Here is a 288,358-nt window from a genome sequence, read left to right on the forward strand (position 1 = left end):
GAGGCCACTGCAGTTGTTCCCAGTAAAACCACATCACTGATGTTTTCAGGGCTTCAAAGTGCTTGTCTTACGCTTTGTTGAATCATCACAGCTGTGGTTTCTGGTGCCATCTCAGTTGATCCATTCTCCATGTTAATCACCCCTTTGTATTCTGCTCATTGCCATTGTGCTTTATCTTCTCGTTTGACCTTGTGTCTCTCAGCCTTAAAGCTTCTAAAATTCTGTGTAAGTTTACCACATTTCTTGATTGTCTCTTTTCTCTTGAATGCTCCCAGTACATAGGGAAGCACGAAAAAGGGTTACACTCCTGCATGCTGTGTATTAAAGCCTGACTCCTGCACATGAACTTGGGATGGATGGCAATGAAAATCCAGGTTTCAGATTCTCTGCCTTGAGTTACTTGACAATGCTGAGATAGAACTGCCATTCTACATGTCTCTGCTCAGGCAAGGAACTTTCCATCTTCCCCTTGGGTACAAAAAAAACACATATAAAAGTTCAGAGACCAAATTCATATCTCATTGCAGTCTATAGCTTCCTCATGAGGGGATGAGGAGGGGCAGGCACTGATCTCTCTGGTGACCAGTGAGATGACCCACATGAACGGCATGAAGCTGAGTCAAGGGAGTTTTAATTTGGATATTAGCAATAGGATCTTTACTTGGGGGGTCACTGGGTGCTGGGACTGGCTCCCCAGAGAAGTGGTCACAGCACCAAGAGCTCAAGAAGAATTTGGACAATGTTCTCAGACACAGTGTGTGATTCTTGGCATGTTCTGTGCCAGGCTGGGGGTTGGACTCGATGACCCTGATGGGACCCTTCCAACTCAGGATATTCTATCATTCTATGATCCAACTACCTGCCCCATGTAAGGCTCCTGTCCCCATTGTGTTCCCGTAAATACTAAGGAGAGGAGTAACTGGGGAATTGTCTGTTCTCACATAGGCAAAGCACCAGTGACCAGGTGTTTTGCTACACCTTGCCCCTCCACAAGGCCCTGGCTCCCAGGCTTTGTCTCCCAGATGCTCCCAGCTCTGTTGAGTTCACAACTCCTGCAGAAGCAGTGTCTCTGAGAGAGGCAGCAGATACAAGTCACAAATATTTTTATCCTGGAAAGTATTTTCTGCATTCATTTCCTGTTCACTTTTCATAAACATTTCATGTTTACTATTCACTAAATATTAATAGCATAGCTATTATTCAAACTTCTGTTTTGTTTCTGCATTTATTTTTAGAATAAATACTTTGGGCTGTGTCTACAAACATACTTTCCCAAAATAATTTGTTTTCAAAGACTCCTTGAATCTTTTCATTCTAGTTTTCAGTATCTTACTTATCTGTTCTGTTATTTTAAAATATGAATAATGCCTAAGAGTCACCCTTCTATTTCAGTAGTCTTTATAATATTTTTCCCTAACTGTATCTTTAGACATTTGTGGTTCAGAAATGAACTTCCAGCTCTGCAGACTATCTCTTACTTTGGGTAGCTGATAAACATTTGGCGCCAGGAAAATTAATGGAGTTCAGTGAAATACAAAATTCACTCAAATATGAATTGCTTGCTATCCATGTGGATTCTTCTCCTCATTCAACTCTTTCTACTTGTAGTCATGATCTGAAAAAAACACTTCATGAGGAGACAAAGAAGTACAGAACACATAGTTTAGTACTATGTATATTATATATACTGTATATTTTTATAATATATACTGTATATTTAATATACTATATAATATATACTGCATGTTTTTCATAATTTGAGTATTACCCTGCTGAGTTAAAATACCTGTTTGCTTTTTCCCTTGTTTGTAAGCTGCAAATTGCAGAATCTTCCCCCAGTTGTGACCTAATTAGTGAATCACAGTGAGAGGGTTTTGCCACCTTCTGTTTCTTGTTCCTGATTAATAGCTTCTTTATCTCCCAGAGTTTTATGTGGTTTGCATAGGCTTTTTAACAGTTTTCAGATGATCTTTTGATCATGCAGTTCCAGAAATGTTCTTTTTTCATGTCTAAATTCAGTTTGGATTCTAAAATATCTTGTCAGTGGCTTCAGAGGCCACAATGAGCATGATTAGATGGTACTTGCTATACATGTCTAGATGGCATTTACCTCTAAATTGCAGGGACAAGCAAGCTGTGCCTCTGGGGCTGTCCCTCCCTGTGCTCTGAGCCAGCTCACAGCCGTGCAAAATCCAGCAGGACAAAAAGCAGGATGCAGGAGCTCAGACTGGGGAGAATGTAACTACACTCCTGTGTCTCCCCTTTGACTGTGTGTGTGAGCAGGCTTCTCTAAAAGGCAATTTGAGCAGCTCCTTTATGACCCTGGTTCCTGTCCTGCCCCCCTGCCCAGCAAGCCTGTGATGTGATATGCCAACATCACTGACAGTTACCCTGGCAATGCAGGATGATAATTCCTATATAAAAACATGGATGCCCCTCCAATTCCCCAGGAAAATAGCTCTTAACAGTGGCCTGTACAACATATTCACACTTCACTTTGGAGATTTTGACTCCAATGCATTTGGCCATCCCTAAGATGCTGGTTAACTCCCAGACAATGTCCACTCATTCTCCAGAAGCTTAATTGCAAACTGTGTGCTATTTCTTGACAAGTAGCAAGTCTCTTAGTCAGCTCTGACAAAGCAGTAAATTGTGGCTTCCTTGCATAAGGCTTTAAGTGTGTCCAAGGATGACTTTCCCTGTTTGTATCACATTCAGACAACCAGTGTTAGCAGTAGTTAACTATGTGTCAGCTTTGAGGAGTGTGATTTGTGCCTTTCTTATGACATTCATTACACCTCTTACATTATATTCAATCTGACTGTAGCTACTGATCTCTCTTCTAACTGAGATGAGTTGTTAAAAAATTAGTGGCTCTCTGTATGTCCCCATACTGTACTCTGGAGCAAAAATTTACCAGTAGGTGAGTCTGAGTGTTACTCAGTGAAAATGAAAAGATCTTCCACTCAACAGTGGCTGTGACAGGGAATTGCAGTCTTCCTTCCCAATTTTTTTTTTTACAGGTTAGGAGGATTGAGTTGGGTTTGATTCATCCCAAAATCGCTTTGTTAGCCATTTACTCCTATTCTCAGAGGAACCGTTTTGCACAGTAACTCAACAGAGCATTTGGTGTTCACACTTTCAAAAACAAAACTACTGTATAGCTTGAACATGATACTCATTGCTGGTCTTTTATCTGAGCCTGTTTCCACAGCATGCACCTCTGTTCTTGCATAATGCAACTTTTCCCATCAACTTGTGGGCAGCTGAGGAGTCAGAGCTAAATAAAGCTCAGATAATTGCTATTATATATAATGTGGCAATTATAGATGTGAATGGCAATTCAATAGTGCCCTTGCATTTTTCTGTGCTGTATAGGGCTGTGAAAGCTGAATCTGGGAAAAGCTGTGCAGTGTTCACAACTAACAAGAAAGTCTTGAATTCAAACTTGGTGATTTATGTGGGTGCAAGTGGATGCCTCTGAGAAGGATGAAATAATTTGGTCTAATGGCAGCACAGTCTGATTTGGAGCATTTTAAGACTCAGATTTGAAACCACACAAATGCAAAGCAACATATGTTTCACCAGTAGATTAATAAAGTAAATTAAGGCTTAGCCAAAGATCTATATAAAATCCCAGGAATATTAATAGACATATTCTATAAGTATTACTTGAATTATATACTGAAACCACTGTTGAAAAATTAAAATGAGACCTGTACAGCTTTAAACTACTCTTAAAACATAACATCCTGTTACTGGATGTTTTACAGACAAATTATTGGACTCAATAGAGGGTAAATTCTTTTGCTTGTGTTATACAGGTCAGGTTTGATGATCGAATGGTCCCCTCTGGACTTAAAGGCCATGAATCTGCTCCTTTTCTGCAATGTTCACATAAAAGGTCATATTTCCAAGACTGGAATATTTCACTGGAGGACCAGAAGCTTTCTAAGATGTCTTTAAAATAATGAAAGGGGTAGAAAAGACATAAAATAAGGACAAGAGAAGGAATACAAAATAAACTAAACCAAGGAATTTCTGTTCTCAACCTACAAATGGGAATGAAATGTTAAATATCAGAACATCCCATGTGCTTCCTGAAGTACTTATGTGTCAGTGGACAACTATATCACACAGCTTAAGCTGCTCTGCTTATGGAAGACAATCTTCTAATAATCATAATCTCTCACCTAACTAGATGCTGAAATTTTTCTCAAAGAGGACAACTATTTTGTGATGTAAATGTGTACATGTCACCCCATGTAAATACATAAGCATAATTAAAGAGTTACAGTGACAGATACCCAGATCCAAAATAGCAACTAATTATATAATGATATTAGCACAGTCCAGTATTAGCATCCACCCTCCCATACTGTCCCCAGACTGAAATAAATACTGAACAACGTTTTCATTTTTGGAGTTCATGCTCTAATCTCAGTAGGAATTTCAATGTTCAGAGGGAGTCTCAATGAGGATCACTCTAAATAAATGGCATACATGCTCTTGAGGCACCCTTTTCAACTTGGTAACTTATTTCATAAAACGATATTATATGTTAAGAATAAATTTCTACAATTTTAACTTTAAACACTTATTTGGTGAGACTAAGGAGAAAAAACACACTCGAATGTAAACAGTACAAGCCTATATCTTCTAAGCAATTAATAATTTATGTTTCTCATAGATGACTTATCAAATACAAACAGAAACCAGCATTCATTTTCCTACATTTTGATGAGCTCAGCAACATTGCACCATTGACTCCTTTACAATGAAGGATTTCTCAACTGTAATAAAAAGGGATATATTAAAATAGTACACATGTTACTTATTAATTCACTCCATCAGTATGATCTGTATTTTGTGCCCCATTAACCTCCACCACCAGGCAAGGGTTTAACTTCTAATTTATTCAACTGCTTTCCTATCAGCCAGCTATCTGTGATGGCAGATAAGGCAAAAGTAGTAAGACATGATATTTGGAAGAAAAAATGCTGAGCTGGAGAGCACAGTGAGAGGTGTTTCATTTAGCTGACAGTCTTGCATATAACAATTCTTATCCAAAGACCCAAGAGCACTCAAATTTTATAGCCAATACGTTAGGTCTCTGTGTCCATTAATGAAATTCAGCTATGGCTGAAGAAAAAAATCCAAAATCCTTTGTGAATGCGCAACAAGATGACACAGAAGGTAGGAGTATAATAAGGAATCTTCATATCAGTGTAAAAAATATAGGAGCAATTAGTCAAGTGAAATTTCATCAAGATCCAAAATAATTATGGCTCTGTGCCACTTGAATATAGCTTTAGTAAATTTGCATCTTACTCAAAGGATAATATCTCTCAGAATTTCTGTAATAATACAATATTGTGCTTCTCTTTAATATAACATAATATATAACATAACATAACATAACATAACATAACATAACATAACATAACATAACATAACATAACATAACATAACATAACATAACATATTTTGTATTCTTATACATAATTATAATTATTAGTAACTAATTGCTGCAGAAAAAATCCCTGATGCTTGGGTCAGAGTTTTCCTTGCAGTACAATGATTTGTGAAGTTTTTTGAAGGGTTAAATTATTTCATTTCTAAACAGTAAAAGATAGAATTTCTGTGAACTGCTTTTCCTACTAAAGCAGTCCAAAACAATGCTGTCAATCTTCCTGTTTTCAAGGTACCTGAGCTAAATCCATTTCAGGTTTTATTATACAGAGTTTCAAAAATAAGACGAAGAATGGAACTCTTATTCCGTTTAAATGGAATTCTTTTTTTAGAAGTAGCTGTGATAACATCATAAAATTTCTTGCTGGGTTCCTTTCTGTAAAAACACAAAGCAGGTTTTATACAACTTCTCTTCCTTTACATGCAACCTCCCCCCCTCCCTCTCCTTCACACACCCATATTTAGGAAAGGGAAATTCTTGACAGCAAGCCCTCGGTGGCAATGACCATCTGGCTTTGTGCTCACTGGTAGGTGCTAATTGGCAGTGGTGAAAAGAGTGGTAATAAACGCTCAGCCCAGTGTAGCCAGCCCTGTTTGACACTGAAAAAGAAATTTCTTTGAACTTTACAGAATTTTTAACAAATAGAGCTTTTTTTTGGGTCGTAAATGCTTAGTTTTTTTACCAATATTAGGAACACACTGGCCTGACTCTCTGAGCAGTTTTATAGCAAAGGAAGAAGAATTTAAGTCGTGGTATAATTGCAGCCATTAACATAGACTTTCTTTTAATAACTGCTGCCCCAAGGGAGCAGGTTTGGTGTTTGTTTGCCAAGGGAGCAGGTTTGGTGTTTGTTTGCCTACAAGCAGAGTTATGTTTCAGAGAACAGAGTCTTGGGTGTACCCTACACCTTCACAGGATGCCCCAGTTTCATGGGAAGTGTCTCGAATGTCAAGGTTTAAGAGTAATATAGGAAAGTGAAAATCACAATGCTACTTCCTGCATGTGTTTTATATATGAACTGCACAATGTATCCACTCAATAGCACATTTCTTTCCCCAGATTTGAAATTTGTACCGCTGCGTCCACAAAGCCTACTCAGGGTAGGCTGAGTCTCATTCACTGTGTATGGTTCTGACTTAATAGATACATTTTTTTTTGTTTTCTCAGAAAATATAAAGGTACAAGGTCGTTTGAAGGAAAGGTTCTAATTTGCAAGTGGGTAAAGTTTGAATATTATTTATTTGAATTTCAGAAACTACTTTACTTGATTTTATTCAAAAAGTCACAAGTATCTTGAAATATGTGGATTTTGTCTAACTTGCAAGCTAATCTGACCCTTTTTAGCAAGAGTCCTACAAAATTAATTTTAAATTCCTCCAAAAATTATCTTCAATAAGAGTAGTATTTGTGCTGAAAATTCATAGCATGACTTTCTGGAAAAATATCAAAACTCTATTTATTTACATTTTATTTATTTATAGAATAGTTATTACTGCTGAATACTTAAGCAAATAAAAATATTTTAGAATTTAAAAAGAAATAGTGACTTCTTTTGAGAGCTGATTGTATGTGATTCTTAAGTGATCCCCATTTTGCTTATGACTGTTCAGCAGACACCATGGGATTTCAAGTTAGAAGTCTAACTTTCACATGGAAAAACAGAGGTGAGACAAAATTTATCTTTAGTTTCTATTTCCAGCAATGATGCTACTCCTCTGCCCTTAGTAAATCCTTTCCTGACTTATGCTTATCTTTCTCTATGCAAGTTCAAGCCATAAATAAGATAATAGATGTAAATTTGAAATGTGACCTTTTTCTTCATTCAGTTCTTTTGAAAATTTCAGAAATTACATGGAGAGTATTTCATATTTGCAGAACATGTTGAGAAGAACTACATCTTGGCTGCTAATTCCAGTTGCTACTGTTATCAAGAAAAGAGCATATATCCTTGATTTCTTATGCCATTATGGATCTGATCCATAGAATTGTCAGCTAAACCTTGGTTCTAGAAGACTAAGAGAAAGAAAATCAATTGCTAGCTTTATATATTTGCAAAGTGACACTTGCTAGTTGAGTTGTCAGAATCTTATGTTTCTCCAGTTGGAAGGTTTATAAAAGCTACTTCATCCATATTAAACTCTAAAGTGAAATAGATTTGTGTGGGAGAGAACTTAATCTCAGTTTAACATCAGTACAGCACCCCAAAGGATCATAGTTCATGCCTAATTGAGCTTCTGCAGCACAGTCACGATCACTTACATGAGGAGATAAAAAAGATGCCCTAACTTCAAAAGAGAAAATACTTTACTCTGTTCTGCTCTCTTTCCCTCTTGCTTCTCTTTCCACCCCATTCCACCCCCTTTAGAGCAATAAATGCACACTGCATTTTGCACATTCCCACAGCAGATAAACATAGACAAATTTTCCTAGAGATGACCTTGTTTGTCAATTCTTGAAAAACTTAAAACTATCTCTGGCCATAGTTGTATAATAAAAATGATCAGGTTTTTTGCAATTCCCGTTTAACTCTTCCTATAGAAAAGCCTCAGTTCTGGCAATTGGGAAAAGCAGTACAACACAGATTATTTGGATGGCCACCACTATGGCTCCCACTCTGTAGCTGTGTGCATGGCTTTCTGCAACTTTTAATGTGAAAATCAGCCACTTCTATTCAGCCCATAACACCCTCTTGTATTCTATATGAATCAGCAAAAGATGAGGATCAATACTCCAATTTCAAGAAGCCTATATTAGGAATAGTAGCTGACCAAGAACAAAAAAGGTTATTGTGGGAATTTTAGCGGTTTTTCTTTCCCTCTTGCACAGCTCAAAAGGAATATATTGCAATAAAATGAAGCACATATTATGCACTAACAGGATATGGTATAATGCTTTCCATGGCATTAATGGACACAGTGTTCTCACACTGTCTCTATCAGAAGTCCTGCCTTTTTTCACAGCACAATAATGCCTCTTGACCTCCTCACCTGTTCCCAGCTCCCTGCAGAAATGTGATTGTACCTGAAGCTGTCAAATGGAAATGATGGCTGTACACTGGAGGTAAGAAATGTTTTACAAATCCACTTATTCCAGACTAGAAAAGTTGATGTTACATGTTTTGCCCAAGAGGCCTTGCACTGAGTATCTGAAATGACTTGCTGGGTCTCTCTGAAATACAAGAAGAAAACACACTTGTTATTTCTCCTCATGTCCTGTCTTGTCTTGGAAAGAATGAATGTGTTGAATCAACCCAGTTGTTAGAGAATGATTGAAGAAGTTCAATCAGATAGCTTTTAAGGTAGGAACAATGAGGGATTAACACTGACAAACAAGAATCAGCGCCCAAAACCAAGAAGAGAGTCCAGATAAAGTCACACATTTTTGTCCGATGCAATGCAAAAAACACTTCCTTCCCAGATACTACATTTAATTTTCTTTGTAAATAGTTTTACAAAGAATAAATAAAAGGGGGTTATTATACAATTTTTATGAATCTTGGCTATCTATTTACTTTCATTTCCTTTTTGTCATTTAAAGATTATACCAGTACACAGTTTATATCTTCATGCACCAAGAACTTTAACAAGTTACTAGCTTGTTTATTAGTGAAGAACACAACTTGAGCCAACCCAGAAAGTAAATCTGTCTTAATGCTAAGCTGGTACTCATAGAACAAACTTTGAGTTTCTTAAATACTGAGTAAAATATTATCAGTTATCTAATAGCACAAGTCAAGTAACCTTAACCTTGACTGCAATTGCCACACTCCTATGTCAACACTTTAATAACTTCTTTGGCTCTAGTTTGTGGTGTCATACAAAGATTTTACCTAATGCTTTTAGTAGAGAATTTAAATGGGACAAATCCAAGACATCTAAATAAAAGAAGAAGGTGGCTGTGTGGCCCTGAATAGAGTGTTGCTGTAATGCTTTCCTCGTGAAACCTTCCTTCATGTCGGAAGCAATCAAACTGATGCTGAACAGGACATTGGGGAGCCTTCCACAGAGAGTGGCTGTGCACTGGTTTGATGGGACTTGGAGCAAATAGCAAGTGTCACAAAGGTTTTTATTCCCAAATTTTGAGGGAGCTTTTAGAAAGAAGAGAGCAGCATAGCTGCTTGAGAAAGGAAATAAGGAAAATCTGAAACACCCATGTACTTACAAGCGGAAAAATCTGCTGTCTTTCAACTGCCACAACACTGGTAACTTTGTGATTGATATTCAGCAAGCACAGTCCTAAAAATAAATCAATGCACATTTTGAATACTGTCTGTTTGGTTACACATCCTTGTACAGTCTTCTGGTTTTTAAGTCCCGATAATGAATCTCTGTTCTGATTTTACAATTAAAATGGGATTCAAAGCTTTAAAGTCATTAGGATTAACATCAGTAAAAACAATTAAGATCCATATTATGAATAAAATGAAAATTTTAAAAAAAAGAACTTGTCTGGGTTAGAGATGTGCCTTGAGTATGTAACATTTTTTTTCCTGTTTTCCATTGACTTACAGTCTATTATTACATGTTGCTGGTAGCAACCTTAAAGCCAAAGAATGGCTTTGTATTCCACAGTCCCTTTGGAAGTTAAGCTACTCAGAAGGTTAGCTGACTGTTACATAAATCAGATTTTACATAAGTCAATCTCAATAAAAGAACCACTATAACTGTGCTCTATTTGGGGCCATGCTATCCATTTGGAAAGAGATTTTTCCAGCCCCATGCAAGGAAGTGCCAGCCTGCCCTCAGTGCCTCCACAACTGTTTCTAGGGGATTTGATGGTTATAATGCATGATGCCTGCCAAGTGCACCAAACCTCCTGAAAAGTAGCTATAGCAATGAAAGATTATGTCAGATAAGCAAAAGTCAGCTGTCACTGCAAACATCAGGAACGCTGCGCTGCATAATGGTCTCTGTTAGACACAACAGAGCTTTAGCTGGAATCCTTTGTGGTGATGACGGAAGAAAAATCATATTTCATGGGCATCACATGGATGCAACATCCTGGAAAATACCTGGAGAACAGAAGGCCTGACACCAAACTCTGCATAAATCTCTCTCCAGCTTGATAAGTATGGGCATGTTCCTAGAAAAGGACAAATTTAAGATATATCAGACCCTGTTACAGGTCTCTGATGAGTATGTCATTGATAAATACCTTAAGTATCATTAACTCATATTTTTCAGTCTCTCTGAAAAATTCAGAGTACATCTAATTCAAGTGTAACTCAATATAAAAAATAAACTAGCTTTTCCTGCAGGAAAGATAATAATTCCATGTGAATACAGACCAGTTTTCAAAATTTGATTAGTTTCATTTTGGGGATTTACAAGTGGGGAATCCAATGCCCCCTCCTAGACTGTAACATGATTGTGTTAAGAAGAAATAGGAATTTATTACTTTTAAGAAGGAATTTTTTAAAGAAGGAATAAGAATTTATCAATTTTATTTGGATCCTCACTTAATTATTGACAGCAAGATTAAAGTGTTCTTGATATTTTTATTCCCATTTTGTAAAGGCTTAATAACAGCACAGGAAAAACTATTAATAAGCAGCATAATACACATTTTTGTTTTTACTCATTGCCTATGATGATATTAAAGAAATACACAAACATTACTCTTAACTTTGGGAGTGTCAGAGCAAACTCTGTGTTTCTCTCTCCTTGCAAGAGTAGCACTTGATTCAGTATTCACAGGATAGGCTGAAGAACTGAAGGAATTGTGTAGCCAATGGGACAAGTTCAGGATATGTGGTTTTTTACATAAAATATGTGGGATCTATGAATACCATTTCAGGCTCTCTTCAGTTGGATTTTGTTAAAAACTGATGAATGACTTTAAGCAGACTGAGTATCACCTGTGTCCAGGAATAGTCTCAGAGAAATTAATGGGACTTCTTATGAACTAAGGATCTAATTTAGGTCAGGGTGAGGTGACACAGTTTGATACTTACTTGGCTAGATTTAGTAGGCAATATATTTTTGGACTGCTTTTTTTTTCTTCTTCTTTTGAAAGTGAAAAAATTTCTGGGCAGTCTTGTCTAAGAGTGATCAACAGACCAGAATTGCCTAAGAATGTGATCTCATAGCCAAGAAAAGTCATTAATATAATCAAAATAAAGATCTTTCTTGCCATTACTCAACTGATCTTTTATCTTCTTCTGCTCTCTGAAACATGTCTGTCCTGATCTTGACAGAATATAAAAGCATCAATGCATTTGAACTATCAGAGACTGCACTATTAAGCTATCAGAGACTGCACTATTAAGCAAAAGCAATTTTAATATTTTGGATATAAGTAGCATAGACAGGATTACTAGTTTCTGACTGATTTTTCCACCTTGTTATGAGAATACATTCATCAAGGATTGTTGGTTGTTGTTGTTGTTATCATGGCTGGCAATTCTCATCAAACAAGGCAGAAGGGATAATGTTCTGTGAAAAGCTGCTCCATACTTCCTAACAGTTTCCTTCAATCCTCCTCTGAATTATCTGGTTCCCTCCACCACAGAGGAAAAAATTCTGGGCTTGACAACTGTGATCCACCATAAAAGTTTTGCTTTAGGAAACATATCAGTCATTGAAAAAAACCCAATGGTCTTTTGCAGCCACCCTCTTTCATTCTCTAAAAGTTCATTAAGTGTATATAAACTCAATATGCTGCTCAATCATTTTATTAGAATATTTCTGTTAGTAGATGGATTAGAATCACATCACTATATCCTCAAGGGGAAGTAATGTGATTTTGTCCTGGGCTATCTTTTTCATCAAAAGTTCACTTCTCACTTCTGTACAAATGATCTTGTTGACCTGAGTAATTTAGACATAGTCTGAGCATATTCTACTTCACTATGAGTAATTCAAAGAGCTGAATTTTTATATTCAAAAAGTCTAACAAGTGTCATTATAGAGTATACAGATCCTATTACTTTCCATTTCCATTCACTACACTGGAACCTATGGTCACCCCACACAAATTTTTTTCCTGTTTTTAGAGCAGCCACCTATGGATAGAAGTGAGACCATCAGTTAGTCTGCTGCTTCTAAGTCAAAAGGTGCTTATTCACTAAGGGAAGAAGAAATATCTTGACAAACCATGACTCCATTGCCTCTAAATATCCAATTGTTTCCAGCTGCAAATAGACATTGCTTCTCCTGCTTCTCCCCGTTCCCCGTTTAGCAACTCTGCAAAGTTCCAGGGAGGCTGGTTCAGAAGGTGGGGAGGGAATCTGCATCACAGAGGAAATGATTCCTCTCTTGGCAAGATCTGCTTGAAGCCACCCTCCTTTTCTGGTGCAGATTAAAACGCCAATTCACACAGAAAGAGGGAACGAAACAGGAAACGGTATTGCTGTTAGTATTTGTTACAGCATAAAAAGCAAAGAGCTGATCAAAGTTAAATGATGCTGATGAAGCAGAACCAGGAAATGATGTTAAATAAATAGCAGATTGTCATTTGTATATTAAAAAAGGATAATATATTCCATGTAACTTTAAATATACTTTTTTTGAAATAATAAAGTATTGGACTATGATTTCATATAAAAGTCAAGACAGAACACATGTAGACCAAAAATCTAAGCTAAAAGTCATGGTCCAGAAAGACAGAAATGAAACTCAGTATTCTGTTTCCAAAGGTCTTCAACCTGAAAGTTGAGAAATCTTGAAAAGCCATGTGGAAAATTTCTGCCTGTTTGGAAACTCGTGTTTTCAACTTTTTATGCATGAAAATGATCAGAAATACATGAAAGCTGTACAGTTTTTTACTGTAAACCAAGAAAAAAACCCTCTTTTTTTTGAACTTTTTTTCACACCCTGTTTTTCAGACTTTATTATTAATGTTGTGCATAATCCCATGGCAGAATGTGCCTACTTTGGCATGGTATAAGATAAGAGCATGTTCAGGATTATCACAAAACCCCGTTTGCAGCTGCACACTGCAGACTGTGTGAAAAGGACACAGCTTGGCCAAGCAGAGCTCTTGCTGTTTCCAAGAAGATTTCCAGTGAAATCCCACTGCCTCCAACTTAGCTACTGGGTCTGGCAGGATATCCTTACAAAATAGCCCAGCAGCAGGTAATTTGGAGAATTTAGGCCCCAACAGGTTATTGTGCTCTTTATATAAAGGATCTTCTCATGTGGCAGTTTCCTGTACAAAGAAATTTGTAAATACAATGTTAACTCGGTTACAGATTTTTAAATTTGTTAATTATTTTTCATTTTTAAATGGTCTGTCCATGTATTTAGGAAAAAGTGTGTTTCACATATACAAATGAAATAATAGATTTTGAAAATATTTACTTTGTTTTCTTTTTAATTACAAATCAAGCAATTTGAAACATGAAATTTCATATGTAAGTCTGTAGACTTTGATGGACTATTGTTTAAAGGGTCTGTATTTTGTCTCCTCACTTTAATGCTTTACAATTTCTATCAATGTCTAGTTTAAGCTGAATAAATATTTAAACTAAATATAAGTAATTCTCACCCAGAGAGAGAGAGCGTCTCCAATTTTGGAAAGCGAATTCAGTGGCAAATCAAAAGTAATATCATAAATTAAAAAGTTTGATGAGTTTGACTCAGGCATTTATTTGCTTTCATTTTTTACTCTGCATTTGTCAGAAAGTGGTTTGGTTTTCTGTGGAAATGAATTTAAAGAAAGACATACAAGTCCTGTGCTGTATTACATGGTCTTTTCCCCTTATTCTGTCATTCTATGTGGTTTTATTGTAGTTATTATTTTGATATATTTACACAATTTTAAATCTTGTAACAACCCCATAATAAGGGTCAAAATTTAATATAAAAATGAGTCAAAGTCAAATTTTTCACATGATTTTTAAAGAACTGCAAGAATGAAGGAGTGGCAAGCTGGGATCCAGTGTGTTGGCTTATAGAAGATGCTGGGAGAAAAAGAGCTGACACAATTTTATGTGAATACATTTGATATCTTGGGCATTCTGGATATAATTGAGTGCAAATAAAATAAGAATAAAACCCCTTCTATCTCCTGATATTTCAGCAGTTGAGGTTGGTGTCTCTAATATTAATTGACACTCAGGTGTGCTATAAAGTAAGTTCTGTCAAACAGCTGAGAAAGGAAAGGAAGGAAGGGGAGAAAAATGAGCTTTTCAGGTTATTTAGAGTCAGGGGAAGCCAGTGAAGCAGAACCACATCACACTGACTTGTTGGACTCTGTCACAATTTGTCACTGTTCTAGTGCAAACTCCATCCACTTTGCAACTCTGTAAAACCAGAAATCAATGCAACAGAAAGAGTCTTTTAGATAAAGAGAACTGAGAGACATAACTTACAGAGATTTCTCCTGTAACCATTTTTAAAGGAAAAGCAACATTCCTTCTTACTGAATATGATGTTAGGTTTAACACCTCTAATAAAAACAGCACATTGTAATTTTCTGGTTCACTTACAGTGCTACTGCACTTTTTTATGCTTTTACACGGTATGAGCATGGTCTGTATTTGATAATTAATAACATCTGCCTCCCTTACATGACAAATGATGTTTTCTAAATGGAAGTTTTTTCATTTCCACAAGTTTTGCATGAGTCTTTTAGGAAAAGTTTTCAAATCATTAGTTTTGTGTAATTTTTTAAAAAGTTTCAAACTTGTCGGAGACCAGGTTATCTTAGCTTTTGATTCTGAAAGAACATGGTTTATTTAAAATTCAACCTGCTTCACTTTCCACTTCTTAAGCAGGGAATATATGAATAAGAAGAATTAGTCTTACAGTGTGATGTGTAAAGTATTTTGAAGTATAAAATGTATGCATTTTTATAAGATGATTGACTGTCCCAAAGGTGTTTGTATTCCAGACTTGATATGTTTAGACTCCATAAATATTCAAAGGAATATCTTTGCTGCATACTTTTAACATGCAAAGTAACATCTCTTTTTTTTATTACAGGGAATCTCAGACACGAAGAAATTACATGACCTCAACAAACATCACAAAAGCAGAGACAGGAATTGAATCTGTATCTCCTGAATGTTAATTATTTGGTTTCATTTGCAGAATTAATCCTTTAATGTGTTGCTGTTCAGTATCATTCATTTGACATTCGTGCAGTTTTTTGGGCTCCCAGTAGAGCAGGTTTAGAAAACAGCAAGAAGCTGTGTATTCCTTTCAGCAATTGTGAAGGGAAGCGGCTAACTTGCTATTATTCAAGTAAATTCCATTTTTCTGGACCTTGAAACTTACTTTTTTCACTAGACAATGAAATAACAGAATAGATGTCCATGAACCGTGGTGCTGCGTCTGGCTGCTGATTGGAAGAAATGGGCTTGCAAGTAGGAATCAGATTTTCTGTTGAACAACACAATACATACAGTCAGTATTTTAGGAAAACTTACTAAAATTCTTCATTCTTCATAAAGCTAAGCAGCCCAGGTAGATTTTATCTCAGCCAAATTTAGCTGCTTAAATAAGTTCAGCCATTCAGAAGTTCTACAGAGCATCTAAAAGTTTGCTACAGTCTTTGACGTAGAAATAATAAATAAGAAGCCATGCGAAAAAGAGATACCTGTGTGGAGCAAAGAGATAAAAAAATGAAAAGGACAAATAGATTGAAGACATACTTGGCTTTGTATGTGTTAGTTCTATTTAAGAGGTAGTTATTTTAAAAACCTTGCTTCCCTGGAGAAAAAGACTGCTAAGGAATTTCACTTATCCTCTGAGAATTACGTAGCTGTTGTTCTGTCTATCTACCTGTTTGCATGTGTTCTTTTCTTCCTTGGATGCAAATTTTGGCTGTTATATAAAACCTGTTAACTCTTTTTCTGTCAGGTTAGAAAATTAGATCATGGAACAGTATTAGTGTTTGTACAATTCTCCCAGGTTTCTGAATGGAGTAAGTGGGGCTTTTTAGTAGTGTCCACAGTAAAATTTAAACACAGCTTTTGTTGCTGCCAGTCAAATTATGGCAAAATGATTTTTTTTATCTCACAATCTCCCCATCAAACATTCAAAATCATACAGAAACAATATCAATATAGAAAAAAAACTTTACAAATAAAATCCTTTTTTCAATTTTTGCTTTTAAATTTGATGATTATTTAACTGTAGAAATTATCTACATGAAGAAACATTACAGAAAAGGAAGAAATTGATGGGTGAGATCTGAGGGAGAATGAAATGCATGCCTAAAAACAAGTTGTGGATCACAAAAGGCAAATAATTATCAATTAGTTTGAACTTTGTACATTTTATTTTTATTATTTTGATGATGCAGGAATTTAATCTAAAATATCCAGACAGATTTGGAGTCCCATTTTACTATCTGGTGATATTAAAAATATTACCTTTAATAGACAGAAGTGAGATACCGAATGTTATGTGCTATTTATACGGTGGAAAGAAGTGAGGAATTCCAACCCTCAAAAAGTTGCATTTTCAGGCAATTTGGTCAATGGTCACCATTCTAAATGTTGCTATCAGCCTTTACAGTCGATTAAAGATCAGGAAATTTAAATGAGCTTTTGCTATCAAGGAGCAATTAAATAGGTAAGACTGTGAAGACCCCACAGGGATGAAGGGCTGCCCAAGTTAAGGAGGAGATCCAAACTAAAACTAGTTTTCAAAACTGTTATGTATTATTATTTTTTTATTCTTTCCAGATGCTTTGCATTCTCTATCTTGCAATTAACATAGAATAAATTCACAAATTTTTGGAGAATATAGTTCCAAAATTAATACTGTGTACAGAATATAATTTCTGATTTGAATTCACAACTTTCAGAGCACCAGCAGTTGTAGGGATTTGTTCCAGGCCAAATCCTGTCCAGAGCATTAGCAGCTACAACAGGCTGATTTCTAGTTTTATTGACCAGTGGTTAGTGTGACATGTTTGGGCCGAGTCCCATTTTCAGAGACCTTAAAATGAACATGTCATCTTGTCATAGCTTCAGTGAAAACAGGACAAATATAGATTTGATTGCAGAGAATCATGTGGTCTGTGTGGACAAGGTTGATGGTGTTTGGCTTTTTTTTTATCAACACTATTGTACACTTGAGAACAAAAATATATGTTCTCTCTCTCTCTCTCTCTTTCTCTCTCTTTCTCTGTTGTTTCTGAAATTAAATGCAGGGACATGAAAGCCCAACAGAACTGATCCCTTCTTGCACTGCTGTGGCTATGGAGGCAAACTGAAGGGATCCACAGACATGAACCACTTGTGTCCATCCTCCCATTGGGACCTTAATATCATGACAGACTCTGTTCTTCTTAGCTCCTTTGAAACCTTCTCTTGCAGTCTTACCTTCAATTTAGGATGTTTTCACAGCCTGTCCAAAAAACACAGTACCTGAAATAACATTTCTCAATTTCCAACATCATTGCTCTGTGTCGGCTCCTCTTTGACACATAGCTTGAAAATTGGTTTTGGCACTAAGGCACTCTCCTTCTTTTCTTTATCCAAAGGAATGTAGACCATTTTCTAGTGAATTCTATACGTATTTCTTGTTTCTTTCACACAGTGTAGTCCTCTTCATAACTATTATTTTCCCACCAAAAAAAACCCAAACCAAACCAAACCAAACCAAACCAAACCAAACCAAACCAACAAACAAACAAACAAAAAAAGACTGGGAAAGGTTATCATGGTGAATTATTTCTCAGTGAAAGACATTTTTCAGATCATGGGGCTTGGGAGTCCAGGTTGTGGGTCTTTTACAGAAATTAAAAGAAAATAATCATAAGGTACTGAGACATTAAAATCTGGGAGAAAATACCCATGGAAAAATTTACCCTAAGAGAAATTCCTGGGAATATTTCTGGAAAGAACCAGTTCAATGACACAAGCTTAGAATTAAGACTTTCCAAAAGTTAAGTGGCAGTGAAAGACATCTGTGAGTATGCAATTTTATTTTTAGGGAAATAATTTAAAGATATTTTAGAAACAGGATATAAGCTGTGGAAAATTACTGGCCCTTGAACTGAAATAAATAAAATATGACCTCTAGTACCAAATAATTCCTCCCATCTTACAGCTATTCAAACATAGAAGTCAATTGGTCATTTATTGGGTGTTCAGCCCACAGAGAAATAAACTCCCAGCTATGGCTGATCAAGATTTATGTGTTTATAAATATATAATTTTAGTTGGCAAGCTTTCTTGATCAAGCACACCCCTCTTTTAGAAGAAAATGGCACATTTCCATAAAAGTGACAAGTAATAGTAATCTTTCTCAGACAGGCTTCCATTTTGCTGAGTGTTTTAGTCTGAGGGTCTGAACATGGGAACTGTGTGCCAGATCTGGGGAGGTCCTGTGAAGAGTGTTATGTGAATAATTGTACTTCAGTACTTGAAAAGTGAAAATGAGCTTTGGGTACTTTAAAAATTAAAATAGAGTTTCAAGTTGAATAGAATGCAAAACTCTTTTTCTCCATTAAAATAAATGTTTTTGCAGAATGAAACATTACCTACATAGTGAACATCAGAGGAAATGTCCAAGCAGATCTGTGTCAGATAATCCTCTTGTCTGAGGTGGGAATGCAAAAATACTGGACCACAGATCAACCTTATGCACTGATATACTAAAGAAAATTAAGAAACAACAAAACCAAGAGGAGTTCATATTTATTAATTTAATGTTGACATAGTTCACAGTCAGATCTCTCAACAGTGAGTATCTAATCACTGATGGATTAGAATAGGGAAAATACACACTCTTGCTTTAAAAGTTTTATGAGCCTAATCACTTCCTAGCTTTTTTCCATGAAAATAGTTGCATCTGAAATCATTCAATGAATTCAATATGAATTTGCCAGCAGTCGGGAGACAGCAGTCACTGGGCCCAGTTTTTATAACATGAACAAGCCCTGACATCTATGACATCTATATGAATTTCAGGTGCTCAATTTTGGAATAGCTGTAATTTGATACCATGGACTGGTGCTCAGCAACATCAGGAGAATGTTGGGTACAGTATTCAAATGTATCTCCCAGTTTGGTTTCATCCCAAAGGAACCCACTTTCTATCTTCTCCCACTTCTGTGCAATTTAAACCAAGGTGTGGTGCATGGATCCGAAAATTCACTCAAAAGTCATAGTCTGGATCAGAAAAAAAGTGCTCATGTGGACAGATGCACGCTGAGTCTGCTATCCTGTTTCTCTCCAGGTAAAGTGTTAGTGCAGTCAAAACAGAGTATAAATTCCACAGGTTATACTGCTTACTTCCTTTCCTTCTCTAACAATTTGGTTTTTTTAATCATAACCATCACTTTAATACAGGCTACAGGTGAATCTTCTCAAACTTGAGCATGCTTTGACCTTGAGACCAGAAATTACCCAGAGTAAGTGTTGATTAGTCACTAAGTAACTCACCTGATGACAAGAAATCACAGAAACTTAATTTTGTTTCGTAAAATAGCCAAACTAGTGAAGTGTAACCCAGCCCTCAAGGCATTATCAGAGTTTGATACTGGTAAAATACAGATTATGACAATCACACCTCAGGACCTCAGGATTCTAGGGAAACCTTTGTTCCACACTTTCTGTAAGTGGATGTGACCAATCTCCTCTATGGTATGTTATCCCTAAGCTGTATGGACACAGGTTCTTATAGACAAAAAAACATCCCCCAGTTCCTTTAGCACTGGAGACATAATTCCCAATCTCACTTGCACCCCTGGCCTTCCTTTGCTTGTCCTCACATCTCTGGAACTGGTTCTGCCCAACCAACACCTCAGTTTTTCACTTTGGAACACTTTTTAATGTACACACGCAAAATCTGGATCTTTATCTGGAATCAGTTTCACAGAAATGATCATCTGTTTTGGGGAAATTCCCAAAACAGGATAAACAGGTCTAAAACTAAGAAACATGTTGGTCTTTTCTAAAGCTGGGAACAAAATTTTCGTGTTTCATTTCCCATTTTTCTGTTACTAAAAAAAAATACAAGATTTTCATGCCCAACCCAGCAAGTCACTGAACATTAACTTAAAGCACATGAATGCCACTGTTAAAATCAGTGGAACTGTTTGTAGTCAGAAGGGTAAATCTGTTGCCTTGGATTATTGGAACAGAAGAAATATATTTTATCTAAAGTGTTTTCATTTTTTCACAATAATGCTGCAATTAACTTGATGCAACCTGAAAAATTGTTTTGTGAATTTAAGACATAAAGTAGTGGTTTTTGAATGAATGTTAATACCATGTTCACACTTCTCATCAACAGTAATAATTTCAGGATATTTGGTGTTCCTAGCTGTCCCTATTAATAGAAATTGAATCAAGTCATGTTACACAAGCAGAGAATGAAGCCATCCTTTTTCTGGCCTTTCTGATGATGCAACAATTTGGCTCTGAATCCATAGGAAAATTTAACTGCAGGAATAAGAGCTACACAGACTGCAGGAGTGACACACAGGATCAAAAATGAGAGGGTTCCACATTTTACAGAGCGCTTCCATATTCCAGATGATTCAACAAATAATATTTTGATTATTTTTATATTTAAAACTTTATTAGAGCAACTACTATGGTAGTAATGCTGAGCATCTACTAGCACAGCAACACCAGCCTGTACAACTTGTGTATTGTAAATCAGGGATTCCCCCAGGCAGCCATAATTTGTCTGTCCTTCTGGTTTTGCCTACTTTAACTTTTCTATTTTGAGGATTAAACATGTGCTTTGTGTTAGAGTAGGGAAGCCATAGCAGACTAAACTACAACCTATGGTGACTTTGCCTTTTAGGTCGTGCCCTTCTCTGGTCTTGGAGGAAGATGGTCACATATAAAAACAAATTATGATTCAGAGAATCCCTACAGAGACATTAACCAGAGAAATGTGGTTTTCACTGTGCCTTCACCCAATACAGTCTGTCCCTGTAAAAATAGTCTTGTACTGGTGTAATTAATTGGCTCTCTAATCCTTGCCTTGCCCACTACATACAAAGTGGTTTTGTAAATTCAAAAGAGACATGGTCCTGAGCCACAACATTTATAAGATCATGGCATGCAGGGATGGAAAACAACTAATACATCATCCGGTCCACCTCCCAGCAGGGCAGGGCAGCCTAGTTAAAAATGCCTCAAATAACATGGCTTTGACCACATCCCGAGGCAGCCAGTGCTCTGCCTCATTCATCCTGCTGCCCTGGATTTCCTTGGTAGCTTGTGTCACAGCCTCTGCCTTTGAATTCAGCCCTGCTATGGAAAGGGAGCAAACCTCCCTTGCCTGAGGACAGCCTTACACATCCAGACAATTGCTCACCTCCTGCTTATGCTACTACCTCATTACTGTTCTTTTGAATTGGGGAAATTTGTTTAGATGAAATTTCTGTATCAGCCAACAGAGCCTCAGGATTAGATTTTTGATGTTTTTCTCACATTTTGCAATACTATTGCACTTTCACTACACAGCTACAGCACTGGATTTCTGAGTATTGTAATGACTGCAACCCTAGGTTTTGCTACTGGAACAATGTAATATGATTATGAAGAGGGCATAATCTCAGTAGATGAGGGTAATACTTGTACAGGCTTAATAATTATATCAATGAACCTTAACAGACAGATAACATATTTTCCTGAGATAAACAATTCACTTACCTAGTTGTAAAACAGACTGAAACTTCTCTTTCACTTCCTCAAGGTTGTAATTTATAGGATTTACTTAATGCTGTTTGATACCCTGTCGAGAGACTTGAAAGCTGAAGTTGCTGGCTCTTCAATAAAGAAAATTTATTAAAGCGCTTGGTTTTGGGGTCTTTTTGTTTCCTTTTTTTCTCTTTTTCTTTAAGTGAATGTGTGGTTGAAATAAATATCTGTCTAGACAGATGTCAAAAGCAAAATCCAATGATAAAGACTTTCTTCATGATAGTAATAATAAAGTAGATGAAAAAAAAAATTTTGTGGTGTAAAGAACACCCAAGTTCTGAATACAGAGCCAGGTCTTTTTGTTTCAGCTGTCACACAGCAATGGGCAGTCAGTCAGTCAGCCAGACCAGAAGTTCCCTTACACAGAGTGTGGCTTCAGGGAGGGTGTGTGAGTACAGTAAAGTGGTTAGAAACACAGCAATGGATTTTGTGGTTTTCTCCTTTGAAAGCTATTATCTGGTTAATGCAGGGATTTCTGACGGCCCCAAGGGAAATAGATTTTTCAGTTCTCACCACGCTGGGGGTTCTTTCCTTGGAGAGGTTCTGTACGGTCTGAAAGGTTCGGGAACTCCTTCCCAAAGCTCCGCATGGCTGCAGTGGGATCAGGCACTGCTGCTCACCAGGAACTGCTGCAAAACACTGGGGATTTGTATTGGTGCTTCAGTGCCATCCCAGCACCTGGGTGTTAGCTGCCTGACAGCTGTGCAGGGATTCGAAGCAGGATATACACCTAGGAACATCTTTAAGCCATGGGGAGAATTAATGCTCTAACCACGGTGACACAGAAGCGCATCTGCTAAGCTTCTTTGTGTGCTGAGGCTGAATACAGGCAGCTCACTTCCAAGCACACCCTCTGTCAAAAGCCAAAAGAATTTCTTTAGATTTACTTCTTTTATCCCCTCAGGTTTTGGACCCACGTTGCTGTCACAAGAATTCTAATACACTCCTGAAAGCGGATTATGTCCCACTGCTGCAAATGCCATAGCATACACCAGCTCTCTGTGTTTGGGATCTGTCATGGCATGTGTCTTCCACTTCTAGGAGTAAAAATGCAAATTAAGTGTAGCCCAGAACTTGTGTCCAGAACAGATGATGTCATCACCTTGCTCAAATAGGAATGTGGAATCTTTAAGTGGGCAATAAAACTGGTATTGATTTTTAAATATTCTGCATCAAAATGTATTTTTAGCACTAAAACCTGCAACTGATTTATAGTAAAAATGGTTAATTTTTCAACAAATGCTTTTCATTTCACCTTAAGATGATAATTGCAGTAAATGATGGTCACAGGCTTCAGACAGAAAATGTGTAGGTTATAGTTTTGCACGTCTGATCATGGAAAGAAAGATATTGTGTACAACCGTCTCCAACAATGGCCAAATCACTTATTCTCTGCACAGAAATTAATAGCTAGGAACTGAGGCCACTAAATGGCATCTTTAAGTCACTAAAAAAAATCATCCTTTCTTGACTAGTTATTTGTTTGTTGTTTTGTCTCCTTTTCAAATAATGAAGCACCAAGAAGGAATCAACTGGAAGCAAAATCATATAAAGGGAGAAGTAAATGGTATTCACATTGATAATTTGGGTTAAAAAGGTCATCATTAATCTTTAATAAAATATATCCCTCACTTTGAGTTAATAGGAAATATCTGATAGACATAACTAGTTTATATTAGACTTTTGACCGTTACATATTTATTTCCTGCTCAGTGATCAGGATAGGAAATATGTCAGGCCGCATTTCATCTTCAACAAACAGCTAACTGTTTCATTTATATTTTTTCTTTTGAGAGACTTCAATAATTATTTGGTAGCAAAAATGTCATCAAAAATAAATTCCTCTAGAGAAATCAGTAATTTGATTTTCATCCATAACTAACCATACAGATTGCTGTGACCCATGTACTAATGGTAAGTCAGGCACATGGAGTTGATTTCAGGAATAAGATACACTTATATGCCTGGTTTTTAGTCCAAGCTATAAAGAAATCTGTTAAGAGGTCTGAATTTGAAGAAAAAAAAAATTATTCCTGTTTTTTATAAGTTAGCCAAAATACCCAATCTATGTCCCAAGCAGTACTGACATTCACTTGTAATTACACATAGAAACGATGTTACTGCAAACAATAATGTTCCAAGGACAGCCTTTTTCTATATTTACCTGCCAAAACCCTGTCCTTCTGGAGCTGAGGAATGTAATTTAATTTGAGACACTTTTTCTTCTTCCAGAGCATTAATTTATCATGTAATTTTGTGGCTATTTTGAAGTACAGGTTCATGTTCAGCCAATCTCTTTTGCTTAATGAATATTGTCTAAATTTTATCTTGCATCAAAGTGAATGCACTGTGTATAAAACAACAGGAATAACACTTCCCTGTCCTGGAGCCATCTCCTACAAACACTTCTAGTTTCACACAGGGTTAGGTTCCAACTCCTGATGACAAAAGCATAGATTCAGAATACTTCTGGTCGGAAAATTCCACAGAGGACCAAGCCTTATTATTATTTACTGTTATTTCCTTGTAACAAGCAAGATCTGGCAGCATTCTTCTGCTATCAGTCAGCATATCCTCCTGAGGGCCAGTGGTCAGTGGGGTCATTGAAGTGGTGGCTCTGCTCCTTTTTCCTTGAGAGAGATTCTAGAAGATGCTATTGAGTGATTACTCACCTGTAGGATCAGCATTTCTGCTTTTTTGTTGTGTCTTGCCAGCACTCTTAACAAATATTAACAGAGTTTTTAGGGGTTTGCTGGGAGTTAGGATGCTGCAGTACCTGACAGTTTGGTGTAATCATTTTTCCCAGTACAGCTCACATGAGGCCAATTTGCAACAGAGACAGGAGCAGATATGAATTGCCACCTCAAAGGCAGAGAAAATGCAGAGAATTACATGTATATGATGTATTATAGATCTTTCCTTCAAATCCTACATGTGTTGTAAGAATTTTGTATGACAGAATTTAAAAGTCAACGTGTCAATATGAACTGCAATGCCCAGTAGATAAAGTATCATAAAAAGATTTAAATAACTAAAATAAGTTGTTATCTAAGCCTTTTAAATATTTTTGTATTAAATAAATGAAGATATCATTACCTGTGTGCTACATCTACTCCAGGTACTGTACTAATGCAAACACAGGTACCATTAACTTTGGTGAAGGCCACACAGCTCCTTTTGGAGTTGTTCACCTTCCTCAGATCTGCAGCCACAGTCAAGAGACAGAAAAAAGAGAGAATTCCTGCTTTGGTTCAGCGTATTGTCATCAGAAGAAAGAAGCAGTTTTGTAAATTCTAAACCTGGTTTAAACCATTTATGGTTACGGCAAATCTTGGACCACCCCTGCTTTAAATTTTCTAAACATTTCATTTTGCTTTATGGTTATAATGCAATTTGTTACCAGTACTAGTAGCTGCAGATCTACTTATTTATGTCGTGCTCCTGCGTTTACATTTCACTCTATCAGTTAAACCAGTTCACACAATATGTCAGAAGTGTTTTGTGTTAGAGTTCTTAGATTTACAGGCTCAACAATTTCATTATGATTGCTCTGGATCTGCAGCAGCTGTAGCAAATCAAACTATGGTTCACAGACTTCACATAGCAACTCTCAATTAATTTGTAGTTCTTTTAATGGACTCTTTTTACTGTACATAAAGACTGCATATGCACACAGCAACCTTTTTCTTCCCCCTTTTGAAAAAACTCATCATCTTCCTCTTTAGGATAGTGCAATTATAGGCATTCTACACTGGCAATCAAATACAGGGTTTGCATTTCAATTTTCAAATGCTCTTTACTTACAGGCATGTTTGCAGGCATGTTTTTTTAAACTTATCTGTCAGCATTTACTTAAACGGCAATTATATTACTGAAACAAACTCAGGTTTGACAGAGATCTGTTGCATTTGCCTTATTAAACAGAAAATAAGGAGTAAACCCACCTTGTTTACTCTTCAGAGATCCTTGTACTGTACTACATGAGGGCTCCATAGCCCTGGGGCTTTGTGTTTGTACTGATCTAAGCCTGAATCCTAATATTTGAACATCTGTGTTGCCATCCCTCTACCTACTATTTAAAACTGTGGAGGAAAAAGTCTAACCCCTTGGGGCAGGAGTGTGTACCTATTAAATTGAAAAGATGCTGAGGTACAGAGCTTGACTGCCTTGCCTGAGGCCACACATTTCTCTTGGGTTGAAATTGTGTGTACCTTTCCACCACTTGCTTTGCCACAAATCATGTTGTGTAAGGGTGCAAGGGCTTGCAATCCTCACACGGCAATTTGTGAATTATAAAGAGAAGATTCACCCTGCGAGAACACAAACTTAGGGGGAAAAAAATAAAATCTATCTTCTGCATGTACCTGTATGTGAAGTTTCCTTTCCTGTTGTTAGGTTACTTTGAGTGCAGGCATCTTTCCGCATGCCCAGCAGCCATTTCCAGATTTCTTGCTGACAGCCAAAGCCTGAACACTGAGCAGCAGCTCCAGCTCCTGCCTCCCTGCCTTTGCCCCAGCCCTTCCCTCTGCAGGCAGGCAAGGAGCCTGAGGCACCCACGCAGCCCACCCTGCTTGAGAATCAGATTTCAGACAAAAAAAAGCTTTGTCCTTGGGCACAAATATGAAAATCAGCTTGTTTGGGTATTTCTGACTCCTCTGGAGCTCCAGCCCTGGGTCACGTGTTTGCAGAGAGCCAAGCAGTTGTGTAATGGCTGGGATATGTGGGGCTGGAAATGCAAGTGAGTGCATGCAAGCTCAGGTTGGTGGGGGAATTGCCCTTATTTGTATGCATGTATTTGTTTGAATAGACCTGCTGCACCCCACATCTTATCTAAACACAAAACAAGGCCCACAGAGCTTCTAGCAGCTCCCTTGTGCTCCCTCCTCCAGCTCCTTTTCCCCTGCAGGAAAATGAAAACAGAACTTTATTGTTGGGGAAATTGTTTTGAATTTGCCACACTAACCTTTTTGGTACCATCTCAGGATAACCAAAGTGTACCTATTCAGCCTGTCAAGCATCTCAGATGCCAGCTGAAGCCCAGGAAAAGTAATAAATAACACCATATAGCAGCTTGGAGGGGAATTCTAGAGAGACAAGAGTTGACATATTGCACTAATATTTGCTTTACTCACTGAATATGGTTTTAGCTTTCATAGTGTTAGCTCACATTTGGATTTTTGTGCACTTTTTGAAAGTACACCTCATAACTAAAAAAAAGTATTAAATTTTCCACAACAAGATCTTTCAAAGAGAAAAATTCCATTTGGACTACCTCAGAATCAGAAACACTTACATTTTGCGAGCTTATGATGACAGAGAATGAGTATTTGAGAAATGTCTTAATTGTACATTTGTGGGGTGGTTTCGGTTTTCTTTTTTCTTTTAGGAAAAATGCAAATATTTCAGTAAGAACTCACGGTATCACAACCAAAGGGGAGTCTTCACTAACCTCAACAGGGACCAGATCATGCTGCCTTACAGCAGCCCTCAATGGCCAAAGGCAGAACACCTGTGTGCCTCAGCAGCACAGAAAGGTGCCAGCAGCAACAATCCCATCAGGTGGACACAAACCCATCCCTGCTGAGGGCTGTGCTTGCAGGCTGAGCCTGCATTGCCTTCTCCACTGACAATATCTCCAGTTCTCATGCTGAGCTGCTCCCAGACAGCTGGCACGTCAGCACAAAACCCACTGCAACCTGCAATTGTGTGCAAGAATTGGAGCAAATGGCTGTGAGTGATTTAGCTGGTGCTGCCGAGGTTCAAGTGCTGCTGGCACAGCTTCCAGCTGATTCAAAGCAAGCCCAGGGATGTGTACGTGACCCGCTCCTGGAGAAATAACAGGTACACATGACCTGCTCCCTGCTCCTGATTATACAGCAGCCTCCAGGAGTCCTTGGGCATTCTGAGGATTTACTTCTGTCCTTTCACCACAGCTGCGTTTTTTTTTCCTCTGTCCTAGTAGTTCACATATTTTATTCTTCTGGAACAGATCTGTCCTCTCCCATCCATGTATCCTGCTATTACATTTATTAGCATTTCATTATATTATTGTTCTGCCTTCTTTTCAGTTTGCTGGCATACAGACATGTCTTATTAAATCTTTCTCTCTAGATATTATTATCTCTGGTTGACTACCAATTTTGTTTGAGTGCATTATTGTCAAATGCATATATTAGTTTTCATTTTCCTTTCTTTGTGATTCTTTTTCTGTAAAAAACAATGAGAAGTATAAAGACTTAACGTGACTTTAATGCTTCATCCTATTAAAATAGTGCAATTGTTAATGTCTAAAATGCACCTTGCATAATCCTAAATGATTATATGCATGAGATCATAATTACAGAGAACTTTATTCCTTAATTAATGTATTCCAGACATCTGTAGTTTTGATGTATAAAAACCTAGTTCTTGCCATGGGTATATTTTAAGTCACACATGCAAAAAAGAGATGAAGTTTTCTGGTACTTGTTAGCAGTGTAAGAGGTAGCTGCTTGCACTTTTAAATCTGATGCTGTTAATCATCACAGTGCTTGGATCAGGCTTTTATTTTTTTTTTAAATACTGCCCAATCCTACAGGTATGTATTCAGATTTCAGATAAATAAATTTACTGACATATATAGATGACCTCAGGTTCCAGACTCAGAGACATTTAAAATGTAAAGGGAAGAAGCTACTGTGTAAAAGCACATAAGGGGGAAAAAATGTAAAAAAGCAGATCCTTTTTCTTTAAAGTGAGAAAGTGTATACAGCTAGACTCTTTTTACCCTGATCCACTTAGGAGCATGCTGTTTACCGACACTAAGTGACAATGTACTTAAATGGTTAACGCAAGGGTTGATCCTCCTCTAAAACTGAGCTGGGAACAAAAGCTGAAATGACTTTTTGAGAGGGAGGGACAGGAGGAATTCTGCCCCTTCTCCTGGCGTTCTACAACGCGAAGCCACGCAGCGATTGAGGAATCGGAGCACGGCACGTGGATTAAACGCTTCCTAGGAGCAGCCAGGACCGTGCAGTGCCCAAACCCTCGCTGAACTTTCCCGGTGAACGCAGCAGCCTGACAGCCCGGCTTCCCGCTGGGTGGATCCTGCAACTCCAGGAGGCAATGGCACTTCTTGCTTTTAATTAGCAGAGGTGAAAGGTGAATTAAAGCTAGCTGTTTGGCAAGTCAGAGCAAGGGGCTGAGTTCTGAGGAGCACCAAGGAGGAGGGTGCTTTCTCCTTTTTTCCGTGGATTTTTTTTTTTTTTCTCCTCTCCCTCCCTCCTTCTCTGAATGAATTGCCTTGCAGGAGGGACGGAAAATACAGCTTCTTCCTGAATCCACTGGCAGAGTTAGAGACAGCTCAAGACACAACACTGCAGAGTAACGCCTTGGAATGTCCTTGCCCTTTATAAACAATTGTCCTAGGGAGGGGAATATTTTTACATGACACTTGCACAGCTTGACAAATGGCTAGCTGAGGCTGTGCGCTGCTCTGATGAACGCTGAATTTCCCAGAGAGGCACCCCACAAACTGACCAAAGAGAGAGACAGAGAGAGATCTAACTGCACTGGCAAAGTGGAAGTTGGAGCCTTAAAAAACACCCCAGCAGAACAACAAACAAACAGCAGCACTGAGTGAAGAGAACAAGAAATTTATCCCGGGCAGGATGGCATCTGCTCAGGACCTTCTGATGCTGGCACTGTGCGGCTTGTTGCTGGGGCTCCCGGCTGGATGTCGCGCTGCAGATACGAGGCAGCCGAGGTTACGTCTGTCACACAAAGGTAGGTCAGTGTGCCAGGTTTTTAAAGACTTCGTACTCGGCAAGTTCACTGCCTTCACAGAATGCATTGCATCGGGATTAAATTTTGGTCCTTTGATAGATAAAGTGTTCCTGTTCAGTAATGTTGTGAATTGTTTCCTTGTGCTAAGCCGCATCCTAGATTAAGTTTACTAATTCTAGAGTACTTAAGGTACTTACAGTGATGATTTTAGACTACTGAAATATTCTTCTACCTGAAAGTGTGTTAGATTTGCATGTCATTCTCTCTTACTCTCCATGCTGTAAGAAGGCTTTCAGGTCTCTTATTAGGAGGGAAAGAAATGGAGAAGATAACCTGAAATTATTGCTGAATAAATGTGCATCATGTAACCCTTGAACAATTAAATGTCTGTTTCACTTTTAGAATTCTATCTGTCTACAAATATAGCTAAGGCAAAAGGACTGAATTCCTGTGCAACCATATGATTCATTTTCTAAACTAGCAAGTGTCATCCCACTATAATTAAAATGAGTACCTGCCAATGTAAGTCTGCTTGCTGTTTAACTGAGTTAGCCACAGGAAAAATGTTATTTTTTCTGACATTTTATAAGGAATACTTAGAACTTTTATTTTTGCTTAAAATTATTTAAGTCTCAGTTACCTGAAGGCTAAACCATTCTTCCTTAGCTCCTTCAATGTCTCTGTTCTGGATTGAATGTCATTTAAACTCTTCTCTATGATTTGGGTTAAATCCTGTATATATATAAAATACCTGTGCATAGCCATGGCATTTCAGTTCTCTGCAGCAGGGGATACATTTGTAGATTATATACTTAGACAGGTATGAGAGATGGTCATTGCAATAGGAGAAAGAAATGTAAATGTGCAAGATAAAGTGATGATTGGCCAATCAGTAATGTTTGGATATCACCTCTTAGGTACAGATGAAAACAAAATGCTTTTTTGCTGACATAGTTGGGAATGAGCAAATTCCAATTTACTCAAGAACATCTCAATGGTTATACAAGTGATAACTAAGCTGCATCAGTGTGAAGCACATTAGAATACCTATTTTAAGAATGGCTAAGTTTTAAGAATTAGCAGCATCTAGAGATCCATGTGTACACAGCTTTACTCCTAACAAGGTTTAATTGTGTTTTATATAGCAAGCTAAATTACCAATTATAAGGAAGGGAGAATCTGAATAGGATAATTGGTCTGAAAGTCTTGCTAGGAAGCTATAAGAAATGGGGCTTGCTTTTATAGGGCTATGAAATGGTTTAGAGAAAGAAGTATTTTTCATGGAAAGCTGTCTTGTAAGTAAACAATTAATTGCTCTGAATGAAATAAATTATATGACCCCTTTTAACATATAAACCACTTTTCTTTTAACCTATGGCTTCAGAGTACAGTAGGAATGAGTGCCAAATGCTGACTGTATAATCCTTTCACATCTCTTACTGTTGAAAATGTGCATTTGAATATTGATTTATTTCTAGATGTAACTGCTAGGGCTCTAATTGTTACTGACATTTGTTTGCTTCTGTTGGGGTTATGGGGATGAGAAAAGCACAGTAAATGAGACAAATAGACCAAGTGTTATGTTGGTTCAGGACTTTGACTTAGCTAAAAATTTTGGCAAGCTCCCCACTGTGGTGCTGTGACTATTAACTGCTTCTCTGCTCACTTGTAGTAGTAATTGCTGTCCAATGGTTGGAACTAGTGTACATTTCACTGCATACGACTTCTCTTTTCAGCAGTGGGCCAGTAATTTGGCCATAACACATCATAACTCTGGTATCTTCAAAGAGATCTTAAAACATCAATTTCTCACAGAGGACCAAACCTTACCTGCCTGATGGTAGTTCCCTCAGATCCAGCAACACAAAAAGATCTGTCCTCATAAATTCCCCACCACAGTCACACACATCACCATGTTATGTTTCACCTTGTACAATACCCCGTCGCATTTTTCACCCTTAGGAAATGAGACTGATTTTACAAGCAGCGTTGCAGCCTGACCACATATCTATCCCCAGGCAAGGGCTGGAAATGGCATACCTGCCTGCCACCCTGGGAACAGCCACTGCAGCCCACCCTGCCAGAAGAATGTAGCGACCCAGCAAGAAGACAGAGAGCAAATGTCACTGCTGTCCTCACTAATCAAACAGGAGCAGCAGGAGGGACCCTCATCTGAATTGCATTTGCTCCAGAGAAAGGCTGCTGTGGGTACCAGAGAGCTTGGGGAAGTCACAAAGATGTGGGTGTGCACCCTCTGTATGAAGGTGCTTCAGCCTGTGAGTTGCTGATGTGGCACAGAGGATGAAGCCCATATGTGCAAATTTTCAGTGTGGAGTAGGTGCAGCTCTGATAAAAAATTCACTGCAAAGATCCTGCAACATGGAAGTCAGCAGGCCTGCTCACTGCCTCCCTTTGGAACTGCAGATGTTGGTGGCTAATTGGGATTCAGGCCCTTGCAAGAAAGGTCAGTGCTGACTGGAAAGTTAAAAGCTTCTGTGATGAGTATGATGAGGTTATGGACATCAGATTTGTTGTTGTTGTTGTGGAAGAATAATTAAAACCAGTCCATTTTAAAGTCTTGTTTCCATTCAGTCAAGAGCACACTTGCACGAATTAGAGTGTCCTTTGATTTTTAACAATTCACAAATTATCTCTTTAAATCCCTTTTAAAGTGGTGCTCAGTGAAAGTGAGTTAGTGGCCTGACAGTGAAGGGGAACCTTTTGCTCTCCCAGCAAACCAGACCTTCACCTGCAGTGCACACGTGTCTCCAAACCCACAGCAGCAAGATCAGGTCCTAACCCTTGCAGAGGGGTCGCCTGATGGATTGGAATACCACAATCCCCCTGCCAATTAAGGGATGTATTGTGCAACCCCTGTTTGACTCCATGGCCATTTACTCTGCTTCAGTGGGAGTTAATGGAAGTCCTGCATTCATGAACTACTGCTAAACCTGTCAAGCCAATGCAAACTGTAGTGGTGATTTTTGCTAAGGCAGGTGATGGTCTCAATTCACAGTAAGCTCAAATGTGCATGTTGCCATTTCTTTATCAGACGTGACTTGATCCTATAATGACCTAGCAGTCATTTTATGGTTCTAACTTCATTTCTAGTAAGTTGAGATAGGTTTATATCCAGAACTTAAAGGTGTTTTCCTCAAACCATGATCTTGTGTCCATTACGAAATTTATACTGCAATCAGTACCACTTGTGGTATTAGTGTTATGCTTGCACTAAAGATCAGTGTTTGAAGATGACCAACCAAGATCTGTGTATTCCAATATCTTCACGTTGATTTTTAGAGATAAACATGTGTTATAGCATGTCAATATTACAGAGAAATAGATTTCTGCATTATTAAGTTATAGGTTGACAACTTCATTTAAAAATCATTAGCTCATTTTACATACAGTACAGACTCTGGCTAATGAGGTGTTAATGGAAGCCAAGCTTCAGCCCCTGTTCTTTATAGGCTGCTGGTGAAATTCTTTCCCAGTATCCCACAGTTTGAGTTCTAGCAATGGGAAATATATAATTAAGGTGAAATCAGTACACACTGGGTGTTAAAAAGAAACTATTTACATTACAGATTGAAATGGATTGGGTTTCCAGAGGACAGGAGGGATATATTTTTATAAGCCTAACAGAGCTACACTGGAAGCATGTGGTCATGAAAGGCACATGAAGGACATGATTGTCTAATTCAAGCATTATGCATGGTTTTATTTGTATTTCTAATTGGTTTGGGATGGGATTTTTTTCCTAGTTCATAATTATGGTAAAGAACAAAGGTAATACAGTATGAAAATGAGATGTTGAGCTTTAGAGTGGTCCGTACAGTTCTGTTGCAGTGATGGGGTCTGGTGCAGTTAAATGCAGCAATTTGCACATCTTGAGGGATCTGTTTTCTGTTTTACCCACTGCATTCTCTTTAGTGACTTGAGGGGTTTTGGCATTACCTGACACTCAGGTTGTGCAGCTATGCACTGGACACTGCTCTTGTCTGGAAAAGTTTGGCTAAGAACCAGCTGTGCCTGCCTTACCCTTTGAAATATGTCTTTTTACCTGTTGTTGGAATTGATTGCAACTTTCTGCAGTAGAGTCAAGCTGCAGAAGTAGCACACTGAACTTAGAAGGAAATCATCTGGGTTAAAAAAATGTATTCTCCAAGCACAAATCTTTCAAATAGTAACATGCTGCTAAGGAAGGGAGAGATGAAATGTTGCAGACAAAAACTGATACTCTCCATGCTCATAGTAATATTTTAATATATAAAATGTGTAATATAAAACATTTAATGTAGAAGAATTTCGTTTTTTTCAGGCTGACTAGTCGTCCTGGAGGGCTGCTGCGGTCTGTTACAGCAGAAAAAATGTTTCATTGCCATTTGCAGGAACTGGTTTCAGCATGCCTACTTTAACTTCCCTGATATTTTCAATTTAGAATTTATTGTAATTAAGAGTTTCACCATGTTTATCCATGATAACTTCCTCTGTTCTGTAGCTAGAGGGCAGTAAAATTTACTCAGGGACTAACAATTACATTGAGTAACAAAAATGTAGGGCACATTTAGACAGTCACTTCCGAATTCTAAAGTAGGCAAATATGTTTAATCAAAGTATAGTATTTTCAATTAGTAATCACCTGGCCGCTTAAATCCTGGCTAATTAATGACCAACCACATAACCCAAAGCTGAATCATGACTGGTTCAATTTCATACATGAAATTTTCAATTTCAAAACATGAAAATGTTTTCTATTTCTAACAGCTTTCACTGGTTTTGAATTAGGAAAGAGCAGATTTCCTACCAAAGCACATTCAAATCCAATAAAGATGTTAATTCATGCTTGATATAACTCACCTTGACTTTGTACCAAGATAAGGAACAGACTTGTGGTCTTTGTTTATATGTAGTCCAGAGAGGTCTGTGTACAAAAAAAGTAGAGGATATTGTGTATGTGTACACACACCCACACACATATATACATATAAATTATATATATATATTTATATATATGTATGTATGTATCTGTAAAATATGTGTATGTGTATATAACAGATTGAAGTTTTTGTATTTCTTACATTGAATTAAAAAGCAGTAAAATTCCAAGGGTTTAGAACCTAATGTTTTTTATTATAGCTTCACACATAAATGTGATAGGATATAAGGGCTGATAACCAGAATTAAAAGTGTTTGGAAAAAACATGTGATGAGTAATGTTCTATAATTCTCAGGGCCACATAGAACTCAATGTCAGCTTAGAAATATCTTAGGCAAAGATGCACAGGCATCTCTAGGCCACTTATGAGGCAGAGAGGAGAGCTTCTGCACCTCCCACTGGATAGGCAACTGATTGTCTACCAATGTTTAGGACAAAATTCAGGTTTATTATCTACCCATATCACAAGGGGTGACTGCTAGGAAGTTCTGGAGTGCTTACAAGTAACCTTAGAGTGCCTTGCTCACTGAGATGGGGATTTTTTGGCAGAGAATTTATGCTAGTTCCTTTCATAACTGCACTTTGTTGACAAAGGCTGCTGTAAGTATTGCTGTAGCAGAGCTCTGGGGCGATGAGTGCCACGCCAGGGATGCAAGGAGCAGACGGTTTGCAGCCTAACATCAATCACTCTCCTGCTCCTGCTTTAAAGCACTATCTGAAGGTGCAAGATCAGAATATCCTGCATGCTGCTGCTTCTCTGCAGCTAGCTCCCTGCTTTCAAAGTGATAACACCATCTGCTATTTTAAACTCTTCATCAGATATCGTACTCATCATTATTTCACTGAAAGCAGGCGTTATATTTTGCTTAAATGAAAAGAGGATTAATGCTATTTACGTGATTTGCAGATGGTGTGCAAGGGTGAGCATCTGTGTCAGGCCTTTTGAGGAACTTTTGATCAATAAATATACTAAAAGTGTGCAATGGAATTTTATATATTATTAAAACTCTTGCCCTGGTTTTCTTCTTGTAGCCAGGCAAATGTGATGAAGTTATAGCATGCAGACAGTGTAATTACAAAAATCATCATTTCTTGAAGAAATTCATAGCCTGTAGAAATAAAGATAACAATCTTTGTTTTACAGGGAAAAAAGCCCTCTTGAGTATACTATTTAAAATGTTTTGTGTTGGTTAGTTAATGTTTGGCATTTATTTAAATCAGTTAAGGATTCAGGATTAAGCATGAAAGAGCATGTTGAAAAAGAATGAAAATATTGTATTATAAACATATGCAGTACTTTAGCCATAATTTCAAACTCCTCTTAAGAAAGGACTTAAATAATTTTGAAGAAATAATATTTGAGAAGTTTTAAAAATAAACTCAATCTTTAAATTGGTGAAAATTTTGAAATGTCATCACCAAGATTCAGTTTGAGGAACTGACTTTACTGAGCATACTGTATATATTAAAACAAAGGAAACCATCATGATTCTCTCAGAGCCCAATTTCAAAACCAATGTGTTTATCTCACATTGACAAATTCCATTTTTCCCTTGATCTTGGTTCTTCTGATCACCCTCAAGGCTACAAATTCATGTTTTGGAAGAGAGATTTCTCCTTGTTAACGACTTCAATTGAAAGCTGACTTCAATGTGCATTTCCTCTAAGCATTTTCTTAGTTTAAGCTATAAATTGATATGCTTTCACTCATGCTGCATCCCTTTTGCAAACTATTTTATAGCAGTCTAAAGACTATTTTTTCCCCTTTCAAAACAATAGAAGGCAGGACTGTACCATTATGTATTCAGTTTTTTTCTTGCCCTGTGGTGATTTTCATACTTATAAAAAGCACCCAAGCAAAAGTATTTTAAGATAAGTTTAGTTTGGTGGGTTTTTTCATTTTTTAAGACACGATGTTATAAACAGAAGGAGTGGTTTCTCTGATTTGTCTCAGGGGTTCTTTGTGGCATTTTGATGCTAGACCTTGTCAAAGGGTTTGTAAATTGCAGCACATTACAATCAAGCATCCAAATGCACTTTTTAGCTGCACTGCTCTTGGTGAATGTATAATCTTAGTGATGAATCTTTGTTCCTCTTCTGGTCTACCCCTTCTTATTTTACCTGAAATTGAGAGGACCTCCAGAATGAAATGGCATGTCAAAGGTTCCTTTTACAGTTTCTGTGCAAGTATGTACAGGAGGTCTGCAACCACAGAGTTGTCAAAGGGATGCCTGCCAAACATCTTGGCCCTGGCGTGACACCGAGCCTGTGCGTGCAGCCAATAGCTGCAAAACTGGATTCGCTCATGTGGCTGCAAAATAATGTTTGATGAAATGAAAGTTGAATCTCATCTTTAAATTACTTTTTATTAGTCTCAGGTGAAAGCAGAGAATTGGCAGTTGTTTATGTCATGTCTTTCTGCCCCGTCTCGCTAGAGTACCTGGTGTGTTTTATTGCCTCTTCTGTCAATCAGAATCTGCTCAACTCTTATTAAAAGTCAACAAGAGTCCTCCAGTTACATGTAATGATCTGAGATTTGTTGCTGAATGCAGTGTTGTGTTTCAGACTGAAACTTCATTTGCCCTGTGGAAGTGCCAACCTTTTCCCTCATAAACTGCAGAAGAACAGAACCAATTCTGTGTACCAGGAAGCAGCAATAATCCATCATGTTGTCTTTGCTTTTCCATGGGGAAGCACAGTGCCACAGCACCCTCTGTAACTCACCTGCCTGCTGCTGATTGCCTCTTGGTACTTAGACCTCCAGTATCAAGGAATGGATTAAAAACTGGTTTTGTAAATTTCTGCACATTACAAAGTCAATACAAAAGAAACCTTCTAATGGTCAAATGGCAAAGCCTAGTTTGACATATACATTGTGTAACATTCAAAAATTATATTACCATTCTTGGTTGAATTTTCATTTCAGAAGTTCCTAATTGTGAAGGAAACTTTCTTGTCAAGGAAGATTATATGAGAAGCATGAGACTTGTCTGCTTTGTGGGATCTACTGCAATATAGTTCAAAGGATCTTAATGAATATTTAACGTGAAAAAATAGAAAAAAAATAAAGGCCAAAAAGTTCATTAATGAAAAATAAAAAAAAACCCCACCAACATAAACTCAACCAAAAAATGTCTAGTAGCCAAAAATGGGAGAAAGGCAAAAATATCACTGACAGCTTCTCCTATCCCTTTGGCCTGAGCAAAAGATGTTTGTTATTTATAAGAATTTGATGACAGGCAATATACAGTACTCTTCAGACTGTGATTTGGCAAGAATAGATATGAAAAAAGGTTGTTTATGGTCCTTGTGAAATCATGTTGCTAGCATTTTTACTACATCAGTAATGAAGAATTTCAGGTTTTAGGAGATTTGCTTGTTCAGCATTTGCGGTTTATCTTCCCTATTTCTTTTTTAAACCCCCAAAAATAAATTTATATGCAAACATAAATTCTCAACCCATGCTAGACTCCTCTAACATGATGATGGGTCTTTTTTTTTTTTCCCCAAAAATAATTCTCTAAACCAAGGGACCAGTGCTTGGAAGATAGGCATTCAGTGAAAGAAGATTTAACTCCTCTTCACATCCTTAATGTCTCTGTTCTCTACTTCTGTGTTTATTTTCATCTAAAGGATTCCTGGCTTCATACTGTGAAGCAATTGAAGCTTCTGTGGGGAGTCCAACAATGGGGTTTTTACTGTTGCTAAGTTTGCTTTATAAGCTCTTTCTTACAGCACATTTGTTTAATAGGCCTAGTAAAGTGGTGAATGCAGCTGTAAATATATCTTTTATTTGTTGATGTGCAATAAACATCACAAGGATTTTGGTCTTTTCTTATTCTGATCTTCCTGACACTGGTGAAAGGAAATGGTACAAAATGAATGAAAAGTGCCTTAAACTGATTGCAGAAAACAACAGACCCCACATACCTAAGGGTTAGTACCTTGTTTCTCTTTTAACAGATGGTTTCTCCCAGCAGTGTTACTAAAACTTAATAATAGCAAAATAATAGGTTTCTTGATGTGAGGGAACTATTCCAGATAGCACTATTCACTGGGGTCATCGCTGAAGGTCATTTTTCATCCAGAAAGCTGAAGGTTAGCAAGTGTTGCTCAATTCCATGAGTTCCTGCAACTCTTTATTTATGATTAAGCTAAGTGCTCTCCTGTGGGTGTGTGGTAAAAGCCAAGAGTAAAGGAAAATAAACCCATTCCTTTATATATTAAATATTTCATCCTAGTTGATTGAGAATGGTATGATGCAAAGCTTGAAAGTATGTGCTGTCTGGGAGCCCAGAAAGACATAAGCTCTCTTGGAGATCTTATTAATGTTGTTGCTGTGAAAATGTCTTGTCTTTACGTGCCCGTGTTTACGTGCAGTTAAGTCATTATTCTCTCTTCTCTGCTTATCTTAGGCATGGCCATGTCCTCCTGCATATTTTCAGGTTACACAAGCATCTGGGAGAGCAGTCATTTCTAAACACGCTGCTGAGAAGGTGCTAAAGTATTCAGCAGGTTCAGCACTTACTATAGCTCATAACCAGGCTGTAAACAGTCCCAAGCACTTTACTGATTCCGTAGTATTCCTTGTTGAGTGACTGCAGCTTCTGTAGTTTAACACTCAAGCTCTGCAGTAGTTATTTCATTTCTAGAAGAATTGAGTTTTTGTAAATAGAATGCTTCACGTTTAGAAGTCAGTAAAGAAGTGTTTCTCCAACAATGGCTCTGAATGCAGTACACTGTCCTTAAATTCTGCTGCTATATATGAAACCTTTATGGCAAAACCAGAATAATTGATACAAAAGTTGAACAGAGAGCTTATTTCACTAATTACAATAGCAAATCTCCCATAACCTTTGTGACTACAAAGTTGTCAGCATATTGCTTGCTCCTGACCTTACTCTCTGAAAGAGGCGATCCGTTTGGTGATTGTGTTTCACCTGGAGGTGTATTTCTGCCTCTGTTGAGTTTAGAGGGAGAATAGTGGTCAGCTTAAGCCAGAGTCCTTACATTTCAATAAAAGTAAGTAAGAAGAATTTGGGAAGAATGTCTGATGATAGGTCTAGCATGTTACACATGCCAGGATAAAACCCTTTGCCTGAGAATGACTTAGTGCAGAGTTTGCAAGCTGCAGTACTGTTGCCTTGATAAACTATAAGTAAAGATATTATTCCTAAGCAGTGTGTCTTTGACCTAATAATGGTCTGGAAGAAGAGGATGGAGATGTAGTCATTTGAGCAGTGTAAGTTGCTCCCAGAGCTGCTGGGCACAATTGTCTCTGCACCACAGTCATGACTGATGTGCTCTGCACCTGCTTCCATGCACAATGTGCTGATTTAGATTGAGCATGGCATGCTTAGGTTAAGCAGCTTTCAGAACAGTTTAAACTAAATTGATGTACTTTTGTGTGAAATAGGTGAGCCACTCACAGCTGTCTGCCATAGCTCAGCTACTCCTCAGCAAAGAAGCAGTAAAAATCTGCTGGAGGTTAGATACAAGCTAGGTTATTTCCACTGCACAAAAAGTGGCTTTAAAGACTGCATCCTAAAGCTATGGTTCTATAAGTATTTGATCTTATGTGTGTACTTTTAATTGTAAAAATTGCTTCTTTGATTGAAAGTTAAGTTGGGGTTTGTTTGCAAGATCAAAATCTATGGCATGGATTCTTTGAGGCTATCCCTGTAGTGTGATCCATTAAGATCAATGACAAAAGTTGCTCTATTTTGCCCATACCCCAGGCATTACAAAGCAACTTTAAACTTTGAAAATTCTGATTTATGTGTAAAATTTCACTTTCTATTTTATTCTCCAGTTAAACACTTACGGAAAATCTTGAGAATTACAACTTACTGCCCTCCTTTGTCATAAGGAAAATTGTATTTGCAGAAGATGATTCTTTCAGGCTTTTTAGAACACTGTAATATGTGTGGGTACATGTCATTTAGAATTGTGGAATAAATTTTATAAGTGCTATATGTGGTCTCTGTAATTTTCTTGACATGGAACAACCCCTTACTTTCTTAGAAAATGAAACAAGTTACTTCATAATATCAGGCTAATGGATTTTCTTTTTCTTTTTTGTGATTTCACATTTACTGCTTTAATGTGTAATAGCACTAAAATCCTTGAGCTGTAAAATTAGATGCCTGGGCTGTTGAAAACTCCTTGTACTTCTAATTTAAGAGTAAAACAAAGCAAAAAATTGCAGCATGGAGATTTGAAAATAATAATAACTAGTGTTTGTTCATTCTTGTGAAACAGTTCCTGAAGTGTGCTGTGAATTTGATAGCAGCGTAGAAATGCCTTACCTTGGGATTGTTGAAAGGTAACAGAGATATTGACATTTCCTGATATCTGATACCAGTGCCTGGGAGTGTTGCAGCACCCATGGGGAAAAGCTGAGAGTTAAACTTGTCATGTCTTAGCATGTTTTAGATTTTAAATGGTGTATACTATAAATTAACTGGTAGGTTTCTAACCTATGATGAAAAGGTGCTCCAGAGATTTCTGAATTAGTCATACATTATATGCAGGACTGCAGCCTGCCTTCAGCCTTGTTGGAGTGGCTTGGCCTCTGCCTTCAGCTGCTCACAACACGCTGATAAGTTTCTACAGGTGTTGATTTCTGTGTGAATTTTGTCTCACTGGTTTTGCTTTGTAAGTGTTTGGTCCTTCAGTCTTCAAGGTCTGCTGTTGCCAGGCATTTTAATTTTGATGGCAGAGGTTAGCTCTTACAGCATCGACCAGAGAACCATAATTATGGCTGCAAACACATCACAGCAGCGCAGGGAGAGAACAGGTTTCTGTTGGCATCTCGAGTCCTGCAGTTGGTTTCACAGGAGTTGTAACAATGCTGATGCTGCTTACTCACTACAGAATTGTTCACGGACTTTACAAAATGCATTTGAGAGCGCTAGAGTGTGGAGGTAGATCCAGAGAGCAGGTTCCGTAATTGCAATTTAAAGTTGTGTTGATCTTAATGCTGTTGATTGGACAAGACTTGCTTATAACCCGTCACTTCCTAACCTAAACATATACTGATTTTTAATCCTTAAAAGGACCTCACACCTGCTGAAAATATAGAGGATGAACCTAAATAAAGACCTCACAACTGATGGTTGGTGTCTGTCTTGGATGGTGAAGTCCAGACATCTGATATGATGCTTAAAGAAGTTATAGTACCTATGAAACTTGTCTTTAAACCAAATATTTTTATAATTAAGATATTTATTTTTTGGAAAGTCAAGGCCTTCTATTTCGCTGAGAGTTTTTTTTGTTGGGTTTATTCAATCACCAATAATATATGATCCCCAGTAATATTTTAGCAATATGCATTCATTTAATTTTATATGGAAAACTTTCAGCAAGCTCCTGTGATATATTTAAGTCTTGCTAAAGCTCATAATTTGCTTCCCAGTAGAATTATACAACCTACATGGAGACTAAAACTTCCTTCTAACTACCTTTTGTTTTATCTCAAGAGACTGAAATACCTTTGAGCAGTGTGACACTGGCAATAAGGAATATGAGCATGCCTCAGTAGCAGGCTATCGTTAAAGAAGATAAACTTGGAAAATGAAGGATGTATTCTGTACTCCCATATCCTTATATCACATGTGCCTTGGGTTTTCTTCTGTTCTTTCCTCTACTGAAGTACTCTGAGACGTTATTTTCTTTATTATTAGCTTTTTAAACATCTTCAATTTTATTCAATCACTTAATTCTTCCAAAGTCATACTCACTTTTCCTCATCCCTAGTGTTTTCCTACTGCAGATATAAGGGCATCCCAGGCACTGAGGTCTCCCTTATAGCAACCACATCCCTCCCATGGAACCTTCTGCAGTATTTCTTCAACCCTTTTTATTCATTAAACGCTTATTTGGCTCTCTAGGTGGGCCAAAAACAGCCGAGGTATGATTGTTTCTGTATGGGCTTGTTGACCAGTTAGTTTGCAAGTGCTAATTGACAGTTAATTGGCCTGCTAATTGTATTAGTTATCTAATGATTTTGTTCTCACTCTTTTCCCACAAAATTTGAAATTGGTCAGTGGGATCTCTTGTGTCATAGAGAACAAGGATTGTGTCACCAATTTGCAGAGTGTTCCAGAATGCCTGATTTTCTAAGGAAATTAGATCAAAAGGCAATTAAATAATTTTTACTGTGATAAATGATTCCTCTCTTTTGGCCCTTCCAAACTGATAAATTCTATAGAGAAGTCAGATAACTACTGACATTTCTGTGGCAACATAATTATCTTTTCCAATAGTTTCTATAGAAATTTCAGTCTCCTGTGTTGCAGGTAGCTGTTCCTGTGAAATCTACATGATATCTAATAATGATTTACCCTGAAGGTATTTTCTTGTTTAATGAATTAAAGGCACTAAATCTGTATTCTTAAGGATTAAGAGAATTAAAATAAGGATTAAGAGAATTAAAATTAACAGAAACATGGGGATTTGTTTTGAAGTTTTTTTGGCAGTGAATTGAAGACAGTGGAATAAATGAGTACTTGGAAGCTATTTTGGTTTCTACTCCTTGCTTTCAAATGGGTTAGAATTATTATCCTGGCACTTTCCTCTAGGATTTTGACATACTTCTATTCCCAGGGGAGTCTTGGGGATGTACATACATGTGGAGATTTCTGGAGCACGAATATTAAAGCCAGGAGCCAAGGAATGATGGAGGTGTCCCACATCAATATAAAGCTACAGGAAAAGAACATTTGGAATAAAAGACCACATAAATTCTATATGACTGAAAGATGAGAGTCCTCACTAGATAAACATTTGCACTGGATGTTTACAGAAGACCATGTAACTGAGGTAGTGAGATGGGGCTTCATTTAACCTAAAGCAAACCCACTATATCAGCACGGGCAATCTTTTCCCAAAAGACTTGCTAACATGAAAATTTCAAGAAAAGAAGGATCAGGCTGGCAATTGGAAAGTGCATTAGACAAGCAAGTTAAAAAATAATCTATGGTTATCTGAGCACATTCTGCTTTAGGAGTAATAACAAAAAGGCATTCTGTATTTACTTTGTATTATCTTAGATGGTGTCATTCTCAGCTCAGACTGGTAAACTAGTAATAAATTGTTATATGCTTTGCTAACAAGCAGGTTTTTTTAATCTGTAAACTCTAAAGTTTGTAAGTGATACATTTTATTTAAAGTGCTTTGAGATACTAAGTTAGATAAATTAACCTTTTTCCTTGTATTGATTGTGCTGTAAATGCATTCCAAAAATTCTAGTGTGCTGATGAAACCAAATTTTTCCTTACGCTGCTGCCATTTGTTCTTTTGTAATGTTTATCTAGATAGTGTTAATTAACTTCAATTTTGCAGATAGTTTAGGAATGCTAAAAGGAGCCTTGGCCTATTTCAGTTGTCAGAAACAGTAGCAATGCTTTGAAAAAGTAAATGGCTGTTGTCTTTCAGTTTTAGACTCCACAATAATGCTTAGTTTTGTTCACAGATAAGCATTTAATTCAGAAATTTCATATGAACTGATTTTGTGATGACTGCCATTTTAATAAATTGAGATACAGCATTTTTCTTTGAAGCTTAAGGTTTTGAAATGAGACGTTCTTAAGAATAAATCATTTTTGAAAATTATAGTGCTCAGAATTGCATAAAATTCTTTGAAACAATATCTTTTCAATGTTTCAAATATTGAAAAAAATGGACAGTAAATTGAAAGAGCTTTGCACTTATTTCTGGAAATATTACAAGCTTTTCTAGAAAATCTCATCTGCCATTATAAGAGATCCCAAGATGGCAAAATTCCTTTTTTTTTTGGATGAATGTGAATAAGCACTAAAAACTTAACACATTATCTGTGACTTTCAATGATGCTTTTTCTCTCGGACAGAGGTTTATCATCATTACTTGAAACAAGTCTTGAAAAGGATATTTCATTAAACTATTGTGATGAAGAGCAAAGCAAATGTTCATTTATTCTAAAGTAGCATTGGTGACATGGATCCTTCTGTAGACAGCTTCCCTGGTTTGGGGTTTTTCTACAGATTCTTCAGATTTGATGTGAACTTTGCAATTCACATATGCAGAGAAGAGTTTCCAGTGGTTTAACAAGTCATGTGGCATCTAAGTGCACATATACAGCCTACCGAAAATATAAATTAAACTAACTTCACAGCATTGTTGGTAATTTGAAGCTAAAATTTCTTGATTCAGAGGCATTCATGCTAACTTTTACCTCATCATAACTTGGTCAAGTATCAAATCCCCCTCAGTTCATGTTCATGGCTGATTCTCCTGTTGGCCTCAATGGGCTATTTGTTTATTTTGGAAAGGTTTCTGCTTAATGCAAAAAAAAGAGTCCAAGAATTTTTTGCTTTGCTAGTGGAGTTTTTAAAATTCGTTTTCCTGATTCTTCAAGGTCCAGAAATAGTTGTGATTAGTATCATGTGTTTATGCAGCTTCCAGCTAGTAATACAAGGATTTAAGTTAACTTCATATTATATGGGTCCAGTTATTTTTGGTATAAGTTTAATTTTTGTTTTGGTTTTAACAGTCTTCTGAAATGTCATATCTTAGGTTAATTTTTTTTAGTTTGTTATTTTATATTATTGCTGCTCTAAGAGATCTAAATTTAATTCTGGTTTGATCACTGTTACTGAATATCTCAAGTATATATTTTTTTTCTATTTTTGATTAAAACTTCCTTTTATATGTTCCAAAACAAGCCATTCCAAGAAGGAATCATTTAACATGCAAAATAAAATTTCTTTAGATGTTTTCTTTATTATGCCAGATAATTAACAAAAGAGATGTCCAAGATATGTTTTAATGTAATATTACTCTTTTCTATATCATCACTAATCTTGGCCAAGACCATGCCTGTAACATTCTTTCCAGTAGAAGTAGTACCATATCTTTGTGCCTCTCTCTGTGTACTCTACATTAATTTGAGAAATAAATGCACTTTTCATATTTTAGAATACGTGTACTTTTTTTCAACAGTTGCATTAGATATAGGTTCTTGTTTGTATACCCTGGAAGAATTTCCACCCATTCTTTTGTGGTGTATGCCTCTTTCTCAATTTTGGGAGCTCTGGATGAAGAAATGTTTAAAGATTTTTACAAAAAAGAGGAGGTTTTGTATTGCCTGTTGGTTTGGGGTTTTTTTTAAGTTGAAAAAACTACTGAAAATACAGAAAGCAATAGTTAAATTTTCAGGTCCAGGTATAGGATTTAGTTGTGCCAGGGGAGGTTTATGTTGGCTGTTAGGAAAAGGTTCTACACGGAAAGGGTTGTCAAGCATTGAATTAGGCTGCCTGGGGAAATGTGTAGTTGGAGTGTTTGCATTTAGGGGTGAGTTGACAGTGCTGGGTTCGTGGTTGGACTCAAGGATCTCAGGGGCCTTTTCCAACCTAAATGGTTCTATGATTCGGTGTTTTGTGATGTTTGAAAAGACACAAGTCTCCTGAACTTAGCCCAAGGTTTCTTGTGTGAATGAGAACCTAGGAAAAGCCCACATTAACATTAGTGAAGAAGCAGAAGAGGCATGAAGTGTGATCCTTTCAAATGTTACCTCTTTCTTTCTGTTCACAATTAACTATCTTGGAGGTGTTAGAAATATGCTGGCGAATTTCTGTTGTTTGGGAACTTAAGTTCCTTTTAGGCTCTGGTGGTTATTAATCATATTTGCGTAGAATATTCCATTTTAATTCATAAAATAGTATGATTAAGTAATTTTCCCAGATTTATATGCATCCACGCCCAGTTTTTGGTTGTTTATGATTCTTCAGTCCATTTGAACTGTTCCTATAGTGATTGGCCCTTAGGACTATTGCTGGACTTACAGGAGAAAAGGAATATTCTGTGAGCACCCTCTGAAAAATTTCAGTGGGGCAGGATGAAAGGAAAAGGAGAAAATTATTCCATCATGTTTCTTCTCCACCCCCCTAAAAAAAAAAACTGCTAACCAGGGAAATCACCTTTAAAAAACCACAGGAGTTGGCTTCAGGATGGTGCAGATTAATGTGCTGAAATTGGGTGAAGCTGTGACACACTTCCTCTGGCATGGGTTTATAATATTGCCTCATCAGGCCTGCCCTGACTGCCAGCACCCACATGCTACAACCAGAATGCTGATGGACATGTTATTCACAGGTTGTTGTGATAATCTGCAGCGTTCATATTATTTACAGGTCATGTCAACACAGTAGAAAGAGAGCAGAAATTTAAAGTTCTATCTAAACTAGTAATCTTCCTACTCTTGATCTGTGCATGCTGCATTTTTAAATGCTGTCCTCTGTTGCAGTTACAGACATATTTCCACTGAAGAAATGGGTGGTCCTCCTATTCTTCCAGATCTTCAATCAGTGGAACAGTTGGGGTATTTTCCTCATTAGGACACTCTTAATCTAACTGAAATGCTAATTGTCATGCTGTGAGATCACAATCCTACATCTGAGGGGGAGATGTAACATCTGAGCTACCTGCAGAAAAGATCTTGTGTCTGAAAACTCGTTGCTTTTTCCAAATGTTTTGGCATTAGAAGTTGTAGCCTCTGTTTTCCTTACCTACATTTTGGGAAAATCGCAACCAGACTCCATGAATAAAATGTGGGAAGTGACTGACTTATTTTAAAACCAGTTGTTAGCAAAGATTCACATAAGCCATACTCCAAAATGATAACTTTGTTGAAATGAAAAATAAAACAACGAACAGCAGTGTTCTAGGATATTAAATATTTAGATAGTTTATCTAAATATCTGTGCTATTTCCCTCATGCCTTGTTTTTATCCCTGTATTTATGACTAGGATCAGAAATGGAAATGTAACTATATTCTTAAGGAAGATAGAGAATTACAAAAAAATCCCTCAGATATGATTTTTTTTTGTACATTCATTCCATCTTAAAGAAGGGCAAGAACTCTGATTTTTGTTACATTGCTAGTTCTGTACTTGCCAATACAGTTCGGGTAGGCAATTTTAGGACAAATTGACTGTTTGGAACTGTTGGAATGGAATTCAATTCAGCCTTTCGACATCTATAGTTGGTGATCTCAGGCTGACTTACATGAGCACATTGAGAACAGATTTGAACTGAGGAATTATGTTGCATTAATTTGTATTATGGTTTACACCCATAACAACTTTAAATGCCAAGTTCTCACTTGTTATGATTAATAGAAGTTTTAAAGATTTCTTTTTTTCCCCTTTTTAAGCTGCCTTACATTTGTACAGGAGATATGGGCTTCTCTTTACTTGAATATCATCATATTCCATCCTGATTTGGAAGGATCATTAAATCCAGCTCCTGGCCCTGCACAGGACACGTCCAGAATCACACCCTGTGCCTGAGACCATTGTCCAAACTCTTCTTGAACTCTGGCAGGCTTGGGGATGTGACCATTTCTCTGGGGATGCTTTTCCAATATCCAGCCATCCTCTGGGGAAAAAATATTTTTTTTTCTGGATATCCAACATAAAACTCCCCTGGCTCATCTCCATGCCATTTCCTTGGGTCCTATCACTAATTATTATTATTAGTAGTAGTGTTTAAAACAATATCAATTGCTGCAGAAATTTTTAAATCTGATCCCAGATAGATGGAAGGTAGATGAAAAAGATTGTGTGTGTATCTCTGTATCTTTTATGTATCTCTGCCTTTTTTCTCCTTGTGAATACATTGCTCGGCCTGTGGAAAATAACAATGAACAGCAACAGAGTAGATTGCATGAACTTTTTGGATACTGTCTTGAAAAAGCTATATCCTTGCTCAAATGAATATACCCACTTTGTTGTAAGTTAATAATTCTTCTTTTTCAAAGATGTAATAAGGATAAATATAGGTATATTGTTGTAGAAACCATTCTCACTATTCACATTATGGGAATGATCTTCATAGATAAAGTCTATATATATTGCACAGGTCCTGAGTTCCTTGTTATTTATTATTTGGCTCTGGCAACGTTTTGGATTTAATTAGTTATGTAATTATCTTATGTTTTCTGTCGTATATTGTATTTTGAATTTGTTTCTTCTTATAAAGCATGATAGCTGTTTTCCTGTTCTTCTAAGTAGCTTTATAAATTGCTTATTGATTTTAGGACCATATTAAGAGATGTAAAACTCTGCTACAGGTAATACTTATATAGGTAAATACAATATTTCAATACCATGTCTCAGTGTTCAAAAAAGGTTTCCTTGTCATTTGAATACCTCTTGAAGTTCTAAAGACAGATTCCCTTATCCTGTGGGACTGTCTGAAAAACAGATAAATGTTACAATATGGAGGTTAGCATTTCTTGGCTCAGTAACTTTTGTACTGGCCAAGACTTCAAACTTTAAAAAGATGCTGGAGGCCAGTCCATGACTTAAGCAACAATTCTGTCTTCAAGGCTTGAGTTTGAATAGCCTGCAGGATGCTAAAATCTTGCACTCACAACATGTGATTGAGAATCAGTGATCCCTGGTGCTTCAGCTTGCTAGAGAGTAGATCCATGGAGTATAGGCAGTTTCCTGGTCAATTAATTAAGGAAAGGATAGAATTTTCTACTTCACTATGAATCAGTTAAACAGTTTATCATTCTTACAGATCCAAAAAAACACATCTGTCCACATCTTGTGGAACAATATTTTTTTCACCCTATATTTCAATAACATATGCCTTTCACCAGCAGGAATTCTTGTTATTCACCTGCAGTGGTCAGTAGCTGAACATATTCAGAGAGAACATAATGTTTACAGTTAAAAAAGGCTATTCACGGTTTACTTTCCTCCTACTCAGCCTATTCAGTTTGTTATAGATGAATTATTACAACAGTAATTTGAATTCCTGATGTCTCCAGCACAGCCATCCAAAAGTAGGATCATCAGAGCAGAAAACATCAATATTTGGAGTTTGTGTTGATGACTGCAAAACCTGGTTTGCAGAAGCAGTTGTTTCAATAAGAGTATGTCTTGTCTCAACTTGTACACCTTGAAGTGATTGATTGTAAACAGATGTTTGGGCAAGTGAGAAATAATAATGCCTGAGCAAATTTTGTCCACACCTGGCCATTTCTGTACTGTTTCTGAAGAGAAATCGGAAGAGTCTGAGGCAAATTGTATTAAGTATTGGTACAAACAGAGTTTCACAACTTCTGTGTGACAAATCAATGTAAAGTTTACAGTAGAAGAGGAGGTATTAGGCCTGATCATGACAATGATGATAGCTTTATTCCTTAATGAATGCTATTATGTAAAATGAGTCTAGTCTACACCTGGCATTTCAATCATCATACTTCAAACATCTTTTTTTTTCCGGAGTGACTACACACATATTCATGAAGCAAATATTTCAACAGCAGCAAAATTTTCTCCTCTATGAAAGAGTAGCTTTTCATTTTGAGATACTGAATAATCCAGGAATTAAAGTTTTCATTGTTTTATATGCTGCACGTGCATAAGTTTCTACTTGCACTTCCTCTGCTTATGCCAAATACTGGAGTTTCTCAGTATCCAGTTTTAATAGATTCACTTTCTTTGCCACTTAGTGCAAACCAGATTGCATTCAAATTCTAAATCCACTACAGTTTACATTGTAACTCAGTGTAAATCGATTTATCACCCAAAACTTCAGTGATATACACTGATTTCACTGCTCTTCACATCCAGTTTATCTACAGCTTTCTTAGGCTTGTGGAGATGTGATGGGTCAGCCCAGATGTGTAGTGGTGGATGGGAATTAAGTGGAAGTGGTAAGCATACAGGGCTGCTGCTCTGGATTAGCTAAATGAATTCAAATGAGGTTTTGCAGGAGCCAGTGGAGCCTTTGCTGTCTCTGGGATGTGGTTTATCACTAGTAACAACCTCTCCTAATGGCTGGGATCTGCTTGAGGTATCCAAACTATCTTGTACCAAAGCAATCAGCACACCTGGCTACCTGGTTCAGTGTTGTGCTTGTAATTTCCACTCAATATTTGGCCCTTCTCATTAATCCAACAGGGAGCAATTCTCATGAAACCAACTTTGTATGATTAATTTTCTACATTTACTTAAAATCAGTGCATTGAACTTCCTGGCCCATGTGTGCCAGGAAGTTCAGTGCACTGATTTTGCGCTGCCTTTGAGGTGTCTTTTGAGCAGATACCAGGGTGGTTGGTTCAGGTGGCCTTTAGCAAACACCCACAGCAGTGTCACCCATGTTATCCTGCCCCTTAATTCTTACCCATGAACTCAACTGGTTCTTCATCCCCCCCATGGCAGAACTCAATACATTCCTGTTGCTCTTCACATAAAGAGCCCAAAGAGATTATAGTTAGTTTCTGTTGGCTGATATGAGGACATCATTCTGTCTTTGGTCTCTCGTTATGTATATTTGGTTAAATAATATTATAACACGTGTATTATATATATATTTATTTTTAAAACAAATATAAAGGTTACTCAACAGACATATATGTATAAATACCAATATTTACTTAGCAACGCCTATAATATGGCATTTCCTATGATAATATCTCTGGTTCAAGAAAGGGTCTTTTCATATGTCTGAGTTTTGAAATACTGCTGCCTGTACTCTGCACACAGGGTCAGGGTAGATCTTTATAATCTTCTCTTCTATCCTTCCAATTTCTGGGACGTTTCTTATTTGGCATAATTCAGTCCAGCTCTCTTGAATGCAAAGGCATTTACAAACTTAATACAATTTTACTGTCAATAGGCTCCTAATTTATAAAGGCAGCTCTGATACTCTTTCATCATTTATGCTCAGTTTTGATCTGATGCACTTTTTTTTTCATTGGACTTCAGGCAAACATATGAAATATATCATTTTAGCTGCTACTGCATGCCTGAATTTAAAAAGAAAGGAAAAAAATTAGGAAGTTTTATCGTGTTTAACCACAGTATATTTTTTCCATCCTCAGGGAAAAAAGAAAGTAATTCTGGTTAAAAAGGATACCCTGTTATGTATAGAATAATGTTTTCTCTGACTCTAATGGATTTCACTGTTTTAGAAAGCATTGGAAATGGAAAAAATTACACACTGACAACAAAACTCACAGCACACCGGTTTTATTAAAAACAAAAAGCCTTTAGAAAAGAGACCAGAGAGAAGCATGGATTGAGCAGTATTCCTTTCTTTAAAAGATAGTGATTTCCACAATATATTTTCTTTAGAAACATATGTAAGCATGCCTAATTAAGATACTTAGAGATATTTAATAATGAGCAATTAGTTTGAAATTCAAAAAAGAAACTAGAATTTTAATAGTTTGGTTATATGTAGGAACAATGCAGACATTCAGTTTTCATGAAACATCAGTGTGACTTGATAATTGATGTAACAAGTGAAGAATTTTCTGTGATCCATCCCATTATGCTTTAATATTTTTAGCATAATTCCCAATTATGTTCTAAATTAAAGTCTTACATAAACAGAGGCATAATTGCTAATGCAGTGTTTAAGATGCCATGTCTGGAATATCACAGAATTTCAACTAGCAATTCCACTCAATCCATTTACATTACATTTATGATCCACTGATAACTCTGTTAGAGGGGTCATCCCTACTGATCTAAAGCTTCATATAAAGTAAATACTAATGTGAATTGATTTTGCAATTATTTATGGAAAGCATATTTTTTAATGGAAGTACCTGAGAAGTGGAATTCTTCATGGAAGTTTTTTACTTAATGAAAACTAATAAATATATTTTTCACAAAGCAACTAGAAGAGCTTGTTTCTTTTTAGGCAAATGTATCCTAAAAACAACATAAAGTTTTCTTTAACTCTGCCATTTTAATTTCAATTCAACACTAACCTTCTCCTCCTGTTGGTGACCTGCACTTTTAAAGAAGTCTCTGTTTGAATGCTCAGATTAGTGTGTGGTTCGAATAAGTTATAACTAAATACAATATAACCATAAATGAGTGACTGAAAGTTCTATGTGTGACTTTATCACTGAAAGGTTCACAGTGGCTGACATTTTCAATGAAGGTTGTGGGGTTTCAGTGACCAAGTCCTTATATAACCCCCTTTAAACCCTTTGAAAGTTCTAATATTAACTGTTAAATTCTCCTAATGAGGTATTTCTGACAGTACCCATGTATCTCTCAAATGGCACACAATAGACCACTTTGAAAGACTTCGAGAAGGAGAACAACAGGTGATTTTTCGGTGATATTTCTTCACTCTTCAAATAAAGTTGTGGGGTTTTTTTAATGCAGTATAATTCTAATTTCATGCTAGATGGGAGCTGTTTAACAACATATTTAATTATCTTCTTTTGAGAAAAGTACAAAAACATTATTGTAAAAAATATGAATTAATAAAAGGCTATAAACATTGCTGCACTTATATCTGGCAATATATTCCAGCACAGCTTCTATTTATCATTCTCCCTAAATGCTTTATGTAGTAAAATATATATACATTTTGTATCAAATATTCATAAACATACCAGTTTCAAGCACAACACAATGCTTTTCCAATATTACTTTAATAACAACAGTCTGGCATATCTATGTGTCTTTAGTTATTAATATTTTTGAATACATTATTGCCTTTATCTAGTATGAGTGTGAGTGAGATTAAGGTGACATTTATGTAAATCTGTAGGAAGATTGTTCTGTTTCCAGGGAGCACAGTTTGCCTTTTGTCTGAAAATATCTGTGGTATTAAACTCAGTTTTGGTTGCATATCCTTATACTGCCCCTTCTTACTGGAAAAATAAGCATTAAAGAAATTTACTACTATTCTGGCATCCTCCATAGGATTTAATGAGATGTCTCTCATTTTTCTGATCTTGTAATCTAGGGAAACCTTGCTTTATAATGTTATTCTTCTGAGAATTTAATTGAGTTTTTATATGCAAAGGTCAAATTCCTTACTCATATTGGCTTAATAATTCTGCAAAGCAGTTGAGTTGTCTGCAGCACATACTACTGCACAGACATGAGTGCTATGTAATATGATTTTATAGAGATAAAATAGGGTTTAAAATCTAGTTTCTGAATTTGAAATTGCACACCACAGAAGGGCAAACACAATCACATGTATGGGTGTCTGAAATTTCTTGGAGACAGCCATTTGACATCACCCACACTGACTTTTGAGTCATTCAATTTTTGCATAATGCCATGTTCTTTCTTTACCTTCATAATCAGATCTGAAAGTTACTCTTTCTATTTGATAGAAATAACAGTTAGGAACATGGAAAATAAAGAATGGAATAAGGCTTGTCTACTAATAAAAAATGTCTCAAGTTCTATTCCTTATATCTGAAAGAAACAACCTATTAAAATAGCAACAAGAGAGAAAAAATATTTTTAAAAGACTATTTACTGTGGTTAAAATCTATCTTGAATGGAAATACAGTTCATATGAAAAGTGAATATATAAAATGAAAGTGTAAAATTATACATAAGTGGCCTTATTCAAGCAAGAGAACGATTTGAAAATTTGATGCTGTCAAAATGACAGGAGTGCTTATGGTCAGAAGTAAAATCCAATATTTCATAGCACTACACTGTGGTCATTATTTGAGTGACAGTGGAGATTAAATTGATTTAAATTTTACTTCGCTATTATAGCTATTAATTCCTGTATCAATTATTTGTATTAAGACTTTGCTTTTCCCTTGGAGATGTCAGAGCACTGCAGAAGATGTACAGTGCTCTTTAAAGATATGGTTCTCATTAAATAAGCCATCTGCCCGGTTTACTCGTTTGGAAATCCAACATGTGTCTGCTAAAATTATTTATATAATTTTTAGTGCCCTCTTCAAGGCAGAGGTCAAGCAACAGCATGGTTGTGCCTGTGAAAAGTCAGTCAGTTTCAGCTGCCCATATACTGGTGCCACATCTCAAACATTTTGAGCCTCTAACTTCTGTAGACAAGTGACAAGAGCTTGAGAATCTTCTATCTCAGTCCCTTTCCCTTCTTGCTAAACAACTTTGAAGCCCATGAAATTTTCACCCAATATTGCCTCAACTCCATGGATCTCCCCAAGCTCCACAACTTTCACACACAATGAGTTAAGCCTGTATGTTTCTTATTACAGAAATATTTTCTAGCAGAGCATTTACATTCATTGATACAATTATTTCCAGTTTGAAAAATATACAGGCATTGCCAAGGAGGGCAGCTTTAGGAAATCTTTAAAAATATTGAAGAGAGACGTTTCATGGTGTCTCAGCCCAGTTTCAAGAGCTATAGCTCTCATTTCTTTGATGGCTTTCATATTAAATTTTATTTTTAAGTCAAAAAAGTGTTATTAAAAAAAAGTCCAAAATGCATCCTTGTTTCTTTGCAAATCTGCATAAAATCGGACATGGAAAATATTTGGTAGGGTTATATTCCATTTGTTGATTTCATGTGTTTATTTACCTTACTTGCCCATCAACTTTGAATAATAATCAGGAACAATTTGCAATCAACAAATGACAATTTGAGGAGAGATGAAATGTGAAGAAAATTTATCATAGTGAGCATAATCTTGGCAAGTAACTTGCTATAAAGAAATAAATTGAAAATATAATACAGTAAGGAGGAGTATCATTGAATAACTGTTAGGGTGAATTTTCTTTTGTCCAATCTATCCTTACTTTGATAAGCAGGGGTCTCATTAGGATGAGCAACAATTATGACCTTGATTTTAGGTGGTTTTTAGGCAAGTATGAGATAATATCAGAAAAATTAGGAAGTCAAATACTGTGTCTTGGTCACAATCTAAATGAAATAAAACTGGAATAAACCATGTCTACTGCTATCTCCCCAAGGTGAGATATGAGAGAATGAACCAGAAAGAGGAAGAAGGCATCTCAAGATATTGGCTGATTGAAGAAAAATTCAGGTGCTCCACTGCTTCACTGATACTCTTGTCCTCTGTGATGAGCACTAAGGGCCTGGGTCTCTCTTCAGTGTCCCCTACATCTGAAAGTTCTGTGTCGCAGCAGAGAGAGAACTGACAACTGCAAAGTATAATCTTTAAAGTCAGGAGCAAACTGAGGAGCTGCACTTTACCAGTTAGTAGGCAAAGGGGCAATGTTATAGTGGCAGTTGTCATGTAACAGAGAGTTTCAGATATCCACAAGACAGAACTATAAAACTTTTTAAAAGTAATCATCTGCTTTTGAAACAGGAGATGGGGTATCAATTTTTCTCACTTGATGTAACTTCATTCCTACCTAACTTAATATGCAGAACATTTTTTCTTTGAGAGGTAAGAGGTCTGAACTCAACTTCTGTCTTTGCTGGTGGCAATACAACTTTTTATCCTTCACCTTCAGTGGAGAATTTTCATATTGTGTTAGGATCCCTTGTCTGTCCTCCCACTGCAGCTCTCACTTTTATAGAAACATTTAAGACATTAAGGAGAGGATACAGGTGGGAGTAAGGCCAGCAAATGGCAACCTGAAAGCTACGGCAGTGTCCTGGATAAAGAAATTCTGGACATCCCAAAATCCTCCATATATTTAGGCAGTTGCCAGCATACTAATTTTGAGTGTTTCAAACAGGATTTCTAATTATTGCTTTAAATGTTATCTTCATCACAGAATTTTATTACACAGCTAATAAAAACTGCACTGTAGCACTGAATTTAGCTTTCTTTGAGACTGCTGCAACCCTGCCTTGCTTCTCACATCAATTTCTATTTTTAACTCTGAACAGGAGCCAAGTAATTTAAAAGTATGTGAGAAAGTTAATGTATTATAAGTGCTTCTAATAGTTTATTCTCAGAGCATTAAAAATCAGTATTTGCAGTGAAAATATGAGTCTGGGAGAGACAGATCCTACTCCTCTATAACTGATGCAGATTTGGTGATTTAGAAGTTCGATTTTAATTGCTTTGAAGGTTTTCAGCTTTCATAGGCCTGCTCCATTAAAGAAAGTTTGCTTTTGCTGACAAATGAGAAAACACAACAGATAAATGTATTAAATCAGACAATAGCTGGACCCTAAATTTTTTTTCCATCTGGAAGCCTATTTAGCCAATATGAGTCCCTAAGAGACTTGCTGCCAGTAGCTAGCTGTACTTGTTTATTTATATATCAGTAATGTTTTTACTTCTGGAATCACTGAAACCCGTGTGCAGTTTAGGGTTTCATCTAGGCTCTGGATCTCTGGTCTTAATGAGAATGGTTAGGTTCAGAGTAAGAGTGAAATGCCCACATAAAAGGGCTAACACAGAACAACCCACAAGTGCTTTGTAATCCTTCATGAGCCTCCCAGCCTGGCAGGGCTGCCTGGAGCTCTGCTGCCTGCCCAGCCTGGGGAACACCCTGGGACACAGGGAATTAACAGGGAATTCACATTGCCTTTGGCTCAGCTCTTCCACACGCTGGCCAGTGCAGCTGAGCTGGCATGGAGGTGGCACAGGCATTTATTTCTGGAAAAGACCACAAGCAAATGGAAAGGCTGAGGGTGAGGGGAGGAAGCAAGGGAGGAATTCTGACTCAGAGGGATGGTTGTCTGTGACTCCCAGTGTTTCCCTGGGTTACCCAGGAGTTACATGCTGCCTCCTACTTGGAGTTAAAATAAAGGAATAATCTATTTCAACAGCAAAGCGAGGACTGGAGTTTGGAGTTTACATGTCTGGTTTTGCAAAGAGCAGCTTCTTAATGATGTTTGTATTTTCATGTGCTTTCAGCTTGAATTGAGGGCATGTAAAGTAATTCTGATGAGGTAATTAGAAAATCTGAGATCATGATTCTGCTTCATTCCTTCCATTGCGTTCATCATGAATCTCACAGTGATAAATACAACAGAAACTGTACACATTACAGTAGAAATACAAAGGTGTGGTTCCTTACTCTAGAAGGCTTGCAGTTTTTACAGCTTCACTCTTGGATACCTGTCTGGTGAAACTCTTTTAAACACCCACTCAGTGGCAGTGCAGCTGGGTGATTCCAAGGAGCAGAAAAACTTCTTTCTACAGCTTTACTCCTCTCCAGTGAAGAATTTCACGTGTCCCTATATGTCAGGGTCTGTTGAAATGCATTCATGTTCCAATGTTATAATAAAGCTAAAATGTTAACATTCCTGTAAATATATCTATAGTGGAAATACTTTTTAGTCCCACAGTTATCCATGATAAATCCCTTCAGCTCAATATTAATCCATTCTTCCTTAGGATAGCAATTATGCTTAATTTGTGTTCTGAATAAGAATGTTCTTACAAATCAGAGTATACACCTACAAAAGACCAGTGGCAATCTTTTTATTTGCCTTGCTCAATAATTGCCTTGGTGAAAGAATCAAAATGCGTAAGAGTTTATGCCTTTTCATTCAAGTGTTTTTATCTCATAATATGAAAACCAGCTTACTCTTTTTGTGCACCTGTTCTGCTGCTTTACATCAACAGAAAAAGTGGTTTAGCTTTGCTCTCTCTCACTGTGATCACACTCTGGACAGCCACCACACTAAGAACTACTGGATGTAGCACTAAAACTTCAGTGGTTTGCGGAAAGATCCCTAAAGATTCAGAAGTGGTTTTAATAAAGGAATAGGAAAGTGTATCCTTAAACTGATACAATCCAGCATCAGATTAAAGTTTGTGCCCTTGAAATTCAATGAGAACTTTGCCAGCCCCAGTGTGGCACTGGGCTCCAGGTGAACCTTCTTAAGAACAGCAGCTTGGCATTTGAAAAAGGCGAACTAATTGGTAGCCTCATTTTCCAGTGATCATATATTCTTCTGATACAGTAAGATGACATTAATATTAGGATGAGGCAAGTTTGCATGTTTATATATAAAATGATGTAGTGTGTATATAGACACACACTTCTTTGATGTGTCTCTACACAGATATACATGTATATATGCATACACACATCTCCACACTTTCGGTTTATAAAGTTTCGTTCTTCTGAAAATACAGATGTCTCATAAACCACTTTCAGTAATTGTTCCTGTGCTTTAGGTTAGCACTGCATCATTTGCTCAGTTATAATCCCTTGCACAAGTTGTACAGAGATTTTCATTCACTAGTTAGTGCACAATAGGCATTCTGTATTTAGTTACCCTTTTTATCATTCATATGTTTGTACTTTAATAAAAAAAAAAAAAAACAAGAAACTAATGTGGTGAAATTATTCACACAAAGAACAGAAATTCAATGTCAATTATTTCTTTATGGACATTATTTTAAAGTATATATGTTTCCCATATATCAGACATTCATAGCAAGAAATTGACATTTCTACAAGGAAGTTTTCCATTAAAACATGGTTCTGTTCCCCAGCACTGAGGTTTCAGCCAGCTTTGCTTTGACTGCCCATACTCCTCCAAGGGAAAAAATTCCTCTCTTGGAGAAATGGAAAGGATAATACATGCATTCATAGACTAAATTCTGTGTAGTATGCTTCAAATGTAACATTCAGCTTCCTTAAGAAAGTAGAAAGAAGCTTCTGTTTGTGGTATTAATACACATGAAAATGTTTCCAAAAGAGAAGGTTTTCCACCCTTCCTGAAATCAGATCAGCTGTACTCCCCTTTATTTAGATATAGTTTCTGAAAGTCTTCTGTATTATGATTTACTAGGACAGAATCACCACAGAATCACCAAGTCTAGATTTTTCATTTATATTTGTGTAAAGATTAATTTTCATTAGCCTTCAAAGAATAAAAGGAAAGGAAACTATAATTCCATTTTTTTTTTTCTTTAGATGTAACAAAAAGTCCAACTCACACTGATGCTAATGGGTGAAAAGCATCAGTTATTCCATAAAATCTTTGTATCTCATCCCACATTTTGCTGTAGTGAGATTCCAGCTATAGTCAGTGTCCCAGTGGCCTGGGCTACACATGCCAGGGCTGCAAACTATTAAAACTTTTGAAAACCCTTTGTTTCAAGGAATTTTAATTATGGCTCACAAGGTCATTCATGTTGAGACTTTATATCACAGGCCAAACTTCAGATCTTCATGGGTAAGGCAAGAGGTTAGCATGTGTAACTCTATCCTCACTGTAGAGTTCATATGCTGCTGATTATGAGCTTGTAAACAAATCCTTCACATCTCTCCTGTCTGAAACTGCTTTATAAGGAGTTTATTTTTTAGAAAAATAAGAACAGGTGACAAGGACAAATTGTCATGAAGACTGTGCAAGAAAGTTAAACCCCCAGTTTCTGATGAAAAGGAGTATAAAATCAGAAATATCAGATCTCTTTAGACTATGTGGAGCGTACTTAGGTCATGTCACAGATGTGTTGTCAAGGAACACTAGTCCTTGGCTTCAGAAAAACACAGGATAACTTCCCTTTTCATTCTTCTCAGCATCTGTTTTCTTCTCTTTCCCTCTTTCTCCATGAAAACATGATTTTTATATGCTAGCCTTGAGCTGAAGGTGATCAAATCCCTGGCAAACCAATTTGTAAACTCCTTAACGTATTTGGCAACCTGAATGAGAAAATGTTTATAACTACTACCATCTCTTAAGGGACTTAAACAAAGTATATAAATATTTAATCCAGATTCCCCCTTAGGAAATTATTAATCTGTGTGAATCATGGTGATGATTCTGCTGTTTAGTCTATCCTTATATTTTAAGACATACCTGTGTTGAGTTTGTTTGGTCCATGCCGGAGTACTGTTTTATGGTGCTTTTTTACTTGAAAAGGCATAGTTCTTTTTTCTTCCTTTTCTTGAAATAAGCAATTCTGGCTTCTCTGCCTCTCACTTTATTTGACAAACACAACTTGTCTTCTGCCTTAAGAATCAATTTGGCTCACTTGTGTAATTTGCTCTTTTAGCCTGCTTTTGTCATCTTTGCTTCAGAGAACATTTATGTCTTCAACTAAATTGTGTTAATTAGGAAAATATCTAATGGCAGCTTGCCCATCACCATGCCTGAACGGCCACGTAAAGTTAAAATAAAAAAAAAGCAGTACTGTTTCCCTTGAGTTCATATGAAATCCTTCCAAAACTGCCATCACAGAGTAATTTATCTTTTTAAAACACAGACAATGTAACAGACAAAGGCATAGTAGGATAGATTTGGATAGGAAATTATGTTGACATTTTTTAAAATAATAATTAATTGTTAGGAGCATTTTCCAACCAAAGTGATGGAGCAGCAATAGCTGAGTGAGTTTTTCTCTAAATCATGTACTTAAGCTCATCAGGAATTTTTTAGGCTTGATACAGAAATTAATTCATTAAATTTTACACCCTGTGTAATGAAAGAGGTCAAAATAAACAGTCACAGAAAACATTTTTGGCCCTCAGTGGCAGGTGAAATTGTGGTCAAGTGAATCCTAATAGGATCTAAGACCTCTTGATTTCAATAAGAAAATGTTTTCACCCAATAAACTTAAAAAAAAGTCTTTTGCTTATGGTAGGTGAAGACAGAAAAAAAGTATTTTAGGTAATTTTTTTTTAATATATTGTGCTATGTAATCAAGTATTATGAAAAAGTGTGAAATATGGATACAGTGAGATGCCTATTTATGGTTTTGCTATGGTAATTGCAATTAATATTTTTTATTATTGTGTGCCTTTATTAAGGGACAGAAAAGATAAAAGTACCTTCTTTATCATGCTGAGAAAACAGCTGAATGTCCCTATGGAAATTTAGCATCTGTTCATCTGACTTTTCTTAGCTCATTATGACTAACACTACTGCCAATGAACCTGCTAAGATTTTACTTAATACTGGGATATAGTATTTACTATATTGAATATTATGATAGTGTGTATCTAAAGATATATATATATATATAAAATATGTACACATTATATATATTGTGTGTTGAGTAGCAGATCTTGATCTTTTTCTAGTCAATTAGAGACCCTTTTAACTTCCCTGAGACCCAGGTTTAAGTCCCTGCTGTTTTTTATTCTTTTGCAAGTTAATGCCTATATTTTTAGCTTCTTTATATAATATAGCAGAGAGACCCATGCAATCTAGAACAGAAAGCAGGTCAGCCTGCTGTTGTGCCCCCTAATTGCTTCTGTCTTAAAACATTTCAGTCATTCTATGACATGTAATTTCTTTTTTCTTTCCAGTGCACATGAAAAGGGATAATGTTAGCATTTTGCAGTTAATTCAATTACTTCCCACTTGTGAAAATGCTGACAGGATTTCCGACCACTGGAAGAGGTGCCCTGACTGTTAGATGTGATTGGCAGCCCAGACATAACTTATAAATTGCAGCTGAAATTAAAGCATTTTATCTTCACTCATATATATCCTTCATGACAAACCATTCAGCAATACTTCCAAGCCATTATTTCAGTGAATTGATTTTCAACAGCAATTAGTGACCAATTTGTGAGATAATGTTCTCAGTCAAATCACAGGCATGTCAGGATCTGTTTCAGTAATAGACAAGACTTTAATGCACTTGAGATCATAAATCTTAACTGTTGTTCTTTAAATACTGTAGATGAATTTTTTGCAGATTTACACTATCTGCAGTAATACTGTTATTAGAAAACTGTGCTCTGTGCATTTCATAAAAACAGGAAAATGTGAAAAAAGAAAGCTTATTCAAAAAGTGCCATTGTCTGTGTGTCGGAGAAGATAACTTCCCTTAATAAACCCATTATTTTTCAAAATGTTATTTAATGATAATAGTAAAAATTTGCCGATAGCATAATAAGAAAATAATTTAGAAAATAAAGCTTGTCAAAAGCAATTATAAAACACATAGAGGAAAAAAGGCCTACTTCAAAATATATTCAACTAAGGCTCATAATCATCACACCTAACTTTAAGTGTCCATTTAGTTCAGATTTTCTCTATGGCCTGTGGGAAAAAAATAAATGTTCCCAAAGCTAATTTATGTGAGAGTTGAGTTGAATTTCCTTCTCCAAGTGGCTTCCTGTTGTTATTAAATGTAGAGAAGTGGAAGATCCCTCTGTACCTGTTTAGACTTCACATCTAATTTTTAGACAACTAATACTAAGAGATATAAGCCTCTATTAACTCACCCTCTGATGACATTAGCAGGATTTTAACACCTAAAAATGCATAAGAACAGAGGTGAAAGTAGGAAGAGTGCAAAGTTTACTATGGTAACTCAATGACTTAATACCATAATGGAATTTGCACATAAATGCTTGAACCCTGTATTAAAAATTGGTAGAAAATATAATAGCCACATGGCATTTCGTGGTTTTCAGAAGCAGATTTCTCATTCTGTTCATCCTTCAGCTCTGTGGGGGAGAAATGAACGATTTCTTCTGGCAGCCAAGGGCTCTGTGTTGATTTCTTGTCCCTCCTTGAGGAGTAATGAGAGGGTCATGCATGTTCCCAATCTGGAAAGGCAGAGATGCAGTTGAGTTGTTATGCTCCTTGCCTTGACATGATATGGAATAGTAGTTTAAATACCTTAGAAATGCAGCACTGAACATCCAAGGCAGCCTATGGATTTGAAAAGAATGATGAAGTCATATTATATAGCTAATATTAGTCAACGCACATGCTTTTAATTTTTTTTTCTATAATAGAACTTCAGTTTTCTTCAAATTAAAGCTAACAAGAGATTTAAAGATGAAAAGTTATTAAGGAAAATTAAGGAAAAGATCTATGCTCATATGCAATTTAAACCTCCTTTGGTATCATGAAAAGATATTTTTGTAGTTTTAATCACATTTGCTTTACACTCTGCTTCAGTTTAATTAATTTTTTTTTCAGTTTCTCAACTTTCAGAATGCTAATTAAACATACAGAGTGGTTTATCCCTTTAGAAAAGGAGTCAATATGTTTCATTCCTTTGGGGAAACTCATTTATTAAAGACCCATTTGCAGTCCAATAGGCAGCTTGTTCTTTAGACACGAAGGCAAGCATTTGGTACAGTTTGCAATATCCACTTTAACTAGCAGACAGTTGCTAGGTATATGTTGTAATTGCTATTGTAATTTTAGTGCCTCAAGCAAAAAAAAACCCCATTTTTATAAATGTTTCTTTGTTATGTCTATACTTAATTAAGTTTAGGGATATGGTTTTCTCCATCATCATGTGCTTCTGATTACAGTGATACCTACAATAGCCTATATTTTGAAGGATTTAAATCTTAAATATTCACCATCTGTTGATAAGAGAGATTATCTCACAGCATTTTGCAACAGGTATAGACTAATTAGAACCAATTGGTATTTTTTGCATTCCTTTTTGTCATAAAGGAATTCTTCAATGCGGGAGTTACATGGTTAAAATTTATCTTTTGGCTGAGTGCAGTTTTATTGGATCATTACTTAATCCATCAAAGATGTTGATTATATCTTTTAATAACTGGAATAGTTGAGACCAGAAAAGAGATTGATTTAATGATATGGCAGTTTTAGCACAAAGCAGGCATTTCAAAACTAAGTGGTTGCCTGAAAGTGGAGAAATTGCCTGAAGGCTTTGGGGAAAGCATTCTGGTATTTCAGTGGCAGGTTTGCTCACTGCTCCTTCAGCACAGCTCCTTCACAGCTGGCTGCTTCTGTTTGTGCTTGCAGAGCCTCCCAAGGATTATGAGATTATTGGTCTTGACTAAATAAAATGAAGTGAAACTTGAGATTTCTGCACAGGCTTTGCACTATTAAAATGATATAAGTTTATTTCCATGAGTATGTCTATACCAGTAATTAGTGGAATCCACTGCCTCAGTGATTCCAGTTTTGAGATTAATGTGATAATAAAAGAGAAATTGTGAGGCAGCTGCAAAAATCCTTCTCTCTGAAGTAAATGCATTCTGACAAGAAGAACAATAAAATATCAATTTAAATCTTAATGATAAACTTATTTAGATAATTTATAGTTATTAATATCTTGGTCAGACCTACAAAATTAAAAAGGAATTAAGTCCAGTAAAAGAATCCTTCTCAAAAATAACTTGATGACTGGATATATTTTATGATCCGAAGAATCTTTTTGGTGTTTTAAACTAATATTGTGTTTGGTTCAAAATTACTACTACATTGAAGTGGGTTCTTGCAGAGTAGAATGACCTTGGCCATAAATCCAACAAGAATTGCCATGATACCATAAATATAGATTTATATTGATTTGAAAAATAAATGAAATAAATTTTTTTTCAGAGAGCTGGATCGTTAAAAGGAATGGTTGAAATTGATACTTTAACTTTTCTTATGTAATAATTGTAAATATTCTACATAAGAGGCCACAACATTTTAGATGAGAACATTTGTTGCTGGGCTTGATGTTCCTTGTTTCTTAAGATTCATTAGTTTATTTTTTTTCCTCACATAGATATCATTATTTTAAAAACCCACATGGATATATAGACTGCATCAGGATAGAAAATGCAGTTTGATCTGGAAATGTCTCATAGGCCAGTTTACAGGGTTTTATCAGGCCAGGTGAAAGGGAAGCCTTGTGAAAACCTCCAGCTGCTTCAGAAGCAATGGTTCTCATTCAGACTTTGCTAAGAACACTTTCATAGGTTGCCTAATTTTTGAAACCTTGGAAAATTGTAACCCAAGATCTGAAGGGCTGCATGAATTTGTGTGATTTGCTCCTCACCGATAATAGATTATTCACAGGCACTGAGGGAGACTGGGTTTTAACCAATTATTTTCCATAATCATCCAAACTTCCAACAGTTCCAATAACATCCCCTTTGCTGTATGTGAACCAGCCATGGGCAGACCTCAGGACACCATGTGGTTTCATCAGGAGCTGTGGCTGTGAGAGGAATTTCAGTGTCCACTGGGACATTGCTTATCATTGGCCTCAGTGATTCCTCTTACCCCTAGTGACTGCTGAACCAAGAGAATGTTTGTTTTTTTTTTTACTCTGATGAGATTTGAGACATTAAAGGTGATCTGAAAAGTCATCATGAATTGATGATTTACAGTATAAAGTCACCATGTATGTAATAATTATGTTCATTGTTAATCTGAATATTCTGTCAAGGGAATTTTGAAATACACTTTTTGGAAGATAGTCTGCAAGACCCTTTCAAATGCTTCCTTGGAAGATTATCCTACAACCAAAATAAGAGTTAAGAAATATTAAACAAAAAAGTTTCAAGCCCAGCTTTAAATTGGAGGCTGCCCTTCATATTGTTTTCTTGGATTAAAAACTTCAAACAATACTGCAAACTGAAGCATGAATGTGAAAGTTGCCTCCTAAAACTCTGTTTCTAATTCAGGCAGATTGATATTTATTATTCAATTTCAATCTTCATGTTTTCTGATCTTTTGATCTACAGATAACCTATTAAGCTAACTACTAGGAAAACATGGAAGTAAAACATTATTCTTAGACATACTGTGCCAAATGTTTTAACAAAGTAACTGAAAGGGATCTGGAGATTTTGTTTTAAGGAGATGGTAGTGAAGTTCAGCTATGCATGAAAAGGTGACAATGGGCATTTGGGTAAAACCCAAAATATAATCTATATGTGGCAGACCGCATACTTTTGTTTACTTATTACAGAATCATACTGGAAATTATTCAGATGCTTTGTAGCTTCTCTAAGTGTTGATTTGATAATGTAAGCAATCTGAGAGATCTGGAGAGGAAAACCAAAGTGTTTAACAGAGAGTGCTAAGGAGAAAAAAACATCAAATACCTACTCTGTGTACCAGAATGGCAATGATCCCATCAACAGGCTGGTAGCAGACTCTGAAATCCAAAGATCTTAAATACAGATGGATCATCATTATTAAATAAAGAGTCTTTAAAAATCAGTTTTTAACTTTGTAACTGCAAGTGAACTAGATCAATTGGGAAAAATGAAACCTATTTTATCAATAATATGCCTATAAATAGGATTAGAACATTCTTGTACCAACAGCTCTACTTGAATTTGTCTTGTGAGCATCCTTTAATACCAGTGAAGAGAAATAACCACCTCTAGAGCACAATTTGTGTCAGCAATGTTGGACTTGTACAATGGGGAGTTGAAAAGTTGTCTTCCTAGAAAGACTCACATTGTTGTAGATTAGAACATATCTAAATATCAGATTTCTGGAGTTGGATATGGTACCTTCAATGTTTTATAAGGTGTTAGCCATATATCTGCATCTTTGTGAAAAATAAGTTATGTTTCTGAGCTTGAATTTTCCAGGCTATTATGCAAGGACAATGCCATTAACTTGTCCTCTAAATGTGGCCCTGAGATCTTAATTTGAGTGTGTTAGGAATGATTTTATAGATGAGAAAGCAAAAGCAGAGCCCAGTCTTCTGACTTCTTTGACTGTGCCAGTATTGTGATTGCCTGTTTCCCTGGAAGCCTTAACTGCAACCCTAGCAGTTTCTAATGCACTTGACTGAAAACAATTGAAATTGCAAGTGAATTGCAATTGCTACAAAGCCTTGTCGCTGCAATTTCTGATGGCAATTTCCTTGGCATTTAGTGAGATTTTGAAAAGCAGTTAAATTGCAATTAATAGAAATAATAGTGTATCTGTAATTTTCTTTGGCCTGGGACCAAACCCTGATTGACATATATTCTAATAACATTGTCATGAATGTTAGCTGCAACTTTTTTTCTTTCTTTCTTTTTAAATGAAGTAAATAGGATTGAATATCTCTATTATTACAAGCCATGAAGCATGCAATTACTTGGCTAGCAAGTAAATAGTAACTGGCAAACTGTGTAGACAATCTGGAGCTCAGATATCTGGACCTTCCTGGTGGTCCCAGATTCTGCAGTGAAGACTCAATTGCACAGGGACTGAACTATTCTTGCAGCTGAGTAGGTGGTTCTCTGCAGTTCAGAGCTAAGACAAATAACTAGCAAAGGCAGGAAAATATTTACTGCCACTACCCACTACACATACTGCCACCATACATCATGTACCGGCATTGTGACTGAAAATAACTTTCCTGGCTCAAAGACTATCAAACTATCACATACTACACCAATAATGCAAGATGTTTGTAAATGAAACAGGATGGAAATGCCAGCATTTATAACATCCTAACCACATCTGTGTCACCACATTCATTGTAGGAGTCAAAGCATATGTTCATTTTATCTAAATTCAGGCACCTATAATGCTTTTATTAATATTTTGATCTTACTAAGCAGCTCATGCAGTCAATGCAAAAAGATGGGCCTTTCCAGAAGGCAAGGCTGATCTGCAGTAAGCTAAATTACTCTTTGGAGGATCATACTTGTCTCCATTAACTATTAGGAATTTCAGTTACTGGATTTGTACCTTGTGTGCCCCGAAGATTTTACTTGGGTGGAATGACTCCAAATCCATATGAATAAAAATATTGTTGAGGAGAGTATAAAGGAAATGATACATAAAGTATCTGAAGGACTGAATTTGGGCTTTTTTATTGTTCTTGGAGTTTCTCTGATATTCAGTCCAATATTAGTGTTGGGTATGGCAAACTTCACCCAGTTAACATTGCCGTGTTCAACCTGAAGCATTTGATTTGTCTTAGTAACTGAATTCTTGAATTTTACCATTAAAGAACCAGTTTTCTCATATGGGAAGTCACGTGTGAAATAATGCATAGTTTCTAATTTATAGAAACAACCAAGTTCAATCAATATTCAATTTACCTTCATTGTCTTCTCATTTGATGACAAGAAATCTCACTGAATGTAACAAGTCAGACAATAATGTTTATCCATTGCAGTTGTTTCACCTTTTAGAATGAGGCTCAGTGTACCTCAACTAGACATATGTTGGCCTTTGGAGACCTATAACTCATCTAAATTCCAAACAGAAAACTTGAGATGAGTGTATTCAATTGACCAAGAAATGTCATTGCATCCTATATCTCATGCCCTGAAAGACATGTATAATCTTCCTGGGAAACAGGAATCACAACCTTAGAGTCTTTCCTGCAAGATAATGAACTAACTGTTAGGCAGGAGTAAAATGCCTGTTTGCTCATTTGTCTGAACAAGCCCTGTCCCTCTTCCCTTTTTAGTCAACTGACTCGCACCTGCCTCAAAACTGACTTCACTGAAGTCTTATGATGGATTGTTAATGATAAATGCAGATGTCTGAATCCAAATAAAGCAAGTTCAGAGCTATATTTTAGGTGTGCGTGTCTCATTTTATGCATATATTAAAAACTAATAAAATTCTATAATTATAGGTATTTTTGATGAAGACCACTGCCAAAGGTTCCAAATCCCATACGCTGCAGCATCTGACTAGCTGTTACAGTTACTGATATTTAAGGACTTTGTGGTCTTCATTTTAAAGCACAAGTATGTATTTATGTATTTACACCCTTGAGCTAAACCATCAAAGGCATCTTTGTAAGCTACAATTTTTAGTAAAAATAAATTAAAATTGTTCTGAATGCTACTGAAATAACAAACTGGGGCAATCCATCTGGAATTCATTTTACTTCATATTACAGGCTTTGTGTCGCTGCTGTCCAATTTGACACCAAAAAGCACAAAAAATAACATTGACATAAGGATATAGTTATGTTTATAGCACAGAAGTAGATTTTTTTTCCATGTTATTTTCAGAGTAGTATCCTTAGAGCTGGCACCCTCAACTGGATTTCAGAAAAAAACTGTCTGGGGTGGTCATGTTAGAATGCAGCAGCAAAAGAATGAAGAGCTGTCAGTCCAGCTACTGTTCTTAGTCAAGTAATGCTGTTGTGCCCATTGCGGGAGGCTGTGGGGCTGGAGCTGGGAGCCAGGATTTTCCAGACATGCTTTGAGGAAATAGGTACAATACAAGTCTGCTGCCTACACCACTGCTTTTTTCTTATGGTCCATTAAGTCATGCCAATTAAAATCAATAGGATTTTTTTTCTTTAAAAAGCAGAATAAAATCTGATTTTTATTTTTTTTTCTTTTGTTTTCCCTGGCACCACATTCAATGTGCTTATGTAATGTATTTTTTAAAAACATCTAGAAATCTTAGTCTTTACTATGGCTGCAGTTGTAAGAACTTTATGTATCTGAAAGAGATAATAGGAAGGAGAAGACAATTAGATAACTCTTCAATAAGGGCAGAACTTAGGGATGATCTAAGAATGAGCCAAAACTAGATAAAAATTTGTTTTCAATGAGGGAAATAATGTCAAAATTGAAAATAACAAATGGATTTATAAAAGGGAAGTGTCTTTATTTGATTTAAATAAAAAGCTATAAGGGTTTTCACAACTTCAAGTCAGAAAATATAACCTTCTTCTTCAGCCCCAGCTATAGGCTGATTGAGCTATCTAAAAGTGTGGATGCTAATTCATTCAAGAGAGAAAATAGGTATCTCATTTAATTCCTAAGATGTCTGTGTACGTGTACGAGTGCTAATGTATGAAGTGATTTATTCTTCACATATGCTTACATCTTTCATTTGGAACCTAAAAGGCTACTTTACACCAGATGCCTACATTATGTTTTGCTAAATTTAGGTAGAATATTCCTTCAATTTAAAGGAAGAAACCCGTCCTTAAAACAGAATTAAACTGAAAGCAAGATGATACCGAAGACAGTTTCATCAAAGATAAATGCAATTACTTGTACTAATATATTTCTATTTAATATAGGATTAATTCCTTCAGACATGAAATGTAGTAGGGAAAATGTGTTTAGACTTCAATAAAACATTTAATATAGTGCTATAAGATGCTATTAGTCAGCCATGGGGTTGGGGTTGGACAGGTATTAGCACACACCTTACAAAACTAAAAAAAAAAAAAAAAAAAACCCAACAAAAAAAAGATAGACGCTCTATTTGAAGAGAGGTTTTTTCAGAATTCCACGAGGGTTATTCATGGAATGCATCATCTTTAATAGACTCATTTATAGGCTTGGCAGAAAACCAAGCAATTTGCTAAAGAAATTAGCAGATAATGAACAAAATAGATGACCTTAAGGAAGAAGCGTTAGACTGAAATAAACTAAATGAAATTTTAATAGTACTGAATGTTTGGATGTGAACACAAAGGTCCATAACAAATTACTCTGTTAAAAGCTGCAGCCAAGATTTTGGGGACCCAGAAGGAGGAAGAAAACGGAACTGTAAGAGCTGATTCCAGGGAGATTATTAGCTAAGCAGTGGGATTGGCCATGAAAAGAAAGAGAGGCTCCTAGAATCTGTTAAGCAAAGTGTTTTCCGTGGAATTGGGAAGTAGTGAATGAGGAATAGGTAAGACAGTCATAAAATCATAGATGCAACAGTTCTGTGAACTGAGAACCACTGTTGGAACGGCATGGGGAAGATGCAGACATCTGCCAGCCCAGCAGCAGTGAGGATGCTGAGCTCCACTCCCCCTATCAAGCCTCAGGAGAGTTCCTTTATCACCTCCCAGGACCAGGGACTGGGGCTCCCCAGTGAGGAGGTAGAAATCTTGTACAGCTCTGTAAAACCCCTCCAGCTTCCTCCTTCTGGTGCCAGAAGCCAGAGCAAAGCTCTGTGAACACATGGTGTCCCTGCTGCAGCTCAGGGGACTGAGTTACTTCATTATTTTACTCTGGAAAAAAGCTGAATGATCTGAAAGAGCTCTCAGGTTAGTGGTACAGATGGCTCATGGAATTCAGTATGAGTGTGTGGTGGGGTGTCCTTTCCTTTTCCTTCCACACAGATGATCTCCCACTCATCACAGCTCATGCCATAGGAAAATCCTATTTTGAGTTGAGTAGTAGTGTTGTAGCAAGATGGTAGTAAGTAGCTGCAAAACTGTAAATTTAGAAACATTACTCATCTAATAATCAGGAGAGGTAAAAAAAGTGAATTTTGGTAGACAAATAAAGTACTTTTGTATAAATGTATCCAGGGACAAGGCAAATAGTGAAGTTATGCAGCAAATATATTGTGTTGTCCCTAAATTGATGTTCCAGACATTTCCATGTGACATCAGCAGGCCTTGTAAAAGATACAGAATGATCATGCCACCAAAGTGTGACCAGATTGAAATGCAGCCACATTTCTGCTTATAGAACATACTTCCATCCAACAATGATGAGGTATAAACAGCAGGGACTCCTATCATATGCTTATCTAATCTGTGAGTAACTGTGCACTAATGAGCAGCAGATGAGATAGATTCTTTGTAGTCATTGTTTTCCTTTCTCCCCTCCCCATTTTTCTTCCTTTTCTTTCTTTCTTTTTTTTAATGTTTTGTTCTTTTTGTTGTTGCCTTTGCTGTTCTCTGTGGGTTTGTGTTTATTGTCTTTGACTTTTAGAGAGAATTCTCCTGTATATTTTTGCTTGTAAATGTAATAATTTTTCTTATATATCTCATCATTTTAAGTGTAATAAGTTTTACATATTTTAACATACTCTGTCCTAAATATCTACAGTTTCTCCTCTACCTCATGCAATTGCTTGAATGCATTCTTAGTGGGAAGTATTAGTGTAAAGAAAAGGAAAATATCTATATACAGAACCTTATATCTGTTTTTTTGTTTCCTTTATGCTTCAAACAAGGCAACAAATTTTAAAACAATGAAGGGTAAGTGAAGATAAGAAAAAGTATACATCAGACCTCTACAGAATACTACCTCATTTACATTGTTAATATTGTGTTTTTGCAATTAATTTCATTCATTTCTTCTCCTGGAGAACGATCTTCAAACATATTAAAGTAAATGAGAGAAACATGATTTAAGGTTTTTAGATTATGTATATTTCTTGAAAGAAATAACAATTGTTCAGCCTTCTAACAAACTTCTGAGCCATGGAACTATTGAAACACATGGAGATAATTTTATTTGTTTAATTATATTTACTTTTTTATTAAGTTCTTATCCAAAAATGTTCAACAATGAAAAAAATTAAATTCAGCATTTATAAATATCTTAAATGCTATATTAATATGCCTTGTCCATACAAATATATGTATTTATAGAAAAAAAAGTGTTAGACATGGAAAAAAATATGACAAAATTAAATGTAACACAACAGAGCTGAGGAAGAATTTAAAGTCTGAAATACTATGAGCAACTGAATATGAAGATAAATATACAATATTACTTAAAATAATATTCACATTATAAGGTGGAAGCACATTAAAAAGATTATGTGCTTTCAGCAGTCTAGAGAATGGATTGTTTTACTTATACAGCTGAATGTACTGATTGAATTAGCCATGAAATTTTAATGCTATTGACATACTTATTCACCAATGATAATAGCAATCCATTTTCATTTTTCTACATGTGTATTATATACCAGAAGACTCTGGGTGGGGTAACACATGTACTATGTCACCTGGTCAGTATTAGAATTACTCCAGTGTCATCAGATTTTTGCCAGAATCAGCATAAAATTGCTAGTCAATATCAGCAATTGAAATAATTTAGAATTAATCTTGCATTGTCTTTTCAGAATCAGAAAAATATTTCGAAATAATTATCTAAGTGGACTTGAGGCAGTGGAAAACATATCTGTAATCTTACTGTGGGGCTAAATGTCTCCTTCCTTTTGTGTTACTTTGATGTGGTTTTTTAGTTTAGACTGTTTAATTTTGGATTATGCAATTCAGCATGTCTACATTATAGAGCGGAAAATGTAGCACTGTGCCTACAGCAAAATGTGAGTGAGGAAATATTGGCACAGGAAGGTTGATCCCATAGTGCACTCAAGCTTATTATTCATCTCTTAAATGAGAAAAGCTGGCTTTTCATCACAAGATGGTGATTTATCACATAGTTGAAGTGAGAAGCCAAAGGTTAGTAGAGGCATATGAAAATGAAACTCTTTCATGCTTTAGTTGAGTAAGGAGCTGGCAGAGTTATAATATTTTGGTTTATAATATAGATTATATTCAAATATCCACATTAAAAAGAGGAAAGAGTGAAATTCTAAATAATATAATTATAATCATAGCAATCATTTGTAGATTACTTCTTAAGGAGACGTGGCAGACATCTCCCTGCCTATGCTGAGTAGCGTAGCTAAAGCTCTAAGGAGGAATTTCCATATCAGGAGCACATAGTCCTTACATGTCTGGATATGGAGACTCTGATGATCGAAAGAAAAAGAATTGAAGCAAAATTCTGACTAAAACCCTTAGATTCTGTTCTTGGCACTAGAACAAGTTGCAGTTGCTAAGTTACTTATAAAAACCAGCATTGTTCATGCAACTTCACTGTTTTCCCTAGAGAGAAGAGTTTGTGCCTAAGCGCAATATAATACGATTTATCAATACATATCTACTGTAGAACGTGTGTTTATCTGATGAGAAGACCATGCTGGGGAAAAGTGACCTGTCACTGTCTTCAATGTGATTACAATTTCCATAATTTGAAGCAATTATTTCACATATCATCCCTGTGAAATAGATTGCTGTGTTAGATCCTAGGACCTTTCCTGTGGTATGGGTTTCCTGGGGACTGGATATTTCCCTGTAATGACATTTGGATTATTTCAAATGAAATTTGAAATTCTTAAAATAATTTCTTATGTCTTAATTTTGCATTCCATACTCAAATGCTTCTTAGATTAAACAAGATTATTAATATTGAGCTATGCTGTAAACCTAAGTATGTTAAAGCAGCTTCTTAACTAGATTTTAATTAACAGATTTCAGATATGCTTTTCTTAAAATGTGGTTGATGATAGCTGAAGTTACCACTGCTCATCAGCATTACTGTGGTGACATGACTTATTCTCATTATTGCTCCTTGGCTTTGAGGTAGCATGTGAATATTTCCCTACTGTTTTGCCTAACTCAATGGCAAAGGACTGAGCCTTTATTGTACACATGTGAGGTGTGTGGTAGAACTGAAATTCTTCTCAGTTCTCCCAGCTCTGCTCTAATAGATCAGTTCAATAATAATTAATACATTTTGGAACAGAATAGACATGCCATAAAACAAAGAATTACCCAAATGGAAAGAAACCCATCAGAGTCGATTTAGAAAAGATTACATCTCATTTTAAAAGGTAAATCCAGAGCACAAGCACCACTGAAGCATTGAAATGTGATAATTCCTAGTATTTAAATTTTTGATGTTCTTCTTGGCAACTTTGAAAAACAGTACTCTTCCAAATAATACTTGGGCATGGTTCAGGAAACAATACAAGGGCTATTCTGCATTAGGAGGGTTGGATGACGTTATCTTGCTTGGAGATGAAGACAGTGGAACATTTTAGCTTTATGGATGTATGCCATGTGGCCTCTGAGAAATAAAATGGTTTTATTTAGTAATACCTCTGCAGCCAAGAAAACCATATTCTTTCACACTAGCAGGGCCTATTAAAGAATTGTTACTTTTCAAAAGAAGAGGTGGTTGAAGTTTCACACCTCTCCAGGTTGTGTTGTAGTTGCATCAGCTGCAGCTCTTTCGTGTTGATTTTATTTGTTATCTTATTTGAGGATAAAAGTGGCTGAATGCAATTAAGGTAATGTTGACAAGTATGAACTAAAATTCATTAGTTTTATTCATAAATCTGCTAATACACTGTTGTTCACTTTTCAGTACAAATAAATTTTAATTCTGCCTCTGAATTCCATCTCTTGGTTGAATTCATTTATGTTTCATAGTTGAATGGAATAAAGAATAAGGAAGACACTATTCAGAGTGACTTTCCCCCAAAAATTTTTTGTTAAATATCATAAAATTTGTTGCCAAGAAAATCAAAGTCATCCTTGAGACCAGACACTGAAATTTTTTATGCTATACTTTCCTGCAGTCATCAGCACGCTAGAGAAATAACACCGCCTTGAGGTTTTCATCACATGAAAACATTTGTCAAGCTGACAGTTTGGCTACTTCACATAAATATATAAAGTTCATCAACAGTGCATGAAAAAGTTGTAAAGTAAAGCTCTTTTTATTCCACTTCAAGATATGTGATTAATGGGATATAGCCTAGTTTGATTAATCTATGCAATCATAGTATCTCCCACTTGACTTTTGTAGATAGTTGCTTCTTTTACAAGAATTTTTTCTTACATTTTTATACAAAAGAGGATTAATCATCCTTCCAGTTAGTCACCTTTTTTGTCACTTACCCACCAAAAAGACTTGGCTTTTCAGAGAGTGTTTCCACTAAACACTTCTGCCATAATATTTGGTTTCTTCACCACACACTCAGTTTTCATCTCTCTTGGCCAAACTATTTTTCATTCTACAGCTTATATGGAGTGTGATGTTAGCAAGGTATTTGAACAGAAAAAGACATTGCTGGTCTATTTTCCATTTCATATGTAATGAAAACAATTTGAATTTGAGTTGACATGCAAGCACTAATAGTGTTAATTCAGGGGAAACAATAAATAATGACAAACATCAATAGTGGTGGAATCTTAAACTTGTATCTGACAAACAACCTCAGTGTCCAGCAATAGAGTATATGGCTTGAGTATAGGCCAGAAAAAAAAAAAAAAAAAAAGAAAATAAATCAGTTAAAGTACAATCAGTAGCCACTTAAGCAGAAGAAAAAATGTCATCTATGTCATCTTAAACCATTATTTCATTTAATCTCTCAAAGGAGAGATGAGAGATGCTCCAATCCTTTGAGCATCTTCATGGATTCCTCTGGACTTGCTCCAATGTGTCCATGTTCTTATGTTTGGGATCTCAGAGCTGGATGCAGCACTGCAGGTGGGGCCTCATGAGAGTGCAGTAGAGTGGCAGAATTACCCTCCAACCTGCTGCCTATGCTACTTTGGATGTAGCCCAGGATAGAGGTGTTTTTCTGGTATGTGAGCACACATTGCCAGGTCATGGCAAGTTTTGCATGCACCAAATTCCCCAAGTCCTTCTCCCCAGGGCTGTTCTCCATCCATTCTCCACCCATCCTCGTCTTGTGCTTGATATTGCCCTGGCCCATGTGCAATACCTTGCACTTGGCCTTGTTGAACTTGATGATATTTGTACATTCCCACCTCTCAGGCCTGTAAAGGTCCCTCTGGATGACATCTGTTCCCTCTAGAGTGTCACCCACACCACTGGGGTTGGTGTTGTCACCAAACCTGCTGAGGGTGCTCAATCCCACTGGCCACGTCACTGGTAAATGTGTTAAACCCTGCCAGCCCCAGTGCCAGCCCTTGAGAAACACCACTCATCATTTGTCTCCACATGGACACTGAGACACTGAATCTGCTCTGTGGTGTACAGTGAAAGAGGAAGGCCTGAGAGTTTTTCAAAATCTGTAATAGAACTTCATTGACAAAATTAATACAGCTCGCCAAGTAGTTCAGAGGAAGAGATCTTTACAGAAAGAGTAAGAAAATTAATTTAGTTTTAAGTTTCATGAGAAAAGACATTAAACTCTTCTGTGTTGTGGGGGAACAGCAAAGTATTTGTAAGTATAAGGAGAGCTCATTAAAAATCTGCCCCCAAATCTGTCTCCTAAAAGATGTCACCATATCTCTAAGTGAGGGTGCTCATTAGTTATAGCAGTTATTGCTCCCAGCACTAATAATTGATGCTTCCCAGTAGTCAGTTCTTTTTTAGACATAAAAAGTTTTGCTCAGTCTTCTTCTTGACTTGTTCCCCTTGCTTTTTCAAAGGCAAGTTGTTCTCCCTGCCTTGAAGCTCAGAGGCTCATATCTTTTGAACTTAGAGGTGAATAAAATACCTGGCAAGTAACCTGCCAACTGTAGGATCAGTTTCCTTTTCAAGACACACTTTTAAATAAGCTGGGATAATTTTCAGAGTTTGTTAGCTCACGAAGTCTAAATGTCAGATTTTTATGTGCTGAGCACTGTGTGGGCCTGTGTAATTATCGAGCACAGCAACCCTATTGTTGCTTTATAATTAATTGATTTTCAAGGCAATGCTTCTTCTGTTCATTTAAACATATTTCTGCTATTTAATTTGTCATAAATAAAGATTACCAAATATATCTCTTGGGTTTTTTTTTTGATGTTCCTTCTTCAAGTAAGCCAGCAAAGGACTGGAGATTCTAAGTAGTCTGAAAGTAAAACCTGACACTCTCCCAAATGCAGGCTGAAGTGCCATAATGTGAATAGCAAATTTAAATTCCTGGGTTTTTTCCTTCTCTGATATGCAGCTGAGTAGCCACTGTCCACACCTTTAGCAACTATATCATTCCCTGAGCACCCAGAACCAAACAAAACCCAATAAGCTCCTATTGACAGTAACAGCAAAGAGACCTTACTGAGACTATGGCAGTGCATATTTTAGTGCCATTATTGCATTTTTAATTGAAATTGGTCTCTGCTTAACAAGCCACACTTAACCTGGAGGTACAATATGCTGTACAAGAGTTTTGAGATTATCACACATTAAAGGTGTGTAGTTAGGCAGAAGGCCAAAGCAAAGTGCTCCTGGTTCCTCTGGAGAAGACTATCCCCCAAGGAATGCAAATATTTATATTTGGAAGGAATCCTTATCAGCAAGTGATTCAGCTTTCAACAATCTCCAATTCTTCAAAAGGAAGTAGATTATTTTATAAGGCTAATAAATGATCAGTATATTATTTCTGTGGATTTTTTGCATGAGCAAATAATAAGCACTCTAGCACCACCATCTTTCCTTCTTTATAATATATTTTTGCAGCATTAAACTGATACAAATCCTAGACCTTGATTACTTATTAGCTGATTTGTCCTAAAAAGCATATGATGTGTATAGATGGGTTTGTTCACCTAGTTACCATTTACAATAGTGATAAACAGGACAAAAATGTAAGTCCTTCTTTTCACACTTTCTATCAATGGTGGAAAGAACCACTAAATGTATTTTCTTTCAACCAGCTTCCAGATGTTTGCAGCCTCATATGCAATTGCTTCTGTCAGAAGCAAACTTTGCACATAACTAATCATGATATTAGAAGGTCTGTTGCTTCTGTCAAAATTTGTTCATGAGGAGAACAAAATCTAATACACAGTGTAACTAAGCACTAGCTAACCTAGATAGTCAAGGTCTAGTTTTATGGTAAAATTAAGATATCCTTTAGGTGTCTTAACAGACTGTGGTAAGGCTGTGGTTATTAAAAAAAAAGTTATATATAACCAGCTAAAAATATGTTTAAAGACACTTTTTGTTTATTTTAAGAACTTTGGCATTATAAATATTCCACTAGCCCTTCTAAAAGTTAAAATATAGATACTGTGTATCTGCCTGACATCTGGAGAATGGCTGTGAAACAGCAGAAATATTGTGATTTGAAAAGAAACCAAAGTACTGTCATGTCAATATAAACTATTTTGCTAATTTATATGTATTAGAAAAGTGTTGAAATAATAAAGAGTAAAACATTTAAATTCTGTTAAAACCCTTAGTCATAATTTAGTGCCATGCATTTAATATAAATATTTGTTAATTCTCTGACTAGAAATACTTAAAAGAGAAAAGTATTTTTGAATATTGATTCTCTTAAATTTTTCTTGTATGGAGAATACAAAGTTGTATATTAAATTAGAGGTGCTTAAAAGGAATGAGGATAAAGATATGTAAAAAACATTTGGAGGAAAACTTTTCACAAAAAGAATTTCACAGTACAGATGATAGTGCTAGTCAGCCAATACCTCTATTGAACCACTATATTGAGATACTGTTCGCAATTAACAGCACAAAGAAAAATCCCATTCAACTAGAACAGAAGAACTTTCCAATTAATGAGACATAAAGCAGGCATTGTCATGCTCTCAGCTCTGTGTGTCATTTCTAATAAAGATTGAATAATAGAAATGTGTGCTAAAATGAACATTTCTTTATAATAAGAAGGCTCTATAGAGCAGGAAAATAATATAAACTTTTTTGCTATAGCTGTTTCTCAATCAAAGGGGCATATCAGTTACTCTTTATTGCTGCAACATTCCAAGCATTAAATTAAATTATAGACAATAGAATCAAATACAGTTTACATCTGTGGAGCATTAAAAAATGAGGCACGTTCAGCAGCTTATTTATTCCCAGTAGAAATACTCCTGTTGAAACAGTGCTCTGAAAACATTCTTTCCTACCAGGCTTGGCTGTCTCAAATGCATTCCTCAGGCAATACACATATTTAGTTTTTAAATGTGACATGTAGAAATCAACCTTGATTTTCTTGGATGGCTGGACTTTCTTTGGTTGTGCTACAGTTTAGGTAACCTTATCACTCCCAAGCTCTAACCCTGCTACTGGACCTGTGCAAACAGCCTGAAGCACACTTATTCCACAGGGCTGCAAATAAGCACCAGAGGCCCACCTGTGTTAATATGTTTTGAAGGCTTCTGTCACTTATTACACAAGATCAATGTGTAAGGAGAGGCCAAATTCTGTGGAGACTGAACGTGCAATCTTTAGTCCAAATGCAAGGAACTGGAGCATCTGATCTGAAAGTTACACTGTTGGTGTAATACCATTACAGCTCCCTGCAGTCTTAATAGAAAGGGCTGCAAACATTACTAGTAGGCCTGGATGCACATTTTTAAATGCAGCCTAAAATTGTTTTAGAAGTCAAATGTATTTTGGATTTACCTAGTAGGCATCACATCTTCTTGTTTCTAGCACTGGATAATTCCTTCTGTAATTTAGATCAGCAGACTGTATAAATAATTCAGAAACAGCAATGGGGTGCATCAAGGACAAGATTCTACACAGGTATAAATAAGTGAAATGTCACTGATCAATTTACAGTGCTGCCTTTTGCAGAGTGGTCACTCCATCTTCTTTGGCTACTATGGTCTTTTTCTAGAGACACTAGAGCACATTTGAAATTGAATCATTACCTATGTTCAGTTCATCCATTGTATGATTTGCTACACCATTCTCTAAACACATATATTTCTATTTTTTTTTATTTTTTTCCCTCCAGAAAGAAAATGGTCAAGAAAAATTACCTGCATCTTCATAGAGTTTGTAGCTTGATATGAAATTGTGTGTTGTGTTGTGTGACTAAAAGCCCAAACTAGGTTGTATTGAAAAAAAAACAAAGGTGTTTAAGCAAAAATGAATCCAAATCTCTTAGAACTCTTGGGCAATAGAACTTCTGACTATTTACATTATTATTCTGTAGACTTGCCCTACTTGGATTCTTCATTTAAAGCTCTCTGACAAAAGAATGTGAAAAGGAGGTAAATATTTAATGTGAAGGGATTCCTTAGATGTCTTTAGTACAAGTTACTTGAAGCAGACGATGGCATTTCAAGACATGTAATTTGTGTTAAGGTGCTGATGCTTATATTTTTGGTATAAATGTAAGAACAGGGGCCGCTGACTTGGTGGAAGGCACAGCTGCCTTGACAAAATCAAGGCATATGCATAAACACCACAGCTCCAGTTTTCAACACAGACAGCATCCATACTGCTGCTTTACTGGAGCAGGACATGTAAATCCTTATCAGTAAACCACCAACAGATGCTCAGTGACAATAAATCCTTCTAAAGGACCTGTCTTCTGATCTTTATAAACCTTCTAAATAGAGCAACAAAGAAAACTGAAAATTCCACTGACTATCTGACCTATGAATCATCAAAATGCTAAATTCTACAGGGAAGAAAAAGTAATTGTTTCCAATACCTGTTTAGCATTTTTAAAGCTATTCAGGTAATGGTGATGGGCATAGACAAAAAAAATAACAACAGACAAAAATAGTTACTGTCAAGTGGCATTAATAGCAGCATCAGGCTAGACGTGCATAGGAATGTGTAGGTATAAATAAGCATTTTAACAAATGTTAGAGTAGAGCTTTATTTTTGTACTAGTATCTCTGAGACTTTTTTCAAAAGGAAAAAAAAAAAAACCCAAAAAACTAGAAGTTGAAACAGGAAAAGGAAAAGCCAAGGTTGCTTTTGGAAAGATAGATTCTCATTATAGCTATCATTTTTGGTACCTTTATTAGAATAATTTCAGATGCTGAGCTATGCTTTCTTAAAAAATGAGAGCTTTGTGTGAAATAGCATTTTGTGTATGCATATAAATGTACCTGCACACATGCACAAAAACACACATTCTATGGGGCACAGAATATTTTCCTTGGATGAGTATTTTATGAGGAGATTAATGTAAATATTTTTTTTAATTTTATTTTACTGTTGCATAGAAATATTTTACTTGCAAATGTGACACATCCAACTGCTGATCTGGTATCAACATCCTGTGCTAGTATAAAACTTTGTTCTTTAGTAAATTATATTATGAAAAATTAAGATGGGAAAATAACCTGGAAGATAGCTAATCCTTTCCCCACTAACCAGAACAGATTGTCAGTTGTTTCCTCCTATCTTTTTTGATTGGCTCATCTACTAGCAATTCCACCACTTGCCTTTGCAGATTATTCTGGAACTAATAGATCTGACTTTTACATTATTTATATCCCTATTGCTAAATTACCCACCACAATGCCTTGTCTTGTCCTTGCAGTATTTGCTGTTTACTTTTCCCTTTCTTTTTTTTAGAAAACAAATATATGTTATTGATCTGTGCTTTAACAACTTTGTCTTCAATTTCTTCCAGCAGTGGAAAATGGGTAGGGAATGTTTGATACTTATCATACACTAAATTTGGACAAGTGAATGAGATTGCAAAAGATGCAATGAAATTTTTTGGGGGGGCTTTCTTGTGCTATACCTACAGCACACATCATGTCCTGTGTGGTCTCTCAGTGGCTGCCAGATGAGATGTTGTTATTGAGAAATACATCCTTCTGCAGGAGAGCCTGTTGAAGTCAGAAACAAAGTAATAAGTATTTATGTGATTAACACTGGCAGAAACAAATCAGATATATTGCACTTTCATTTACATGTATGAGTATTTTCTAATGCTTTGCCTCCTTTCTTTCATCTTTGAAAGAAATGTCGCATTGTCTTCAGATCAAACACTATTTTATAATATTCTACAAGTGTCACAATATGACCCAATTCTTTAATTCTTAAACAGAGAAAATTCCCTTGAACTTTAGTTAAGCTTATGTAATGTGGCAGAACTACTTAAGTGTAACATTTTCCTCTAAAGTATTTATGAAAAATAATATAAACAGTTAAATAGCTCTCAGTTAAATAATATATATTTTGGACCTATTAATTCCTAGGTGTACTTACTTCTGAGAGTTTGAGAGTATTATTCTGTGACAAGTTATTTCATACAGTTCATTATGGTGTTTTTACATGTTTTGCCTAGTGTCAGGCATAGAAAATTGTATCCTGATGTATAAATACTAATGCAATAGGCAGCAGGTATTAAAAAATTAATTTGTCCTCAGATAGTCCCATGCCTGTAAATAATATGGAGATTATAAATCTCTGTTTCTATTTTATTCTAAGAAAGAACATTGCTGTCAGATTAGATATATAGCACTTGGGATCTATAGTTCTAATATAATATCTTCACATTTTTCATATTTTTATTGACAATTATTTTAGATGTAACCAGCATACCTCAAAAGCTGGTATTTAGAAATTGTCATGTAATTTTGTGAAAGGATTCTGAGTTTTGTCTTCTATATTAATTTTTCTCTACATCTTTCAATCTGTACACACTACTATGAAAAATCCATTGCAGTTTTTTCATAAGTTCTATAGCTTTTGGAGATAGCTAAATTTTATTAAGGATACACCTTCTTAGAGAAGGCATAATAAGAGATACTTTAAAGGTATGCAGAAGTTGTAGAAGTTCTTTGCTAGCTGTACAGATTCTAGTTTTGGTTTTTAATTTCGGTGGTTTTTTCCTCTGTGAAGCCTTATGAAATTACAGATATTTAATTCTTTTTCCATTGATTAATATTTTGGCAAAAAAAGGGACATTTGTGTGTTTTAAATTAAGACTTCTATTTTGTTTTAAGAACATTTAGTTTTGAAATGTTAGTTGACTTACTATAAAAACAGAGGACTGCATTGATCAAAATAAAATATGTAAAATTATCAAAATCATTCTATCCTTGGGAAAATGACTGGATTTTTTTTTGTTTGAAAATGCTCTGTATTTGAAGTTTTTACTCCAGTTTGGAATGGAAACGTTTTCCAAAATCTTTAAAAATCCTTTTAGAATCTGAAAAATGTTCTCTCCCAGTTCCAATATGTATTGTGTGTTCTGCTCCTTTTTTTCTGAGGGCAAATTCTCAGGACTTGAATTGTACTTGCATTCAAAATATGAACTGTCCAGCAGTTTTATGCAGACTTGCTGAGTGATCAGTGCAAATCATGTAGATTTTCACTGTAAATTCAAACCCACAAATTTTGTGAATATTGAAATTGTTATTTTTTCATGTTACCAAGCTGGTGGAAGCAGTGACAGTCCCTGGCTCTGGCAGGGGTTGTGGTAGATGATCTTTGAAGGCTCTTGCCAACCCAAAGCTCTCTCTGTATCTAGGATTTAATCCCTAGATCTCTATGAACTTCTGCACCACTCTTCAGTATACAAAAAATTAATCAGATGTATCAATCCTCCATTTTCATACTATGTCTATAATTCTAAACATCAATAGCCCTTGTGAGAAATAAAGGACATTAGTGAAATTTTCTCAGATTCTGCCTTCTGAAAAGCCAGCTATAAGTAAAAACGACAGATTGACCCCGAAACATCTGAAATTAGGCCCCAGTGTTAAATCAAGAATCAAGATGAAGGTGAATTTCTAAATTACAGTAAAGAAAGAACAAATGAAGGAACACCCATAAGTGTGTAGTATTTTTACATCCTGTGCAAAATGATTCAGGACAGAGTAATACTCAGACAACATTCCATTTTGAAGTGGGAGAGGTTTATGGGAGATTTTTTATGATTACCATCTAGTCAAGTAAGGATATAGAGATGTCACTTGTAATTTCAGGAGATTGTTTCTCTGTTGTATCATAGAATTCTCTTCACTGTAAGAGGGGCCTTTGTTATCATTGGGAATTTTTCTAAAATCACCTGAAAGGCTTAGGAGCACAAACAACAGCTGGAATTCAGTACAGTCTATTGTATGACTCCATTGGATAATCAAATGTGGCATGAGGAATGACAATGTTTACATCAAAGCACAATAAACTTCTAAACAAGCACTATCACTTTTCTGTCTTGCAAAACCCACCAGAAAAAAATGAATACTGTTGGGGGAAAGGGAAAGGGAGGATGGGTGGACATATCCATGAAGGTTTGAGGATAATATGCAACAGTAAATAGTACAGTTTATAATAGTTACCTGACCATTAATAGCTCCCTATTATTAACTTTTATTCTCCAGTTACACTATTTAAGATCAAGTGTGTTGAGTTCTACCAGCTCCAAGTCAAATGGCTGAAGAATGTTTTGTCTGTTAATTTTTGCAAAGCATTGCTGATTCTGAGAGGTTTCAAATATGTCCTAAACTATTGAAATAAAGCTTTTTTCTGTTTCTCTCTTCCAAGGCATTTACTTAACCAGAATTTTAAAGTAAATTAGGCATACTGGGGGGAGAAATGGAAGAGAAAACAAAGATAGATATTTCTATGTGATGCCCATTGCTGCAGTGATTAAAATTGCAAACACTGATAAAATACAGCCTTGGTTTAATTTATAGAATCCATTTTGGAGTGGAATTCATCCACTCTATTCGAAGTTCATTATGTATCTAAAATTTAGATTGCCTTCTTAAAATCTGAATTATAGAAATGACTGCTTCCAGATTATATTTTTTTGAATGCCCTTCTACAGGAATTTTAAAATGCAGTTTGGGAACACCTCTTTCTTTTTTCTGATAAAAAAAGACAGCTGGATAAATACCTTAAACTAGACACCTGACTTTGAGTAAAACAAAAGCTGAGTATGACATATCCAACCCTGCAATATATGAGGTTGAATTCATTCATAAAGCTCTGTGTCATAATTTTTTTAAAAAAGGTAATTAAAATAAAGACAAAAAGAAGATCTTTGGTGTATTCAGTTTTCATTAATATTTAAAAGTATTTGAGATGGATCAGGAAAAGCAGGGTCAAAGCATGGATGTATTAGTGCCAGTTAACTCACATGAGGTAGGCTTTCCAAAGACACTGATGTAGCAGCTGAATACATCTCCTTCCTTTGAGTTAAATCTTTCCAGAGAGGATATTCTGGTCAATTAAAAGAACAAACTTTGGACTAACCAAGTGTTTATTTCTAGAGAACTCTATTCACTCTGTTTATAGAGTTTCTATGCTCAGGGAAAATTGAGTTTATTTCAGAGTGTGAGCTGTAGCAAATCTTTCTAAACTCACCTGTGGAATACAGTCTTGAACTCTGCATATGCTGTGAGTAATTTATTTCACAGGAAAAAAATACCTTGAAAATTTCCTTTCATCTTTTTAGTTAATACCATTTCGACTTTCCCTCTGCCTTTTGCTTTTCTCACAATGCCTCCTTTCTCCTCAATTCTGTTTCTTTTCCTGTTGATGACTCCAGATAGCCTTACATACACTGTCAATCACATGCCATCCTGCCCAAGAGCATATGCTGCTGAAAATCACATGAGATAGCTCCTTTTAATCCATCTTTTACAGGGGAAATTCAATTTAACAGTCATTTTGAATAGCATAAACCCCTGACTCTTGGCATCTTCATTTTAAATGAAAGCACCAGATTCTCTTTCTGTCAAAACACAGGATCTCTCCATAGGAAGAATTCTCCTCTTCCCATACTGGTGTGGTAATAACCATGTAGTAAGTGGTACACCTTAATAAATCAGGTCCTCAAGAGACTGGACTGTCTGTGTTTCATCAGCAGAGGTCTGTGATTATTTGAACCATATGTACCTTCTAAAACTCAAGTTTTATAAATCAATTATTTCACTTGCTAACAATATTAAGATATTATACATAATGTAAAACATCTTCTGTGAGTAGAATTTTAAAAAGACTTTTCTTTTTGCGCTTACTTCCTTAGAGGTATATTGGATGAAGTGCATAAAGTTCACAAAGAATATTTAATGTATGCTTGTGTTTTCCATAGGTTGGAATAATTGCACAATAAAAAATTCCAGTTTATATTTCTGCTATTATTTTCTGTTAAAACATAGAAATGTGTTTTAATAGGAAAACACATTTCTGAACCTTTCTATCATACAGTCTACCATTCAAAAAGAAATTTATAATATTGATGAAGATATTATTATCCATAACTTTATCATATATTATCACCTTGTAAAATGCTTCACTAAAAAAGGATCATTAGGATTTGAAGTCACTAGAAAATTTTAGGCAGCCACATTATGCAGGTCACTGAGACCTGGGAGTTCATAATAGCCACAGTGTTATACCATTTTGCATAAGCAATTGTTTGATATTTTCTATCACAACCACATTTCTGAACTGTGTTGTCAGACAGCATTTTGGGGATGCATGTACCTTTTCCAATAAACATCCCACTGGTAAGCTAAACAAATGTTTTTATAATGGAGTATAATGGTATAATGAGTATGTCAATTTACCATAGCAAATTTGTTTGAATTAGTGCCAAAATTTGCTATCTAATACTGAAATGAATTAAAAAAAATCTTTGCCATTCTGCAAGCAATATCCCTCTAACAGGAAATAGATACTGAAAAAATATAGTAAGCTTAATTTAAAATATTTTAAATTGTTACTATTGTTGAAAATTAAATACCATCATCAAAAGCATAATGAATGGTAGGCATCATTTATATAGTAGTTTGACACTGAAATTATGAAAATTTCTTCTCATTCTGAGTGATTCTCTGTCTGCTGTTTCTCAGGTTCAGATAAAATGTAGAAGGAAAACTATTTTCCCTGTACTGCTCCACATCTATTTAATCTATACTGGTGTGATTACCTAGGTGAAAATTAATGAACTTAATTGGGAAAAATGGCAGATGAGCTCTGAATTAGGCCTGCTATGAGAAACCATCCAATCTTACTGCTGTAAAAAAACAACTGTAAAGTACAAAAATTGGTAGGGTCAAATGTGTTAACGTCAGAAAACAAACGTAACTTCAACATACATGACTGTTTAGCAGGTTCTGTAACTGCTTTCATTTGACTTAGCAAGAGGTTTTCTTCTAAAAAAATCTGTAAATCATCCATCATTTCTAGGTAGACATAATTAAAACCCAAACCATCAAGTTTCTATTACAATAAATTTAATTTCTTTTCAAGCCTTAGTAACATTAAATTGAACATCAGATATTTTTTATTGGACCAGCATGTAAATCTAGAAATGCATCTTAAAATTGGTGCAAACCCAGCTTGTATGAAGATGGTGTGTGATTTCCCTTAAAATGATGTACACCATAGAAATTTCCAACAAGCACTAAAAATATTATAAAATACTGTGTAAGTATACGTTTTTACTGTTATGTAATATACATAACAGTATATACTATATTTTATATATATAAAAATAAATAAATTTTAAAAATATATTTATAAATATAGCATATACTATACTATATTATTCATATACTATAAACCCTGGTCTTTTTGTAATGGTTCTATTTCTGTTATTAAGTGACTAAGGCCAAACTAGCTACTAAGGCCAAACTACATACAGCTAGCTGAATATGTTATTTTGCTACCAGGGAAGAAAGAAACAAGTATTTGCCAGATGTGACATAATGTATGTATATCACAGTATGTATGTGGCATATAATAGTTTGAAATGGAAATATCAAGGATTAGGATTTGAGCTGTCATGATTAGCTGTGTTAAGAACTTCCAAGCTACACAGAATATTTTCTGTCATTATCTGAGTAGAATTAGAAGAAACAAAAATATTTCCTCTGATTTATTATATGTTCCAGTTTAAGGTTTTTCCTATATTCTTAGGATGAAAAAAATCCAGAAGAGTGTTTTGTCTTGCATACAGATTGAAACTATTCTTGTCTCCTCAAACTGTACCTTTTAATTTCAGAAACTTTTGCCTCTGTAATTTCGACAGACTGACAGGCAAAGAATTTGTTTGAAGTTTTGACTATAATTTAAACTTCATCACTAAATCCAGAACATTTAGAGGAAGAGAACCAAATAAGCACAATTATTCATGGGCTTTGCTGCACCAGCTCCCTCCATGAAGCCAATTACATCCCCCAAATAAAGCTCAACAGCCAAACTCACCTGCTGTTAAGAGCAGAGGTTGAATCATATGAAAGTAGTTATGGAATAATGGGGTTTTTGCTTGTTGTTACTGGAGTTTGCTTTCTGTCTCCTTCTCTGCCAAGTTTCTGAGGCATCTGCCTGGCAGCCACATAGATAAAACCTCAAGCAGTGAAAGTTCATACTTCAGTCTCCCTCACAGACTTTTAATCCTATCTCCTGCTGATTCATCTTCTCCCAGTAAAACACTAAAGTTATCTTAAGAAAAGCATTTAAAAATTACGGTGGTGTCTTTCAGCATTAGTACTATCCTGGATTTTTTAGTTTGTTTACTATTTTCAATTAATTCTGCTATTATGGTTCTTAGACCAGATTTTGCTACCGATTCTCCTGCAGGAGGATTTACTTTGGCCAGCTCTGACCAGTTAACACTGTTCCCTTTCCTACTTCCCAACCAGTTCAGCTCCTTGCTGTTTGACCTGAGTTAATGCAACTTTCCATTACCTGACAATCCCTATCGTGATTCTATAATTACTTTACAGGGTTATATTTGACTGAGGAATGTAAGCATAGAAAAGTAAAAATTGTCAATCTCACATTCAGCAGAATTGGGGGGTTTAGGTGAATTTTATTCTCTATTTTTTTCCCCTGGGAAGAAATCTTCTGCTTCCTATTAGTTTTATATAGAATATTGCCAGTTAGAGGTCTTGACCTTGTCCAAAAAGATTCAACCACTTGTAAGTTTATATTTTTGTCCTTGTGATGGATGAGTCTTTAGAGTACCCTCAAATAAATATGTGCCTTAAAGTACCAGTGTTTCATAACAGAAGATACATATATTACCTGGTCTTACAATTGACCTGTAGTTCATAAACTGTGTCACAGATATTTCAGGCTCTCCTCTGTGCCTCTTTTTATTTTTTCTCATTTTTATTTCTGTCTCTTTCTTGCCACTTGTAAGGAGATTTTGTCATCACTTGTCAGCAATATAGCAAAAAGCTAAATTAATTAAAATTACATAAGATTCACAAAGTTCTTGTAAAACTTGTTCCACTGCAGTAGCTGTATTCAGGACTAGGCCAGTAATTTGAAGCATAAGATGTCATTCAGGTGCTCACATTACCTAGGCTTTATATCAGTGGCCTTTCACATTATTGATGGGGACAGAAGGCAACCCCAGCCATTAACTCTTCCTGTAAAGCAGCGCTGAGACATCCACCTTATGTGGGCTCATTTGTCAGTGCCCTGCATCTGGAAAACATCTTTGCTGGAAGAATGATCTGCAGCATGAACTAGTGTGGGAGGTGAGACTATATTTCTGAAGAATTTAAAAGGGGAGCTAAAGATTTTTATGAGGGCAAAAAAGGGCAAAGGCAATAAACATGTGCAGTTGTGATGATGTAATGCTATGAAGAACAGAGCAGAGCAACAGCAGATTTGTCACTCCCTGAGAAAAATAAAAAAAGGTTAAAAATTTTCAATGGTATTTGTCTGTATTGAAGGTCCAAAATTATATATTACTCAAAATATGCTTAAATTCTGAGAATGTGTTATAAATGAAATGGCACTATAATCTGGTTGCTGTGGGGCACCATTGAGAATTTTCCAGGGATATTTAAGTTATCAATAATTTTTATTTAAAAAACATTTTAACAAAAATAGAGTGACAATTTTTTTTTTCTAATTGAAGAAATGACTGCTCTAAAATAATCTTAGAAGTTAGAACTATAAAATAACTCATTGAAATATCCAAGAAATTGCCTATTAGGAATATAATTAACATTGTTAAACCAGTGTGTAATAGAATCCATTTTGTCAAACAGGATACAGCATGAATACAGTCACCAAAGTAGATCTGCTATAAGGGATGGTGTGGTAAGCAAGATCAGTCTGAACATTTGCCAGCAAGCTCTGTCAGACAGATAGCAAACCATCAGGTTTGTTCTCAGCTTTTAAAACAGAAAGAAATAAGATTTGTTCTCTTATGAAATGTAATTCAGCAGTGCAGACTTGCTTTAAAGCTTTCAGAGGTAAAGTGAAGTGCCATATAGGAGTATGTAAATATTGAAGCAGTCTTTCCTTTGTTGAGTAAAATGCTGTTTGTACTGCAACGGGGTGGGTTTAGTTATGGTCTTGAGAGTTTAGATTAAAAGGGAAAAGCACTATAGCACAAAAGATAACATTTGCTCAAATTTATGGATCAGTACTCCAGAAGATTTGTTTTTACCAAAAAATAGGAAAGGCCTTTTCTCTTTTTTTCTATGTGCTGAATACTAGCAATATATTCACCCTGAATACTTCATCCTCTGTGTTTCTGTCTTTTTGCTTCTTAATTCAAGATCTTTACAGAAGAAGTAACTTTTTTTGGTGGTTTGCTTGTTTTTATTTTGGTTTTGGGTTTTTGTTTTTGGGTTTTTTTTTTTGTCACTGAAACCTATAGAAACTCAGTAAAAGGCAGGGTTCTGCTCAACTGAAACCCTTAGTCACTCCCATGTGAGGGAGAAGCCAAGGATTTCTAACCCATGGGCTGGAAAATTTTGCATCATTTATTAAATATTAAATATTTATATATTTTGTTGCACAGCTTCAACAGGAAATGGAGAAAGCATCCATCCTTCCCTACCAATCTGGTAGATAATAACTTGTAATCAGACCTCGTTACAGAAGTAGAAAAACCTTCATTTTAATCCATTTAGAAAATGAAATTGACCTCATGTCTGCTATTCCTCAGGTGACTGATTTAGCCCTTAGAATATTTTTAAAATTTTAGATAGCACTATATTTTCTCTGGCCGGATTGTTGAAGAAAATTGTTCTTACACCTTGTAAGTGTGCTAGATGTGCCCAGATAAATCTGGACATTAAATCCTAATATTAGGTAAAGGAACAATGTCTTTCTAGGTTATGATCAAGTTTAGACATTGTCTAGAAATTGATTTTTTAATTAATGGGTATCAGCATGATCAGGAGTGTAACTGTGGACACCTCAAGGAATCTGTTTTTTCAAGGTGACTTTAAGCTTCTTCAAAGTAACTGAAAGTAGATTTTGAGGAAATTTGCTCAAAACTTTGAATCCAAGTGCCTCACCCCCAGTTGTGTTGTGATTTCAATGACTGAGTGCAACTCAGCGCTGCAAAGTGCAGCTGTCTGTGTGTCCAGCTCTGGGGTCCCCCACATAAGGATCTGGACCCCTTTGGAGCAAGTCCAGAGGAGGCCACGAAGATGATCAGAGCACCAGAGTACCTCTAGTATAAAGACAGGCTGAGAGAGCTGGGACTGTTCAGCCTGGAGAAGAGAAAAATTTAGGAAGAACTTATAGCAGCCTTCAGTATCTAAAGGGACTAAAGAGAGCCGGAGTGAAACTTTTCACAACTTTTCACTTTTCCATGTTCTAATGAGGGGTAATGGCTCTAAACTGTAAGAGCTTAGGTATTACTGGGCTTGCATGGGTTTTTCAGGGTGAGAGATAGATGAGAATCTTGACTTCATGATCAGAAGGCTGGATTTATTAATTTATGATATATGTTACGTTATGACTATGCTAATAGGAATAGAGAGAAAAGTTCAGAAGTTGCTAAGATAAGAATAGAAAAAGGAATGAATCATAAAGAAGCTCTCTCTGATCTGTCCCAGAGAGAGCTCAGTCTTTGATTGGCCCTTAATTGTACACATGCAACATGGGCCAATCACAGGTGCACCTGTTGCATTCCACAGCAGCAGATAACCATTGTTTACATTCCTTTTCTGGGGCCTCAGCCTTCCAGAAGAGGGAAAAATCCTAAAGAAAAGATGTCTGTGACACTTAGGTTGAGATTAGATGTTAGAAATCTTTTACTGTGAAGGTGTTGGGACACTGGCACAGGTTGTCCGGAGAAGATGTGGGTGCCCCCTCCCTGGAAGTGTTCAAGGCCAAGTTGGATAGGACTTGGAGCAACCTGGTCTTGGAGAAACTATGGCAGGAGGGTTGGAACCAGATGATCTTTAAGGTCCCTTCCAACCCAAACCATTCTGTGATTCTAAGAGCTAACAATGCATTTGTGTGAGCATGAAAGCTGTGCTATGTGTGGAGGCAGCAGCGCATCCAGAAGCAGTACAGCTTCTTTCCTACATTGAAGCCAACCAGCTTTCCTGAAGGGGCATAGCACAAAAACCTGTGTCATTTACAACAAACCACAGCATGGTGAGATTCACTTGCCTAGAAATGGCAAGCTTCAAGTGCTGTTTTAGGCTCCCAGATATACAATTCATCCTCTAGGCATTCAGGATGTGCTGCATTATCCTAATATCTCATGTATCCTATAACACATGGAAATTCTACCACCTGTCAAAGGATCTACATAATATTGCTACATTTGTGATTCAATACAAAATCACTCACCAAACCCAACTTGTTGGGTTCTAGCCCTTTCAGATGGCGGGTTCATTCTTATTCCTTTCTCTACCCCCACAGCAACCCCATGTCTGTGTAGCTTGCTGGACCTAGCCTTAGAAACATCTCTTTTTGCAAGTCTTATCTTGAAAGATATTTAATATTCTCAACTTCCATTTAAGACAATAGGATTTGCAGGTGTGCTTTGTGGGACTGAGTCTTATATGAGCAGTTATCAGTTTATGTGATCGGGTAGAGAATTGTTCATCATTATGAGAACACATGAGTCATATCTCTGATCTATGTAAAGAAATACTGTCTCATTTATGAACAATTTGCCTTCAGGATAACATGAAAATAAATCAGGGGAAGCTACCACAATAACCCTTTGTTGCTTGTATATAACTAGAATTAAAATGCAATTCCTTTCACTCCAAGACTGATTAAAAAATAAAATATACTGAATGATTTATATTCTTGCAAATAAAAACTGGCTTTATTTAGGACCAAAAGTGTATTTCTAGCTCTGCTTTCATTTCATTTCTAATCTGTTCAGAAACAAGAGATGTTCTTCCAAAACAGCAATCTGCTCATTTGCTTGGCAAGAGCAAGCTTTGAAAGTGCCATTTCCACATTGCTGTGCAGCTGTGTGCTGAGCGTGTCACTGTCAAAAAATGTGTATCTATCCATTGGTTAGTATGCAATGCTAAGACAAAAAGTCTCTTGTTCTCTTCATCATGATGTTCCTCTGTGTGACTTAGTTTTCCATTTTCATTAAGTGAGGCCAGTCACACACAGGTACAACTATTTAGTAGATTCTGTTTGAAGATCACTTGAGAAAGACATCATATGAGAGGCTGAATTTTTAGTACAACTCCTTTGATGTAAATTTCATCATCTAAGGAAACAACTTTCAGAAACTAGTTACTTTTACCCTCTTTTGATTTGAACTCAGCCTACCTAGTAAATGGAGTAAAACATATTTATCCTATTTCTGAAATCGTGCACACAATATACTTAATAATTTAAAAAAATAGAAATGTTGTCAATTTGTTGGATTATATTGATACCCTTTCGAGCATTAAATTTCTTGCTTACAGAACATCAGCTGTGTCTTCTATGTTGCTGTTAAGATGAAGCATGGACAAATGAACATAACTGCTGGTGTGGCATGTGAGCAGGAGCCTCCAAATTGGATGGGGGCTCATTTGTCTTCTCTAGCTCAGAGACAATTCCACTTCTTACAACATCAGCTTCAGTACCACAAGCAAACAAATGAAAAAAATATGCTTATGGAAAGCTGAGAGGATAAGCATATTTGATTAGTTTTACCAAAAGTGATTTCTTCAAAATAAAACAATTTGCCGCAGTACAGACATAAGAACATAGTTGCTTTCCCCCAGTCCAAGCTCTGTTGTTTTGGAGGGAGTCTGAGGGTACTCTCTCAAATGACTCCTTTTGAGGCTTCTCGAAAACAAAATTATTTTCAGCCTTTCTCACCTGTTGCTAGCCAGATTCTGCTGTGCACCACAGTGCAGAGATCCCCATGTTTTGCCTCTTTCTTGCTTTCTGAGGCCTGAATTCAAGTTTCTGCAACATTACCCAGAATGAATTTCCTTTTCTCAGTGGAACTGGCTTTAGCCTAGTTTATGTACAACTAAACCTCAGATTCCCATATCAGGTCAGTGCATTTCCTGACAAAATCAGTGCTGGAAAATTATTCATATGCATTTCACAGATTTCATACTGTTTTCACTGAATTTAGAGGCAATACACTCAGTGAACTAAGTGAAGACAGTGCTAAGCTTAAAACCCACAATGCCATCCTCCTAAAAATACAAACCCAGGTAAAAATAGTGTATACTTTCAAAACCTGGAGTTTGACATAACTGAAAGACAAAGACAGAATTTCCAGTATGTTTTTTTTTCAATTTCCATTAATTCATCCATTTGCAGTTATTGTTCTAAGAAGTACTATTGTATTTCCAGGGAATGCCTCAACAAAGGCAGGAATGATGAATCTGACTCCATATTCTCAGAAGGCTAATTTATTACTTTATAATATTATATTATATTAAAGAGTACTATACTATACTAAAGAATACAGAAAGGATACTTAGTAAATGCTTAAAAGATAATGAAAACTTGTGACTCTCTCCAGAGTCTCGACGGAGCTTGGCCCTGATTGGCCATTGAGTCAAAACAACTCACAGCAGAATGCAATGAAACAATCACCTGTGGGTAAACAATCTCCAAACACATTCCACATGTGAGCACAACACAGGAGAAGCAAAGGAGATAAGAATTGTTTTCCTTTTCTCTGAGGCTTCTCAGCTTCCCAAGAGAAAAATCCTGGGTGAAGGGATTTTTTTCAGAGAATGTGAATTCCACAAAGTACATTTTCCTTTTCAGAAAATGTATAGGAGAAAACTAATTTTCATCTCTCCCTATCTCATGTTTTAGGCATAAAGATTATGATGGAAAAACTCAGAGACTAACCTCCTGTAGAACCGGCTTAGTTTAAAAATTGTTCCCAGGTGTTTCGTGTCTCTTTCTTACTCAAAGATTATACATTTAGCATTTTAATGTCCCACAACTTCTCGCCCAGTTCCCTAGTAGGACATGAAAATGAAGCCATGAAAGCTAAGCTGTTTGGTATTTATCACAAGCACTCTGATTGTGTTTCAGAGCTCTGGGATTTAAACAGGACGTCAGTCTTTCGTAGCCCGTTTGGATATCTTGGACTTCACGTGATGCTGCTGGATGAGTACCAAGAGCGACTGTTCGTGGGAGGAAGAGACCTCTTGTATTCCCTCAGCTTGGATCGAATCAGCGACAACTACCGAGAGGTGGAGTAAAAAGCCATATATGTACATTTATAGTATATATTTATATATATTAGTCACTTCATGTCGCAACACGTAGCACGGGATATTAGAACTTGCGTGCTGAGGTAATGTAGTTTTTGTAGGTGTTTTGTGCATGAACTCTAAGGCCATGTTTATATTTAAGAAAAATGCACTAATTTCATTTTTTTCTGTCCCCTCTTCACCCATAAGGCTCACTCTGTATGAAAAGACTGGGAGTCATATTACTATTTTTCACTGAATTTCAGCAGGGATACAGATGTTTAGAGCACCTTGCATTTGTAGACATCTGATTTATCTTACATTATTGAGGAATAATATCTCCCTGGTATTTCTGGGGAGTTTCAGAAGATAAAATTTTAAGGAAAAAATAGCATAAATAAAAAATAACGTAGTATTTTTACATTTTATATTTTTAGCATATAGCATACTATATGCTAAAAAATAGCTTATAGTAAGCTATAAAAAGTTTTAAATAGCAGCATAAACCTTGAAAGTTTTTTTGGGTTTTTTTAACCTTTAGAAACTGGATTTTGCATTGCTTTGAGCCAGTGGTGCTATTACGTAATGACTGAAAGTGGCATTTGAAGGCTACTCAGTGGTCTGTGGGAGAAAGGTGAGTTAAGTCATAATCCTGGCAGAGAGCTCAGAACATTGTGGAAACCACAAGTGATTGGCAAACTAACAACTGAAGTGGAGAGGCTGGAGGCTGAGCTGATGTGAGCCTTGGATTCCTCACTTCTGCCCTTGGAAAATAGAGTGGCAAGGGAAGCTGGCAGGAGCATTGTTCCATTGTTCAACCATTTGGAATGCAGATAAATGATCTCTTGAAATATTTCAGTGTTTTCCTTATCTACTTTTTAAAATCTTCCCAATGTGTTTTGATGTATTTTCATTTACTTGCAATAAAAAGCGAGTAAAATAAAATAAAGTCACTTGGGGGAAATATTTTTGATTTCTATACTGCACTGACCAGTGATGTTTCAAAATCTTTTTTTTCTTGCCCTCTTGCTTAAAGTGAATATCACTATTCTTATGTCAACACTCTGACCAAATTTACCGTAAGTGTCTTTACTTATCTCCAAGCATAATTAGCATGTTCCACTACTGTTAAGGGATATGAATCTATTCAGGGAGGCTCTTTGAGAATTTATCTACATTAAAAAAAATCGCCCAGAATTTAATTCCTCAGGGGGCCGAGTTACATACTGAGCTTTGTTCCTCAACAGTGAGATATAAGCTAATTCCTTTTCACTTTGATACAAATTATTAATATCCTGTGACAAGATATTAGAGCTCGCAGATATAAAAACATTTAGAACAGCATTTTTTTTCTATAAAACAAGCTTTTTGTCTCCACTCTCTTCTTCCCTCTTTGGCAGTAGATCTGTGAGGAGTGATAGGATAGAGCACTTCATGCTTCTGTCCAACCACCATCATCCCATTTGGACACACTCAAAGCTCATTGCCCCCCTTCTTGTTTTTAAGTGGAATATCAGTCATTTACTCTGAAACCATGTTCTCTGTCTGGAGACCTGTGTAGAGTATGGCAAAGTGATGAAAACTCTTCTTGCCTTTTTTTATGCTAAAGATGAGAAACTGAAATAAATGAAGCTTGGCCTGGCACCTTTAGAAACATGGTGCAATCTCACTGTACAAATGGCATGAGCTTTTTCTCTTTTTCGCAGAGTTCACTCAGAGCAGATCTCATTCATGGATAGTTAAGGAAAGTATGATAGTCTTACAGCTTTATTAGCAAAAATGTGGAATGAGACATTTCTGTTATAGGAATCCTTAACTGCTGAGATACATTGGAGAAAGTTCCTGGAGTTGAGAGAGTGGTTGATTAATTATTGCCAAAGTTCTTAATTAATTGATGTTTAACTGTGTCTAAGTTAGTTTTTGACCTTTTCTTTTAGACTGAAGAGTTTAGCTTAATTAATCTAAACTGGAAGTTGTAATCCACTGAAAGTATATGAGTGCAGGCAAGTTCCTGGATTTCATTCTCTCTCTAACCAGGATGACTCACTATATGCAAAAGAAAGGTTTCATGAAGTTTGGGGGAAATTTGTATTAATCTTCATCTTCTGTGACCCAGAAAACAGTTTATGTATTTTAAACCATAGTCATTCCTTTCTCAACAATTTAGAATATGCTTTCTAAAAACTAAACTGAAATCCATTGCCAACTGGAGATTTATGCCTTTTACTGTAAAATGACCAAAGAATTCAGCCAGCATATTAGAAGTTATCCCAAAGAAAAACAACTAAATGCTGAGTGGACATAAAATGCTTTTGCATTGAGACCTGTTTACTGCCAAAGTAATCCAACATTTCCAAAAAACTTAACTTGTGATGCATGTGAGGTATGTCTCCTATAAATCTGTGTTTAATAGACTACATGTTTTCTTCCAGTTCAATTTCTTCAGCTTTCAAACACAATGCAACACTCTGAAGGGTAGATTATAGCTTTTTCATGTAACTTAATGGCTGTTTATATAAATGTCTACCAAATTATTTTAAATACATTTTATCCTTACCAATTTTTCATATACACTAAAAAAAATCGTAAAAAAAAGCTGGGGAAAAAGGCCTTCAGGAAAAAATACTGCTACTGTCATTCTTGCATTGGTGAGGGAATCCAGACATTTTGGTTGAGCTCTCAACTGTAGCAAAAACTTTCCATGTCACCTGGGAAAAGGAAAGACCCTCACTTCTCTATTTGTCTAATAATGTTTATTTTCCTACTTTGCTCTTCATATCTCTCATTTAATACATACAGAGTGTATTATATTCTTGCTTAGAGTATGTAACACATAATGCTTTATGGTTTTGAACATTACTTAGATGTCTTGTTTCTGTGTGAAGAGTGCCCTTACACTAAGAATGAGGGAGAATATGAAATGTGAGTATCAGTGGTTACAGAGAATTAGAGCCATATAAGAACTCAAAACCTTTGATAAAGACAAAGCTTTGTAGGCACAATTCACTTAACCTTTGTTTTCTCTAAGAGCTCCATGGTGTCCATTTGACACCATCTTTTGGAATAAATCCTTACTCATATTTGAGATTTGGTCCAAAGCCTTCAAGCCTGTAGTGATCTAAAAGATACAGAACTTTCTTTGGTGTCTGGTGCCAAATTTGGTTTTGAAAACACTGCAATTTATTGTAATTGGTGCCAGAGAGGATCCCTGTTAACAGCAAACTTGAGCCAGTGCCAGTAGCTCATCACCACTGGTCAAACAGCTCCTAAAGGGGAAACTTTGTTCCTCCTTTGATCTCATGCTGGAGTGAAAATAAACTGCTCTTCCTATTTGCCCACAAATTCCTTACAGATAGTTTCTACTTCAAGAGCCTTAGGAAGATCTGAGTCTGAACAGAAACCTTCCCACTTCTGTAAGTGGGCTTATGCAGGCAGAATTAAATTGTGCTGTTTCTCACCTAGTGTGAGATGGCTCCAGAGTCGGTTTTATATCTCTGCTATATTGAATTATAGACACCTCATGATATATCTTGCCTCTAGTGAAGCTCTTCTTCACTCCAGAGCTGGCTGAACACCAGTCTGCAAGAGCAGGGCTTGCTTGAGTCTTTTTTAAATACCATGTAGGAATGTGCACTAATGTAAACTGAAATAAGAGGCACACAATTTAGTGTGTGTTATCCGTTGGAATAACCTTCCAAGAGGTTATTTGTTGATAAATATATACAATATTCAGTCATCAGCAGATATTTTTAAAGAAATTATGTTTCAGCCAAGCACAAGTTAGCTGTTAATTAAGCTCTATTTATTGACTTAAACTGGGGACAGGCTGGTTGAATTGCTTAATTGCCCTGACGCACATTAGAGTTCAGACTAGAACACACAGTGGTCTGTTTAGGCCTGAAGTGCTATAAAGCTCATATAATTTCTTTAAATTACTTTTCAGTATAGATAGCATCGTGTTTTTTAAGGCTACTGGCTGAATGGAGAGGATGTTTTCAGACACTAATTAGCATTCCAGCTCCAATTAAAGTTTCGCCCATATCTGTACTTACTTACAACTCAATTATTTTCCCATGATGAATATATTTTAAAATATCTTTTCCCTACAGTTTTTTACCCTTTAAAGAGTTAAAATTGCATCATCGAGGTCAAGGATGAGAATACTGTGGTACAATAGGAGAAAACATCACTCAGCAAGCAAATTTAAAATTTAATTCACAGTAATCTAAAATTGTGAAAAATTTTGAAAAATTATGTTAAAACAAATAGTTATGTCAAGACTGCAGCTAGTGGGATGTATGCCAGTGTGATGCTAGTACAGTCTACATACCCAGGCAGATTTCCCAAAATAATTATTGATAGCTCGCCAAATGATTGCAATGCCAGCAGAAAGTCAATTGAAAATAAAGGCTGGTAATTGTCACACCTCTTAAACATAAACATCAAGAAAAGTAATACATGGCAGGTTAAAGACTATTATTGCAGCTGATTAATATCTGGATTTTCATGCAGTGCAAACTCATCCTATGTTATGCTAATTTTAAATTTGATATGATAGCAAAATCTGACATGCAGAGATTTTTTAGTCCTGATTCTAAAATACTCTTGAAGAGATTAAAATCTTAATACTTATTTATGTTAAACTCAAGAGCCTTGCAAGAGTTATGAGTTTTAAAAATAGTTTCTGGACAGAAAAACTTCTCCAGGAGACATATATCTATTACTAGAGTTATCATTCAGGCCCACTTCAGGCAATGAACATGGACTTGCCTTAGAAGTCAGTAATTTTGTGAGGGCCACAAAAATGGTCAGAGGGCTGGAACATCTCTCCTATAAAGACAGGCTGAGGGAATTGGGGTTCAGCTGAAGAAGAGAAAGCTCTAGGGAAAACTCATGCTGGAGTTTCAATTTGTAAAGGGGCCTTACAGGAAAGACAGAGAATTTTCTCAAGGACTGTAGTGACAGGACAAGAGACAGAGGTTTTCAAATAAAAGACTGTAGATTTAGATTAGATGCTAGGAAGAACTTCTTCATTATGAACATGATGAGACCCTGGAACAATTTGCCACACAGAAGTTGTGAATGCTCCATCCCAGGAACTGTTCAAGGTCAGGCTGGATGGGGCCTTGAGCAACAGTGAAAGAAATCCCTGACAATATTAGGTGGTTACACTAGTTGGTCTTTAAGGGTCCCTTCCAACCCAAACCATTCTCCAACTCCATGGTTTATTCTTTTTTCTGTGGCAAGGACCAAATTTATGTAGCTCCACTGCAGATGCTTTTTGGCATTCCAGACAAAGCAGGAGCATTAGGTTACCTCTTTGGCTTTTTTCTCTTAATTCTGTATATGTATTTAATTCGGTAGATCTTAAGTGGAAAATGTACATCAAAGTATTTTCAACAGCACTGGGACTAAGTCTCCAAATGCAAAAATAATCACCTACACACAGTGTATTTAATATCAGGTTCCAGAGTCAAGTGTTTTATTCCCTCTGTGGTTTCTCTGTTCCTAACAGCCACCTACACCTGGTGTGGGCAAAAGCTCTCATTTTAGCCTGCTAGTTAGAACTTGTCTTTGGGAAGTGAGAGCTGTGTTTTTATACTTTTAGCCTCAAGAGATCTTAGAGATCTCATAACTTCTAGGTTTTTTGGGTTAAGGACAGGCTTGACCCAAGCTTCATTCAATTCCTGACCAGTGACTAAAATAAATGACTGTGGACCCTGAGTTTTGCAATGAGTGAACCAGGAATGGTCTGATCAGGATGACTGGATGAGTGCCTTCATGGGAGTTCAGCAGAGTTTAGATAGCTTTCCAGACTATACAGCAGCAATGTAGAGACTAGATGAGAGTAATTTTTCATCACTCATAGATGACTACAAGACCATCTGACTGAAAACAGATGTTCTGATCAACTTGGATTTAGATGGTGTGAGACCTAAACTCTGCCAGGGCACTGCTGACTGACTCAGTTTGCCACTGGCCAGGACCCCCAGGTCCCTTTCTGCTGCTGCTCGTCTCTCATCCCCTGATCCATGCACAGCACTGGGGTTGCACTGTCCCAGGTGCACAATGCCCTTGTTAAACTTGGTATATTTGGTGATTGCCCAGCCCTCTGATTTGTCCTGGTCTCTGCAGTGCCTTGGCCCTGAGAGTCAACAGCTCTTCCCATTTTAGTATAATGCAAATTTATTTAGTATTTCTTTGATTTCCACATCCAATTCATTAAGGAAGATATTAGGGGAAGTTGGTCTTTTACTTTCAAGCCCCAGGAATCTAGGATAAATAATTTATCCCCACTTGTCTGCTATTAAGTTTTCTAATAATCTATCATTTTCTCAGATTAGAATTATCTCAAGAAAACTTAAGACAGTTCAATTACCAAAAAAAAAAAAAAAAAAAGGGGGAAGAAAAAAGCTTAGCAGAAGAATTTCATTTAAAAATGTTTTCCAGACAGAAAAAAAAAATTGTGATTGGATTAATGACAAAAATGTCTTAATGATGACATCAGTTTTTGGATATTTACTTGGTTTCAGCCAAGCCTGATATCACTGATGTGAACATGTTTTTGTTTTCACTTTTAAATGTTGTAAGAAATTAAGTAATCATTCCAGTGTGATCAGTCATTGTTTAATGTTGTTTTTGTCCAAACAAATAATGCATCTGGGATGAAACCTAAATGTTTTACAGTAGATAGCTGAAGAAAAACTCACTTGTGTAATTTGGCTTCACTTCTGGTAACTGACTGTGAAGAGCCAATCCTATTCCCATAAGGTTAATTGCTGACCCTTATTAACTTCACTGTAAGCCATTTTCTTTCCTAAGCGTCACTTCAAGCAGGAAATCAGTAGATCAAGATTAATAACTATGTTGAAACTCACTGACAGTTTAGCATAGATTTTTCTACTGAATTTGTACAAAATGTTCCATACATTAACTTCCTTTAAATTCTATTGGCTGCTAATAAATTTGCTGTGCTGCCCTAATCAAGACATTTGTGTTCCAACAGAGAGAGACTGGAGGTCCTTTCCCTCAGGGGAAGCAAGGCTCAGGGGGAACTCATCACAGTATTCCAGTGCTTAAATACTTTAAGAGGCATCTCAAAGAGGAATTAAGCTCTCCCTTCTCAAGGAGCCAGGGACGTGGTGGAGTTTCTGTCATCATTTACAGATGTCTGGGACACAGTGATAGATAATCTCAGCTGGGCTCTCATTCCCACCAAAAGCTGGACCAGATGATCTTTTTAGGCACCTTCCAACCTGGGCTATTCTATGATTCTGTACTTCTGATCTGAGAATCTTTCACATGAGAAATAAAGGAAAAGCTGGATTTCCATGATCAGACTGACAGTTAATTTCTTTTTTTTCCTCAGATCCATTGGCCTAGTACACCTCTGCAGGCAGAAGAATGCATAATTAAAGGAAGAGATGCTGTAAGTATCACTAATTACAGATTAAATATACTTTAATTATACCTGTGGCTGGTCCAAAACAAGAATTCAGGCATCCCTAACTTAAGAGAGATTAAAGCACAGATATAAAGTGAAGTGTTGCAGGTTAAAAACATGTAACTACTGTGAACACATTAAATTATTAGTTTAATTGCTCTTCAAACCAATTTGTAAACAGGCAATGAACACTTTTCATTGCCTGAACTTTCTTCTAATTCTTATTCTGGTGCTATCAAAGAAGGTACCTTAATAATTTTCCTTTTCCATTACTATGTTCTTTTCTTTTCATACACACAGATTATCTTCTCTATTTTCACATTCCAGTTTATATTTAAAATTCATGTTCACTAGAATACATTCAAAAAAGCAGTTAGTAATAATTATAAAATACACTGTAATTTATATTTTCCTATAGGTTTCTTGTTCTATTAATAAAAATACTGTTTTAATGAAGCTCAGACCTGTTCTGTTCTTGTGATTCAATGCCCTCACTGTAATCATTTCCTGGGAAAAGACTTGAAAGCTCACTGACACACAGCAGCTGGCATCACTGGCACCACAGGATGAAAGTTCTTCTGGAGGGGAGCTCTCTTTAATTTTGCAGTGCACCAAGCTCATTATCTGCACCTCATAAACACACAGAGAGTGCACCTAATAAATCCCACAGCTGAGAGAGCTCACACTGAACCAAGGGATGTGAAAACTATGATAGTTTTACAGCAACAGTGACAGGAATGTAGGACATGGAAAGGCACATACAAGGTTTGCCCAGAAACACAGCAAATAGCAGCCTCAATGATAACCACCATAAAATCCCAGTAAATTAGGAAGCTATAAATATTTCTTCTGAAGTAAAAGCTTGAGAACTGTTCACATTAAGGCACTGGAGCCAGATTTGAAAGTAGTAGTAGTAGAAGTAGTAGTAGTAATAATAATAATAATAATAATAATAATAATAATAATAATAATAATAATAATAATAATAATAATAATAATAATAGTAATACTCCAACAATCACCTGGTCTAGAATTGATCCTTTTTGAACTTACGAGTTCATTCTACTTTTTCAGGTTACTTTTATATCCTTGATAATTTCAGGTGGCTTTGGTTGAAAATGGTGGTTTTCCTTCAATGGCTGAACTTTATTGTCATATTAAATGAATCCCAAACCTAAATTATTTGGCTTTTATGTGATACTACCTCTAAGCATTGGCTTTTAGGAGTTAAAGCTCTACCATGCTTCTTCTACCACTACATATTTTCTGATACACTGACAATATCTGTTTTGTTAAAAAATGCAGAAATAGGTACTGTTGTTTCAAAACAAAGATAGCTCCCTCAGACTTATGTTTCCTTAAAACTCAAAACCTTTTTGCAATCCAGTTTGTTGTTATAATTCCTCAGATTTGCATTCTATGAATGTGATAATTTAAAGAGCTTCATGTGTTTCCCACATTTCTCTGCAACATGAAGCTTTGGAATAACTACTGCTTTTACAGAAAAAACCCAGAACTTTTAAATAATCACAAGATTCTAGAAGTATACCCTTTAAGAAAAATACATTAAAATTTTAAAATTTTGTAATATTGTAATACCAAACAATATTTTGATCCTCACACGAGACCATTATGTATGGACTATGTGAATGAATTACACTAATTAATATCAAGAAACCTTATTAATTTCATCAGCATGCTCAGCATTCAGTAAGATAAATTACTCAACCTGAAAGTAATCTAAATTAGAATAAAAAAACTGTCCTACTATTTTTCTTTTCACCCTTATTTTTTGTAGCCATAAACCAATATTGACTTAATAATATAATGTCTTAAATTCAACCCTTTGTCAATTTTAATTTTTAATGCTATTTTTCACACTACAAAGTCTAGGAAAAAATTTCTGTATTTCAAACTTTTTTGCTTATTTCCATGCTGTTTCTATTTTTTATTTTCCTTTGCAAAAGATCTGTTATCCAAGGCTAATTATTAAGTAGAACTGATAATACTGTAAAAAGCTTCTCAGCACTGAAACACTTCACATGTACTTTGCTGCCTCTTTCTCTAAAATAGAACTGACCACTTTCACAAGCTTATATAACCTTAAAAAGTTATCTGTTCTTGTTGTAGCAGTAAAAAGGCAGGTACTTTAGTCATAAACATTTCCAGAGCTTGTAACAGACTTCATAGGACAATTTAAAAAGGCTTTTCTTAACAGCATGTGCATACTCTTAAAATAAGGCCATGCTTTCCTGATTTGAGGGAAGGCAAAGAAAAAAAAATCCTTCAGCTGTCATCCTGTGTGCCAGGAATCACACCTGCTAGCCTGCAGTGTGAGAGTTTTCAATTACTCTGAATTACTTTATCAGAATTGGAAATCATTCAGATATAAATCATATTCTGTAGAGATGCCTCACTCCTCCACACTGAGAAGTTTCAGATTAATAAAGTTCCACAGATCTATTAATTTATCTGTGGAGCATCATAAAGACAACCCTAGTATTTAATTAATTGATATAGTATAAAGAAGTCTTATTTCAATGTTCCCTTGGATGATGCATCTCTTCCCTGCTCTGTGTAAAGTACATTATTAGTAGGGTTATCAGCAATGCTTTTTTGCCTGACACTTCCCAGAACAGCACCTTTTGTCATCTGTTTATAAACTACCAAGTCTGGCCATTTTGAATTAGTGGTTTCTATGTTTGGTATTTCCACATCCTAGGGGTTTTTTTGCAGATTTTTTTTCAGGCATTCCTTCAAAGGCACATAAGAGAAAAAAAAAAAAAAAAAAAAAAAAGTGCAGATTTTTCCCATTAAAAAAAAAAAAAATTCCCTAAAATGATTTTGGTATAAAGATCAAGAGTTGAAAGTGTATATGGATAAAAAAGGAAACCATGGAGTAAAAAACCGACCACCACTGAGAGCAAACAAAGGGAATAAATCAGGAAGGAGGAGAGGGAGAATCATGAACAGCATCAGCACCCAGTAAAGCATCTATTCAAAAACTTCATAGCATCATAAAACACCTATGAAATAGCATTTTGCTACCACAAGTCAGCAAACATTTGGGAAATGAACATAAAAAGTGGACACTTCTGTCTTTGAGTGCTGATCCATACAAAGAGGATCACATGCTGCTCATTTAATCCCATTCTTCTCTCAATTCGTCTGACTTTGTTTTTTATTTCCCAAAAAATAAAAAAAGGAACAAATTGGTTACAAATCAAGACATTCCAAAAGTAAGATATTAAAAGGTTGGTTTGCCCTTTGTATATGCATAATATTTATTACACAACAGGTTATGTCTTGTGTAGGGTACTTACTTCTATGAATTAGCATGATATATCCTGAGGATGAACAATTAAGGAGAATGAAGTAGAGGGAGAGATTTCTATCCTTTTTTATTTGCTGGAGCAAATGGAAGACTTACACATAATGATTTCAGGGATTTGAAGAAAGAAGAAAGATGGTTTCTTAGTTTTGAACCTAATGTGGATTTGCAAGTGCTGAATTCTGCCCATGATTTCCCTGAAGACCGTTCCTTTTTGATATTAAGTTCTTGCAGTTGTTAATAAGATCCAGAATTGTTCTCACACAAATACAGCAGTCCAAAAATGAGAGTAGTTATCAGTGAAACACTGGAAATTTTCAAAAAAGGAAATTCCCTCACTCTGTCTTGTATGTTCATTTCAGGATTGTATCAATTGCCTTTTGGACATGTCTGGCCTACTTCACTGGCTATTGAAAAACCCAGAGAGAATTCCATAAATTACATGTCTAAATGCCAGGACAAAGTTAGCTGGAATTAATTCCATTTTAAATGTCTTAAACTTGATGTGACTCTTAAAGCTCAGGGTTCTAAGTTGCAGAAATGCTGAGCAATGAATTGAAATGAACAGTAATTTTGCTCCACTAATAGAAACCATTGCAAAACACCAAAAAAAATTCTAAAACCAAATCCCAGGAATCCCAAGAGTCCCAAAATCAAGGAATATTTTTATCTCACTGTCTCCATTTCTAGTTAGCACAGGAATAATGACCCCACATCTCAAAGGAATGTTTGAAAATGTTTTAATTGTAATATTTATGAAGCTGCAAATACACTAATGAGTCCCAAAGTATTGCCCTGGGGGAAATGAATATTTCTTTTTCAAACAGTGGAAACAAACAAAGTATGTGTCTATACAATATAAAAATATTGATTACCAATTAATAATACAATAAATTAATGGTGCAATTAAAAATTATATTTGTATAGTGATAAAGTATTTAACTCTAGAGAGAAGCTGTTTGCTGACCATTCACATCTGATGCTCTGAATCTTATGTTTGTGTCTTATGTATCCAATAGTACATAGTAATGATCTATTCAGATTTGCAGATATCTCCATGACTAAAGAAGCACAAAAGTGTTTTTATAATTATAACTCCTAACTGGTTAAGCATCTTCAATAAGACATGATCAATCAGTGCTCTAAACTTGCTTTTTTAATGTAAAAATATCCACCCATGAAACTTATGGAGCAGAGTTAGTAATATGAAATGAAATAGAATAGAAATATTCAATATTAGAACATCACCTATGGGCACATATGACACTAAAAAAATAATTTGAAAGATAATATTTCCCTGTGTTTATTTTTTACATAAATTAGGATGAATGTGCCAATTACATCCGTGTCCTTCACCGATACAACAGGACCCATCTTCTGGCTTGTGGAACAGGAGCTTTTGATCCACACTGTACGTTTATAAGAGCTGGACATCCTTCAGAGGTAAGAAATTTGGTTTATAGTACTGGTTCTTTCAGTCTAGATTCCAGCAAAGCCTCTGTGGTTTAAAATAAATATTTAAGTTCAGTTGTTCACCTTTCTCATCTGATAGATATTTTCCCTGATGAAATGTAATGCTGGACTATAATTTAGTTTATGATCAGAGGAACTCACTAATATTTGAAAGTATATACTGGAGAATTATGCAAAGAATCCAGAGACTTTTTCATCTTAGGTTTTTTGGTGTGTTTTTCACTAGCTAAGCTGATAAAGTAATTCTTAAGAAAAAAATATTAAATTTTTGAGGGAGTTATAGCTAAATCTGTTGGGGTTTACTTTTTTGTTGTTGTTTTTTTTTTTTGTTTATTTTTAAAAAATACATCAAATATCAAAATATGTGTTAGTTTGATGGGAGATTGATTTTTTTAATGAATCTTTGCTAAATTCTTCTTCTTCATACTGGTCTTGTTCAGCAAGTGCATGTAAGCTCCTTAATGATCCTTACAGCTGAGTCACAGTACTGCAGAGATCAAAGAAGAACATATCATCAATATTTTGAATATATTTCTTATGCAAAAATAGAAATTGCCTGGACATCTCAAGCACTGGGATCCTTTCTGTCTCAGCTATATTAAGCAGGTTTAAAGACTCAGCAGAGGTACCAACCTCTCATTTTAAATTAGCATGTAAAACTCCTTGGGCATCAGATCTAGGCTGCTGAAGGCACGTGTGGTGACAGCTTTGGCAAGTGAACCAGGGAAATGCACTTTGTGAGGTGGGATTTATATAGATGGAGATGATCCATAACCCAAAGATAAGACTGCTTTTAAGTGGCAGGTGTCAGGAAGGGTTGCTGGTCAATGGTTTTGTTTGGTTGGTTCACGTGATGTCTCCTGGTGGAGCTGAGCCCTTGTCATGGAGCTACAGCACCATCCAAGGGAGTTCTTGCTTTCCCTTATGGCCAGGAACTCTTGGTTTAAATAAATGTTAATTTCATATATAAATTTTTTTTGAAGTGTACTCATAGAAATCAAGGGATTTACTTCAGGCAAATGTTTTTGATTAATCTTTTCTGAGTAATAATGCATCCTTTTGACAAAACAAATGAAAACATCAGCAGAATCAATCTCCAAGGATCCAACCCATGCTGTGCACCTCCAACTGCTGTCAAAATGAGAAGAATCTCAGAAGTTTGGACTCCAGCACAGCATTTAGATTCAGAGTTGTATTAATTGCAGAAACACACTGTCTTCTAATATTAAGGAAGGACCTCGATAATAAGCAATGTTTAAATAAGGAGGATGTGTGTGTTCTTTGCTCCTCTCACAAACCTCCTGTCAGGCTTCCCAGTAAAGTTTGTAAGGAAGCAGTGGCTGTATGTGTAGGAACACTATTTTAGAAAGCATAAACAACAGACTAATAAAAATAGAAGCCTACTAAAAAAAAAAAAAAAAAAAAAAAAGAGAAACAAGATATATATAAGACTGGGTGACCCATGATCATCCCCTTATCTTATCCTTCCTTCCCTTATTTTTGTTTATTATTCTCTCTTGTCACACTGAGGTTCTAAAATTTTACCCACACTGAAATCATGGGAAAATTTCCTTTTTTTGTTTTTGTTTTTGTTGTGTAGACAGGAAATATATTTTCTACACTAACAAGTAGCTATACTTTTTCCTGTTATCTGAAAAGCTGACCATCAGGATTAGAAAAGACAGATGCCATTTATATGGTAGGTTAAAAATAGCACATGGTATGTGGTTGGATGGGCAAATTGTAATCCTGCTTTTTTTGAGTGATAAGGACATGGTGCAACTGCAGGAAGTGAAAGGACAAGATGCTTCTGCAAAAAGATGCAGCTCAGTCTCTGCTCATCTGTTTGGTCAGCGTGTCCTCTTCCCAAAACGTCTGATTACTGTCCTCTGTTTCTTCCACTCATCTCTCTTGCCATTTTCTCACTGTCTGACTGTCCTGGAAAGGACAGTAGCAAATGAAACAGTATTTAAAGTATGACTGTATATCTCTTTACACCTCCTCATGCCTGAGTAGCACAATTTATGTTTGAGGCTCGTATATATTTGAGCAATGTCACTTCTCAGACATGTTGAGGTGTAAGGTGTGGGATGAAGGAAGGGAGGGAGCCCTTTATGGCAAACTTCTGGGTATCCAGATATAACTAATGCAGCATATGAAGGTAGATGCAGACTTTCATATGGAATTATTAACCAGCAGTATCAGCATAGAAAAATATTTGCTCTGTAGTCAAGGACCTTAACTAGAAGTTTCAATCGTGCTCCCTGAGCTGATGGAGTGGGGAGTATGGCACTGTCTCAATAAAAACTGCAGGGTTCCTAAGTTATTAATGGTATATAAATGTAACCTAGAGATGAATTTAGAGAGGCATTTAGGCACGTGACAGAACAGCAGCGCTGTATCTTCTGCAACATTGCCTCTTCCCTTTTACTGAGCAGGCCAAAGAGGAACCTGTTGGAACCTAACATCCAGTTAAGGCTCTGGGTCTTGGTGATCACTAATCCCGTGTTGCGGGGACTTTTGCAGGACTACATTTACTTTGTAGTTGGCTTCCAACAAAAGTTTACATAGTCATCCATTTCTGAATAGCCCTTTGGTAAGAAAATGGAGCATTGCTGGTTTTCCTTTGAACAGTGGAGATTTCCCAAAGCCACGATCACAAGCACACTGAATGGCATCCTGATTTAGCATGGGTTTGTGAGGCGCAGTACAGTTTGTGAAAAGGAGCATTCTGCCTCCTGTAAAAAATCCTAAATACTTGTACAACCACAAATCCATCTTTTCATATCAAAACCAGGTTTGAGCTGTGTCTTGCAGAACACTGAGCTCCTGTCAAGAAATCATGAAGCCAAAAGGAGATTTCTAAAAATAGGCAGAATTTGATTGCTTCATTGGCAGGTCATTATACTATGGAACTGCCTTAAAACAGAATTTCTAATGTTCTTGAAAAACACAGCAATAATGTCCATTCCTCAGCCAGTCTCTGTAGAAGGTATTATTCTTACAATGTAGTGAATGAAATGTGCTTTGAAATCTTTCACATGCACATTGTGCTATGATACATTACAGCTTCTTTTGTGCTTTCTGTGGTTCTAGAAATTTCATTATGCCATGCATTTTGTCTTAATATGTTGATCATAGAAACCAACAGGAAATAAATATTGGTTTATTTAATTCTACATCAAACTTATGTTGTACCACCAGAGTACAACCAAATGTATTTTTCTAAATCAAATTACATATAAGTTCTATTATACACTATATATCCATTTGAAAGATTAAATATAAAAGGGTTTACTGCACTCTATCCCAATATCAGCTTAATTGATTTCACTGTGGAATTCCAGGCTGCTGAGTTTCATAAAGCTGTTTCAGTTGCTATATGTCTAAAAATATATAAGTATAGTCACTGACTGCAGCTTTTTATCTTTTTCTCTATTTCTAATTACTTTGATCAATGTTGCTTTTCCAAATTTAAACATTTCAGCAAAATACCCAATGTTTTTCTGCCATTTAGAAAAAAGTTACAAATTAGGAAAAGTAGTAGTGCTGACTTTGCAGACAGAACAACTACTGGTGTTTGCAACAGAACATGTTATAAAGTCTTGTCCAAGAAAACATAGCCAGGTAGTAAATGAATTCATTGTCTCTGGCTTCATGAAATGCTTCCAATGTCAAAAATCAGTGCAGGTCAGAAAAGATTGGGTTCTTCCAGGTTTTTGTGGTTTTTTTTTAATTTCATCCATTAAAATAAAGATTATTTTTCCTGAAGAAAGCAACAGTCAGAGACCCTGAAAAACCCCAACCTTTTCATCTGGAAATGCACATGCATCCTTCCCATATACTCTGTGAGATAAAGTCTGATATGTCTTCAAACAACATATAGAGGATGAAGAAATGTTCAGAAAAAAATCTTATTTTGCTTGGATTCTCACCAAATTGACATTTGTTTCTCTTGTTGACTTTGATGCCAGCAAACATGGTGGGGCAGAGGAAAGGGGAAGCACCTGCATTTAGTGTCTTCCTTTTGCAATTGTATAAATTTCTCAGTTTTGGCAGGTGACAAGGAAGTGCTTTCTGTCTCAGTCTGTTTCTCCACATCTAGCTGCTGGTAAAAGAGTCCTCTGGCACTGTTCTGCATAGCTGGAAATAGCCTGGGTGAGTTTTAATGAACCTTAGATAAATCAAAGGACCTATCTTCAGTCAGGTAATGATTTATCTTTATGAGTTATCTGTTCAGTAGAGCAGCAGGTGTAGGGGTGTCCTGGAGGCTTTCCAGTGATCCATTCTGCCTTATTCACTAACTCACAAAACACCTTTAACAAGTACACATGGGAGTTTCACCAAGTACAGCTAAAAAATTACTCTGCCTCTATAGGACCTGCAAAATTAGTAGAAATTCCAAAAGAAAACTGTGCAGAAACAATATCCCAATTTTTTGCAAGCTACATGGGGACAAGATAGAGCTGATTCCTGAAGAGGAAGGCATCTCTGCATGACAAAACCTGTTGAGGGAATTAAATTTATGAGAAAGAACTATGCATGAAGAATTTTTCCTCCATAACACACTGTAAATTTTTAATATGTACATGAAGCTGGCAGGGTGCCATTTCAGTGCCTCATTTAACTCAGTAAACTGCCTCCAGCTGTATTTCTTCACTTTGAAAGGCTGATGGATTGAGCCACCCTTTCCACAAAATGCACTGGTGGTTTTTGGGATTCTCCTCTAGGTGTTCCTAATCTAATGTATTCCTTATTATGTTATTTGCTCCTCAATTTGCCAACTGAGATCCTGCTTATCAGGGGAGACCAGATCTGAGTATTTAGTCCTGTTAGAGACAACTTGCTTTTGGTAAGCAGCAGCTGTATTTTTTTTTCTTGGAAGACAGTTTGGTCAAGTTGGAACCTTTTTTTTAATCTATGTTGCCTTTAATGTTTTGTTGAGTGTGGGGAAAGACACTTCTTTTTCTATACGCTCTGTGATTCAATGAAAAACCAAGAAAAGGTTCAATTGTGCAATAAGATTTCTGTTTACCCCTCTACACCAACCAAACACAGGCAGCATGAGCTCCCCAGCTCTTGCTTTAACAAACTAGAGTGAATTCACATACAAGTCATGAGAGAATATGCCAGATCTCAGTTTATCTTTGACATGACATAAATCTTCTGCTCTTGACCAGCACATGATAATGTCATTATTCTTCCAGCTTTGTTGAGAAGCAAAATTGTAGACATATTTCTATCTATTATTTTACAATAATAAAGTTGTTTCTGACGTATTTTTATAATCAAAACAAGCAATGACTTGCCAAGTTGATCCCTCTCCATGCTTGCTCCTATTACCTCATCTCCACACTGTTTTCAGAGGATTAAGGAGGAGGAACATCTGGTTTGGTTTCAGTGACCAAATAGAAGTGGGTGTTGGTCATTTCTTCATCAGATAGAATGTGTGACAAATTCTTGCCCTGAAAATATTTGCTCAGAGTCACAGTGTTCTGCATGGGTGAAAAGTCAGCATTTGGAGCACCATCCACTAAACAGATATGAAGTTCATCCAAGTGGGTGACACATGTCATAAAATCTTTTACCAGAGGGGTTCATTTATATCCTCTGGTCTGCATGCTCACACCAGAGACTGCCAAATTGCACCAAAGCATCCATACACCCCACACTTTTTAGGTTAAAGCATTTCATGTTCTGGAAGTTGAATATGCATACATTTTAAGAGAGGGTAAAATGGTATCTAACTCAGAAAATAATGGTGAAGACAACATATATGCTCACAGCAAACAACAGAGGTGCTGTGCTGCAAAAGGGGGAAAGGCATAACACCACTATTTCTCTGACCTCAATATTAGCTGTTCTAATATTTAATTACTTTTAGTGTTAGGAAATAGCCACTTATTTAAGGTCAATTTTTTGTCTAACTTCAGCTTCCTGTCATTTAACCGTGATATTCCTTTGATAGCAAAGTTAAAATCTCCCACTATCTTTTCCACGTTTTCCTCATGTAAGTACCTATGCACAAAGATCAAGCCACCTCTTCACTTTTTTTGATAAGCTGAATAAATATAGCTCCTTAAACCTCCTATCACCAGGACTCCTCAGTCTTATTTGTGTCCTTCCTGTGAACTCTCTGCAGTATTTTCACATCTTCTGGAAGTGCAGACACTAGAATCACACATGCTATTCCATGGTGTGTGTGCAGGCAAGGTCGCTGCCCCACCTCTGTTTGAGATTCCTCATTCATGGACTCAAGTGCTGAGTTCTTGGCACAGTATCTCAATGAGAAATCTCTTTTTAGCAGTTTGCACTTGACCCAGTGTTCTTCACTTGAGCACAGAGTTATCCCAGGTTACACACTTTGCTGGGGCACTTAATTATCAGTCTTGTATAACAAGGTAAATGAAAAGATTGCTGGCGTTGCCTCTCAGTGTCAGATTTAATAAGGCATTGGGATAGCCAAGATCCTAAATGAGGCACCTGAGTCTAATGCATGAAAGCAGCCTGAAGAAGGATCTGAACTTCCACCTTCTAGGGAGCTCTGATGTGCTTCAGATAACAAACTCTGTTCCCTATTCCAAGATGCAACACTTTAGATATGGTTGTGTTAAAATCTACTTAGCAAGCTTCTGACCTTTAACTCAGTATTACAAGCATTCCATAACCTGAGCTCTCATTAACCTTTTCTCTTTCTTCTTTTGGCCTCCTCAGTACTTTTGTGAACTTTACTAGGAAAGAAATCATGTGATTGTTTAAATCACCGCTAAATTAAAAAAAATAATCTTTCTAGCAATAATAAAACTTAGGGAAACATTCAGTAAAAGGATTCATCAATGATACCTCATAAGAACTGTGCTTTAATATATGTCGACTGTTGGTATTTCTTAACAATTCTGCAATGCACATTGTTTATCAAATACCTACATACTTAGTGAAATCCTCTGGAGAAAGTCAGGTATTCTGTAACAGCACAGTTGCTCTTATCATTCTTACATTTATAACAGACAACAAGTTTTTTGAAAGTGCTCTCCATCCATAAATGAGGTGAATAACATTCATTACTTTTGAATATTGGCTAAATATGGCCATACGTGAAGTGTAAGTTCAATTTGGGAGATTGGTAGAGTATGTGAATTGATCAGCCATATGAAATGGATTTTCCATCATATTACCCCTGCCCCTTTGCAAGATTAAACACAGATGGTCCAGGGAGAATGAATCCATACAGAGGAATAATAGTGTTATCCCACAGAGAAAGAAATCTTCCACCTGTGTGGTAATTTGATGGGGGTAACTAAAATATTCCAGGTCTCATTATAATGATTTTTAGATTCTGCCACAGTTATTTGTGTGATAAAGTATTTTTCTAAGTGACAGCACCTGGTGAAGTCTATATCATTGCTTAAAGAATAGACTTACTAATCAATAAGGTGTTATCATAATTAAAACAAGGAAAAAAATTCAGTAATATTTTTACATTATGAGATGAACTCTTAATATTGTATAATCTTCCTATGATATATAAGTGATATTTTTTCTTATTGGATTGATATCTATATAGAAAGTAAAAATAAATGTTGCTAGCAATTCATCTGTGTCATTGGGAGTCAGTGGATCCACTCCTCTGCCCTTTTTTATAGAATGGCCATTTAGTCCAGCTGAAGCTCTGCAAAAGGGCTGTTGGCTGCCTAAGGCTCCACTCCATGGAGACAGATGGAACAGGGTATGTGAGTCCTTCTGAACCCCATTCCCAGTTTAATGTAGCTGTAATTTTCATGTCCAACACATTTCTTCCTCCTTTCACCACCAAAGCCTAGATAGAAGCTCAAACCTAGAGCTGCATCCTTCCTTTTTTATTTCTTCACTACCTTGGTCCCCAGTTGTTATGATAGCAATCATTACATTAGGTCATTAGAGAGGGGTTTATTTGGTATTTGCTCTGATATGACCCTCACAATCTCAGCACAGGTTCAGTCTGTCAGAGCCATGGAAGGGAAAAAGCCTTGGTTAGTGGGGTTCTGTGTAAAGACTCTGCACTTCCCCACAGAAATCAATTCACTTTTGTCAGCATTTGTGGACTCTCTTTACCTTCTCTTTCACTTGGTTATAAGACTATATCACCATATACAGCTACCCATACATTTTAATTCTAGAGACCCTTTCATACATATTAACTATCACATTAGTGCAATGTAATCAGCATTTCTAATGGCTCCATTCCTTGCCATAAGACCCCTAATGAGTTTATGTGACCAGTTCAAGGTCACACAAAGGTGTCCCTGCTAAAATTCTGATCAATGCAATGACTTCTGCTGAAACACTGCGAACTGCTAAGGATAAATACCTCTGATTTCTATGTGTGCTGTGGTGGGATCTTTTTTTCTTTTGCCAGATTTTTTTCACATTCATTAAGTCAGGAAAATATATTATTTCTGTCACTTTAGGCCAGATATTTTGACACAAGTCACAAATTGCTAATCCTTTTGCAAACTCAGACAGCAGTCTGACATAGCTCCAGATTTTAAACACATTTTCAGATTGGAGCCCAATATGTCTTAATCATTTGACTGTGGAATAAAATGCACAGACCTGAAAAATGCATCTGAATTTTTAGGGAGGATTTAATGTCTATAATATTTTATGCACTCTCATCCCATAGGGCGATTGATCTTTTCAGTATGTCAGTGCATAGTAAAGAGGATTGAAAACAGATCCTCAGAAGAAATACTACCTCCCAAATAATCTTAATTATGTCAAATAGCAGAGACCTGACTATTGCAGACAGTTTTTGAGGACTCTATTCCTAATATTGTATCCCCATTTGGCTTGGAAAATAAAGTTGAGCGAATGCTGAAGGTATAATTTTAAAAGTTAGTAATCCTCTGACAACAAGAAGAGATTTTTTTCCAGTGCTTAGATCCTTTTGAAAATTAATGTTTGGATTAGTCCAAGAAGATATTACATGAAAAGCTCTTTCCCTGTTGGAGCATCCTTGTCTTGATCACCCATATACCTGTGTGCCTGTTTTATGGTGACTTAAATAGGGCAGTGTGTTGCAATAGGAACTTATTAGTATTATTGTAAGTTTTTGGAGCACAGGTTCCTTTATACAGACTCAATTATATTCCACTGGGTTTAGTTTTTTAATTTTTCAATTAATTAGTTGGCTTTGTAGGAACTAGACACCTAGCTAATCTTTGGGACTATATTTATCAGATAATGCTAATGCACATTTTTCTTAGCAACAGAATTTAGTCTGCTTAAATACAAAGGGCTAAATTATATGAGACACCTTTTTCTGACCCAGTAAGTTATTTTCTGCTGTTATACAAGGACAGCCTATTTTCCTGTAAATCTCTTTTACCACTTGCCTTCTTGATGAGGCAAGTGTACAGATTAAGGCAGGTCGTAGAGCTGAATGTTCACTTTGGAAACTTATATCTAAATTGTATTTTCTGCTGATTTACAGACATGTTCTGTGATCTTTCAGGTTATTTTTTTAAGTGGGGAAGTCAAGGTTCAACCTTCCTAAAAGAAGCCTCTGCACAGTGTAATCAGTGTGTCTGTCTATGTTGAAATAAAAATGTAAGGATAAGTATAAAAGAAAGAGAAAATATGTGAAAAATACTATTTTGAGAATATACAAAACAAAAGAATATTTGCAAAAAAAGTAAATTTATCTGTGAATTGATATTGAAACCATTATAGTGTGAAAGAGAATGGAAATCAAGGTGAGGTTTGTAAAGCATTTCATTGGTGTAACTGGATTTTTTTTCTCATGTGAGTGATTGAATACTAAGTGAATGCTTAGAAATTTTTTGATCATGACAAAAACTGAAGTGCAATGTACACTCCCATTTTTGATGGCTTAAGAATTACTTGATTATAAAAAAGAGTGCAACATGTATGACACTGGCACCATGTGGCTTTATTAATAGTTTTAAAAGAACATTTCTCATAGCTTTGCAAAAGCAGAGAATCTCTATTTTGTCTATTTTTATGCCTTCCATTTCAACCTCCTTTTTCTAGTTATCTTCAAAAAAGTATAAATTACATGACCCCTAGAAATGGATAGCAACAAACAGCTCTTGTATGCAATGTCATTTTTACTCTAAGCTGAAGAACTATGAGATCATTAAAGCTGAGAAAGAATATTTTCCAGTGCTTTAGAGCAGTACTGAATTGTATAGCCAGTGTCTAAAAATATACTTTAAAAAAATCTTCACAGACTTTCCCCACTGTACTCTAAATATGATTTAATACCTGGCAAGGTAAACAATATGGAATTGTTAGGAAAAAAAAAGCAAAACACAAATCAAAATATACCACACACTAGAAAAAAAAAAAAAAAAAAAAAACAAAACAAACGAACCAAAAAAACTCTACCAACCACAAAAATGCACAGGCCTCCTTGAGAGCAGAGCATGTCAGTATGACTGTTGCAACAAATGCATACACAGTTAAGGGTGTAATTAAAGATTATGAAAAGGTTTCAATCTCCTTTAAAAAACGCCAATACGATATGTTTCACTTTTTTTCTTGTGTGGAAAATAATAAAATTTAAATTGAAATAACCAAAACACCACAAATTCTTGCAGAAAATCAAATTATTTTTCTCTCATAAAAATAATATCCTAGGAAAACACAACTAAAACCTCTGTATCTTGAAGTCCCCGGTTTAGTGAAAAGATACAGCTATTGTATTAATGTTCAGAATAGGCTTAGGTACTTTGCTGAACAGCAATGGAAGTAAGCATATGTTTTAAATTAATCACATGCATAAGTGTTGTCTTGACCCAGAGCAAAGCAGCACTTGGCATTAGTGAAAGCAATTTTCTGCAACAAAAGTTAAATTCAGTCTTTAAATTTTAATGCCTCTGCTTGACCTTTTCTTTCACCATTGTGTATAGCCCACATTATTCTAGCCTTCATTGCCTGAAATTATCAATTCATATCAAGTTAGTGGCAAAATGTTGGATGTTTTAAAAATATCTTCTATTTCTTTAAAAGAACATTGTTATTTTAATAATAGTTGAAAGTATATTATGTTTCCTGAGTCACTGGTATCATAAATCAAACCCAGAAGCCCCTTTCTTTTCCCAAGCTACATGTAGAAACACGAAATTCCAGTTCCAGCCCTCCATATGTGCTTTTGGATGGTTTTTACCCCAACCACTGAAAAATGCCCATAAAATAAATTGTGATGTTGAATTGATGGGCTGTATAATCTGTGAGGAAACTGTCAGTTTTGCTCTGTTGTTTCTCAAGGGATTTCAATGTCAAAAGCTGCAAGGAGGGTTAGAATTATGGAATTAGCCTTCAAAGCTGATTATTAATGTGCAATGCTTATTTCATTTAAACTGGCATCCCATGGAAGCTGACACATCTTACACCTGAACTTCAGTTACTTGCTCCAGTGACAGGAATAACTTATTGCAAACATGGAATATTTGGCATGCTGTCCTAAAAGCTGAAGGTGGAAAATCTCTCTTGGAGGAGTCATTGCTTACATTTTCAGCAACTTTTCGGACAGTTACATGTGTCTGCGAGCATTTATGAGCTGCACATCCTGCTTTATATCAAAACTAGTGACCTCCTCTTAAAAATTCCACCAAATTGCACTGAAATCCAATTTTTTTGTCTACCCCCAGTGTTTACATTATATTCATAGTGTTAACACACATTCACACATATATATTTAGGCTACAATCCTAATTCATAAATTCCAGACAATTAATAGATGCTATGCATATTGTTTAGCGTTTTCATTCCACAGCCACATAGTTAGATGTTCTAAACCCATTCATGTTATAAATGTTAAAAGAGATAGGTTTGTCTTTACCATTGATTTAATGCTGGTTCTCAGAGAAATTATTAACTACATTAGCAGCTTTTTCATTGTGCTGGTACAATTTTGTATACAGTGATGAAAATTCTTCTGCATCATCCAGGAGATGGCCACATCTCCCTACTGTGAGGACCAGTGGCATTTCGGCAGGGGAAGACCAAAATATGAAGTGTGTTTCATGATGACCTGGTGGGATCATGTCTCCTCCAAGAGCAGGACAGCTTTCAGTTTCTATTCCCTGTGCAGGACACAATGAGAGCCACAAACTATAGACCAGGAAGAGCAGAATAATCTATCAATTTTTAACTCTTGATTTGTCTCTCCACTTGCTTCTAAATCTTTATTTAACCAATTAACTGATAAATAGTTTAGTTGAGGTCCTGGAGGAGAAACTCTTTCATGAGTAACTTTATATTGAATACCCAACTAGAGAAGACCTAACTTCAGATGGTTTTTAGAAATATTTCCTTTACAGCAATTTTTATGCCATTATGACTCCCAAGTACTTTTTCATTATTTCAGAAAGTTTTTCTTTTCCTTCCTGAGTTCACCTCACTCTTTTTTTATCCATTGTTGACTCAAAATATTACAGTATTTAGTTTTGAAAAATACATGGTATGTGATATTTGAAAAGTATGGAATGGGACTAAGATTTCCACACACAGGGAAATATTTCTTCATTGTTTGACATTTACCCACAGCAGAGGGGGAATAGTTACTACTGATGTGAAATTGTTGCTGATACAGCATAAAACAATATTCCTGCACCATAAGTCTCTACCCAAGACAGTTATTTTCTGCTACATCAGCTTTAACAACCAGGGCTAGGCCAAAAAAGAAACTTCTGGAGAGGTGAGATTATAAATGCTTGGTTACCTCATGAATTTTAGGTCTATTTCCTAAAATTTGTATGGCTTTTTCCTCATTTTATTTTATTTTATTTTATTTTATTTTATTTTATTTTATTTTATTTTATTTTATTTTATTTTATTTTATTTTATTTTATTTTATTTTATTTTATTTCATTTCATTTCATTTCATTTTACTTTTTCACTGCAAGTACACATTAAACAAAAGTCCTCTTTTTGCAGAACTGCATTCTGAGTTGTATCCCATTTTTATAGAAGCGCTCTAACTACTGGGAATATTTCTCTTTGACCAGAAGTTGCAGCAAAATGACATGTATGATTTAGACAGTTGAGAATGGAGGACAGGTACATCAGCTTGTGTGTTCCGGGGATTGAGATGTGAATAATGCTTTGAAGTCAAGGCGCTTATGGTAAATTTAGGATTGACTCTTTTAAATTAAATGCACATAAAGATTCAATTATTTGTCAATTAGAGGCAACTAAGAGCTCTACAACTTTTCATTTTCCTAATATCTTTTTGCTTCCTGTCCTTTTAAAGTATTATTTTATTACTATTGTTATTATCTCTCATTTTTCCACCCTCTGCTTCTTTGGTCCTTGTCTTTTTAGCCTGGGATTTTTATGCAGAAGAACATAACTGTCATGAAGTCACCTGAAGAGAATATTAATTTAGTTTCTGGGGCAATTGCACTTGCTAGAGAATTTTTTATGTTTTAGATTATCAAGATTTTTTTTCTGTGCAAATTCTGAGTTAGTGTAATAAATATGTAAAAAGTCCAGTCTAATAAAACTTGATTTTTATGACTAAAAAGTCCCTTGGAAGTTTTTGATAATGTGTTCTGTATGGGAGAGACTGAGGCAAATATTTCTCAAAATTCTGGGGGATTTGGTTTCCTGTTGCATGTAACTTTATGCCTCACAAAATATTTGCCTCATATATTAGGAACATGAACCTGAGATTTAGTTTAATGAACAGGTAGGTTACATTTATCCAATATATTGATATAATCTGCATTTCAGCGGACTTTTGAGCAAAACTTTACACAGAACTGGAACTACTAAATTATCAAAATATTTGCTTGTCACACATTTGATGGCTGTGTGGCATATTTTTTTCAAGCTTTCATAGCTTTCTATCTATTTGCCCCTTTATTTTTCCCTTTCTCTGTTTTTGGCATGCTTTTCTGTTAATATCTAAATTAAAAATATTGTGCTCTCACTTGATATTTTAATCAGACATTAATGGGCTTTTCTGTGAAAGCTGAGACAAAAGTACCATTGCAAATGAAAATTTAAATTGTAAATTATTTCTCAGTCTTTACAGCCTTATACAGACAACTTAAACCAAGTTGCCAATATTTTTTTATGCCGATATTCTGTTAAATCCACTGAAGAAATCACATCTGCTCTGAAAACCATAACTGGGGATTCATTCCTAAACATACTTCTGTGAAGAAGATATATAAACATCTCCAAGCTATGAAGAGAAGATAACACTGTCTGATATATTTAACAACTACTGGGAAAAAAAAAATGTTTAAAGGGGGAAAACACATTCCATGGAGAGATATCTATTTAATGTTTAGATAGTTTGGAGAAAAGATAGAGGTATCTTTCCTCCCTACTCCCACAGAAATGAAAAAAGTGCAATTTTAATGCATATCTTTCTGATTCTTTTTGGGCAGTGCACAACAAGGGTGATTTGTAGAAACCCAGAGAATTTTTACCAGTACATCAGTGAGCAACCATAATTGTGTTTTCTCCCTAATGAAGTCAATCCTCTACAAAGGTATAACGAAGTTAAAGCTTGTCACTAAGGACTGTGTTTCTTTGCCTGTAGGGTTTACGGTGTTCTCTGTCTTTTTTTTTGTTGTTGTTTTTAATTTAAGGATCATCTGTTTCAACTGGAATCGCACAAATTTGAGAGAGGACGAGGCAGGTGCCCTTTTGACCCCAGCTCTTCCTTCACCTCCATCTTAATTGGTAATGATCTTTATGTCACGAGCTTCACAGTCCTGTCAGTCTGTCACTCTGAGTCTCCTTCTCCAGCGCACCAAAGTGTTGTCAGCCTTCCATTGCAATTCTCCACACGTCAGGCTTAATCCTCGTGGTGCTGCCCACATTAATATTGCATTCCAGGCAGCATTACCCACAGCAAGGGTGGCTCGCTGAAGGGAAATGTTGAATGACATGTGCCATCCTGGAGGTAATTGATTGTTGTGTAATTATGGAAATAATCATTTCCTGCTTTCCTTAAAAGCAAAGAAGCATGATTGGCTTAGTCATTTACATGGCTTTTGTTTTCATGTACTGAGATTAATCTGAGCAACAAGCACCCTGCAAAAATGTGAATTTAACTGTTTTTATATCAAGCTTTATTGATCATATAAATTAAGTTTTTTTAAATTTTCATTTCAATGCTGTTTTCTAACAAAACTATCACAAACTGGTGATTCTGTGTTAGAAGAGTTGATCTTATGCTCAAAAGATATAAAAATAGAATTCAATCAAAGTCCTGCCTTGCCAGGAAGCTGTGCTGAGATAGTGCTCCTCTGGGCCTTGCTGGGAAGTGTAGCACTGTAGGACTGGGATCTTTGGAGCTGTGATATAGCAAACCATATGGGCTTTCCTCAAGAAATGTTTTCTTAAAACATTTTGTGAGATGAAGCAAAAGACAGTCTTGGCACTACTGACTGACTGTACAGTGACTAAAAATAGCCTGGAACAGCAGGTAAATGGTAAAAGCTAGATGGAGTTAGGGAGCAGCACAACCATTTCTGGGTTTAGAAAACATGAACAGAAACTGAGCATTCAAAAGGCATATAGATTAAAATAAAGAGCTAGAAAAAAAAGCTAAAGACTAAGTAACTATTCTATTTTTCAGGGATAAAAAAGAGGACTTTAGGGCCTTTTTCATATTGTCATTTGTCTGTGCGTCTTAAAATCAGGTAACTAAATTCTCTGATGATTAATTACAGTGGTATTTCTCATCCATGGTGGTGATGAAATATTGGTAATGAGTGACAGTTGTATTTTTACATGCTAGGTTTATTTGTTCCTTTACATCAGCAAATTAATTAAAATAAGAATCTTCAGCAGTAATGACAAATCTTTTACACTGCAGGAATTCATCAAAATATCCTTTAATTTCATTAGAAAAAAGTAAATTAGACCTCTAATTCTTAAGAGTTACTGGGTCATAGAAGAATCAGAAAAACATATTGCATTTTGCCTGACCCTTCAAAATCCACGAAGCACAGATTGTCATGCTTTTATCCCACCCTTATTTCTAAATTGTTTCTACAGTTTTTGACAGATTCCAGTCTCAGCTTAGCCTGGGAACAAAGACTCCGGGAATTCCTATAATTCCCTGAAACCTCACGGTCTAATCTTGAAGTCCTTCTCAACCTTTCCTGAGATAGAACTAAGTAAATAAATTAACCTGATCATGTTCCTACTGTGAGATCAATCTGAATTTTATTTGCTTAAATGGAAGCCAGATTGTCCCACTGAGCTTTAAGAGTTTGCCTGAATTATGGGAGGTCCTATGGATCCTCATAGTTTTATCTGAAGGAGAAAACAATTCCTTTATCCTTCTGTGGTAAAGGCTGATGAGAGTCTTAGAGTTCCATTGACCAAGGCATCTGACAAAGCTAAAAATTCTGTAATGTAGCAAGATTAACTGGAGAAAATAATCTTTTTGTCAGATCACTGATACTCCAAAAAACAGACTCATTTCACTTCTTCATCAAAACTAAGAAAGTATTTAGAGGCTGGTTTTCTTGCTATCCATTAGGAAATTCTACAATTTCAAGTTATCCTGCAATGATATTTTAAAAGCATAAGAAAATTCTTCCAAGACTTCATCATATTATTTGTTTCATATTTTAACTATTGGGGTTGAACACTTCCAACACTTAGGAAAAATATTTCAAGGAAGTTTGAATTTCCATTTATTCTATTTTATTCTACCAACTTCTACTACCCAGAGACACGCAGTACGCAGAATAAAATGCTGCACCTTAGACTCCAGGATGTATGTCCTTTGTCTCTGCAGGTAGCCAGTTGAAAAGTTTGGAAGACCTAGATGCAAACACAGTGAATAATAATCTTTTAACTGACATTTGAGAAGGAAAAGACTTCTAATGCCAAATGCAGTGAGAAGGAAGGGATGCTCCTTCATTCAGACAGGCACTGAGGTCAGCTCATGATGAACATTACCACATGTTAGGAGACGCAAACTGCACCATGCACCTTCCAGGACTGTTCTTCCAGTCTTTCTTCCAGTGCTTGGAGGTTTAATTCTTCTTCATGCACTTCAGTTTTCTTAGAGAGTGGAATCTGCTCCAGGTATGAAGTCAGCATGGTCCTGGAGGCTGCAGCCCAGAGCTGTCTGCACTCTCTGATGCAGGTTCAGCCAACGTGCACATCCATGAAAAGGTTTTATACCAACCTGTCAGCAAAGCCCACCCCAGCACCTTCTCCCTCCTACGGAAAGTGTTCAAAACCTGCTCCCACCTCTGCCCCTCACATTAACACAGCGCCTGCACCAGCGTGGCCATTGACTAACAGTGAGGATTAGGCTAAAAAGAAAACTTTGCATGCATCTCATAAAGTTTTGAAAGCTTTTAAAATTGTGATCTTGAAAGATCATTTGCCCCATAACCATTTAGGACCAGATTTAGCTGGATTAATTTAGGAAGAAAGATAATCCCTTTTCCCCATCTCTGTATGTATTTCAACACAAGAGTTAAAATACCCACTCCAAGAAAACAACAGTTTGTGACTTGGCTTTAAAATGAAATTTCTGTGCTGTTGTAAGCATTATTGTAGGTTATCTGACCCACTAGTGAAGTAGCTTGTGATGAATTCCTCAATACATGAACAATTAATTTATTGCCAGCATCAGGAAACAGAATGGAAATTGGATGGCAGACAGGCTGAATAAAATGTTTATGTTTAGCTCAATGGTATATAAAACTTTTGGACTTTTATTCCTAATGATCTCCTCCATCTGTTTTCAATAGCCAAAACTATTTTTGATACCAGATCTTGCACACTGATTAACTTAGACCACACTAGCTGAGAAATTAGTTTATGTCCACATATTCTTACCTGCAATATATCAGAAGAAAGTGGTGAAAATCCTAAAGTACATCTGAATAGGTTTATATCCAGGGAATCCATTCCAAAAGTATTTTCTTCTTTTACAGTTTTAAAAGTTAGGTATTTGTGTAATTTCTTCTAGTCCAGACCAAAATACATTTTTTTCTCAAAGCAAAAGACAAATACTTGAGTGAAAGACAGAAAATACAAATATATAGAGGTACTGGTTTACCAGTTAAACAACAGGGATTTTTAAAGTTTTCTGTTTTCATAGTGCAAAAAGTATCATTTTTCTAAAATGTGAATTAGTCTTCTGATTTTATTCATCACGTGAGTAATAATTGATTGACAGTCAAAGAAATGCATGAAAGGTGCAGTTTGTGTTCTACTCATTACATCTACACGTTCTAATGCTTTATTTATAAAATAAATTTTCCATTTTACACAAATGAATAGTATTTTACACTGATGAATAATAGCTTATATTTGCATTTATACCTTCCAATTTCATGCAGGTACAAAAACCATGCCACCTTTAAGGTGGTAGCAGCCAATTTATAGAAATCTTTTCTATAGTAGAAATTTTTTCTATGAGTAATTTAATTTAAATGGTTCAATCTGTTTTGCTTTAGGGTTGTCATCTAGGAATTTTGAAGGATTTAGAAGAAAAAGATTGCATTTTAATTTTTTAATATTTTGCCTTGAATAAAAGGCAAAATGAAGGTATTTTAAAATGGTCACCATTAAATTTCGATATATTTGTTAGCTTGAAAAGATGCTAGCTGAAAGATGAAAAAAATGCTAGCTAAAAAGTATATGTGTATCACTTGAGCTAAAAGTGGTCTTTGACGTTCATGGGAGTTTTCTGTTTGCTTAAATAAGGAAAGGAGAAACTTTTTATTCTTTTTAGAACATGATTAACCAGCCTGTTGACCTGATTTACAAAACTTATATTTTAGCATTTTAATGTGAATCTGAGGTTAGATTGGGAGAGGGGAGGAGTAGTGAAGTTCTCTGAAGTTACTCAGCTGATTTTTAGGGGAAGGTGGAGGTTAATCAGTGTGATGTGCAGCAATATGAAACCCTGCAACCAAGAAAGGATTGAATTCATATGTGATAGTAGTTTTTCAAGGGAGGAGAAAAAAGTAGAAATCCTTCCAGAATTCTTCAAGCCTCAATCTTGGGTTATCTGTAAATCTGGAATTGGTTAGCACCGGTAAAAACCTAGCAGTGCTCAAAATTTGTAACTTACATTTATACAAAAGAGTATTGAAAAGGACAAGATAAGACCCTCTTAGTGTCAAAAGTGCAAAATATCTTGGAATTATTATTATTCAACATTATGCAGAATGTTTTTGTGCTGAGATATTTGATAGTCACATTTGTCAGTACTGTCCCATTGTTGTTCATAGGTGAAGTGACCTATCTGCTCACACATGATACTTATATTTAGTTTTGTAACAGCTCAAGGTAAAAGTCAGATTGAATTTCTGTATCTGTAAAATATGGAACAATATCTCTCCAGGACTGGGACTTCCATATTCTCCCCTCAGGATCTCACAGATTCAATCAGTCATAACTTCTTCAGTATACACTAGAATGCCATACCAGCAAGTTATTTATTTATAACAACATTTTGTACCTATGTCAAACAGAAGGAATAGACTTCATATTCAACTTGGGAACATCTGGATTCACAGATGTCAATCCTGATCATTGGCAATATGTGATGAATCATTTACTCCACATTGTTGCATTTTCCAAGATACATTATAGTTCTGAAAAATAAAATGTCCTGTTTTTCATTACACACCACCTAAACTAAAAAGAATACCAACCAGTCTGATATATTTTTCCAATGGAATTCCCAAAAGGGGATATATGACTAATGTAACTCATTAATTAGGGATTTTTATAACAAATAAAATTATAAAGACACTGACAAATTCTACAGTTTAGTAGAATAAAGTTCAAAAATAAAGTTCTCTATTAGTTTTGGGCAACCTTCATTTCTACAGATGCTATAATTTATACTTTTTGCTTCACTTGCCAGTATTTTACACTACATCTCAACCATGTATTTTCCAGGGCAATAACCATTCTGTATATGATGAAGCCTAAGGCAAAACTGTGCTCAGCTCTGGCTCAGCAGAGGTGTTGGAATCAGCCCCAGCTGCCAAAATATTAACTTTTCAGAATGATCATTCACAATTATACCACCATTCAATTCATGTGTCTCTCTTAAGAGAAACAAAATTCACACTTGGCGGGAGACCTGTGAACAAAATTCTTGCTTTCTGCTATAATCTTTTGTAGGTGCCAGCAAAAGTTATTTGGATGTATCAGTCATGTTTATTTGGATTAGGGTGCAGGAAGCTGTGTCACTGAAGCCTCCACTCAGATTAGCCTTCAACTGGAAATCATTTATTTTCCTCTCCTTGTGCAGTTTAATTCCTTTTGTGTTATTTCATAGTATAAGGTTGCCACCTAGTGACAACTGCTTGCTGAAGCTCTCTGCTTCTTAAATTGGGGATAAAAAAATTTGTGATCCAAGTCCACAAGGATATTAAATAAGTTATTGTTTATGCTTAGTCAGTTAAGGGGAACATTTTCCATGCAATACTGAAAGGTTGAAGTATGGATGGCATTTTCCCAAGGTAAAATATATCCAATATCACAATTTAAAAGGGGTTGGAGGCAGGCTTGATTTTTGAACATATTAAATTGTACCTATATACATATTTATTTTTCAACAGTATCTTTCATTCAGTGTATTATTTCTAAATTTTCTGATGACTTCTTAGTTTGTGAATAACATCTAATTCTTTTGAAAATGAGACCCAGTTTCTGCCTTCATAAATTTTTCAAGAACTATTAATCACCAGTTGTGGAGGATGGATGAAATCTCTGGTTCTGTCCTTGCGCTGGTAAATATTTCAGTGCTAGGAAAACAAGTTATTGCTGGACCAGAGAAAAATAGTGCCTTTTTTTGTGTTCACTGAACACATCAAGTTATTCCCAAACTGTAATTATTCCAGGTGAAGTGGAACAGCTCCAGTAGGCTGATTGGAAAACCTCTCAGCCCAATAATTAGCACATACCACGTTTATAATGTGGTTCCGACAACACGAACTGAAATTAATTTGTAGATTATTACCAAATTGCTTCATTTTAGGTTTTTATTTGAATGTCTGGCCTGCAGGTGGTGAGCTTTTTACTGGTCTCTACAGCGACTACTGGGGGAGAGACGCGGCCGTGTTCCGCTCCGTGAACCGCGTGGCGCATCTCCGCACCGAGCCCGACAACGAGCGCCTGCTCAAAGGTCTGGGGCAGAGGGAGCTGGAACCAGGGCTGCTCCAGATGGCTGGACCATTTCTGGTTTGCATGGGGTCGCAGATTGCTATGCAAATATGAGCCTGGTTCAAATTAAAGTGTGTAAAACACAGAGAATAGGACTGGAAAACTGTCTTTGGCAAAAATGCAAAGGGATATTAATTTCTCAATTGAAGGTATAAATACACTTCAGCATTAATCTATTCTACATCTATTAGATCTACATCTGATAGATGTAGAATAGGTTAATAAAGAATCTACATCTTAATCATCTATCTATTCTACTAAACCCTACATCTTAATCATCTATCTATTCTACTAAACCCTCTCCTTTTTTACTATTTACTTGTAACTATTTTACTATTTACTATCACCCAATTGCTCTCTGACTGACAGAGATCTTACCTCTAGTTTTATTTTTGAGTTGCTATAGGCTGGTTATAAGGCTTGAAAAAGTAAGGCGGTATTTTAATTACTGGAATCAACTCCTTTTTATTTTTTTTTTTTTAAAGAACCAAAATTTGTTGGCTCATACATGATTCCTGACAATGAAGACCACGATGATAACAAAGTGTATTTCTTCTTTACTGAGAAAGCTTTGGAAGCTGAGACAAGCACTCATGCCATATATACCAGAGTGGGACGTGTATGTGCGGTAAGAGCCCATCTCTGATTGTGCAGATAAGAAACTAGAACAAAGGATGAATTGTCTAGCAAATCATTACCACAAACAGACTTAAGTTTTACCAGGAGCAGAAAGATCACGAGGAAAGATTTTGCTTCCCTGAACTGCTCCGTTCAATACTCCATTTCCCACTCAGGCCTCCTCCTGGTGTGTTGATCTCATCCCTTTTTGGCTCCCTGGCCCCACACACAGCACTAAGGTCTTGGACAGCTGCTGGAGAGGAGCACTGTTAACATACGATCTCCCAGCTGCCCATGTTGGTGCTCTCTAAACACTGAGGAATTTTGGGTGCTTTCCTCTTCTAATACCCAGCTATTGTAAGGCTGATGAGAGGAGCTCTCCCGTTTTCCCGCTGGGACTACAACAGCTTGATTAAAGGAAGGAAGGAGAAAGTTATTTCTTTACACCTGATTTTGATTTAAAAAAAAGTTTGTATTCCCCCTCCTAACTGTAGGAAATGCAGTTTAGGGGATAGTTCAGAGGATTCCTAAATCTATTGAGCAAAGAGCAAGATACAAGTTAATTATTTTCCATCACCTCAATAAGTGGAATTTGTCATGTATGCTCACCAGCATAACGCCCCTTAAACTTTCTTAGGTACTCCTATATAACTTAAAAACATCTGATGTATGCAAAGTACCAAATTGTAGCCTCAAACATTAATGTTCACAAAGCCACTTGGATTTCTGGATTCCAACCTGCATCAAGATCCAAGCTGGAATACTTTGGCTTCTGTTCTGAATATGTGCCTGGATAGATTATTTTAATAGTTCCCCCTACTCTGCAATATATCCACCATGAAGTCTTATCTCTAGCTATGGGTTAAAGCAGAATCCCACTGACCTTTCTCTTCCACTTCTCCAAAACGTATCTGGCCATTAACTTCACAGCTGTATGTCATAATTCAGATTTGATTTAGTGAATACAAAAAATACCGAGCTGGTGATTCAAGAACTGGCTTTTTCCCCCAGATTTTACATTTTCATCTGAGAAGTAACAGGTTTTGTAACACAGAGGCATGTACTCTGCATATTTCTATTTTACTAAGGAAAACAGATCTCTGTTTGCATGAGGAGTTTTGCAAGCCTGTTGCAGAGCCTTTAACAGCCAGTTACACAGGTCTTGAATTTAAGACCACAGATTGAGGATGCATCCTAAAGCAAGTAGTGCTAAATGTTCCCTTTTCTTGAAAGTCCCAACAGTTGCAAGAGCAAGAAAAAGGTGAGGCAGCCGTAGCAAGGCAGGTGTTATTTAAAGTTGGTGAAATTGTTAGAAAACCATGTAAATAGCAGGTCTATAGATATATTCAGGGCTTCAGTTTCCAGATACATTGAAATGAGCTCTTAAAGCAAAGCTAAACTTCAGTAATGTACTCAGTATATCTAGTTTGCAAAAATGAGCAATTAAAAAAAGCTTTGCAACAGCTGTATAGCTAAAACTATCCAGGGATGTGGTGCAGAATTAAAAAATTCTTATAAAACCACAGATCTTAATGAGACCTGGACTTGATCAGTGCAATCCTACTTGAAAACTGACTCCAGAGAAATAAGTCTAGTAATGGACATGTGGTTTCAAAATGGATGCTTTTGACATTAGAAAATATAATGAGCAGCTAATTCATCAGAGATGTTTGTGCTTCTAGGCTTACTCATTCATATTACCACTGGCATTTGTTTCTCTCTGCACAGAATGACATGGGAGGCCAGCGAGTGCTCGTCAATAAATGGACCACTTTCCTCAAAACCAGACTAGTTTGCTCTGTGCCTGGGAAAAATGGAATTGATACACATTTTGATGAATTAGGTAAATATCCAAGACAGCAAACAACTAGAAATAATGGAAAAAAGCATATACCTTCATCATAACACATCTTCCTGTCAAATATTGCACTTGGATTCATTATCAGGGAATGGTGGTTAGTGTTGTTTCCAATGTATATGAAATTCTACACATGTGGAGTTCACTATCACCAATTACTCCTTTATGTACTGCATTGTTTTTAAAAGATTAAAACCTGCATAAAATTAAATGGAATAAATGAGTAAAATATGATTATGCTTTCAAGAATCAATGAATTTTCTTTTGGCGGGCTGAGAAAAGCAGGTTTTTAACAATAACATTGCATTTAAATTTTACAGAGGATGTGTTTTTGCTGCAAACTCGTGATAACAAAAATCCAGTGATATTTGGCCTCTTCAACACCACAAGGTAAACAACTAGAAGAAATAATAAAAGCCATAGAGGAGTGTTTGAACAGTCTATTAATGAACTAGAAACTGGATGATGCATATCCCTTAGCAACTATATAGTAAGCAGTTTCATCTCAGTTCTACTCACAGCAGGTTTCCTTGTTAATGTAAAAACTTCTCTATAACGCTCAGGGGCTTGCTCAGTCTCATTCTGTGATTCAGTATATCTGGATCACAAATTAATTAAGTGTTTCGCAGCTTGACAATTTCCTATGTCGAAGTCAATGCACATCTGCATGCTTACAAGAGCAGCATCCCAGAGCCACCTGTCTCCCTTTAAGAGCTCCACTGTAATTCAAGGTTAAGTAGATAGCAGCTTAAATTCCTATGAACTTCTTAGTGAAGACTAAAGCAGCAGCTGCAATGTTACTGGTGGCCTCCTTTTCCACTGCAGCCCAGCTGAGGTGCAAGCACACAGTACTCTCAGCTTGGAAACCTGACTGTTAGTTTGGGATGTAACTGGTAGAAAAGAGCACCTATGCTTTTGCCACTTTCTCCTGATTTTTTTTTTTTTAGTAACAAAAACAAACCTCTAGGGTTGCAAACACCTGGCATTTCCTCATGGCTCTTGATGCCAGTAGAGAAAGTTGGGCACCAAATTGAGATTTTCTGGATTGCCTTCTGTAATCTTCAGAAATAATTTCTTTGTAGAGAGCACTCATGCTTCTTAAAAAAAAAAGACAACAACAAAAAAAAAAAACCACTAAAAAATATTCTTCTGGAACAAAATAAAATAAATAAAAAAATAAAAACTTTTATCTGGATTGTTCCACATAAAGTGATCTGATCTAACTGATAATACCAACCGACATTCCCACTCAATACAAAAAAGAATCATTTTAGGACTGTTTATTTTAGTTAGCATTGGTTGGTTCCCATCTTTCCAAGCAAAAAAACAGTAGGAAAAACGTTAAAATCTTAAAGTGTTTAAGTCACTAATCAAAAACATACAGGACCTGAGTTCACTCTGTTTTGCTTTCTGTGTTTCTAAACAAGCAATTTAGAGTTTGTGTACACTAGCATCAAATTTTGGCATCACAACAGAGAGCTTCCTTGGAGAACTGTTATGAATACAAATAAATTAAAGACTTTTGAAGAACATTGGATGCAGTATTTAGAAGAAAAGCATACAGGAAAGAATAAGTGTCTTTTCCCTGAATGCTGTTGAAATGTGACTCGTTTTTAATTACATAACAATGCCACTATTATCTGTACATAATGTGACATATTGCTTTAATGATGTCTTTAAATTTGGCTTCATAGCAATATATTCAGAGGATATGCTATATGTGTTTACCACATGGCAAGTGTCCGAGCAGCTTTCAATGGACCATATGCTCATAAAGAAGGACCTGAATACCACTGGGCTCTCTATGAAAGAAAAGTACCTTACCCTAGACCTGGTTCAGTAAGTACAGTCTATTTTCCACTGCTTTGCTATCTAAATGATTTTGGAAAGAAAAAGTAGATTACTGCTGGTTTACAAATCCAGGATATTCCTTAAATATCTATATACTCCAGCTATTCCTGGAAAAGTGTGGAATGGCTCAGCAATAGGTTTAATCAAGTACTAGAACCATACATTTCCCAAAGGAAAAGGTGGGATTAAATATATAAGGTTTTTCAAAATCCTGTTGGGACATGATTTAATCAACATTGTGTAAAGGTCCTAAGGTCCCAAAATTAGGACCTCAGGCAAAAGGGATAGAAGGAGTCAGATCAGATGCATTCAGTTTCATTCAGAAACATGAAGTGCATTACCTGTGAAAGAACCTCTCTTTCTTTCTTTAGTGTTAAAATCTGGACATTTAGCAGATTAGTGCTAAAGGAAGGAAAAAAACCCTCAAAAACTACAACCCCCCCCCACCCCCAAAAGAATCCACTATTTCAATAGTTTCAATATTTCAATAGTTTTCAGGAGGTTCTCGTTCCTTTTTTCCACCTCATTTTCCAAAAGGATCAGTAATTTAGATCGATGAGCAGGTAAGAAATCAGACATATTTTAATAAAACTGACTAATCAGAATAAGTGCATTTGTACATAAGGAGCAAATTCTCCATTATTCAAAGTCCTTCGCTCAAGATTGGTTCTTTCTGGAAGCAATGGACCGATACCCTCACAGTTCATTGATTTCCTTTCAGACATCACAGAGTGAGTTTTTTCTACCCTTCAATAGGTTTCCTGAGCTTATCTACATTCTTGCTCTGTACCATTTACAAAGAATATAAAAATATTAAAACAACACTGGAAAAAAAAAAAAGCCTCATAAAAATCACTCATAATTTTTGAAAATTTTCACACAAGTTTTTTTATAAACTTTTTTTTTTCAGTGGCTACTAAGTGAAGGGAAGAAACAAGATGTGTTTTGAAAATGCAATTAAATGGGAATTACTGTAGCAAGCAGCTATAGAGGTGCTGTCATGTATGGAGCTGTTCCTGTCTGGTACTTAGATTTCTGGAGGAAATCACAAACTCATGACTTAAGAGACAAATAATTAACTGCTACAAGGAATTGCTATGTTGTTTTCTCAAGGATGTCACAAGTAATCTTCACCTCGAGCCCTTTTCCTGTTCCAGTGTCTTTTTAGGTGTTTCTGCAGTTTCTGTGCCAGGTGCTCACATCCCCAGTTGAGAGATGAGGAGGGTCAAAAGTGCCCTTTGCGTTGCAGGGCCTGTCCCCATCTCACAGGGCAGGCACAGCCTCCAGGAGGGGCAGGCAAAACATCCAGCATTTCTGTTTTACCCTTTTAATCCTTTTAATCCTTTTGGGATTACGGCTACCTGCCTACCCGTGGTGATTGTCATGTGCTGCAAATCTGCTTTTGTTGACACTCATGAAGGTCTGCCCATTGTCATGTCAGCATTGGGCAGATTTCTAACTCTGAGCAAAGACATGTCTTACAGCTCTTAAATCCACCCCCCCAGATTTCACACTTTGCCCCTTAATCTCCTCTCAGGCTTGGGGCTCACTCTCTTGAATTTAAAGGTGTGAAGTTGCTGGACATTCCCTTCAGTGCTGTTTTCCCTTTGCTATTTGAATCAATATTCCCTTTTATACTAAAAGCAGTAATTTCCATAAGCATTGTAAGTCACATACAAGCATAAGTAAGCATAAATAAGTAAGCATAAATAACATACAATTAATTTATCACTGAATCTCATGAATGAGAGGTGGAGGGGCCTATTATCTTGTCTGCTCAATTGCAGTGATACCTTTCTCCTTCTTGTATGATTTCAAATGCATGCCCTTTGTCATTTTAAATTAATAATTTAAAATTAATATTTTTCTCTACTTAGGTTGGGGTTATAGACATAAGTCAAAATTTAGAAGCAGATACTCCAAAAAAAAGACTATCTAGGATTTAAACATTATGAATGTGATTTCACCATCTTGGCCAATGAGCTACCACTGTATCAGTGCTGGCATCAATACCAAATATTTTTTTGTTTGTTTGACATCAATTGAAGTCATTAGTATTGAGTCAGGATAGAAAAAAAAGTAAATAAATTATTAGATTTTAGGAAAATGGTTGAATTCACATGAATTATTGGTTTCCTATTTGATATTTTGTATAGTAAAGGTATGGGTTTTGCAGTTTTACCAAATAATGAGACTGTACTGTGCACAGATTGCAGAATATCTGTATATTTTGCAAAGGTGATACAATCCAAGTTCTTCAAGTGGTATTCATTTTTTTTCTGGGCAGTAGAACACCTCACATATGTTATTTGGACTAGCATTAAACACAGGCATGAATTCAGTCTTAATGACTGCAGTTATTACACTGATATCTCCCAGCACTGAAGATTAAATGGTGTGTTCTTGGCAAGAAGGAGGGAACTCAGAGCCAGCACTTCAGCAAGGTTGACAATGATTTATAGGAAGGCAACCCTAAGTTCCACTTGCTTCCAATGCTTCTCTTCCTTGGCCGTGCTTGGGGCAGACTAGAGTGTCACCTCCCCAAAAAGGCAAGGCATAGGAACAGAAAAAGGAGCAGAAGAGTGACAATAATTTCCCAATATCAGGGAAAAATTAGCTGAGGAAGCAGGTCTCTCCTGAGTGCTAATAGATTTAATTGTAGATTTCTTTGTATGTTGCAGAGCACATCAGAGGCTGAAGTAGATGGCTCTGCCAGGTTACAGAGCATTAATAGATTCATTTTTGGCTACTCATTTAGGGCACAGTTTAGAGTTCTTTTCAATGTTTATCCAGTAGCATGAAGAGAAATTGTGTAGCAGGCTGTAGCCCAGTGTTAGGCTTCACACTCCAAACAATGTGCAGCATGTTGGTAAATTAAATCCCACTACCTTTCCTATTAGAGGAGTGACAGTCACAAGAGGCAAAAAATAACCTACTAATGGGTGTCTCTGAGAGTCAGCACTCATTGATCTTAGGTATTAAATGAGTAAAGAAGAAGTCTATGGGGAATGAGAGAGCTTAAAACTAAATAAACAGAGAGCCACTGTTAGGAGTCACACAGGTTCTGACAGACTTCACAATCCTCAGCCATAGTCTCTCCAGGTTTTTTTTAGTTCATTTAGGCTGTGTTGCTTCTGGAAATGACATCAGCTCCATCAAGTGGGGTTGATGGACTTCAGAGACAGCTACATCTACTGTTTCCTTTCTAGACTACTAGACTTTATTTAATTGAAATGAAAAGCCTGTGAATGATTATTTTTATTAAATCTCTCCAGGACCAGAACTTTGCAAAGGGAACCTGGCAATGCCTATTCACTTGATATGCTGTGCAGAGCATGGGAAGCACAGGCTCAGCCTGTCTTCGTGCTCCAGCTCTGTCTCTTTATTGCAAACAGCCGGTAAAAGTCCATCACTAGGTTGATTAGACAATTACTTTTAAGTCAACAGGGAACAAATACATTCCTGTAGCTAAACCCAAAAAAGTGGAAACAAACATTGCCCATGCTTGACAAGTGCAGGAGTTTGTTATTGTCGATTACAGCAGACCACAAGTTTAAAATTACTGTTTCCAGTAAACTTAAGGAGAACTGTATTTCATTTTATTGATTGAAAAATCCAATTTAAATAGAGAAAGGCTGCTACTGTGGCTTTGCTTGAAATGCATCTTAAAACCACACTGTCTTATGAATATTTAGAGAAAGTAAATGGTTACTGAGATATTTCCAACTCAATCATAAATGGTTTCAATTAGACATCATGAAGCAAATTGGAAATGTAGGGTCTATGTTCAGTTGGGAAACATTATCTCGCTCACAAAGCATCCTGAAATTAACTTCTCTCTTTAACACAGTAAATTATCTCTAATTGCATATTTAACTGAAGGAGTAAGCTTCTTTTAATCAGTCATTGACATAAAGTTTATTTGCTTTACAAACTGGTAGATAGATCAGTGCAAACATTGGTATTTGAAGCTAAACTGTGATATATAATACTGTCATCAAGAGTCAGGAATCAGAATCAAACATAATGCTATTAGAATGCCTGAAATCAAGAATTACTATTGGCATAATTTTCAAGTGTGTTTAGTTTCTTATGGTAATACGTTTTGCAATCAAAAAATAGTAAAACTAGAGATTGATTTCAAGCATTAGTGTTCTGCTGACTTTGCATGGCTATTTCTCTACTGGGATAGAAAAGCCCTTTCTTCTTACTCTGTCCATGGCCATTTCGATTACATCAAAAGATGAGTTGGAGGAAGAAATAAGCCCTATGACATTTGTCAAAATCTGAAAGTGTTATCTTTTATTTTGTCTTAGTATGCCAAAGAGGGATGAACTCCTGCTTCTTAAACATGACAATGCCAAGGCACTGTTCAGCATTTCCTTTCTTCTCATGATTAATAATCCACACATGCATAAAGTACAGGGTTCACTGTCCTAATTTCCACTGTGGTCTTCTGGGCTTGGTTTTCTGTAGATTTATCTTTATCCCTGAAAATAAGCCCCTTTTCTGGCAATTTCTTGGGCAAACCTTCAGGACAATCTGTGTTCTGTGTTTTTGCAGTGTGCCAGCAAGGTGAATGGAGGGCTGTACACCACCACTAAAGACTATCCTGATGAAGCTGTGCATTTTGCCAGGAGTCATCCACTGATGTATCAGCCCATCAGGCCTGTTCATAAGAGACCAATACTAGTTAAAACAGATGGAAAGTACAATCTTAAACAAATAGCAGTGGACAGAGTGGAAGCTGAAGATGGCCAATATGATGTTTTGTTCATTGGAACAGGTAAATAAAGAAAGCAAGAAAGAATTTTTACATTTATGATTTTGCAAGGGTTTTTTTGTTTGTTTCTTTTCTTTTTTTTGCTCTGTTTTGTTTTGTTTTGTCTTTTTTCTCCAGGATGAAGCAAATCAATGCAACATTTATTTTTATCAACTTTTGTTTTCATGCCTTCACCTTACAGAGGATGTTATTCATTCCAGACATGTGCTTCACTGTGATGCTAACATACAGGAAAGTAATGATAGGGAACTATTTAAAAACTAGCAAGAAAAAGAAGTATAGGATTCCGTTTTAATTTCTTTTCAAAAAAAGAATATAAAAAATTTGCAGAAAAACCAGCCTTATTTTTTAAATTTCAGAACACTGTCAGGTATCTAAGCTGAGACTTGGAGACCTGAGAGAAACAAAGGTGATATGATTTCCAAAAATATCTGTTCAAGTTATTGGCTTTATTCCACAGTTTCTTTTCCCCAGTTCTGGAGACAACAAGTCTAGCTGAAACCAATAAAGAAACCTGCCAGCCTCCAGATTTGGGTTTCAACACAGATCAAGGAAGGAAGAAGGAAATGCCCAATTTCAAAAAACCCAAAACTTTCAGAAGTTTCCTGCCAAGTTTTCTTGTCTTTCTTCTGTGCCATTTTTTTTAAATATAAAGAGATTGTTTAGCAATAATTTTTAAGCATCTTCCTAACAAACACTGTAAAGGAAATATATAGCATATAGCTGCAACGAGTCTAAGAAAGCAGGAAAAAAAAAACTGTAATGGTATTTGAAAAATAGAAAAACATAAGAAAACAAGAGGAAAGGCTGGAACTACACAAGACTTAAGTCACATCTAATCTGTCTGGAAAAAAACCAAGGATTCTTACAGTCACATTTAATCAATTTAACAACAGGAGTGGTATCACAAATCATTTTGACCATTTTGTGTAGGAAAGCAGTTCCAGTGAATTATTTTTTACTAATGAAATTCCTCTGATAAGTACATTTCATTGTTGAGAACATTCAAAAAATCATGTTAATAGAATAGCGAAGCCCTATTTATATTAGTGCTGTTTTCTAAGATTTTAAATAGCCTTGGAACAGTCTTGGTGAAGGACTTAACCATGGTCTGTAAAATATTGTATTATGTGTCACTTATTTCTGTAGGAACTGCAGATTTTGCAGCAGGTCCTACATCCTTTATATATTCTCCTTGCACTTTTAATTGTGACTGCAACAAATATTCTTGTACACAAGTCTTTTGTTCAGCAAAGTTGAATCCAGAGTGGCTTAAGTGTGTGCTTTAGAGCTGTGCTGGATTGGCCCCCAGCAGCTGCCCAGTGTTCTCAGGCTGTCTGATCTCAGGTGACAAGAAATTCCAGCAAAATAATTTGGGGTTTAGAAGCTCTGAAATGAAACCTGCAATCACTGCTCCGGCAAAACTCCCATCAGAAAACTCACTGCTTATTTGGGCAATATAATATTAGAAAAGGTTGATATGTATTTTTTTAATCCCAGTCAAACACCTGCTGTGTAACATAAGTAAGCAGCATCTTAGAGCTGAGCAAGTTTCCTTAGGGTAGCAGGGCAGGTTAGAAAGGTTCATCAAAGGCAAAGTCTGAACATCAGAGCTTTCACGTGTCTGTCAGCAGAATTTGAAGAGGGACTTACTTATGAAAATCACAGCTCAGAATACAAATTCTTTTCACTGTTCTACTACAAAATGGTTGCCTTTGATTACATAGTCTCTTTGAAAAATGGTGTATGACCCCAGTTTAATGGTTCCTCTTTTTGTTTCACCCTTTGATCTTTTGCTGAACATTTTCCCCAGTGCTTCCCTGCTTAATATGTCCCCTGTAAATCAAAGGTGACTGAAAATAACAGAAGAAAAGAAGTGATATTTGCCATTGTTGATGACAGATTTTCAGATTAAGGACACGAAGGCTTTTTTATAAATAGCCAACAAGGCAAAAGCAAAGTGGTGGAAGACCAGATGTTATTTGTATGTTTTACTTTCCTGCAAGAGTTGCAGAGACAGAGAGGTTGATAAACCTAAGTCCAATGCGTCTTTTTGAATGTGCATCCTGTATTTTGATTAATCTCCCTTTGACTACACCTTCAGCTCAGCAGCAGCTCAGTGTTTCCTTAGAGAAGGGTAAGAATTGTGCACAATGAGCCCCTGAAAGTTTTTATAGTTTTGCTTGGGGAAATGGAGCTGCTGTTAGCAATTAAGCATATTAGTAGTTTGCTATCTAGTGTAAACACTCAGATCCTATAATTAAAGCTATTTTACACTTGCTTGCCTCAATGCACTAGGCTTCCACCTACTTCCATTTCTTTTTCTGAAATATGGTTGTGATCCTTTTGCTATTCACAATGAGTTATGACCCAGTGTTTGAAAAATACAATTAATTACGTATCATACAAGTGTCTAAATTGACTCTTATTTGCCAGGTACAAATTGTCATATATTTCATTTTCTAAGCGTAAGTATCCTTATTAATGATAGCACAATGCAACTAAATTTTCACATTTATAAATTTCAATCCATTATCAATTTGAAGAAGTCATTTCAGGTATTTGAAGGCCATATAAATGTTTCAACCAATCATAACCTTTAATTTTGTTTTGTTTTGTTTTAAATTTGTGTCCAGATAATGGTATTGTGCTGAAAGTCATAACAATTTACAATCAAGAGACAGAATCAATGGAAGAAGTGATTCTTGAAGAGCTGCAAGTATTCAAGGTGAACTGTGTTGTATATGAAGTATATACAAAAGTCTTGAATTTTCTGCAGAGTTAAAATGTCAAACAAATCTGAGGATAGTCAAATGTATAATACTCATGTGCAAGAAATTTTCTAATTATGTTGCAATTTTATGACAGGAAACCTTCATTTTCAAATGAAGTTTTTCTAATGTCCCAAGTACCAAAGCATGTTGAAGCAGATCACAACTACTGCCTTTATATTTATGTGCTTGGACATTGGAGTGCAACTTTTAATTTAAAACTTACTTAATTGTGTTTAATTTTCCCTTGTATCCAATTAAGTAATTAAAAAAGTATAACTGCACACATAAAAATGTGCCTGCTACAATCTTGGAACTTCAAATGACATCCAGATAGAAAAAACCCACTCAGAAAGATTGAATCAGTTAACCTGTCTCTACAGTGGGAAAACATGGGTCCTCGTGAGGCAGATCTCCATTCTCCTAAAGAATAATCTATGACTAAAGCTCAGTTCTTGGCATGTGACAAAGCTAACATAATGAAATTCTCTCAGTGAGTGTCATCACATCACGTTAGCCAAATAAAGCAGGAGGCTAACCTGCTTCAAGCTATAGGGAGAACCTAATATCAAAAGTTGGACATTTAAATCTGGTACCTGAATTTAGGCAGTGCAACTAATTTTTTAATTATAAATACAATATATAATTATTATTTATTGTTGACTGTAGAGAAAATCAGAGAATTTGCCCTTCTTGATAAAGCTAGTTTTCAATAGAACTATGAGGGGCTGTGCATTGCTCCAAGAAATCTGAGCAGAGGGCAGAGAGGACAATGGTAAAAGAAGGAATTCCTGCTATTTTCGTCTTATCTTCAATGAATGTTTTGTTATAAAGAACACTCCACTTATCACTCTCAAGCGGGACAAAAGAAATTCAGTGGTGACAAGGGCTAATGTCATGTTTGACAGGGAAATTGAAGTGTTCCTGTAGCTCTGATAATCCTGAATTAAGTGTTGGCTGCTTGTTTCCAAATAAACTGTTTTAAAGCAATACTTCTGAAAGTCACAATTTCCTCACATCTTTCTTAAAGAAAGTCAAAGTACCTAGCAAAGCTGAATGTAATAAGTAAATACCAATACTATTTTACCTGATTTATTTTCATAGCAAAAATACATTCTTTTTTCTAAGCAAACAAAAATCTCCTATTTTTTAGATGCCAGTTCCTATTATTTCCATGGAAATCTCTTCAAAAAGGGTAAGTATTTTGTAAGTGTGAAATGTGATGATTGTGACTCAAATGTAATGAAGCTGTAAACTGCACACAGCTGGGTGCATGGATAGATGGACATAGATGTACATCATCCATAATGAGATCTGGTTGGATACATGTAATTGTTCTGTAATATAAACTTGTAATTGTTCTGTAATATAAACTTATGGTTATGTGCTCTGTTCCTTTATCATGTATTTATGTTTTTCAATTCTAGTGGTAAATATCCTTAGCTCACAATGCCATAAATATCAAAGCAAGTAAAAACCTTTTTCATAAGTTACTGTTGTACTAATCACAGTAGGGATTAGTTTGGTGGATATGGCAATTCACAGAAAAGTTCTATGTTGATAAAAGCAGACAGACTTCAGCCCCATGGGGATATCAGCAAAAAAAGCCTTGCTGGCTCTCCCACATACTCAGTTGCCCTTTAGGGTTGTTTGGATCTGAGTTCTTTTTGAGTTTCTGAAAATTTCTGCTGATATAAACACCCAATTTATTACTCTTGTGGGTAGATTCTCTTTCATATCATATCATATCTATCATATCATATCATATCATATCATATCATATCATATCATATCATATCATATCATATCATATCATATCAATCATCTCAGCATGGAGCCATTATAAACATCCAAGGATAGTTATATCTTAATGTTAAACATGTCCAACAGTGATGTTAGACATCCAGTGCAATGTAGGTGCACATAGACACAGTGAAACACGAGTAACAAGGAGTGAAAACTGCTTTATTAGGAGGTGGGACTGTGCCCCAAAGGGTTATTTGAGTCTTGGTGTCCAATCAACTTGCAATATTCCTGTACGTAACACAGAAAGTCAAAGTCCTGTGATGGCAATTCAGAGAAGGATTTGGGTTGAAGGATTTTGAATTATTTCCTGCCTCAGTCTTTTCCCACAGACTGTGAAAGCAGCTCTGGAGACCAGATTATCCAGCACTGCACCTAAGTGATTATTTGGCACCTAAGTGATTATTTGGGAGAAAGACTTGGTGTCTTTTCAGATGTTTGCCTTATCTTTAACTCTCAGTGAATTGTCATGGTTAAAGGGTTGTGTTGGAAGAGTAAAACAGATATCATAAAATATGAAGTAGCATTCATCCATTATATTCATCTCCCAAGAGATATGCTAACTCTACTAATTCAAGGCATACCTAGAAAATCTGGACAAATCTGCAAAAAAGCCACCAGAGCAACCCAATAGTTGAAGAATAACCTTATTGTGAGAAGTAAAAATAGCTTTACTTTTTCAAGAGATCAAAAAGAAGACTGAGAGAGAACAGGAGAGTCATATATATTTTACTTTGTGAAGTGACTTCCTACTGCGTATATGAGGATTCTTAAACATTGATGGCAAAGCAATATCAGATTAAAAAACCAAGATTGGCTTGTTGAATGTAGATAAACTTATTCTTGAAATAGGATACAGTTTTCTGACACAGAGGAGAATTAAATGTTGGAATATATGCTAGGGTCAGAGTAGGCACCAAATAATTTTGTATTTAAAATCAGCAGGAACATAACATTGTTGAGCATATATGAAAAAAATGTAATATCTCAAGCATTTTCACTGATCTATTTTGAACTTGGAGTTACTGAGCCTGTGGAGATCTCCGTGCTACCTATGTCTCCATATCCTTATAACACTGACCAGTCTTCACCAAGTCATGGTACAGTAAAATATCGCATTTCAGGGCTGAGCTTGTTATCTGCAGAGACTGGGAAAGAATGTTCTTTGATATTCACTTGGCTAGATATCAGATGCTTCTTTTCCCTCCTGTGATTTACCAAGACTTAAGGAAGTCTTTACCCCTGCTAAAAGATAAAAGAGAAAATCTCATCTCATATGTCTCATTGAAAGTGTTGTTCATGTCTTCTGGGACAATCACACTGCAGCACTTGCAGACAAAGAATTCCCTTTAAAACAAGTATCCTAGGTTTTCTCTTCATTCCAGTTGGCAGATTGAGTTCCTGCTACTATCATCTGGTTTATCTCACCAGAAAAAGTCTTCAAGCACTGCTGTTACCAGCCTCTCCTAGTTTATTCCCCTGGCATCTTCAAAGTTTGATTTCTATGATCTAAAGAGATATAAGAAGTATAATAAGGAAAAAGAACAGACTATCCAGATTAAAATTTATGTTTTCTGATAGACTAAATAAGATGTCAGTATTTGCCAGCTTTAAGTAACTTCAAGATACCAGATTTTGACAGCTTGATCAAAGAGTAGGAATTATGGACTAAATTTGGCCACTAGGATGAGCACAACTTAGGAATCCTTTTTCTGACTGGTAAAACTGTGGAAGTGAGCTGTGCATAAGCAGTTTCTATTGAAGTGCACAGTGCATATTTCTGTGTTCAGAAAATTTGCATTCATCAGCAACAAGACATTTTCTCAAATACCTTTTAATTCAAGCTATTCTCTTCCAAATTTATTGTGCAAGTGTCTGAAGAATTAAATTGATTATCTTTTATTTTCTTTGAAAAGGACATCTATGTGAGCTCAAAAGATTCAAACAATGAATGTTAATGCTGAAAAACTCCCACCCAAACCCTGTAAATAAATACTAAAGAAGATACCGACATGTTAATTTGAAAGGAAAGACTGCGCAGCAACAGGAAAACAATTAAATAGCTATCTGTCTATCTATCTATCTTCCTATCTATCTATCTATCTATCTATCTATCTATCTATCTATCTATCTATCTATCTATCTATCTATCTATCTCCTGTGCACTGAGAAGTTATACAAATCATAGCACTACTGTGCATGTAAATATGTGACCATATTCTAAATAGCTACATCAAGAGTTAAATTTACTTGAAAACTCCCATTTTAAAATTGAGTTCGCTTGTAACCTTTGCATATTTGAACTTCTTTGTTTAAAGTCTTTTGTGTCAAGTTGGGTTTTTTTTGCAGATTAGTTAGGTGACAAGTGTAAAGAGGAGACATTGGAAAATATATTGATGAAAAAAAGACATGTAAACCCTTTCCTATTCAAACACAAAGCTGAAACTTCAGAAGCGAGGAAATGCCAAAATAAACTTGTTCATTTTGCCTTCTTTCTGTTTCTCTGTCCTCAGTAGGAGAGTTTAATCTGTAACCAGATATTTTCCTGCAGAGTAACTCTGCCTCCCTCAGGTCACAGGCTGGAAGCACAACAAGCGACGATTAATTTAACAATTTCTGCTTTGGGAAGGGAAGTTTTAGCGGACATTCTAGGAACCCTGTGTGGTGCTTTTTTTGCAGCAACAGCTCTACGTGGGATCCGAGGCGCTGGTGGCCCAGGTGAAGTTCCACCAGTGCGACATGTACGGCACAGCCTGCGCCGACTGCTGCCTGGCCCGGGACCCCTACTGCGCCTGGGACGGCATCGCCTGCTCCCGGTACTACCCCACGGCAGTGCAGGCAAAGAGGTGAGAGCCCTGCTTCTCTGGCACTCTTTTTGTAAATATCTACATCAGCGGGTTCTACTGCAACGCAGAGTACTTCGTTACTTATTTGTCTTATTCATCTCCCTCTCGGACATAACCCAACAGTGAGACGTTGCAGTGCGCTAAGGCATAGTCGTCTTCTAATTTCTCAGCAGAACCTTAGGGGATTGCAAGGAACCAAACTCACTCAAGGAAGGCATAAACTGCAGTAGCAGGAATAAATAAAAATAAAAAATAAAACTTTATGACTAGAGCTAAGTCATTTCGTAATTATTTGCGTCACACGGTAAACCCTGATTTCCTCAAACATCTTTCCGTGTCTTTGCAGCATCAGAGACCTGGTTTGGTAGTGTTATACAAGTATATCAGACTTCAGTAACATATACCACAGAATTTCTAAGAAAAAGTCAAAGAAGATGCTTTGTTAGAAGTTGTGACAGTGTTCACAGGGGTCTGAGGGTGAGGGAAGAGACGAGGATCTGACTCCATGTTTCAGAAGGCTTGATTTATTATTGTATGATATATATTATATTTAAACTATACTAAAATAATAGAAGAAAGGATTTCATCAGAAGGCTGGCTAAGAATAGAAAAAGAATGGAATGAACAACAAAGGCTTGTGGCTCGGATTCTCTGTCCAAGCCAGCTGACTGTGATTGGCCATTAATTAGAAACAAGCACATGAGACCAATCACAGATGCATCTGTTGCATTCCACAGCAGCAGATAATCATTGTTTACATTTTGTTCCTGAGGCCTCTCAGATTCTCAGGAGGAAAAATCCTAAGGAAAGGATTTTTCAGAAAATATCATGGCTGCAATTAGCAATATACCTTCACCAACCAAAATCCACCAGAACGAATTTTCTACAAAAGCTACGTTTTGGTTTTCTGCAGTGGATTGAAAGGCAAATTACTCTAGAGGCAAGTTCAAAGCACAGACTTGATTTGGGTGTTTTAATTCTTCCTTGTGGAGACAGTTTCTCTGTATCACCCTTCATTTATTCTTGGTTCTTGACCTTCACTCTTTCATTCAATGATTTCCTTGGGACCTGTTGTTCTCCCTTCCCTCTCAAATCCAGGTTCTGCAATTCAGCTACACAGGTCAAGTATCTATAACATGCATGTTTCAATCCAGACCTTTTCACAAAAATTAGTCAGCTTTGCCACCTAGACAGAGGAATTTCTTCCCTTAATCAGCAAAATTTTGGTATTGCATAGTTCAAATAATTTCTGTGGTTTTTTTAGCAATTACTGGTTTAAAAAATATATCCTTATTTATATTAGACCTACAAGGACTATAATAATAAATTTAATAAATTCCAGAGAGAGTTTTAAAAACTTGTGGAGATGCTTAAGTCCAAACAAAGTCACAGTATCCCAAATATATTATTGTTTCTTAAGGAAAATCTGAAATATGGGGCTTTGTATTTAGTTATTTTTCATCTGGCATATTTTATCTTTCCATGAACCTGGATGCACTCAAATGCATGCTGACTATTGTCAGGCGTAATAGACATTTCCATACATTTTTTTAAAAGATAATTAATCTAGTGATTTTCTCTTTGATAGCACCATTTTTTGGATAAGACACATTTAAAAAGACAAATGAGAAATGCAGTGTGTGACTCAGCATAACTGAGAATCTCTTGGATTTGCTGCACTAAGGCATGTGTTAAACCAAGCAGGAAACCTACACAGCTTTTATAAGCAGGACTGCATCGTTTTCTTGTGCATTTTGTGAATATAGGGAAGGGAAGATGTGCACTCTGGTTGACTGCTCAGGGTGAGATGAGTCTGGTTAAAATTTTCAGGCCATGGATTAAGAAAGATAAGCAGCTATACAGTGGGCCAGGGAGATTAATGTCCTACAGTATAAGTAGAAATTTGATTATCATAATGATAAAGCATATGGGTTACTCATCTGATGATGTAAAAGTCATTTGGGAGGAAAGGGGGAGTTAAAAATTCCCCAGCAGCATTTTAACTTGCTAGCAGTATCACCATTTATGTTGTGCAGGCTACTTGTTGACTAAGAAAAGATGAAAGGAACTCTCTGAGGCCTGGACTTTGTTGTACATGTTTCTCACCTAAGACACTTTCCAGAGTAACACCCTTTAAGTTCCCTTAAAACACATTTATCCAGGGTGGAGTGATATGGGCAGCACCCCAGGCACCTTCCTGTGCCTTACCTCCTCAACATTCAGCAGGTCAGCCTCTAAAAGAAGAAAATACTGCTGCTATCTCCCTCCTTCTCTTGAGATAAGCATTGTAGCAGTGGAGAAGGGATTTGCACTCAATTGAATGTTCTTGAAGTCTGCAAAACTTGTTTTCCATATCAGAGTCTGGGGAAAACAGCCATCAGGACTAACAGTGTTGAGAGGCATGAATGGCATCTGCTTTGTTCACTTCAGGACACAGCTGAAGCTCAGAGCATTTTAAATTTAAGGCCTTACACTAACTGTGTGGCACAGGGAGAGGCAGGGAGAGGTACCAGGGACGTGTATGGAAGTTGTTTTAGGTTGCTCTCTACCATGTGAAGAGTTCCAGGGGACAAGGCAGGTCCCGGCAGACAGCGTGGAGCTCTCTGATACCAAGTGGCACTGACTGGTTGATAATCCTGCCATGGGTTTTAATTTAATTAATGCCACATCCCCGAGCATTCATGTCTTAGTCTGGCCTTGTCTCAAGGCTCCAGATTTCTGCTCAATCTGTACATGGTAATACAAGTAATGTAAGTGCAATTGGAGAGTAGTTGTTTCTCCTCTTCCTGATACCTGTCCCTTTATTGGAGTCATAGAGTTGTGCCTTACATTGCAACACACTTGAGCTGACCCTAGTACCACCTGTCTCTGCTCAAATGTGGCCTTAATTCTGTACATTTATCTGTTCTTTTGATCTGTAAGAGCAGTGCTGTTAGTGGGTAAGGGCTCTGCTCAAAGCTCTCCTTTTAATTCCAGTCCTACCGGTGAAGAATTGAATTGGGGCAAGGATGTACAATGTGTCCTCCCCACTTTGGTCCAGATGCTGTCTGCTTTAGATGCTGATGCCTCCAAGGTACAACAAGTGTTTAGAGTAACATTAAATAGAAGTCTGTAAACTAAAGCATGTAACAGATGTAGAGAGAAGTGAAGCATAAATATAAAAATCTTATGCTTGGCCTCTGGTATTAATTTTTTTATATTGTGAAAATCCTTGTACATGTATATCCTGGATAACTAATTAAATGTGGGGTTTAATCAAGAAAAAATAAAAACTGAGTCCAAAATCCCATATTTTGATGAAGGCAGCACAACACAGCACAATTCCATGCTAATTACAGGTGTGTGGCTCCTGAATACTGCAAATACCTCAGATGGCAGAAGGAATTTCTACTGCATTCAAATTTCATGAAGTGCACTTGAGAAACCAGAGGTCCAGAACTTAAATGCTTTAGTTCACTATTAGCTCTGCATTCTGATTTAGTCAGTTTCAATTTTTATCTAAACAAGCACCAGATTCTACGAGTGAGATTCTTTGATGTACCAGCTCACCATCCAGGCTGAAAAAGGTCTGAAGTAATTTAAAAATATCTTTGAACTTGGGTAGGCATTGTGTGATTCTTTAGCTAATTTTTAGAAGCTGACAGTCTCTCCCCTGCCTCCTCTCCCTCTCTGTTTTCTCTCTCCATCACCCACTCCACCAGCAGGCACGCAGTCTACTGATTTACTTATGTAAACATAGTGGTGCCTTTTCTTCCCAAGACTTCTTGATTTTGCCTCATACATTCCTGGGAAATAATAAAGAAAAATGAAAATTATGATGATGGTAATGATGATGATGACTGTGTTGCTTTCTTGCAGATCATTTTTACTAGGTTTGTGGAAGCACAGAGTTAAGGGCTGAAATCTAAATCAATGAAATTATAGATTGCAAAAGATACTTCCCAAAATTCAGTGCATTTGTTAATCACTGAAAATTGTTTCTTACAGTAATTTATCTCAGACATTGTCTGATAATCTATTATTCTGAGTAAAATAATTTCTAAGAAAAAAATAATACCAGGCTTATGTCAGTATTTGTGAGATGAGTTTATCTCCCAGCATCTCCCTCTCTTTCAGCACCTCTCCCTTTTTGCCTTCTATTTCAGAAAATAGTAAGTGAAGGCACTGAAAATAGTAAGTAAAGGCACTGTATCTTCCCCAGTCTTCACAGCTGCAACAGTAAAATTCCATCAAGCAAACATTTCTTTTTCTTTAATGATTCTGACAACTGGAGAAATAATCCTGTCTTACAGAACTTTTTTTTTTGTTAGCTTTACAGTGATCTTAAGGAACTCATGAGTAAATAGAACCTATTGCTACCTGTTCCTGCTAGATAGGGCTGTTGGACCTTACAGCAGCAGGATTGTTGCATATCCTATAGTGTTTGTGTATATTTGTGCAGCAGAATGTCTCTTCTGAGTAATCTACACACACAGACTTGCAAACCTGTGACAACATTTATCAGCACTGACACTACACATTGCAATGACAACACCCAGGGCAGAATAAGGCCCAGTTGCTACCTCTGTTTTTCTTTAATAGGATGCAAGTATTGTTAGCATTTCTCTCTAAAAGCCCAATGCAGTCTTCACTGAATTTCCAGATTCCCCTGAAACAACAATGGAAAAACACTGGTTCTTCTCTGAGTATCAGTGGAGGTTAATCTTTGTCCACCAATAACACTGGATCATATGGGTGACAAAACTCAGAAAATAATCACTGTCTACAGCCAGATTAAAAATAAAATTAGTAACATCCATGGACAAGACTTTTAGGTGGTATAAATCCAAATAGTTTCTGTAAATTCAATTTGTGAAAAATTAAAATTTTATCTTTTGGGTTTACATAGAACTGGAGAACAACCTTATTTCACTAATAAAATGCAAAGAATAACAGAACTCTTTGGCTTTGTTTGTTTCTAATGTAATTTTTACTGTACACATACTTACTGTGTAAGATTTGCTGCACTGCACATTTCTTCTGTTAATGTCTTATGTATGGCATTGGCAATGCTGTATAGAATTACTCTTTATGCAAATATAGGAACAGTATCCTCAGACAAACTACATTTGAGGTTGTTGGACATACTAATGTAGCAAGATACAGCATTCCTATAGGCTCTTTTATTTCCCAGGTAAACAATCCTAGATTTATTTATCAAGGCACTCAAAGAAAAGAAATGCTATATGAAGGCACAATTATTTTGGGAATACACTATATAATAATGGGTTTAATATTTTTTTTTCTGTAAATGCAATAAAAAACTCAAACCTCAAAAGTCAGAATGATTTTTCTTTCAAAAGAACTTGTATTTTTTCCAGGTCAAAAACAGGGCTCACATGTTCTGACTGCAGTTCTTCTTCCACCAGTTCACTTTCTAAGCATGGGCATTCATGAATCTGTATATTTCCCTGTTGAGAAAAATGAGCTCAGTAACTGTCTGGTACAAAGGTGAAATAAAATGAAGTGTTTCTTCCACACGTTGAGACTCTCAAGTGAAGGAAAAAAACCCAAAAAACCATGAGAGTAAAGGATAAAAGAAGTACCATCACATCCATGGGAAACTGTGCTGAATTAAAGAAAATTTCCTTCCTTTCTGGAGATAGAGAGAGAGAGAGAGAGAGAGAGAATACAAAGGCAGGCTAAACATCCCTATGACTGAGTGTTACCCAGTCAGTTCAAAGGATCTTGTTTTCGTATTTATAACATTAGTGTAGTTATATAAAAAATGGGCACATATATAGTTTTATATATAATTGTACCTCTTATCCAGACAAGCATGTTTTTTTCAGACACATGACTCCCACTAGGCTGAGTGGAGACAGAATGCTGCTCTATAAATGAGCACTTCTCACAACAGTGGTAAATTGTTAGCAATCAAGGTTTAACTCCTGAAGTTTTTAATGAAGGCTAGTTTAGCATAAGCCAAACAACATGTAAGCCAAACGTTTTGTCTTAAACAATTCCACTTTTTTTCCCTGCAGACGTTTCCGCAGACAAGACGTTCGGCACGGGAACGCGGCGCAGCAGTGCTTCGGCCAGCAGTTCATTGGTAATCTGTTCAAATGTACAAATGCTTGTAAAGGCCTGCAACAGCCAGCACAGGGTTTGCCAGGAACATGAGCCAGACCATGATCTCACCTGCTGTTTTCACTGGCGTGTTCCTGTCACGTTGTAAGAGCCGCGGGGCTGAGCCCCTGCCATCCGCGTCTAAGGGTGGCTGTCTCAGTGGGTGACATCCCAAAATGTTCATGTGCTGCTGCAGCAATGACATGCAGACTAAAGATGTGGAGAGTGCATCCCAGTGGCTCCCAACAGGAAAAAAAAAAAAAAAAAAAGCAGAAAGATGAGGCAAGGATTATAAACAATAAATAGGGCTGCATTCTGAAATGTGCATGAAGTAGTCAGGACACTTAAAATTTAAGAACAGCCTTGAGCAGTGACATGACAGAATAAAAATGTGTATATATGATCAAGTTTTCTCTTAAAAAAATAAGACAGAGTACTGTTATCCAAACCTTGATAACTGAGGATTTCAAGCATGGGTATTGGGAATAGAAAACCAGAAATAAAACAATTGCGTGGAAATGCTCTGTAATTTGCAGGATAATATTCAATGCATTTATAGAAGAAAAAAAATAAAACATTAAAGTTTCTTCTAGAGTAATATTCAGAGAAACACTATTTTTAATATTAACATATATATATTTTACATATATTTTTAATATATATATATAATTTATATATCCATTGGATGATATTGTACATGTTGGAAAATTATGTTCCAATATTAAGTGCTAATTCTTCCACAAGTTTAAAATACAACAGAGAAATCACAATTATATAAAACAGTGCATTTTTTAAGATATAAAGCTGTTTGGGCTCAAGAATCTTTCTCACTATTATGGAATAAAATGGTTTCATTAATGAAGCAGTTGGTTTTGTCCAGTGTAACAACTAGTTTATCTTCCTCCAGGTGTTTTGTTGGATTGAAAACAGAATTGAGTTTTGATTTAATTCTTTCACCTTGTTTTTATTAACACCCTTGGGCCCAAACTGTGCATTCAGTTAATACATATATAGCATGGATATGTAAAATATTGGTTAGAGTATTTATAGTATCATTCTGCAAACAGTTATGTGCTGTAAATATCCCTAAAAAATTAATTTTTTTTTTATTATATTCAAACATGTTTTGAATCCTTATGTTTCACTGAGTGAAAACGAAATTAGCTATTCATAAGAACCAGGCACAAGCAATTAGCAGTGTGAAAGGCCGAGATCTGTTTCTCTGTAATGTTAGGTGAGTCAGCACAATTTGGTCAGATGGAGTGAAAGCCTCAGATGATGGGAAAATTCATTTAGCAGGTCAGATCTTCCTTAGACATTACTCTCCAGTCACTGTCTGGCTGCCTTGGAATTAAGCTTCACTTCTAAAAGCAAATGTACATTGAGTTTTACAAGTACTTGCAGTAACATATTTTTGAAACATTTTTTTCCTTCCAGGTGAAGTTCTGGAGAAGACTGAGGAAAGACTTGTCTATGGAATAGAGTACAACAGCACCCTTCTGGAGTGCACCCCTCGGACCTTGCAAGCAAAAGTCATCTGGTTTGTCCAGCGAGCACATGACACTAAGAAGGAAGAGGTAGAAATATTCTTATAGACTAACTTTTTTCAAAAAAAGAGCCCTTTGTTAGGAACATTACATCTTCACTGAATTTCTGCCACCAGTTGCTGAAATGTATATGGGTGCCAGGGAAAATCACTATGTTCATCTGGTCTGCTGAGTTAATAGACCTGAGAATTTCACCTGGTGTTTGCATTCAACATCTTGAATGCAGATGTTAAACATGTAGTGAAGCTAATTTAGGATCTCAAAACAAAGGAAAATCCATCACTTCTCTTGGTATGTTTTTGCAGGTAGGAAATGTGTATGTATTATTTCCAGTGTTAGTCTAGCTTAACTTCTATTCATTCTTGCTGCCTCACCCATTTATTATAATTTTTTTGCAAATGAGTGTTGGTGGATTCTCTGCCCCTTTTAGGTATATTTTACCATTATGAAAGTGCTTCATAAGTGCAATCATATTTATCCCTCCATACCTCTCTGATACACATCAATGTAGCTATCACTGCAGAGTGGAGGAAGAGAATCACCTCCCTTGGCCTGTTGGCCACACTTCTTGTTATCCAGCACAGGATGCAGTGATTTTCTACAAGTGGGCATGGCCAGCTCTCATCCAGTTCCTCATCCTTCAGCACTGCCAGGTCCTGAGTTCATTCTCTTCAGGGCTGCTTTGGATCCCTTCATCACTCAGTACTTCTGCTTAAATTCATCACCTCACTGTTAAATGGAAAGCTGAGGATGCCATTTTCCTGGCCATTCCTGCTGCTGGATTAGACGGCTCAGAGCTCCCTGCTTGCCAACATCTGGGAATGTCTCATAGTCAATTCTGAAACCCTCAGGAGCTGTAGGAAAAACTCAAACAGCAGATTCAGAACTGGGGCTTTAAGATCACAATGGTCCTGCTTTTAAAGATGCAAATACTTTTATGAATGTCTCCTCAAAAGCATACCAGTCTATAAAAGAGTTCACAGGGATCCTTATCAAAGGTCAGCTGGCAAATGCCCTTTTTTTTCCATCTAGTGGATAATTTGCATGTTTCTAACTTATTTCCCTCTGTCTGCTTCACTATATGCTCTTCCATGCTTCCCAGATTCTTTAGATTGTTCTACATTTGCAACTCAATCTCTTTTTTATTTCAAGTAAATATTTTTGTTATTACAAAAAGCACTCTGAATTAAAAATTTGTAGATCTCTAATCTTATTCTCAAAATTTATTATTATGTTTATTATTATTATTATTATTAGTCATGAAAGTACAGTTCAGAAATAATTAAATTGGTTTAATGTAATAGCAAAGGCCTGTGCTCTATAACTGCATTTTATGTTTTTTTTCCAGGTGAAGACTGATGATAGAATAATAAAAATGGACCTTGGCCTTTTATTCCTGAAGCTGCATCGACTGGATGCAGGGACTTATTTTTGTCAGACAGTGGAACACAGCATTGTTCACACTGTCAGGAAAATCACCCTGGAGATAGTCGAGGAGGAACGTGTAGACGAAATGTTCAATAAAGACTACGAGGAGGAGATCCCTCACAAAATGCCATGCCCAATGCAGAGCAGTATACCTCAGGCTTCAAAGCCATGGTATAAGGAATTTCTTCAATTGATAGGTTACAGCAACTTCCAGAGGGTGGAAGAATACTGTGAAAAAGTGTGGTGTACAGATAAGAAGAGAAAAAAGCTGAAAATGTCTCCATCCAAGTGGAAATATGCCAGCCCGCAGGAGAAGAAGGCAAGGATCAGGCCAGAACATTACCGGCTGCCCAGGAACATAGCTGACTCTTGATGGACAAAATCCATCCACTGTTTCTGAGCAAAATTTTATTTGGACTTAAGAGGGAGAAATCAGTCTTGGTTTGAGTAAATTTCACAGGTTTATATATGTAAAATATTGGGACTGAAAACAAAAATGCTATGGTAAGTTATATTGTACACTCATGATGACTGTTTAGAAGCATTTTAAACAAAATCTTCCCAACTATCTGGTTCTAAGTAAATGCAGAGTTTTGCATTAGGGAGACATGACAATCTTCAGGTTTTGAGTGCTTGAATCAGTTCCCTGTGTGGATCGTGCTTGCGCTGTATATTGTTGCACATGATGGCATATTTAACAAATTCAAATAGCTAAACATTCACAAGTGGATGAAAAGTATAAGAGGTATCTTTTCCTTGTTTCACAAATTTCTCATGCTTCTGAAAGCAGCACGTCTTAAGATCTTATTCCTTTTGATTGTGACCTGTCTGAGTTCATCACTGAGAACAATGAGATGTGTTAATACAGTGTACTGCTACTTCTAAAGATAGCGAAGGGAAATTCTATTTACTTCCCATCTTTTTTTTCAGTATCAGCTATTTATGAAGCACAGTGTGCTCCCACAGCTAAATGATATTGCCTAGCAACTTCATGTAAGCCACATGCATGCTGAGAACACAGACAGAATGAAATTCATCAATTTATCTACATAAGAAGTTGAAATAATGGTTTAGATAGAAAACGAGTCCATCTTGTTTCTGTACATTGCCTTAGTGGACACGAATTAAGGCATCGCCCTCTTGTGGCTATAGAAAGCAAAACACGATATTTAAATTACTTTTTTTTTGAAGAAATATGTGTAAGCAAAGTATTACTGAGATCCCCACTGGTTTGCTTTCAGCAGACACTTTTAGTCTCCATGTGCTAAAGCCACAGCTTTAGAAGACAGTGTTGGAAGTAATTTTCACTGGGAAGGCAGTGTTTTAAATAAGTGATGCTTTATGTTGATAATGTGTTTTTGGAGTAAAATGCAGTCATAAAAAGTTAGGATGCAGATTAAAAACAAAGCCAGCATTATGCAGCTGTGTTTCTACAGTTTCAGGATCTGGTCCACATAAACCTTTTTCTGATGTGTGATCTCTGTTCGAAAGGGCTGCTTTGCTCCTCTTGTGAGTGATATCAGGAAAGGAGATCAAAAGAACTAAGTCATTTACAATCGTGGTCTCACAAGATTGACTTAAAAAAAAGTATATATATATATATATATATAGTGTGTGTATATATACATCTATATTTATATATATAAGAAAAGCTTGCTTTAAGAAACCAGATCCAGAAAATGCAGAACACCCAGTATTTCAATACCTGAAAAATTTAATATTACAACATGAATTGGATTGGAGATTTTTTTTTTAATTAAAAATTTTAAATAAGAAAGGGAAGTAAAACACAAGTTAAGAATAAATACAAGTTAATTTAAACACAAATAAGTAAAAAATTAGTTTCTTCCTAAAATAAGTACACTATGCCAGTAGGGGGAGTAGCCAAGCTGATCCAAATATTTATGCCATGAGGAAAATATACAAGGGATTCATCACCTACAAAGAGTTTCATGGTCCTGGAAGAGTGAGAATTAGCAGCCTGGGTAGCAGAGGTTTGTGGTTTGCTGTGTTCCCAAGGGCAGCAATCAGTGCTAACCCAGAGTTTTCCAAGCAGGCTGTTTGTGAGAGGAGCTCACAGCTGCTGACAGGACCAGTGAGCTTTGCTGAGCTCCTCTGGGAGCTGGGACTGGCTCTGGAAGGAGCACATGGCACACTGTCAGCAGCCAGAGTGTGAGGAAAACAGGGTTTCACCTGGTGTGGGTATAACGTGAGTGAATCTTCATCAGCCTGGTAGGGGGATCGGGTATCTGGGGGTTTGCACTTTGTTTAGCTGCAATATCTCTCCAAGAGATGGGACTGGACACTCTGCAGATCCTTGCATGAATTCATGCAGTTGCTAGATTTGGTCTGAGAGAGGAGACTGGATGAACTCGTGTTTCTGGGACAGTTAAATGGATCTTGGTTGCATGGAGGATCTCCTGTTTGTTTACAGCTGTATGGGAAGCACCAGCAGTGTGAGTTGTGGCAGAGAACACAGAACAAGCATCCCTGATCTGAACTTAATGCCCTATACAAACCTCACTGACACCCTTGGTGAAAATCTTCTAAAACACTACTAAAATCCTTTTCTCATGAATGATGGAGTTCCCTTCTTTTAAACAACAATGTGATTTATTTGTATTTCTTTATTCATTTGCAAGTATCTAGTGCTAAATCATTAATGAATGATTAGAAGGGAATTACAGCATCTCAGCCTTATGGACCAAATATAACTTTGTGTTTTATTCTGTGAGATTTCAGGTGGAAATCATCTTATATGGAAATCAGCATTCTTGATTTAATATGAGAGTGTATATTTTTAGCTACCCATCCCTTCAGTGTTTTCATGTGGAGAATTGCATTATCTTTTTATTTTCCTTTTAAAACTTACATTTTTGTCTTACACCTTGTTCCTTTCATGGTTGCAATGCCTGTGAGAATTCAGAACCACAAGGTCTTGTTCAAAGAGTGCTCAGACATCTATGGAAGAAGAGAAAGCATGACAGTGTATTTTGGAAGGATGTGCACAAATGTGCATTTAGCACAACGTTATTTAAAATGCTTCTTTGTATATTTGGGGGCCATTGTCTGCTTCTTATCATTATGAGTTTGATGTATTTTGTATGTGCATGAAGTGGTCAAATTATAAATATAATTAAGAACCATATTTGGCTGAAATAATCTGTATTATTTCTTATAATTTATTTTCCCCAAACAGCATGATTCTCTGCAGCTCGCTAGTCACACATTGTTAATTTCAGATGTCCTTCACCACGCATTTTATGAGCAGAGACCACAGATAAGGACAGCAAGATGTATGTACAGAGTTGCCAAATGGGAAATGTGGCACACAGGGTAATAAGTAGATATAGTCTGCCTGATGCATGAATGTACTTTGAGAGTGGAACATGGTCACTTAAGCCCAGAAGATGCTAACCAATGGAAATTCACTGAGAAGCCACAATTTGGATAAAGCTTTGGGCTCTATCCTGTTTCATGGTGAAGGAAAATCCAGGGCACTTGGATTAACACTTCCTTTGCTTTGCTCTTGCTCTTTGTTGTCAATGAGATTACTGCCACCTGGTACAGACTGCTGTGCTCTCAGATTCTCTTGGGACATCAGGCCAGGGGGTCTTAACCTGATGTGCAACTCGTGGCTTGAATATCGCAAAATGGGCTTTAAGGATATTCACTGCTGTAGCATGAAACAGATCTCCTTCTGTAGGTAATCTAGAACAATAATTGCCCTGAAAGGGAATTATTCAGGTACCTGAATGGCACAAGTAAGCATCATATTTGAAAAAGTACTTGAATCAATATAATTAACATAGAGTTTCTCTTGTTCTTTTATTTTCTCTTAAATTTCAAGAATATGCTGGTTTGGGCTGGTGTAGAGTTAATTTTCTATTTCTCTTCACAGTGGCTGCTGTGAGGAAATGTTTTGGATTTGTTCTGAGCACAGGGTTCATAATACAGAGAGGGTTTTAACAAAAAAAATTTCTTTTTTAGTTGTTGTTGGGGTTTTTTGGCTTTTTGTTTTTTGGGTTTTTTTGTTTGTTTGTTTTTGTGGGGTTTTTTATGTTTTTGTTTTGGTTTTTTTTTTTTTTTAATTGCTGAGCGGGGCTTAGACAGAGCCGAGGCCTTTCTTTGCTTTTCATACTGCCACACTGGTGAGGGACCTGGGGATGTGTGAGAGATTGGGGGCAAACACAGCTGGGACAGGTGACCCAAACAAATATTCCAAACCATGTGACATCATGGTCAGTTTAGGAAGTGAGCAGAAGAAGGAGGTTGGGGGAAATTTGGAGTAATGATGTTTGTCTTCCCAAGGCACTGTTATGTGTGATGAGGCCCTGCTCTCCTGGAGATGGCTGAACACCTGCCTGCCATGGGAAACAGTGAATTAATTCCTTGCTTTACTTTGCTTGTGTGCATGGCTTTTGCTTTCCCTTAAACTTTCTTTATCTCAAGTCACAAGTTTTCTCTGTTTCACCATTCCAGTTCTCTCCCTGATCCTGCTGGTTTGAGAGCAAATGAGTTTCTGCACTGGGGCTTGGTTGCTGGCTGGTTCTTAACCCTGACAGGGGAAAAAGAAATCAATTTTCTCCTAAATGTCAGTCAGTCAGGTTCCCTCTTTAAAAACCCCAAACAAACAGTAATCTCCTTATTCTACCTTGGAGCACTGAGGCTGGAGTTATTTATGCAACTTTATACCTCTGAGTCCAGAAGGCACAAATGCCTCTGAAAGCTGCACTGTCCAGATAAGAGGCACTGAAAGTGAGCTTTTTTACAGCTGTAACCAAGCAGGATGCCTGCAATTCCTATCAGCCCTGGAATCCTGTTCACTTCACCAAATTACTGCTTTTATTGGAGAATTCCTGTCCAGCTGACATGAGTATTTATTGTAAATGAAGCCATGATTGGCAAGTTTTCCCTTTGGGAGATATTTTTTTTATACTTTCAATGAATGATTTTTTTTATTTTTTTTTTTTTTTGAGTAAATAATTTATCTAACTAGCACTATAAAGATGGCAGAGCTAGCAATGTCAAGTAAACCTCTTGGCACTATGAATTCATCAGTTTTCTACAGTGATGGACATATTGAAGAACACATTTTCCCAACATCAACCTAATCCATTACTGCAATTGCATTTCACAAAAGAGCTTTTCTCCTTTGAGATATGGCTCTCATGTAGTGTTGAACCAGGAAATACTTTGTTAAGCATTTGTGCACATGTGCTTATAATTTGCTGTAGTGAGAGTAGCAGAGGAGAGCACAATTGAACAAATTTACAGCACAGAAGCCTTATCTGCCTAATTCCTAGATTTCTTGAGGTTCTTAGAGATGCTCATCTAGAAAAAGCACATGTGGTTGCAGGAGGAAAAGCCTGGATCAATAAATGGTTCTGTGCAACACAAGTCCTGTTTCAGGACACCTGTGGGCTAAGGATCCTTTGTGTACTTGTTTCAGCAGATTTCCCCAATGGCAACACGCAGAAAAATCCATTGAAACAAAACATCTCTTTACTTGCAATGTCAGTTAATTCAACAGCAGAATCTCATGTCTTTGAAAGTGTTTTTGCACATCTTTGGAAAGCTGATTTAAGAATAGTCCAGGATTACATTTAATGTGGCTGCATTTGTTGCTTTTAACTTATGAACTCCCAGAATATCTGTGGCCAATTTGGGTTTCAGCATTTCCATCATACATGCAGCTCATGATGATTTTTTTCTCACTCTGAAGAATCACATTTGCCAAGTCCCTTCAATTGGACTTAAAGTATGTCTGTGAAGGCACATAATAATGTCAATAACCATCATTATCATCATAAACCACAACAGCTATAATTCACTGTCTTCTCCCTTTCCCAATAATAAGAGCTGAAATTGGCAGACTATTGCACATGATTAATGCACTATGAGCTTTTTCTGCATTTTAATTTGCTAGGTGTATTAAAAAGTGCTGTTAATCAGAACCTGAAGAATGCACTGTGGACCTTATCATAATCAAGGTAATATAAATATTCCACCTGTAGCTTTAATTCAAGTGTACAGAACATTAGTATTTAATTTACTGCATTTTCTTCTGCTTAAATGATTTACTTGATACAATATTACTCTTCAATCATTAAAAAAATCAACATTTGATAGTGCTTTTTACATTTGAAGTCAGCTTAGCTTCACAATAGCCAACAGAGGGATGAAAATATGTTTTTGCATCCTTTGATGTCTTCTTCACAGACCCTTATCTCTTACTTATCTCTCTTTTTTTCTTTTTTTTTTCTTTTTTTTTTTTTTGTGAGGAGAAGGGGGAAAATATGAGATTTTGATTGTATGTTTGGGAGGTTGTATTTTTTAAAGTTCTTCCATTCTAACGGTTGATGAAAAAGGAATATAAATTTTTAAACAGCAATCTGTCCTTTTAAGATGTGTTCATTACAATGAGAGGATTCATCAGATTAACTCCACCATGATTGCATTTCAGGTAAACAAAAAAATTATTTCAAGCTGATTTTTGTCTCAAAATAAATACTAAAAAATATTAGAGCTATCAATATATATGAAAATATGGTAACAACTTCTCAGCAATATTGACTTAAAGAACTACTAAAAGTCACTGGAGAGGGTGACATTGACAGCATTCAACAAGAAAATATATATTGCACAACAGTTTTATTCAGAGGGACTTATTTTTAAATGTACTCTCATCTCTCATAGATCATATTTCATTAGAGATTAATTTTAAGAAACCATTATTATTTATATTTTCTTAGAATCTGGGAAATTAAATTTTGGCACACTTTAACACCATATTTCTGTAAAAAACAGATATTAATGAACCTGAAATATAATTTTCAAATAGAATCTGCCTTTCTATATTTTGCCTTTTAATCATCTTGGAAAAGACCAGAGATGAGATTTTTTTATCATCTGAAAATAATAGTATTCTTTTTTTAATGTGCACTGACCATTTTAGAGTGTGTACATGGAAATAAAATTCATTTAACCTTCAATATATAAAATTATGGCTCCCCCAGCCTAGAACATTACGCTGTCTGTTCTGTGCTGGGACTTTTTGACTATTTTCCACACTTTTGTGGCATTGTTTCCTGAATTTCATTAAATGTTGCAGTTGTCACAGGTCAGCTGGCAAGTGAATATTTGGCTGTGAGTTATTTATATTGGTGTGGGGTTAGTGTCTACAATGTTATAAGAACTGCTCACCCACAGAAGCTTTTATGAAAGATTTTGAGTTGTGATTTTTTTTATCATCGTTCCTGTGCCTGCATGGATTATGAAAAGTGGAGAAGTTTTTAATTGCAAAGATAATATGTTCCAGAAAGGCAGAAACACATAGAAAAAGAAAAAGAAAAAGAAAAAGAAAAAGAAAAAGAAAAAGAAAAAGAAAAAGAAAAAGAAAAAGAAAAAGAAAAAGAAAAAGAAAAAGAAAAAGAAAAAGGAGGGAAGGGAAGGGAAGGGAAGGGAAGGGAAGGGAAGGGAAGGGAAGGGAAGGGAAGGGAAGGGAAGGGAAGGGAAGGGAAGGGAAGGGAAGGGAAGGGAAGGGAAGGGAAGGGAAGGGAAGGGAAGGGAAGGGAAGGGAAGGGAAGGGAAGGGAAGGGAAGGGAAGGGAAGGGAAGGGAAGGGAAGGGAAGGGAAGGGAAGGGAAGGGAAGGGAAGGGAAGGGAAGGGAAGGGAAGGGAAGGGAAAAAGTTTTGCATCCCATGCATCCTTTTCAAAGCACCTAAAATGTGCAAATTGTGAAACCACAGAGGAAAAGGAATTGCAAGAGTGGCCTTTCTGTCTTCTAACTTTGGTCTGTGTCTTTGCTGGTGAAAAGAGAGTCAGTATGAACTCCATCCTCTTCAACAGCTGCTGGTTTGGCTAAAGCTGCCAAGAGGATTGCCACATCCCCTGCTTGTGCCAGGGAGCACATCCCCAAAGGATGATTTTTGCCACTGGTTGTTTTCAGGGTGCTCCTGTGCAGCTCTGGTCTGATCCAGTGTGCTGGTTTGCCCAAAACACCTACATCCAGCCTTAGACAGCACATGGATGGAGAAGTCTTGTGGGGACATTGCAAAAGCCATATGGCAGGAGCAAAGGTGCTGTGGGAGGACTGGTATGAGGGGAAGCCTTTCTCATTTACAGTTCACTGCATTTGATACTGTGCAATGCAGGGAAAGAGGCAGAAAAAAGAAATAATTGTTAGCACCTTCTGTAGTTTGAATTTTCCCTCTTGGAAAGCCAGATTCACAGAATTAAAATTAAGTGAATGGCATCTTTGGACAGCAGATGCCATATGCTCCACGGAGCTTTCAGTTGCAAAGCAACTGCAGAGATGGCCATCAACACTGTAATTGCACAAAGGCCACAGGAAAAAGAGAATATATCAATCTTTAACTTGGTGGGAGCTGAATATGAACATGAGCTAAACTTTCAAAGGTTGCAGAATAATCATGTTAGCCCCCATTCTATTCAGGCTCTAGAGGAAGTGTGTTTGCTTCCCTTTCACTAGACATAAGGCTATAAAGGACTTAAAAGGAAGGAGAGATGAAAAAGAGACTGATCTCTTTCTTGTCTCATGTTTAGTCCATCTTCTAAATAAGAATTCGTGGGTTTAAGCCACATAAAAGCAATGTATCAAATGAAGCAATTAGTCTATTTTTGTGGCCATAAACAAAAGCCACGCTGTGGGAAATCTCTTCTTACCTGAGACTGAACCTTCCTGTCATCAGCATAACAAAGGCTGTTCCCTCACACAAGATCTAGGCACGCAAAAAGACCAAGGTCTGAATAATTAAGGGCATAGCCAAGGCAGTGATTTATGCAGCACAGATGGTGTGTCTTTCTTTAATGCATACAAGACTTTTACCTGAAATAAGTAAAACCACCCTGACGAGTTTGAAATCAGTAGCTGCTTTGCAATAGAATTAAAGAAGTTTCTTCTCGGTTTCTTTGGAGACAAACTATTCTGTTTCTTTCAGAGACAGCTGGCTATTGTGAGAGACTGAAGTGTTAATGACTCAAAAAAAAAAAAACCACAGGGCTCTTTGCTGAGGCCATGTTTGCACCCCCAGAGAGGGACGAGGTGAGTTTTTGGGTGGGTAATGACGAGACTCTGTGTCAGTTTCTCGGCTGTTTAGGTGACCTGGAAAGGCCCGGGGTGGCCTTGGACAGCCCGCGATTCAAAGGACGAGAAGAGACTTCAGATCTTTTCTCGGTCTCGGTGTTTATTAATTGTTTATCTAAAAGATTTTCTCTTGGCCCGACAGAGGTCTGCACAGCAGCCAGCCATGAGCACACTGAGAGCCCCCGGGGCGGTCACCTATCTTTATACTCAAAGTTACGTATACAATATTTATCAATTTTCCCCAATACCTTTTACCCTTATTAACCAGTGCACTTTTAGTAATAACCAATCCCAAAGTGCCAACATCACCACAGAAGATGGAGGCCAAGAAGAAGGATGGGACATGCCCCAATTCCTCCATCTTACTTCTTTGGACCCCCCTGTACAGAAATCCTAAACCCTGTGTCTTACACTCTAATTAACTTATCCCTTCACCATTTACCCCAGTGAAATCCTCCAGTCCTCATACAGGTGTCGTCTCCTTTGTAGGATCAAAGTCCAGCCACCAGACACTTCTGGCAACATTCCAGGACTCCCGAGCCCTCCAAGGGTGGTCTCGGTCACTCTGCATCTCAGTCCTGAGGTGCTGAGATCCCACATCTCCCCCTTCTGTTTGCACCAAGAAGACCTCTTTTGCTATCTGATTCATGGCACGTTTTAAACATGCAAAGATGCATGGGATGACAAGTATGAGGACTAGGAGAACTATTAAAACATAGAACCCTACCCTTAAAATTCCTCTCCAAAGATGAGAGATGTCAAAGAATTCTACCAGTTGATCGATCCATGATCCTGTGATCTCGCCAAGCTTATTTATGCTATCCTTTATGTTTTTAATACTTTCGTGAATTGACCTCAAATGATCTGAGAGATTCATGCAGCACATCCCTTCAAACTCTTCACACCCATGTCCATGAGCGAGCAATAGATAATCGATCGCCGCTCTGTTTTGAAGAGTTGCCTGTCTTACACCACTGATGTCTTTTAACATGTCATCCAATGCGACAGACACAGACCGCGCATGTTTGCTCAACCAACAACCCATGTGGTCGACTTGAGTCAAGGCTACCCCTGATGCTGTTTGAGGTGAGAAGATTGCTGTAGAAATTCTTGCTGTCTTGTCCCAAGAAAATATTTCGTCAATGCAATCTGCCGCATAATGTTGTATTGATCTTTTCTCTTTGCATTTTCTCTCCCTTAACATGTTCAAATCAGGCGATAACATTGAAATTTCCCCAATGCTGCATGAACCTCCCGTGGCATTAGCAGGAATGCCGTGCCAAATTCTGTCCCCGCAAATTAAGAACAAACCCCGTGGCAATTGCTCTGGGACTTGGACCGATCCTCTGGCAGTTTTCTCTGTATATTTACACCATGCTGATGCATTCTTATAGAATTCATGATTGGGAGTCAAATCGATAGTTTTTGCCTTTGTGACCTTCGGAGTTTCAAACTGCATGCAGAGTTCCATTGTCATGGACCCAAAAATCTCCAATTCCTGAGGTTCTGTAGAAGCCACAGGAAGTAGATGTGTCCAAGCACACCACTCTTTCACAGGAGCTTTAATGACCTGTGAAATGTTAACTGCGGAGTGCCCTGGAACTGGCCATTCGTCCACTGGCAATCCAATCATGCATGCTGAAAATGGTTTCCCTGGCCTCGAATGTGTCAGGCAAATACTATCTAAATTTGCTGCCTGAGCCAAAGTCTCCCATACATTTTGCCTTGGTTGGCTAACAGGTAAATTTCCTCCATTGCTTACTGCAATGAATGAAAGAATGATGCACATAAGCATCATGAAACTCATTACTTCGCTTTTATGTGAATGCCCAAAGTCCTTAGTTTCTTTTTATTTCTCTTCCGAATCGCTCTTTGCAGTCTGAGTCTCGACTTCTGTCTGAGTACTCGTCTCTTTGTTTCTCGGATCAGCGTTCTCGTGTTCTCGCGTTCGGAATGGCTTCACGTGCCGCGCTGACACCCACTTCAGACCTCGATCTGTGGAGATACAAGCGAAAACCTTGCCCCAAGTGATTAGTTTGAAAGGACCCTCTATTTGTCCTGTCTCTGGGTTTCTGATCAAAACTAAAGGATTTTCCCTTAGCTTTGCCTGTGTGCTGTTTAGAAAATGTCTCACAATTGGTGGATTAGGTTCTGAGGATGAGCTATTTAGGAAATTCAACACATACAGTGCCTTATTTAATTTCATGTGAGGTGTTGCCTCTGGCTCACCCCTTCTTTGTCTGTCCAGAAGGGATTTCAGGGTGTGATGTGTTCTTTCAATGATCGCCTGACCTGTGGGCGAATGTGGAATACCAAACGTATGTCTGACACCCCATCTTTTCAGAAATCTGTCAAGCACCCTGCCTGTATACGTTGGACCATTATCTGTTTTTATCTCCTGAGGCACACCTAATGCTGCGAATGCTTGCAGAAAATGTCGGCAAGCATGGTCCGCTGTTTCCCCTGCATGTGCTGAAGCAAAGACTGCACCTGAGAATGTATCTAGAGAAACATGAACATTTTTGAGCCTCCCAAAAGATGGATATTTCGTGACATCAGCTTGCCACAACTGAAGACTTTGCAGCCCCCGCGGATTGATGGCTCCGGTAGAAGAAGGTGGCTGCACAAGCTGACAGTCTGGACAAGCACTAATGATCTCCCTCGCCTGACTCTTTGTGAGACGAAAGGACTCCATTAGCGCTTGCGCATTCTGATGAAAGAACACATGACTTAATCTTGCCTGCTCAAAAATGTCCGGCAGTGTTTGCGAAATGGGCATTGTCAACCTGTCCGCCCGAGCATTCCCTTCCGCTAAAAATCCCGGAAGTGTTGTGTGCGCTCTAATGTGTGTGATAAAATATTCTCTTTCCCTGCTCTCTAGCAGTATTTTCAAGATCGTCAGATATGAGTATAAAACCTCATTACTGACTTCTTTCAAGAGCGAACCCTCCAATCTCTTGACCACACCCGCAACATATGCGGAGTCTGTCACCAGATTGAGAGGTTGTTCGAACAACTGAAATGCTCGGACAACGGCTGCCAACTCCACAATTTGTGGAGAGCCCTGAACCATCCTCACGTCTGATTCCCAATCCCCTGTCGTTGAGTCTCTCCACGTGATCACTGACTTGTGTGTCTTCCCTGAGCCATCCGTGAACACTGTGATCCCGTCCAAAGGTTCTTCACTTATTCTTGGTTTTGCTCTGTAGCATATTTGCGATTGCAGTATTCTATGCTGTGGAAAGTGGACTGTGCAAGTTCCTGGGAATGCTAACAACGCGATTAACAGGTCATTCAATTGCTGCATTGCCCATTCGAAATAGTCTCGCTTCAGAGGTAATCTGATGACTGAGATTTCTCTTCCTGCCATTGTCAGCAACCTTGTTCTCGCCTTTATGATGATTTGTGCTGCCATCTCTAAATCTGTGAGAATTGTTTTTGCGGGCCTGTGTGGTAGGAAAATCCACTCTATGATTATCAAAGAGTCCTTTTGTGATTCGTCCCATTGGAAGATCAAACCATGGAACTGTGTCTTCTTCCCCAGCACTGCCAACTGAAAAGGCAACGTTGGAACAAATCGATGTGCCTGCCTTTTCTGTATCGCATCCGTAACTTTCTCCAACTCCTTTTTCGCTTCTGGCGTGAGCGTCCTGGGAGACCGAATGTCTGTGTCTCCTCTCAAAAGATCGAGCAACGCTGGGATGTCGCTGTTTGTGATTCCCAAAACTGGCCTCATCCAGTTGATTTCTCCCAAAAGCTGTTGCAAATCATGCAAATTGCTGATCTTGGTGCTGATCTCCATTTTTTGAGGTTTTATTGTTCTCTCTGAAATTTTCCACCCTAGATATTTCCAAGGTGCAACCTCTTGAATCTTTGAAATGCTTATTTCCAGACCTGCCTTTTGCACCTCTGCAATCACACAGTCACGAGCTTCTTGCAGCTCCTGTTGTGTTGATGCTGCAAGGAGCAAATCATCCACGTAATGAATGATCTTCACCTTCGGAAATTTCTTCCGCACTGGTGCCAAAGCTTGTGCCACGTACCATTGACAGATCGTCGGAGAATTTTTGAGGCCTTGTGGAAGAACGACCCAGTGGTACCGCTGCAGAGGCGTTTCCTTGTTGATACTCAAAACTGAAAAGGCAAATCTCAGAGCATCATCTGGATGGAGTGGAAAAACAATCCTTGAGGTCAATGACCACAAGCTGCCAATCTCTGGGAATCATTGAGACAGATGGAAGTCCCAGCTGAAGCGGTCCCATGTCTTCTATGACTTCGTTGATCTTCCTGAGATCATGTAACAACCTCCATTTGCCCGATAGCTTTTTCTTGATGACAAACACTGGAGAATTCCAAGGGCTGTCTGTTGGCTTGATGTGTCCCTTCTGCAATTGTTCTTGGACCAGGTCTTTCAAAGCACTCAATTTTCTCCGCTCAAGGGGCCACTGATCCACCCAAACTGGATCATCTGTTTTCCATGTTAATTTCAATGTGGCAAGTGCCGCAGTGACCCCTATTAAAAATCCACTTCGATCTTCGCACCCCATTGTGCCAAAAGGTCTCAACCCCAGACTGTGATCGGCTTTTGGACGACAAAAGGACGAATGATCACCGTCTTGTCTCCTGGTCCCGTGACAATGACAGAATTCTCACTTTGCAGACACAGAGATGCTCCCCCTATGCCTGAGAGAGAACCCAATGGCGCGACCAAGCTCCAACTGCGTGGCCAAAAGATGTACGATATTACCGTTACATCCGCCCCTGTGTCGAGCCTACCTCTGATCGCTATTGTTCTGTCCCCACAGGTCAATTGGCATGTGAGCGTGGGTCGGTCTCGACCTATGTGCTTCACCCATGTTGTATGTACTTCAACATGTTCTTTCATAGGGAAACCTTCTTCGTCGAAGATTGACATGATCTCTCCAACTGCGTGTGGCGGCAATGCGAAAGCTCTCCCAACCACAGTATTTTCCGGTACAGTCGATGGTGGACGAAGCGCTCTTGCCAAAACTGTTAATTCTGTGTTTTTGTCCGCTGAGACAACCGTTGGATAAACAATGAGTCCAAGAATACTGCATTTATCTTGTCCAACTATCAAGAAATCTTGTTTCTTGTATGAGTCCCCGCGGACACCCGTTGGTATCTCCGCATGACTTTCATCTAGAAAGCATACTAGTTTTGAAGCTGCCAATGCACACTGTGCCCCTGGTGGGAGGAGGTCTGGGTCACTGTGGAATCGACTGAGGGTTTTGCTGAGGGTATCTGCTTGTCGCTCACTGATGATTGCCCTGTCTGCTCTTGTGACACCGCCAGTACTTGTGTCTGAGTGCGCCGGCAATTTTCCGCGCTTCGCTCCAGGTTTCTCGGATGCGGTAACGGATTTCCATCTACATCTGTCTGGGAATAACATTCTTTCACAGAGTGTCTTCCTCTTCCGCACCGTGCACAAATTGGCCTTTCCGCCTTCTGTGCTGGCGCTGGCGTATGTGTTCATGGACAATTCCTTTTCATGTGCCCAAACTCCCCATATTTGTAGCACTGTCCTCTTGGGGGATTGTTCTTTTACTGCATCGTCGCAAGAACTTTGTTGATGTTCTCGTCCTGCTGTTGAAGTATTTTTTTGAGCATCTTCTCCAATGTCTTGTCCTCTGTTTGCCTTTCTGAATGTCCCTTTAACTGTTCTTCCCATTCCTCTCCTAATTCATTCTTCACAATCGCTGCGACATGCTGAGGTGTTCCCACCTTGCTGCATGCCTCCACCATCTCTGCCAAGGATGGCCGTCCTGGCATGGCGCTAATCACCCGTTGACAATCCGGGTTGGCATTGCCAAAAGCCAAGCTCTCCAAGAGAGGCCTCTTCGCTTCTTCAATCGTCACCTGTCGATCCACGGCTTGCGTGAGTCGATCGATGAACGACATGAATGGTTCTGCGGGACCTTGCCTGATGCAAGAGAACGGAACATCCGGAGCTCCTGTTGGTGTAATTTGCAGGATTGCCATTCGCGCTGCTTCTTTGATGTCGCTTAACACTCTTTGTGGAAGCCACGCTGCTTGTTCCCCTGGGTTGTCGTCTGGAGGATCTCCTGCTAACTGCCCTTCTGTGAGGTTCGCGTTTGGCCCACCTTGATATCTATTCCGCAATTCAGAAAGATATTTTCTCCACCTTTTTTCCCAAACGAGACTCTGTGTGTCAGTGAGAATCAGTGCCACAATCCTTCGAATATCACATGGCGTGAGGTCATATGTGGTGAATGTCCCACTTAGTAGCTGTTTGAAGTATTGTGAATTCAGCCCAAAAGTTTGAGCCGCCTTCCCTAAGTCTTTGAGTGTCTCATGACCCATCCTTTCCCACCTTGGATTCTGTCCCTGGGCATCATATGTCACCGGCATTGTCAGATCTCCTGATCCCGGAAATAAATGCTTTTCCTTTGCCAATGTTTTTCTGATTCGCTTCCAATCCATCGTCTTCACCGGCTCTTGAAATTCCTCTTCTTGAGGTTCCATTGGGATTTGCATGAATAATGGTGTTGTGGATGTCATCGGTGATTCATCGTGCTTCATTTCTCACCTTGAGGTTTTTGGCCTTGCTCCTAAATCCGAAAAGGAAACTCGAGGATCCTGTTGATATTTCTTTTTTGCTGTATCAACTGAATGCAAGAAGCTTTTTGCTGCTTCTGCTGCTGACAGCATCCATGTCGGAACACCTTCCGATGCTGTGATCCTTATGATATCTTCTCCTTGTAACTGTGCTTCATCTGAGCTTTCATCATCCTCATGAAATCCCGAAGTCGATGGATAATCCCTTTGTTGTGTTAACATTGTCTTCTTTAAAGTGCTTTTCTTTTTGCTTTATGTTGGGAAAAATTGCTGCATTGTTGCAGTCTCGCCACGAGATGGCGCTGTGGCTCCACCGAACCGATCTGGCATGTCGTGCACTTCTGTCCTCCTCCCACTAGGTGGCGCTGTCACCGGCCTCCCCAGCTCGGATGACGGAATGAGCTCGACTGCTCTTCCTTTTCTGTTCGACTGCCGTGTCTTCTGCCTGGCTTTTAATTCAGCTGAAAATGGAGCTTGAACACCAGAACGTCTCCCTTGAAGGGATGAGTCTTGGACCCTGAGGGTTTCAACTAGAGGTACCAAGTCTGAAGAAGGTGTGGAGCCCCGGGACATAGAATCCCGAGCACAGCCCCTCCTCGCCGGAGACATCACAGGGGACCTGGCCTGCCCCCGCCCGCGCTCTGCTCTCTGCGCATGCGTGCTCTCCGAGCCGCTCCCTGTCTCTCCCGAGCTGACGTCACTCTCTCCCCCTTGTTCCACCTCCGAAGTTTCCTCCCCTCATTCTGTCCCTGACTCTGTCTCCTCCTCCTCTGACGCTGTGTCCATTCCTCCCACCGGTGTGTACAGCCCGCCTCCCGCCGGTCCCCGGGTCCGCTCCGCGATTCGGGCCGACCTCCGCACCGGGTCTGACGTCACAACCATGCACCTCCTGCGTCTCTCTACGGTGGCCCTTTGGGGCTGCGTAGTTTCCTGCAATTCGCCGCCCGTGTCTAACGCTCCTGCGCTGGTTTGTGACTCTCCCCCCGGGTCTTTGCGAGTTTTGCCTGCCGCGCGCGTCTCTGCTACCCTGCCGGCCGGGGCGGCCGCCACCCCCGGCGCTGCGCTGACAAAAGCCGCACTGGAACTCGTGTCTCCCATTATCTCTTCACTCGCGTCCCCGCCTGCACCGCCGCGGCCTGGCCGCCCTGCTCCGCTGCTGCGCCGCCGTGCCCGCCGCGAGTAAGCGCCCCCCCGATCCCTTCTCTCCCCCCTGCATCCCCCCTTCCGATCCTGACTCCCCTGTACTCTCCGGGGTTTCAGGACGCTTTAGGAGTTTCCTGGGGTTTCTGGGTTTTGGGACCGGGGGCTTTGATACTATTTCCTGCTCTCTTTCCTCGAGAGCCCTTTCCCCCTGGCTTCTTGAGGCCAGAGCTAATATTTTCCCGGAGCTTTGCTCCCCCCTCCTTCTGAGGGTGCCGCAACTTTTCGTTGCTCATCCAGTCTTTTCGACTGCATCGAAATGCCTTCTAGCATAATTCTAGCTGGCGAGAGCAGCTTTAACTCTGTCTCATCTTTTTCCGTTGCTAAAAGATATAAATGTGCATTAATTTCCTGCCAAAACCCCACTTCGAATAGCAGGCATGTTTCTGCAAGTGGATAATTGAGCCTCACCCACAACAATAACTGTTTTAATTCCTTCTTTGGGATCCCTTTCATGTATGATTCAGCCACGCCTTGTAAGGCGGAGAAAATTTCCCGCTGTTCCTGGGAGAGTGCGCCCCCCATGTTCTTATTTTTGGCCTTCTCACCGAATCTGTCGTCAGAGCTGTCCGGAGGCTCCCGGTCTCTGTCCAGCAGGTCACGAGAGAAGGAATCAGAGGCGCCTTTCTGCTTCTGTTCCGGACTGCTCTGCTACAAACTTTCTTCGGCAGAAGCTGAGAGATGGAATTCTCAGTGACTGCTGTTTTTTGCAGACTCTTCTGGCCGTTTTTTTTTTCTTTCTTCTTCAGGCTTCTCTCCTCAGGAGTTATCAGTGCTCTCCTGGGAACTCGTCCTAGATCGGAGCTGTCCTCTTGGCTCTTCAGCTCTTCAGCTCTTCAGGGCTGATCCCCCCCCAAAAGGTTTGGGGGGAGTAGCCCACGCAGTGAACGCCACTTGTCGGTTTCTCGGCTGTTTAGGTGACCTGGAAAGGCCCGGGGTGGCCTTGGACAGCCTGCGATTCAAAGGACGAGAAGAGGCTTCAGATCTTTTCTCGGTCTCGGTGTTTATTAATTGTTTATCTAAAAGATTTTCTTTTGGCCCGACAGAGGTCTGCACAGCAGCCAGCCATGAGCACACTGAGAGCCCCCGGGGCGGTCACCTATCTTTATACTCAAAGTTACGTATACAATATTTATCATTTTTTCCCCAATACCTTTTACCCTTATTAACCAGTGCACTTTTAGTAATAACCAATCCCAAAGTGCCAACATCACCACAGAAGATGGAGGCCAAGAAGAAGAAGAAGAAGAACAGGACACGCCCCAATTCCTCCATCTTACTTCTTTGGACCCCCCTGTACAGAAATCCTAAACCCTGTGTCTTACACTCTAATTAACTTATCCCTTCACCATTTACCCCAGTGAAATCCTCCCATCCTCATACAGGTGTCGTCTCCTTTGTAGGATCAAAGTCCAGCCACCAGACACTTCTGGCAACATTCCAGGACTCCCGAGCCCCCCAAGGGTGGTCTCGGTCACTCTGCACATCAGTCCTGAGGTGCTGAGATCCCACAACTCAGGTCTGCATTAGACAGATGGGGTGAACAATCACTACCAGAGGTTACAAACTTGGCTTTAAGACCAATAAGAGACAGATCCTGAAAGGTGGGATGGTACTTTTTATCATGCCAATGGCCCTCCCCTTCGCAATTTATTCAGTGGTAAACACACACACACCTTCCCCCTCTTCTCCTGGGGAAGTTCCTAAAAGAACCGGATGGATGGTTGCACCCAAAGAGTTGCAGTCAATGGCTCAGTGTGCAAATGGAGATCAGTCAAAAATGGCCCCCCTCAGGGGACTGAGACATCTTCAACACCTTCATTAATGACAGACAGTGAGACTGAATGCACCCTCAGCATGTGAGGGACACCAAACTGAGTGGTGCAGTTATTTGCTAGAGGGCAGGGAGCCCATCCAGAGGGACCTGGAGTGGGCCCATGAGAAACTCATGTAGTTCAACAAGGCCTAGTCCAAGGCCCTGCATTGGGGTCAGGGCAAACCCCAGCACCAGGACAGACTGGAGCATGATTGGGTTAAGAGAAGTATTTGGGGATATCGGGAGAAGAAAAATTCAGCAAGACGTGGCCACGTTGACCTGCGGATTATCCCTTTCTACTCTGCTCTTGAATGACTCCACCTGGAGTACTGCATCCAGCCTTGGTGTCCCCAGCACAGCAAAGACCTGTTGGAGCAGGTTGAGAAGAGGGCTTGGAGTTCAGCCTGAAGAAGGGAAGGCCCTTGGGAAACAGTATTTTGGTCAATATACAAACGGGGCTTATAAGAACAATGGGGAAGACTTTTTACTAGGGTGCATAGTAACATGACAAGAGCTAATGATTTTAAACAGAAAGGGGGTAGAGTTAGATTTGATTTAGATTGAATAAAGGAAGATTTTTTGGGGGGTTTTTTTGTTTGTTTGGTGGTTTGGGGTTTTTTTTTTGTCTTTTTTTTTTTTTTTTTTTTTTTTGTGAGACACTGGGATAGGTTGCCTGGAGAAGTTATTTCCCCATCAATGGAAGTACTTAAGGTCAGTTTAGACAAGGCTTTGATCAACCTGATCCTGTGAAAGCTGTCCTTGCCCCTGGTGAGGGGGATTGGACTACATGGTCTTCACAGAGGCCTTCCACATCAGGTCATTCTGCCAGGGACTACTGAATTAACAGATAATTAACATTACTACACATGGTAGTGTGCCTGTAGACAACTGCAATTTCTATAAGTACCTTGACATTTTTCTAGTCCTACCATTTTTGCTTACGTGATCATTTTTAAACATTTTCAAATTACCTGCAAAACTATATAATTTGGATTTTCTTAATGAAAACCTGCATTCTCTTCCCAGAAAATGAGGATTTTATGCTAGAAGTTTTCTGCTGTGACTGTGTTCTCAAATCTCTTACTGTATCAGTGTGGTTTTTCTTGCATCAGCAGTCTTTCAAGTTCCCTTTGTATCTGCAGCAAAGATTTTTTAAAATATTACTGTATTTAAAAATACAATTGCTTAGAAGCAAACACCATGCTAGGCACTTCACAGATACCAGCTAAAGACTTTCTTCTTTGCAGGGAGACATTCTTCTTCAGATCAGGGATTTAGCTTGAGGAACTTGAAATCAATCTATTAGCACACTTGGCGTGGTTAATATTATTAAAAGAGAAATATCAGCAGTGGATTAGACCAACACAGCAATGTGTCTGGTCATGGACAAACACAAACTGTGAACCAGTTTGGGAAAAAGTCACTGGCCATTCTGAAAACTACCTCATATATCCTAATGTATTTTTATTAAGATATTTAGCCTAATATATCTTAGCCTAATATATCTTTGGCCTAATATATCATTATCAAGTTTTTCTTTATGCTAATAGGTTGCATGCATACATCATTTGCTATTTAGATAGATTGCAGGGTTCAAATAAAAAAATCCAAATATTTAAATATCTGTAGAAATATACAGAGAAGAGATCTGGACAAACACATTCAGATAATTTGTTTACTGTACATTTTTTCCAAATTCTCATTCCTGCAGCACAATTCAATTGCTTTGCACATAGCTGAGATAATGGCAAAGATGCAATTTTGCTGCTCAGCAAATAAGTAACATATGTCCTACTTCTTGAAAAGAACAAATCAGTAGCTGCTACTGGGCTGTGCCTCTCAGCTCTGCTCATGCATCACTGTTAAATATACCTGATAAAAATCTTGCTACTGCAAGAAACCCGAGCTGTGTGTTTCTTTCCCTGCACAAATGCCTGCTGGGACAGAAGGTCTGCATTAGGACAGAGGCATTTGCACGTGTGAGATGCACACTGTGCTGTCAGGAGCACCCCATGTCCATCCCCTGTGCCCTGTTTGGGCACCTCACAGAGCCAAAAGGGACAAAATGTTGAAGCCTGGGTTCTGCAGGCAGCCCCACAGAGCACCTTCATGTGGAACTGGTGGGGAAGCTGTACCTCCTCTGACCACTCCATTGAGCTTGCCCAAATACTCACAGGATTGTGGTTTATTTATTCCATTAGAAATAAACACTTCTAAAGAATAAAGCCTGCATTGCATATTTGATTTTTCTTCTATATACTGAAAGTGGAGAGGAAAAGAAGTAATAAATGCTTAGCTTACACTCAAGAAAACCCATAACTATAGAACCAGCATTTCATAAGCTACCAGGGAAAAATATGAGAAAACGCAATATTAATTTAAAACAGCAATATTTCACATTGACTACAAGCCAAACTAACAGCAAAGTTTATCCATAATTGAATGACAAAGTTGCAATGTTTTTCACTGTGCTAGATTACTGCAACTGAGCAGATTTATGTACATTGCTGAGAGCCAACGCAAAAACATTTGGAAGATATTCTCTGAAAATAAAGAAAACAATCTGAATCCTTCCCTGTGAACCTTTAGTAATAGCTGCAAACATAGTGCTAACATGCCATTTATTTGGTATTTTTTGTACTAGTTATCAAGTATCATCTCAGCTCCCAGCAGAAGGAAGGGTGACAATAAACCAAGCCACTGATTTGCTATTTAATGCAAAAATGACCAGATGTGCTCTGTTCTAGATCAATCCTAATGGCAGATCTGGGCTGTTCTCTACAACAGCAGCCAGGACAGCAGCCCTGATTTCAACAGCCCCTTCCTTACTGCAGGAATTGTCCCAATTCCTTACTGCAGGAATTGTTCTGCTCTCTGATCCATGCCACCTGTGCCATGATCTGCTCTACAGTTTGTAGGCACTTGGGCTCAATTACACAGAGGTGCTCAGGAGATGAAATTCCACTCAGTTCCACAGGATTCAGAGACTCCTAAATGACCTTCTGAAATCTGTGTCTTGCTTTTCATCTCTCATGAATCTCAACAAACCTTGTGCCCAAATCTCATTTTGGAAGTCGTTGAAACCTACAAAACTGCCATATACAATGGGATTTCCAGCTTCAAAAGGAAAAAAAAAAAAAAACCAAACAAAAATAACCAAAACCACCATAAAACCAACAACCCACAATTTCAGCTCCTTTCCTGCTCACATGTCTTCTTCATGTGTTGCTCCCAGCCCTGCAGTGTCACACCAGTCCTCTCTCCCACTTTTCAGGAATCAAATGCCATTGGCTTTCACAAAAAAAGACACCTTCAGAAAACACACCAGAAGCATCCAGGATGAAAAAATAAGCCAGTGGAAGTGCCTGACATTAAAAAAGTAGCACCTCCAGACCAGGGAGAAAGAATTCTCTGGGCTTTGGCAGCACCTGGATCTTTTTAAGCCTGTAAAGTTTTGTTTAGTGGTACTTGAAATTGTGAGTCTTTCTGAAATGCTTCTGTCAGCTGTATCTGCTTGGATGGACCTCTGTTAATCAATCCTGAAACAGCACTCTGTTTTGACTAAGGAACATGTGGCTTCATTGGCATTTCAAGCTGTTCACACTCCTATTTCATTATCTGCTCCTCAGTCATCAAAGTTTCTGGTGAAGAAGGGTAGTCCAAAGCTCAGACTGCAGTCCAAAGCTCTGACAACAGGCTAGACAGTCAACGAACCAAAATTCTAGTTGTGGAGCACTGCTGGAATCTTCCTAAGTAACAAGGGGTGCAGTCAGCTTTGGATAGCAGGGAGCTAAATTAGGTATATCCCCCACAGCTGCAGAAAGAAGTGTACCAAGAGGAGTGAATTTCCCACATTTCACCCAGTAATTCCCATAAAACATCTGTCTTCTTGTGCTGGGATTACTCTTCCTCCTGGTGAAACAAGAATAGTATTTTTAAATTCACCAAAATGCTATTTTCAAAAATTAATTAAGCTGTGAAACACTATGTGAAACTCACCAAGAGGCAGAAGGGAGAAATCTAAGACACTTGGCTGTGATGGATGGGAAAGAGTGTTCTCCAGATTTTCTGCTGGATGAGGCTGAATTCAGACTGACAGCACACAGACCACCAGGGATCAGACCCCAGCACTGCTTCCCTTCTCTCAAATGTTCATAAAATGGAGAGGCAGAAAAGGAACCTCCCCCATCCTTCAGCAACATGATGGACTTCACTCATTGGTCTCAATACCAGTGCCAGGGTAACATTTTTTGATTGGCACATCTGGCAAAGCCATTGAGAAAATATGTTATGTCAGCCACAACAACCAAAAAATATTGCTTATGACAAAGCAAGGTGGCCCTGGATCTACAGGATGAAAGACTAAATCTTTCAAAATACATTTTGGGTAGGAAAAAAACCCCCATACCTCATCAGCATTATGAAACACAGTGAGTACACAGGAAACAAACAGAAACTGGAGCACTCCTGGACAAGTCTTGGGTCTCAACCCTCTGAAACCCTTGCCTGTGTCCATGATGAATGTTTACTGAATTCTTCACCAGTTAGAGACTTTAGCACAAGCTGACTGCACAGCCACTGGGATTTTAATGCCCAATAAATTATCTGCTGTTTTGGAAAAGCCAGTTATCCTATTTAATTTGACAGCCCCATGCAGGGTGAATTCCATAGACACAAAACAAATGTCAGGCCTTGAGACCAACACACATTTCCCCAGATGCAAAATACACATCAGTTGCTCTCTTAGGAGGATGGAAAAATCTAATCCCTCTAAATTATGCAAACCAAGCAGTGAGAGCAGGCTTAAATCCCTGGCTTTTAAGAAGTAAAGCATAAACCACACTACTGCTTTGTATCTGCCTTCTAAATTTTTTTTGCCTTTCCATGATCTGCAATGCAACTATTTTGAGATCTGTTCCTGGGGGCCTCCAACAGGCACTTCTTAGGGGGAATTAGGTTCTCATTTCTCCTCAGGACTGCCACCCTGCCCCCTAAACTCTTATCTTGCTCCTGTAGAAAGACTTGGACCATGGCAGATCTTTTCCAATCCAACTTTCGTTTAATTTTGCATGAAGGAAGACAGTGAGGGGAGAGCTTTTTCTTTTACTCATCTGGTATCTCATTCAGATCTGAGTTGGAACAGAAACAGAGGAACATCCACCGAACTCTAAGTGCTTTCCAGCTCTGGTTCACATCTGTTACTAATGCATCTTTATATTACTGGGTAGTTTAATAAACAAGGAAGTCAGAGCTGTCGGTCTTCTCATTTCAGAACTTGATCCCTGGCTCTGACACGAGTCTTGCAGGGGCTGATGCACTTACATGATTCGTTCTGCCCATTTGCAAATTGAAATAAGAAATTCTTTTGCCATAAGCCAAGTGTGGAAGTCGGGGGGAAATGCTCAGAGCAGAAAGTTGGTGCTACTGGAAGGCAGCCGGATGGGGCAGCAGCCCTGCTGGCACTTTGCTGTCACACTTTGTGTCGGGACGGGAGGGACAGGGTGGCACAGGGCGGTACTGGCGAGCAGCACTGAGAGAGGGAAGCAGAGAGAGCAGGAGATGCTAAAATAAACTGCGGGGCAGCCTTGGCGAGCGCTTACCCAGAATCCACACAAGCCAACAGCAGCTGCCCCGCATAATTAAAGGCTGCGGCACCGCCGGATTACAGGGCTGCGTCCCTTCCTTTTGGGCACCGCGCTGGGCACGGGTTACGCTCCGGGACGATACTGCGGGGGCACGGAGGCACCTCCGGCCGCCCTCTGTGTCCTTTCCCCTCTCTCCGCATCTCTCCTGCTCTGCATCCCTCGCACTCCGCATCCCACCCGCTCTTCTCCGCAACTTTCCCTCTACTCTCCGCATCCCTCCTGCTCTTCTCCGCATATTTCCCTCTGCTCTCCACATCCCTGCCGCTCCTCTCCGCATCTTTCCCTCTCCACATCCCTCCCGCTCCTCTCCGCATCTTTCCCTCTCCTCATCCCTCCCGCTCCTCTCCGCATTTTTCCCCTCTCACTCCGGATCTCTCTCGCTCTTCTCCGCATCGCTCCTCCCGGCTCCGGCAGCCCCCGTCGGCCCGCAGGTGGCGCGGCAGCTCCGCGGGCGCTGCGGAGCCGCGGCCGGGCCGAGGGGCGGAGGGGCGGGCGGACCCTCCGCATTGTGCGGCCGCGCCGCTGCCGCCGGGAGCGCCCGGGGCCGAGCCGGGCCGGGCCGGGCTGCGAGCAGAGAGGTGAGAGCCGGGCGGGCCGAGCGGGGCACAAGGGAGGGTGAGGAGCGGGGCTTGGATTCTCCACGGGTGCGGGCACAAGGGAGGATGAGGAGCGCGGATTCTCCGCGGGTGGGTGCGGGCACAAGGGAGGATGCGGAGCGCGGGGCCGCAGCCGCGGAGCCGCCCCGCGCACCTGCCCGGAGCGGTGCGGAGCAAAGCCCGCTCCGAGGGACGGAGCTGCCGGTGAGGAATCGATACCTGGCTGCAGGGAAATGGGAAGCAGAGCTGCGGAGCGGGGGGCAGAGCCGGTGTCCCAGTCCCGGAGTATCCCGTTCCGTCACGTCCTGAAACAGTTCATGCTGTCCGTGCACGCTGAGAGCGGTCTGATACTCTCAGGCGAAAGGAATCAGGAGCGTTTAGGCATCAGAGATTAATCAGGACCGTTCTCGATGTAAGGTGTCTTCACTTTTTCTTTTTACAAGCGTTTTTGTATAGGAAAAAGTCTTCCGCCTTTTTTGCCTCTTTTTTCTTTTTTTTTCAAACAACACGTTAGAAATGCATTTTGCTGTAAGTGAGGAGTGCTGACATCCTACACCACTGTTAGAATTCATGGCTAAAGCGGGTGCTTCAGCTCAGCAGCAAACCTGTCACTGGCTGCATTCACATGTAAAGTTCTACCCTGCTTTAAGGGGACACCGAGTTTTGAGGTTTTCGTCAGGGCTGAGGATCACCATCATCACGCTTGCCGTGTAGTCACTGAAGATCTTAAATCATTCTGCAATGACAGGTGTGGTTATAGATGTCACTGTCCAGGTCAGCAGAATCAAGGTCATGCAGCCAAACTGTGAGCACAGACAATTCCCCAGCTCAAAGTGCAGTACCAGGAACTCTGGCATCCCTCTGCTGACCCCGTGCCTTGCTGAATGTTTATGTATGAGCTGAGGCAGCTTAAAAAGGAGCGCTGGAGAACTTTCTGGGTATGGATTTGTTTAGGGCAGTGAGCAAGGTACAAGTGCTTGGAAGGTTTTAAGGCAACTGCTGCTGAGTAATTGAAACCCTTTTGGAGCTGGAGGGCTCAAGGAAAGAGCAGCTATCTGCAGGCACTGCTAGTGAGAGCTTACAGCTATTAAATATATTCTACAAAAAATAATTCCCTGAATAACATTCAAGTACAATAAATAGATGCAATTTCAGCTGAAAGAGAAAAGAAGAAATAAATAATCAGGAGCCCTGCAAGGTGCTTGGGGTTGTTAAGTACCTTTTGCAGTCTTACAGTGCCAGTGTGAAGCAAAGCAATAGCCAGAAAGCTGAAGGTAGGCTCTGCACAAAGAGTGCCAAATGTGTCAGTGGTGTTGCTGCAATGCTTAAAGCAGGAACACAGCTTCAATTATCATGATTATTTAAAAGGAGAAGGGAAAGGAGGGGGTGGGCAGGGGAAGGGGAGAGCCTGGCTCCTTGCAGCTCCATCCTTGTGCTGCTCTTCCCCAGGCTCTGCATTGACGTCACAATGACACGGTGAAGCTGAAGGCAGGAGCTGGGAACAGTTCTTGTGCTTCACTTTTGGAAATTGAGGGAGTCTGCCACCACTGCCTTCCTTCCAGCATGGCCAAGAGTGCAGAGGTGAAGCTGGCGATCTTCGGCCGCGCTGGCGTGGGCAAGTCAGGTATGTTTGACTTCTGATTTTTACTTCTGCTTGTCTTTGGGTAACTTATTGCTCCCTCTGTGCTGATAAACTCTTCATAAAAAGGGACATCTCTGACCTTCTTGTCAGGGAGGTTGGGATCAGGCCAGGAATTCTCCCTTCTTTGGAGCTATTTTCTCCAGGTTCTACCAAATAGATGTATTTTTATCACTTTTTAAGGAAAAGCTCAACAACACCAAAACAAACTTCCCAAATCAAACCCACTTCTCATGGAGTAAGTGGAAACATCATTCTTCTGCAGTGGAACAGAATTAGTAATATTCAATTTGTCTCTTCTTAGCTTGTGCTTGATGAAGTCATGGGGTACTATGCTCCCTATCCTCTATTAAATATTAGATGACTTCTGTCACAGTTGTAATTCTGGCTGATTTCCACAGGAGATTTTAGACTCAGCAACTCAAAGAACTTTTGTTCTCAATGCTCTCCTGGATTTACATGTTTACCAGCAATCTAAGGCAGCACCACGTGTAAAGTTTGCATTTGCAGAGATCTTCTGAGAAATAAACATAGTCTGTCGATTTCATGTGGTAGAGACACAAGGGGGAGGCATAAATGTTAAAAATCCATTTGTGCAGACAGCCTTTCCTCTGGTGAGATGGGGAGCAGAGTGTGAGGCTTGCAATCTCTCTCAGGTACTTCAGGGGTGTTGCATTAACTTGACAGCTCCACGACCACTCTAACAAGTCCTTGCACCCACAGGGATGAGGAAATGAGGAGACTGAGCCTAATCATGCTCCTGTGGCACTTTGGGAACTGTAAGATACTGTTTCTTTTAGAAAAAAAAAAATCTGCACAAGAGAAGGCAGGAGATAGGATGTCCTGGTAAGAGCATTAAGCCAGACTCAGCTGCCATCAACCAGCTCCAGTTCCCCAAAGTGACTTTTATGTTACACATGCCAAGGTTCTGTCCTATAAAAGCATTACAGTTTCAGTAACTTGGGAATGGGCTGTTTATAAAAGCACATTTACCCTGAAGGTATTTTAGCAGAACACTATCAGTGAAGTAGTTCTGTCAGCTATCAGGACAAAAGGCATATGTGAGGTAGAAGTTCTTAGAGATTATGCTGCTTATTCAAAGGCAACGCAGATTAAATTACACCTTTTTGAATAGAATGCCCCAGGGAATGCTGATAATATACTTGGATAAGTTTAAACTCTTCCCCTGCTGCTCTTACCCCATTCCCTCTTTTGTATTCATATTTCACTGTCCTACCCAAGTTTTGCAACTTCAGTGGTTCCCCTTTTGGTTTATCTTGCATTCAGTTGATGGTTTCTGTGGTATTCCAGTCTTTTGGCTGGATTCAAAATAATGCAAGGGAACATTGAAATATTTGCAGGAAAACAAAGACTGAAAGAGTCCCCCCTCCCTGGTATTCTTAATAGTTTGAGAGCTTATATTTAAAAAATACAAAACTAGCTTTGAAGTGCTCTGTTAAAATGCCACACCAGCACAGGATCAACAAAAGCCTTTTTTACCTATTGTATCCTTTTTGTAGATTTCAATATATACTAGGATAGTGTAAATAGTAAAAATGTTTTCCTGTAGTCCTGGAAATGGGTGGGAGACAGAAGAAATAGAAAGCCAATAAAAACATCCTAGTCCTTCAAAGTCTTCTCCTCTCTCCTTTTTTTCCCTTTGAGATGCAAGGAAATATTACATAAAATATGAATGAGGTCCCCCCTTTTGACTGTGACCATATTTGCCAGTCTGTGTGAAAATGAAGGCAGAAATAAGTGGGCAGCACAACAGGATGAATTTAATGGGGTGGAAGGGCCACAGAGCACTGTCGGCTACCTGAACAGAGCCTGAACTGTGCCTTCCAGAATCTCCAGCTTGCTTATGAAAACCCCTCTTGTACATTCCCATAAAAGGATCCAGTTTCAACAGCTTGGCCAACTGCAGAGAAATAAATGTGTGTGTGTGTGTGTGTGTGTGAGGGGGGTGGTGTCTGAAAATACCTATTTGCCTGTAGCCAACAGCAACAACAGTGGGAGCTGTGCAAGTGCTGTTTGTTGCACCTTTGCTAGGAACAGAGCTGGGCACAGAGCAGCCTGCAAACAGCTGGCTCTGGTGGGCAGTACCCTGCTAGAATGGTGTCAATAATGTGTTTTCTGGTGTTACCACACCATGCCCTGTCCCTGTGATCAGTTTGGAGGACAGGATCCTGTGGTCAGAGCTTGCTGGAGCAGACTTGGCCAGACAGCTGGAAGATAAGCCAGACTCCAGAAGCAAGAGCACAAGGCAGAATGCTAGAGCACACATGCAATGAAAAGGAGACTTTGGGTGATAAATAGGGCCACTGCAATTGCCAGAAAGTCATGCCAAAATATGGTCACTGGCTTGCTTTCCTGGCTCATCCTCATTGCTGAGGGAGGGCCAGGCATTAGGTTCTTAATCTGTGAGTGGCTGAAGAACCTGACAGGGTCTGTGGAGTTCCAGGCACACTCTGCAATGTCCTGGGGAGGCTCCTCTCCCACTGCCTGACCAGAGCTTGGGTCAGGGAGTCACAGCAGCTGTGGAGAACGAAGTGCTGTGCTCCAGGACAGTGTGTGGAGAGCCAGAGCTGTCCCTCAGGCGCTACAGAAGTTGTTGGACCTGTTACCGTCACTGAGAGCTCAGGAGCATCCCAGTCTCACTGCTAATGCCAGCCATCTGTTTCAAGGGTGAAAGACTCCCTGTTGTACAAAGCAATCCCTCCCAAGACTCTCCAAAATGTGAGGTGGGAAACCAGAACACTGTTCACAAATCTGAGCAGTGACAGCATCTCTATCAAAAGAGATATCTCCAAATATACTCACTGAATAGTGATAACATCTCTATCAAAAGAGATATGTCCAGATATACTCACTGAATAGTGATATCTCTTTTGATAGAGATGCTGTCTCCAAATATACTCACTGAATAGTGATAGCATTTCTATCAGAAGAGATAGCTCAAAATATACACTGAATAGGGATAGCATCTCTATCAAAAGGGAGATCTCTTTCGATAGAGACGCTGTCCCTATTCAGTGAATAAATTTTGAGATATCTCAAATTTTGAGATCTTTCAAAAGAGATTTAACAAAAGAGTTAAATCCAGGAAAAACAAAACATTTCTTTCTTTCCACTTTCTTGCTGCTTATCAAGTTTCCACAATTAAAAGGTTTAAAAAACAAACAGGAAGCAATAGTTAATGTGAGTGAGTGCCTTGTCTCCTCCTGCCTGCTGGAGAAGACCAGCAGAGTAGCTAATAAACTCACCTGGCTAATCAACATACCTGTCCTGTTTTGCCTTTTAACTTAATGCAGATCTAAACCTTTCAGATAGAAAAAGAGCAAACCAGCTCAGAAAGAGGCACACAGGAGTTCCCCCAGATCAGAACTACACGGAGTAATGGCCAAACTCACCAGGTACAAGCATCCCAACCTGCTCTCATACAGTGCACTAGATTACTCCTCCATTCACCCTGTTCTTACTGTATAAAAGCTGCATAAACATTGTTTTAAAACAGCTGAAAAAAGCCAGATGAGGAGCTGTACCTGAGCCAAGGAGCAGTTTGCAGCTGCTTCACTGGGGAAGAGGAGGAAGTGCTCTGTGGGTGGGAAGGGACATTGCTAAGACCTGCTATAGATAACAGGGCTGTACCTCCTAATTTGGGCTGGAGTCAAGCAGCACTGAGGAGGGGAAACAGCTTTTAGAGTCGTTCTTTACAGCCAAGAGGAGCTTGGATGGAGCAGAGAATTAAAGTTGAAGTGAATCACTTAAACACTGCTGTTTAAATTGTTCTTTCACTGAATCCTACAGCTTCATTCCTATGGTAACAAAACTGAGGATTTCCTCAATAGCTCCTTTTAAAACTACAGTGGTAGCAATTAATAAAGACTTAAAGGCCTTGTTCCTCCATGTCATCACAAGACACAGCATTTGCCCAGCAATCTAAAGAGGAGTGAAAATGTATGAACCAAGAGGAGAAAACCAGGGCGTGTACTGGCTAACACTGCATGGCTGATGCTCTTCCAAATCATAACTCAGTGAACTATGAATGCTCAAGATACCTCTGCTTAGGAGCCTTTCTATTTTGGCAAAAAAAGAGACAATGTCCAGCTGCAGCTGCAGCTATCCAAGGTGCCTTTTTGCTGTGTGTGTGTGCCAGGCTGAACACTCCCAAGTTTCTGGGTTAGCAGGGCTGGTCTGCCCAGCCCCTGGCAGATGCAGTTCTCATCTGTCTGGATGGGCTGAGGAATGGGACATGGAAATGTGTGTGGGTTCAGCAATGGGGGAGATACTGAATATTTCCCCCAGTAAATAATACTGAGGATTTCTCCCAATAAATGACACTGAAATAAATGTACAGTAAATGTATCAGCTCCTAAGCAAATCATTGCTTGTGCAATCAGGTATGTGGGGCAGAGGGGTTGTTCTCACCTTTTGATCCAGCAACAGCTTGGATGCTTCCATTTGGGCAAAAATGTGACCAGAAATTGGTTTCAGTGAGTGTCACCTCACAAAGAGCCTGTGCCATCACAGAAATTAGGATCTCAACAACTCCAATCATTTAAGAGTTACAGTTGGGAAACTCCTGAGCAGATATATTTTTGTATCTTTTGGTTTATGGTATTTTCCCATGTCTAAGCCTGGATGGGGGAACATAGCTGCGAGAAAAATACCTGGTTTTGAAAGTTCCTGCAGAAAAATTCAAGTAGCAGCCAAACCAGAGAGTCCTTCAAGAAATCTGTGTTTTGTTTTCATTATCTGGGGATGTCTGAAACACACTACCAGGGATCACTTCCCAATTGCAAGGTCTGGGCATCTGGGAAATAGAACTGCATTCATTGTCACCCCACCCCCCATTCAAAAAAACCCTCTGGGTTACTGGGAAAGAAGCCCAAAGTGATTTTTCTACTTCACAAATCCCTGCTCATATATTTTCCCCCACCAGTTGCATTTCAGTGACTTTTGCAGAGGAAACACGAGTTATTAAGGAGTGATTAGTTATCAAGCTCACAGCTCTGCTAGTGAGGCAGGAAAAGCTGCCACAAGATCTTCAAAGTCCTTGCTGTACCAACTGATGTATGGATTACTGCAATAGGGTGCCTCTGAAATCCAGAAGTATGGGTGGAAAGATGCTGGATTTTCTGTTGAGGGCTTTGTTTGGTTTGTTTTTTTTTTACTTACACTAGTGTAGTAGATAATTTGCCTTTTTTCTCCCCTTTTGCTCTTAGGAATGGCAATGACAACCAGATGCTTAAGTGATTATTCAGTGATCATGTTTAACACCCACTATATTAATTTTGCTATGTTGCAAAATTTGAAAAAAATTTTTGTACTATTTTGCTGGTGAAGTACTCATAAAACACTCCAAATTTTTACATTGTCTGGTTTTACACTTTTCAACCAGCTCCAGCTCCTCTGAAGGGACTGTGCATGTATGTGTATAAGTCATAACAGTAATTAGGCCACTAACTTTAAGATTATTTCTTCCCCAACGAGAATACAAATGTGTCCCCTTGGAGCAAGTAATATTACAAGCAATCAGCTGCATTGAAATAATCCCAGGCTCCTGTTCAGAGAATGATGTTGAGGGAGGAAGAGGGAGAGCCCCATGTTCATGCATTGGTGAAATAAGTTGCATTGTGGCTTTAGCACACAGATACATTCTCAAAACTGCATTTGTTGATCTTGTCATGCTAGAACTAAAGAGAAGAACACCAGGAACCTGGGCTAGACACACAAACATTTGCTCTGCTTGTGTCTGTTACCCCCTCCCTTTCCTCTGCTTGTTTGCCTATCCATGGTTCACTATAGCCTTGCCCTTGAAGTAGTGGAAACCATTCATGCTCTGCTCAACATTTGATCCTCTTTCTGGCTAACCATGAAATCATAAAAGGCAGAATTCCTCTAACCAAATGCCAACGTTGTTCGTTCAGGCATAGCTGCCTCCCCTGTTCCATCTCATTTAACCACATCTGACACCAGCTCTACCTGCATCCCCTCTGAGCAGCTGGTGGCAGCTGTTGGAGCCAAGACTAGTCCTGCTGTTCTTTTTTTTTGTTGTTTAGGTTGGGCTAAATATAGCCTGCTGTTTGATTGCTGAGGAAGGAATGCAAGGATTCAAGATTTATGCGTGCAGCACAAATTTTTCCCTCGTCCTGTGCCTGGCCACCCCCTGCAGCTCTTGCCTTGATAAGATAGCTGCCCTTCCCCCTTGTCTCCTGCAGTTTTGCCAAAGGCAACTGCAAAGCTTCCTGCTGGAGTTCCAGGAATGGTTTGTCTGGTTTTGGTAAAGGTTTGCACTGCTTGGGTCAGTCTGCTGCTCCCCAGCAGGGTACAGAATGCAGAAACTTTCTGAAACAGCAAGATTTTTAATCTTCCACAAACTTGTTGCTACCTCCCTGATATCTGAAGTCTTTTTTCCTTGTATATACTTTTCTTGCCTTGCTTCTTCTCAGCTGTCACCCTCCCCCTTCCAGCTCCCTAGAACTGTGCATATTCCCTAAAGACTGCATATGGTGAAATGGCTTTGTTCTTTACAGGAGGACTTTGTATTTACAGCTCCTTTCTCATCCTCCTCACTCTGTGCTTCCTCCCATCTCTGCTTCTCATCCCCAGCTCCTTCTTTGTCCACACTGTCAGTGCACTGAGCATCATCAAATATTCAGGGCATGAGACCAGGTGAGCTAATCCTGGCAGCAGTGGTGTGATGCAGCAAGGAACAGCCACTCTGAAGTTGTTCCCACTGGAACTGGTCCTGGAAACCACTTCTTGGTGTGGATTTGGAGGATGTTGGCTGCTCCAGGCAGTCATTGCCTGAAGCCAGCTTTGCACAGGTTAAAAAGGAAAGCAGTCTATATCTGTACATAGCTAATCTTGGTCATAGAACTGGGTAAATTTACCTATTTTGGCTTTGTGGCAGAGCAGGAGAAACAAATTATGTCTGTATTTCTCAAAGAAACTCTCTTTTGTGCCACCCTTGAGCCTTTTACATTACAGCACCCAAAAATAAATATGTTAGGTGTATGAAAAACTAACAGTGCCCTAAAGCAGGAGGATCAATGAAATGCTTTAGGCTGTAGCTGAGCCCTGGTAGCAGGGCTGTAATTATCTGCTGGTGACTGGAGGTGTTTGTACCCTCTCACCACACTCCTGACAGAGCCCTGGTGAGCAGGAGAGACAAAGAATTGCTCTGAGGTGGCAAGGGAGCTGTGGCACCCTCATTCATTTGCTGCTTTCTTTCCAGGTCTGTGTTTGCTCAGTATTTCTGGCAGCCTTTTGTACACCCCCAGCTGCAGAGGCAATCCCAGCTTTGGGCAGGGACACTCCTCAGCTTCCCTTCCCTCTCCACAGGCAGTCTGAGGGGAGCTGCTGGAGCTCTCCATTGCCACCCCAGAGTTTTGGAAGTCCCACCTCAGCAGATCTCATCCTGACCTGCTGTTTGAGCCCACATCTCCTTCCCTTTACCTCAGATCAAACCAGCCCCTCCTGTTTTCATTGACTCCTACCTTTTTCTGGAGACAGGCAAACAGCTGAGGGAGGTGCCTCTGTTTCTATTGCCTTTTCATACTTCTGAATGGGAAAAGTTCTTTTTTTATGGCTGTTTCCCACCAGGTAGAGCATTCACACTGCTGGAGTCAGGCTGCAGCTGCTACAGCTCCTGATGGATTTGCCATGTAGGTGTTGGGAAGTGCCATATGTTATGGAAGTGATGCTGTAGATAACTCATATTCTCTGCATCCAGCATGAAAAGATGAATGGCAAGAGAGGCATTAAGCCCTGGGGAAGGAAGTAGTAGATATATTAAACATATGTGCAGCTTTAAAATGCCATAGAAATTGGCTGGGGCCTCCAGTTGCCTTTCCAGAAATGTTAGACAGTAGTCTGCTTGCAGGAAAATGAGGGAATATGTTGAAAACATCCAGCCTGGGTTTGAAAGCACACAGAGCTGCTGACATTGCCAGGTTGTTCTGCTGCCTCTGGGGTCAACAGCAGAGGAGCTGCAGAAAAGCCGGAGCAGAGGCCTGGGGCAGTGGCAGTGCTGTGCTACCACAGGGGAGCTGCTTGGATAAGTGGCTTGAGAAGTTTTCAGGGTGGAAGGATGCAAGTGGGCAGGATGTATTCTCCCAGGGAGGGAATTTCTCTAGTGCTTGAGCAGCACTGTGGCTTCCTAAAGGCTGTGGGAACCGTGACCACCAGCATAGTCTCCATCCTGCAAGGCAGGCTGCTGGGACAGGCCTCAAGTGACTGAGGTGAAGGAAATGGGAGCCTGAGAGCCCCAAATCACCCAGAGAATTGTGGCTTGGCCATTGCCAGAGCTCCTTTCCATGATTTCTCCTCAGGGCCAGGGCTGCTGAGATCCAGCCTAAGGGATGGCTCCCAGTCTAGCAGCGTCTGAGAGCCAGCCCTGTCAGCCCTCTGGGATCCTTCTGGTCCTGCCACTGACACTTATTACTGACAGCAAAATAAAGCACAGAAGCAACACTTATTTTCATTAAAAACATATTTGGCAACCCTGTCTTTCACTGCTTTTCCAATAGGGCTAATTTCATTTTGACCCACAGTACCCACAAGCACAAAAGGAGTTTGTCTTTACTTCCGTTCCCCCCTTCATGTGGCTGCATTTTCCATCCAAGTCTCAGTCTGACTACAACATAGTCTATCAGAGATTTACACAACCTTGCTCTAGAGAGCTGCTTTTGTCAGCAGCTCATCCCTGTGCCTGCCCTGGGAAACAAAATTCCCACTCCCCAGAGCCGTGGAAGCCACTTAGCCAGAGCTGTCAGCCATGATCTCTGCCTGATCTACCCAGCAACTGACCCAGAGGAGCTGCACAAGGGAGAACTTCAAATGTGTCATTCAAAGTGTAAGAAGATCAGAGTCAGCTATTTCTTTTTTTTCACTGCAGAATAAATTGGAAATTATTGAAGAGTCACCACAGAAGAATGCAGTATTAGACCCATGGGTGGCAGAGAAAACATACAAACAAAAAAATCCCCACCAAACCCCACGCTCTCCAAAATGTTGGACATGGGAGTATGAGTGCCAAAACAAACACCTTGTTAGCCAACCTCAGTGGCAGAATTTGTGATACACTGCTGCTTAACCCAACTGGATTCCTTTGGTTATGTGCACTGGAGTTGGTTCTCCTCCAGGCTGATTTACAGCATAAAATTAGTTCATTGTGATCCACAATATGCCTTGGCAAAAGCTTCAAAAAGTTTATCTCCAATAAAGAAAAACTGACCTTTATCTAGGTGAAACATTACAGGTCTCAAGATACTAGAGTAAACTGTGTCCTGGACAATCAAACGTTCATATACTAATCTTCAGTCTCCCATGCTAATCTCAAATAATAACATCTCATGCAAGAATACTCTTTTGTTAGTATTCAGTGTAATTAAACCAGTCTACTTCTCACCACCCACCACTGTGTATCCTCAGCATCACTTTGGTAATTTCTCGTCAAATTTTGTTTGCAGTTTCTGACCCAGCATGTGAAATAACCAAGCCTGTCTCATGAAAACAAACTACCTCTATTTTAAACACACTCAGTCTGACTGGTTTCTTCATTAATTGCTATTTGGGATCTAGTATGAAAGAGGCCCCTGAGATTTAACTCAGTACCACTGTGGTGGAAATTCACATAGTGTTCAGTGCAGACTGGGAGGAGTTTGGGAGCCTGTATTATAAGAAACACTTCCATAGTTTGGACAGGTCTTATGTATTATTCTGCAGACTTCTAGGGCTCCACAGAAAAGACCAGAAAAACTGCTCTCAGCAGTGCAGAATCTGTCCAATTCTAGGTGTCTCATAAACACCTAAAGGTTTTATTCCTCATTAAAGAATTGCCCCAGTGACAATCTTTTATGTCCTTTATTGCAAGGGGGTCAGAGAACAGGACTGCAGTAACCCTTCCTGGCTTAAAAAATATGATCTTGGTGACCATCAGTATATTAAATTAAGATTAAGAATCTTTCCCTGGTGCTTAGTGGATTTTTAATTCCTCTTAAACTAAAACCCTGCTACAGTCATGATCCTCTCCTCTGGGCCGCTTCCCTTTTTTCAGTAGTGTTTGTATTCTATATATCTGCTTATTCCTACACACTAACCACATGGAGACCTCTCTTCATTTGATGAGACAGGTGATCTTCATAACACTGTTATGAAATCTTTTTTAATATTTAATATTCAAGTATCTAATGAAAAAAATCTATAACTTTCTGAATTGGTTTTATTTAACATATAACTTTATGGCACTAGGTGGAAAGCATTCACTGAATCAATGTTTGGACTGCACTGCAGGGATGTTAATGAGAACATCCAAATTTTATGCTTTTGAACTCATTAAAATGAACAGCACAATTTGTGCAGCAGTGGCTTATTTGCAAGAACAGAGATTAACAGGAGCACATAGAAGAGCAGAATACAGATGCAATTTTTTTCTCATGGAGATCAGAACAAAAATGCAGAGCTTTCCATGCTGACAGGAATATTTTTACCTCTGAACAAGGTGTAAGATTTGAAAGCACACTGGCAAACAGAGAGCTTGCACAGAGGAGATCTGCACATATCAAAGAGGAAATGTAGAAGCAGTCAGATTTAGAAAGACAAACCTTAAGCTAACACTGTTGGAAGATGAAAAAGCAAAGTCACAGAGGGTGAGCTTTAGTTACAACTCTTCAAAACTAGATGGATATTTCAAGGGATTATTTGCAAAGCTAATACAGAACATTAGTTATGGAAAATTAAAGATTAATTCAAGGCTCCACAAAATGCTAGACTAAATAACCTTGTGCTGTGTCCTGAACAAATGCTGTGGCCCTCACAGATAGGAGGAGGCTGATATATGAAAATAAATGAAAGAGAAAAAGCCAGCGTTTATTTCTGTGGGCTTGGGAAGGCCACCATGAGCAGGATCAGTCTTGCCATGGATGATGCCCAGGGGAAAAGAGCATGTCTGGAGTGACCCCAAAACCAATTCTGGCAGACTCCCAGAAAGTAATATAATGAACTGAAAGACAAAACACAGTTTGAAAGCAAGCACTGTAAGGGCATAATCACAAAGCCAGAAAAAGTGTGGGTGCTGTTTCCTCAGTCATAGGTGCTGCATCGTTTTTCATTCAAAATTTAGAGCACTTCCTACAAATTCTCCAAAAACACATCATCTGAAAAAGTTATAGTTCATAGGTTTTTTCCACCCCTGCCTTGCAGCAGTACCAGAGTTTATGCAGCACAGCACTAACACACCCTTGCAAGCAGCATGGATTTCAGAAACTGAGGACACACTGAATAAAACCACAAAGGAACTGACCAAGGTCGTCTAACCCAGACCATTCCAGCTCAATCTAGATTCTGACTCCTTGGACCAAGGACTCTTCCTGCTGTCTGAATGACTCAAACTGCCCCTATCAGCATGTGCTATTTTTCAGTCACATAAACACAGGCTTGCCACAACCTTGTGTCTCCATCTCCTTGATACAAGCACTTAATAGAAGGCTTCTTATCACAGGACAGCAGGAAAATGCCCAAAGTCATGAGGTTTTCTGTTCTATAGCAATGTGGTACTTCTACATGAGCCTGGCTTGAACTGCTCAGAAGAGGAAAAAAAAAAAAACAACCGAAAACAAGAAAAAAACAAACATAAAGGTGTGGTTTGCTAAGAGCTTTGGTAATTAAAATAATGAGGAGACAATGGCAATGACTAGCACAGGACGTGTCAGGATCACAGGTCCTAAAACAGGATCTATTTAGCTGTGCTGCCTCTAAATGCTGACCTAAGTGAAGTCAGTGGGTTCCTGCATTTCTTTCTCTGACAGCAATGAGTGGCATCTCTCAGGATCTTCACTGAAAGCAAAACTTGTTAATGTAGCATTAAATAGTGTTAGGGTAGTACCAGCACCCTCCTCAGTTTCTTAGGATACTGCTTAGGTTTAACTGTTCAGACTTGACATTTCCATGCTGGGCATCTGCTCCAGGCTGCTTTTTTTTTATTGGAAGATGTCTGCAGAAGCTATACAGATCTTTCTAAGAATAAGGTTAGGAAAACAAAAAATAGCTGTGTGTCTGTGCTAAAAAAATATTATTGTAGCAGTTTTGCCCAGGTGTTCTAGTATTATCAGTCCCCAAAGCAGAAACACAAAATATGACAAGAGTGGGGTCAGGATGTCAGCAAGGGTGTTCTGGTACCTGTATTTGACAGCAAACCAATGCCTCTGGAAGTTCCAAGCTGTGTGTCACATGCTGGAGGTAAAAGTTAAATTTTCCTCATGAAGACATTCCAGCACTAGATATGGGACACTGTCTTTTCAAGAAGCTGTGTAGGGAAAAATTATTGAGCCCAGACTCTCTGAAGAAGTAATGAAGTACATAGGAGACAAGCCCCAAGAAATGAAGAGCAAATAGCAATTTAGGATTAAGTTTGCCTTTCCATTAGCTTATCTGAAACAGATTTGTCTTGGCAAGCAGCTCTGGAAGCTAAAAAAGTGGAGCTCCCAGCATCAGAGATCAGTGGCTAAACCCTAGTTGCTTTGCCTCATTTCTGCACGTCACTGTGAAACTCTCTCTCCACCTTGTTTGGGCTTTATATAGCTTTTTACAGTCTGCATCTTTTCTCCATCCAGTGCAACCAGAAGTAAGGGTACCATCAGGATAGAATTTTTTTTCCTATTTTATCTACTGTCCTAACCGAGGCCATTCCAGAAGAATTATTTTTTTATCCACTTCAGTTGAAGGTTAGTTGTTTGCTGCATCTTTATTTTATTTTTTTTTTTATTTTGGCTATTTAGTGCCAGGCTGGAATACCATATCCAAGTCAGAACAGTGACAGCTTGGGAAGAATGAGTATATTATATATATATATAAAATATATTATATTTATATAATGTATTATATATACACACACATAAAAATATATATACATAAAATTAATATATAAGGTATTTATATATATATATATATATAAATATATATATACTATAACCCTGAGTATATTTTATATATAATATATAGTACACACATATATATACACACCATGCAGCAGTAACCCCAGAAACCATTGTCAGTGCATCACAATAATTTCGGGTGCTCACCTTACTTCTGGATGTTTGTCTTAGCTAAATGCTTTTAAGACTCTTAAAATAATTAGTGATCTCAAAGCCTTCTCAATGTTCAGCACTTGCAGAGCAGTGGGGAGGCCTTTGTTTATAATAAAAATCCTAAGAATCTGTTTGGGGCGGCCTAAAATCCAGTTCAGGCTGCCCCAAACACTGCGCACAGGCCACTGGATGCACTGGCATTTACATCAGCCCAGCAGGACGCTGCTGTTTGTCTTTGCTGGAACTTTATAGCCTGTTTTACTGCAGCAAGGCCAGCACCGGGATGAATCTCTTAAATAAATCTCCTCTGATGGATTTGCTGGCACCTCACTTAGATTAGGGGTGGAAAGTATCTCCCTGTCAAAGCTCAACACATTTACCACCAACATAGGCCCCATTTACCAGAATTAGTGCAGTTTTAACTAGGAAATTTATATTAAAAAATGCATTTATATTGTGGGGATACATCATAAAGTGTTATGTGCATACAGTAATGACACAAAACTGACGTGAATTTTTAGAAGTCAGAGCCTTATACACAACTTGATAATTTTCTCTTTTCCCCACAAAACAAGTGAATAAATGAGTGCGCTGCATTTTGCCTGCTGCTGAAACAAGCTGTGGGGGAAATAATTCATTTAAGGGCAATTTCAATTTCATTTTCTCTCAGAAAGTGAGTTGATGGAATTTTTCTTTATAAAGTAACTTCCTCTGCCCTTCCCTCCACTTTCTGCTTCAGTGCTGCAATACTGAAGCAAACTGTTTGAATGGCAAATTTTTCACCTTGTCCAGAATTGCCATGATGAAAAATTTGTTATCCCATTGAGAATAAGGCCAATTTCAATTTTGCAGAACCCTAAAACCCTGGGAGTATGTCCACATTTGGACTTTGGTTTGTGCATTACTAAGAGAAAAGCAGGAAAAAAAAAAATGTCTGGGTTGGTAAGTAGTTCTTGATGCTATATTTCATGATATTCCCATTAAACTGCACCTTGTTTGCTTAAGCCCTAAGTCTGTGGAACTTAAAACTTTTAAAGCCTATTTATAGGGCAGCATCAGCAGCCTGTGCAAGTGTTAAGTTAATCATTCTGCCTGTTGCCTGGTGAAACAAAACACCCCTTCAGCATTTGTCCCTGTGCACAGGAGTTTAGGGTCTGCAATTCCCTGGTCTTTCCTTGGCTCTCTCTGTGCTGGTGCAAAAGAGGTTTTTGATGGATTGCCACTGCCTCCCCTTAGTATCCCTTTATTCCCTGTTCCTTTCAAGTTATTCCTTTGCTGAAGAACAGTGGGAATGGGATTTTACAGCTCTCTGCCATTCTGGGGGCACATCCTTCCACACTTTTCCTGCTCAAACCTTTGCTTTGCTCACGGAAAAAGCTGCATTGATTCATCATTTCCCCTGTGGCTTGCAGGAGCATGAAATCAGTACTTTTATTAATTTAAGGCATATTAATTTTACACCTCTAGCAAGTGATAAAAGTCTGATCTTCAGCAAATATACAGTAGATGTCTACAGATTTAGAATGTCACATTATTTCCCCCTTTCTTTATGGAAGCTTTCCCTCAACATATTTCCATATTTTTATGTGTGAAAAAGATACAGGTGATTTTGAGAAGAGCTTGAGCCTTTTTGAGCAGCAGGCTTAAAATCTGTTTAGAAAGGAAAAAAATTAACTGCTTTACTAGCTTGATACAGGGTATTCAGTAATTTTTATCCTGTGGTATAGGCAGAGAGCTTCTCTCTGCATTTTTGAATCTCTTAGGGAATCATAGTCTGATTCATACCAATTCTCCTGAACATTCCAAGCTACTCACAGTGAATTTTAACTGCTACAGAGAAGTTTCAATATGAATACAAGTGCAAGGATCATGTTTATGTGCACAGAGCAAATGAATGACATTTCTGCAGTCCATGTGGGTCTACACCAACAATTAATTAGCAGCCAGAAAAGAATGCATACATTTCAATATTTAACCTCAAAGTCAGGCTGGTGTAAATGTCTGAAGTAACATTACAGTGGTCTCCAGTAATTGTTTCTCAAAAATGAACCACAGTGAGCTGTTGTTGACAGCAAGAGACTTTGGTCCCAGTTTCCCAGCATCTATTCTTAATTCTGCTGGTATTTATTATATAAATGTCAAAAATCTTTGATCAATTTGGAGTTATTTACCATCTTATGCTGAGACACAAGGAAAAGGTTTTCTTAAGGTCAGAGAAATGCCTAAAGTCATTGTCCTGGGGCAGCTATACAGGTGCAAAGTGTGGATGACAGAAAATCTCCTGGGAATAGAATAAAAGAAGGGGAAGGTGGAAAGGAATTCCTGCACTCCTATTTCAGCTATTTGAGATTATTCTATTTGTGTGCGAGGTTTCAGAGCACACCTGCATAACACCTTCAAACTACTCTGCATAATCACAGGGGCTGAACACACCTCCACGGGCTCTCAAGCAAAGCTGAGATTCTCAGTGTCTGCTGCCATCAGTCAGGGATGCAGAGAAGGCAGCAAATGTCAAAAAAACATTGCAGTGAAGTCATGAGAAATGACAATACTTTTGTGACTGAAGAAAACTGCACCTGGCTCTCAGCCATCTGGGTGATTTTATATGCACTCAGCTCCACAAAACAAAAAGCTCCTTGAGTTAACCTATTTCCAAGGTCTCCATCAAAGAAAACCAGCACTTGAAGTCTCAGCACAGGTATTAAAACCAAACAAAATTGGCATAAAAATTACTGTTTTTCTCATATAGGACTCCTTTCACCACAGTCACAGCACTATGGGGTAGTTCTTCTTAAACAGATGAATTGTCTCTTAAAGTCTGTAATCTGGAAATTTCTGCAACAGGTTGAGCACACAAACCAGTGTCGCTGAAATGGAGCACAAAATCTGGGCAGTTGCATTTCATTTTACTGGGATTCTTAAGCTACTGGTTTATTTTTAATTCTGTATCTGCTTGGTGCTGTCTTTGGCAAGGGCACTTTATCTGGAGGGCACAGGTCTGTGCTGGCTGGGCCATCCATAAGGTGTTCTTTTCCTTTGCAAGCAAGGGTATTTAGCCCTCATAAAGGAGGATAACACACAAACATGCTTATTCACAAACCTAATAATATTTCTAGCTAGAGCTATTCAAAGTGTTCCGCATTCGTGGTTTTGGGGTTCATTGTGGAAGGTTTTTGCATTTTATTTCTATTTTTTTTTAACAGTCACCCAGATTCCTAGGTAAAAAAAACCTTATCTGTCTGTAGCCAAGCAGCAGAAAGATTTGTCTCACTGTAAATAAACACTTCAGCTACACCACTGTGCTTTAAAACACCCTTATCAAAACCCCTGTAGGACCACAGAGTTCTTCTACCAACCTGAGCACTCAGAATTGATAATTTTGAGTCAGTTAAAAGGGACATGAAGTCACAGAAGGAGAAGGGGTACAGCTACTTGTGTCCAAGCTCAGGGTGGTTTACTCTGAGGACATCCTTTGCCATTGTTCCTGTGTGCCAAAGGGGCAGAGGTGGCCAGGAGATGATCCAGACCAAGAGTCCAATGATGCACTTCCCAAATTCCATGATGCTTTTCAAGAGAAATCCTAGTTTTAATGCAAGAAATCCCACATCTCCCAATGGGGGCTGCAAACTGGGAAATAATCTGAGGGTTCTCCCACTCCTTGTGTGGTCCTGGCAAGTCACAATCATTCTTTACCTCAGTTTATCCCTGTCCCTGAAGAACACAGCACCTTTTAATTTCCTGCTTCCTCTTTAATTATCCCAGCAAGCCCCAGCAGAGATTAGAGGGTTGGCTAGAAGGCAAACAAAGGATGTGCAGAAATCAGCTGATGTTTGTGTAGCAGTGAGTGCCTTGTTTGCAGTGCACCATATGGATGCAAAGTTTTACGTCTGGCATAATCCTACAAGCAGATGCCTGAAGAAGCAACTGCTCATCTGAAGGTTTTCCTGGAGGAACTTCCCATTTCCTTTCTGCCACAACCTCCTCCTTCTCTGACTGTGGCATTCACATTCTCTGAACACCATTCCTTCACCCAGGGTTTTTCTCCTGGGAAGCTGAGAAGCCTCAGAGAAAATGAAAACAAATTCTTATCTCATTTGCTTCTCCTGTGTTGTGCTCACATGTGGAATGTGTTTGGAGACTGTTCACCCACAGGTGATTGTTTCATTGGATTCTGGTGTGAGTTGTTTTGGCTTATTGGCCAACTGGGGCCAAGCTGTATAGGGACTCTGGAAAGAGTCATAAGTTTTCATTATTATCTTTTTAGCATTCTGTAAGTACCCTTTCTATATTCTTTAGTATAGTATAGCATTCTTTAATATAATATAGTATAATAAAGTAATAAATAAGCCTTCTGAGAACATGGAATCAGATGCATCATTCTTCTCTGCCATGAGGCTCACTGTGAATTTACAACACCTGACATATGGAAGTTAAATGTAGCTATGACTCAGGGGAAGTGTTTCTCCTTAAACTTAAAGAGTTTTCCCTGAATGTCCTTTCTGTGAGGAGTTTTCTTTGTCACGTTTCTTAGAAACCACTTGCAGAGTTTCCATGCTTTTATAGATGTAGCAGAAAGCCATTTGCGAAAGCCATTTGCTTGTACTAATGTTATGATTTTTGGGGACAGGTTTGCTGATCATCAGGCTTCAAATAAAATCTTTAATAGCCCAGCAGAACACTTGTTTGTTCTCCCACTTTTCTGTCTGCAGGAAACACTGTGGAAGATGCAAGGCAGCCCTAATGGGAGTCAAACTTCTTTCTTTATTTGGGAAAGACTATCCAAACAGCAGCTAGGGCAAAGCAAAGGATGTAGTGCCTACCTAAATTGAGGTACCTATGTCTACCTATGATGTAGTTGTCATTGAGGAGTAGGTGTCTTTGAAAACCAAAAGCTTGAATTCAAATTTTGAATCTGTCAGATTTCTTGTTCAACTTTAGGTCAGTCACTTCAATACTAGAGTAATTGCTAGACTAGAAGTTTACTTCAAAAAAGCCTGGGGGGAATAAATCCTTTTTAGGCCTTTAAAAAATTGAATACCACATCAGTGGGAAGCTCCACACATGTCAGTTTGTGTTGTAATTGTGTAAAAATGGTTGGGAGTAGATGAGATTTCCTTTGTGACTACCTCCTTGGCCCCCACATTATTTTTCTCTCAATCTATTTTAATGTCAAAATAAATTTCTTATAAAAGAAAAAGACCATAAAGATCATGTCTAAAAAAAACATTTGGAGGTGTGAATATGTAAAATGGCCATTCCCCAGGGAAGAAAGAGCCATCCATTCAGAATGTTTTAAGCTAAGGAGTTTGTGTATAGATCTGGACCTTCCCCATCTTGTCCTAACATCTCCAGCAGTATCTTCAATGTCCAGTGTCTTGTCCATTCACTGGGCATCCAGCAGAACATGTTCTCTATGTGGAATCTCAAGGATTCAAGGAGGAGCCTTCTGCTCTGTACGTTCCTTCTTGGATCAACCAGACTCCACTACTTAGGTGCCTTCACTCTGTCCTACAGAACATATCCCTGTGCTCCTGCATTTCCTCTCATCTCACTGGTGAGGCATTTAAACCCACTGCCAAGTCCCCAAACATTTGGTACCTGACCCAGGAGCACACCAGGACCCTTCTGAAAAGCAAAAGGCACATTGTCTTGCAACAGAAGCAGAAGCAAATTCTGCTCTTTATGTGATGAGGGGCAGTCTCATGCTTTTGCTTTAAAAAGACTGGAGGTTATAAAATGTTTCTCACTGGAATGTAGGAGACTCAGCGAGTTGGTTCAAAGAAAATGTTTTTCCTCTCAGTCCAGTTTAAACCCTCTCCCTCTGTTTTTCCCTTTGGCACTGAAGCACTCATCTGAAATAGCTCTCCCCTGTAGAAACTTCTGTCCCAGAGAACATCTTCATGCAATATCCCAGTGGTACTTATTAGCCCTTAAATGCGTACCTGATGCCCTTTTCCTGTGGAAACCAGGAGGGCTGAGACACCAAACCCACCTGCAAGGCTCGTGATGCAGAAAGAATTAAGGATGTTTCCCCTCAAGAACCAAGACTGTAGACAGACACCTAGTCAGAAATCAATCCAAAGAAAGAAATAAAAAGCTACTCCTCCTGTAAGTGTGAAAATTTAGTATTAACAAATACAGACACCCTGGTCCTCAGAGGTTAGTTAGGACAGCTTAAGCCAGATTAGAAATTTAAATATGCTGCCCATGCCAAAGGGCATTCCTGCAGTATTCCTGCCTGCATACAAAGGGAATTGGCAGCTATGGATGTGGTCAGAGAAGATATGCAGGACAGAATTTGGTCTGCTGTGGGCAAAGATGAGCAAGCAGAGCCTTAGAAGTACATTGAACCTAATTCATTTTCAGCATATTGCAATAACAGGCAGCTCTGAGGTGAGCATATCCTGCAAAGAGCATTCCCAGAGGACAAGAAAGTTGCTCTGAAATAAGGATAGTGTTAATTTGAAGCATAATAACTATCCTAGAATACTCTGCATAGCTGTCCTGATTTCAAGCCTAGTATTTTATAATTAAGTTCCTTTTCAGGTATTTGTTTTTATCCTTGCTCAAAAACACATCTCCAAGAGCTCAAACTGTCTATCTTTCATTTCCCACATCAGGGAGTCAGAAATAAACCACAAGCTTACAATATTGCCTGCGTGGTATCAAATGGCTTTTGGAACTGCCTCTTTGAAGTTTCACATCCTGGTTTATAAACCACCATGATCACATTCCCTGTCTGAAGGCGCTTCAGTGCCTTACACAACTTCTCCAACAAGATTTGCAGAGTCAAGATAACAAGGCAAAGTTTTGGTAGCTAGAGCTCAGGACTATAGAATTACACATTAAGTGTCACATTGGGACAGGCTTTGTGTCTTCAGGGAGTTCATTTGCTGCTAAACCCTGAAGGTTGTCCATATTTCCTGGGTAGCAGGTGGTGTTTATGTGCCAGGGTCAGGACACAGCAGCAGCAGCTAGCAGAGAGTCACCAGATCCCATAGTGCACACACGGGCATACAAGGAAAGTGGGATTATCAGATCCTGGAAAAACTTGGGCTTGTTGTGTATCCCATAGAAACAGCATAACATTTTTCTTGGAGAAAGGCCACTCACAAATGAGTCAAGCCAAAAATCTAGGAAAACAGCAAAGAAATCACTGACTAGTTCAGGCCCAAACACTAACCTCCAGTGCAGAACATTTTCTGCCTAGGAAGATTTCTTGGTGCTTTCCATTGACTGCAGCCAGGCACCACCATTCTTTTCATGGCTTCAGGTCAGTCACATCCCTTTAAAACAGTTTTTCCTAGGACCTGCATGTTTTTAAGGTCAGACAAGCCAAGGCCAATCTCTGGTAAGGGCTAGGAGTCTTCTTGCCTTCCTTCACTTGCTGAGCTCCTAAACTCAGTTCTCCCATTGGTAGAATTACCACTGGCACTGCCATGAAAATCACACCAAGCCAGGCACAGACTACACAAAGACATGTAGGATAGGACTGGGTTTACTTCCCCTGAATTTTTCCCTTTCTGCTCATCATTTTCTGGTCTTGCTTTCATCTGCCCTGCTTGGAACCTCCTTTTCATCCACCCTCACCTCTCATTTTCTAAGACCTCATTCCTCTGCTTGGCACATCCCTGGGCCCTGTCCAGCAGGCAGAACAGATGGCACAGCCTGGTTAGCCCCAGAAAGGAAGACAAAAAAAAAAGTATTGCCTTGCTATGTCAGTGCTGCAGCTCTGATGCCTGGTGAAGTGTAGGCCAAAAATCCCATTCCCTGCATTGTGGCTCCTAGGAGGAAGCTGATTATTTAAATGTATCTTTCAACACAGCTCCTAATTTCTGGACAAATCGTTTCTCAAAGCAAGGAGCCATATGGGGGAAGCATTTTCACAAAGCACTTGGAGCTGCAGGTGATCCATAGCATGGGAATGCACCCATGATCTCCAGTATAGGAAATAAAGTGACCTTATCCAACAGCTGAACCAAACTAAGTTTAAAAAAAAACCAAAGCAATAAAAGCTGCTGAAGGCCCATGTGCTCATAAACACACACCATAATGAATTAGGAAAATTTTGATCATCCCAATGGTTATTTGACTGCCATTTACAGAGATCAGCTGCTATTTGCTGTAACCCAGGTGGTGTGGTTGAAGCTGAACATAAGTTAGATCACATCAGATATTTCCTATCCTTTGCAGTGCCCAGAGCTGGACCAATGGTCCCTTCTGTGATTGAGAGGTGAGAGTGAACCTTGTCATAAATTGGATTCTCAGCTTGTTCTCCAAAGCATGCAGGAGAGGCATTGTGAAACAAATCACAAAAGGCTCTTTGGAGCTTTGAGTATGAATAAAATAGGTTAAGAGCAGAGCTAGATAAATGATAGAAAATGCCTGACTCACATGGTGGCAAGAGCCTTTGAAATGGGGGAAAAAACTCCAAAGATCTGCTGCCATGCTGTTGAGACAGGCATTGACATCAGCCTTGTCTGCTGCCGTGTAGAAGGAGGGCTGTGGGCGGGGGTCTGACTGCCAGCTCCAACACATGGCCCTCACAGGGTGCTCTGAGCTGCTCTCCCATCTCCAGACAAGAAGCATGTGCTGAATTTAACACCTCTGCCCTCAACATGGGCACAGTTTGCATGTAGGAAGCAGTCAATGTATAGCTCTGTTACAAAATTGACAATTTTTGCATAAAAGCTATATTTCAAGAGCAGGTTTCTTATTCATTTGAGTTCAAATGGGCTCCTTTGCTTCATTTAGGCTAAATACAGAAAAAGAAATGTTTCTAGCGCAAAAGCTGACCATGGATCTCTAAATTTTACAAAAGCCCTTTATTTTCTACAAGTCTTTCATGCTCACATACATTTTGAGCTCCAGGACAAGCATATCTTCTAAAAATTATTATGACTGTAAAAGCCAAGCATTCAACTCCTGTAGCACCACTCACTCCTGCTCCACAGGAAAAAAACCCCAAAGCCCTCCAAGAAATGAAAATGATTGTCCTAATAAAAGGAAAAACACAGGAGCAGCTAGAAAAACTGAACTTAGTTATGTTCTTGAGCAGAGACCACTAATTAAAAATAAAATTTGTGATATTTTATATCTCACCACATCAGAAGGATGAATACAGGACTGCTCACAGAAGTTACTATTTGAAAGGGATAGGTGTGAATTAAAGCCTGAGAGTAGATTTTCCAGACAAAGCATCTAATCCCAAGGCTTTTATGACACAGCTGTGTGAAATGCATTAGCCACAAGCTGCAGTTCCACGCATAGGGATACACAATGACCTCTCTGAAACTCACTATTAACAGCAGTACCTTGATTCCTCAAATGGACACTCATAGCTCTACCCACTCCCATCTCCTTGACCCAGGATAAAGCTTCTCAGTGAGACTAACAGCAGCAGATTTTGGAGTTTCACAAAAGGCCTGTTATTTTCTGCACACCCTGTTTCCAGCTCCACAAGTTAACTGTAAACTAATTTTCTTACTTAAATAAGTCATGGTTCATTTTTGCCTCTGTTTAAATTTTCATGCAGGATGAAATGTTAAAGCTGACAAGCTTGAAATGAAGTATCAGAATGTTCCTTGACCTAGTCATCACCATTTGCTTTTTGCTCTTCTGAGCAATGAAAATATTTTATTTTAAAAACCAGCGTATTCCCATGAAACTTGTTGATTTTCATGAATTGGAATTTTCCAGAAGGGGGGGGAAAAAAATAGCTAGCTGGAAATTTTTCAAGTAGCTCTCTACAAAAGAAATGCAAAGTACAAAAATTGCCCCAGCCAGTCCAGTTTGAATTCCCCAGGAGCTTCTAATTTGCTCCTTTGGCTGCAGCCAGAAGACAGAGCCTTCCCTGAATTCCCTCCTGCAATACTGTATAATGTGAAATAGTTCTCACTGCTTTTTGGTTGCTTTACAATAGTTCTCACTGCTTTTTTGGGTTGCTTTGCACTCTGATAAATCCACACATGCGTTACATTAATGGAACCAACGTAAGCACTAGGAATACCTGAAAAACCCTATTTGGTATCCAGACACAAAAAAAATCACAAAATTTGCTCCAGGAACAGCCACTGGTTTCTGTGCAGGACTCTTACCTTTGTTGTGTGGCTCCTTCCCATCCTTCTGCAGGTGCATCCCATTCCCCAAAGAGCACCCACGCCAAGCTTAGGCTGCCCTAAGCACTCTAATGGGTTTGCAGTTTAAGAGACGTTCTGCAATCAGGTGATCTCCATCACCTGGCCCCCAATTAGACACAGCCTGCTGCCAGTTTTGGGGTCCCTTTTTTTAGCTCAGTCAGGATTGAAGGCACGTGAGATGATAGCTCACATCCAGACTCAGGTGTTTGTTATTTCTTATCAGTGTTACAGTCTCACAGCAGGGAGTTCTGCAGCCTTTCATTAGCAAGGCACAAAATGGCCAACTATCTCTCTTGTTACAAGGTCTTTAAAGGCTAAACTGTCCAATTAAGAAATGACACCTAAATTATTTTCCCTTTTAACCCAATAACCAATTCCTCAAAGTCTGCACTGTGGACTTTTCTGTCCTGGTACAAAACACCACCCAAACCCATGGAGAAGAAGGTGAAGAAGAGAAAACTGTCTCCACCCTAAAAGCTCCATCTTGCTCTACATATATTGCTATATTGTAAAACCTTAAACTCTGAGTTTTCCACCCTGTGATATCACACACTCCTATTCAAACTCCACACCCATAATCCCAGTGCTGTCAATCAATTTTAGAAGCTTCTGCACAGCCTGAGGTCAAATGTAATGTTGTCTTGAGGGTCTGTGCCTTTCAGCACAGAAAGTTTAAAATTCTCAGCATCCAGGGTTCCAACATCTCATCCTCTTGTCTGGACCATGGACACTGGAAACTTTGTCACCCACATGCCAGACAAACATTTGACTGAACCCACATTTTGCTTAAACCGTCATCTAAAAAAATTCTACACCACCACTGATTCCTACATCCATAAAGAAACCCAAAGTACACAATCTTCTGTGGGCAAAACACAAGGGCTGGAGTCTCTGTGCAATCCAACAGGTTCCCCATCAGGGAATTCCTGTCTCCATGTCCCATCAGGGCTTTGCCCTGTGAGAGGGTGGTGGAGAGGCAGCTGCCCTGGGGCCACTGGTGCGAGTGACAGGGCAGGCAGGGGGACAGAGCTGTCAGCAGGGGCTCTGCAAAGCTCCCTGGCTGCTCTCTCTGCTTGGCACATCACTCTGGAATGAAGCTGATAGACAGAGAAGACACCACGCTATAAACATGCATCACACCCCACAATCCAAGCCCATCAAAAGAGCAAAACTGAGCATGGAACAATTTGGGAGAGACTTTTAGACATTATGAATAATTCTGACATGTGCAGCAGCCTGTTTCCAGCTACTGAAATGGAGAATATTATACCTGAATGGTCAGCCAGACCCCAGAGGATGTTCCTACATCCCAAGAAAATCAGCAAGCCCTGAAGTGATCGTGGTGCTGAAATACAGTTTTTAAAGCTATGGTTTAATTATTCACTCTTGATGAGGAAAATTGTTTGAGCATAAATTTTCAAAATTACAAGCCATGATCTATAAGTAAAAGCTTTATTTTCATGATTTACAGCTACATTTGAATCTGGCCTTGCTAATGATGTGATGTTTATGTCTGAGTAACTTATGAGTTATCCAGCAAGAGCACAACATTTCAGCTCTTAATAGCTGAAGGAGAGTTTATTGGGAGAGTTTATCAATCTGTGCACTCCATCAGAGTAAAGAGGAATCCTTTCTTTACAACACTCCACAAGTTACATCAGGACATGGGCACTATCAGCCTATCACACAGAATTCCCAGGGGGCTGCAGATTTGAGAAGTATATATTGAAAACTTGCCAGTATTCAGCTTCAGTTTTTCATAAATCCTCATGGTTTCATTCCTGTTTTCCCTTTGTGCAGATGGGAATGGTGGAACATTTCCAGGATGGAGATGAAGTAGTCTTCCCATCACTATGGCTTTTTCTAAAATTAGATTTGTATCTCAGTGTACAGCCTTGTACAAAGGGTCAACAAATATCCTGTGCAATGTTTTTGTCCTGCATCCTTACACCAGGAATTGTGCTGAACCAAGGCCACAATACTGTTCCACAAGCATATTTCACCTTTTGAAATGCTGAGGAAGGAGATCGCTTGTAAATCTCAGATTTTTTTCTTAAAAACTAAAGAAATAAAAAGGAACTGTTTTGCAACCATCTTATTATAAAACTATTCTGTTGTGTAAGAGGTCTTGCTGTTAGAATGGTATGTCAAACTTTCACATAACTTGGTTAGGAAGGAACACAAAAAATCTGTTTTGATTGTATTTCTCTAAGGTTTCAGAACCTCCTAAAATAGTTTGGAAGTCTTGCAGAAATACATTTTATAATGAGATTTTTGTGACTATTTGCTTCTGCTTAAACTGGACTGTAGAGGGAAAAAAACCCCACAACAATGTTTAAGCAGAGTTTGCTAAGACTGAAATCGGTCTGATTTGAGATGGAAATATTCATCTGTACTGTCATGGTATATATTAGGGAGAAAGTATCTTAAATGTACTTTGTGTTTACTCTTCTAACCTCACATTAACTTCCTGTAGTCCGCTATTTTCTACTCTGTAATTCTATCTCTGAGAAATTGGGAGGTTCAGATTTAATTACACAAGAAGCACAAGTCTAATCAGCAAGGGAAAAGCAATAAGAGGAGGTACTTCTGGAAAAGTGTGAACTGTCATAAAAAACCAAAAAAAGTGAAAGTGGAATGAGAAAATATGTGAATGCAAAAGTTCCATTTCACTGTTGTTTTTGTGGTCCTGGTTTCCTAAAGAAACTTCATTTTTCCCCCACATGATTCCATCTTGCTCTGTTTAGCCATCTGTCTCTTATTTTAATTATTTGCGGACCAAGCTGCATCCAAATTTGACAAATAGATAATATCTGTATAGATATACCTGAAGCATATTGTGTCCTGACAGTGCAAATAAAGCCCTGGCTGTAGAAATTGGTCATTGTAAGCTCTCCTCTTTGGACATCTGAGCTTAATCTTGGGAGCCACATCTGTAAAAACACCTGGACTCCCCCAGTGTTGCCCATCCCAGAGTGAGTTCCTTCCATGATTGTAGCACTTCAGGTTGTGTTAGGTGCTGTGCAAACACAGACCAGGAGCAAAAATTACCATGAGTGGCCTCCCAGGGCAGAACAATGCCTAGAAAAGAGCTCTAGAGTAAAATATATCCAGACAAACAAGCAGGTGCTGCTTGACATCCCCACACTGATTCATATTTGTAATGCAGGAAGCAACAAAGGATGAGTCTAGGTGCAGTTCTTCGTCACTTGTCATATTCCCAAAGTGAACCAAAGAGGAAGACTTAATTTGAAGTCATTCTGAAGTGCTGAATTCAGCTGCAGCCCCAGCCCTGGATTTCAATGCCAAGGCAGATGCCTCAGTGGCAGAGCTGTAGTTAATTATTCAGGGCCCGTGAGCTGCAGTGAAAACAGACCTGGAGATGCCAGAGTAATTTTGTGCTTGTAAGTCAAACTTACCAGCACTGAGTAAGCAGGTGCAGCCTCAGCCATTTGAGAGAAAGTTCTGCAGTGAAACTGGGCCACTCTTTGGGGTGCAGGTGGCAGGAGGCTGTGGAAGAAATGGATGTGCCTCATTTGCTTTCCATAACACTTCTAATGTAGTGTGCAGCTATATGCTGTGTATTTACTACAGCTTTTACTTTACTACAGCTGCTCTTCTTTCTGGAGATGAGTGCTTGCAGGCCATGTAACAGATGCTAGGCAGGCAGTGTGTTCACTGGAGCTCAAAATGCTGTAACAGCCCAGGATGCTGAAGTTCTCTGCACCCTGTGAGATGAAGCCATTGCACAATATTCAAACTCCTGAGAAAACACCAGAGTCCTTTCTGCAGGAGAAATGAAATATTTGGTCCCTAAATCCCTGTGGGGCACAGCAGGAGCACAGAGGGATGTGGAGCTCTGCTCTCAGCATGGTTCTGCACTGGCTCCCAGCATTTCACACTTGCCACTCAGAGCAAGTTGTTTCACTTTCCCCTGAAATGTACCCGGCCTGGGGGGAAAGCATGGATTCTTTTTTATAGCACAAAGTAGCTGTGACTTTTCTGGGCAGAAAATGCTGGGCTCCTGTAGCCATCCCAGCTTCCAGAGTTGGGAGGCTGGCAGGATGGAGGTGCCTGGGTGTGCCAGGAATAACAGAGCTCCTCTTTCCTGCAAGGGTGGCCATCTGTCCTGCTCCCCTGGCTCTGCTCTGTGATCCTTGGCAGCCTCCTGCTTCCAGCCCTCTCATTTATGGAACAGGGGCTTGCAGTGCTTCCTCCACCTCCCAGGCCTGCCACAAAGCCCCGAGACACAAGATGCTGGAGAGGTCTAAAAATATCATGGCTGCTTAAAATTTGGAGAGCATTTGGATCAGAAAGGCCAGTGAGAAGCATCTGGAATCTGTCCCAGATCCAGCAAGGTGCATTCATTTCCAGTCAGACTTTGTCATCTGATCGCAATGAATCAACAAGAGGAGAACTTCTATTCCACGTGTGCTCTAGCAGGACATTGCATTATTGTTTGTAATACAAGTAGGTGCTGGATAATCCAGATAGCCCTGCTTTGTACTTTTGTACCTCTGGCAATGGTGCTAAGTGCATAAATACTGCAGTTCTGCACTGAAAGGTGGTTCTGCTTAAGAGAAAATTTAGATGGTTTGAATTTTGGTAATATTCTGATGAGAGACATGTTTTTAAATCCTCTATAAAAAGACATGGGACTAGGGCTCTGAAGCAGACATCTTGGCTCTCTTCCCCACAGGCAGTGCAATGCCAAGAGCCCTAAGAAACCCAGCCTTTGTGCTGACTGATCCCAAAACTTCCAGGGTTGTGAAGAAAAACTGTCAAAACCAAACCATGTCTTCAAAACGTTTCAACTTTGACAAATAAACAAATGCTTGTGGAAAAAAAAAATAGTAAAAAAACCCCAAACCAAACCCTCCTGGATTTTTTCCTCAACCATGCTAGTAAACATTGAAGTGCAATGGCTCCAGCTAAGCAAACAGGAAAGCATGCCCTGCTGTCTAGCTGTGCAATCTGGCAGAGGCAAAATAAAGACCAGATTAAAGGTGTGTTGGACATAGCAACCAAGAGAGGTCTGGGTCTCTAAATAACACCATCTAATGAAACACATAAAGATGGTTCCTCTTCATGAGCTGGTTATCATAAAGATAATTATCCTCTTCATGAGCTAAACCCTGTTGTGCCATGCAGGTGATCCAGGCTGATGTTGTGCTGAAGCCATCCAGGAGAGCAAATGGAACCTGCTGTTGGCCAAAACAAATAAATAAGGACTTCAGGAGAAAACACACATCTGTTCCCTCCTTTTGATTGGGAAAAACATCAGTGGTATTCCCTGATTGACAAAATTAACCCTCAGGATGATTGTGAGTGTTGCACAGGTACCACTCATCCATGAGGTGTTATTCCAGCCCTGTTGCTGGGATACCATTGCATTTTAGGAGTATTCATGGTACTGATACTGCCAGGAGGGGGTGTGGGGGCAAAACTGGAAATATCTTCCCCACCCACCCTTGGTGTTGTGTGTGATGGCAATTACTGTTCCTTTTTTCTAGGCTGGGTAATCACTGTTCCCTCTTTCTAGACCGGATAATGACTGTTCCCTCTTTCTAAGCTGGGTAATTAATCACTCTTCTCTCTTTCTAGGTAATTAATTTCTGGGTAATTAATCACTGTTCCTTCTTTCTAGGATGGGTAACCATCCCAGCTGGCTGTAAAGGATATTTACAGCTCCCCCCAGGCACTGCACACCCTCCATTCTCCCTCCCTGCAAGACTGGGAACACAAACTCTGGCCCCTTGGCCATCCTGCAGCCCTTCACCACAGCTCCACTCATGTCTGAAGTCACCTGCAATGATTCACCTTCCCCTGTGGCTAAAACAGCCATGGGTGGCACCTCAGCCCATTCCCTGGGTGTTTTGCAAGCAAATTGCCACCCAGGTCTAGAGGGATTTACAGCATTGTTTGCTCTGTCTGCCTGATCTATATTTCTCCTCTTCCCGTTTTGTTATCTGCTTTGGGATTCATATTTGAAGAGCTGTGACTCACTCTACTCATGCTCCTACTGCTTAAAATTAAAATAGGAAAGCTTCTCCCTCGACACCCTCCACCTCCCAATTTTCTATGATGTTGCCTTCTGAAGCCCCACAACTCCTTATAAATGTTTCACCAGGAGGGAGATGACAGAGAATTCCCATCTGTCACATTAACACAGCCTGGTTGGAAATATTTTTTAAAAATTAAGAATATGGTATGGAAGGAGGGAGTGGACAAGGAACTGCCTACATGACTGGGAAAAGCAGAGAGAATAGGAACCTGTGAAGTACCTTGGGCTTGAAAATCCCACCTTGAAATTTGCTTCAGCTGCTTTTACAGTGGATGAGCAACCAACCACCACCGCCTACGTGCACTGTTGATGATCAGCACATCTGTGACTACCCTTTGCTCCTGACCCTTAAAATCTAAGACAATTTCATTAGAAGTAAAAAATGTGGTGCCTAACAGTCCCCAGAACTTAAATAGGAATACTTGAAAATTAGCTCTGCCTACATTCTCAAAGTGGGGGAGGATTCTGTACCTTAGCAGTAAGTTTTTTGTACAGTCTGTCCTTTGAGCTAAACTCCTGTGCCACCACAAGCATTGCTTTGGGCATGGCTGGAGTGGATTCTCAGCCTTTGGTGTGGCTGCTCCCTGTGAAAAAGTTGAGATCTCACTGAGTGAGCACTGAAAATAGTCACTCAGGAAGGAGGAGTGGAACAGCTGAGATGTGTGCCTGCTCAGGATGTTGGCAGGGCTTTGTGGCTCTGCCTCTGCTGCTACACAGAATTGACTTTAAAGACTGGTTCTTAGCCCTGAGTTCTCCCCAGAGCCCAATTTGTCTCAGAAGGAGCTGCTTAGCACAGTCCAAAACAAAGATGGGGTAGCCTGATGAGTGGACAGTGTTAATGAGGTTTCTCTATTTCCCACTCTTGCTCTCTTCCCCTGTGCCATTCAGCAGTGCATATCTGTGCTTGCCTGCTCATTCTGACCTGTGGCCTTCTCTCTTCCTTGGGGCTGTCCTGAGCAGGAGCCTTTGGTGACTTCATGGGCTCACAGAGTTGCAGTGGATGAATCTATATCCCAGGGCAGTGTGTTCAAGCTGTAAGCCAGAGACAGTAAAAGACAGTAATTTGTGCAGGGAAAGAAAAAAAAAAGAAAACAAAGCAAAAAATAAAACAACAACCAAACAAAAAATAACCTAGAAACCACTTTTTTCCTTATTAGATTGCTTTAATTCAGAGATGTACGCACAGGTAGTACATCTGTATTTCTCAGTTCCCCCGAGTAGGAGGAGAGCAGAGCGTTATCTTGTGGCTTTCCAGGAACTTGCCTCACTCTGCCTCGCTGCCTGTGCCTCATGCAGCAGCTCTGTCATCACCAGGATGCTGCTGAGCTCGTGTTCCAGCCCGTGCCCACGTCACACCCGTGACACACAGCTCTCCCTGTGCTGAACACTGTCACACGCCAGCCCCACTGCAGCCCAGCTCCGTGGACAGAAATGTGTGGTTTGACAGCCTGGGTGCTGATCTCATTTCCACCTGTTCCACAAATGTTCCGTGGCTCCGGGCCCTCGCTCTGAGCTGTCACTTTGTCTCCTGCAAAGCAGTGATAACTTTACAATAGAGCTCCAGGCTTTCACAAAGAGCTCAGCCTCCCACTCTGACAGCCAGACTTCACAAGGAAATCACCTCCCCTTCAGGCACCAAAATGTTCATAGGTGGGGAAGTTTAGCACACTGAGTCCTCAGCTTCTCTCACAATCTGGGCAGCAGGCACTGCTGCTAGGGTTAGTGGAAACTTTGAAAAATTTGCACCTTCTTTAAGAAACCAAAAGAGAACTCGGTTTTTCAGGAAAATCTGGCTCAAATTTAGGTGTTGAGCACTCAAAAATTTGAGTCTGATCTCTCTGAAAAATCTGGCATCTAACAAAGGAGTGCTGTGAGGATAAATTAATTAATGTGAGATCCTGGGGTAACTGTGTTGACAGGCCTGCTAAACTTTGTAAAGAAGTGAGGAAGAGTTGCATGTGTTGAAATTTCAGGGAAAATACCTAGCATGTGAGAAATTATGGCCTACTGTGGATCTGCCACAACACGAGGAAAACCACAGTAAGTTCTCCATAGCTGAATTCTGCCACTGGCAGAGTGAACACTGTTGCCAGTGACAGATATGATACTATTGGCACACAATTTTAGAAGCTTTAAAACATTGAAGTACAGGCTTTTAGTGAAGCAGAGAAACACAATATATCTTTAATCCTGGCTTCCTAACCAAGCAGTGCAAAGAATGTTTGAAAGCTGTTGCTGTGTTGCTATTAGTTTCAACCAGAAAATTTGTTGTCAGGTGGACTTGAATTTTCCAGATGACAATAATATCCCTGCAGGAAATGAGAAGGAGATGAAGCAATGTCTTTGAAACTGCTGAGAGACTAGTTTTGCAAAGGAATTATGCAAATGTGATAATTGTGTGTTTTCCTTTCTGACTGTATGAAAGGAAAACAAATGCATTTAGGAGATGCCTGATGTACTGCATGCTCACTGGTGTAACATCTGCTTTTTGAACAGTGTTTGTCACTGTCAAGGGACTTTACTGTTCCCCTCAGGGACAGACAGATAACTCTGGTTTGGAGGAGAAACAGAAAGGGTCTTGTTACCCTGATTTTTAAAGATTTTCTGAGCCTTCTGTTTACATTCTTGTAGCAAACTTTGTCACACACTTTCTGTAAATAACTTACTATTTTGCATTCTTTTATGGAGGAGGAGAAATTTGATGGACTGTTGGTTTGTCCAGTGTCATTGGAGAGGTGGCACTTTCACCCTCCAATCCACTGTCACTTTTGGAAAACAATAAATGTTGGAGTCAGAAAATAAACTTTTCTTTACCCTGAGAGCAGCGGTGTGCGCACTTGCGTTGTTTCGTGTCCTGTAGTGACAGGGTCTTGCTTCTCCTGGATTCTTTCAATTCTGGTGGCTTCTCAAGCGCAGCTGGACAGCAGGGCTGCATCTGGCACATCCTCCAGCAGGTTAGCAACATTTCTCTCACAGCTTCATGTTCCAGGGACCTTCTGTCTCAGTTTTGTGGTGAGCTCAGCACCCACAAAGACAGAATTCTGATGAGTTCAACAGAGCTGCTCTATTTCCAATTAGCAGAGAGAGCAGTTATGTGAATAATCTTTTTGCAGATGCATTAATTATTTGTTCACACATACATACATGGACAGCCCAGCATTCCAAGAGCAGTGGAAACAAGCAGGTCTGGCACTTTTGCCATTTGTTAGCTATCTTGCCTCTCTTCCCAACATTTCCTTCATAAGATTTCTCTTCTGCCTTTGGGATACTTAACTCTCTTGCCTGCTTCTGCCAGTTTAAAAAATATAAGTAATTTTTTTTTTTTTTAAAGGAGGTGGGAAAATTAAATGATTTCTGGAATGTGTCAGCAACAAGTAGGATCCCTTGGGACTACCTTTGACACACAGGAACAATAAGTTTGAGAGAGGAAATTGGTTTCCCCATGGCTGATGGCTTTCCTGGATTGGTTTACCCCACTCCCACAGTGTTGAACTACTGAATGCTCAATTACTGTTCCCCAAAGTGTCAAATGAATTGAACCAACTCCAGAAATTCTTCACTGCATTTGATGTATCATTTTTCAGGCTCTGAGAAAAGGACCTACTGTTTCACCCAGTGCAGCAAACAAGTTCTCCCCTTCTCAACCCTCTGCTGGTTTTGCTTTTTTAAAACGTGGTTCAAGGACACCTGCAAAAATAAACAGGAGTGGCAAGGTATTTCCTCCAGAATGAGTGCAGCACCTCAGCAAACTGGTTTATAAATAGATAGGCAGATGGTTATAATGACCATGGTATCTTGAAGTAGTTTGGTTTGGTTTTGTTTTGCTTTGGGCAGTTGCTATAATACCCTGTGTGATTGTGACAACGGTAATGGATTCCCAAAGTGCAGATGGCCAGCTCCACATTGAGCTACAGGCCAAAACTCATGCTGCCAAGCCCAAGGACTCAGAAATCATGACCTATATTTCATCTCAAATGAAGGGATTTCTTCACAAACTGATGAAACTTGCCTTGTAACTTAAAAAAAAAAAATTTATTGTCTTTCATATTTATATTTTTGAGTCTTTGTAATGGGTTTGGTAACATTTTCATCTCATCTTTATATCCAAGAGTCATAAATTTCTTGCTTAGTAATAAAAACAGGGATCATAGTGTGACTCCAAGTTTCAAAGCAAAAGATTTCACTGGAATAGAAAAAATAACAGAAGTTAGAAATTAACTTTTCAGGCTCAAGGGGGGTCCAAGGATAACTGGTTCTGGTTTAGCCCAGTGTACATTCCCAGAAAGTTTGAACCACTCACTAAGGTACTCAGTGTAACAGACTCTGCAAATCTTATTTGCATTAACTTTGTTAGGTTTGCTTATTATAGTCAGCTTGACCCAGCCTTTGCTGGGGATGTTGGCCAGGCTTGTTTTTGTGGTCAGAAGAAGCAGATAAATAAAAAATAAGATATAGCTATGCTGGGTGCTGGACACGACTGAGTGCATCATGCACCAAGATGCTCAGAAGAATGAAAAAGCAGAAGTTGTCTAAACTTTAAACCTCAAATCACAGCTGGATTTTAACCTGAAGTACCAAAGAAACTTGCAACAATTTTTCCATTTATTCTGAAGCGAGTTTCAGTATCTTGGTGCTTTGCAGTGAGATCAAGGATTGTTTTTTGAGAATTGAAGCACTCAGCCTTGAGTGAATAATAAAGAGCCAGTCTCCCCAGTTCAGTCAGGAACTATTTATGGGAAAACTGCTTGCTCAGGGAAGTATCAAAGAGAAAATGGTTCAGGAGAAGAACTGGGCAGAGAAAAGAGACGGGGGCAGAGAGACAATGGCTCTAGATGCAAATACCCTTTGTTAATCCCTGAGCTCTGACTGACACACGGCAACATAATAATTGATAATTTTCATTATGGGTTGGAAAATATACTTGTGATATTATGCTGGGATGGACAAGAAGTGTTCAGAGAGTGGAATAAATTCAAAATGATCCTGGTGATTTGGAGAAGTGGTATAAGATGACTGTTCTTTCAAGAAAAAGATTCTTTCACTTCTCTTTAGAAAAATTCTTTGACTTCTCCTTAGAAAAAGGTTTTTATACAACACTGACTAGAGGAAATTGTGGCAATCAGGCAGAAGATATTAATGGCATGAGCACAGCCTGGGGGCTGTCTGGCTGACAATCACTGTGTCCAGCAAGGACTTGAGGGTTATAATGAATCAGCAGCTGTGACCATGAGTCAAATCAGCCTGTGGCAAATAGGGAAAATATCATACCAGTATGTTTAAAACCAGGTATCATCTGTAGGAATCACTCCACTCTGCTTGGAGCTGCTTAAGACTGAGGCAGCAACAAGTAGCATTCTCCAGTGGAGAATGTCACAGGATGCTCAGGAGAGAGGCAGGGGTGGAGTTGTCATCTTATTGCAGGGGTTCCATACTGTTGTCTCCTTATCACAAAAGTTCCATACCTTGTTGGTGTTTCTCATGGGCAGCTCCTCAGAGCACTGACTCTTTCTTCTTCACAAAGCAGCCAACTTATTACAGTTCCCCTCTCACCCAGCCACCCCACTCTTTTACAGCACTCTTCTTCTCACTGGTTAGAGCTGTGGCCTGTTAAACTCAGGCCTGTTCCTAATCTGATAATTGGCTCAGCTGCAACTCCTTAGGGGTAAGATCACTTTGTACACCATCTTTATTTTTCTTATATTCTATCCTCCTACAGGGTGGCATCACTGCCCACACTTGTTTCCAGCAGGGATGGGGGTGCAGCTTAGGCTGTGAGAGCACAAAGATTCAGAGCTCAACTCCTTTGGGTTTCACATGTGAAGATGCAGCCCCTTAGCCCAGAGAAAAGCCCCAAGTGCCTCCCCTTTATTTATCCCTGGATGGTGTAAAGGGCTGCTGCAGGAAACCTTGCTCATGTTTGGCCTTCTGGCAGGATTCCTGTTTAATATTTGTAGAGAAATCCAATGTCCCACCTGCCTCACCTCCTCCTGGAGCCCCTGGCAGAAGCCAGCTTGGTTACCTGGAGCTTCAGCCCTTACAGAATGCAGCCCTTATTCCAACTTGGCTCCTTATTGAATGTTATGCATGGAACAAACACTAAAAATACACTGGAACAAGCCAAAAGAAAGAGATAATGGGAGTCAAAAATAGAGTATTTTCAGGCACACGGTGTGTACAACCCCAGAAACTCTACCTTCATTTTAGTTTTCAGCTTTCTAAGAGCGCAAGAAAGTTCTGGGGGAGTGGGAGAGCGCTTTGACACGCACACAAAGATTTGTTCCCTGGCAGAAAAAGTGTTGCTGGATTTGCTGCTGTATCAAGGGCTTTACTACACTGGCCTCAGCTCATACATACTGTTTCCTAAAGTTATACCTCTCTTCTGATTTCCCTCCTTTCTTATTTTCATTTGGAAACTATGTAGTCAATAAATAAAACATTAGATAGGCTCCTAAACAGAAAAGGCATCAAATCAAAAAAGAGTGGGTGAACAAAGAGGTGGCAAAAAAAGGGGGAAGAGTAGGCTTAAGGCTGCACAGAAATTTCTTCTACTTGAAATAATGTTCATGGCATTTTCTCAGCCTATGTTGAGTTTAGCTATGCAGCTAGAAGAAAGGTCATGTAAACCAGAGCATCTGAAACAATCAAGCATACAATAGATCATTTGTAGTCTCCCAGCAATGAGAGGAAGTTTCCATAAATAAGTCCCTAACAAGCCTGAATTGCCATTAGGGCATGACAACAACCTAACTAAATATGGAGTGTAAATCCAGGGACTTTAATTGAAGAGATCACCCAAAATATTTATGAATTATGCTGAATTAATGAAAGAATCAATTGCCATCTCTGTTTTCTCATGCTGCACTATCATCTTTGCAGAGTTTAAACAATGTTGAGGGTGTTGAGCACATGCTGTTGAAGTTGAATTTGCCCTGAGCAGCCTAGGCAATAGCTACCTATAAGGCAAAAGAAAACTTGAAATGGGGATTTCAGCCTGTTTCTAATGTGTCCATGGAACTTGCTCTGCAGAGGCCACCAAGAAGCAGCCAGACATTGGAGATCATATTTTCCACATACTGTGGAGCTGCAGGGATTAAAGCCCTCTGGTGAAAAGCTTTGTGTCCCATTAGTAGCACCTCAGTTTTTGTGTGCTGCTGACAGAAGGACTACCTGGTGTGAGGAATTCCATTCCCACACAAAAATTTTAAACCTGAAATCTTAATTTTATTTTATTTTTCCTTTAGGACTTCTTTATTGTTTCAGGGCTTTTGGTGTAATTTATGCCCTGTTATTTGACTTTATTATACTAGATGCCAAGATTTATGTTAATAGAGGAAAATGCATTTAAAATGTCTCCTAATATATTTCCCTTGAAATAGAGGAAGATTACAGCTGCTGCAATAAACTCATAATCTCTGAATGCTAGAATGGAAATGTTTGACATTAACAGGCTGCTTTTAGAAATGAAATATCTGCAGCAAGGACATGGAGAACTCACAACTGACGTCTGGTTGTGACTGCATCTGAACTTTGTGTGCTGCTTGAGATTCAGAGGGGGGAAATGTTAACTTTTTGCACATACCTCAACACTTCTTGATGCCAGCCAGAACCAGGGGCAGCAGAATTCCTCAGGATAGATTGCTCCCATGTCAGTTTGGAGTTGGCAGGAGCCAAGGGGAATGTGAAGTCTGGTGAGAAAGTCTGATTCTTCCTATTTTCCAGCCTCAATGACTTCCATGGAAAAATGAATGCGTACAGAGATTTATATCTCAACTGCAGTACAATGTTGAAAAATCTGGAATGGTCTGGGACAACTTTGGGAACATTTGGGTTTGAGTTAGCCTTGAGTTTGTGACGTACCCTGGTTAAAAATGTGGCTGGGAGACCTTGGAGGTGGTAAAGCACTCTGCCAGCCCTTATTGCACTAAATTTCATCACTTTTAGAGGCTGGCTGCTCATGTAACTGTGAAGTAGCAAATGACAGTGAGATGAGAAGAGATGGTCTCTGACCAGGTTCTCTGCTCTGCCACAGCACTTTTGTGCCAACTTTGATTTTACTAGCTTATCTCACTGTAAATCTGATGCAGCAGAGCAGAGATTAAATCTAGGTTTATAAAATCTGGGCAAATTTGAGATTAAATTATTATAGTGGAACTGTAGTTCTTACTACTGTTACTGGGCTTAAATAAGATGAAGCTCATTTTTGTACCCATGAAACTCCTGCTGAACTCTGCTGGCATTGACAGGGCAGTGACTAATTGCTCAAAATAAATTACCATTGCCTGCTCTGAATTCCTTTTGCTAAGGATCTTGATCCTTTTGATATGCATGGGGTTATTTAAATCATCCTTTGAAAAATGAACGTCAGAGGGTGGGTCTGAGCATGACCTGCACTTTTGGGCTGGGGAGGCCTTGTCATAACAGATATTTAATTTACATCCTAGGCATTAACTGCACAATGTATTGCACAATACAAATGGTACCTTGCCCTTGTCCTGGAGTACTCCACCAGGAGGAAATCAACCTCAGAGTGGTTATATAGCCTGAAGGAACACAGTGGATTTTGTGCAGAAAAATCACAGATACAATCACAGATACAATCCTGCCTATGTCAAGAGAAACAAACAAAAAACAAAAACCCAAAACAACCCTGAATCTGCTTCAATAACATCAATCATTTGCTATTTTTTAACAAAGGAATCATTTTAGTGCTGAGCTTATGAATATGTTCCATGCCAGAAACACAGATATCAAAACTGAAACACACCAGAAACCAGCCCAATTAAAAGAAAAATCTTACATTCTTATCATCTCTTCACATTTCCATCCAGTTAGAACAATATTAGGCCAGTCTCTAGTTGAAGCAAGGTCAAAGTGGTTTCAAAGAAAATCAATTAAATTCACGCTCAGATTTCTGAATAACTGAAAGCAGAATTTCATCCATTAAGTATTAAATGCACACTTAAAATAGGAAATATCAGACTCCAGGCACATGTATCATCATTCATATTATAATTTACCTCTCTGAGCCTCCCAGCACAGTGAAGAAACAAACAAGTGAGAAAAGGAATTTCACAGTCAGTGAGGAGAACAGCACCTCTTCTACTATTAATTATTTATTATTGCTTTTCCTGTTTAGAACCATAGAATGTTTTCTTGCGTTCATCAGGAATAATTTTTTTTATGGTTTTAATGTAAATTCTTTTTTGTGTTCACTTTGGGCATTTTGTGTGTCTTATTCCATAAAATCAAGAGTGATTATTTCTCCCTTTCTATCATTATGCATTGTCACCATTATTTTGTTTATGCTATAAAGGGCTCAGAACTGGTCCTTTGCTATATACAAATATGAAAGAAATCACAGTCCCATCCCTCAAAACCTTAGGAGGAAAACATTTTTGGCTTCATCCCTTTTATGGAAACTAAATTTAGCCTTTAATATCTTTTAAAGAGAAATCACAACATTTTTGTAAATTACTTATTCAAGCCAGAAAAGGTACACAGTAGAATCTTAATTGGGGGTTTTATATGACTTGTAAAGACTACTGAAAATGTCTTGTTTTTCATTTTAAATGCACAAACTGAAAAACCTTTTGCTATTCCAGTAGTGCTGGGAATTATAATTCTTTAGTCATGAGTTTAAAAAAATGCCCAGAGTAAAGCATCTTTTAGCACAATTTATCCAGTACAGCTTGAAGGCAAAGATCCCAATGTTAGTCAGGTCTGCAAAATTGCTACATTATTAAGTCACTAAAGGCCTTCATAATAGTAAAACTAAACAAGAAGTATGCACATAACATGATATTTGGATGAGTTTTGCAATTATACTCTCTTTTTTGGGGTGCTGTGTTTAATTTTTTTTTAAAGAAATGTGGGATCTGAATATTGAAATGTCTCATTTGGAAGCTCATTAGATGAAGGGGAACAGAAGAAAACTAAAAAAACCAATGTGTTCATACCTGTGATGTCCTGGTTATGATTTGCAGTGAGAGTTGAGAGCTCAGGTGAAGCACAGCATTGCTGAAAGCCTGTTTCACTGTGATTTTAATTTTATATCTTCATACGAACTTGGTTGTACACAGGAATATTTAATACAAAATATGGCTAATCAAAAGTCAATTTACAGTAAAGACTGCTTTTGATGACAAATTTATCACCAAAAAATGTATCATTACAACTTTATAATCCATAACAAAAAGGAATTCTGAGGTGGGAAGTAAAGGTCTTCCTTTTACTAAACATATTCACTTCCTTGGCATCAAAGGTATTGAGGCCATTTTTCTCAGGTGGAGCTTCACAGAATCAGGTGCAGAACAAAATTGCATGGTGTCCACCTTCTGCAACCAATGAACCTGATCTCTGATATACAGAAACTTACTTATTATCAAGAATCTGCTCTCCACCCTCCACAGAGTACAGAAAAGTACCGAGGTCCTGGAAAAATAATACATGATCATGTAGCTAAAGATTGTATAATAGACTCAAAGTCATTAGATTAAGATGTAATGGACAACCTGAATGATAAATGCTTAGAGCTTGTTTTCTTACCAGTTTAGCAAGCATATTAATAACAAAGAAAATTAATTGGGTGTCTATTAAAACAAATATTCAAAAAAGGTTGTCCCATTAATTTTATGCACCTGCTGTGTTCCCAGGATGGCCTCAGCAATCCACCCCTCACTAGTGTCCCTCAGCTAGAGGCTGCAGCGCAGGATGCTCCCAGTGCCCTGCAGCTGTGGCTGGCATGCAGCACTGCATGCAGCATCCCACCAGCCTGTCTGCACATCTGCAGTGCTCTGGGGACACACACACACACAGCTGATTTCTGTGCCCTGAGCAGCAGGAAAAATACCCTGGGCTGAGCAGGATATTTTCCACTGCAGACTTACATAGAGCATGAGGATGCACAGTGACCTCCTCATGAGATGAGGAAGATGAGAATCTTCCTGTGAGGCAGGCCAGCAGCTGGCCATGGGGAATGCTGGGGTGCATCTCCAGACACTCCTGGCCCTGCTGAGGGCACATCCATCAGGGCTTGGAATGCGAAAAACTCAGGGAGGGAACGCCAAAGGCAAAGAAAGGCCTGCAGCTCCAGGGCAGCAGCCACATCCCAGGACATTCCTCACTCCAGGCTGCTCCTCAAGGCAAAACGTGAGGAAGATCTGTGGGTTCAACTAAACTGAGGAGGGGAGTAAAGATAAAAAGGGCAACAAAATCTTTGCAGCTGTTTGAATAGGAAATTTCTGTGTAGTTCAGACCTCAAAATCAGATTTGGTTCAGGCATCAGCACATGTTGCTGCACTGGTTTTTACAAGACACCAGATGCTGATCTGATTTGCTTCACAGAAGCCATTAACAATCCAGGAGATTTAGGAGGCTGCTGATAAGAGAAGGAACAGCAGCTCTGTAAAATTGTCTCATTAAATGTCAATAAGGTTGAAGTGGGAGCTTTCATCTGCATTTGATCTCTGCCTAAATATGTGGAGTGGTTGAACCTGCCCATTTTCCTGAATAATAAAACTATTACATTAAACCTTTCAGAAAGTACTAGATTAACTCACTGTCCTTCACTGAAGAGGCAGTTGTAGAGAGTTTTTATTAAACTGATTTTTTTTTAGAACATTAAAGCTTTGGAGGCTACTGCTGACATTTACTTAGGTGGCTTTAATTAAGTAATATTTTCAATGCTCCTGAAGGTGTTGTCAAAAGATTATTTTATGTATGCTGTATCAGCAGACCTAAGCAATAAATCCACCTGAAGCTGGTAAGGTATAAATGTAAGTTTAGAGAGCAGTTATAGTAAACTGTAAATATTTTCCACTTGATTTTTTAGTTTTTCAGTTGTGCCTGACAGATCCTTTCTAAGTTGTGCTGGACCTAAGCAATAATTCCACCTGAAGCTGATAAGGTATAAATGTAAGTTTAGAGAGCAGTTATAGTCAAGTGTAAATATTTTCCATGTAAATATTTTCCACTTGATCTGTTAGTTTTTCAGTTCTAACAGATCCTTTCTAAGTTGTGCTGGATTCTCCCTTTGGAAGCATCTCCTTGGATGGAACTCCATCCAAGCTCCCTTTGAGTGGAAGCACTGGAGCACTCCACATCAAGCTTGCTGTCATTCAGTGGGAACAGCAGAATTCATATCAGAAATACACTTAAAAGGAGATATTACAATTAATTTCAGCCTTTTCCAAGGAGAGGATCTCACATTCCCTGCCCCTGTTGTCAGAGTCTGTAGTTTGCTGAAATTTTGGAAGCAGGGATGCTGTTCTGAGTTGTTATTAAAGTTCTGGTGGGTTCAGGTATTTGCCACAAGGCTTTTCTAAGTGACATTGTCAACACAATTGCAATAGCTGAAATGTTTCAGTATATTAAACTGATTTAAGTGCTTTGAGGGTTTCTACCCTAATTCCTTGAGAGCAGAACTTAAAATGTCACTTACAGCAGAAGAAAGTACAGCAAGTACACACAAGAATAACATCATTTACAATTAAAGTATAACTAAACACTCCTAGGGATGGATATAAACCAGAACAATTGGATCCAAATAGAAACAGCCTTTCAGACAGACTCACATCTGGTTACAGTCTCTGTAGCTGAGGCATCTCTCTAAATATCCCTTAAAGGAATGTATAAGAACTTACACTGTAATATCTGAGTCACCCTTCAGCTAAGGAGGTAGAGGTGCTGGAGACAGCACTGAATGTTTGGATATTAAGGGCACCTTATAAGCTGTAGAATAAATAGCCAGTTTTGGGATAAGTAAGGGGAAAAGTCAATAAAAAGCTCAAAATTCATGTGTTTAGTTCTGAAGATACCAAGCTGTTGAATTGTGGGCAAATAAAATGAAGCATTTACCTAGCACAAATGGAAAAAGAGATGAGAATTCACATCATATTTGTATATATAAGGTCCAAAAAACCCCCCAAACTGTTCAGAGCATATCCAGCCTGTCAAATAATTTCATCTGCATGCTTTGCTCCCAGATGTGGCCCTTTAGCTTCCTGCAGGGGATGGAATAAAACTGAATTCTTGCCCTCCCCTCCTAGAGGGATTCAGGGAGCAGTTTCCTCTGGACAGTTCCTGTAGCATGGGACTAATTGCTGTTAAAAATAAACAACTCTTTTTTGGGGGCTGATTGATACCATGGACTGAGGGGTCCAGAAAGTATCAGTCTGAGTGCTCAAGGAAAAAAACTGCAGCAGAATTTTATTGAATCAGTTATTTCTTCTAATAAACTGAAAGATGCAGCCTTATTTTCTACACACTAAATGGCTTGCTGGTAGACTTGATAAAGCTTATGATTACAGACACCAAAGATGAGCTGACATGCTGGCTTTTGTACAAGGACAGACAGACCTGTCTGGAGTAGAGATGAGATAATTACATTTAGCCATTTTAATAAGCTATTTCTCATCATGCATAAATATAGCCTGATCGGTAATTAAACTGAATTATACTATCTGAATTATACTAACTGAATTAAATGAAATTGTACTATGAATTTGTGCAGCTTTTCTTTAAACAGGCTCAACTCCATTTTGCTGCCTGTTCACTTTGGTATCTCTTTATGTCACTGTGCCAAGGATAATAAAATCACCTTTTTGGGTGACCCAGTGTGAACACACACATTGATCAAATACAGCAATAAAGCATTGGTTCAGTGGTTTCAGGTCACCAGGGGTCACTTCAGAAACCTTTTGTCTCCATCATTGGTGCACATGTAGAAGGGACAAGCTGCACCTTGTGGCTGTGCACAGAACAAAGACCACACAGGGCTCTCAAAAATAAAACTGTTAGTTTGTAATGACAATTGATGTAATCATCAGTGTTTATTAACAGCAATAAAATGCACAGTGATCCCACATCAGGGGAAGACAAGGATCTTAATTGCAATTTTATCCTAAATTGGCTGAGCATTAAAGGATGAATCGGTGAGTTTTCAGGACAGGCTGATATGCTTTATGTGAGTGCTCATGTGAAGGAAATAGGAAATAATATTGCCAAAGGCAGCAGCTAATCCTGTTGAAACTGGGAAGATTTCAAGAGATCTTAGAGGGTATTATTAATAGAGAGTGTTAAGGAAAATAATAATTCTCAGCTTAAACAGAGCATTGGACTGGCTCAGAAACTCACCTTTTTCCACTATATTGGTAGTAAAAGCAACGTTTCTTGTTTCTTTCTGAACTATCTTCCATTCTTGTAGAGCTTCTGCACAACTTCCAAGTCCATTCTTTTTCTGAAATGAAAGGCTTGTAATAATATATGGCATTAAAAGATAGGGGGAAAACCAATTCTATGGATCAGAGTTTGCCATGACCTAAAAAAAAAAAAAAAAGAAAAAAAAAGGTACAGAGCACAGAGTCCATCTTCTCTGAGTTTGGAAGGTTTTCCTAAAAAAATGGAGCCATGGAAGACAAAGGAGCCACAGACTGTAAGGAAGAGTAATTCTATTGTAATAAATATTGCAGAAGACACAGTCAGCTTTTCCCTGAACATTTTAGAAGTTTCAAGATATATCACCCTTGCCATGACATTGAGCTGGGGCAGAGGAACCCAGTCCCACTTGATGGTCTGGGAAACCTCATGGAACCAAATTCTGCTCTTTGACACTTTCCCAGGAGCTGTTTGAGCACCATATGGAGGAGCCCTGTATGCAGCTCACAAGGCCTGAAGTTTTGCAAATGCTTCACCACAGTACAATAAAGATCTTGGAACATCTTGCATTTTGCAAGTGAGGAAATGGAGCCACAGACAGAGACATTCTGGTCGCCTCCCACTCTGTTTTGAGGGATAAAAGATAAAATGTGCTTCACGCCAGAGGCCACTCGTTCCATCTTTAGATTGTGCTATTGCTATTTGTAAATATTTATCCAAATTTATCCATTTCCTGCTCCAAATATGGCTGATAGTAAAAGCTGTAGTAACACAAAACAAATATGTTTTTAGTTTTATTTTACTACATGTTAGTGATGGCAAAACCTTCGCATTGTAGAGTAATGGTCACCCTGGCATGGAGAAACCATTTAAAACATGTAAGAATAGAGAGTGTTTTAACCTGCACATGCTGAGTGCTCACTTCCACACTGTGAGGAATTCCTTTATTTGGAAAACATTTCTCCTTTGTCGTGAAACAAATGGTTTCATAATCTGACACAAAATAGAGCAGAACAATGAAATGAATTAAAAATTGTGAGGGAAATTTGCTGAATGCCAGCAAACACCATAAGCCAGGTTCCATCCTCATTCTGTATAATAAATATTTGGTAACAGAGCAGAATAAAAGTGAGACATATCTTAATGATTGTAGGATTGTAGGTAAATTCAGACTTGGCTGAAATGAATTAAAAATTGTGAGGGAAGTTTGCTGAATGCAAGCAAACACCGTAAGCCAGATAAGTCAGATTCCATCCTCATTCTGTATAATAAATGTTTGGTAACAAAGCAGAATTAAAGTGAAACATATCTTCATTCTTGTAGGATTGTAGGTAAGAAAGAGGTGCACCAGAAAATAAAAGGACAAAATGGAAAAAAAAGTATTTTTAAGGGAGAACAAGTATGGAGGGAAAAAAGACATTATCAAAGCTGGGATACACTATTGTAAAACTAAGGGAACCTAAAGATAAAGCAGCTTCATGAAACCTAAAAATATAGAAAATAATTTTTCATAAAAATCCATCTCCACCATCTATCTCATTATGCCCTTGGGAGTTGCTTATGTATTTTGTCTGCAAAGAACAGAGTGAAATTCATCTTTGGAGTATTTTGCTGCTGGCTGGGAAATCAAGGAGATGCTCATAAAGAGAAGCTACTAAGTGCATTTGTAACTCCCTGGGCTCAGCATTTCGAGTGGGAATGAATAGCTTTTAGCTAAAAGTGAACTGGCAATTTCACACTAGGAGCTAAGAAATGGTATGTGGGAAAGCAGCAACAAGATTATTCTAATTTTCATCCTTGGTTCAGATCTATCCCACATGGCTGCTGGTCAAAAGCATTTTCCCATCCAGATGCATCTGGAGACAAGCCAGGACACTGGAGAGTCATTGCAGCTTGTGGCTGCCTGCAGCACATCCTGACTGGGTCTAGCTGGGGTTTGTGCTGTTGATTTGAGCAGAGTCTCACATTCCCTCCAGTGAGATCAATGCAGGCAAATTCAGGCAAATGCATCTCCAGTAGGAGCAGACACACAGAGCAGTGGGACTGTCACTGACACCACACCAGCAGAGCTGCCTCTGTGCCCCAGCCCAGCAGAAAACCATTATTTTCCAGCCTGAAGCCTCAGTTTTCTTGAAAAGCTTCTGGTGGTGTGTGGTGGTGTTCACAGGGACCCTAGGAAGAGATGAGAATCCTGACTCCATGTTTCAGAAGGCTGATTTATTATTTTATTATATATATTATATTAAAAGAAAATTATGTACTAAAACTACACTAAAAGAATAAAGAAGGATTTAATCAGAAGGCCAGAAAGGAATGATAATAAAATCTTGTGACTGACCAGAGAGTCCAAGACAGCTGGACTGTGATTGGCCATTAATTTAAAGCAATCACATGAGACCAATCAAAGATGCACCTGTTGCATTCCACAGCAGCAGATAATCGTTTGCATTTCATTTCTGAGGCCTCTCAGCTTCTCAGGAGAAAAACATCCTTGCAAAGGGATTTTTCATAAAATACGTCTGTGACAGTGGTGGTGATCAGGCCACCACCATGCTGGTGCTTCAGCCTGCTGTGAATTTGGGCTGGTGGCCCAGGCTCTGCTGTCCCTGCCAGGCCAGCTCCTTGGGAACACATCTGTGCCAGCACCTTCAGGCAAGGAAGGGTCCCTTGCTGGTTTGTGAGAGTCAGAAGATGCTGCTTGCTGCACACGGTGATTTTAACTGTTTGTGTTCACTGTGTTATAACAAACTCTGAGGCAGTAATTACTTCCCTGAGGTAATATAACTGCACTAACAGCATGAGAAATTTGATCTGCCCATTGCCTGGTTTTGGCCACAGCTCATGAAATCACAACTATCAAATGCAGGGCCTGGGTGAAAGGGCCATTCTCCTCTACCTACACAGCTATTTTTGGTACTTCATGGCTTATAAATAAAGTAATCTGCGAGAGTAAAATTGATCAGGAGCTCTTTTCCAACCACATGGCAAGCTCGTGGGGAGACAGGAAAGGTCAAAATAATTTTTGAATCACGATTCTGAGTTTGAAGTATCCAAAAATGAAAGCATGTTCCTACAAAAACAGATACACAAATACTCTGAGTTTGATCCTGTCCCTGGAGGAGCATTCATAGCCTCAGTGATTTCCATGGAGTTATGCCAAATCACACAAGCTGGATATTTGCTCTAGGCCATTCTGCTATCACAAACAGCAGCTCCATGATAAGGATCACAACATATTTCTGAAAGGAGGGCAAGTGTCACTGATAGACTGCTTGCAAAAACGTCATTCATTAATAAGAAGGTCACGAGTGACTGCAAGGGATACAAATGAAATATTTCACTTTTTTGGAGCATCATCATGAAATCCTGTTAACTGTACCTACCAAACATTTTCCTAACCTTTTCCAGGGTCTGTCTTCCTGCAATTTATGGTCTGTGTTTGGGAACCCAGGTTAAAAAGAGCCTCCCCTTTCAGCCTCAGCCTGAGTACACGCTGGGAAGGTGAGGACTAAAGATTGCAAGGTGAGAGGGAACCTGGGCATTGAAATGTGCCTCAGACCAAAGAGTGTGTGCAAAACACAGGTCTGAGCACAGCAGCAGTGGTGCTCTAAAATGTAGGGAATTGCCTGCTCAGGGAATTACAGACTGCATTTTCAGGCAGCACACACTCAGCAGTGTGAGCCTGTAGAGACTGAAAGCATGAAGTGTTTCCCAACCCAGAGCACAGTAGCATCCTTAGGAAAAAGTTCCAAATAAAATTAAGTCAAAAGAGATGCAATCTCACAGCATCAAGCATGAAATGACTGAATACTTGACTTCCTCAGTCACTCCTACCTTAGGCAATGAAAGCAAGCGTTCACTACAGGGTGAGAGGGAAAATTTATGAGAATTGTGGAAATAAATCACAGTGTTTTACTTGTCCACGGTGGGCAGGTTTTTCTCAGAATCCAGAAAATTTTTTTTGTTTTTGTTCCAAACACAAACAAGGAACGTGTCCTGAATTAGTGCAAACTTTTAAGTCAGTTTTTCCAAGATAAAGAGCTGTAGTATAATTAAGAACACTCTAAAGTGCTACTTTAGGGATCACAAAAACTGTCTGACTCCTTGATTTGGACAGCACCAGAGGTGAAGGTCTCCAATTCTTACACAGTACACTATCCAAAATGAAATTAAATTGTAAATCAGTTGCAAAACACTGAAGATTTTAATACCATGAAACTTTGCCCCTTCTTCCCCCCAAGTGATGCTAATGAGCAAGTATGAATGGGCAGTACCAGAATCCACTCACGGCAGGGATAACCCCACAGCATTTGTACAGTTTTTCCTGTTCCCTGCCTGACCTGCTCTGCTTTGTGTCAGTGTCTGCTTGGAGGGGGAGGATTTGCCTTTCTGTGCCATGGTTTATGTAGTGTCACAAATGCTGATACTGATCTCTTGCAGCCAGGGTTTCTGTTTGATCTCTCCTGTGTAAGAGCATGTGTGTTATTTTCATCAGGCCCTTTCCAGTCACTTGATTCATTTGTTTTGCACAAAGCAGGATTGTAACTGGGCACTGAGAAGGGGGAAGTTGTATGTGCAGAGCAGGATTTAGCAATTCCTATATTTCCTGTAAGACAGAGGCTATTTTTAGTTTGGCTTTTCACGCTTTCTTTGGGGGAAAAATGGTATATTGCCAAAGCAGAGGGCAATGGCATCTAATTTTCCCACCCACTGCTTGTAAAATACATATTTAATAAACTTTTACCTTCTCCCTTCTTAATTCTCAGATAATTCTGGGACAGAGTAATCTTGTTCGGAGTGTAAATGTCACTCCTCTCCCAGACACAGAAAACAACTCCCTTTGACCAAACAGCACATCTCCATTTTTCACCACAGCATTGCTTTCCCACTGGTGGTTTAAAAGGCAAAACAAATGTTTTTGCCTGTGGGAGCAATTTAAGATGAGATAAACTGTGGGGTTTGGCCTCTCAAAGGTCATCCCTAGCTGATGTTATAACCTTGTTGTGGTGGTTTGTGAACCTTCCTGTAGCAATATCCATAGAAATGGTTTAGTTATGGATCATCCAGCAGGATTATGAATTTGTACCACTGTCACAGGTGGGTATTCTCCTAAGTGGGCTCTGACTCATTTGCCATTTGCATTTTTAGAAGGAGGAAAATCCTTAGAGATGCAAATCAAAGGTATTAGTAGGGAACAACTCGTACTCATCTGTGAGAAGCAGGAAAAAAGTAGAAATCTCAATATTTTGAGATTACATCATCATCCTCATAGGACCAGCTGAGCATTATTACAGGGTCATCGTTACTCCAAGGCTGTGGGATGGAAATTTAGGTGCTAAGTCCCATAAAAATTCTCTTTGGAGGAGATGTTGAGGGAGACTAAGACTAGGGTTCTGTTTCAAAACCCAAGTCCAACGTGCAGCATGTTCACATTTGCACGGGAGTGAGGGGTGCACAGAGCTCTGTGAATTTGTTTGAACAGAGTCACCTGGTGCTACCTGGGACAGCTGCAGGAGTCTGTTTGCTGTGGGACAGGACCTGCCTGTGCTTTTCTGAGTGGCTGCTGGAGCCATGTAAGGCACTGCAGGGAATTTCCAGCACCACTTGGTACCTAACCCAAACCTCCCCACTGCCCCTCGTGCAGCTCAGACAAGCAGCAAGCACAGCCCAGGAGGCAAATGGCTCTGGATTCCAAAAGACTGAGCCAACAGCTCAGTTCTCTCAATCAAAATTTTACCAAAATCTCTGAATCAAGGCAGAAATTTGCCTGGCAGAAAATAATTTCCTCCCTGCAATTGACCTAAAGAGTGGGAACAGGGCATCTCTGTACCCTTCCCTTTTCCTGTCTTCTTAAACTTTTAGACCTTCTCTCACACCATGAAAACAAGAAAATTTTGAAGTTCTCTGTGGGGAGAGTGAGTCCACCTCAAGGTCTAGAAAACAACTTGATATCCTGAAGTGTTGGGCTGTGACAACCAGCCAGCCTACTTGCCTGTCAATTCCTGCCCTTGGCTCCCTTTATCTTCCTCAGATATTCTCCCAAATACCATTGGGGGCCGTATTTGAATAGCAAAGGTATTTTTGACATTGCTCAGGAAGAACAGCATCATTATTCTGGTGCTTTACAGCCCCCAAAGGCTTCAGAACCTGCAGGCCATGGTGGTTTGCTGTGCTGCAGGTCCCTGGTGCCTAATCCTGCAAGTAAATATGTGACTCATCCATCCTACAGCAGTGGAGGACCATAAATATGAGGCATTGCTGATAGGCCACGTTCATGTGTGGCTGACAAACACAGCTCTCTGGGCAGTAAACACTCAAACCTGAAACAACTCCAGCCTGAAACCAGGAATTAAAAGCTTTGCTGTTCTGTAGAATTTCATGTTCCATGTAGTCAGTACACCAGGAGTGGTCCCTGATGAGAATTATGCTGTCTGACTTTCATAACAAAAGTATATAACAAGTTTTAAATGAGCTTTGTTGTTGTTCATGTCTTTGTATCCTTTTAAGGCCAAAAATTATGTTCATTGTGTCATGAACTGTTTCCAGCCAAAACGTGCTTGACAGATTCTAATTACTACATTCAAAGGGGCACTTTTAGCACAGTTTCCCACATACACTTCTACAGCAACTGTGTTCTAAGGGGGACATAAAACCAAAACAGATTTTGCACTGAAAGAACATTTGGCTGTTTATCTGTGCTCAAGGTTACCTGGGTGTTACGTGTTCTCTCCTGGCAGAGAAGAATTATTTTAAATGGGAAAAAAATACCAGGAATCTTTCAGGTAGAGGGCTGCATCATCCTGGAGATTTTTTTCTTAGCAAATCAAATTCAGTGATATTAGCCCTAGCGGAGCTAGAAAGAGCTAAAGAACACATAAGTGCTTCTTTGCACTCATTTAATTTCCACCTAAAATATTCACCACTGTGATGAAAGTCAAATACAGCCTTGAGATACCACTACAGAAGTACCACTAGAGACTCCAGCATTACAGGTACATTGACAACTGCAGCATGAAAATCCTGCTAGTTCACAAATTAATGGTAGCTTTGGAAACCAAATTCTAACACAATAGCTCTTCAGGGGACAGTCTGGAGGAGGAAAAGCATTTTAATTTGGTTTTGACAAGCTCATTTGTTTCCTCAGCCCCCTTTTTGCTAGCATCCACTTCAAACCTTGCACTTTGAGAGTGCTCTCACTCTAGTACAGATCTGAGGATGCACGGCACATTTCAAACCTTTAATCACAGCATTCTTCATTACCAAATTTAGTTCTTGCAATTAAAATGTCAAGCTTCATGTGTTTAACTGATTTTCTAGAACAGCCTCACAGCTTTGACAGAAATGTCTCCTTACAGTGTTTGCTCTTTCCTTGCCCTGTTCTCATCCTAGGATCAATAACCAATATTCAGAAGCAAAAGCTCTCAGCCTGAAAGACTTGATCAGTTGTGTGCAAAGCCTGGTACATCCAGAGGGTACAATAAGTGTGACTTTCCAGCAAACCTTCAAGCTCTTGCTGCTCAGGAAAACACAGTTCTCTATTACAGGAGCTTCCAGTCTTCCACTCCCCCGAGTTAGCAGCACAGCAGCTTCTCCCTGTCATGAGTTTCCTGCAGTGCAGCAACTCCTCAAGCTTTAGTTTCTAACTAGTATAAAATAAAATTTCATGAGAGCTGAAGCCCAAAGCAAGAGAAGCAACATAAGCAAGATGGGCAAAGAGTTCATCCTCCTCAAACCTTCCTGTACTGGAAGGGAAATAGGCACTTATGCCACAGAGTTTTGATTCCAGGGTAAATGTTGTCCAATGGGTACATTAGACAGGTTTAGGGTCTAACATAAAAATTACAACAATAAAATTGTACTGCACAATAATTCACTCTCATCCTAGTTCCTATTGAGCTCAGAATAGAGATTTAAAAAAATCAGAGTGGGGCACTACAGAAAATCAGAATTCACACCAGACCTAGTATGCAGGATAAATATTCATTATGAATGGGAAATAAGAGAACATGTCATTGTGAAATCTAGTCACTTCTTCATGTTTCTCTAATGTTACAACCTGAGAACTTCACTCTCTGAAAGGATTAGTAACCAGTAGTATGTAGCTCATGCCAGCCAGGGTTCACTGACCATTTCCCCCTCTCCTCAGAGCCAGTGAGATTTTGATCTCTTCTTCCCATTGCTTTCAAAACCCAGGCCTGAAGCAGCCAGAGTGGTCACTCCCTCCTTGTAACCTCTTTGTAGACAACTGGAGAGCACAGAAAGGCACCCAGAGCACTCCCAAGTTCTGTCACTGCTCTTCTGGGACTCATCTCTGAGAGCAATCCTATTAAATGTGGATTTTCTCTGGCATCCAAGAACATTGTCCTTTGCAACTCATAGCTTAAAGAGCCAGGAGTCAGTTTGGGACTTGGTGACCATTTAATTGTATGTGGTCCCTTTTTCTGTGTTATCCATATGCACAGGTATGAACCATGCACTCCAATTTTGCTAAAATATATATACATAGCCAAACATATCAGAAATACATGAGTAGATTTTAAGGTAAGGTACAACTATAGAAAAAGATTCTTGCAGCATCTAGAAGCATCACTGCAGGCAAATTTTTTTGAGCCAATATTTTTGCCCCACTTGCCCCCTGGGTTTTTGGCATGCCCTGGCTGCCATGCACCTTGCACTGCTTGTTGCTTTAAGTGAATGCTGTTGCTGAAAGAGAGTGATCTGATGGCAAATTGAAAGAGCATTTAATCCAATCACTTCTTGCTTTGAACTCCTGCCTGTCAGATTGCAGATTTGCACAGTGCAGCTGCTCCTCCTGAGCCTGCACCTTGTGCTCTACCCAGGGCTGCTCCAAGGTGCCAGCAGAGCTTGGGACTGCCAGATGTGCAGAAACATCTGGGGGCTTTGCTGCCGCTCATCCCTGCTTGCACAGGTAATACCAGACTCCTAAGAGAACCTGCTCTCAGGAAAGTGCAGTGTTTTTCTCCTGGTCTCACTCCAAGCCAGCCAGAGCAGAAGGATGTGGAAGAATTACGGAAAAAGTAAGCAAGGAGAACTTTCCAACTTCAAAAGGAGTGCTGAGCAATTTCTGCCACAGAGAAGCCCCAGGTAGCAGAAACAAATAGAATGCCATTCTGGTTTCATTCAGACTAATCTGAGTAACTCTGAATGCTCTTTTTCCTCATAGAACTATAATTAGCGAATGCAATATACTTCATATTTTCTGAAATAAAAAAGCAGGCAATCTTAAAAATCTTAACTTGAAAAATCTAAATATTAAAATCTTAACTTTACTAAAAAATTTAGCCCATGCAGTAAAATGTCACAAAGCAGAATTAACTGATGGAGTCCAGAGTTGGTGATTTCTTTTTATGTCACCTCTGCAGGATGGCTTTCAGCAAGTCGTCACATCCACATAACCCCTGTTTGTCATAAAATGGCAAAATATTCTAGTTAATAAATCATCTTGGAGAACTGTGGGTGCAAACAAAATTATCTAAGAGCTCATACCAAATACTTATTATCAGCTTGCTTGTATGGCTGAAAACATCACACGGATAAAAGCTGCATGCAATTAACTGGAAGGCAGGAAAGATCAATTGCTTATCAGCAATAAACTGGCAAAATATTTTGGGAGGTCTTGCAGGGTTTAGGAACCCAAAATTTAGCTTTTATAAAATCAAGGTCACAGCAGAAGGAAGGTAAGACAGACCCTAGGTAAGAAACTCAGAAAGTCAAATCAAAAAGCTGTAACATCATATGATTTAAAACACAACAGTATGCAATTGGGGGTTTTTTATGAATGGAAGTTTACATTGATATAGAAAGAATGTAACAAAAATATGAAGCATAAATGTTGTTTCACTTAAAATATAAGTGCATTTATGCAGGGCTTTCTTTCATTAATCTCATAGCTTGCTGTAGGCAAAATGGATATAGTGGAAGAAAGAGGATAATAAACAAGAAAAAAAAGATGGGCTCAGTAAAAATATGTAAATGCAAATATGTAACAAAAAATAATAAAGGATGACAATAATCAGAAAAACAGCAATAGTAAGAAAAATTACAGCTACTCTCTAAGTCTTACTCAACCCTCTTTTTATAAAGGGAACACAGCAAGAATTTTATTTATTTATTTACTTACTTTAGACTATTATAAATGCCATTAACTATAGAACAAACATCCCTGTGTTGTTTGTGGAAACCAAGTGAAAGAATGCAAAGCAAATATGCAAGTAAACTAATAACCAGTGTTTATTCAATTACTGTTTTGTGCAAACAAGCAGAGTGATTTAATATCAGTTTGTAAACATCTTACCCAAACTGCATTTCCAGTTGATCATCTGCATGCAAATCAGTTTAAAATAAGCACATGCAAAAGCAGGCCAAAATTCAAAGGAAAAAGCCCCACAAAAATTCAGTAAGAAGGGATGAAAAAGGATGAAGAAAATCAAGTGAAAGATAAAAGCAATTGTTCAAACATTTCCTCACTAAACAATGTTAGAAAACTGTCAACCAGAGAAAGACACACACACAAAAAAAATCTACTCATCTTGTATAAACTCACTTGTGAATTGATAATGAAAGATTTTAAACAAGACTGTCTGCCAAGAAGAGAAGTGGAAGCCCCAGCTGCAATTAAATATATTGACTACTCTGGAAGCAGCAGAGCCAAAGCTCCTCTTTGATGTCTCCCAAAACTTCCCCTTTTCTGTGGCTCTTCCATGGAGCCCACCTGGCTCAAGGCAGGCTGAACTTGGAGCACTGAGGGGGCTGGAGGATTTTAGGGATTTCTGCAGATGTTTCCTTCAGGTGCTTGCAATGAGAGGAAAGGATCTGTTTGAGGAAAGGAGTGTCCCAGGTGAGGATCTCCTTTCCTGCTGCCAGGGCACTCAGGGAGGAAAAAGGGCAACAATTTCCCTCAGATTATTATTATTATCAGTAGTAGTAGTAGTATTAATAATGAAATAATGAAGAAGAAATAATAGTAGTAGTAGTAATAATAATAATGATAATAATGACATTATTAACATTATTAACAATTCCCAAGAGAGAGGGTCTTACAGTGCCCATTGCTGGCCTCACTCCTGTGAAGGAGGGTAAAACAGAGGAGAATCTACTTTTCAAACATTCAAATGTTGAGGTTATTATCTTAGATGAATAAACCATGTAAACTGTAGATTGTAGTCAAGTATCCCCAGTAGCAGATTTGATTTCCTGGGACAGTTACATGCATGAAACTAAGCACATCCCTCCTTTACTGAAATATTTGTATTGTTCCCTAGCCAGTTTTTGGGTTCCTGTTTTTCTAACCCACAGAAATTATTCATTTATCCAATTATTATTCAATTATCCAGCAACCATTCAGCTTTCCTATTGGGATACTCCAAGCATGGAGATTTTCTAGGACATGATGAGGTTCCTTATAAAAGGATAAAGCAGCTGAGTAATTTGTTTTCCCCACTTCCTCTCAGACACACATCTCCCCTATTCTGTCCTCCCTCCTGAGGTGCCCTTCAGCACCTGGCCATGGCCCTGGTGGCTCTGCTGCAGGGTTCCTGCTTTGTCCCAGGGAGGAATCCAGGCTCTTCTTTGCAATCCACCTCATGCTGGAAACCTCCTGAGTGTTATTAGATTCTGTTAGAGCTGACCTTTAAAAGTCAGCAGTGCAATTAAGCAATCTGGGCAGCTCTAGGCCAGCAGCTCAGCTGGTCCAGGAGAGGAGCCAGACAGTTCCCTCCTGACTAATGTCATTACAGGAGGACAGGAGGGGCACCCAGACTCTCTAATTAAACAGCAGCAGGTCTGCTCAGCAGGCTGCTGAGACTGAGGGTAAAGCAGAGAGGCAGTGCAAGACGTGACAGAACCCCTGGCCTTGGTCCAGTTATGTGTCACAGCCCTGGGTCCAGTTATGTGTCACGGCCCTTTCTGGGGGTTTGTTGGCTGTAGTTTCTCATAGAGCTGGCAAAAGGAAGGGAAGGTGTCCAAAGAAATGGGGATCCATCACTGCCAGTGCTCTGGTCTGAAGGCCTCTGTCCTAACTCACCTTATCAACATTTATGCATTAAAGCACTTGCAGAATGGAGGAAAAGGTGGTGTGGTGAGGGGATTGCCTTCACTGTCTGTGTGGGACTCCCTGCTCTGCTTTTAGGAATTTCTGCATGCCCTGGAGTCCCTGAGATCAGAGGAGTGAGCTGCTCAAGTCTGACCCACTGTTTCTTTGCCATAGGTCAGGAGCCTCTGGCCAGTGCTAAATGGTCACTTCTCTCTCTCCCCCTGTCCCATTTACCTTAGATATGGACTCAAACAGCAAATAGGAATCCTGCAGAAAGGTGAACTTTGCCATTCTGTTGGAGTGTTTTGCTTTTTCTGGTGTGTGAGATGGCTGGAGTTGTGCACTGGCTGCATTTGTCCATGTCAGTGTTTGCTGCCCTTCCACTGGGGCTCTGCTGACATTTCTTGCTTCTTTCTCTCCCTCCTGCTCACAGTAAATTGCCTGTGGTTCCTCACAGGCCTTTTCTGTTAACAAATGAAAAAGTTCAGATTTTAAACTAACTGCTTTTTACTTGTGTCAAATAGGGCAAGCCTGAATTTGGCTTTTATTTAGGCTGGTAAATGATTTACTCTGCAGTACAAATGCAAGTCAAAGCTGGTGGTTGCTGATTCTTTTCCCTCATTTCTCTCATCTCTTAATCAGAGAAGCAAAGTTTTCTGAACAGTTGCCTGTGAAAGAACCAGATTTACTCAAGAGAGCCTTGAGCTGTCCCTAACCTTCCTACAGTGTGCCAAAAGGACCCTTTTGCATTCTCAAGGAACCCAAACACCCTTCATATTACTGAAAGCTGAATATATTCGTAAATGTGGGCATGAGCGCCTTGCAACTCTGGGATTTCAGTGTTAACTCCTTTCCTGTATGGTTGGGTGTGCTGCCCATATCAATTGGAGAAGATCACTTCTCCCACTGCATCTAAACAACTCCCTGGGGCAGGAGCTTCAGCCTACACAAAGAAAAGCTTTGATGGCTCCAGTAGGTTCTGCCTCAGGCTGCATTAAAGGAAAGAAGAATTCAGCACAAAAGTCACCCCAGAAATATACCCAGCTGCACTGGGCAATGGCAGGGCACTTCCCAGCTGCTGAACAATTCAACAGCCCAATCCAAAATAACCTCCCCATGGTGTTTCACTAAGAATAATTTCAGTGGCACAGGAATTTTCTTCCCTTTTATTGTCAGCTTGATTTCCAGGAATGTTTTTCTTTTTTTCCAGCCAAAGCTTTCTGTCTCAGTGGTTTATCTGATGGTAGTTTGCATTGGGCCTGTTGCTTCTCTGCTTTCCCAAATTCACAGTCCTAGTTTTATCTGCTCTGCCTGACATATCTTAGTATGTTGAACTTTATCTGGTTAAATGAGAGTTCATTGTTTATCCCCTTTTCTAGCCAGAAGGCTCATTGCTTTGGTGCAGTGAATTATTCAGCTCTTCTTGCCACTTCTCTTGGGCTAAACCCTGAAGAATGGGAGGGAAGGGAATTCAGAGAATGGGGTGGAATAACAAAATTCCTGCTTGAGCTCTGATCTGGATGGCAATGGTGAGAGCAGGAGCTGTTGCTTTGATTGCTGGTGCTCCAGGACAGCAGGTGGGGCAGACAGAGAGGAGCAGAGCACAGCAATGCTGCTGGGGGGCACAGGAGCAGGATTGCTGGGTTTTACTGCCCCCCCTTAGGGCTCCATCACATCTGCCCTGGGTGGATGAGCAGGAGCTGCCTCAGCCCTCCCAGGTGCTCTTCCATCTCAAGATAAAGCCTCCAGGTCAGGGCACTACTTAGAGTAGAGACCATATCTCTTCCTCTGTATGAAGCCAAAACAGTAAAGAGGGGATTTAAGACTAGTTTAAGAAACAACCCTTGCTCCTATAAAAAGGGTCAGCCAAGCTTTCAGCTTTGGCTGAGCTCAGCTGGAGCTGAAGAGCTCACCCCACCCTCAGCAGAGTTATTTGTGACACCACAAGGCTCATCTTTATCTCCTGGGGAGGCTGCGCCAGGATGCATCAGGAAAGTTAAAAATGCCATCTAAATTTGCTTCCTCTTTTAAAAGCAGTAGAGAACCAAGAGTTATAGGCTATTCTTGCAGTCTTCAAACAGCTTCCAAAGGTACATTTGTGAAAGCATTGTTTCAGCATCCAAGTGCTATTTATATTTCTAAAACACTTCTGCTTTGTCAGCACCAGTCTATCTGCAGTGATAATCCGTTTATACCAGCAGCAATAGCATTACACACAAGTTTCAGATGAAACCAGGGAATGGCCAGGGAAACCAAAGACCAAAATTTTCAACAGCTGCTTGGAGACTGAAAGAGGAGGACAAGCTCCAAAAAAATTTCTAGTGTAAGAGAAATCTCCAGGTGCAGCAACAACAAACTAAATAACAACAAAAGCAATGAAAACAAACAAACAAACAAGAACCAAGCAAACAAAAACCCACAACAAACCAGTTTTGGGGAAAGAGCACCTATCTTTTGAATCAGGAGAATTTAATTAATTCCAGATAGAGTCCATCCCCACACACAAGCGAATCAATAGGGCTGGGAGAGCATCAGACTGGGGAGTGACAAGAGACTTGGAGGGCAGGAATGGATGGGATTGCCCTGGGAAAGGGCATCCTTTCAGCCCAACACCATTTAAATACTGCTGGGCATCATGCTGGCTACCTCTGTTCTGCCAGGCACACTAACAGTGCTGAAAAGTGCCCATTACTCTGGGCAAAGCAAAATGTAAAGCACAGTGAAGCAAGGAATGTAAACCTCCTCTTGGACTGGTTCCCTAGTCACTGCACCAGCTTTCACTGTGAGCAACTGGAGGTTTTTTAAACTTGTTAAATTTGGAGTCCCAGAGCTGTGTTTCTTCACTTCTCCTAGGATGTGATTGTGAGCAGCTAAGCAAACTCAGATTACTGCAGCCACTCCAGGGCACTCTGCAGGGCAGTAACAGGAGAAGGAAATGTATAATGTGCTGTTCAGCTGCTGTCAGAGAGAGTGGAGTTGTTTATGTGCTCTCTGCTCACTCTGGAAAGAGCTCAGGGTGAAACTGAGGAAGTGTTCTTAAAACAAAGCATTAGATGGAAAACTTAGCTCTGAGAGGTTTGTCATGCTGGCCTGAGAAAATAATAGAGGCTAATTATTGTATTTGAGGGAGTGCCCTGAGGAAGGCAGGAATGGTGCATCTGACTCCATGTTCTCAGAAGGCTGATTTATGATATGATACTATATCATATTAAAGAATACTATACTAAAGAATACAGAAAGGATACTTACTGAATGCTAAAAAGATAACAATGAAAAGTCGTGACTCTCCAGAGTCCTGACACAGCTTGGCCTTGATTGGTCATTGAGTCAAAACAACTCACACCAGAACCCAATGAAACAATCACCTGTGGGTAAACAATCTCCAAACACATTCCAGATGAGCACAACACAGGAGAAGCAAATGAGATAAGAATTTGTTTTCATTTTCTCTGAGGCTTCTCAGCTTCCCAGGAGAAAATCCTGGATGAAGGGATTTTTTCAGAAAATGTGAATGCCACAGCTGATATCATCATAATTGCAAATTTAGAGCTGCATGATCTTTGAGCCCCTGGCACTGTGGTGGTGTGCATCTACCAAGCTTCATGATGGAGGGGAGGCTCCTTGAAAGGAAAGATCCCCTTGTGAAACTGCCCTGAGATCTTAAAGTCCCCCTGGAGCAAACAGGAACTTGATGTTTTCAGCCTCATGTAAAAGGAATGAAGAAAATCCCATCACTAAGGTCACTTCAAAGTGGATAAACCACTGCATGAGATAATGACTGAAAGAGCCCTGAATATATGACTTGTTATAGTTCTTATCTGTGTAATTTCCATGGACAAGAGAATCTCACACAGATAGCACCTCAGACTTTAGGGGTATAACTCTTTATTCAGCATGGATAAATGTAGAAAAGCTCCCTCTTAATGCAGGCTTTTAACTAAGTACAGTTAATTACTCAGCTGAGCACTCCCTTTAGCTCTTGCACTCTGGGGAGGCAGGGCCAGGTCTCCTGGCAGCTGTGATGAACATCATAAACTAAGTTATGTTAATCCTCCAAGTTTCAGACTTGAGATAACTCAGAGGTTTTACAGCACCCATTATCTACTACTGTGGCTCTTATTTTGTTTGAAGCCATGCAATGTTTATTAGCTGAATGCCCTTAAGCATTGAGAATGAAAGCAGAAATTTACCATTTAAATTTAGATCATGCTTCTCCCCCTGTCACACACACACATAATTTTAAAGTTTACTCTGAACAGTTCCCAGGATTGTGTGTCCAGATTCCAAGCAGAAGGCTAAGAATAACCCCTACATTATTACAGGCACCAAATGGGTGCTCATAAAACCATAGTTGCAGCCAGAGATAGGAGATGATAGTTGTTTATCAAAACAATGAATTAGTTTAAATTCATTTTGTGCTGTCACCAGCACTGGGAACCAAGCACAGCCCTCTGTAGTGCCCTGGCTGCCTCACTCAGCAGTATTTATCTTTGTCCATTATGACATGGCCTTGTAGGAAATCACTGCTTCCAGGATCTGGGATTAATTATCCTCCCCCTGACAGAGGTTGTATGGGATGAGCAGGGATGTGGGCCCTGGCAGGTCACCAGGCAGGCTCAGACACAAACAGCCTTTGCTCACTGGTGCTTCATGAAGAGCTGCTCTCCACCCACACCCGTTCCTCCAAGCTGCTCCACCAAAGAAAAGTGATGCTGGGGAGATACTCTGAGATAGCACCTCAGACTTTTGGGGTACAACTCATTATTCAGCATGGATAAATGCAGAAAAGCATTAGGTACCTACCAATTCCATATCCCCTGGGATCACTTTTCTGCCTCCAGGAACAATCATCATCATCAGCATGTTAGGAAACCTTTGCTCAGACTGACCTCTTGTCTTCAGCTAACCATTTCTACACTTTACATTTATTTTTACTGTGATAAAGATGTGGTCCACATCTTGTGCCTGCCTTCCATTTCACTTCAGTTGTTGATCACAGTGTTTTTATCATTCCATTTTATCATCCTGCAGCATTGCAAACCCTACTGTGGAAATACCTCTTAAAGAGCCTCTCTGCTCCTCCTGCTGTGTATCTTAATTCTCCAGGTGTAAAGGCAAAGCTGTTTGTTCTTTAAAAAAAATTAAATTCCTGGTACAAACAAAAGTTCAAGATTCCAGGTGGCTAGCAAATAACAGGAACAGGTGTCTTTACAATACAGAGAAAATGAGGGAGGGTAAAAAAAAAGGGCATAGCTAAAATATGAGAGTAATATCTGATTTTGAAAAAGATGGGTCCCCCTAAATATTCTGTTGTGCACTGTGTTAAAAAGATGCAACATTTATCAAAGCTTACGTCATCAGACTCATAAAAAAAAAAAAGGGAGGATCATTAAAAATCCATGGGTCAGTTTTCAATGTATTTTGTTGCCTCAATTCCTCATCTTCCTGTGACATTCTAGGCCTGCATCCATCAACTGATTCAACCATCAGTCATCAATCAATAGGGCTGGTACAAACTTCTGGTGTTCACCTAAGCCCCACTGTCAAAGAAAGATGGAAATGGCACAGGACAAATGATCTTTCAAAATCTTCCTGAATATCCTGCTCTAGCTGGGTTGCAATCACAATGCAAAGCTTTTCCAGGTTGTCTGAGATCCCCATGGAGCCAAATCAAGAAAGCAAAGAAAAAATAAGTTTATCACATAAAAAGCCAGAGAACAGCTTGTTTTTAGTTTGATGCAAGCTGAAGTCTCATTTGATGTAGTATATTGATATAAGTGAAAATAAGACAAGAAAATTATTACAGTCAGGCTGAGGAGAAGAGAGTGACAGCTACTCTGTTCAGACTCTGACCACACAGAAACACCCAGTGCTGTCTACCAACATGAAATACAGAGCCCTGCATGTCTTTATGACATTTCTAGTCGCCATTTGTGCTGCTCCACACTCAGTGAAACACTGGCAGAGCAAGGCACTCTGACAAGAGCACTTTTTGTGTTGTGAAGATTACAAGTACAGGCAGTGATCCAGCATTAATGCCGGCGGCTTTACTCACTCAGCGTGCCAACTGCCCTCCCATTCAAACTGACTCACCAGAGCCTGATAAAACTGTAATTTTTTAAGCATTTTGACTTACTCTAAGCTGCAAATAGTAAGCTGTGCCTTTCCAGAGTGACTTTGTCATTACCAGAACATACAAATGTCTTTTTGTTTGACGCGGTATGTTCTGGTCATGACAAAGAGCAGCAGAAGGGAAGATGTTGGATATCTCCAGCCCTCAGAACTATCAAGCCCTAACCCCAGGAGGAGGCAGGTTGGTTCCTGGAGTTCCTGAGGAGCAGTTTCCCCCTGGGCAGGGCTGGGATTTGTGGCCAGGTTGCTGCTGGCAGCCAGGATGCTCTCACAGAGCAGCTGGACCCTGCTCACCAGTCCCTTCCCTGGCCAAGGTCTCACAAAAAACTCTTTTTAAACTTTGTTGGAAAAATTTCTTCATGTCCTTCGTGCATGAGACTGTGCCCCCTCTCCTGGCCCCTGCAGCCCTCCCCAGATGTGTGCACTAAGAAGGGAATAAATTCACCTCTCTCTCCTTTATTCCTGTTCTTCCTACTCATCTCTTGGCTTCTGAGCATGGGAGAGGGAAGAGAGCAGAGATCAGACCAAAAGCTGGAAGAGACCCTGAAAAAAACCCAGAAAAACAACAAAAAACCCATTCCTCTACCAAAAAAAAAAAAAAAAAAACCTAAATAAAAACCCAGAAAACCCCCCAAAAAACCCCAAAACAAAACACAAAAACAAAAAAAGCACAAAAACACCAAAAAACCAACAAAAAACCCACTCTCCCAGAAAAAAAAAACAGCCCCCAAAACAAAAAAAATAACCAAAGCAAAAGAACCAAAAAAACAAACAAAAATCCCAGAAACCCCAAAAGAAAACAAAAAAAAACCCCAAGTAAACCAAACGAACAAAAAACCATCCAAAAAAGCAATATCACCACCAATACAAAAAAATCACCACAAAACAAAAACCCCCACCTCAGCACCAGCCATGTGTTTATGGCCACTCTCTATTATAGTTTTTTTAAGTGTGAGTTTTACAGTGCTTTAACTAATTAAAAAATGGAGTTGTATTTTTCTCTTTATAAGCGTTTTTAAGGATAAATTGTCTAATTAAGAAATTAAACTTCAATTATTTTTACTTTTAACTTAATAACTAACTACTTGTGATTCATAATGTGAATTTTTATGTAATTACATAATACTAAAATTTATGAAGAAGAAGGTAGAGAAGAAGGATTAGCTTCTGTTTTAAAATTTTTATCTTGTTTTATATATATATTACTATATTTTAAAACTTTAAGTTTTCTACTATATGATATTACACACTTCTATTCAAACTACAGACTTATAAACTTAGTTTTATCATTCAATTTTGGAAGTTTTCTCCATACCTTCAGGTCAAATGCAGTGCTCTCTTGGGGGTCAGTGCTTTTCAGCACAGAAAGTCTGAAATTCTCAGTAACCGGAGTTCCAACACATATGGGTTAGTAATAGCACACCAGAAATTTTAGATTTCATAAATGGGGTGACAGAACAAGTTACACAATGAAGTCAGGAGAGGGAAATTATACAAGTGTGGATATTACCCTAAAATGATCAAAACCATTCAACACACCAGTCTGATAACTTATCTTTCACATGAGTGCAATAAACACTCATGTGAAATAAACAACCTTAATCTGAAATTATATGTTATGGAATGGAGTAATGTAATGTAAATTAAGCCTCCTGCTTGAGTTCCATATGCAGCAACCTTTGTAAAAAAATACCTTGAACACTGAAAGCAGTGGGGAGAACACTACAACAAAAATCCTCCTGTTCAGTGAGGATGGGATGAGTGACTACTAATCAATAAAAAAGTCAGGAACTATCCAGAGGAGAATACAAAGATGCTCAGTCTCCTATGAAGACCGCTGAGATCAATATGTAAATACACTGTGCCATGGACTTCCAGAATTTCAGACAAACTCCCTGGAACAGGTTATTTTTCCCCAGGCTCTTTCCACTCAGTTCCTAAAACTGCATATTTCCCACAGCAGCAAAATGCAATTACGTCCGAGATGGATGGAAATTGCCACTAACAGAAGAAATACTCCCCAAAACCTTGTAGCAGAAATTGAAAAGCGACAGTAGCATGAAATACACTGATATTTACTCAGGCTGGAACATGAATGACCTGATGGAGACTGCAAAAAAGCAGAGCTGAGCAGGAGTGTGCTCTTTGTCTCTTCCACAGTAGGATACTCTCTCCAAACAACTCATGAAAAGAAGGTCAATTATTGACATCTAATTGGACAACCTGCTGAATTATTATCTGAAACAGCCTTTGGAGTTCTGCTGCATCACATTCTGCATGTAAAATATTATTCACTGTAAAGATAAATCCAATCTGCAGTGCTTAATATTGTACATTTGAAAGCTTATTAGTGGCTTTGAAATACTTGAATGTGGAATGGTGGTTTCAACCATGATCAAGTGGGAATTGAGATATTCGAGACAGGTATTCCGGTCCTTTTATATTCCACCAGAACAAAAAGACATTTGAGCCACTCCTGCTGCTTGAATCCACAGAACTGAAGTCTTTTCCATCACCACTGAAGAAAAAAGGCTTGCATTACACAGTGAAACCTCCTGAAAGGCAAAGGCAGCGCATTTCATCCCACAGCTGTTCAATCCTGGCTGTATTTGCTATAGCACTGTATATATACACCTGCATATACACACACACTGTTGCACATAAATTGCTATGTGGTATATATAAGAACATATACATTTGGTATTTATGTTTAATTGATCTTTAGATATTAAAGTATACATACTTTTGAACTTACATTGGCAGTCACTGGAGGACCTCCCTGTGCTGTTAAAGAAAAAAATATCATAAACAGGAATTTTTCTGAACAGTTCACTGCTTGAGACAGTGACTTAAAAATGCCTAAAACAAGCAGAGTTTTAAACAGCAAGGCAGTGTAGAACAAAATATTTTTATGCTTCATTGAATTCTCCATTATTTTTCTCACTGATCTTGCTTTGCTCCATTACATTTACTGTAGGAAAACTCCAGTTTACTGCAGCAGGTCCCAACATCAGAGGTGGCCATGGTGAGCAAACCAGGGGAGGAGGCAGAGAGGTGCTGCTGTTGGTGTCTCACCCAGCCCTCACATCCCCACATCACAGAGATCCCATCAGAGCTGACTCAAACTCAGGCCCACGGATGCAGAGCAAGGCAATGAGTGCATGCTGACATCCATCCCTGATGCATCAGAAAAGGACTCTGCGTTATAAGTTCACACTTTCCCCCACACACAGACACCCCCAGACGACCTGCACTTCCAGAAGCAAATTAAATCCTCACGGTTTTGCCTTTGAAACAAACCATTATTTCCTGAAGGTGGACAGAAAACTGTTTAAGGAGGCAGAACATCATCTACCAGAATCCAGAGCACTGCCATCCTGCAGGAACTCACCCCATCTTCCAGGGGGGCTGAAATTCCAATACCCAAAGGGCCTCTGAGAAGGTGAATGGGGGATGAGCTCTCTAAAAAAAAATATATATTTTAAGAAACAGTGAAATACTTCATTTCTGAAAGTGCCTTTTGATCACTCTAACCTTTGGTTTTAACCACTCTGGTGCCTCCTGCCAAGTGTGGTTTACTGATGACACATCATCATGGCACCAGGAATGGACTTGTTGATAAGTTAAATAATGGGACTACTTTCAGACCGTTTTTATAGCTGAAAATTCTCATGGCATAAAAGAGTAATCATACATTTATTTCACTGTGGAAAACTGTTATTTTTCTTAGAATAACTTTGAACTCTGTAACTTTTTGGGAAGAGGGTTGTTTTTCAAATAAAACCCTCCCTCCTTTCTTCCCCAGAAAACTCAGCTTGTATTAGCTGGAATGATACCAAATCCACAGAGATATGTGTTCAGACAGATTGTAAATTTAGCTAGAGCATTTATATGTTACTAAATCCAAACAAAGATCTAAAGCAAGATGCAAAATATCACACACACACAAAAAAAGTCCCAAAATATATGGAATGGGATTTTTAAAGCTGAGCAAGGGACTTAGCCGCACAAGTTTGAAAGAAATTGATTAATTATGTGGTTGATAACCTTGGTTTATATGCCATGTTAAATCCTGGTATAACTTCATTGTTTTCAGTGGAGCTGCACTGCAAATGCATTTGACAGATTGTCATGATTCTTCTCCAAGAATAACTTCTAAGGCAGAAGTTTTAAACATGAGTGAATGAAAGTCCTGTGCCAAGTCCTACCCTAATTTATGCCCTGTATAAAACAGCTGAGTTGGAAGTGAGGGTGTCAGGGAAGGCAGGAGGAGACATGAGTCTGTTCTTCCTTTGCTGGGACGTTACATCAGCTCCCCTTGGTGATGGCCATGTCTCCAAACAGCACAGCAGGAACCCACAAGGCAGCCTGTGGGAGATTCTTTCCTTCCCAGCCTGCAAGTTCTTGTGTTTCACAAGCTCTAAGTGTTCAGGGAAGAGCCTGGAGTGGTGGAGAGCCATGAAGTTCACTCCTGTTAACTACTGCATCAATCTGAGCCTGGGCTGCTTCAAAACGAATTTGAGGATGAGCAGTGGAAATGGACATTTTAATATGAATATTGGAATTAGTCACTTAATTTAATCAGAAAATAATGTGTGTCAGAAAGTCTCGGTCTCAGTGTTATTTTGAATCAAAACCCAGCATTTGGATTGGTTTTCTTTAGTCTGTTGGGTTATTTTTGGCTCATTATTAGCATTAGAGTAAAACCGACTGGTCAGACAGTACACACACCTTTGCTCAGGTGAGAGGGAAGTAATGCCCATCTCAACTCATCTTTTATGCAACATTACTAAAGACACGGGGAGGATTTTATTATTTTGCCCAAAGCATCATTTAAGCCAGCAGCAGCAATCTGACGGCTCCAGCTCCAAGCCTAGTGAATTGCTGATATCCTCACTCCTGATTCTTCTGCTGGCAGAGCTATTTTACAGCAAAGTGATGTAATCTGGCAGGACGTGAGCTCAACACAAACAGCCTGGCTCCAGCAATACCCCTGCTCCAGGGGATCATTGCTGGGGCAGGAGGCACCAGCCAGCAAGTTGGACTCCAACTCACAGCCCAAGCACTTGGATGCCTTTCCCAGCTCTTCCCTCACTGTCTATTTTCAGCCAAATCAGGCAGCAAAGCCCCATACATTGCTTTAATACCCCACTGGATGGCAGAGGCCCATCTGCTGAGCACCCCTAATGAGGCAAAAGTGAAGATATTTCCCATCCAACATGGTCTGAAATACTTATAAACAGAGCAGGCTCTGGATCAAGAGCCTCTCACGCTCCCCATCTGTGAAATGCAGCTAGCTGCTAATCTTCAGCCTCATAAAAATGTGTGGAAGGGAAAAGCTTCATAGGATGTGCTGTGACCACTGCCATGACAGAGAGCAGCAGCATTCTGAAGGAATTTGACTGGGTCAGAAGCAGGGAGGCTGAGCAGAGCCAGCTTGGAGGAGCAGCAGCCCTACACAGCCCCAAGGTGCCCCAAAACAGACACAGGGCACATGGTTCTGGAACTGGGGTTGTGATAATGGGGTGTTTTCTTCCCTTCACTGGGCCCAGAGAAAAGGAAAATACTTATAAAAATATTTCATTGGCAGCAGTGCCCAGCAAGCAGCTCACTGTGCTTTCTGTGCTCCCCTCTGAGGTCTGCCAGCAGAGAGGCTGATTGCCATCTGACCCTGCATGGCAGCCACCTCCCACGCCTCTTTCTTTAGCTCTGCACCCTCCTAAACATGTCATTATTTATGTATCTGCATGTGCTGGAGATAAATACAGCCTAGCTCTCCCTCCTCAGCAGAGCTTACACCTGTGATCTCTGATTCGTCACCTCTGCAGCGCTGCACGCCTGCACCATTTCATCCTTTGTAATCACGGTGGGTTGTGTACTCTGGGGTTGTTATGCAACCTGCATTTCTCCTCCTAGGCTCATCTGAGCACCTCCAGCCCAGTTCTGCTTCTTATAGTTTGTCACCTTTTAATCTCTTATATTTGGGCACCTCCAAAACCAGCTCTTTTTCTTCTTTCCCTTCAGAGCTCTCTCTGTGATCTTAGTCATGCTTGACAAACTTCCAATCCCCTCCATCATTTCTACTGCCCTCTGCAGCAATTTCCATTTACAAGTACAAGGTTATAATAAATAGGGGGACCATGTTTAAGTATAAAAACAGTTGGACAGGTTCTTCTACCTTTACTCTTTCTTCATTAGCTTCTCCAGGTCCAGGCTCAGGCTCAGGCTCTGCCACACAGGTAGCTCATCACTGCTTCTCCTTCAGAGTATGGCTGTGGAAACATGTTTAAAATCTTTAATTTTTTAAAATAAATTTTAAAATCTGTTTGATTTTTTTAAATCTGTTTTAAGTAATTTTAAATCTGTTTAATTTTTTAAAATCTGTCCTTGACAAAGAAGCTAGTAAGAGAGAATCTATTACTAGCAATTAGAGAAGAATCATGACCAAACTTTCAAAGCAACAAGGTGCTTGAACTATTCCAGCTATGATAATAAGTACATTAAAAAAAATTCCTGGTGCAACATTACCATGGATGGGAAATCAGCTGCAAAGAGGTCATCTTGTTTTTGTTTTCTTATGGAATTCAGGTTGAGAACCATGACTTGAAAAGTTACTTTGACTAAGAATTGACACATCTACTCTGAGGATCAAGGGCAGCATTTCAGCAAAGCCTAAGCAAAAAAAAAATCAAAATAAGATTTCCTAAGGAAAATAGAAACTTAAAATAACACCAACTTTAAATTGCTTCTTGTGTGGTGATCTCATTTCCTAAGGATCAGCTTCTTATTACCCCTCCAAGTACAAGGAGGTATATTAATCTTCTTAAAGCTAATACTCTGATTGTCTGATTAAGCAAATCTTCATTCATCAGATTTATTCTGCAGACTCTTGCCTTATCCTACTGTTGGGCATAGAAGTCTAGGATGGAAGGCATTCTCCTGGTTTCAGTTTTGAAAAGGATCACAACTGGGTTTTACTGTCCACCTGCAACCAAAAGATGGAACAATCATATGGTTTTGATTACAAGGAAGAGTTTTCCTGCAGCTGTAATTGCAGCACTCTTAGCTTGTGCAGTGATATCTCTGCTTCATTTGCAGAAAGGATTGTGGATGGTTTGCAGGGGTACATGATTCATTTGCATCACTAGAAATTTAAAGCACTCCTTGGTTCTAAATTCAAGAGTAACCAAAGTCTATATAAGTTATTTTTAAAGGGTTTAGAGGGATAGAAAAACTTAAATGCAAGAATATAAGTAGCAAGATCTTATCCTATAAGAAGAAGATCCTATCCGTTAAGAACTACCTGTCTGGTGCTCCAAAATTTAAACTTGTTTTTCTATTTCTGCAAATTGATTAATAGGATGTGCTGACCATTGGTTTGAAATATTTAATGTTTTCTTCAAGTAGCAAAATGTGGGAACTAAACTGTTACAAGGAAGGCATGCCAAAATAGAGAAGGAAGCTATTTAGCCAGTTATTTCTGCCTTACAAGGTTTACCATCCAAAGGCAAGTTTTCAAGAATAAAGTTATTTTGATCAACCCCTCATTTTGAAGTGTCAAAGCTGCTTCTAAAACCACCAACATTTTCCCCACTGGTTATAGGATACCTAAAGCATCCAAAGCAGTGGCTTTAATGTTGCAAAAAGTTTTTTGGTTTGTTTGTTTTGGGCTGTTCTGTTGCTGCTATCCAAAAGCGTGAAATGGGCCACAAACAGCGAAAAGTTTTCAAGTGCCCCAATAAGGAACCCTGACTCCTGCTGACATCTCAGGGGACCTGCTACCTGTCCACTCACATGGAAAACTTTGCTGGGAAAGCTATAAAACAATCTGTTGAGTTGATGTCTTGCCCTTCTGACCCGAAATCTCTGTGTCCCTGCAGCTCTCGTGGTGCGGTTCCTGACCAAGCGGTTCATCTGGGAGTACGACCCAACGCTGGGTAGGTGGCTGTGCTCTTAGAAGGCTAATTTATTATTTTATTGTACTATAATATATAAAATAATACTATACTTAACTAAAGAATACTAAAAGAACACTTACAGAAGGCTAAAAAGATAATAATGAAAACTCATGACTCCTTCAAGAGTCCCAACACCGCTTGGCACTGATTGGCCATTGAGTCAAAACAATTCACATGAAACCAGTGAAACAATCACCTGTTGGTAAACAAAGTCCAAACACATTCCTAAGCAGCAAAACACAGGAGAAGCAATAAGATAATGATTGTTTTCCTTTTTCTCTGAGGCTTCTCAGCTTCCCAGGAGAGAAATCCTGGGCAAAGGGGTTTTTCAGAAAATGTGATGGTGACAGCTGTGTCCTGGAATGGCATGGCTAAAGCAATGGAATCACAGAGCTAAAATTCCAAGCCTCCGTCAGCCTCTAAATCTGCTGCAAAAAAGCTTCTCTATGGTCATTTTATGCTGGAACAAATTGTTGGCTAAAATGGCAGAATAGAGAAGCAGCAGCACCAGACAAAGGCTGAGTTAGTGTATGAGACACATTTCTGTTCACTCAAAAATCCAGGGGAATTCTGCCATTGAAACAAATTGCTTCAGCATTAAACTTTTCCAATCATTTAGTGTGATAACAGTTTTCTCCTTTTGAATAACCCAAATGGCTTCTGCTTGAGAATAAGATATTAGGATACAGATCTGTATTCTGGGAGAGAGAGCTTAAAAATTTGTGGCCAAAAAAAGGCTTTTACAGTCAGTCTGCCTAGACTCAGGTAACTTTTTTGCTCTTTTTCAAACATATATTGTGTCTTAATTTTTGGATGACCAGATAGGGACATCCACATGTCCCTTCCACTGCTCCCACTTAGCTCTGTGTGATCAGGCATTTTCATGAAGCTGGCTCAGATACTTCAAAAAACCCGTCAAAAAGTTGCCCTGAATCAGAGGCTTTGCTTAAAATTTGTGTCAAGGTCAATTTACCTAGTATTTCTTAACCTATCATATATTTAAATGCTCTGCAAATCCAGGCCAAGAAGTGCAAGACAAGGCATTCACTTCTTAAAAGTTGCCTTCAATACCTCAGGACTAAGTAATTCACACACAAAGTAAAGGGCTGGAAAGTTCTCTTTTCTCCAATAATATCTTCCTCTCTCCTTTCTAACATTTCCTTGCAGGTTCCAACACAGATCATACAGTTAAACATCATTTTCTTTATTAATGTTCTTTCCTTAACAGGTTTCATTAAGGAAATAGAAAATGCCATAAAATTGCACAGCAGAAATGAAGTTTAATATATTCTATTACAGAACACAGGTAGCCCTTTGTAAAAAGCAAGCATCCAGGATTTTTGTTTGGCAAAATGGAGAGATAACAGATTTCAAATGGAGAGATAACAGATATCAAAACTCCCATCTTGGGAAAATAAATCTCAGCACAACCTGAACTCAAATACATTATTTTATCTGCTACTATCAACGCAGTCCTCAGTGAATTATGTGTCACCCGCCTTGTGCTGCACAGTGGAATGTTCAATAGGATGTTCCTTTGGCATTATTAGTGTTAGTACTTCACATTTCTGTCACCAGTACATCATTCTAAAATCTTGACAAGAGGTGTATAAAGCCTTCTCTATCAGTGTAGTTCAAGTTCATCAATTTCTTACAGGGCCACTGCATGCAGAATCATCCTTTTTGCCTTGTTTAAGCACACAAATGAAGTTATTAGCAAGTTACAAGGTTTATCTTTTTTTTGCCCCATTATGAGGGCCCCATGCCCTTTATGCTGTACAAGGCTTGACATTTGTTTCTGTTTTACAAATGAATACAATTGCAAATTACTGTGCCCCTCAGGAATCTAATTGTCTTCTCTTTGCAGCAAGGAAAGCTTTCGTGCAGGCAGCAATAAACTAAAAAATTAAATCTCTTCTGACTTACTGAATTCTACATCACCATTCAGTCTAGAGAATAATAGCTTAAATTATGTATTACAGTCATTGTGATGCTCAGCTCTCTAGGTTGCTCTGAGGAAAAGATTTGAGAAATTCAAAAACTAATAAACTATTGTCAAGGAGTTATTCCTTAATCACAGTAATCTTTGGTGGAAGCTGCTCACCAGGAGATTGTTTTGTAAAGTATTATTTTTCTCAAACTACGGATCACAAAGGGATTCAAAAAGGGTTCTGAACTGTTAGAGATGACAAATAATCTGGAAATTGTAACCACTATTTAGGCCTTCAGAGATCAATGAGAAAGAAACCGTACCTTGAAAAGCTTTGAAAACCAGTGCCTGAAAAAATGCATTTCTGTCTTTTAGCATTGTCATCCTGCAGTGATTTGGTGTCCACTTACCTGCAAACATCTGAATTCACTGAGAAGTTCCAGCAGAATAAATTCATTTCTTCGCAGCAGTCATGGGCTGGCAGCTCTGTGGAAAGAGGGATATCATGCTCAATCAGTATAAAAAATTAAAGTTGTGTCAGTGAGGGTAATTTCCTCTGCAGGGAGAAATAAGCAGCTTTGTCAAGTTATTCCAACAGGAGAGGAGTAAAACAGATGCAAACCATCCAGCTACTAAGCAATGGGAGGTTTTGCCAAAAATCACTGGGGCTGAGACAAGAACATCAAATTTCCAGTTTATTTCTTATGTCAAGCTTTCAACCACCCATTAGCCCTCTGATGCAAGCAATCTCCAGATAATTCCTATTTTTAGGAAAGCTTTCACCAAGCTGTTCAAGGCCTGATGGAAAATCAACATTAACCTAAAGTAAGCATCATAGTAAAAAAAAACTCCAAACTATTCCTCTTTTTATTCAAGGGTGGCACATTTTAACTGGAAGGGAAAAAACACACCTTATAAATATTCCTTACTCTTCTAACCTGCCAGAAGAAAATGAAGGGCCATATTTTTAGCAGCACCTGGACAGAGTGCTGTACACCACCAGGAGCCAAATTACCAACCACAAAATAACATTTTCTGGCAGGAGGAACATCACTGAGCCCTGCAAGCTTTAGGAAACAGAGCTGCTGCTGAAGTCAGGGCTCTGCAGCTGTGCCACTTCTGTGCAGATGTTGGATCTGTGCAAGCACTGCATCTTCACCAAAAGTACATCTCACTCTGCTTTGTATTTAACTGTTCTCAGCCAAAGGGCAGCAACCTCAGCAAAGGTCATTTTCTGGGGAGTGTTAAGCACCAGCTTTGACTTGTCCAATATTTCTGTTTAAATGGCAACTCGTTGTCACCACCTTGGCACGGAGATGTTGTTTGCTTTTCCAAGAGGTGCTAAATTCATCGAGGTAAATTCCTGCCTGGCATTATCAAGGTGAATGGGTTTCCACATCCATCTTCATTTAGAGAAAATTGCTGCTATCTCACATTTTCAACAGAATTAGGTGAAAGAGCTCTATGTAGGAATAGGCTGGAATAGCACATTTTAAAAAATACATGCAGTTGTTTTCTAAAATATTAAATTCATGAATAATTCAGCATCAAACTAGTCTTCTTCAGCTAGTTAAATATGCACTGAGAAAGGGGATTGTGTTCCCACATGGATTTCACCAAAATTCATTCATGTTTACATGTTTTTAAATAGAACAAAACTTGAAAAACATATAAACAAGCTCAGTGTGATGTTAGAAAGCTTCAAAATGCTTGGCCTGGGTAGGACCAGTCTCTCTCTTGTCATGAATGTGGGAATCTCATGGAATTCACTGACCCCAGGGCTTGACCCCATAATTGTCAGGGATTTCAGCAGGGAATAGCTGTTCTCCCCATCCCAGTAAATTGCAATAACAATTTTTGAGTCTGCATCTCAGCAATTCCCCCCAGGAGCTACTGGCAGTGCCCAGAATTTATGGTAAGCTTCTCCTGAGCTCTAAAAATGAGATATTGTGGTTCACTTTGAAATTTAATTGATTTTAAAATTGGAGATGCTGAATCAGAGTAATCAAGGAATCTGCTAAATTAATTTTCCTGGGAGGCAAAAAAGGAGGAGAAAGCCCAAAGAGCCATCACAGCAGAAGACAGATGGAGGCCCTGCAGAGAACTTCATGGACAGCAGCAAACTTCCTGCCTCCATAAGCCACGGCATGCAGGGAGAATCTCCTGGATGAAATGAAGGAAGAAAATTCATCATTGCTATGGCTGAGCACTTTTAAAAATAATTTTGCAGCATTTCTCTGTGAGCACATTTGTTGCTCCACCAAAACCTGAATGATTTGCTTTACTAGAAACAGAACTGGGGTATCCAAGAACTGGAAGGGAAAAAATTCAAAGGAAAACCCCAAAAAACCCCAAAAGAGGAGTGTGTGATGATCTGTGTTTTGTCATTTGTTTTGGATTAGCATTTTTATATATAATTGGGAGAATCAGGAGGTCCCTGAGGCTCAAGGACTGAAATATCAGGTTTTGCTATACAGGACAAAGCCCCAAGCAAATAAAACCCCAGGTAAATGCAGGAGACAGGCTCCTCAGTTCTTTTCTTGTTTTTGTAACTGATTTGTTCTCTGCAGTCTCTGCCTCTGTGTCTCACCTACAAAATCCTTCATTTTACAGAAGGATTGCAAATCCTTAGAGTAACTGATACTCAAATTCAGGACACTCACCAAAGGCACAGAGAAACACCAAGCAAAGCCTGGATTTGACACAAAAATCTACTTCTATCAGCAAACAAGGAGATGAAATTTTTGCTGACCTTTCTAAAAGTGTCTTGGCTTTCTCACACTGCCCCTAGATGTCTTTCTCCTGCTATTCACACATTTCATAGGATTTTGGCAATCCTCTGAAAACTCTCTGTTAGCAGATGATCAGTAGAACAGGACTGTGCATGAAGGCAAAGAAAGACAGAAAGCAAAGGAGTTTATTTAATTTGAAAGGGATAGAGAGAAGACTCTTCGCTACTTTAAAGTAGAGGTAACTATAAGAAATAGGGGTTTTAAGAAAAATAATTTTGTCAGGACTAGTAGATTAATAGTGACATTTTTGAAGAGTATTTCTTGTGACTATGTCACACTTTCTTTACAGGTTTTTGTTCACTCTTTTTTCTCCCCTGGCAGAATGAAAAGCTTGAACAGTGTTTCTATAAAGTCCTATCTAATGTAACATGCAGACAGCCCCTAAGAGACCCTCAAACATGGGTAAGATGTGTAGGCATCAGGAAAGCAAAAAAAATAGGAGACAAAGTAGTAAAAATTGCTTGAAGGAAGGAGACAGAAACCTCTCTTAGAGCCCTGAATTCTCCCAGAGCAGAAAACTAAACCTCCTACAGAGCAGCTCAAGACTTGCAAATTACACCACTGTGGCAAGAGCAGCAGAAATTACTTTGTGAAGGTATTTACACTAGCAAGGAGGCTTTTCCCACTGGAAAACTTCTTACAAGGATGATTATTTTTACATTGGAAGGGCAGTTTTGCTTGCATCTATAGCTGGGGGGTTCTGTTAGCAAAGCAGATTCAGGAATCACAAGGAAATGGTGGAGGTCCCATACAGGATATAAATAATATGGCAAAACTAGCAAATAATGCTGGCCTGAGTTTGTTTTCTGCACTGGATAAATACAGGTCTGTATGAACAACACAAACAGCAGAGAAAAGTAGGAATATATCAGGAATATATCCAAACTGGCTTTCATCAAAATGATTGAGAGCCAGGAACAATTTAGCTGGGGGATCAAGACCTCACTAAAGAGTAGAAGTATAGTTATTTAGTATAATTTTTAATATATGTCTTATTTTAAATAAACATAAATATAAACAGTATATTTCATATAAACATGAATAAATAATATTATTATAATTTATTATATATTTCTAAGATATAATAAAATAAACTTCTACAATATAATATTATAAATTGTAATTATAATATTATAATTATATGTGGTGATACAAGATTATATAATTATAATATAGTATATAAATAGTTATACATTATTTAGTATAATTAATTATATGTTTATTATTTTTAAAAAATAAAAATATAAATAATATACCTAATATAAATAAAAATCACTACAATTTATTATATATTTATAATATTATAAATTATAATTACAATTATGTACTCTTACATAATTATAATATTGTAATATAGAAATAATTATATATGATTTAGGATAAGTCATTATATATTATAATATATCCTAGCAAGAGAAGATAAAAGAACTATCTTTCTGGGACAACTTTGTGTCCCTGAAGCCATGATAAAGAGCTCAGGTCCAAATAGAGCTCTCCAGGATTGCCTTTGCTGTCTGGTTTATTCAGCTAACACACTGTCTGGACAGCTGGAATGCCATGTGAACACAAACTCCTGATCCCTGGGCTTGCCATCCCTGCTGCAGATCCCAAGTTAGAGAAACATTATCTTTGTGCACTGTGGGTTTTTCAGTTCTCTTGACTGGTGGCTTACTCAGCAAATTTGCCCCAACCCTCCTGAAGGTTTAACTGCCTGTCTCCAACACAGAAACCCTGCAGCAGCACAGCTGAGGGAGAAACTGCCCAGACAGCAAACAGAGCCTTGAACAGAGCAGCCCTGAGTAAAAGAGGGGTTTATAAATCATTGACTGATGCCCCTGCAGCCCTGGGTGGAAAGGTTGACAGCCCTGGAAGGATTGTCAGTCTCTCCTCTTCCAGCTGCCCCACAGGACAGTGCAGTCTGCAACAGCTCATGATGGAAAATTTGAAAAAAAATTGAAAAAACCCAATTTTTTTACAGTGAGCAGAAGGGCGGAGAGTTCTGCCACCACCTTGCAGAACTTTTCTTTCTGCACATTTCATGCAAACACCCATGCTGACAACTCCAGCTTGTCCCAGCACAGGCTGGCAGTGACACATGTGGTCCTGTGGGGTGTAATGGTAACCAACATTTGGGGCTGGGAGGAAGGACTGCCAGCCTGTGCCTCAGGGACTGCCATGACAAATGTGTAGGCACTTCATAAATCACTGGGAAACAGCCTTGTTCTCAAGCCAGACTCCAGCTATTCACATCCTGGGTTTTTATTGACAAAATTACTCATTCCTTCTGCCTCGGTGCTTAAGGGATTCAGCCCTCAGCAGTCTAGGTTTTGCCTTCCTAGGCATCTTCCTGTGATCATATTTTTCCTACATCAAAACAGCAGAAACATTATTTAACTTGATGTACATTTAATATGCTGTATCATTTTTACTGTGCTCTTCAGCAGGAGGAATTGATACTGAATGTATTATAGCAATGAGCCATGCAAGAATTCCCAGTTTCTCTGAGGTGTTTCTAAGGAAAGGGGCTCATATGGCCTAAAGCACCTTAAAACACCAACTCTGGCTTCTAAAATTCTCAACAAAGCCTTGAAATGATGAAATTGTAATTGAGAGCAGCAACAGAGGATTCTTACAATGACATGGGAAGCAGTTATCTGAAAATGTGGTTTGTTTTCTTTCATATGAGTCTCAAGATGAAGATATTCCTGATGCCAGTAATAAAAACACTGCTTTTTTACAGTAGCTCAACAGACTGCAAAAGTCAGGAGTGGCAGTGCCTGTTCTTGCTATAGCTACAGCTGCAAAATATTTCTCCCCTACATTTGTGCTCATCATATTCTGAGATGTTTCCCAGATGGGCAGAATTTTCCAGCGCTTGCCTCTGCATCCCCAGGAGAGAAGGCTTTTTGTTTTACTTATTTTGGGTGTGAGAAAATTCTCACTGGTTAGTTTTCATTTATATTGTCAGAAATAAGGTGAAACTCAGCTTCACCAACAAAGACTTCTTGCTGCAATCAGACAAAAAGGCATTAAATTTATCAGGCTTAAATTTGTCAGGGTTGTATTTCCTACCAAGAACCAACATCCCTTCCAAGCATTGGCAAGAAAATTAAATGAAAACCAAAAATCCAACAGACCAAAACAACCAACAACTGTTTAAATCTTTGAGCTTACTCCCTACTTGTTAGCACTGCTCTGGCTTTATTGGTTTGGTTTTAGCATGCCTTGAGTAACTCATTTCCAGGTTCTGCCCACATTTTCTTTGCCTTTCCCAGTAAAATTTGAATGAGGACAGAACCTATAGGAAAGGAAAAGTAGCACCACTTCCCAAAAGAAACCCATTCTTCCCATGCAGCAGAAAAATCTTATTTGCATGCAGCAGGAGAGAACAAAACAAATACATTTTTAATTTTTTTAGAGTCCTCTTCAAGAAAACTATTGTACAATTTTTGTCTGAAGGCCAAAATATTATTTATTGAAAATATCAACACATCAAGAAAAAATGTTTTTATCTAGACTAGGTTTATATTACCCATGTGTTCTACCTAAAAAGAGGAAATTCTAGAGATGCAACAAATCCTCTCATACTAAGATGAAAACTTTATAGTCAATGTAAACACTAGCCATCTACTACCTTCCCACTTAATAATAGGATAATGTGATAAAAACCAAAGTGCTGACTAAGCAGCAGCCTGATCAAGCCTCATTCCTCCTGGATTTGTTCTCCATGTTCCCCACTACAGTAGCTGGTTTTTGGTGCATGTGTGCTTGTGCTCCATGGAGCATCCTTTACCCCCATAAATGAGTATTATTTATGATCTATATTATATTATATGAAAGAATACTATACTAAAACTACACTAAAGAATAGAGGAAGGATACAGACAGAAGGCTTAACAAGATACTAATGAAAAACTCGGGACTCCTTTCAGAGTCCCAACACAGCCTGACTGTGATTGGTCATTAAATAACAACAATTCACATGTTGGGTAAACAATCTCCAACCACTTGCCAAAGCAGCAAAACACAAGAGAAGCAATCAGATAATTATTGCTTTCATTTTTCTATGAGGCTTCCCGGCTTCCCAGGAGAAGAAATCCTGGTGAAGGGATTTTTCAGAAAATATGACAGTGACAGAGTGTTCAACCTCCTGGAGCTTTTCCTTCCCTATTTCCTGACTCTTGGGGCTACACATGCACAGTACAACATTGAAGAGTCCATATCCAATTATCAGTCACAATGTTTCCTTTCAAAAACATTATTTTTACTAGTTTTTCTCCTTTTACATATGATAAAAACAATGCAATGGCCATTCATGGCATCTTGTTTGATGGTATTATTAACAAATAACCCACCTTTTCTCTTTGGAGGGGTCTGTGATATTAATGAATAGAGAGACATGAGGTTATGCTGCATTAGCATTAGAAATATGTGCTAAATACACAAGGAACTGTGTTATACTCTGGTACTGTGTTTTTACTTACTGTAAAACCACTGCTGGTGGCAAAATAAAAACCCTCCTGCAAGGTAAACAACAGAGGGAACACGTAACAGCCAGAGGCAAGCAAGAAAAATAAATTCCACTGTGCTTTGAGAAAACCTGGGGTTGAGGAAGGAAAAAGGCAGGAGAGGCTTTCAGGAAGATACGCTCAATTTGCAGAGGCTTCCTAAAATGTGAAAAGTTCCTGAAGCAGCAGAGAAATGCAGAGGGGGACAGACCTCACCAAGGCTGGGTAAAGGAAGGGTTGGGAGAACAACACCAGGGTTAATAATAAATTTTGGGGTGTTTTTTTCCCCAATAGTCAAAGTCATGGTTCTCAAATGTGACAGAGAGGTGCCCCTGATGGGTGTCAAAGATTCTAAATGAGTAGTGAGGTACCAACAAAACCACCCCAAACAATAAACAAGAATATTTATTCTGTTAACAGAACTAATTATGGGGAGTTTTAGTCTTTTAGACATTGCTATCCAACAGGACTTTAACCATGATTTTAAAGTTCATGTCTATTAGCTGAGGTTTTTGGTCTGGAAACTCTAATGCAATCATGACACAAAAGGTCTTTCTCCAGATCTCTTGCATTTCTCAGATCCACCTGGCTGAAAACCACCATTAGATCAAAGTTTCTTAAAACAAGGACATATAAAAATGCTTTACTAACCTCTCTTGACAAAAAAAAAAAAAAAAAAACAAAAACAAAACTAAAATTCTGTATGGAAAGAGAGGTCATGTCCCTCTGTACTTAAAAGCAATCAAGAGCCCAGGCTGGCTTAAGATTGGCTGTAAATTATAGTTGCTCCATCTCAGCTGATTTACCCACTCCTAAAACCAAGAAACACCTCCATGCAAATATTATCTTCTAGAGCTGTGACATATCCCAATATATATTGCTGGTTCACTTTTTACATCACTGCAAATTAAACTCAAAATCTAGAAATTAATTTCCACAGTTTTTCCCTACAAACTACAATATTCAGGAACGAATATACTCAGAAAAAGAGGATAGTCCTGGACAAAACAAAGGTTTGAGAGATGGCCAGCCAAGTCTCATAGCCCAAAACTGTGTTTAAAATGTCACAGTAGTGCCAGGATGTGATGTGAACAAGCTGTGACTGAATATTTCATCCATAGACAGTCTGTGGATAATGGGCTTCAAAGTTTTCCCTAAAAAAGTAGGGTTTTTTCCTGTATTTTTTTAAATCATACTGCTCAGAAGAATAGAGATATTTTGTAATACACTCATCAACACCAAGAGCCCCCAGGGAAATTGGTTTTTTCCTTGCAAAATATTTTTCTTACAATTATTCAGCAGCCATCATCATTTGATTAATTCATTAATCAAGGAATTATTGTGGCTCAAACCCAAACCAAGTGCTGCCATTTTCCAACAAGTGTCTCAGGCCTTTTGACAGCTCAAAATTTATTTGAAATAAACTTGAATTTTTCAAGCAATGGAACCATGAGAACCAGGAGTGCACTGCAGGAGCACTGGGGGATTTCAGCTTTATGAGCAGGAATCACTCTGGAATGTGGCTTCAGCCTTCAAAGCCACTCCCATCACACCTTTGAGCCTCTTACTGGGAATATGGAACTGGAAGCACAGCAAGAACAGGTCAGATTTACTTATTTATATTGAAACAGAGCAAATAAATCAATCAATTTCCACAACACTACCAGATTCAAGCAGGCTCAGTCTGCACAGCAGCTCCCAAACTCTGCTCTGACACTGAGTTTGTTGTGAGCAAAGCTCAGCTCTGTGGTGTCTGTTCCATCTCTGGGGGTGTAGCCACACAGCCAGAGGTAGAATAGGCAACGCCTGGTGGAAATGAAAGTCTGAAGTGCAGGAAGTTGCCTAAAATCATCTTGGGAGCTGCTGGGAGAGTGCCACACTTTGCTTTTTCTACTTAACCATGATGATGCAAGCAAAAGACTTTTGCAGCCTGGATTCATCTGAGCAGTTCTGGACTGTCCAGTACTTTTGAGGTGCAGTTTATTCCAGGAGGGAGCTCACACAAGCTGTATCCAGCAGCACCTATTTTATTTCATCAACTCTAATAGGAGTCAAGGGGGAGACGCAGACACCTGTGATGTCAGGGGTTTGTTTCAGTCAGGGGTCCAGCAGTTTTCTCAAGGCCTGTGGTTACTGTCTGGCTGCACGTCTCAAAAGAGAAAAGAAGAGAAAAAAGAAAAAAAGGAAAAAAATTTTTTAAAAAAAGGGAAAAAAGGGGGAAAAGAAAAAAAAAAAGGAGGAAAAAAAAGGGGGAAAAGGGAAAAATAAAGGGAAAAAAGTGGAAAGAAAGGGAAAAAAAGGGGATAAAAAAAAACAGAAAAAAGAAAAAAGGAAAAAAGGAAAAAAGAAAAAAGGGAAAAAATGAAAAAAGGAAAAAAGGAAAAAAAGGACAAAAGGGGAAAAAATGAAGAAAAGGGAAAAAGAGGGGGAAAAGGGGCAAAAGGGGTAAAAATGGGGAAAAATGGAAAAAAGTGGAAAAAAGGGAAAAAAGGAGAGAAAAGGGGGGGGAAAGGGGAAAAAAGAAAAAGGGAAAAAAGAAAAAAGGGGAAAAAGGAAAAAAAGGACAAAAGGGAAAAAAGTGGAAAAAGGGGAAAACAAGAAGAAAAGGGAAAAGGGGGCAAAAATGGGAAAAAGGGGGAAAAGGGGAAAAAGGGGTGGAAAAAGGGGGGGGAAAGGGGGGGAAAAGAAAAGGAAAAAAGAAAAAAAAAAAGAAAAAAAAAAAAGAAAAAAAAAAGGAAAGAAAAAGGCAGTGCCACAAGGAAAATGATACAAATAAATCCCAAAGCAAGGCAATGTTTTTGTGATGTACCATGGTATCAGTGTGAGCAGACTGGAACTCACATCTTCAGGGCCCATAATTTACAAGACAACCAAATTCTTCAGATTTTTCTGCTCCCTTGAAGGAGAAGCCATGTCTGTGATTACACCAAAAATGCTTTCAACGTCCAGCTGTTTTACACTCCTCATTAAAATTCACCCAGCTACCACACATTCCTGAGCACAGGAGCAGACACACATTTAGGAAGATTTATTTACACGAATCTGACCTAAATCTGTGCTACTCATCCAAGATCAAATTCCTTTCCAACAAGAGCAGCCAAAGCAAGTTAAACTTGCAACATAAAGTGCTGCCAGAGTCCTATTTTGAGAAGCTAAGTATCATTTAAGATTCATGCTGCTTTTGCATGGTGAGCAAAAGCCTATTCCTTGAGATTTACTCTCCCTTTACATAGGGAGAATAAATCTCAAGAACTTATTATAAATTTTTATTATACTATTTTAAATAATATTACAATATTATATAATTATATATTTATTATTATATTTCTACAATATACTATATATTATATATGATATAAACATAATGCATTTTATAATATATATTATATATATTTCTATAATATATATATTTCTATAATATATATTATATATATTTCTATAATATATTTATATAATATATATAATATCTTTATATAATATATTATATATTATGTATTATATATTTATTATATTATCATAAATTTCATTGGATGGGCTACCCCCTCCTGCCTCCCGAGGACATTTCACAGATATCCTGCAGTCATGGCTGGGTGAGCATTTTTTCTCAGCTTCTGTGGAAAAATTCTCAGCAGCCACTTGTCAAGCAGGACCAGATGGTTGAAGGCAAATGAGCACTGCAAAGCCTTAGCAAGCAAGGAGCTAAAATCACACCGCTTACTCAGAGAGCCATCTCTCCTGCACAGCATCCTCACCCCAAAGAAACAGAGCACAAGTTCCTAAATAACCTCCAGCTTGGAGTACTACACAGGGAATCCCTAACCAGCACTGAAATAACCCGTTGAAGGTGCAGCTCTAACACCAAAACAGAGTTTCCTGCTCTTTCTGCATTCCCTGAGGGAGTTGCTGAGCCAGGAGGGTGTGAGGAAGGCTCAGATAAGACATTCCACCAAGGGACTCTGACATACCTCACTCTGCTGGGTAGGCATAGCCTCAGGATCACAAAGGGAGACTGCAACACCTTCAACACCCTGGGAAAACCATCCACAAGGAGCATTTACAGCCTTTAAGCAAGCCAGTCTTCATGGCCTGAAACGCTACAGCAAGCTTGCCTGCCATCTGCCCAAGTAAATTGGCCATTTGTCCCTATTGGAGACAGCTGGGCTGTTAAAGCAATTAAGGTGGCACCGGGAGGGAGTGACATTTTTGGTTTGGGAAGAGACTGTTTGCAGCACTGAAATATTCCTGATTGTGAGGAGGTGACATTCTTAAGTAAATAATTAAAACAGGCATTCACAGAACAGGAGCCCTTGCAGAAGTTCAAGTTAAAGAAATGAGTTTCCTTCCTTTGTTCCTATTGAAGAGATTTGCACCAAATGAAAGAATTCTGTCTCCGACAATGCAAAGCACTCACAGTCACTGGCCAGACTTTTACAGCAAGCATATTTGTCTTTTGATATAGGACATCTGTGAGCTAGCAACAGTAATAAATCTGAATGTTAGCACAGGCAGTTTTTCACATTTTAGGTCAAATGCTATCAAATTTAGCTTATCAGCTTATTAAGATAAAACAAGCTGCTTTGTTATTAGTTTTCTGATTAGTTGCTTGCTTCCAAAACCTGGGACAGTAAATAGAGTTGTTGGTTTCTATTTTTCCATAGTGTAAATGCTGAATGCCCACTGGTTATCCTTATAAATGATAAACAGGGAAATCACTGCTTGATCCCTTGCTAGAAGAGGGGAATGTGATGATTTCAGCATGTTTAAAACACACATTCCTAACATACCTAACTGGTCTGTAATTTTTTCACATCATAAGGCCTGAGCTTAGTGGTTGGGTTCCTTGATCTGCTATATATATATAAATCCATCCTGGTTTTGATCAACAAGCTACGCAGTGGCAGTCTGTTGAGCTGGATACCTTGAGAGTTGTGGTATTGTCTTCCAAAGGTAGCAGCCTTTCCTGGGAGCAAGCAGGAAAAATGGGACACAGCTTTGCAGAGCTCTCTGCCACAGCAAACTGTCCTTTTTGCTGTGTGCAGACTGCAGCATCCACCAGGCTTTTGCAGTCTAACCCATGGGAAAGTAAAGGTTGTGTCCTATAGAGAGAGGTAAGTGCTGCTGTTTCAGAAAATAGGACTTGAGTGTGCTCCAGGAGGGCTGGAAGGGCTCCAGCAGAGAAAATTTAGCCAAACTGCACATCACATGTCTGCTCTTGAGCTGGGAGATCTGTGAGGAAGATATAAAAAAAAAGAAAATTACGTTCTTCTAATACGTTTTACAACATGTGTTCTTATTTTAGAGTCGACATACCGTCACCAAGCTACCATTGATGATGAAGTGGTTTCCATGGAGATACTAGACACAGCTGGCCAGGTGCGTGGGTGCCTGTGCTGCTGCTACCCAGTGCCTTGGCTGGGCTGAGTAGCAGGGCAGGGAATTGTGGTGGTGGCAGCAGTGCAGGGGCTGGCAGGTGTGCCCCACTCTGGGGACACAGATTTCCTTGGGGCAGGACCCCTTTCTCCTCCCCCATGCTGAATCCACACTCTTCCAAGCAAGGATCCTGCTTGGAAGAACAAACAAGTCAAGGGGTTTACTCTGGGGGTAAAATTATTTTGCTGTCATGCCTTTTTATTCAGGGCCAGCCCAACAAGAAGGGCTGGCCAGCAGGCAGAAAGTCACCCTTTATTTCTACAGTCAAGTGATGGGGCTTGGCAACTTCAGGCAATGATTCCCACCAGAGTGAAGAGCAGATTTGTCATAGTCAGGTCTCCCTTTTAAAACATAACAGCTGAACATACTGCACAGGTCTAGGCAGGTCGTGGCACTGGGTGGAAGAGATCTCCTATGCCACGTGATTGAAAAAGTGATGTGAGCAAAGTATAAAGCAAAGCAGATGCACACAGCTTTGTAGGGCCAGCGCCTCTCTGAAGACCCGCTGTCTTCTTCATAAATCAAATTCCTGAGGCGTTCTTCTGTCTCTTCCAACAGGAGGATGCCATTCAGAAAGAGGGACACGTGCGATGGGGCGAGGGCTTTGTGCTGGTTTACGACATCACGGACAGAGGCAGCTTCGAGGAAATGCTGCCGCTTAAGAACTTGCTGGACGAGGTCAAAAAGCCCAAAAACGTCACGCTGATCCTGGTGGGCAACAAAGCAGACTTGGATCACTCCAGGCAAGTCAGCACGGAGGAAGGGGAGAAGCTGGCCACGGAACTGGCGTGTGCTTTTTACGAGTGCTCGGCCTGCACGGGAGAGGGGAACATCATGGAGGCCTTCTACGAGCTGTGCCGCGAGGTGCGGCGCCGCAAGATGGTCCAGGGCAAGACCCGGAGGAGAAGCTCCACCACCCACGTCAAGCAGGCCATTAACAAGATGCTGACCAAAATCAGCAGCTAAAAAAGAGCTGTCCTAAGCCAGAGAAGTGTTTTAGACTGTATTAGCTTGGAGTCGGGATGAGACAAGCAGAGTTTAGTGAGAAAGGGTCGAATCTTTGCAATGAAGAAAAAAACCACAAAAAGACAAACGCCGCCACTTTTTGGAGTAACACGGAATCATACTGTTTTCCTGTTTTGAAATGTATTTAGCCACACTGCTTCTGACTAATGTGGGGGGGAAAAAACCAACAAACACCAAATGAACTCCAAATGACTAGACAATTGTGGGGATTGGCAACCAAGAGAGAATCTTCTGCTTCTACATGACTAGCTCCAATCCCCTGCAAGTCAGCAGTGCCTAAACATCACTTCCAGCCAGACAGCTGCTCAGTAGCCTTTGGAGAGTGAGATTCAGCCCTCAGTCCACCAACAACCATCACAACTAGTGTTCTCCAGGACTGAATATGTCTGTGTAGAGGCTGCTGTGTGGAAACAAAGTTCACCTGACACCTTCACCAGCTCTGAGTTGGCTCATTGTATGCTTTCACTCCTTCCTTGTTATTTTTGTCAAATCCATGAGTGTTGATGTTCTTAGCAAGGTATGCAAAAAATATAGGAAAGGTCTATTTCCTAGAGTGTTTAGCCAGCTAGACACACATTTCAAGAGAGCTAAAGTTCAGCTGCTCTTCCAGCTCCTCTGAAACTGCAGAGTTCTCCAAAATAATCATCTAGTCCAGCAGTATTTCACCATTTCCCCCTCAAAGTGCTTGGGGAAATGGGAGTAAAGTTGGGAAATCAAACTGACAAAAAAAATAATTATCATATTACTATTAATGTAGCTATGGGTAGTTTTTAGATTTTTTTTGGTCTTTTTTTTTCAATCCAAGTAGTTCTTCTTAGTCTATTTTATACTGAAGAAGAACCGAATCCTTGGGAAGGCAAGTATTTAAAGTCTAAGCTCAAATGTAAATCAGATCTGAATTGCCTCTACCATATCAAAAGACCATAATTTTCAGCTGTTTAAATTCCCAGATGCTGCTTGGAGCACTCTGGGGCTCAAAGCAGTGCAGGTTTTTTGTGACTTTTATCTGGCACATTGAAGTGGAGATACATTTTATGAGATTTTGGTGCCTGGGATAAAAAGATGTCCAGTGCTTTCCTTCTCCCTCATCATCTCATTTAAGTTTTGCCTCCAGTCTAATTGGTTTCTTAACTGCTAAAAGATGCAAGAACCAAGATTGGAAGCTTTTAATTCAGATTGTGCTGGTCTCCCACCAGTGGTGTAGCATCCCTTTGGGCAGCTCAGACTGTCAACACGTAGAGCCACAGCCAAGGGTTGGGATGACAAATTAGCAGTGTTCTCCTTTGAGGAACAGCCCCCTTGGAGCATTTGCTTACAACTTTATTCTCCACTGCTTTGTACTTCATGTGGTTATTTGTGAGGAAGTGACTCCAAAAGCCTGTCAAATTCAAATTGCCACAGATGTAGGAAAACTGAGTAAATCTACCTGGCTAGCACTTTGTAAAGCTCTAGGTAGCCACGGTTTTGCCATTTTTAGTATTGCGGAATCAACACAAGTGTAAAAGAGCGAGCTAGTGCCTGTTCACAAACCAGAATTCTTTAGCTGAGGGACTGAACTTGCCAGCAATTTAGCTACATGAGGAGCCAGAGTGGGCATTTGCAAGTTGAAGCACTGAGGTTCTGTTATCTTTCAAATCAGTGCTGGTGCACAAAGTAAACAAAATCCTTACCTGCAATCCCATGGCAACGTAGTCACGTCTTTACTTTGGTGTGCTAAGCAATTGGTTCATCCCTCTTAGAAAACCTCAACTGTTCTTTTATCTGAAAATCCTTTCTTGGGGTTCAGGTTGGAGTTGCATTTAAAATACAAAAACGTTATAAATGAATGACAGGAGAAAATAAATAATCGTATTCATACGAGAAGAGTTGAAAGGAAGGAGAGGCTAAGTTATGGCTCTCATACTTTCCAAAAGATTTCCAGCAAATTGTATCTTCTTTAATAACATCTGTGTAGATAAATTATAAAGCCCTGGTGAAAATGAAAATGTTCCACTGTGCAAACATCCCTTGTTACAAAAAGAACCTAAAAAAAAAATAGTAACATTCCTTTACAAGGACTGAATTTGAAAGTTGCCAAACAAGAGAAACACTTGGTCAAAAAGGAGGCTGCCATTTTGTGACCCTTCCTCCAAAACTAACACAAACTACTTTAATTAATTGCTCATTCATTTGTTTCCCTCTAAGCCATTTCTGTTGATATGCATTACACAGCATTAAATGCAACTTGATCTACTGTTGCTCACAATGTTGCAACCTATTACTGGATATGTTGTAAATCTTTCATATTCCCACAATGTGCAAATTGAGCCCAAAATTGCCCAAGCATTGAAAGGGCTGATTGCAGCATGAACCCACAATCAGTAGCCTTTCTGCAGCAGACATCAGCAGATTCAATTCTGTTTCTCCTGCTGCTGTTTATGTGTGTGTATGTGACACTAATATTGAATTTCCCCGCCCTCTGCCATTTCTGCAGAGAGAGAATGGGAAAGAAGATAAAAATGAGGAGGAGAGGTGAAAGGGATACTTGTTACCTTCAACAAGTTGGCTGTCATTTATGAAGTTTTTTAAAATATTTATCTTCAATTGATGAAGAGTTAGTCATGCCCGTGCTGCAAGACCTGGATCAGGACCCAAGACTTCCCTGGAACTCTGAGAATCTTTGACTCTGGGGGTTTGGTGCATCCACAGATGGAAGAGAGGATCAGCCACGGGGTTTGCACCTGGATCCAGACAGGTTGTCCCCAACCTGGGGATAGTTGGATCTGGCAGTTTGCTACAAGGCTAGTTGATTTTTATATATATAATGATCTGTATGCATTTTTACATTAAAAATATGAAAGCTTGTGCTTGTAGATAATATATAAGAAAAAAAAAATAAAAAAGAAAAAAAAAAATATAGTGTTTTCTGTAATGAACTCACATATTGATCTTCCATTAGGTATCTCCAGTGTTCCTTCCAGCTAAGGGGCCAGTTTCAAAAGCTCTGATTTGGTTCTTATTTAATCTTTATCTAAGGAAAACAAACAGTGAATTTTACCAGAATAAGCACTGAAAAATTTGGTTGATTTTACTTGAACTAATTTGGCTGTTAGTCCTGGAATAGAGAAGTCAAAAAGCATCTACAGTGAGGCACAGCTCCAAATGTCCTTGCTAACTATTTCAAGGCTGATGAAAACAGTTACAGGGTAAGTAACTAACCTCAGTGAAACCCACCAAAATCTGTCCTGCCAAATAAATAACACAGACCTTGATCCCAAGCTTCTGAGGTGAAATCCTGGGATAAGAAGTCTCTGGAGATTTATGCTGGTGATTTGGACAGAGGCAACTTTTCACCTGCTGCCAACTCCGCCCCTGTTAAATGATAATTCACTGTTAATCTGAGGAAGATGTACATAATTTGTACTTTATGAAAGGTACATTATATGAATGATAAATAATCAAACAGGGCAGGGGTATTACGCTGTAGCAGAGGAAGCTTCAGCACTGAAAAGGAGAGTTTAATCCATTCTTTTTCCCCCCAAACTTGGGCCAACCAAATGATGAACAGGAGTGGGGATATAAGAATGGTATAAGAATGTCACAACAGGCAGAGCACTGCATAAAACCTGGGTGAAAACTCCCAACACCAGTCACTGTCTGCCTCTGGAGCACTACAAAGCAGCCTTGAGCTTTGTCAAGCCACAGAACATTATTTTGCTCCAGTCAAAATAATGTCTCCTGCACAGTAAGTAGCTGCTGTCATAAAGGCTATGCATAAACAGTCTTGGGGTTCCTTTTATCTTTTTCCTTAATGGCTCAATACATATGCAAATCTTAAGAAGAAAAAGGAAAAGAGGCTTTAATTAACAGAGGCTTCCGGGCATTTTGATGTATCTGCCTTTATGCTCTTAGCAAAATTAAACATATAATGAAAACAGTGTCATCCTAGAGACTCCGGTGTTGTGCATTTTATTTCCTTTACAGATGCCAGGCACTAATTACCCCAGGCTATGAAAATACAAAGCAGCAGCTTGTCCAGTGCTGTGCAAGGTTTCCAGGAGGTGAAAATGGTGTGAGGCCAGCTAATAATGACAATGGTTTCTGCAAGCACCATTGCCCATGGGGAAAGCTGTTAATGCAGCAGGACAGGTGGCAGATTGCTGGGGCAGGACTCTGCTGGCCCTGGTGGGGTTTGCATGGGATGAGAACACACCCCAATGGCCAATTCCTCTCGTTCACCTGAAGGGTTTTACCCATTTTCAGTTTAAATTGACTGGCAGGAAACCCTAAATCCACACAAACCAAATATTTTGAGGGGCGTTTGAACTTTTTGGACTGATCTCTTTCATTTCCACCTTGATTCCCCAAAGCAGCATTTGTCTTTTGCTGTTTCCAGCATATTAAACGAAGTAATTTTGAGCTTTGGTTGTTTGGGGTTTTTTTTAAAGGATAGTTGTCAATAAACTCTGATACCCATAGGCAAGGAGGCTGTATCAATTCTCAGAGGTTGCTCTCACAAGGATGGATATGTGCAAATGCCTCTGGATATAAATTAGTAACGCTGAACACAGCAGCTCTGAAGAGTTGGAAATATTTTTTTTTTTCAATAAAGGAACCTCTCATCATTGTAGTACAGATGGCTGTGTCAAGTACCAGCCCTAAACCAGACTGAAATATTCTGCATCACTAGGAGCAGCCATGGCCTGTCATGAAATATTAACGTGCAGAATAATAAAAAAAAGAAAAAAATTGAAAACAATTTACAGGCAGACTTCAAATTATACCGCACAGAAGAAACCTGCACATTCTTTCCTTTTAAATTGTATGTGGTATCAGGAATTTACAGAACCTCATTTCAAAATCCAGCAAGTTCTGGTGACTCAGAATGTGTCAGTAATGTAAAAAATAAGGGTTTTTATCTAACTCCTTTGTCAGCACACATGATTTAAACTCTCCACTCTGTTTCCTCTAGCCTGGCCAAAGCTGCCGTTACTACAAAGAATATCAAGGAGACCCAGATGGAACTTTTGATATGAAAAAAAAAATCAAATTAAAACCCCCCAATAAATAACCCCAGAGGGACATAATCCAAATAAAGGTTGAATTCTCATTTTCCTGAAAAGCAATTTAAAGATTTCATACACCAGTGCTGGTGCACAGGTGATCTGACCAAACTAAGTAATCAGAAACAGAGGAATATTTTGAGGTTATAACTTGGATTTCTTTTTACAAATCTAACTGTAAAGAAATAAAATTATTATTGTTCAACAGACATTAGGTCTGGAATTTGTAATTGATGCCAGGTTTTTTTATATCCAACTTTCAAAAAATCAAGAGGAGAGAAGAGGAGAGGGGAAAGGAAACAGAAAAGGGGAAAAGAAGAGAAGAAAAAAAAAAGAGAGAAAAAGAAAAGAAAAGGAGAAAAATCTAGTTTAAGAAAGTCCAAATAATTTTCTCTTTGTTCTTAGGGCTTCTCTGTGCAGAGTTTTCTGCAGTTCTGCAGTTCCTCACCAAAGGCTAGAATACTGAACACTGACACTTGCTATCCAAAAATCTTGTCTCTCCTAAGGACAGACACAATCCAAACCACACTCCTGTAAACATTCAGCTCAATTCCAACCTGATACAGAAGTTTACATCTACTTCAATCCGAATTATTTCACTTTTGCATACAGAGTGTATTTCTCTTCTTTGGAAAAGAAATCATTCTAAAGGAATGAGTGTTATTAACAATATAAAATACACATAGTTTAACTATGTATCTAAAATAAATCCATAAACAAAAGAATGCTTTGTCTGTGAGAACTGCAGAAGGCAAAAGAATGTTAGATAGTTCTGTAAATATTAAACCTCTTGTAACAGACCAATAAATTGCCTGTACCTTCTTTTCTCTGTTTTTTCAATATTTGAAATAACCATAATAAACACAAAAAGCCTTCAACTTCCTCTAGGGAGTTTCAGTGAAGGACAGTATTTCTTTGCAATAGAGTTAAAACATTCAAGTTTATAACTCAAGAGAAAATAAAAAATTGTGGCTGGAAAGACAAAGAGTTATTTTAGAGAGGTAGAAAGTGAGGGAAGAGTGACATCCTCAGACTTCCTAGACAAAAATCTAAGTAAAATTCTGTGAAGGACTCTGACATTTTCCTGCAGTGGTGAGCTGATACCTGAAGTTTAAACTCAGATTTTTAAAAAATAATTATTACTGCAGGGAGCAAAGAAGAGATGGATGAGATGGTGTATTTTGGTAGCAACCATCAGATCTTTAGGTTAGAGTTGTTATCATTCTGAATGAGAGTTACTATCCTGGATTCAGATAATTTTCTCCAATGGAACCACTCCAACCACCACCACTCCAATTTTCACAAACAGATGTCAGCAGTAAAAAAAAATAAATAAGAAGGTGGAGACTGAAAGATCACAGTGTTTAATTTACCTGAGCAGCCCATGAACATTTCCTGGGGTTTTGGAAATGGCTGCAGACAGAAATTCATAAGCTACATCCATAAAATGGCAGACACAATGTTCTGCCATGCCTTGCCCAGGTGTTGGCTCTGTTTTCTGCACCAGATTCAGGTCTGTTTTAATGCCTTTGTCTTCTTCAAAGAAGGACCTAAAAACTGTTGGTGAAAAATTTAGGGATTTGAAGTAAGTTTGGTTTTTGAAATATTTAAATATTTTGAAATATTTAGAAAACATTTCCAAAAGAACAATCCCCTCCACACTTTAATTTAGATTACTGTGATGATCTCATGATCTCAGTGAAAATATCTCAATACTGCTTAAGAGAGGTATTTCTCACAACTATTTTAAAAAGAGAGCTAATCCAACCATTTTTTGTGAGCTCATACACAATTTAGCGTCCTCTGTTATTTTCTAGTGTGAACTTCGGGTCAGTACGGCTCTTAAACATTCTTGTTGACTCCCACAGACCTTTATGAAAACAAGTTCATTTATTAATTTAGTTGCAGAGAGCATGCCATGATCTCACAGCTGATCTCTGCAGGTGAGAGGTTACCAACCATGCTCTAATCGATTTCCTGTATTCAGAGATGAGCAAAAGGAATTATCACAATAATTATCACATCAACATCCTTGGCCACACCACTTGTCTGACCAGCAGCTCCAGATGATGTCCCTGGGTTTGATTTACAGCCACAGCAGGAATTTCAGCTCAGTCAGAAAGGCCTTTCACTTCTCTCACATGGTTCTTCATGGATTTGATCCAGTGGCTTCTGAGACCCAGCCTGAACTCTGGACACAAAAATGCACAAAAAGTGCTTTTTTGGAAAAGTTGGTGTTTCCAACATGCAATTATCGTGCTTATCAAGTTTCAGGAAGGGAATGAGCTGCTTCTAATTACATGAAGGGAATGTGTACCAATGGCAAACTCCAGGAGAAGTCAGAGCAAGTTTTCACAAACTCCCAAAGACTGGTGAATGTTTCAGTAAGAGTGCACTCTGCTGAATTGCAAAATATTCAAAAATACATACCAGGACAGGACTAGAATGCAAAATAATTCACTACTTAAACACCTTCATCAAGGCTAAATTCAGTTTTCAGACTGCCCTCAGACTTACTCCTTTTGATCCTGAATTGGAGCTGCTTCATAGTTTACTGAAGTTAATAAAAATAATTCCCAGTATGTTCTCAGGAGCTTTGGGATCTGAATCGTTACCCTTACACTTAAAAGTTCTGTTCCTTTAACTGGATTAAGGGTAATAATAAATTAATAATTTATTAATAATTTATTAACCCTCAACCCCTTTGAAATGCTGCAGGGAAACCACACCAAAGTGAACATGACCAAGCCTAATTGTCCAACTGTCTAAAAGGGATTATTGACTTTATTCTGTTAGTGGATAGGGGATAATTTGTAAAAGCTGAAACTACTCACTGTATGTATTATGAGCCCATCCTCCTGTCAGTTCCAAGATAGCATTTTCAACCAATTCCTCTCTTTTACACGAATATTGGATTCTTTAAAGCAGCTTGGCTTGTTGCAGCACAAGGGAGAACTTGATGTCAGCTCACCCTCCTCTGAGAGGCTCACCAAGGGATTCTCCCATGGAAAAGAGGGATGACTCTCTGATAGCACCTGTAATTAAAATAAGTCATTAAAAATCAAGAAAAAGCTCCTATCAAGACTCAATGTTCCCTTCCTCTGGAATAAATTGAGAGAAAGGATGTTAGTGTTCCTACCAGAATGATTAAACTGCATCAAGATATTTATTCAAACCAACTGCTATTTTTTTCTCTGCTTTTGATGATTAAAAACCTTTCATGACATTAAAAATACTACAGTTAGATATTGGGGATTGTTTTTTATCATAAAAACTTCTTTGTGGTAAATCTTCTAGTTGTTCCTCCTTGTCCAAATATCTAAAGACAGATTTACCCTTCAGTCATCTCCATTTTTCACTCCATAAGTCCCACAGTGCAGTTCTCCTCCTGCCTCCTTCCACACTCAGTTAAACATGAACTCAAAAATTACACGGTCATTCCTTCAGATCACTGACATCCCTGGAAAAAAAATTAGAGATTTATAATTTTTCCGATAGAAATAACAACAAAAATTGCCAATGGCTTTGGCAACACTTACTTAGCTGCTTTTCCCTAAGGTCTCACCCACCTTGGGTCCATTAACTTTTCTTACACTCTTCTAAGTAAACCAATAATATCATTTAAGGCCTGTGTATTTTATTTTTCTACCCATATTAGTAGGTATATTCTCCCTCCAATTTACTCCAAAAATCACTTGATTGCTAAGTAAAAAATCATACCTTTCAAGACCTTACTAGAAGAGTTCCTAAATCAAGTTCTTTGCAAAGGGAGATTTTTTCCCCATATATTCCACCCAGTGTTGAGCAAATAACTATCACCACAGCAGTAGCACTTGGCACACCTCAAATGTTGACCTCTACACAGAAAAAGAGTCCAACAGAAAATCTCACTATTGCTTGTTACTTCTCTTTTTATTTGAAGAATTTTCCTGTGATGGCAGCGTGCACACATTGACACCACTGCATTAGAAAGGGTGACTCCTTATTCCACTCACAAGAATGAGAAGTTATATTAAAAAGGGCTGCAGAAAAGGCTAAATTCATAATTAGCATTTCTTAGCACTATATATTGAAAGGTAAGGAGATGAGACAGAGAAAAAATTATATTCTTACTTTTAATGACAGCTATTTCTGGTAAGTAGGAAAGGCAAAAGCACATCAACCCTTTCATCTCCAACCCCTAGATTTAGTTATTCTCTGTAACAATTGCTCCTTGTCCATAGGAAATCAGCTCCCCACACTGAAAAGATCACCTTGTCCAAGGCCTAGCACAATTTCATATTCAAGAAGGGCAAGAGAAAAAAATTTCTCTTGCCCTTCCTGAATACAGGAATTTCTGAATACAGGATATTGAACCTAAGCTTTGTAGCTTTTTCACTGTGATCACAGTTGCTCCAATGTTCTTCACCTGTCCTCAGTGGATGCCCCAAGAAAAATAATATCCCAGATGCAATGCTGCAAATACAGAATAGAAATACAACAAAGAACTGCTGTCATTTCTCTGTCCTAGCTGGCAGTGCTGGAAGTCATACAAAATTAGAGGCACAGGTTCATTGTAATAACAAGAATAGTGGTTGCTTCCTTGTGCCCAAAGGAATGGCTGATTTTTTTTTTTTTTCATTTACATTCATAAAATTATTTAGTACATTGAGTACTGCACTGATGGTTTACAGGGACAGTTCCTCAGCTGCAGGGAATTGTTCTTTTTTCAAGCCCCACTGAGAAACATTAAGAAATGCATCTAGGAAATGAAAGATCAGCATTTCTGGTTTGGGCTCTGCCACAAAACCTCTGTCTCTGTCGGCACCAAGGTCTGACTGCTCATTTGGAAGCCCTCATCCACCCCATGGGGATTCCTGAGCCTCAATTTATTAATGGGGCTGGCTTGCTTGCTTCGAGTGCACCCCAGCCACATCTTCTGCAATTTATTGCAAACTCACTTTCTGCCCTGTGATAAAAGCCAGGGAAGGCTGCAGGGAGAGCAGGGGCTGAGCAGAGGCTGCCTGTGGGGCTATCTCAGTGGGGAGACCAAAATAGCAGAGTTTATGGTGCGCTGCCCCCCTGCCAGGGTCACCAGGGGTGAAGGTAAACGGGAAGAGTGGCTGTGCTGGAGCTGCACAAGGCCTTGAACGTTTTACTAGGCAGTAAAAGAATGTTAAACAGTCCCCTCCTCTCCCTCCTCAAGGTCAGCTGGTGGTTTCATAACTCCTTGAATACCATGTAAAACTGCATTGTTTCAACCATTCCCATGCATTTCATCCAAGTATGAAAAAGTTAAATGTTTAAATGGTTAGTAAAGGGGATCTAACCTTTGGGAGAAAAAAAAGACCCAATACATTGTGGTGTACAGCACCAGAGCCTCATCTCATTTTTCTCTATGATTTTGCTAAAATCATAGAGCCTGGTTTTTATTTTTAAATGGAGCAGCCCTCTGAGCCTGTTTTTCATTTCTAAATGGGGCAAAGGACAAATTTTCCTTATTTGAAATACACATGGGAAATGTGCTTGATGGCAGGTTAGAGGTACTGAGCAAAGCCACTCAGCAAAGATAAGAACTTCAAAGGGAAATGGTGGGTGATAACTGGAAGAGTGACAAATACCTAGAATTTCAAACTTTTATCTGTGAGGAGTCTTGTTTGCCAGATGTACTTCCAGACAATAACAATTTTAGTTTCAGAATACCATTAGAATAACAACAACAAAAAAAAAAAATAAAAGGAGAAAATTTTGAACTTAAGATATTCACTCCCAAGGATCTTAATGAACTTGGAAGCTTTTTCCCCCAAGCTTTTCTCATAGAGAAAACTATGCAACCATGGTTGCATCTTTTAAAAGAGTAGAATATCATGGCCAATTCTTTGATGTGTGATGGAATAGAATTTACAAGAATTCCTGTCATCTTGAATATTTTCTAAAGGAAACAGCAGGAAGAATTATGACTTTAAGAATCAGCCGACATAATCAGCTTTCTCTCTCTTTTGAATTTCAAAACAGCAATGAACAGACACTCTGGGGCCAGAGTACAACTCCAGAGAGGCCCAGAGTGCTGAACACACAGAATTTGGCCAGAAACATGTTATTGGTCAATGCAAAATGCAATTTTGGTGGGTTGGTGTAAGTTTCTGGTCTACCAATGCAAGGTTTATATACCAAGCATGCTAATGCCTATCTGGCACCAAGGAACAGTTGATGATGTTTCTTTTCCAGTGTCCCTTTGCTGGAATCTTATTATTAACATTAAATCTGTGGAGAGTGATTGGAGAATGAACAATAATTCAAACTTTGCTGCTGGGATGTGTGTCTGCCGTGAGCTGATCTCAAACCCTAGGCCTGAATATCCCTCAAATCTGGATCCTTTCCAGATCTAAACTCTGTATCGAGCGCCAGGTCGAGCAATACTGATGTCTGATTCACCAGTCAGCAAACATGTAAACTAAACAGAGTTCCAGGGCCAGGTCAGAAAATTTCCACACTCCCCACTTAACCAAGCCCTGAAGATTGATTTGCATCACTGAAGCAGCACAAAACAGCTCAGAGATAAAATGGACTCGATGCAGGGACTGGGGGCAGCAGGTCAGTTCCCAATCTGAAGAAAAAACCTCTGGAAGGAAGGAGAGCAGAAATGGCAAGCCCTGAAGAAAATAACTGGTCAAGAAAGAGGCTGGGTTGTGGGAACAACCTAAAATGTCTTTTCCTGTGGGATCCCAGCTGCAGTGACACTGCTGGCTGCTCCAGAGGGCTCAATGTGTCTGGGTCACAGAGCTGCCTTCTGGAAAACAGCAGCTGGAACCAAAGACACAGGGAGGAGGAGGAGGAAGGTCCTAAACATCCTGATTGCAGCTTTGCAGAGGGAGACAATGCAGTGCAGCTCAGCAGAACACATAAATTCAATGGGTATTTTCAGAGAACAGCACATCAGAGTAGATTAAGGTAAAAAGTTTCACTCTGTGCGTTATCAGCAAAAAGAGAGAATGGAGCACTGCAGGGATGAAAAGGGATGATGGAGAAAAGGGGATGGAGAAGAGAACAGTCAAACATTCCTGAAAATGCTTAGAAAAGGAGAAAGAAAGCTGAAACTTCTTGATAAACAGTCTCAGGACTGAAGATGCCTTTGGTTATTTTGCCAAAATATGTTAAATGAAGTACAGCAGCCTTTTCCCCCTGCAATGATAATTTTTTAAAAGTGCAGAAAAGCCCATTCACATTCCCACATGCCCTTATGCCGAGCGCTTTCAGAGCCAGCTCTCAGCAAAGAATACATTGGAACAATCTATATCTGGTGTGCACCCAAAAAGTTAATAAAGCAGCCCAAAAGAAGAGACTTTTTCCATTTCATGCAATCTGAAATATGTAAAATAACCTATTGGAGAAAATGAAAAGAGAGGAAAGATCACCCTTCACTTTAGATAGTCCATTTAGATTCCCTGAACAAATATTTGAATATTTTCTAGTGTAGCTTCAGGATACATGAACTTAGAATGAGTAATAAAATAAAATTGAAGGACAAAATAATACTCTGCATATTTTTTTGTAAATTATGTTACTTGAGAAAGCAAACTTACAGATATATTCATTGACATTTGATTAGCCAATGCATTTTAAACATTCAGAATATCAATTCCAAATTTAGTAGAGTTTTCAGCATGTAAAGTGAAAAACTAAATTTACATCTTCCTGAGGCACTGTATGTTGCTGGAATATGAAAAAGAATACACTCAGTTCAATAAAGGTGTGCCACAAAATTGTGGTGCAAAGTTTATGGCCAAGGAGCACCCATGTCCAAGCTCCAGGGTGTGCAGCAGTCTGTTCCCTCTGTTATCAGCTGCTCCAGAGCCCAGGGACATCCATTTGTCAGACAAAGCCCACAGTGCTATCCCTTCCAGAATATTCTAAGAATAAGGTGTTTGTCTTGTCAGAAGGAAGTGAAGGTGATATTTTTATTAGAGTCCAAAATGATGGCAATAATATATTTTGCCATAATATTAGCAGGTGGTCCTCTAACAGAAAACCTTCCAATATCCTGTGCAGGGAAAGCACAGCCTTCTATACGTCAAATATTCAATGCTGGAGAACACAGACTGTGTGGGAATAAAAGGGAGGAAATGGTATGGGGGGATTGCATCACTCTCCAATAGATAGATAAACAAATAAATCAATTTGGCAAGATGCAAAAGAAATAATTGGTTTAAAAGTAAACCAAGTAAGGTCGTGTAAGAGTGCATTAGACACCAAAATGCTACTCTGTTAAAGCTGTATAGAAGAACAAGAAGAACCTTTGTAGAAGCTTGAGAATAAAATCTGAGCCAGAAACAAGGCTTTTTGCAACTCAAAATGAAAACCCCTCTATCCAAGTGAGGAAATCCATGTGAGGGAGCCCAGAGAAAACGCTGAACACACAGGTACATGTCTGAGATCCAGCACAAGCACACACGGCTGCCTCCACGAGCTCCTTAACAGATATTGATTCCTGCACCACCCTGCCAGGAGACACTCGGGCTCAGAGCCCTCTGCCACTGCCCAGGAAAGCTGCACTCCTCTCTAAAGAGGCTCTCGGCCTCACAAATACAGATTTACATGGGGCAATGCACGGGCCAAGGGACACCAATGGATCCACAGGGAAGGAATCCACCCTGCAAACAAATGAGGGATAAATGGCACCTGCTGATCCTCACCATAATTATCACCAGATGCACGAGAAAGGAAACACACCTCAAGGACTGCTGCCACTGGGAGATCCTCCCCAATGGCTGAGAAAGAAGCCAGATAATCTACTTCCATGTGGAGCAGAAAGAATAACCAGCACTTAATTCCATTGGCCTTTTGCTGCCATTCCCACTGCCTTTCCTAAAATCCAGCTTAGGAATCACGCAAGCCCCTTCCTCTGGAGAGGTTTTCGTGTTCATCACTTCCCAATACCCCAGCAATGCAGAATTTCCACAATCTAGAGATCTTCTGACATGGTCACTCTGAGCTGATGGCAGGCCAGAGAAGTTGTTTCCAAAGGCCCCACAGACACATTTAACACAGTTGTTTGGTTGGATTTAATCAGCTCACGGAAGGCTGGAAATCTGCATCACAATTCATTTTCGTAATTAGACGGGGCACCCATTTTTTTAGGAATATAGCAAAATGTCACAGAGCCAGCCACTGGATGATGAGAGAGATAAGGGCCCCTGCAGACGTTTCAAAGAGCATTCAAGAGGATGTGAGAGTCACAAAGATGATTTGCTCCACAGCTGGGAAGAAGAGCTGGTTATCTCAAGTTATAACAAACTCCACAAATCAGGTTAAGTAAGGGCAGCATTAAAAATAAGCTGAGATAATTCCAGCTGAGCACTAGGCCATAATCTAAGCTTGTCATGACCTCTTGCTTTTTAAAAGTAGATACAAAAAGAAGATAAAACAAAGCAAATTGAGGTACAAAATACATCTCTAAACAACTGAGCTGGTTTAAATCTGCATTGAAAACTGAGCTGGACTTTATGATGCTGGGCATCAAAATAAAGAACGTTTTCTCTGCAGACAGAGTCAGAAAAGGAGATAAGAATCCAGGACAGACTGGCTTTGTTTGGAAGAGGAATGGGAAGGATTTAAGGGCAGCAAAAGGCTGCTGGTTGTTATCTCACCAGTTTCCAAGGGCCGTGTGTGTGAATAACAAAACCAATATCACTGATGCTCTGCTGCTTGAGGCAATGCCCACCTCAGTGAGGGCAGATTCCTTGTCCAATCCCAAAAACAGAGGGCTGGTAATTGATATTACCATCTGGCAATACCATTTATATTACCATTTGGTGTAGATGACTGGTCAAACTGCAGCCTGCCTTTTTCTCCTGGCAGCTTCAAAAAGGGCAGCTGCCTTAACAGGGTCTCCAATACACAATCCATTCCTCTCCATACACACAATTCATGCCACATATCTGCAATCTCACTCCTTCAACACATCTTACTCTGTGGTTTCTATAGCACCAAGGGCCCAGAGAACAGCCCTGCTAATGAGACAGCCTGCAAAGTTTTCTGGAGAGCTGGGAAATGGTGACAAACCCAGGGAAATGAGGGGTTGCCACAAGCCTACAAAGGAATTCAGGCTCATCAATCTTTTGCTATCAAAACACTCTCTCAGACGTACAAATCTCTTTGCATACTTTTGTGAGGCTGTTTCAGTGAGGCATGATAAATGCTAGAGAGAATTTAAGGACAACAGCAGGGACTAGGTGGTGAATTCAGAGGGTTCCAAACATCTGTATTTCACAGAGATCCTGCTCTAGCGGTTTTTTGGTCTCATTTTGCCTCCCTAATATCAAGGAACACCTTGTTCCAGGCAGTACAGATACAACCTCTTTCAAAGTACATATTTCTATTTCATAGTATCCTAAAATCTTAGACTGGCCTGAACTGGAAGAAAACGTTAAGTCCATCCTGTCATCCTTGGGTCAGAGATGACACAGAGCCACATCAGAAGGCAAATGGGAAAAGCCCCGTTTATTTGAGCCTTTCTCCTTTTATACCTTAGTTTGCTACAGGTGGACCTGATTGGTCATTTAATCAACATATTTCACATGATTAGCTAATTAGACACCCATCTGTAAACAACTTTATGAGAAAAGCAGCAAAACAGATTGTTAAAATCACCACCTGCAGATTGTTTTAATATTTTACTATCATTGCTTATCTCCAGCTCCCTAAAGCTTCCCAGGTCAATTAATGGGAAAACTTGTCTAGTGTTAGTGTTCTCTCTCTGAGCAGAATGTCACATCCACAGACATCATTTCCTTGCCATGGGTGGGGACACCTTCCCCTGGACCATCCAGCCTTGAACACTTCCAGGGATGGAGCATCCACAGCTTCCCTGGGCAATCTGTTCCAGGGCCTCACCGCCCTGACAGCAAAGGTTTTTTGTCCAAATATCTGCTCTAAACCCACTTTCTTCCAGCCATTTCCTCCTCTCCTGTCACTATGTGCTGTTGTAGTTCCTCTCCATTTTTCCTGCAGCCCCCCCTTGATACACTGGAGAGCCACAATGAAGTCATCACCTGTCACAGACATATTTTATGGAAAATCCTTTTGTTAGGATCTTTTCTCCTGAGAAGCTTCAGCTTCCCCATGTTTTGCTGCTTTGGAATGTGATTTGGAGAATTTTTTACCCAGCATGTGAAATTGTTTTTACTTGATGACCAATGACAGCCACCTGTGTCGAGGCTGTGAGCAGTCACAAGATTTTATTACCATTCCTTCCTATTCCTTTCAAGCCTTCGGATGAAATCCTTTCTCCTACTCTTTTAGTATAGTTTTAATATATCATTTTCTTTTTATATAATATATATCATAAAATAATAAATCAGCCTTCTGAAACATGGAGTCAAGTTCTCATCTCTTCCCCCATCCTGGGACTCCTGCAAACATCACCAAAATCACCCATTTGTTTTGCTTTGGCTGAAGTTTGCCTTCAGCTAACCAAAAATTTTTCTGGCTGGAAGGACACAGCTGTTGATGTCAGAAAAAAACCCTCAGTTTTTGCTAAGGTTTAACATTTACTAAGAAGCAGAATTTCCAGCACATTCAGCAGCAACAACTCTCCCTGTAGAGAATCACACATTAAACCATCAGCACCTGGGGTTCCTTGGAGGTTTCAGCATCCAGCGGAGGATTAAATTCACCTTTAAGCTCTAATGAATTCCCCTGAAATGCAACCTGGCTTCTGGACAGAAGTGACCTGCAGTTCTGCAATTGAGTTGCACTCACAGTGTTTGGGGACTCAACACTGGAGATAACTCCAGTGATATGGAGATATGAAGATTTTTGCAAAAAAAAAATTCACTGAAGACAAGTCAGCTGAGGGGATTCCAATGCATGCCCATTCCGAAGGAAGAGAGAAAGAGATAAATAAATTACTGAAATACAGAGAAACAAGAGAGTGCTGCTGAGCAATAGTGACATTCAAGTGCTTTACACAGCATTTAGCGATACATATAATTTTTACACATAAATATATATCAATATATAGTATTAATATATAGTATTCAAATTATTAAGTTATGCACACACACATACATTTAAATGGTCAGCAAGAGAATATTGGGAAAATTTCCCACTCATTTTCCCCCAGACAAAGGTTAATCCAATTCCCACAATTTTTCACATATGTCATGTTCATGAAGACTGAAGTACCATTATGCTGCCAGTATGTTTGAATAGCTTTGGAAAAAAAAGATTGTTTGAGAGTCAGGTATTTTCTTAACTTGGGAAAAACCAGCATCTATAACTGCATCAAAAATGATGCAATTTAAGACTTTTTTTTTTTAATAACCTGGTGGCTGTTAAAACAGATGGAGTAATCATGAAGAGCTAGGAGCACATTTTTGCTGCGTGTAGCTATGCACAAAGCAAAACTTTGTTAATTCAGCACCAGCCTGGAGGACACAGAATAACTTCTGTCCCAATGCGCCCTGACACTGGGTCCTTCTCGAGTTGCTAAAGAAACACGAGGAGGAAAACACAGGGCCAAATGTTCCCCTGCAATTCCCCCGTGCATCAACAGCTCGAGTCAGGCTGGAGGAGGAAATTGCTGTGCTGTTTTATGGCTCTGTGGTGAGAGCAGCTCAGAGCATCCCCAGGGCGGTGCTGAAGGATCCATCTGAGAGGGGAGGAGAGAGAACTTAGAGTGCAGGAGGAGGAGGAGGACCCTGCACACAGGCAGCAGTCATCCCAGGGGTGCCTCAGGTTTAGCTTTCATATTTTTCAGATTTTGCACTGCTTTAGTGTGTAAGCTTCATAGTTTTCTTTAGTTCTGAGCTTCATATCAGGGGATGGTGAGCTCCTGGCAGAGAGTAGGCAGACAAAACAATTCCTGCTCCAGCTGAGCACCAAGGACAAATGATCCAAATCTCAGCCCAAGAGCACAAACACCGTGGGCTGGAGAGAGAAAAACAAGCAGGATGGGACTGCCTGGGCTAAAGCTGGAATGGGACAATGAACTGCAAGGTGCAAATGGAGCAGAACTGATCAAAGGGAGAGACCCCATGACTGGGCGTCCATTTTGGTTCATCTTGGGTTCATTTTGTGACCATTTTGGTTCATCTTGGGTGCAGCCCTGGCTGGGCTCTTGTGCTGCCCAAGGTGGATCCATTGAGGAGATCCTTTGAATAAATCCCTACCTTACTCTTTAAGTCCATATAGCCTCTGTTTTAGCTCAGCCCTCACAAGGCATCACCAGCCTGAAAGAGCACAATCCTCCACTCCTCCCCTCAAAAATGCTCCTCTGTTCATGGAAGGCAGGACAAAGGATATGGGGGTGGAGGGATGGACAGTGCCTTTGGTACTCTGTGGTTTCCATGACCTTCAGAACTCTTACACAAAATTGAATGTGACAAACATTTACAGCCATATTTACTCCCCATGCAGCCAAGGCTCTGGGCTCTTCTGGAATAACATCCTTAGAAGGAAGAGACTGAAGCCACATAAAACCTACAATAATTTCTTTCCAAGTACACCCAAATGAATTTTTGAGCAAATCAACCATCCCTGACTCACCTCCACAGACACACATAAAGTCATCAAGTTCCTGCCTCCACAAAAGAAGGCAGCAGGATCCTCAGTCATTAAATCACTCGAGCAAGGAGCATTTCCACAATTTTCATTTGGAATATCTTTCTTGACATTTGGTCTCTATTTTCCCTTTTCCTCTGCTTCACCCCATGCTACCAAGGCTCACCTTTTAGTCCACATCAGTCTCCTCTTTGTTGGTGTTCTCAGATACTTTTGCCTTAATCACCCCCTCTGCCAGATGGCTGAGAGCAGTCCTGATCACACAGAGCTCCCACTCCCTTTACCAACCACCGTAGAGAAGGCAAGTTTCCTTTTCTAACAAAAGTCCTCTGTAATTTTAGCCTGAATATGAGCAGATTTAATTTTCTGCTCCTACAACTGAGGACTCCCTGGGAGGAGAAATGCAATCTTTTCTCTCTGAGTCAGCACGTAATTACACATGGTCCAGACGTGGCCTGCAGCATCTTCACAGTTATTTTTGTCCCAGAAAAGGATTAGGCTGGATGCAGCATCATATATTCTGAGAGAGAGAAAGGGGCAGAGCCAAAAAAAGCCCTGAAATAGAAACCTCTGGCTACTCTGAGCCCTAACTCTCCTTGAAACTCAATGTTAATTCCTTAATGAGCAATAAACCCAAGTGCTTCCACCACTGCACTGGAATCAGATTCCCAAACAGTTAAATCTTTTGTTTTCATGGGTGCTGCATTCATAAAAATAAAACAAACCATCAGCTCCTCTCACACTGAAATGATTAACCAGAGGGAAGAATGCTTCTATACAAAGTACATTTTGTGCTGCTCATGGATTTGAGCACAGATTTCAAGCAGTTCAAACTGGGAATAGGGTCTCAAAAGTAAGCCAAAAGATTAACTCAAAAGGTATAACCAGATATTTCTAAAAGCAAATTGATAAGTGAAAAAATAATTATGGATTGCTTGAATTATGAGAACTCTTATGATCCCTATATTCTCTTTTGTTTAGAAACTTTCCCATCTTCCACTTCTTCAAATTTTCCATAAATTTTCAATTTATAGTCAGTGTTACATCCTCTCATCTGCTCCAAAATACGTTTCTGATGTTAATATAACTCTATTTCAAAAACTGGAGCTGGTCACTGGTATCAAGAACACAAAATCCACCAACCACCATGGCATGGCCAGAAAATCACTGTGTTTGTGTGTTTAAGTTACATCCTCACTTAAAAATGACAGCAGTGCAAAATTGAAATAAATTGCATTTCCTCTATAAAATGGTTGGGGATCTGAAGATTTACTAGGGACATTTGCTGTCAGGAAGACATCTGAGGATTTGGCAGCACATAATTCAGGAAAATAATAATATATGTATATTATGGCTCGTAATTCATGGCTATCTGGTCAAGCAGCAGTTTCAAGAGGAAATAAGCATATGCTAAGCTGGCAGCCAATCACTGGTGGATGAAATGTTTAATATCTCATTACTTTCACTGCTCAGAGGCTGCCCAGGTAAAGGAGGACCTCTCCTGTCATGAGATCCAGCTGCCCATGGGTTCCTTTGCAGCAGATTCAGCAGGATCATGCTTCATCCTGTACTTTTCCAAATTATCACAGAAGGTGTTGTCACTGACAGGCCTGATAGCTTATTATTATCTTTAATTCTGGCTCACAACAACACTTCTTTTGGAGAAAAATTATGGATGGGAGTTCAGAACATGTTTCATATCAAGTTTTGTCGCAGACATCTTTTATGAAAAATCCTTTCCTTAGGATTTTTCCTCCTGAGAAGCTGAGAGGCCTCAGGAACAAAATGTAAACAATGGTTATCTGCTGCTGTGGAATGCAGCAGGTGCATCTGGGATTGGTCTCATGTGCTTGTTTCTAATTAATGGCAAATCACAGTCCGCTGGCTCGGACAGAGTCTGAGCCACAAACCTTTGTTATCATTTTTTCCTATTCTATTCTTAGCTTAGCCAGCCTTCTGATGAAATCCTTTCTTCTATTCTTTTACTATAGTGTTAATGTAATATATATGATAAAATAATAAATCAAGCCTCCTGAAACATGGAGTCAGGTCCTCATATCTTCCCTCAGCCTAAGACCCCTGTGACCACTGTCACAAAGTTTGAATTAAAATTCTAGATTCAAAAGTCCATAACAGCAGTGGAATGAAAGGAGAATCCTCTCTAATATGAAAGGTGAAAGAAGAATCCTCCCTAATATGAAGATTTGTGCAAAAAAAAATTCTTCATTGAAAAACCATGACAGAATGTGGTTTTTGGCGGCTTCTGTTGCTGCCAGCAGGAATCATTAAAGTATTAAGGGAGTTAAGACCCTCTCAAGGCCTCTTTGCTGCTTCTTGTTGCCACTTTGCAGTGAGAGCTCTGAACTGAGAGTAAGGAAGGTCCAAAGCAGCTTTACAGAGCCATAGCTGAGTCACCACTTTTCCCCAGAAAATAAGCAGCTATTCAGCCTAAGAGGGGCTGGGAAATGCTGTTTGAATGCCATAAAATGTGCTTGTATCAGGAGATAACCCACATCTGCCTCTGTGGATGCTGGGGATCCACTCAACCACAACAGCTGCTGTGGCAGCAGAGGCTCAGTATCCCCCTGAGGGTTGATCACTTATCCAAACTTTTCAATAATTGTGGGATACTACACCAAAAACACTGTGCTATCCCACTCACTGTCATTTAATTCTGATTTCCACATTTCTAGATCCACTACAGCCAGAATTGCCACACCGCTTTAACTTTTTATGCATTTTCTGCATAAAACATAACACAAGCCTACTCACACTCAAACGTATTTATTAGTGATGCCGGGCTGAGGAGATAAAATATTTGATCCTGTGCAGAAAACCAAGCATGTTTTTGGCTAGGGATTTCCAGGAGTTTGAGACTTGCCACAATTTTCACTACTACCAGCAGAACTATCAGACAGTTTTTCTTTGCATGACAACTGTTGCCACCATTTTCAAAAAAAAAGGCTAAAATCTATCATTCCTCCTTAGAATTTCAAACCAGATGTTTGGCTTAGCTGCCTTAACTCAATTAAATGTACAATATAACCAAGACTACTGTTTCAGTGTATTTAAAACAGGCTGTACATTCTGAAATATGAG

General features: G+C 38.7%; 2 protein-coding genes across 2 annotated transcripts; both read left to right on the forward strand.

The window, feature by feature from the left end:
- Positions 1–29,012: 29,012 nt before the first annotated feature.
- Positions 29,013–155,955, forward strand: SEMA3E (semaphorin 3E). Its single transcript, XM_063153783.1, has 17 exons — positions 29,013–29,858; positions 95,587–95,747; positions 103,117–103,176; positions 107,846–107,965; positions 122,605–122,698; positions 129,024–129,143; positions 129,667–129,809; positions 131,528–131,642; positions 131,978–132,047; positions 133,352–133,496; positions 138,072–138,294; positions 140,928–141,019; positions 142,216–142,257; positions 145,545–145,711; positions 151,735–151,802; positions 153,257–153,396; positions 154,715–155,955. The coding sequence occupies exons 1-17, from the start codon at positions 29,744–29,746 to the stop codon at positions 155,165–155,167; spliced, it is 2,328 nt and encodes a 775-aa protein (XP_063009853.1). The 5' UTR covers positions 29,013–29,743; the 3' UTR covers positions 155,168–155,955.
- Positions 155,956–179,673: 23,718 nt separating this feature from the next.
- RERG (RAS like estrogen regulated growth inhibitor) lies at positions 179,674–270,602 on the forward strand. The gene is made up of 5 exons (XM_063153784.1): positions 179,674–179,739; positions 181,207–181,381; positions 250,912–250,968; positions 265,519–265,592; positions 266,208–270,602. Exons 2-5 carry the CDS (start codon positions 181,321–181,323, stop codon positions 266,613–266,615), a joined length of 600 nt encoding a protein of 199 aa, XP_063009854.1. The 5' UTR covers positions 179,674–179,739; positions 181,207–181,320; the 3' UTR covers positions 266,616–270,602.
- The last annotated feature ends 17,756 nt before the right edge of the window (positions 270,603–288,358 follow it).

Source organism: Melospiza melodia, chromosome 4 (genome assembly GCF_035770615.1).
Source record: "Melospiza melodia melodia isolate bMelMel2 chromosome 4, bMelMel2.pri, whole genome shotgun sequence".
In the NCBI taxonomy this organism is placed as follows: domain Eukaryota; kingdom Metazoa; phylum Chordata; class Aves; order Passeriformes; family Passerellidae; genus Melospiza; species Melospiza melodia.

Coding starts and splice junctions, on each gene's coding strand:
- SEMA3E (XM_063153783.1), top strand. CDS start 29,744: ATGGCATCTGCTCAGGACCTTCTGATGCTGGCACTGTGCGGCTTGTTG. Junction 132,048..133,351: donor GGCCTCTTCAACACCACAAG/GTAAACAACTAG, acceptor TTGGCTTCATAG/CAATATATTCAGAGGATATG. Junction 141,020..142,215: donor AAGAGCTGCAAGTATTCAAG/GTGAACTGTGTT, acceptor CCTATTTTTTAG/ATGCCAGTTCCTATTATTTC.
- RERG (XM_063153784.1), top strand. CDS start 181,321: ATGGCCAAGAGTGCAGAGGTGAAGCTGGCGATCTTCGGCCGCGCTGGC. Junction 181,382..250,911: donor CGCTGGCGTGGGCAAGTCAG/GTATGTTTGACT, acceptor GTGTCCCTGCAG/CTCTCGTGGTGCGGTTCCTG. Junction 265,593..266,207: donor TACTAGACACAGCTGGCCAG/GTGCGTGGGTGC, acceptor CTCTTCCAACAG/GAGGATGCCATTCAGAAAGA.